At 40.7% G+C, this 288,358-nt stretch overlaps 2 protein-coding genes across 6 annotated transcripts; one reads left to right on the forward strand and one right to left on the reverse strand.

Moving 5' to 3' along the window:
• Nucleotides 1–9,440: 9,440 nt before the first annotated feature.
• gpr137c (G protein-coupled receptor 137c) lies at nt 9,441–48,945 on the reverse strand. Of its 2 annotated transcripts, none has more exons than XM_060828447.1 (7): nt 48,531–48,945; nt 28,396–28,445; nt 27,039–27,267; nt 26,058–26,207; nt 24,178–24,303; nt 21,777–21,901; nt 9,441–9,716 (listed from the first exon to the last, which is right to left on the reverse strand). In XM_060828447.1, the coding sequence occupies exons 1-7, from the start codon at nt 48,882–48,884 to the stop codon at nt 9,710–9,712; spliced, it is 1,041 nt and encodes a 346-aa protein (XP_060684430.1). In that variant the 5' UTR covers nt 48,885–48,945; the 3' UTR covers nt 9,441–9,709. The 2 variants fall into 2 exon arrangements, with proteins under 2 accessions (XP_060684430.1, XP_060684429.1); XM_060828446.1 differs by lacking the exon at nt 9,441–9,716 and adding an exon at nt 11,043–12,727.
• A 287-nt stretch (nt 48,946–49,232) lies between these two features.
• On the forward strand, nt 49,233–172,019 carry txndc16 (thioredoxin domain containing 16). 4 transcript variants are annotated; one of them, XM_060828448.1, is made up of 22 exons: nt 49,233–49,276; nt 51,993–52,237; nt 56,510–56,592; nt 57,942–58,015; nt 63,496–63,570; nt 66,221–66,342; nt 67,832–67,922; nt 71,794–71,844; nt 72,110–72,266; nt 73,409–73,575; nt 74,075–74,135; nt 89,713–89,842; nt 91,076–91,222; nt 108,749–108,808; nt 118,119–118,287; nt 125,643–125,779; nt 137,740–137,766; nt 140,287–140,371; nt 157,898–158,036; nt 160,870–161,036; nt 166,152–166,342; nt 171,041–172,019. In XM_060828448.1, exons 2-22 carry the CDS (start codon nt 52,081–52,083, stop codon nt 171,319–171,321), a joined length of 2,571 nt encoding a protein of 856 aa, XP_060684431.1. In that variant the 5' UTR covers nt 49,233–49,276; nt 51,993–52,080; the 3' UTR covers nt 171,322–172,019. The 4 variants fall into 4 exon arrangements, with proteins under 4 accessions (XP_060684431.1, XP_060684435.1, XP_060684432.1 ...); XM_060828452.1 differs by having other exon boundaries at nt 160,957–161,036; XM_060828449.1 differs by lacking the exon at nt 137,740–137,766.
• Nucleotides 172,020–288,358: the final 116,339 nt, after the last annotated feature.

Consider the following 288,358-nt stretch of genomic DNA (forward strand, 5'->3'; position numbering starts at 1 on the left):
CAAGTTGGATTGTAGAGTCTGTTTCTGTGCTGTACATCTCTATGACTCTAAATCAAATGAAATGAACCACAGAAAAGATGAATGGCCAAGGGCTACAAGAAACTATCCATTGCAGCAAAAGGGCAATTTTTAGGTTTGTGGGAAGTATCAGGTCTTCAGGCTGGAAAGAAGCCTTAAGCTGTTTTAGCACCCTCCAATGGGTCAAAATAGAAAAAAAAATCAGCGAGTTAATCTTGGTGAGCCGCCAAGAGAATCTTTTTAGTGAATGTGTCAGAAGTCACTGAAAGCAAAACCTTCTAATTCATTAGTACTTCAGTAAAGAACGTTAGAGTGAAGACAAAAATGATACTTCACTGGGATTGACTAAGTGCACTGCAGGGAAGAAAAAGGTTCAATTTTTTTTTGCTGTTTGATAAAACCTTTTGCAAGTTGTCTTAAAAATGTAAAAATGCTAAATATGTATGTTTTTTGTTGAAACTGCATTGACATGTTTGTGTGAATACGTTTGATGACTTGCTACAGTAATAAACAAATTTTAAAAAGAAAATGTTTGGCAAGCCTAGTTTTATTTTGGAATCTGACTTGTCCAGTATTAGCATCAAGGTGAAAGTGAAGACTGCAGAGGCTGGAGATTAGAAAATGTAGTGTGGAAAAGCACAGCAGGTCAGCAGCATCAGAGGAGCAGAAGAGTTGATGGTTTGGACATTTGCCCAAAATGTTGATTCTCTTGCTCCTTGGATGATGCCTGACATGCTATGTTTTTCCAGCACCACACTCTCGACAGTATTACCATCAGCTGGGAGCATAATACTAGACACGTCAGATTCTGGAGTGCACAAATGAAAAGAAAAATAGGCTCTTAGTTTCAGGGCAAACTTTCTACAAGAGAGTTGACTTGCTCGTCCTCCTACTTCTGACCTTGATTGAGTAGAGACCCTGAGCTTCAAAGTGTACAAAAGCAGGGAGACAAAGGTGGCTGACACATTCTCTCTTCCTTCATAAGTTTTCAAAAGTAATGTCAGATAACTGAATTTCCAAATCTTCTCCCTTTCCCATAAAAAAAAAAGCCTTTTCCTGTCCAACGGGCCGCAATCGAGTCATGACAGATCAGGTGACAATGCAGGATGTTCCTCCCAGACCATCTTTGTGCCTGTTACTTCTACTGGCTGTTTCCATACTTTTGTGAGACCAATATCGTTGAACCAGTCAGGTCAAGCACCAAAATAAATTCCTCTGATCTCCTATATCAATTGCAATTACACCATTTAAGTCACTCTTAAATCCAACTCTCTATAATGGGAGCAGTTTGCATCATTTATTTTCTCTCCCCCAACCCCCCTCGTTGTTAATCTCTTTGGAAGACAAATTGTTTTCCGGCAGTATCAGACACTGAAGCAAGTAAATCACTATCAAAATCTTTATTCATTTCCTCATGGTTCAGAAGCATAAAGCAGCACTTCCCTTTAAAATAAAATATTCAATCCCCAGTAGTATGATTTTGTATAATGAGTTATTCAAATTTCAGCGCAGATCTGTAGGCCTGTTGACCCAAAAACTGGCTGCTCATGTCAATAACATTTCCCAGTGGCTGATCACAACAAGCAAGATATTTACCATATCCAACCACAGCTGCTGAAATCTCAACATAATATTTAATGTTAGATATGAATTTGCAATCATTTTCTGAATGTACGAAGAATTACATAGTCTGGAATTGGTTATCAATCTGGCAGGCTTAAAGTATGGTGCATATACTGGGAAGCTACATTTTAAAATACACAAAGCTGCTCTATGCCTGTTTCAACTTTATATAGCCATTCATTGGCTTGTTTCTTAAGGGAATTCAATCTGCCTGGTTTAAAAATTTGAAAAGCCTGGCTATTATCTATAAGTGATAAGGGGTGCACTCTCCATGGCAACACATCTCCCACTTAACTTGCTAAACAATCAGCACTCACCTCTTAGGCAGCATAAATGTTAGTGTTCCACTTGAATTTGTATTCTTATGAAATATCCTGATGAGTGCAAGATGAAAAACTTTGACAAAATATCTCTGTTCAGCAATACTCTAATCTGACATTCTTTACAAATACAGAAATAAATTCTTGACTGCCCCAAGTCACCGCTCCCTTCCAAGGGAATATGCTCTACCATTACAACAGTAAAAAATGAGGTCTGCAGATGCTGGAGATCACAGCTGCAAATGTGTTGCTGGTCAAAGCACAGCAGGTCAGGCAGCATCTCAGGAATAGAGAATTCGACGTTTCGAGCATAAGCCCTTCACCATTACAACAGGTTCAGTTTGAAAAACCATTTTGTTTCCTGATGCACACTTTTCTGATGATTCATTCATTTTACTGGAATAGGTCTCCCATTTAACATCCCACAATCAGCTTTAGTTTGGTCAGTTTTTTTATACATGGAAGCAATTTAGTTTATTTATCACCTTTAAGTTCTAGCCTTTCTTCTTTATTATTTAAGCAGAATTATGTTTGCTGTCCTAAACTTTCCATCTCCAGATTTCATATGCCTGAATTCCTCATTGAGCCCCCTTTGACTATCACCTTACATGTATTAACTGAACGATTGTTTGTTCATTCACATGATAGGGCTGTCACTGGTTAGGCCAGCACTTATTGCCCATCCCTAATTATTCAGATGGCAATTAAGAGTCAGCCACATTGCTCTGGGTCTGGGGTCACACGTAGACCATGTCCAAAAAGCAGCAAATCAGATGGGTTTTTCCAACAATTAACACTGGTTTCAACAACAAAAAAAAACAAAATCTGGAATTAACAAATTCAAATTCCACCACCTGCTATGACATGATGTGAGTCCAGGTGCCAAGAACATTACCTGGGTTTCTGGATTAATAGTTTAACAATAACTCCACAATATCATCTTTGCTCCTTTGGAGGCAGGCATCTGCCAGAATTGACAATTCTTGGATTTTCATCCAAGTCAGTCTTCAGGGATACTGGAATACTATTTCTAAATTCTTCTATGATCATCATTTCCCTTATCTTAGTTTTTCTATAACTCAGTGATTGGAACCACTGATCCTATATTTTGATTTAACTTGCAAAATCTATGTCTGACTGATGAGGTTACTTTGTTCTAAATTTCTTTTCCCTTTTGTGTCATCACTCTTATTTTTCTCCCAATTAAAGATTTTTGCTGCTTTTTCTATGAACTACATTTTCGATTTCTTGCTGAATCTTAGGGATAGTTCTAATGGTCACAGCTCAATCTCATTCTAAATTCTGACTAAGCACCAAGTTTCTGAACTTTACAAGACCATCCGTTTACTTATACTTCCAATTAGATTTTGGAAGTTTGGTTTCTGAACCTGAGAAGTGAATGTAGTGGTAAGCCAGTGATGGCTGCTCCAATCGATTAACTCAATGTAGCCATAAAGTCAGTGCTTTTAACAGGAGAACACAAATTTATTACATAAAAGAAATAAACTAAGACAATTTGGAAAGATCCGATCATTAGCAGCAAATAAACTTACCCTTTCTACTTGCAACATCTTTTACACTCCAGTGAAGAATCAGGGAGAAGGTGAGCACTACAGCTGCAGGCGATCAGAGTCAAAGAGTGTGGTGCTGGAAAAAGCACAGCTGGTCAGGCAGCATCCAAGGGGCAGGGAAAAAAAACATTTAATGTTTCAGGCATAAGCCCTTCATCAGGAATCCTGCTAAAGGGGCTTACACCAGAAAAGTCTATTGTCCTGCTCCTCAGGTGCTGCCTGACCGACTGTGCTTTTCCAGTACCACACTCTTCAACTCCAGTGAAGCATCGTTCTTATCTTCGTTTTTAAACTTTCTTACTGACAAGGTCACAAGCATTTCCTTTCACTTACGTTTTGCACATTCACTGGGCACGGTTCTCGGTCTCTCTCCCATACCAGCTAACGCACTGAACTGTTCCAAGTGATTTTCGGAAAATCAGAACTCCTCAACACTGAAAAACACACCTTTATTTATCTTTTTAGAATCCAAGTTCCCAGAAACATTAATTTTTCCTCGAAGTGCACCACCTTATCGGATACCCAGAGTCTTTTGACCCTGTTGAGAATTTTAAGGGTTCAGTGTGATACCCCAGGGCAGCTATCACTGGCTTTCCTACCACCCACACACACACACCTTAGCTTCCAAAACATAACTGCTCTTTAAATATCTTTCCCTTCCTCTTCATCATTTTGTTGATGATCTTTGAAAGAAGGTACATGGCCTGGAGTGAATGCACTGCTGACTGACATACCACTAGTATTTTATGCCGTATGCCATCATTCAAAGTCTTTGGACAACCCTGAAAGTACAGTCCAAGCATTTAATTTACTCTCAGTTTTATGGAAAATTTTTAGGGGTCACTCATGCTAAAATTTTAGATCAAGGGCTTATTAACAATAGATTTACTGTGACTGTACTGGCAGTGTGATAATGTCACTAGATAAGTGACCCAAAAGACGAGGCTGCTGATATCAGGACACAGATACATTCAAACCTCAATGCAGTTGAGGGAGCTTAAAATATAAATAATCAAGTCTAGAACAGAATTCCAATCTCAAGGAGATTGCTGTAAAAACCCATTTGATCACTTGTCCTTTAGAAAAGGAAACTGCTATGTTTACCTGGTCTGGGCCACATATGGTTGATGACCAAGTGCCCTTTGAAATGGCCTAGCAAGCCACTCAATTCGAGGGCTGTTAGAGAAGGACAAATGTTGGTTTTCTGGAAACACCTACATCCCATTAAATAATTACAATGGCTTAAATTCCAGAATTCTGTAAATAACTGGCCTTCATGCAACATATTTCTACATGTCTAACATTACTTACAAACTTTAAAACTGAGAATACAACAGGTGTATAAATTATTAACAAATATTTGTTAATGAGCAGGAGTGTTGGGGGAACTGCATCTGATGATGGTGCTGGGCTTTAGCTGTAGTTAGAGTTTGACAACATAAGGCAATTTTTTTGGTATCACATTTCAGATTAGGGTTGCAACTGCAGGATGGGAGATATTTTCGAAGGGTTGCTTCTGCGATATCTCTAATTGCATTGATTTTAGTACCACTTCAGTACTTTGTAATTCAGTACCTTTTCTCATGGGTGAAGTTTTAGCCATTGTATAAAAAGTTTAGAATGAGGCAGCCACCCAGTGAGAAAGCAAAGAAATAATGTCAGCTCCCTTGTAAATTATCCAGTATACAGATCAGAGGGACCTAGAGATGGATGAGGGAGACTTAAGATGGCAGAAACTGACTTCTGAATCTTGTGATTTCTAGGGTGTAGGTTTGATATCCAGACATTTCATTACCTGGCTAGGTAACTTCATCAGTGGTGACCTCCAAGTGAAGCGAAGCTGTTGTCTTCTGCTTTCTATTTATATCTTTCTCCTGGGGTTTGTGGTGATGTCATTTCCTGAGGGGTTGATAGATCTAGATGCCATCTATGTGTTTGTTTATGGCATTGTGGTTGGAGCGCCAGGCCTCTAGGAATTCTCTGGCATGCCTTTGCTTAGCCTGTCCCGGGATAGATGTGTTGTCCCAGTCGAAAAGGTGTCTTTTTTCATCCGTGTGTAGGGCTACGAGGGAGAGAGGGTCGTGTCTTTTTGTGGCTAGCTGGTGTTCGTGTATCCCGGTGGCTAACTTTCTTCCTGTCTGTCCTATGTAGTGTTTGTGGCAGTCCTTGCATGGAATTTTGTAGACGACATTGGTTTTGTCCATGGGATGTACTGTGTCTTTTAAGTTTGTTAGTTTTTGTTTGAGTGTGTTGGTGGGTTTGTGTGCTACAAGGACTGCCACAAACACTACGTAGGACAAACAGGAAGAAAACGTTAGCCACCAAGATACACGAACACCAGCTAGCCACAAAAAGACACGACCCTATCTCCCTCGTACACACGGATGAAAAAAGCCACCATTTCGACTGGGGCAATACATCTATCCTGGGACAGGCTAAGTAAAGGCATGCCAAAGAATTCCTAGAGGCCTGGCACTCCAACCACAATGCCATAAACACACAGATGGCATCTAGATGTATCAACCCCTCAGGAAATGACATCACCACAAACCCCAGGAACCCCATCCAGGAGGAAGATATAAATAGAAAGCAGGAGACAACAGCTTCACTTCACTTGGAGGTCACAACTGATGAAATTACCTAGGCAGGTAATGAAACGTCTGGATATCAAACCTATAGCTCAGCGAGCAAACCTACACCCTAAATTTCAACCTGAGCTACAAACCTTCACAAACTTTGTGATTTCTATTGTGGATAATTTGTTGGGGGTGAATCTAAAAAGGTAGAATTTATAAACATGTAAGGGACAAAAGTTGATTACGAATAGTATAGTTTCCTTAGAGAAAAATTGCCTCTCTCAAACTTGTGTTTTTTGAGGAGGTCATTGATGAGAGCAGAGGAGTAAATGTTGTTTTCTTGGACTTGAGTAAAGTTTTTGACAAGGAAGACTAATTAGCAGTTAGGTCACATGGGATTCAGGACCAGCTTGCCAATTGGATTCAAAATTGGCTTAATGGCAAGGGATGCATTATAGAATCACTACAGTGTGGAAACAGGCCATTCGGCCCAACAAAGCCACACCAACTCTCCCAACAGCATCCCACTCAGCCTCAACCCCCCTCCCCCATCTTATCCCTGTAACTCTACATTTCCTTTGATGAAACTACACATCCCTGGACACTAGGGGCATTTAACATGGCCAATCCACCTAACCTGCACACCTTTGAACTATGGAAGGAAGCCAGAGCACCTGGAGAAAACCCACAAAGATATAGGGAGAAGATGCAAACTCTGTTGGAAAAGGTTGGAATTAAACCCAGCTTCCTGGTGCTAAGAGGCAGCAGTGCTAACCACCAAGTCACCCTGCCACCCAAACCCCAATGGCTCCCTAGGGGTTCAAACCCAGAACCTACTGTGTAAAAAGATGTGATAATCACTACACTATGAAACCAACACTAATAGGATAAAGTCACTGGGCCACTGTCTCATGAGAGAGAGAGAGACAACTGGTGGGGACTTGACTGGAGGTTTGGCATACCTCATATGGTGACAGGACACAATTGAGATTCCTTATTGGTAACCTCAACCTATGCAGGGATTGAACCCATGCTATTGGCAGTACTCTGCAGCACAAAGCAGTTGCCCAGCCAACTAAACTAGCCAACCTCCATAGCAGCTGGTAGAAGGTTGGATGCCTGTCATCACAGGGATCCATTCTGGGGTTTCTTGTTTGTTATTTACATAATGAATTTGGATGAGAATATCGTAGACATGGTTAGTAATTTTGCAGATGACACCAAAATTGGTGGCATGATTTTCTAAGATTACAAAGGGATCTTGATCAAATGGGTCAATGGGCTGAAAAATAGCAGATGGAGTTTAATTTGAATAAATGTGAAGTATTGCATTTGGTACAACAAATAAGGGCAGGACTTGTAAAATTAATGGTAGGGCATTGGGTAGTGTTGTAGGACACAGGGACCTAGGGGTTCAAGTAGGTAATTCTTTGAAGTTTGAATCACAGAGACAGGTGTTTAACCTACTTGCCTTTGTTGCTCAGTCCTTTGAGTATAGGAGGAGTTAGGATGTCATATTGAGGCTACACAGAACAGCCACTTCTGGAGTACTGCATTTAATTCTTGTCACCCTGTTGTTATAGGGAGAAAATTATTAAGCTAGATAGGGTTCAGGAAGAGCTTTACCAGGATATTGCCAGGTATGGAAGACTTGCATTATAAGAAAGGCTAGGTAGGATGGGACTTCTTTCACTGGAGCACAGGAGGTGGAGACCTGTCCTTATAGAAGTTTGTAAAATCTGAGGGTATAGATAGGCTTAATGGTAGGTGTCTTTTCCCTAGGACATTTCAAGACTGGGGGCATTTTTTTTTAAATGGAGAGTGGAGACTGAGATTTAAAAAGAAGATATAAGGAGCAATTTTTATTTTAGAAAAGAGGGTGGTTTATATGTAAAATGAACTTCTTGAGGAAATGGGGGAATGTGTGCACAGTTACAATGTTTAAAAGACACTTCGATATGCACATGAAATATCTGGAAGGATATTGGCCAGGACCAGGCAAATGGGACGAGCGTAGTTGGGATTATATTTGGCATGGATTGAAGGGTCTGTTTCTGTGCTGTATGATTCTAAGTAATACTTTCAAACTGAAATTGCACACATTACAATACTGATGTGTGAAGAACCCCTTGAACCAACAGTAATAGAATACAAACGTGTTGTGATGATCACCAAATTAACTTCCACTAACACTTTTAATAAGTTGAAATGACAACAATACCAATATCACTACAATAATGCAGCTTTTCTTTTTCATTCCTCTTTTGTTTTTAAAGATTTGTACCTAAGTACTTTGTACCCAAGATGATGCCATGAGGTGCTATATTGTAAACTTTTCACTGTACTCCTGTACTTGATTACATAATAACAACAGATATTCTATTCATATAGAATATGACAAGTACAATACTCTGACAGCCAGTCTATAATCAAATGACTTTATATGCTCCCTATAACTCAGGCCAAAATTTCTGTGCATTGCACAAAGTATGATCAAGCTCCCAGTCAATATGACTTTCAGTAAATCTATGCTTCCTTTCCTCAATTTGCTTTGGCCTCGAGCATTATAGGAAAATTAACACAACTGGAAATCTCAGTCTGAACTGATTTGCATTTGGACCTCTTCCATTAAAACTAGCTGGCACCTCAACTAAATAGCGATATCACATAGGGCAGCAGATTGTGTTTGGGGCACTTATCCCTAAACCCAATGCCAGCATTTCTAAATTAAAAAATTAATAAAAGGAACATTTTCATAGAATGATAAAAATGATAGCACAAGATATAGTCATTCATATCAACTTAGCCTCCAAGATTCCTTCCCAACATGGTCACAAATGTTAAGTGACAAAATAGCCCTCTTAAATAATTTTACAGTCACCTTCAGCCTTGTGACTTGCCTATGTATTTCATTGCACAAAACTTAAAAAATGTTTTAACCATCGAAATTTAAAACTTTTCAATTAAATATTTTCCCTTTACGAATGCCATAAAATGTTTATTTAAATATGGTAGCACTTGTTACAACTTATTACATAGTAAATCCATTACATTCATTGGCCACAATAAAATAAAGCCTTCAAAGCAGCTTTACAGTTAACAGTACAAATGCAGTGGAAAAATTTACACATAAATCATAGTATTAACAATACAGGTACACTTAAATTCTCACAAAGACACTTAAGTTTGAAGATTTACAAATGTTCAATATTGTAAAGTTATTTGAAAGTTAATGAAAACATTAAGGAAAATAATTTATAAATAACTTCAATAAAAGGGAATAAAGGAATCAAATGTTTAGATGTTTTTCAATATTTCTGTCTTGGCACCAACAATTTAAACACAAAGAAGTAGATTAAATTTGGAGAGTTTTACTTTGCTGCATAGACAGAAATAGATTATCTCCTTCAAAACAGAGGTTCAGACCATATGGAAATCAAAGCTTCACAGCAGAACTAAGCTGACCACTTACAAACCACATATCAAGACAAAGGCAGGAGTAATATTTGTTTGCTTGTTCAGATCCTGGTCCACAGAAGACTTCACACAGCAATGTGATAAGCATTTGATCCTCAGACTGATTGCCAGTTAGACAATTCACTCATGGACTGGATGGAAAATACAATTAGAATGAGCTTATCGTTCATTAAGCAAGCTAAGTTTGCTGTGAAAAATACAGATAAGTACGATCTATTCAGAAAGGAAATAGAATTTAAAATTGGAGAAGATGGCAGCATAATGGCAATGTCACTGGATTTTCAATTGAAAGGCTAACATTAGTGTATTGGGATCACTGGTTCAAATCCACATATAGCAGCTGACATTAATTGAATTTAAAATTTGAAGTTCTGGAATTGAAAACAAGTTTCAGTTACCAAAGTAACACTGATTATTGTAAAACCCATTTAGTTTGAGATTACTCTTAGGGAACAAAAGCTGCCACCCTTACCTGGTTTGACAAATGTGACTCCAGATCCACAGAAATGTTTGTCTCTTAACTGCTCTCTGAACTGACCCAGCAAGATACTCAGTTCAAGAGCAAATAGGGACAGAAGACAAATGCAGCGACATCCATATCCCAATTCAGAACAAAAAAGGAAAGTACCTGAATTTGGTTAAGGCAGACATTTTTGAAATGATTTATGGAATAAATAAATTCCTATTTAATGGCTCAAATTTTTTAGCTTTCACATTTCAACATGAATATGTAGAGTAATTATTTCCAAAGATACTGTACTTTGAGTTTTAAAAACTGTCAAGATATGTAATCCATTTGGATTAAATTGTGCACAAGTTCAGATGCGTTGCCTGCAGACAACATAGAAACCTGACTGCAGGTCAAGTTGGCTGTAGATCAATAACACTATGCATTAACAATCAATACAACTAATAGTTAATAGTATAATTATAAACATACAGGAATCATTTTAATATTTTAAGTAGTCTTGCATGACTCTTCAGATAGAATGTTTTCAAGAAAGAAATTAATCTTTACTCTGCATTCATACAATGTAATGACTAGTGCATACATATTCTCCAAGAGAAACACACGTGTATCTTGAAAAATACCTCAGGCCACAAACAGTTCTAATTGACCAATTTTAATGCAAAATAAAAGTTTAATTGGTGACTGGCTAAGTGAATTTTTTTACAACAGTCAAAACATGTAGAAAGACATTTTGCAGATTGAAAAAACATACTGAAGATTATTAACTTCCAGTCTGCCTTACACCATGCACTTGCCCACCTTATGAATTAAAATAAAATTCTTAAGTCTCAATCTTTTTCTGAGGTACCAAGCTTCAGAACAAGAGGACTATTTGATAGTAATCATATAAGTAACTGCACTTCAGCATTAGGTACAAATCCAAACTTTTAAATTCATTATTAAAGTGTACCAAATATACAGAAGTGAGAACACTTTTTGGGCCATTTTTACCTGATAATTTCTACTGTTACAACTGGACAGCCAAATCCTAACAAACACTCTTATACAATGCTGTCAAAGTCAATTTCCATTTTGAGACTTATGCATACACAAAATTATTTAATCTCAGGAATTCATATTACTTTCAAGCTGGAAAGTTTTACCTAACATTGCAGCAAGTCAGAAATATAAAGTATAAAAGGGTATGCAAATTTAGCACACCTCAAATCCATTAGAGACTGGTCCTGTTGCTATTCCATTAAGGTCCTGAGTCATACATATAGTATTGTACAACTTCCATTTCAGTAGTTAGGTATAAAAATACAACACATTAAATACTTAGTCTGAAAAAATGTAATAGCTTATAATTCACATTCGTCTGCTTAAATAGCTGTACTGCTTTCATAAACACACTCAAAAGTGCAAAAGAATAACGTGCGAACTTGTCTAGTATCTTACCATACATGTTTAATCTGTGCCCTACAACTGTCGTGTACTGTACCGAAGTATGCGGCTGCTTCACGGAATGTTCAGGTGTGTACAAGAACATGCTGGTGTACACATATGTTTAACTTTACATTACATACAATAAAATCCAATAATTATTTCCATCTTGTTTGGAGAAACCAGCCCTCAAGAACTTGGAAACCTCAGCTAACCAAAAATATCACGTGGTTAATGAGGTCCACTAAAATAAACATGCAACTCTACCAAAATAGGTTAAGTTAATGCTAATAGTTATAGGCTACTGTAGTAACTGGCAATATTAATACATGTACAGATATTAAATTCTATTAAACACAATTTTAGCCCATTTATGAGATTTGAATGGCAAATAGAAAAACATTGCATTAGATATTACATTCAAATGCTTTGTTGATCACTCAGCAAATTTCCATGTTAGGCCTCAGATCTGGAATATTAGTGGCTTGGAAACAACGCAACCAAATGTGCTAATATTGTTTGCCCATGACCATGACAACATCATGTGCAGATATTTTTAGTTGAAATTCATGCACCACATATTATAGTATTTAAAGCAACCATTCTATTTTTCCTGTTAGATTAAAATGACCATTTTTAAAAAACTCTGCTCTCCACAGAGCTATCGCATAATAAAACAGGCTGTGAATAATCTAGTCATGAAGAAAATACATCCTTCTGCTCAGCCCAGGCCAATGCTAAAACCTTCGAGAAATTTAAAATATTGATAAATCCAGATACATTCTGGAATTTTGATCAGATTGCAAGTGCAGATAAAAGTGCAATATGCAGTCCAACTTGCTACAGTTGAAACAAACGGCAATACTATTGGACATCTTTATCCTTCTTTTCTAGTCACTGGTGCGGTTCTGAAGGTTACTTTATTGACATCTCTTTCTTTCATAGTGCCACAAGTGTACTTGTTCTTTCAATCATTCTTTCATAACATGCGAAGGGCCATAAAAACTATGTAAACGTTTCCAAAGAACTGAAACCGTACAGTCCCATTAGTTCTGTGGTGTTGAATAGTAGTTTTGTGGTGTTGAGTAATAGTTATGATGGTGGTTGTTTTGAATATTACCATAAGCGAAGAGAAGTGGTGCTGTAGCTGTTGGAGGTCCATTCAGCAAGTGAGAGACTACATTGTAATTGCTATTCCTATGGATGGCTCCATACCAACCAGTGCCTTGTGGTGTTGTGGATAAGATGCTTTAAAAACAGTAGGAAGAAAGCAAAAAAGGGATTTTCAGTTTAAATAAAAGGAAAACTTAATTTTAGATGTTAACATTTTCATCTTTAACTTTATTCCTTCCCCAAATTATACAAACAGGTAGATAGCCAACCTGCTCCCAAGCATCTGACAATGCTGTTACAATATAATGATATTTTCTCTTTGTATCCCGATTGGGGAACCTTCAACAACTTTTCAGTGCAAGCAGGATCAATAGCTCATGTCGGGGAATCTCAAGTTGGAGACAGACATCTCTGCTGCCTCGGGTATGTTGCTCAAGAGGTAACAGAGCACCATAATTTAGAAATTGATGGGACAAGGATCTTACCTTAATCAAGGGCTATCGCACATTTACTGAGAGCTTTGTTGTCAGAATTCAAGTGCTGGGTAAAATGAAGGATGCATGGCCTCCACCACAGACGGGATTTAGATACAGCGCAAGGAAATTTAAGTTGAAACAAGCAGTAATCTTGTTACGGGTTGTGAAATACAGTCCAGTTGTAATAAAAGGCGAAAAAGCAAGCATATGCCACAAATCCATTTCATGCCTCAGTTCATGCTGAGTTTCTAAGTTAACAGTTGTGGGTACTGTATGATCGATATCCCTTGAAATTTCTATTGCCTGCTGTGATATGCCAACTACCTTACCTGAGCATCACGAAGCTCAATACTAACCACAGCCATGTCTACTAATAGAGGACAGTTCCTGGATAGTTCAGGCCTCTTGTGGGAACATCTGTTCATGACCATCAGTAAGAATGACCATTATATAGCCCTTGTGGAGATAAAGATCCATCTTCATATTGAGGACATCTGTCATTCTGTTCTGAATAGCATTGACTTCAAACTGATCTATCAACTAAAGAGTGGGCACCCATGAGCACTGTGGGCCATCAGGAGCAGCAACAGGATTGAACTCCAGCACAACGTGCAACCGCATAGACCAGCATACTCCTCACTCAATCATTAGCATCAAGCCAGAGGATCAACCTTCGTTCAGTGAAGGCATTCCTAAAAACGACGTCTCAAACCCTGGTGAAGCTACAGCACAGGACTACCTGCATGCCAAACCACATACGCAGAAAGGGATAGACAGGACTAAGAGATTTCCAACCAATGGATCATATCTCAGCTCTGCAGTCCTGCGACAGTTTTCAATGATGGTGGACAATTAAACAACTCACTCCAGGGAAGCCTCCACAAATATCCCTATTTGCGATAGAACATAGAACAATACAGCGCAGAACAGGCCCTTCGGCCCTAGATGTTGCACTGATCTGTGAACTATTCTTAGCTCGCCCCCCCACACTATCCCAAAATCAATATGCTTATCTAAGGATTATTTGAATCTCCCTAATACGGCTGAGTTGACTACATTGGTAGGCAGGGCATTCCACACCCTTACCACACATTGCATAAACAACCTGTCTCTGACATTTGTCTTAAATCGATCACTCCTCAATTTGTAGTTATGCCCCCTCGTACATGCGGACGTCATCATCCTAGGAAAAAGACTTTCACTGTCTACCCTATCTAATCCTCTGATCACCTTGCGTGTCTCTATCAAATCCCCTCTTAGCCTTCTTCTTACCAACGAGAACAGGTTCAAGTCTCTCAGCCTTTCCTCATAAGACCTTCCCTTCAAACCAGGCAACATCCCGGTAAATCTCCTTTGCACTTTTCCAATGCTTCCACATCCTTCCCAAAATATGGGGACCAGAACTGTACACAATATTCCAAGTGTGGCCGCACCAGCATTTTGTATAGTTGCAGTATGATATTGCGGATCCGGAACTCAATCCCTCTACGAACGAAACCTAACACACCGAATGTCTTAATAGCACTATCCACCTGGGTGGCAACTTTCAGGGATGCACGCACATGGACTCCAAGATCCCTCTGCACATCCACACGACCAAGAATCTATCCATTGATCCAGTACTCTGCCGTACTGTTATTCTTCCCAAAGTGCATCACCTCACATTTAGCTGCATTGAACTCCTTTTGCCACCTCTCAGCCCAATTCTGCAGTTTATCCAAGTCCTCCTACTTGTAACATTCTTCCACACCGTTCTGGACTCCAGGCTGAATATTTTCCATCAACCATCACTCGGTGCCTTCTTTCAGAAAGTCAGTTTCTAATCTAAACTGCTAAATCATCCTCAATTCCATGCCTCTGCATTTTCTCCAACAGCCTACCATGCGGAACCTCATCAAAGGCTTTACTGAAGTCCATGTGTATCACATCAACTGCCCTACCCTCATCTACATGCTTGTTCTCCTTCTCAAAATCTCTGAGGTTTGTGAGACATGACCTGCCCTTGATGAAACCATGTTGACTATCTGAAATCAAATTGTTGCTTGCTAGATGATTATAAATCTTCTCTCTTATAATCCTTTCCAAAACCTTTCCTACAACAGAAGTAAGGCTGATTGGTCTATAATTACCTGGGTTACCTCTACTGCCCTTCTTGAACAAGGGCACAACATATGCAATCCTCCAGTCCTCTGATACCAAACTTGTAGACAATGACAACTCAAATATCAAATCCAAATGCTCTGCTATCTCCTCCCTCGCTTCCCAGATAATCCTCAGATAAATCCCATCAGGTACAGGAGACATGTCTAATTTCACTCCTCCTAGAATTGATAACACCTGTTCATAACTAACCTCTCCTCAACGATATTCTCCTTTTCCTGAGTGAAAACCGATGACAAATATTTGTTTAGCACCTCCCTGATCTCCACAGGGTCCAGACTCAACTTCCCACTTCGGTCTCTGATTGGCCCTATTCCTACCCTAATCATCCTTTTATTCCTCACATGTTTCTAGAAAGCTTTAGGGTTCTCCTTTATTCTATTTGCTAAAGACTGCTAGTGTCCTCTATTTGCTCTTCTTAACTCTCTCTTTAAATCCTTCCTAGCTGATCTGTAACTCGATTGCCTCATCTGAACCATCTTGCCTCATCAACACATAAGCCTCCTTCTTCTTCGTAATAAGAGGTTCAATTTCTGTCGTAAGCCACAGTTCCCTTACCTTATCGCTTTCTCCCTGCCTGACAGGGACATACCTATCAAGGACACACAATACCTATCAAGCTCCACATTTCCATTGTCTGCATCCCCTGCATTTTGCTATCCCATTCTATGCCTAATTCTTGCCTAATCGCATTACAATTGTCCTTGCTCATCGATAACTCTTGACCTGTGGCATATACCTATCCCTTTGCATCGCTAAACTAAACGTAACTGAATTATGGTCACTCTTTCCAAAGTGCTCGCCTACAACCAAGTCAAACACCTGGCCTGGTTCATTACCAAGCAGCACATCCAGTGTGGCCTCCCCTCCAGTCAGCCCTTCAACATACTGTGTCAGGAAACCCTCCTGTACACATTGGACAAAAACTGATCCATCTGACGTACTAGAGTTATAGCATTTCCAGTCAATTGGAAGAGCCTGGCACAATCAGTGTAAAAGATAAAGCTGAAGCATTTGCAACAATCTTCAGCCAGAAGTGCCCAGCGGACGTGTCATCTTAGCCTCCAAAAAAGGTCTCCAACATCAGATGCCTGCCTTCAGCTAATTTGATTCACACCACATATTATTAAGGAATGGCTGTATTCAGTGGACATCCCAAAGTTCTCTGGGATCTGACTGTATTCCAGCAATAGCACTGAAGATATGTGACACAGAATTTGCCACTCCGTGTGGCCAAGCTGTTCCAGTATGGCCACAACACTGATATCTATCTGACAATGTAGAAAATTACCTGGGTACAATCCTGTGCGTAAAAGACAGGATAATCCAACTCGGCAATTACCACCCATCATTCTACTCTCGATTATCAGTAAAGTGATGGAAAGGGTCATCAGTGTCATCAATGAACACTTGCTTTACAATAACCTGCTCCCACTTACACTCTATTGGGTTCTATCAAGGTCACTCAGCTTGCGAGCTCATTCTGGTATGATCTCAAATGTGAACACCCAATATTAGGACAGTATGACTCCCATGTCATCAGTTTTGCACATGAGTGTGGCACCAAGGAGCCATAGAAAAACTGGTTCATGAGAATCTGGGAGAACTTTCCACTTGCTCAATTCGGACCTAGTCTAAAAGGAAGATGGTTATGGATTGTGGAATTCAGTCATTTCAGCTCCAGGATATCTCTGCAGAAGTTCCTCAATATACTGTCCAGGCCTTTCAGCAGCTTTAATAATTTTCCCTGAACCATAACATCAGGAGTGGGAATACTTGCTGATGACTAAAAACAATGTTGAGCATAACTAGCAATGTCTCACACACTAAGGTAGCTCACAACCAAATCCAGTATTAACTGAACAATATCCAGGATTGGGCAGATACTTTTGGAATGCTGCATTCAATTCTCGTCTCCCTGATGCAGGAAGGATGCTGTGAAACTTGAAAGGGTTCAGAAAAGATTTACAAGGATGTTACCAAGGTTGAAGGGTTTGAGCTAGAGGGAGGGGCTGAATGGGCTCGGGTTATTTTCCCTGGAGTGTCAGAGTCCGAAGGGTGACTTTATAAAAGTATTATAAAATCTGATTTTATAAAGAGGCATAGGTAGGGTGAGAAGGCAAAGGATAGGAGAGTCAAAAGCTAGAGGACATAGATTGAAGGTGAGAGGAGAAAAATTTAAAAGGAACCCAGAAGGCAACGTTTTCATGCAGACGGTGGTGTGCGTATGGAATGAGCTGCCTGAGGAAGTGGTGGAGAGTGGTATAATTACAAAATTTAAAAGGCATCTGGATGGGTATTTGAATAGGAAGGGTTTAGACAGACATGAATCAAATGCTGGCAAATGGGATAAAATTTATTTAGGCAATCCGGTCGGCATGGATGAGTTAGACCGAAGGGTTTGTTTCCAAGCTGTACAGTTCGATGACCCTATAATTCTAGGTGGCAAGTAACATTCATGCAAAACAAATACTCGACAATGACAATCTTCAGAGGAAAGAATGTAACTATCGTCTTTTGAAATTCAATGACAATACCATCACTGAATCCCCCACTGTCAACATCCTACAAATTATTATTGACCAGAAATTGAATTGGTCCAGCTGTACAAATTGGGAGCAATTCTGCAGCAAATAATTATCTTCTGGGCTCTGCAGAACTTGTCTACCATCTACAAGACAATTCAGGAACATGACGGAATACTCCTCAACTATCTAAATGAGTATAGCTCAAACAATACTGAAAAGCTTACCACCACCATACCAACATGCACTATATCCACTCCCTCTACCAGTGATACTTAGGAGGAGCATGCACCATCTACAAGATGCATTGCAGAAATTCACCAAGGCTCCTAAGATTCATTTTCTAAATTCAATCACTACCATCCAGAAGGACAATGGCAGCAGACACACAAGAACACCACACCATTTGAAAGTACCTATCAAAGCCAATCACTATCCTGACTTGGAAATATATCATTGTTCCTTCAGTTTGACTAAGTCACAATTCTGGAAATCTCTCCCTAACAGCACTATGTTTATGCCCACCAAATGGACAGCAGCAGTTCGAGATGGCAGTCCCTCACCACCTTCTCAAGGACTATCGGAGATGGGCAATAAATGCTGGTTTAGTCAGCAGAACCCATATCCCCCTGCGTGAATAAATAATTAATTTCACTGCAAGTGTCTATTATTTCAGTCTTAAATGTAGTTCATTTCCTGTCAGAGATAAACAGAGAGCATAAATACCAAAGATAACCAGTATTTTGATGCATTGCTCAATTGAAAATTAATAATGGGACAGAAATGAACAAGGTTCTGCTAACTCACTTCCCACCTTAATTTCTGTCAATATAACAGAAAGATCCAAAAATTTGAATTAAAGATCATTCCCCTGACCAAGCACAACAAAACCCCTTTGATTTATCTCCCCCCACCACCCCCGGAATATTTTTGTTAATTTATCATGACACAGATAACAAAAATGCAATGGTACATGGAGAACACATGTCCAAATGAGACTTGAGCATCAGAGTAAGAGAGTTTGGGAAAATGGAGATTACGGGAATATCCAACAATCCTATTTGTCAGTTGAATTTACTTACCTTCTCCCTGTGCAATTGGATTAAATACAGGGCCAATATTTTCTTTATATCAATTTCAGCCTACATTACGCTCCAGAAAGTCCATGTTTAGCCAATGAATTTGCTGTATACCTATTCACTTGTTAACTATTGCAGGAGTTATCCTTTTGTTTGAGCTAGATTTGGTGTGATTGACAATATCCTACTGGGAGATCTTGCAAGTAGAACTTTACCACCTTAGATTTTGCATCAAAGGACTGAAAAATGGATTGTTTTTACAGCAAGTCCTGTTTAAAGTTGGCTCGTTCAGCCCTGATTTTGCTTTAGGGCTGTGGATACATCAGACTTGGTATGTGAACTTCGAGCTAGGACATTTGCTTTAGTGTCATTTTGTATATGATCTGATCAGACCAGTTTGGACAGTCTTCTCCCATTCGTTGAGATTCACCTTCAGATTGCTATTTCCCTTTCTGACCTTCCCGCTTGCAGCTTCCATCATTCACTTTCTCCCTCTCAACACCCACTCTTAAGCCCTTGCTCTTAGCAAAGGCTTGGAGGCAAAGCAGTGAGTGAGAGGGAGTCAGTGAGACAGAAGCAAGTTATTGTGTTTTAAAAATATAAATTTAAAAAGATAGGCTCTCTTTCTTACTATAAATATTATGTACAAATTCAAGACTGTGCAGTATTTCAGCTAACAGGATATAACATTGAAACTTCTTTCTGATGGGCAAATTTTATCAGAACTTATTGGATACAACGGGAAAATCTGATTTGTTTGAAGTTATTACTTAAAAGGTATACTTTTCAGGAATGCAACTGCAGCTTTAAAGAACAACTTCTTGTAGCTCCTTGTTGGAAGTTTCAGCCAACACATTAAATCTCAGCTGCTTTATTTTTCCAGTTAGATTTAAAGGAATTTTATGGAGCACTGTCAGTATTACCTCATTACATGATCAACTTGGTGACAATTGACCAAGACCATCAGGACTTGAGTTTTTTGATGAAGTAACTTTAGTAAGGTGCTCGACAAGGTTCCCCATGGGAGACTGATTAGCAAGGTTTGATCTCATGGAATACAGGGAGAACTAGCCATTTAGATACAGAACTGGCTCAAAAGGTAGAAGACAGAGGGTGGTGGTGGAGAGTTGCTTTTCAGATTGGAAGCCTGTGACCAATGGAGTGCCACAAGGACCGGTGTTGAGCCCTCTACTTTTTGTCATTTACATCAATGATTTGGATGCGAGCATAAGTAGTACAGTTAGTAAGTTTGCAGATGACACCAAAATTGCAGGTGTAGTGACAGCGAAGAGGGCTACCACAGATTACAACAGGATCTGGACCAGATGGGCCAATAGGCTGAGAAGTGGCAGATGGAGTTTAATTCAGATAAATGCGAGGGGCTGCATTTTGGGAAAGCAAATCTTAGCAGGACTTATACACTTAATGGTAAGGTCCTAGGGAGTGTTGCTGAACAAAGAGACCTTGGAGTGCAGGTTCATTGCTCCTTGAAAGTGGAGTCGCAGGTAGATAGAATAGTGAAGGCGGCATTTGGTATGTTTTCCTTTATTGGTCAGAGTATTGAGTACAGGAGTTGAGAGGTCATGTTGCGGCTGTACAGGACATTGGTTAGGCCACTGTTGGAATATTGCGTGCAATTCTGGTCTCCTTCTTATCGGAATGATGTTGCGAAACTTGAAAAGGGTTCAGAAAAGATTTACAAGGATGTTGCCAGGGTTGGAGGATCTGAGCTACAGGGAAAGGCTGGGGCTGTTTTCCCCGGAGCGTCGGAGGCTGAGGGGTAACCTTATAGAGGTTTACAAAATCATGAGGGGCATGGATAGTATAAATAGGCAAAGTCTTTTCCCTGGGGTCGGAGAGTCCAGAACTAGAGGGCATAGGTTTAGGGTGAGAGAGGAAAGATATGAAAGAGACCTCAAGGGCAACTTTTTCACACAGAGGGTGGTACGTGCATTGAATGAGCTGCCAGAGGATGTGGTGGAGGCTGGTACAATTGCAACATTTTAAAAAGGCATTTGAATGGGTATATGAATAGGAAGGGTTTGGAGGGATATGGGCCAGGTGCTGGCAGGTGGGACTAGATTGGGTTGGGATATCTGGTCGGCATGGACCGGTTGGACCAAAGGGTCTGTTTCCATGCTTTATGACAGCATCACAGAACTCTCAAATGTCATATCTTATATAATTTAAATTAGCTTTGAAAATATTCTCAGTATTTACTTCATACTTTTTGACTGAAATGTTTAATATTAATTAGTCAGAAATGAAATGAGGTTTACCATATGAAACAATGTGGCAAGCCATGGTGCTTATGAAATTGTTGTTGTTGCTGAGAATCAGCTCAACACAGATAGCCCAGGAATGGTCTTGACATACACAGCCAAAAAACTTATTTAGATTCAGTAAGAGTAATTTTGTTGACTGATACATGTAGGAAGCTATTGTATACTGCTCCTAACTGTAATTTTTGAATAAGAATTGTTAAAGCAACATTGTACACCCTGAAGTTAAAAAAAGGCATCTCCTCAAACTAGTTTATTACCTTGATCTTAAGAATGACACTTGTGATTGATGGGCTGGGAAAGATAGGAGAGGGAAAATATTTTGCATGGCACTAGTTCTATCAGTCTCCAATCACACTAGTCCAGTGGGCGACAAAATTCTTCCCAGACATTCTCTGAACTGGAGTCAAGGAAACTTTACAGGAATGTGACGACAGTTGGATGAGGCCACCTGGCTCAAAAGGTGGTACTACTAGGGAATTTCCTTGTTTCTTCATCCACAAAAAAATTATTTGAGAGAGAAAATTGCTGGCTATGAAATACTTTGCCAAATGATTACAAATGCTAAAACATCAAGAATATTCTTTGACAAGGCTACTACTTTCATTAGTGTCATATAGTAAACAATATGGACATCATCGCCAGAAAATAATATTACCCACCTTCCTCTCTCCCCTCTAGAGCCACTGCTTCTACTTAAATCATCATCACTATCATAGCGTCTTGGATTATCGAAAAAGTATGCCCTGGAACTGAAACTGTGACTGTTGATCATTCCACCAGATCCCTGCAAAAGATTTTCATATAAAGTTACAGCAGTTTAATTGAATTCAGGTCAATTAAATCATAGAATCCCTACAGCGTGGAAGCAGGCCATTTGACCCATCAAGCCCACACCAACCATCCAAAGAGCATTCCACCCAAACCCACCCCCTCCACCCTATATTTCCAAATGCTATTCCACCCAGCCTGCACATCCCTGGACACTACTAGAATTTAGCACAGCCAATCTACCTAATGTGCACATCGTTGGATTGTGGGAGGAAACTGGATGAAACCTGGAGAAACGCCTGCAGACACATGGAGGACATGCAAACTTCACACAGACTGTTGCTGGAGGGTGGAATTGAACCCAGGTCCTTGGCACGGAGACAGCAGTGGTAACCACTAAGCACCGTGCTACCTGAAGTTTACATGAACAGCCAGAACAAAAATGCTGACAGCTAGCACCATATAAAAATTACTTTTGAAGAATAAAATGTGAGCATTTCAAACTTACTTTACTATCTTCTCCATGGCAATTAGGGAATGACAAAAATCTGGGTTTCCCATTGACACCCAAAGCGGAAACAAATAAAGAAAGTCACTTTAAAAATCCATCAGCACATCCACTAAAATAAGCGGATTTGCTTTTCCATCATCTGAATGGACTATTGTGGTATCAGAATAAAAGTGAGTAATGTTGGTTTGGTTTATGACCAAACAATGACATTATTTTAAACAAAATTTACAAGTAACATGTCCAGTATGTTCGTAAATAGTTACCAGAAACAATACCTGGGACTTCAGAGGCAAAACAGTTGACATGCTTATAATAAGAGCTAGATAATGTATTTTAAAATTCCTCAAACATAATCAAAGTACAGGCAACTTTGCCAAGAGTATCAATAATATGAGTAACAAACTTTTGGAGATTGCAAAATTTTGCCTTCAAAAGCTGTATTCACCAGCTTCCTGAAATACTGGAAATGTTTCTTTGCAACCTAAATTGTTGTTCAGTTGGGATAACTGCTACTAATCATGGGAGAAACACATAATTCACAAAGAGATATCAGAGTAAGAAATGATTTAACCAGTTAGATGCTGAAAGAAACTCTTGCAAGCTGCGACCATTATATAAATCTAAGTAGGCTTTAGATTTGGAGGAGAATGATTTCAAAATTTCAGGAAGGTAAACTTCAAAAAAGGGCCATAAAACATCAATTACATTAAACTCAGTGAAAACATTAAATATTTCCCAGGAAAGGAAAACAAAGTAATTTTTGATGCAAATCAAAATCAGTGCATTGTCCTAAAAGGCACTTGGGTAATTAGAAACTATGATCAATAAATGAGCTATGCAGTATTATTAAACTTCAAAAAAGTTACAAAAGTTTAAAAATGGAAATCCTGCAGATAAAGATCAAGAAAAAAAGACAGAGAATTAGGTCAAAAGAAAGCATTAAATAAAACTAAGAAGGGATATCAAAGTTAGTAGCAAAAATATATTTTGGAAGTGATAAGGAGAATATTTGAAAATGAAAGGTAAATGAATGGAGGATGTAAAACAGTCAAAAATATAACAATGAATTTGAGAAATGTGACAATGAATAAAGTAATTGGAAAAAGAGCAAATCTCTAGCACTTAATGGTTTTCTATCTCATTATAAGTTAAATGAAGTGATTCAAATCCACTAATTATAATTTTACAAAACACTTTGAAAAAAATGTGATGTTGAATTGGAAAATTCAAAATATCACAGAATTATGTCAAGGAGTAAGAAACAAGTAACTCAGGATATCAACTGTAACAAATGTACTGATAGATCAAAGGAGTGACTGAGCAGTAACACAAGTAGCAGCCGATTAAAATAACTCAACATGTATAAATGAAGGATTACTGTACTAAGTGTTCAGGACCTTTCTAGACGGAGCTTCGTATTTTCCTGTTTGGGAAGGACATCTATGAATATGGAACAAAGCAGTTAAACAGTCTTGAGGAACATGATGGCAGAACAGGCTTTAGAAGCTAAATGGTATATACAACTATTTTGATATTCCGGTTCATAGTACTTCCTTCCATTGAACAGATAAAAACATTAAAGTTTTTTAGCATTACATTGACAAAAATCACAACATGCAGCATATAGTAGATCGATGAGAAACTTCTGTTACTATATATAAACATGATCTGGAGGAGCCAGTGTTGGACTGGGGTGGACTAAGTGCTTCCAAATAAACCTGTTGGACTATAACCTGATGTTGTGAGATTTTTAACCACATACAGTATAAACAGTTACTTACTAGATTTTGATTTGGTCTCTGCACCCTGAAAAAAAATACCACCAAACTTGTAGGCAACAGCTCCCAAAGGAAAAGAATGATTCCAAATGCCACATAAGCTTGGTCACTGACTTTTTCAACGTCTGCCTGTAAAGCAAATGTTAATGCAGCTTAATACAATAGCAAGCCTATTGAAATGAACATATCCCTGAGCAAATTAACTGGGAAAAAAAATCTTAATTTAAAATCCTATACATCCCCATACCCTGCTTCCTGAAGGACTATTGCATTTTCCCATTTCCTTTGCGTCCACCACATCTGTTCTGATAATTTGCACAGGGGTGAGAGCCTGAACAATTTCAGATTTTTCCCTTTAATGAGGTAACCACAGATGACAGGGTCCTCAACTGTGCCTGACCCATCTCCAGTACAGTTGGCCTCCACCACTTCCCTTCCCTCTCGCAAAAACATGGTCCTCACTTTCCACCCTATCAGTATCCAAAGAATCATAAGCCACCATTCCCACTACCTCCAGATACATATTCCTCTTCAACCCCAGTCAGCATGCCATAGAGACTGTACCCTCTGGGCACCCCGGTTAACTCATCTTCTACTCCTAACACCTCCCCAAACCCACATGGAACGTTCTTATGCAATTGCAGAAGGTTTAACACTTGCCAGTTTACCTCCTCCCTATCCAAGGTCCCAGACACATTCTGCAGTTGAAGCAAATCAGTGAGCTGCACTTCATTCAAACTAATTAACTATATTCGTACTCTCAGTGTGATCTCCTTTACACTGGCAAGGCAAACCCCAGACTGGGTGACTGCGTTGCAGAACACAAGGTTCTGTCCATAAAAATGCTGAGGTTCTAGTTGTGTGCTACTTCAATACGATGCAATATTTCCGTGCCAGCACTTGACTCAGGCTTGCTGTAGTGTGCCAGTGAGGCTTAACCCAAGCTGGAGGAACACCACCATATTCCATCTAGGTACCTTAGAACCTTCAGGACTCACTGAATTGAACAATTTCAGAGCATGAACACTACAACCTCAACTCATCAGCCACACGTCAACTTCCTCAACCCCTCTCAATGCTGGTTATCTACCCCTAGGTCTGGTTTACCATGGCCTGTTCCCAGCATAGACCACCTATTTTCAACATTTTACATCTGTTATTGGCACCCTTGGTTTTTCAACTATCGCTGTCTTTGTCTCCTTCTGGGCATCATCGCCATGCATGCCTCCCACCCAACCCCCATCATTAGGACAAAACTACCCTTTCCCAGCTATTTTCAGTTTGGAGGAATTACTGGGGACTTGAAACATTACTTTTGTTTTCTTCTTTGGAGCTGCTGCCAGGCGTTGAGTTTCCCCAACAATTTCTGTATTTGTTTCAGATTTCCAACATCTGCTAGTCATTATTTTTAATTTCTTAAGATATCAGCTGACATTACATAAATAATAACTCATAGTAAATTATATCATAGCACATTTCATTAAAATTAAACCAAAAAAATTGAATCCACATACAGAATCTGACCAGATATATTAAAGTAGTTTGGAAATAGCCTGCAGTATGAGATACATAATCCAGATTCAGCATACCTTGCATTGTAACATTCTTTTGTGCATTACCCAAATATTAGATTAGCTGTGACTAATGGTTTGAATTGAACACTAAACGGATGACAAGTGCGTTGTCATAGCATACTTGTAATGAACTCTAAGGATTTTCAATTTTAATTATTCATTGGTGATGTACATTTTGCATTTTCAGTTGCACAGAAGCTTTTTACATACAATGTGTCCCATAATTATCCAGCTATACCCATCAGCAAATGAAAATTCTGGTAGTTCTGATTAAAAAAGAAATACCTTTGTAAATGTATATACAACTACCTGATCAGACACATTGTACCAGCCATAGTTGAATGAACTGGGTCTATCTTCTGGAGCCATGAAAACCACAACCAGGTTATAGGAAGCCCTTGATATATAAAGCAGGATCACTGCAGCACCCACAAGAGTAGCCTGACAAACAGAAGTTCCCTGAAAGGAAAATATACACACATTATATAATTATGCTGAATAAGATTGAAACACAACTAAACTCATACTATTACAGTTAAGGCAAAGTAAGATTGACACTTGATACGCAAAACATTTTGGTATAGTATTAAGCACCAAATTAAGGACAGTCACTACAATAAAATGGAAGTTGCTGGGCAAACTCAGCAGGTTTGGTGGCATCTGTGCAGTGAAAGCAGAGTTAGCATTTCTGGTCCAGAGACCCTTCATCATAACTGGATCTGAAATTGTTAACTCTGCATTCGCTACAGAATGCAGAGTTTTTCCAGGATTTTCTGTTTTGTTACAGATTTCCCGCACCCATAGTTTTTTTTTTGTTCTTAGACATTACAATATTTTTTGCTCTAATGAGGATAAAGACTGACATGTTCATTTGTGATCTCAAAATCAGTGCCTTGCTTTACTCATGAGGCAGCTGTTTCACCTGCTCATTGCCTGGGTTCACAATCAGGTGACTTTGGACAATATTTTCACTTCCAACTCAGCCATTAAAGCCTTACTTGTTAAAACCCACAGCCTGAATAATAGCAAACTGGATTCAATGGTTTGCCACTTTATTGATCGTGAGACTGATCATCACTAAAAAAAAAGCATTAAACTTCAAAATAATGCTGAAAGATGCAAGAAAACAACCTTTTGGCATTTTTTCAAAGTAACAGCAATCTTTCAAAAAAAATACAAGTTTCAATTTCACTTAAGGGTAGACAAATTAGAGGCTAAGTACTTTACTCAAAAATTAATAAATCCAGATCTTTCATTTATATTTTGGTAAATTCAAGCAATCATTTTTACCTTGGACTCAAGATACACATTCGCAGATGACATTTTTGCAATTTTGAAGATGCATACAGCCAATGAAATGGCACAAAGTACAAAGAGGCTGTCATTGATGAGTACTCGAGCAAAAACAGTCCATTTCAACTGGCTTTCTGGCACATTTCCTTGGACAAGCACTGCACATGTGAAGTTCACCACCAGAAACAGAATGCTAGCAAATAAGAATCCTAGTCGTAACGGTATCCTGAAAATATTACAAAGGTAAGTAGTTAGAAAGTGCTTATTATACTTACATCTGTAGCTTAAGTGAGATTCAATAAACAATTTGCATTAATCACAATGTTGCTTTATGGGGACAGATTTTCCAGGAGATGGTAATCTCTGTGAGATTGCCGTTCTGGGCCTTTTACTAATGAAAGAAGGGAACTCCACATTTCTGAAAGGAAAAGTGCTCAGGGCTCCCTCAGAAACGTGTAGGTTTAAATTCTGGCTGCTCTTTAGTAACAGAGCAGTTAGAGTATGGCAAACCAAACCCACTTTTCACAGCATTCTGCTCCCACAATCTGAAAATTAAAATATCCAAGCAGTAAATTTCTCAGCTGATGTCAAAGGGAGAATGCATAAGGGAGGTGCAGTGTTAGGGGCCAGATGGGTATATAATGTATGCATGTTGTGAATGAGGTCAGTATGGGGTCTGTTTCATAGTTACTCAGCTATTAAACTTTTTAATTGGCTAACTTTTCCCAGTGGGAGGAAGTGAGGACTGCAGATGGTGGAGATCAGAGTCAAGAACGTGGTGCTGGAAAAGCACGGCAGGTCAGGCAGCATCCAAGGAGCAGGAGAATCAATGGTTCGGGCATAAGCCCTTCAGCTTTTCCCAATGTAATTATTTTATTTTATTTCATTGGAATCATTCCAAGACTCCAACTTTTAAAATCGAGACAAAATTCAATTTCCAGGGCAATTCCTTCAGTGTTTGCTACGATGGGAATTGCACAGGGTCGCTATGTGCAACTCCCATCCACGGTCATATAATGACTGTCTATAGCCAGTGCAAAATCTGCCCCATAAAATTTTATTTCAGAAACTCTACTCAGTAAATGAGATTACAAGGGAATGTAATCAAAAGAATTTTGTGTTAATTATCATACATTTGTATCTCAATTGAAAATATTGGAGCAAGTTGCTTCAATATGCAGAGTACAGAATCCCCATACATACTATTTTGTGCATATTTAGCTACAGTTGCAACTAAATTAAAGCTTTAAGTAATTAAGTTTTTCCAAAGTGTGATGAAAATATCTTTCAAAACAAGTTTGTTTCTTTTGGTTACTCCAGCAACAAAAACAGAAGGTGTGTGCTTGGTACTCACTTGTATTTATTAAGTTCTGGAGAATATTTGGCTTTGGCCTTAAAAATAACCTGCAAAGACATACATGATATTGAAAGAAAAGCCAGCAAACACAAATAGTTAGAAATACATAGATATCTACCTCAAAAAAGAATGAGGGTGTACTAGCTAACGCAAATTTCCATTTAGATAAAGAGTTAAGAGAAAGAACCAACAGTTTGGTGGAAGAATCAATATGGAGAGATAATATTAACTGTTACTTAGAGAGGTACAGATTCATCAGGAATAGTCATGGTGGTTTTATTAAGGAAGGCCATATTTACTGATTTGAACTGAGGAATTTAGGAGGATTGTGGGGGCAATGCAGTAGATATCACTCAAATGGATTTTAGTAAGACATTTTAAATGACCCCACAAGGTAGACAATTAAGAAAAACCGGAAGTTCAAGTTACATAGAATCCCTAAAGTGTGGGAGCAGGTCATTTTGCCGATAAAGTCCACACTGACTCTCTGAAGGACATCCCACCCAGACTCACCGTCCCCCCTCCGCCCACCCTGTCCCTGTACCCCTGTACTTTCCCTGGCCATTCCACCTAGGCTGTACATCGTTGGACTGTGGGAGAAAACCTACACCGACATGGGAGAATGTCATTCATGGAGCTTGCATTGTCACCTGAGGCTAGATTCAAACCTGGATCTTTGGTGCTGTGAGGCAGCAGTGCTAACCACAGAGCCACTATTCCACCCCCAAGTTGGTCAAAAACTGGCTCGGTGACAGGTAACGGATGGTGGATCTTTAAGTGGAAACCATTTTCAGTTGTATTGCATAGGGTCCAGTTTTATGCACCTCAACATGTTAGACTTAAACTGGGAGGCACAATTGGGAAATTTGCAAATGACATAATCAGTGGGTATGTGGTAAAAGAATGACGGCTGGAAGGTACCAATGGTTTGGTTGAGTGGGTAGGAAAGTGGAAAATGGAATTTAATCCGAGGAAGGGTGGGGTTATGCAATAGGGGAGGGTATTTGGGAAAGAGAACACACAATAAAGAGAAGGGAATTAAAGGATGGAGAAATTAAAAGACCATGCTGCATATGTCTATGTGTCTCTGCATATGGCAAGTAGATAAAAGGTAGTAAAGGAGGCAAATGGGATGCTTTTGTTCAGGCCTTGAATATTAGAGCAGGAATGTATTGCTGGAACTGTACAAAGTTGTTGGTTAGGTCACAGCTGGAGTGGTATATAGAGTTCTGGCCACCACATTACAGAAAGTACATAACTGCTCAAGAGATTATAGAAGAGATTTAATAGAATATCGCCAGTGCCTGAAAATTGAAGCTCTGAAGAAAGATTGAGCAGGCTAGCATTGTTTTCCTTAGAACCAAGGAGGCTGAGGGATGAATTACTCTTAAGATGTGCAAAATAACGAAGGGCTTGGATAGAGTTGACAGGGAAGACCTTGCCCCTGATAAATGACCCATCATCCTAGGGGAACAGATATTAGCTTATTGGTAGAAGTGGACAAAAAGGAAAAAACTTTTTCTCTTTACCCAGAGAGTGTCTGAAATTCACTTCCCAGCTTGGTAGTTGAAATGGGAAATTTCAACTCATTTAAGAGGAACTTGATGTGTGTCCCAAGCATTTTAACCTGTCAGGTTACAGATCAGATGCTGGAAACTGTGGGGAGAATGGGTGGCTGTTTATTCAGCTGATGTAGGCACACTGGGATGAATAGCCTCTCCCTGTTCTGTAATTTTCCCAAGGTGCTATGGAAGCATTAACAATGCCAGCTAGTTGGGAGGTAGAGTAGGAAGGAAAGCAGAGGCAGAAAACCAGAAAATGATTTACTGATGAGTGGAGCTTGGATGGGTCAGAGTTCAGGAATGGAAAGAAATGGGAACAAGAGTGCAGCTCAGGCCTGATCTCGCTGAAGAAATTCCCGAACTCCTTACACCTCAATTAGAGATTACGTCGGAGAGGACAACTGGTCACCGCTGTTCTTAATTGCTCTCTAGATAATTCTGCAATTAGGGAAGGCTTTGGCTGGAGACAGTGGCATACAACTTAATATTAGAAATGCATAGATTACTTGACCAAATAACTGATGTCAGGTATAGATCACCTGGATTCTTACCACTAGGTTTGAATCCTCCACAGACACCAACGTAAACATTGCATTTCACACTCCTGTGCAGAAATAAAGGAGTGCTGCACTGTCAAAAGTTCTACCTTTCAGACAAATTGTTAAACAGAGGTCTCATCTGCCTTCTCACATAGATGAGAGAGATGCCATGCCCCATTTGATGGTAAGCAGGAGAATTGGCCCTGATGTCTTAATATTTATCCCTCAATGTCACAAAAGAAATAACCTGATCATTACCACAGTATCATTAGTGAGAGCTTACTGTACTGTCACAATTTGACAGCCATGATTCCAACAAGACAGTGACTACACTTCAACAGTATTTTGCTGGTTGTAAATTGCTGAGATATCGGATGGTTCTAAACAGCATATAAAGGCAGGTCTTCTTGAAGTCTTGAAAAAATCAAAAATGTGTTTTTATTAAAAGTATTGATAGTGATATTTCCAAATTATTTCTTTCATAAAAACTTCATTTAGGGATGAGGACAGCACTGGCCTGGCCAGTATTAACTGCCCATTCCTAACTGCCCTCAAGAAGGTGGTAGTGAGCTGTCTTTATCACTGCAAAACATTTGGTGCAAGTAACATCCACAATGCTCTTAGGGATTGGGTTCCAGGATCTGACAGCAAACAAACACCAATATTTTTCAAGGCAAGATGGTGAAAGCATTGGGAGGGGAGCTTGCAGATAGTATCTGCCATCCTGGACTTTCTAGATAGTGGTGGTCATTGGTTTAGATGATGCTAAGGACCCTTGGAAGCATTTCTGCAGGTTATCTTGCCCATGGCACACAGTACTGCTACTGCTTGTTGATGAAAGGAGCAAATGTTTGTGGATATGGGGCAATCAAGTGGGCCACGGATGGTGACAAGCTTTGAATGTGCTGGAACTGCATCTAGGGAGATTTGCATCGGACTTTTGATTTGTACATGGTGGACAGGCGTTGGAAAGTCAGGAAGTGAGTTATGCACTGCAGTTACATGCTGCTTAATTCTTAATCTCTACATAGCTTTTGTAGCCAGAGTATTTATATGGTTGGTTCAGTTCACGTTCTGGTCAATGGTAACGCCCCCTAGGATACTGAGAGTGTGATTTTATGCTTGCCATTAAAAGTCAAGGGGTGAAGGTTAGACTTTCTTTGATCAGAGTTGGTTATTGTCTGGCACTGGAGTGGTACAAATGTCACTTGGCACTTATCAGTTCAAGCAGGATGTTGTCCAGATTTTGCTAAATTTGGTCGTGGATTGCTTCAATATCTGAGAAATTGTCAGTGGGGCTGAACATCATGCACATCAGTGAACTTGTGACCTTATGATAGAGGGAAGGTTTTGATAAGGTAGCTCAAGATAGCTGGGCCAAGAACACCATCTTGAAGTCTGCAGAGTTGTCTTGGAGCTGAGATGATTGACCTCCAACAATCATACCCATCTTCCTTTGTGCCACTTATGACTCCAATCAATGGACAATTTTCCTCCCGATTGCTGTGGACTCCAGTTTTGTTGGGTCTTAACCAATGTCAATGCAGTCACTGTCACCTCATCAGTTCAGCTCTTTTGTCCATGTTTGAACCACAGTTGCAGTGAAGGAGCTGAGTGGCTGTGACAGCACCTAAGCTGGGAGTCAGTACATGACCCAGGCTATGCTTTTGTGAATATTTCAACATCTTTATTATTCAATTGTCTAAATACACGTGAATGCTAGCAGAATTAGAAAAAAAAGATTAAAATTAGAAACTGTGGTAGCATTCCATATGTGTGGGTACTATGATGTAGTATGCATAACCAACATGTGATTAAATCCAGAGATTGGAAATAATTAACATTCCAAAAAGGTGTATTTTTAGAAATAACAGTGAACAAAAAAGAGAGTTTAATAAAGTGGATTCATTGCATACCCCTCTAACACAAAGACACAACTGTTTAGACAGCTTCCAAGCTTTGATCCAAGTACCCTACAGATTTTCAAGTCAATATAAAAAATTTCTCTGCAAAGAGAAATGGAAGAGACAGGAAGTATTTTAAGGGAGGTCTTCAAATTGACCAAATTGTGAATGAAAGAAACTGAAGTGGTTGAGAGTCAGAGTTACTAATGGTATTGCACAATTACTTCATGAACCTGGGCAGCAAGTAAGTTTATCTTCTCTTCATGCTATTAGTAACAAGATCAGAGAGACGGGACATGGAAATCTTATAGGTGTGACGTTGAGTGAATGATGAAATTCCACATGATGTGAGATTCAGATATACAGAAGACTTAAATATACAACATTAAGGAAGATCAAATTCAGAAGTTTGTTTTTGTAAAGAAGAAGTGGACTAACACTGAATATATGGAATAGGTAAACCCCTAAAGTGTTGGCCGAAACAAACATAACTCTAACTGGATTAACAAATCAAAAATTCAAGGACACAAGAAAGTTGACATTATTATACTCTTTGAGGAGCAAAAGAAACATATGATCACTAAGCTGAAAGTGCCTCAAAAATATTCAAAGATCTGTGCCCATTGCCTTTTGACAGAGATTCAAATATTCATGACTGTCAAAAATAAAATTGTCCTCATCTTTTTCTTAAGTGGGCAATCACTTTTTTCAAAAGCAGTGACAACTAATTTTAGATTCTGATTAGATGAATCATTCATTCTATAGCTACCTGTCAAGACCCTTCAGGGACTTGTATGTTTTAATCAGGCTGCCTCTTACTCTTTGAATTTTCAGCAGATACGAGTAACAGTTGCAATGGCTAAGCTTGTAAGACAGCCTGTTCATTTGAGGCATGGAGAGATTATCTTTAAGGCAACATGGCTGCTACACATGAAAATATGACCCATGGGATCAGCTAACTAGGAGCTTGGGTCAGTCACAATGTGGAAAACAATTTGCAGTGGGAGCTGTATTTTTGCCTGATACTAATCAGGACATTGCAGAAAGATTGGGAGTCCGCAGGGGAAGAAAGAGGATGCAGCGGTTGGAAGAAAACAAAATAAAATAGTTTTATTCTGTTGTGCAATTACTTCATTTTCACACCTAGGCAGCTGCTTCCCATCACTTGTGAAGATGTCAGTTTTCTACGTATTTGCACCACCTAGAGGTGTTCACAGGATACTTTTGCCTTGCAAGTAAAGTTCAGACAAGCCTTTCTAGACTGTAAACAATACATTTACATAATTCCTTAAAAAAAAGACTAATACGCAAAAGTCCTGATGTGGTCTCAACAGTGTCTTGTATAAATGAAGCATGACCTCCATACTTTTGTATTTGATTCCCCTCATGAGCTTCCTCAATTATTTGGTGTACCTCCGTACTAACCTCTCCCAATTTATGCATGATAACATCCAGATGGCTCTGCACGTCAGAGCTCTGCAATCTCTCATCAGTTAGTGATAGGCAAGATTTTCCAAGGCATCGCAATCAGTCAGACTGCCATTTCATTCCTACTTTTATGTAAAGAGTGCTGCATTTCTGGTAGTAGATTCTGATCACAGATCCTGCAGAAATGGAGAGTGTACCTTCAACGTAACTATGCACATTTTGTACAGTATGGTTAGGGCAAGGCAAACCACAGTCACTTTTTCACCACAATAGTAGCTATAGTCTCCGATTTCAACGGCCAGTAGCACTGACAGCTACTTTGACAGATCTTGTAAAAAGCTAAGGATCAAAAGCAAATGCTTAAAAGTGAGGATGGAGTCTTTAATAATTGGAACTTGGTAAGATATAGGATACATGCAGTAGTTCTTGGATGAGTTGAAGTTTAATGTAAGAGAGAATGACAGCCTTGGCAGGACAATGTTGCCATATTGGAGGATAACAGAACCATGGGCAATATTTAAGCAACTGTTGGGCTGAAGCAGATAAAGCTGTTTTTGGAGAAATGGAATTGCAAAATTGACTCACGGCCAGTTTGGATGTCATTGCCTGTGGTAATGTTTGGGAAAGGGGATAGAGTCAACACTAAGATTGCAGGGTTTAAGATTAGGGGTCAGAGACAATGGCTGCGTTCTTTACAACATTTAGAGGAAAATCAGTTTTAAAGACAGAAAAGGAGATGTGTGCCAGGATGGAATTCCACATAATGCCTAGGCAATTGGAGATATAAATTATAAATGGTGGACAAAGGTGGGAGGCCTGGGGGAAGCAGTGCAGATTATTGGGCTGGATAAGGTTAAAGAAATAGAGAAAGACTGAATGAAAGGCATACAGGTTGACAAGATAGAGGCAATGATATCATGAAGAGGAACTGTTTGACTAGTGTACACAAGACTCAACTTCATGTGTGGATAATGTGCAGAAGAATGGGGGTCAGAAGTAGTTTGCATCTAAAGTGGATGCAGGGTAGCTGATAAAGGGGCTACTTAGGGCTGATATGGCTTTCAATTGAGGTTGATTGTTTGATTTTAAAAAAATACAATGTTATAGGAGTAGATCAGAAGATTGCCATTAGGTAATGATATTCATTAAATGAGTCGGTGTAGGCTTGGCAGCTGAATGGCCCATGAACTCGAACACTGATTGTGTGATGAGACACACGGAGGTCAGTTCCACTGAATTTGATTATAAAGTACAGGTGCAGAGGTAGGATAACATGGTCAATAGAATGAAAGGTTACAGAGGTCAAGAGAAATAATGTAGCATGATTATAATGAATGAGCATGTGATTAGTGACATCAATTAGGGTTATTTACATGCTTCCAGGGGAAGAAATTCCACAGTCGAGATTCAAAGTAAGTTGTGGCAATATATTCCTGAACTTTGAAAACATTGTCTGAAGGCAGCACAGCAGTTTGAAAGGACAGAAGGCGTTCAGAGTGAGCTGTTTTGGTAACAGAGCTGATGTCTGACTTTTTGCAAAAGGATAGAAGAAACTAGTAGAGTGGAGGGAACTATTTACACAGTCAAAGCATGAGCCAGGAAAGGATGCTGGATGGTCAACAGGCTAGCTGGTCTGGGGGCCAGGTGCACAGGAGGTAAATTCAATAGTGAAAATTAAATCCTGCTTTTGACCCGAGGAAGACAAATTGAAACATTTTGTTCATAGTGACAGACCATATGGAGCACCAAGAATTTAAAGTATTTCTTTATACTAAAAGCAAGAATACAGGAACAAAAACATAGTACAGATGCAAAGGCAAGTTTGGTTCTCTCAATGGGGTTAGAATCCTAAGTGAGGAAGTGATTCATTGCAGTCTGTGAATACTGCTTTCACTTTGGGCAACACATCAAAAGCAGCAATATATTGGTCTTGGAAGTCAGCAGGATAGATTGACCGGAATGATACCAAGAAGTTAAACAGAGTAGGCTATTTTATATCCCACTGACTTTTTTTAGTAGCAGTACTGGGGGGGGGGGGGGGGCGGAACTTAAATTACAGTATTTCAGATAATAAGGCGATTGATTTACAATGTATATCGGAATTATTTTCTCTAGTATGGGACTTTACATAATCTTAAAATTAGGGACAAAAATTAAATGCATGAGAAATGGTTTACTAGGACAATGGATAGAAGAATTCTGCAACTCCCTCCCCAGAAGGTTGCGAACACTAACGCAACTGAATTTTCAGTACTGAAAAATGAGGTCTTTGGATAAGAGAAATAATGTGCGAAACAAAAGCAGATACAGTAGGGGATGAGATATAACTCAGCCATGATCTAACTGAATGATACAGCAGGCTGTTCACAAGGGTAAGATCAACTCAGAAAAAGGAGAGGAAAAAGATAAAGAAAGATGGAACCAGGGCTAGGTTTGATGAGCACCAGGAATTTGAAGTAATTGCTCAGGTCTTTTTTGGTTATAATTCCAGAAGCTCTTGGTGCGGCTTGTAGGACAAAGAGGGTCAACAAAGTGGATTTTGTGATAGGTCTAGTGGTGCTGTCAAAATCCAGGATGATCTTAGAATCATTAAAGAGTTTTGGCAGAAGAACAAAACTCACTAGTGCTTAATGTAGACCGGGCAGATAAGGTGGTGAAAGAATGATGGACGGCTATTTGACCCAAGTTAAAAATCACAACACTAGGTTATAGTCCAGGTTTATTTGGAAGCACTAGCTTTTGGAGCAATAAACCTATTCGACTATAACCTAGTGTTATATGATTTTTAACTTTGTCCATCCCAGTCCAATACCGGCACTTTCTCATCATATTTGACCCAATATACATTAGCTTTTTGAATGAATGATCAGTTTATGGTGCCCTGCCTTTTCCAATAGACCTATACATTTGTCCCCTTGAGAGTTTACCCAATTCCTTCTGGAAATTCATTGAATCTACTACCACCTTGAGACATTAGGTTGTGACAACCTGTTGCATAAAAAGAAATCTCAGCTTGCTCCTTGTTTTTTTTACAAAATTATTTTAATTGCCATTCTCTGGCTTGTGAGCATTCTGCCATTTGAAAGTTGACCCAAACTTACCAGCAGAATTCTTAATAACTTTGAAGACATCAGTTCAAACTTCCATTAACCTTTTATGCTCAAGAAACCATAACTTCTCGAACCTCTTGTGTGACTGAAGTTCTACTGGACTAGCGTCTCTGCAACACTAGCTGTCTGTGCTTTTGCACTGCTCTAAAATTGCATTATTTAGTTTGTGTTAACTTCCTTCATTCCTCCTATCAAAGAAATTCCTTCACATTTCCATTTATTGATTTATATTGATCAGTGTCTGCCCACTTCATCAGTCCATCCTTCTGAGGTTTATTCATGTTCTCATTTGTTTACAATTCCAAGTCTTACATCAACGGCAAAACTTGATGGTACACCTTTGAGTCCTCTATCGCCACCAGCACTCTCTTGACCTTTAAAAGAGTTGGGGTGGGGGGATTGGCACAACAGGGTGCCTAAGTGTGCGTGCTCATGTATGCCTGTCTAGGCGCATCTTGGGAACAACCAGGATTGAAGAGTAGAGGCTTTACTGATAAATGATAAAATAATGGAAAGGAATAGCTGAAATCATTGGGAGCTGCAGATGCATCATGGAGGAGAAAACCTAACTTGTACCAGACATTTGAGTTTGACAGTATATCTTAGTTGCTTAAGGAATAATGGAAAAACCAAAGTAAAGTTGAACATTTAGACCACTTGATGATAACGAGCTATGTATTATTGGATCAATGTTATCACAGAGTAGAAAAGTAAGTGGTATGATAGGAAGTGCATGCATGTTCTCAGCATAAGGAACCATCAAATCTGTAATTGTGGGATTCATTTTAAAAAGTAACCTTGGCTTTCTCTTCCATGGAACTATACAGATGGAGATAGAGTTGGTATGAGATGCAAACACTGAACAAAGATACAAGGAGGTAAGCAGAGATAAAAGGATAACAAAGCTTAACAGGTATCACCAGAGGAAGTAAAGCCAAGGACATGGGTATGGATAGGAGTGTTATTTGCAGAAAGATACTTGGGGGCAGACAGAATCAGTGAAATCAAAGAAGGGGGTAAAGACAATGATTGGATACGGCAGTATTGTAGTTACTTGCTGAACTAGTATTCTAAAGGAGCTCATTTTATCAACAATTTCAAAACTGAACTCAGATTTAAAGTTTCTGGAAAAAGTCAAACTAGTTTCATTAAATGATCACAGGTGTGTCAAAGAATCTAAATGATTCACATGCATTCCTTTGTTAAGGATGTTCTATTTGTGATTGTAGGCCAAAACTAAGAGTAGACAGTTAATTAACCTTTGGTCTAGCAAACCATCCAATTATAACAAATTTGTACCAGCGGCTCAAGGGGAATACATGTTGTCTCTCAGGGCCACAGGGGGCAGACAACAAATACTCGTCTTTCCAATAACATTAATTTACAAAAGGAAACAAAAACAATAAAATTGGTAAATGAGACATACTGGTGTCTGATTCTGTGTCCAATTCAAAATTAAGGTCTAAATATGACCTGTACAGTAACTTCAAATATTATTGGATTTAAAAAAAATTGTTTCCCTCTTCATGTAGCAAAATGATCAGGATGAACACTTGTTTAATGCAGATACTGAAAGAAGATAGAGTGAAATGGAAGGAAGCTAGGTAAATGTTATAAAGCAGATCAAAAGGTTGGATGCCTGAAGTGCAGTAAGGCACAGAGAGAAGTAGGCAATAGATGGAGGTGTGATTCTTCAACATTGAAATTCAATTCCTATATCTGTGCTTCTGCCACTCTTCTGCATCAAACTCCATGAACCACCATGCCTATGGAGTGCTTTAAATATAATACATCACACTAAGATGTTCTTAATGCTCCAGCATAATCTATTGTGCTTTTCAAGTCATATGTTTTGCAATATAACTGAACACTCAAAAATCACAGGAAGTGATTTTTAAATATGAAAAAATTGAGGAAGCGTTATATCTGCACTTGGAGATGAGTTAGTAATTTACAAAGCAAAGCAAATCTAATGAAATATCCTTCATTACTCTCAAATTGGCCTCAAATTCGTTAAAAGATTTTACAGCCATTGTCATCATAGGAAGGAGCTGAGCAGCAGGCATAAAAAAGGAGAGACAAATTCAATACAGCCTGACCTTCACATTTGAAAATCACAGCCGTGTTTCAAACTCCATTAATATCTCAGAACAACTAATGCATGAAATACATTTGGTTCACGTAGGTATTATAGAAAATGTCAGTATTTTTATCTATTATTTAATCACACATAGAACTTAAATCTTTTTCATGGTAACTGAACTCTACCTTGGCTAGCGGGTGAAAACATAACTCACTGGACTTCCCGATAAATACCCAATGATGCCAATTAAAGTTTAAATGTTTCTGGCAAGGACAGAGTCAGGTTCAATTATATGACCCTTCAAAAATAAATCAGTCTCAACAATTATCTTTCAAGAAACGATGAACCTACACTTCAAGGTCTTCTTGTTCAGCAACAAACCCTGGGACCTTACCATTACAAGTACAAGTGCTGCTCTGATTTGCTTTTCCTAAATGGAGCACCTCACATTTATCTAAATTAAACTCTATCCACTACACCTTGACCCATTGGTCCATCTAGGAGAAAGTGAGGACTGCAGATGCTGGAGATCAGAGCTGAAAATGTGTTGCTGGAAAAGCGCAGCAGGTCAGGCAGCATTCAAGGAGCAGGAGAGTTGATGTTTCAGGCATGAGCCCTTCTTCACCATGCCCAAAACGTCAACTCTCCTGCTCCATGGATGCTGCCTGACCTGCTATGCTTTTCCAGCAACACATTTTCACCATTGGTCCATCTAATCAAGATTCTCCTGTAATTTTCTGTCCACTACACCTCCAATTTTGGTATCATTTGCAAACTTACTAACTATACCTATGTTCACATCTAAATCATTTATGTAAATGACAAAAAACAGTAGACCCAGCATCAATCCTTGTGGCACACAAGTCTCCAGTCTAAAATGCAACCCTCCACTACCACCCTCTATCTTCCAGCTTTGAACCAGTTCTGTATCCAAATGCCTAGTTCTCCCTATATTCTGTGATCTAATGTTGCTAGCCAGTCTACCATGAGGAACCTATAGGAAAGATGTTGTGAAACTTGAAAGGGTTCAGAAAAGATTTACAAGGATGTTGCCAGAGTTGGAGGATCTAAGCGACTGGGAGAGGCTGAATAGACTGGGCTGTTTTTCTTGGAGTATTAGAGGCTGAGGGGTGACCATATAGAGCTTTATAAAGTCATGAGGGGCGTAGTTAGAGTAAATAGACAAGGTATTTTCCCTGGGGTCGGGGAGTCCAGAACTAAAGAGCAGTGGTTTAAGGGCAGAGGGGAAAAAGTTAAAAGAGAACTTGGACAACTTTTTCATCCAGAGGGTGGTGCATGTATGGAATGAACTACCACATGAAGTGTTGGAGACTGGAACAATGACAACATTTAAAAGGCATCTGGATGGGTATTTGAATAGGAAGGATTTAGGCCTAGTACTGGCAAATGGGACTAGATTTATTTCAGAAAACTGGTTGGCATGGGTAAGTTGAACTGAAGGGGCTGTTTCCATGCTGTATATCTCTATGGCTTATCAATCAGTTTACATACAATGACCAGCAATTTAATCAGAGGACACAGACCACAGACACGAATGGAATGTTATTTAACTTCTGAAAGTAGTGAAAGAGGGGATTAGGCAGGAGATAAATGGTCTAGTAGGAATTATAAAAACTTGCTCCCCACTTTCTCTCTACGTTTAATTGGATATTCTTGTTGGTTCAGGAGGAATCTCAAAGCCATCATTCACAAAGCAGTTTGACCTTTAATTTGCAATAATCTAGGTTTCATTTAAAACTGCATTTGAGATGGCAAACTTGAATGCATAATTGTCTTAAAACACATTCATTTAGATTTGTCAGTCAAATTAAGAAGCGATAGTTGGAGAAAACATCAGAATTTAACCACACAGAGAGCTGGAAAAAAATACACTCAAACTTTTTGCTGAGTCAAAAGCAAAAGGACTCAGATTAGGATAATTTTCTCAGGAATCAGGCATCAAGAAAAAGATCTTCCACACCAAGGAAGACCCCCACCTGATGTACTTCCTTTGCTTCTTTTTAATTATAAATGGGTCTTAGATTATTTTTTAATGGTAGTATTTATTTATTTATTACAGCTCACTCATCAATAAACTAGCACAGCTCCAAATCATTTTTGTTCTCCCCTCATTTTTCAGTGCTCCCAAGTTTCAGTTCCCACACTGTCCGAGGTCACCATGAAGGTCCAGTCTTCTGAACTTTGCCCCTCACCTGAGGTGTGGTGACCTCTGGGTTAAACTCACCAACAGTCATTGCTCTTTAATGACAGCGCAGCCAATGGTTCTCTGGGATTTTACTGTGACCCATTACTCCCAAATATGATAATGTAAATGATTTAATTGGTCTTAACAAATTAAGGCTGGAACTGTGATTTATCACATTAAAATCTTTATAAGGTATCACATTACATGCATGAGATGGTCAACAATCACTGTCTCTAAATCATACCTTGTGACTCATCATTTGGTTAACATTAATCCTTCAGAGGAGACATTGAAGCAAAAAAAGAGACAAAAATTGTACTAAATGGCCATTTACTTCGGTTTCTGGATCAGAGGAGTATGTAAAGAAATAACTGTCATCGCATTGTATATAACTGAATGAGAAATTTAAGAAATTTTAAAAAATAATATCATGGAAAAAAATTCAAGTTTCTCCCTGCTTAGTCCTCTCTTCAATTCACTGAACATACGATTTAGTTCCAGAAAGACAATATTTTGATATGTTTTATTAACAAAATGCTGTTGGAGTTTTGTGTCCAAGTACAACATCTATTCCATGCCAGAAAGTAACTTCCTTTTAATGTAACCAGCCAGTTGCTTATTTCTAATATTTATTCTTGGCTTAATTATCCTTAGGCAATTATCTTAGTGCTTAATTACATACAACACCATTCTACACTAAATTTCCCAATGAAATTAGACTATGACTAAAACAGTTCAAATCATGCAGCTGGCTAGGATAAACTGTGTATTCTGAACCCATGTCATTAATGAAGATCAATAGCTTATTGTACTTTCAACTGCGCTAAATGTCAATTACTTTAGTCACCAACTAATGTTTGAAAACAGAATTCCAATTTGATTTTCAGTGCATTACTGACATCTGCAGCTTTTCACGTGAGGGGTATGGTAATAATAGTTAGGAAACTTAACTAATAATTCAGACATTGGCTCACATTCCACTACATTAGGAAATTTAAATCCCATTCATTATGTCAGCCAGGAATAAAATGTTGGTGATAACTAAGTTACCATAAAGTTTAGAAAAAAAACACTCTGAGCAAAGAAAATCTGTTTCCCTTTACCCTGGTCTGGTCTAGCCTTCTACATGATTCAGAACCAGAACTCAGATAGTCCTCTAACATGGCCTCATTCATGTTTGCTGTGCGTGAAGGTTATCCTTGACTCATTTTCTGCTCATGCTTCATCCCAAGCTATTTCCTCAGCTTTTCTTCACCCCCCAGTTGTAGTTTGCCATTGCGTTCCACTCAATGGCAAGCTAAGGAGGAAGTCCTAGGACGTGCATGGTCGGCATTATTCTAAACACCAGCAATCTAGAAAATTGAACTAAATAGCTACTGATTTCGGACTGTCTTGCTTATTCCACCCTCCAGTACAAAAAAAAGGAGGAATGTTTGAATTACCTACAGCATCAAGGAAGTTTGTATGCATTTACTGTAATATCATTTATACCATTCAAGCTGAAATTAAGGGTTTTTTTTGCAGTATAATCAAAGAATATCAATTTAAAACATTATCCTCGTGTCTTTCCACAGATACAGGCTGACTTGAAGTCAAAAGTACAAACTGTCAGAATAGCAGTTCCCAAACTTATTCCCACTGAAATTTGTTATCACACCTCAAATCTTTCTTTAAGACTCATTCATGGGGTATGGGTTTGGCTGGCTGGACCAGCAATTTTTACGACCCATCCCTAGGAGAGCTCTCTCGAACTACTGCAGTCCACGTGCTATAGATTGATCCACAATGACATTAGGGAGGGAATTCCAGGAATTTGATCCATTGAAAGTGAAGGAACAGGGATATATTACCAAGTAAGAATAATGAGTCATTTGGAGGGGCACTTGCTGTCCTTGTCCTTCTTTCGGGCAGTGATAGTGAGTGTGGAACATTCTGTCTTAGTAATCTTGATGAATTTCTGCAGTGCATCTTGTAGGTAGTACATACTATCGCTTTTTGAGTACTGGTGGTGGATGAAGTGTAAGTTGGTGGATGTGGTGTCAATCAAATGACCTGGTTTGTCTTGCATAGTGTGGAGCTGCACTCATCCAAGAAAGTCAAGAGTATTCCATCACAGTCCTGACCTGCACCCTGGAGTTTGGGGAGTCAAGAGGCAAGTTATTCGCTGCAGTGTTTCTAGCTTCTAACCTGTTCTTGTAGCCATGTATTTATATGGCTGGCCCAGTTGAGTTTTTGATCAGTGATAACCCCAGGATATTGTTAATGGGGGATTCGGTGATGTAGGTATGATTCAATGTCAAGGGACAGTGGCTAGATTCTTTGCTGAATATGGTCATCGTATGGCATCAATATTACTTGGCACCTTTCAACCCAAGCCTAGGCATTGTCCAAATGTGGCTGCATCTGGACATGAACTGTTTTTGGATTTAGTGACAAATTGCGTGTTGACCAGCATCAGCAGCAAACATTTCCACGTCTGACCTTATGATAGTGGGAACATCACTGATGCAGCTGAAGATGTTTGGGCCTAGGATTGCTGAGGGGAATGAGTAGCTGAGAGATTGAAGGTAGGGATGTTGGTAGAGAGAGCTGAGAGAACTGGGGGGAGAGGCTAAGTATTTACCACTGAGTTTTAAAGACCTACATTTTCATCGGGAATTTGAGTCAGATCACAAAGAACATTCAGCGAGACCATACTCAAAAACTGCAAGGGGTCTCTCAGTTGCTAACATTCAGTGGTTCACAGTTCTTGAGCACAAAGTCTTGTCTTAAGACCCACTGGGACCCATGACCCTAGCCTCAAGTTTGTGTGGAATATCTCAGGCCTACTTTATTTATAATCAGTAAAGTATGTAAGCACTGCAGTTCAATCACACTCTAAGTGGAATGGTATAATTCAAACTTCAAAACTATTGTACATCAAAATCTAATTTTTCTTATCCTGTAGTATTTGTATAAAATCCAAAGACAGATTATTAAAGATCATTTAAACAAAAAGTTAGAGCTACACAGACAAGAGTTCATTTTGAAAACAACTTTATAACTATATGCATTAGTGTTATAATGTGCTTCTATACGAGAGAGATCAGGAACTGATATTAAAGTTCTGGGGGCAAGCCAATGTATTCATGATCTAAAACTTGATCAAAACATTTGTTTTTAAAACAGAAATAAATGGGGTATTAAGAGGAATTTAAACATTTAGAAAATAGCTTTAGATCAACTGGACAAAGAGTAGCAGTGCTAATTATATGTAACGTTTGATCTTGCTTATGATAACAATGAATATCCTTAATATTTCATTTATCATATAGGTCAACTTGATGGTATTTCAATTACAGGTGGAAAAAGATTTAAAAGATATTTTAGGAGCTTTAAAGTTAGGGTAAATGATGGGTCATGAGACTTGATCAAGTCTCCACGATAAGCCTAGTTATTTTCTTAGTTGAGGCCAAGGAAGTTTGAAGTGATTTATTGGGAATGAGGTGCAAATTATTTAAAACTTGGAGTCAATGGCAGCTGAGGTTACCATGAATAGACCACGAGTCTCTAAATGTCCAAGAAAGGTGTTGTAGATATCAGATTGTATCAGATATCAGTAACAAATTATTCATTAATTCTAAGATAAAAGGCAGTTGTGATTAAGGATAGTAAGTTACTATTTCTACTTAGCCAGAAAGCTAAAGTGTTTTCTATTGGATTAGTAAAGAGAGATGAGGAAACCATTTGGAGGTCAGGTTACAGGCTTCTACGCAAATGAATAATATCTGCTGTTTCTGTGATATTCAATGTGATTAGCAGAGAGAAAAGGTTGCTTGCTTTGCAAACTACCTTATCCATGCACACAGAGGCATATCCTGTAACCTTCTACAGATGTTAGACAGTTTCTTCTGGAATGGCCAGAAGAAAATGATCTGAACAGGCTTTCCTCATGTAGCACATTTAAGAAACTCAGAAAACCAAGAAAGCGCTTGGAAGGATTGCTCAAAGTTATTGCTTGGCAAAACAAAGATAACAATCAGTTGGAAGTTAGGAGCAACTGAGAGTAGTAATTCTAGGGAGAGTGCAATGTGTAATATGTATACAAGCTCTTGTGGTAAAGTAGTAGTGTCCCTACCTCTGAACCAGGAGATCTGAATTTAAGTCCCACCTGCTCCAGAGGTGGGTGATATCATCTCTAAACAGGCAGATTAGAAAATATCTCCAAGGGAATGTCACCTCCTCTAACTGAAAGTACAAAAAATGCTTAGTCAAGAGGGGGAGGCAGCAGCAATGTCATTGGACTCTCATTCAAAGGCTCAGACTAATGCTTTGGAGATATAGGTTCAAATCCCATCTAGGTAGCTGGTAGAATTTACATTAAATTAATAAATCTGGAACATAAAGCTAGTCCAGTCATGGTGCCATGAAACTGTAATAGACTGTTATAAAAAGCTAGGTAAAAACAGTGACTGCAGATGCTGGAAACCAGATTCTGGATCAATGGTGCTGGAAGAGCACAGCAGTTCAGGCAGCATCCAAAGTGCAGCGAAATCGATGTTTCGGGCAAAAGCCCTTCATCAGGAATAAAGGCAGTGAGCCTGAAGCGTGGAGAGATAAGCTAGAGGAGGGTGGGGGTGGGGAGAAAGTAGCATAGAGTACAATGGGTGAGTGGGGGAAGGGATGAAGGTGATAGGTCAGGGAGGAGAGGGTGGAGTGGATAGGTGGGAAAGGAGATAGGCAGGCAGGACAAGTCCGGACAAGTCATGGGGACAGTGCTGAGCTGGAAGCTTGGAACTAGGGTGAGGTGGGGGAAGGGGAAATGAGGAAACTGTTGAAGTCCACATTGATGCCCTGGGGTTGAAGTGTACCGAGGCAGAAGATGAGGCGTTCTTCCTCCAGGAGTCTGGTGGTGAGGGAGCGGCGGTGAAGGAGGCCCAGGACCTCCATGTCCTTGGCAGAGTGAGAGGGGGAGTTGAAATGTTGGGCCACGGGGTGGTGTGAGTGTCCTGGAGATGTTCCCTAAAGCGCTCTGCTAGGAGGCGCCCAGTCTCCCCAATGTAGAGGAGACCTCTTCTGGAGCAACTGATACAATAAATGATATTAGTGGATGTGAAGGTAAAATTTTAATGGATGTGGAAGGCAAAACTTTGATGGATGTGGAAGGCTCCTTTAGGGCCTTGGATAGACGTGAGGGAGGAGGTGTGGGCACAGGTTTTACAGTTCCTGCGGTGGCAGGGGAAAGTGCCAGGATGGGAGGCATGGACCTGACCAGGTAGTTACGGAGGGACAGTCTTTGCGGAAGGCGGAAAGAGGTGGGGAGGGAAATATATCTCTGGTGACGGGGTCTTTTTGGAGGTGGCAGAAATGTCGGTGGATGATTTGGTTTATGCAAAGGTTTGTAGGGTGGAAGGTGAGCACCAGGCACGTTCTGTCCTTGTTATGGTTGGAGGGGTGGGGGTCTGAGGGTAGAGGTGCGGGATGTGGACGAGATGCATTGGAGGGCATCGTTAACCATGTGGGAAGGGAAACTGTGGTCTCTAAAGGAGGACGCCATCTGGTGTGTTCTACGGGATGGCATTTTTGCACGAGGTAGGGTGGGAAGAGGTGAAATCCAGGTAGCTGTGGGAGTCGGTGGGTTTGTAAAAAAAAATGTCAGTGTCAAGTCGGTCATTATTAATGGAGATGGAGCCGTCCAGGAAAGGGAGGGAGGTGTCAGAGATGGTCCAGGTAAATTTAAGGTCAGGATGGAATGTGTTGGTGAAGTTTTCACTAATGTCCTTTAGCGCAGGAAATCTGCCATCATTATCCGGGGTGACAGCCACAACAGTATGTTTAACTCTTTGCCAAAATGGTCTAGTAAACTACTGAAACAGCAACTAAGGATGGGTAACCAATACTGACCTTGGCAACAATGTCCACATCCAAAGAAAGAACAAAATATATTTCTGTTTTTAAGGCATTTATTAACAAACATGCAAAATGTGAAACAGATTGCTGTGTTACTCTTTCAGGTAGTAACTGGAAGATTAGATTACTTTTTAAACATTATCAGCCTGTCAGAGGTTGCAGAGCTTAGTAACAATTAGGTAGCGCCTTGGTGTTCTTCACGAGTTATAGGAAATATTTTTAACTTGAAATGGACTTAAAAAACCTACCTTTGCAGTTCTGCATAACGTACAGACATTTAAATCTGTATATGAATCATTAAAGTTTTGTGAATTTTTCAGAGATTGTAGGAGCAGTTTTCAACTGACTACAGTGCAAGTTTGAAGTTAGAACTGAGATCGTGAAAGGCCGTAGCCAGGTAAGAATATCCTAACCCAAAGGTGGATCACCTCATTAGGTCAATTTTTCTGTTAAAGATTTCCAATATCAAACTGTTTACCGCTCAGAACAAACAAATGCAATCCTTTTACAAATTGTATGTTTATATTATAGATAACAAACTTTAAAATTTAAGAAAATGAATTTCGACAAATATTACCTATCCTACAGAAACATTGCTAATTCTGATTGAGCAAATAATTAAAATACGGCTTTTGAAATACACCCATCATCGCACAATAAATTGGCAGACCTCAACAAATTGGGAACTACAGAAAGACTGGTTCTGATAACGCGTCTTTGTAAAGTGGCTTCTTTCAGTAAATCAATGAGGAAAAAAAGCTTAAATAACTAGAAATTGTAAGTGTTTTAAACACGAAATGCTACAAATTTGTCGGTTTCACAAGGTCAGAACAAAAAAAAAGTCAGATTACTGACTGAAATACATTGAGTAAGAGATTTTTCTATTGCAATGGCAGAATCTGTTTTAACTGGCAACAGAATTTCAGCTTAGGGATATTCAAAAACATTTTCCTGACAATAAACAGCAGAGTTCAGTACTGAAAGGCAGTGGGCAGTCAAAGCAGTGAACATCATAATAGATATTTATTCTTAATCAGAATGATACGCTTCCCCATGTTACTTGTTTCTTTTGAAACCAATGGTTTACTTAGAAGAATGTTACCCGGTCAAGATAAACCTTCTAAATATATATCGCTTCTCTCCCTCGAATCTAAATAGTCACTAAAATCGTGACAAACAATATTAGCTGGGAAATTGACACACCGAGAAACTGCATGTTGCAAACCGACTATCATCTTAGAATTAGTCGGGTTGTGATGGGATACACAGTATCGAAAGGACAAAGACAGTTTCCTAAACATCGGCACGATGAATCTGCAGTCTCTCGCAAACGCAATTGTGTCACTATCCATTAAGAATAAGCATGAAAATGAATGTTTTTACTCTTTTGTCTCCTCCTCTAAACACTTACCTGTGCAAAATAAAGGTTTAGTAGACACAGCGTGAAGAACTGCAAACACACAGGGAAACAATACAGCAGCCAATAAGGCAAAGGCTCCAACTGGTTGGCCTGAACACAATTTTTGAAGTAAAAAGAAAAGAGCGTAGTCCTCAGGCCCGCCCAGAACAGACAGAGAAACAAAAACACCGTCTGGTAACTGAAGCGCTTGTGCCTATAGTGCAAGACTAGCCAGAGCTGCAGGTAAACGAATAGGAAAAGCAGAGAGTATAGAGCGGTGTAAACCACAGTCAAACCCAGCTCCACTGAGGGGGGCACTGCAGCCTGGATCGGCTTGTCTGGAGTCACCGAACTCTGCGGAGACATATTTTCAGGTTATCCAGAGCCAGGCTATCTCTGTTACTGCAGTAACCCTACTCCCTTAGCCTCCCTCCATCCATCCAGCTCACTGCCTCTGCTCCTTCAACAACGCGAAACAACAAGCCTGCAGTCCAGTCCAGCCCAACCCCTCCGCACAGCCATTGGCGGACCCCCATCAGCTCTCCCCGTCACTCATACGGGCGACAAACGTGATTGGACGGAGGGCGGGGCTTGAGGGAAACGCATGCGTATTTGGGACACATCTTTGTTACCGGAAGTGGCTTTGTGTTTAATGACATTATTATTCGCCAATAGAGTACTAGAACGTGAATGCACCAATCAGCGAGAGCTTGAGGCGGGGATTCGGCGATGGAACTCTCCGAGCTGCACGTTCCGAGGTGAGGGGTCTTACAATGGGCTCTGGGGGTGAGGGGATCATACAATATATGCGCTTTATTTTCCTTTATTGCTTTCATTCCCCTGAATTAATTGTCAATAATCTGCATAGTGTTGAGAAGTAAACAAAAATTACAGGCAATAGTTATAATTGAGTCTGCATTTTAAGAAAGCCCATTAAGAAAGTCGCATCTTTGTTATTTCCAGGCAAAACATGAATCACCGAACCATGTACTCCGGACTGAAAAACCACTTCAGGAGTTGAATGTCTTAATCAAAATAGGTCAGAAATGATGTTGCATTGTTAAGGGATTAGACGGAATTGGTAGGAGGAGGGTAATTTCTGTGTTTGGAAGGTGTTGATTACAACAACGCAGCTGTAAAATGAAATTAAACTGGAGAATTCTTTTGACACTGAATAATGAGGCTGTGGAATGCACCACGATGGGATCTGAGACCATCATGTTGCAACATGACAGAGTGTTTAGCTAGGTATTTGAAAGAAAGCAAGACATGGGAACAGAGCAGGTATAAAAGATTCGAATGCTTCCTGTGTGGAGATTTAAAAACAACATGGACTGGTTGGCTAAATAGCCTGTTTTCATATTGTAATTTCCAGATGCATGTTAAAGCAGATAAAATACTGGAAATAAACTAGTCAGTTAACACTGAAAAAGAACTATGACAAGTTCAGTCAGAACAGAAACAAACTGATTAACATAATCTGAAATGTTAAATATCAAAACCTTGCTCCCATCCTAGTCATCATTTTAAATATAGCTCTCAGCTTTGATCAATCAAACAGTTTAGACGACCATCACTACAGTTGGGCTGCACAAAACACAATGAGGACTTCAATTCTGCTTGTCTGACCTTTCCCCTCTTCCAACAATATGGGACAAGCTTAGCAGTTGGTCACTTTGATTGAGACCATCTGTTAACCACCCGTTTTGCTTCCCCTTACCCCAACAATCCAAGCCCTGCCAGGCATTTACTTGCCTTAGTTCTTTCCAAGCTAGGTTTCATTTATAAACTGATCTCCCTTCTTCTGTCCCACTAAACCTCTGATTACCCAGTCTCCTTTCTAGCTTGCTGATATTGTGAAAGATTCCCACTCCCCAGGTATTTCAAAATTGCCTGCATCATCTTCCTTCTCGAAATACCCATCTTTGACCTCTCTCTCATTGCAAGCTCCCTCCTGAGCTCTAACTTTTCTTCCTTCTGCAAAGTCTTTGAATTTATTTTTGTCTTCCATAAAATGCTGATCTTGTAATTCTGAATCTCTCTAATCAGGCTTACATCATTGCAGCATCATCTAAATGGCTTAACGAAAGTCTCAAATGACATGCTTTGTGATTATGTGGAGCATTATCCTTATACGTTTTGGACTATATGAAGCTTTTTACCTGGTTATATCATTCTATACCGGTCTTTGTTATTTAGCAATGAAATTACCCTCACTTGGTCACATTCTCACCATCCAAATTTGTCTTGCTACATCTACGTCATTATCTCAGGAGTTGTCAAGAATCTCTTCCTCATCTATAGGCTCCTCTTGAAAATATGATTTGCAGAGCTGGACTGCATTTCCACTCGGATATTCATGACACAAGGTTTAGGCAAAAGTGAGGGCTGCAGATGCTGGAAACCAGACTTTAGGTCAGAGTGGTGCTGAAAAGCACAGCAGGTCAAGCAGCAGCTGAGGAGCAGGAAAATCGACGTTTCAGGCAAAAGCCCTTCACCAGGAATAGACAAGTTTTGCCTTTCCAGCAATTCTGTGGACCCTTCTGCTGCCTCTGTGTTGTTAGGTTACATGTCTAAAATCCAGTCTTAGCTGAGCTACACATTTAAAATATTGGAAAGACTGAAAATATTGGCACTGTCTTCAGTCGCTATCTCAAACTCCTTGACATCAGTCATATCTCCCAGTCTGGCCACACACTGTTAAGTTGAACCATATTGTTCAAAACCTCAACATTTAATTTGACACTATTTCATAACTGCTTCATCATGAAGACTACTTCCATCCTGTCTTTCAATTCTGCTGCCATCTCAGTTTCTGATAAACAGTCTTCTGTGTGTCTATCAGCTTCAGATGTCACTATTACAATGCTTTATTGGAAGACGTCCCCATGCTCCATGAATTTCAGCTCTTCTGGAAATATGCTACCTATATTTTATTACATGATATTAACACTTATCCATCGCCACTCCAAAACATTCAATTTATTATTAACATCTCTTTGTGGACTTGTTCTTCCTAGTTATGCAACATGTTTCTGTCCTGCAAAACCTGTACTCTAACTCTATTCCTCTGAATCTGCCTTTGTCTATCAGTTAAAATGGTCAGTTAATCATTTGATTGAATGACTTAATGAGTTGACTCTTGATCTAAGTCACACTTCACCTGATGAAGGAGCTGTACTCCAAAAGCTTGTGATTTCAAATAAACCGTTGGACTATAACCTGGTGTTGTTTGACTTCTGATTTTGTCCATCCCAGTTCAAAACTAGCACCTCTACATCATGGCTACCTTAGAATAAGAAGACTAGTTTTCATTGATATTTTGTGTGTCTAATGCATTGGAGCAATTTTAACATATAGTGTGTTCATTTAGATTTAAATGTGTGAGACTGGTAACATTATGAAGCAGAATGGGGAAATTAATGTGATTTTTGGAATATATCTTAGTTATTATTGATAATTTTTGTTTTCCAGATTGCAATATTAACAATGCTGTTGAGGAATTCATTCAACACATTTAAGCAATTCTTTGGATCTCAACTGCCTTTGTCTATCAGTTAAAATGGTCCAATGGCATTCCTACCATTGTTTGATCTTACTATATGTTGGGTATTGTAATGTAATTATTTGTACAAAGAAATTGCATACCTTAAATCAGCAACACTTCATCAACATTCTACAGTCAGGAAAAACATCTTTAATATATTTCAAAAAAACAGGTATGTATGAGCTGACTTGGGAAATGCTTGTTTTGGGTAAATTGAATAAAACTGTTCATCTTGAGTTTGTGTTTACTCCAATTTAGATCTCTGATAATTGTGACAGAGATTATATTATTTATGATTCTGAATTACGTGTTACTAAATTCACAGTTTCTCAGAGGCCATAAGGGCTGTGAAATGGCACACTGTCATTGGTACTTTTCCAAGATTGGATTTAAGAATCATTATTTCAACATTATAATGTAAGATTTACTCTGTATGCAGATTATGTTTATTTAAAGCGTAAATACAATAAATAGAAAAATATGCTCATCCTGAATCAACTAGGAGAAAGTGAGGACTGCAGATGCTGGAGATCAGGGCTGAAAAATGTGTTGCGGGAAAAGTGCAACAGGTCAAGCAGCATCCAAGGAGCAGGAGAATCGACATTTTGGGCATACGCCCTTCTTCAGGACTGAGGAGGGTGTGCCAAGCAGGCTAAGATAAAAGGTAGGGAGGAGGGAGGCGTGGGAATGCAATAAATGGAAGGAGGTTAAGATGAGGTGATAGGCCGGAGAGGGGGTGGGGCGGAGAGGTCGGGAAAAAGATTGCAGGTCAAGAAGGCAGTGCTGAGTCTGAGGGTTTGGACTGAGATAAAGTGGGGGAGGGGAAATGAGGAAGCTGGAGAAATCTGCATTCGTCCCTTGTGGTTGGAGGGTTCCTAGGCGGAAGATGAGGCGCTCTTCCTCCAGGTGTCGTGTCGCCATGGTCTGGCGATGGAGGAGGCCAAGGACTTGGGCGCACTGATCTTTACACTGCTGAGGCTAAACGCCAGCTCGCAGACACCTCATCCTACTGCCCCCTTGACCATGACCCCACCTCTCACCACCAAACCATCATCTCCCAGACCTCATCACCTCAGGGGATCTCCCATCCACCGCCTCCAACCTCATAGTCCCACAACCCCGCTCCGCCTATTTCTACCTCCTGCCCAAAATCCACAAACCTGACTGCCCCAGCCGACCCATTGTCTCAGCCTGCTCCTGCCCCACTGAACTCATCTCTGCATACCTCGACAAAGTCCTGTCCCCCTTAGTCCAAGAACTCCCCACCTACGTTCGGGACACCACCCATGCCCTCCACCTCCTCCATGATTTTCACTTCCCCGGCCCCCAACGCCTTATCTTCACCATGGACATCCAATCCCTATACACCTCAAAGCCCTCCGCTTCTTCCTTTCCCGCCGACCCAACCAGTACCCTTCCACTGACACCCTCCTTCAACTGACTGAACTGGTCTTCACTCTGAACAACTTCTTTTTCCAATCCTCCCACTTCCTCCAAACCAAAGGAGTAGCCATGGGCACCCGCATGGGCCCCAGCTATGCCTGCCTCTTCGTCGGATATGTGGAACAGTCCATCTTCCGCAGCTACACTGGCACCACTCCCCCACCTCTGCTACATCGATGACTGTATTGGCGTTACCTCGTGCTCCCATGAGGAGGTTGAACAGTTCATCCACTTTACTAACACCTTCCACTCCAACCTCAAATTTACTTGGACCATCTCAGACTCCTCCCTCCCCTTCCTAGACGTCTCCATTTCTATCTCGGGCGACCGAATCAACACGGACGTTTACTATAAACCGACCGACTCCCACAGCTACCTAGGTTACACCTCCTCCCACCCTGCCCCCTGTAAAAACGCCATCCCATATTCCCAATTCCTTCGCCTCCGCCGCATCTACTCCCAGGAGGACCAATTCCAATACTGAACAACCCAGATGGCCTCCTTCTTCAAAGACTGCAATTTCCCCTCAGACGTGGTTGACGATGCTCTCCACCGCATCTCCTCCACTTCCTGCTCCTCTGCCCTTGAACCCTGCCCCTCCAATCGCCGCCAGGACAGAACCCTACTGGTCCTCACCTACCACCCCACCAACCTCCAGATACATCGGATCATCCTTCGTCATTTCCGCCACCTCCAGACAGACCCCACCACCAAGGATATATTTCCCTTCCCTCCCCTATCAGCGTTCCAGAAAGACCACTCCCTCTGCGACTTCCTCATCAGGTCCACACCCCCCACCAACCCAACCTCTACACCTGGCACCTTCCCCTGCGACCGCAAGAAATGCAAAACTTGCGCCCACACCTCCCCCCTCACTTCCCTCCAAGGCCCCAAGGAATCCTTCTATATCCATCACAAATTCACCTGCACCTCCACGCACATCATTTACTGTATCTGCTGCACCTGATGTGGCCTCCTCTACATTGGGGAGACAGGCCACCTACTTGCGGAACGTTTCAGAGAACACCTCTGGGACACCCGCACCAACCAACCCAACCACCCCGTGGCTGAACACTTTAACTCCCCCTCCCACTCCGCCAAGGACATGCAGGTCCTTGGCTTCCTCCATCGCCAGACCATGGCATCACGATGCCTGGAGGAAGAGCACCTCATCTTCCACCTAGGAACCCTCCAACCACAAGGGATGAATGCAGATTTCTCCAGCTTCCTCATTCCCCTCCCCCCACCTTATCTCAGTCTCAACCCTCGGATTCAGCACCACCTTCTTGACCTGCAATCTTCTTCCCAACCTCTCTGCCCCCCACCCCCTCTCCAGCCTATCACCCTCACTTTAACCTCCTTCCACCTATCGTATTCCCAACGCCCCTCCCCCAAGTCCCTCCTTCCTACCTTTTATCTTAGCTTGCTTGGCACACCCTCCTCGTTCCTGAAGAAGGGCGTATGACCAAAATGTCAATTTTCCTGCTCTTTGGATGCTGCCTGACCTGCTGCGCTTTTCCAGCAACACATTTTTCAGCTCTAATCCTGAATCAAACTCACTCTTGAAAACATAACTCTATCATATTTACTTAATTTTACTTCTAAATTAAATTTCAAGTCCTAGAAGAAACATATAAACCTCTTTCTGCTCCTTGTCGGGAAATTAATAACCACCTGAAAAGAATCAGTTTAGCTTTTGAGTTAAGTTTTCTTCTAGAATTATTCACCTGAATTTTATTGTTCATTTCAGTTTAAATTTGAAAATTAAATCAACATGGAAATAGTTTGATTGATGTCAGTTGTCCTGATGAATGATACTCATTATCTGACAGATTATGTGGATGATAATTTTTATAATTTCCCCTTTTATGTCTCTAATTTAGTCTTGGCTTAGTTGTTGTACAGTTGTCTCTGTATCATAGGATTGCAGGATGACACATAAATAATGTTGATTGCTGCAATACTGAATGACTGCTACAATATCAGAGATACTGCCTTTTGAATGTGACATTAAACTGAGGTTCGGTGTGCCAATTAGGAACAGCATGCAAGTCCCCATGTCACTATTTGCCAAAGAATAGGGCACGTCCTATTCCTATATACTCATAGCTGGCCACACACCCTTCACTTTCAATATAAATCCCATACTTTGTTTCCAGTATCTTAACTTACACCAAGTCTAGTTCACACATTCCAGACCTAGATTTCCTTTCTGGTAAGCAAGATCACTTTCTAAAATTATCATTTTTGTTTTCAAATCCCTCTATGACATTATCCCTCCCTACTTCTGCAACCTGACCCAGTCTTAAATCCTTCAAGTTATCTGTGCTTCTTTTACACTGACTAGTCTTTTAAGGATCCCTGCTTAATTTTGCCATCACTCGTGTCTGTGCTTTCATCAGCTTAAGCCTTTAGCTCTAGATTTCCCTCCCTAAATCTCTTTACATCTTTATTTCACTATCTTCCTTCGATTAACCTTTGACCAAGCTTTTGGTCATCTGCCCTATTATTGTCATTATGTGGCTTGGCCTCATATTTCATTTTAAAATGCCTCTATGAAGCACCTGGGACATTTTGTTAAAGGACCTATACAAATGCAAGTTATTGTCTAGCTATCTGTCCCTCAACCAGAATTATTTAACAAAAATTATCTGGTCCTTTACCTCACTGCTGTTTGTAGGGTTTATGTTGCCATCTTTGCTCACAAAATAGTCCTGAATATTGCTCAAAAGTGCTTTATTGTGGGGTTATCTGAGAATATGAATGGCTCCATGTCAATGAAAGTTACTTTCTGGTTCACTCTCCCTCTTCTTTATTAAAAACTTAATTGTTTCAAAATTACATCAGGCAAATTGAACTTAAATAAAGCCAAGTAAGTAAATTATTTTAAGAAAAGGTAGAATGTAAGCTTTTCTTTATCTTTGTCTGATCACCTGCTGTACAGGAATTACAAGAGTAAGTATTCAAACCACTAGAAGCCTTTATTGTTTCCTTGTTTCAGCAAATCCAGCAATCAGACATTTTCTTGAACAACTCAAAAAATCATCAGAATCACTTGAAGAGTATGGCATCACAGTGGCTCAGGTGAATTAAAATTACTTCTTTGTAATATATTTTACTTTCAAAGTGTGATTTTTCTTTGAGTGTTAGGTGATAATAATACAAAACTGAGGGTTGTGGGGAGAGAATCTCAGTTCTCATTTCCTTTATGAAAACCTAATTAAATATTAACGGAAATATTAATGTAAAACAATGCAAATGAAAATACAACAATCCGGAGATTACAGTATTTGTCACAGTGCAACCCTAATGCAATTCTACATAGTTTATCTTAGCTGTACAGCCTTGGGTTTTGAATCCCAAACATCTTGACCCACAGATACACTAATTAGAGGTTACCTGCTCAAAATGAAAACTGATGGAAGTGCTAGCTGAGTTGCTTTTATGCTGTGCTATTGCTGGAGAGTACCTGCCTCAAAAAATAAGTAGACTCAGTGAAGGTGCAAAACATCAGAAGATTTAAGAAATCAACTTGCCTAATAAGTATCAAATAAATGATTGCATGGTTTCAAGAAGGCTTTTACCATCCTCTCAAGCACTACCAGCATAATCTTAGTTTGAGCTGATGTAGCATCAATGTCACTCCCTGAAGAATTATATCAGTAAACTGGTTTCTGTGTGGTCTTGCACTACAGAATAGAGGAAGAGAAAATAGACAGAAAAGCTTTTGTTTAAGAAACGAGTTGGAAGAAGAGCTAAGCAGTAGACATGATCAACATGGACTTCAGTAAAGCATTCAACAAGGTTTCCCATGGGAGACTGGTTAGCAAGGTTAGATCTCATGGAATCATGGGAGAACTAGCCATTTGGACAAAGAACTGGCTCAAAGGTAGAAGACAGAGGGTGGTGGTGGAGGATTGTTTTTCAGACTGGAGGCCTGTGACCAGTGGAGTGCCACAAGCATTGGTGCTAGGTCCACTACTTTTCGTCATTTATATAAATGATTTGAATGTGAGCATAAGAGGTATAGTTGGTAAGTTTGCAGATGACACAAAAATTGCAGGTGTAGTGGATAGCAAAGAAGGTTACCTTTGAGTACAACGTGAACTTGAACAGATGGGCCAATGGGCTGAGGAGTGGTCGTGTATGGAATGAGCTGCCAGAGGAAGTGGTGGAGGCTGGTACAATTGTAACATTTAAAAGGCATCTGGATGGGTATATGAATAGGAAGGGTTTGGAGGGATATGGGCCAGGTGCTGGCAGGTGTGACTAGATTGGGTTGGGATATCTGATCGGCATGGACGGGTTGGACTGAAGGGTCTGTTTCTGTGCTGTACATCTCTGTGACTCGATAAGAGGCAGTTTTTGGTTAGTAGCCATTTTGCCGTATTATCAGTTTTGTATTATCCCACTAAAACATTGCTGTTTTTTAGGTTGACTGTGCCATAGAAGCAGTACCAAAATACTGTGAAGATGAAGATATCCTGAAGAAAGCATACCTTTTCCAGTAAATTAACATTTTTATAACTATTTTCTAAATGAAACACCAGAATGTTTTATTTCAATTATTTGCTTCGAGTCCAGCTAATTATTTTGTTCCCTTGCAGTTTATATTAACAAACAATATATTTGCCAGTGCAGTTTTCCATAAAATTCATGAGGAATCAACAATCAAAAAGGTTGAAAGCGCCTGAAAAAATCACATTAATTTTAGCTTTTCTTGAGGTTTAACAGAGCAATGTGTGATCTTAAGGAAGAACTGTTTAAAATATAGACTAGGCACATTCTAACAAGAGCAAAATGCAGAGGGAGCAAAATCCTGGGTTCTTTAAAATGATCTGGTAGATTGACAATATAATGAAAGAGAAAAGGGTCAATGATGTGTAAATTATTCAAGTGAGATCCAGGTCATATACAATAAATTGACATGGGAAGTGAAGAAGAAAATAAGCTTGGCAATGGGAGAATAAGAATAAAACTGAAGTTAATATAGAAAGGGAACCCAAAGATCCTCTTGACAAAAGCAAATTACTGCGGATGCTGGAATCTGAAACCAAAAGAGAAAATGCTTGAAAATCTCAGCAGGTCTGGCAGCATCTGTAAGGAGAGAAAAGAGCTGACATTTCTGTTAGACTCAGTTAGACTCAAAACGTCAGCTCTATTCTCATCTTACAGATGCTGCCAGACCTGCTGAGATTTTCCAGCATTTTCTGTTTTGGCCAAAGATCCTCCTACTGGCTTTCAATTAGTATGCAGGAATAAGAGGCTTGGCGGGAGACCTATTAGGAAAGTGAAAATGATATATGCATAGGGTACAGGCAAAACTAGAACACTTAATAAAAACTATATTTGTGTTTTATCAGAAGTTGACGTGGTCAAATTATCAATAGAAATGGAGATAATAAAGGTAGTGGATGGTGTGAAAGTTGTTAGGAAGGATTTCTTGGCTGTAAATAGTTAGTGAATAAATTGCCTGACTTGAATCCTGTGCAATCCATGCTAATAAATGAAGTGGGGTGGGGATAGTGGATTCATTGTCATAATCTAGTAATTTTACCTAGAAGTGGGGGTATGACAAAGAATTACAGAGAAATGGGACATCCTTGTACAAGGATGATGTAACAAATGTAATGATTGTAATAAGGTCATCCAGGTTGACCTCATAGAATATCAGTTCTCTGACTGGGGCTGTTAATCTGGCCCAGTCAGGGAGCCCTAGCTGATAACAAAAACAAGAATGTTAGGCTTTCTGTTCGCTCAGAGCTGGCTCTCAGGAAGTTGAATCAGTGTTAAAGACTTTGCACGTGTAAGTAAAGAGTGACTTGGTGGTGGGATACTGGCCTTTTGGAATTATTTCAGTGGTAATGAGGGAAAAACATGTACCTAAAGACATTCACTCTCGACTGTCTTCTTTGAGTTGTGGGTAAACATTTCTAGCATCATGCCATTATTTGGGAAGTTTGCTTCATTTGATTCTGCTGTCAAAGTGGAAGCCCAGGATGTGCAATTAATGTGGTTTTTTTTTGTGGCCAAATAACATTGGGGCAGATGAAACACAATGAGTAACTTTCCTGATGGCTTGTGGAGCCTTACCTTTTCGATTATTAGGAGCTGAACTTTCTCTGAAGCACCAGATACTAAAACCTTTCAAGAGTTGACAGATTTAGTTAAAGATATTACGATCCCTGGCCTCCTCTACTTTTGAGACCCTATTGGTTTTACTTGAGAACCAATTTGAGGACCAGGGGAATGTGTATCGGGATTTTTGACTGGGTTAAGATGACTGGCAAAAGCATATGACTGGTTTAAACCTTAATTAGATATTGTGAGATTGTTTGGTGTGTGGGATTAATGATGTAACTGTGCAAAAGCACCTACTAGCTGAGACCTAACTGGATTTCAAACAGGCATGAAAACTGGTTTTATCATTGGAAAATACAGCAAGTGGAGCATGTGAGTTACAGGGTATTCTGATGGAATTGGACACCCTCACCAGGGTGACTGAGCTTGCGGAACACCACTTGAGTGAAGGCAATTGCATAGCCTCACTCAGGACATAACCTGAACAGAGGGACTCTAGATCAGCCCCACACCGAAACCCCAAAACAAAGCCAAACCACAGCCAAACGGTTACACTTTCTTCAGGATCCTGGCTGGCAAGCCATTATAGTTGCTGATGGTGTGCAGACTCAAGACAGCAAAAGAGTCCCACTCAAACTAAATTGAGCAAAAGGACTCTGAGGCCAGTATACTGGAAAATGTACATCCTGGAAAGTCCTGCACCTCCACACACATCATCTATTGCATCCGCTGCACCCGATGTGGCCTCCTCTATATTGGGGAGACAGGCCGCCTACTTGCAGAACGCTTCAGGGAACACCACTGGGAAGCCCGAACCAACCAACCCAACCACCCCGTGGCTCAACACTTTAACTCTCCCTCCCACTCCACCGAAGACATGCAAGTCCTTGGACTTCTCCATCGCCAGAACATAACAACACGACGGTTGGAGGAAGAGCGCCTCATCTTCCGCCTGGGAACCCTCCAGCCACAAGGGATGAACTCAGATTTCTCCAGTTTCCTCATTTCCCCTCCCCCCACCTTGTCTCAGTCGATTCCCTTGAACTCAGCACCGCCCTCCTAACCTGCAATCCTCTTCCTGACCTCTCCGCCCCCACCCCACTCCGGCCTATCACCCTCACCTTGACCTCCTTCCACCTATCACATCTCCATCGCCCCTCCCCCAAGTCCCTCCTCCCTACCTTTTATCTTAGTCTGCCTGGCACCCTCTCCTCATTCCTGATGAAGGGCTCTGGCCCGAAACGTCGAATTTCCTGTTCCTTGGATGCTGCCTAACCTGCTGTGCTTTAACCAGCAACACATTTTCAATCCTGGAAAGTCCATCTAGATCTTGTTTGGAACAATTAAATTACTTAGCATCATCCAATCAGAGCCAATCATATTAAATGTCTGGTTAAATGGTTACTTGGTTCTAATGGAGGATGATACCGGCGTGGCAACTTCAGTTATCACAGAACCAACCTTTAACAAAATTCATCCTGGAATCCCAACCTTAAGTTTGCAAAAGGCCTCGGCTCAACTGAGAACCTATGCCTTTATAGATTAAGGGTAACACTTATAGATTAAGGGTATAACGTTAGTTCCGGTCTCTTATGACAAGCAGTTGGTTCAGTTACCACTGATTGTAGTAAAAGGCTCGGACCCAAGCCTGATGGGATGAAATGGTGGGGAAGGACTTGCTTAATCTTTTTCAATTAGAAAGTAACTGCCTGAGTGAAGTCCTATTTAAATACCTGGAAGATTTTCTGGAAGGTCTAGGGACTAGCAAAGGAACTGAGGCCACCTTGCATGTTGACCAGGAAGCAATTCAACAATTTTACAAGGCTCACCCAGTGCCACTTGCCTTAATGGGCAAAAGTACAGGCAGAAATCAGAAGGCTGGAAAGTGAAGGAATCATCAAAGCAGTCCAGTTTGCTGAATGGGCAGTACCAGTTGAATTGATTGTGAAGGCTGATGGCTCAGTTTGTCTTTGGGGATTTTACACAAATTTTTGCAGCTGGATAAATACCAATCCCCCACACAGAGGATTTATATGCAAAGCTGGCAAGAGAGCTGTCCTTCACAAAGCTGAACATGAGCCATGCGAACTTGTAATTGTTTTTGGATTGCCAGATGCATACTACAATTCATACCCATGTGTTAGTACCAATATATGAGACGACCATTTGGGGTATCGTCAGCCTGTGTAATGTTTCAGTGAATGATGGAGGGAATTTGAGTACTTCCTAAAGCCAAATGGTAATCGTAATAATAATGACAGCTCCATACCATCCATCATCCAATGATCTGGCAGAAAGAGCAATCCAAATTTTTAACGCAGGTTTGAAGAAACACCTTACAGTTCCACTAGATATCAGTTCCTATTTGATTATAGGATCACCCCCTCATGGAACTATAATGGTATCTCCAGCAGAGTTGCTAATGGGCAGAAGATGCTACACCAGGTTAGATGTGATCTTCCCAGTCGCTGGGGATAGTGAAACAGCATCGGGATCGCCAATGCTAAGCAAGATAGACAGCCTATTTCAGGGACGAAGTTTGGCATAGGAACCCTACATGGGTAAGAGGCTTGACTGATGTGACTTCAGGTCCAGTGACATATAAAGTTTGGGTGGATGTGACGGTCTTGCACAAGCACGTGGACCATATGAAAGTTGCAAACTCTCAAACGGTGTGGTAGCAAAATGTGCCCTGTTCCTCGACTGCCTTTCCATCTGGGTTCTCCCTCTCTGTCAAGCTTAGAAGAAATCTCGCAATCTGAGGTGGACTTCGTGGATGTCACTGCCTTGCGGAATGAAGAGGAGACTGAATTTCTTCTGTCACACTTTAGCCACAAGAGGTGAGCTACTGTGTGTTACATGCTACCCATATCACAGCTGCCTCTGGAAAAACCTGACCCGGTCCTACATCACCCCAGAAGGAGCTACAAAAAAAGAACCAGCCTACATCCTTGGACTCAGAGGGGGATGGATGTAGTGATTGTAATGAGGTCACCTCATGGGATATGAGTTTCCTGATTGGAGCTGTTAATCTGGTCCATTCAGGGAGTTCTGGCTGACAAATACAAACAGGTGTGTCAGAGGTTCTGTTCAGTCTGAGAGCTGGCTCTTAGTATTTGAGTGTCATGGACTCTCCATGTGTAAATAAAGGGTGACTTGATAATGGAATACCAGCCTTTGTTGAGTTATTTTAATAACATTCCTATCAGCTACTGGCTAGACTGTTTAATATCAGTGGTGGTTAAGTTTCATAAACAAGAATTAGTCAAAAATGTCCAGGGCCTTGGAAAGTTACAAGTTAAATAAGACATGCCAGCAAAGATTTTCAAAAAGCAAATTGTGTTTGACCAATTTAGTTGAATGTTTTGAAAAAGTGACAGAAAGAGCTAATGAAGGGAAGGCAGTGGATTTTTTCAATAAGGGTTTTAGGAAGCTGACCAATTTCCATGTCATAGATTGGTTAACAAAATTGAGGTTCATGAAATAGGAGGAACAACATCAGTTTGGCTGGAAAATTGCCTGAAAAACAGAAAGTAATGTGTTGTGTTAAGTGATTTCTTATCAGTCAGAAAGATGATAGATAGTGCTGTTTAACTAAGGACCAGTGCTGGAAGATATTTCAAAATTTGCTGATGAAGGTGTGGTGAACTGGATGATACTGATGAACTGCACCAGTACATAGGTAGGCCAACAGAATGGACAGACAAGAGGCATATAGGATTAAATAGTTGTGAAGTAATGCATTTTGGTGGAAGAGATGGGATGAGGCAATATTAACCTAATGATACAGTTCAAAAATCATGTATAGGGGTCGTAATTCCAAATCTTAAAACACCATGAAACTAACTATTTAATGAAAACTTCTAACTGATACTTAAATATATTTATTTGTTTTCTCTTTAATAGGGGTAATCTATTGCTTAGGAGTTTTGCAACTGATACATTGTTTGACGTGGATGCAATTGTAGCAAATATATTATTGTAAGTATGTCCTTAAATGGTTTGTTACATTTTAAATTCAGTTAATTCAATTAGTGAAAATTATAGGATTGAATACTCACATAAAAGTAAATAAAGTTTCTAGATTTTCAGAAGAAGTTGGTATGAGTTGTTCTGAACCCCTTAAGTTAGGGCTCCATGCATGCAAGATATTTTTCTTTATTAATTGGAAAGATGAAAACCTAGTAGAATAAGCTACTATTTACTACTTTGGTTCAGAGAATTGGGTAGAATTGATGTTGTATTGAATGACATTAATTCACTATGTTTCCTTTCGGTACAGTCTTATAAATGCCATGTAGCAAAAGAGAAGTCAAGTGTCAACCCAGCATTTTAATTAGTACAGATAACACTAACCTTTTAATTGATCCTTTCCTCTGTATGTATTTGGAATATCATCATCAGAAGCACATATTTTTTTCACCCATACATGTCTTGGAATAGTAATCAACAGTGGGAATTCACCTTTCTTAATCCAGACTAAAGAAGTTCTGAGACACTTTACTTCAGGACTTTGCTCCAGGCCAACATGCTTTCTCAACTTTCACCAAGACAGGCTAAATATTCATTCAGCTTTGCTGCCTTTGGCACCAAACTGTACGCACATCAGCTGCTCCCTTCATTTACACAATACTGTTAGTGTTTAATTTACAGAAGTAATTCATCAGCTGTGAAACACTGAGTGTGTGTGAGTGGGAGAAATTGAATTAATAGTGTTAAAAATCCAAAGAAACGTAATCATAATCAATATAATCAATTTTTGATGCTCATAAATGCGAATAAGATCAACATACCTTTGTGTGGGTGGTGTGTGTCACTTTCTGCTGAGAGGATTCCCATTTACTCATCAAAGCATGTAACTGTTCACCAGAAAATTGATTACATCTTCTTGTAAGAAAGTGACATCCACCTGTAAGTCAAATGACTAAGATGTTGAAAAGCTGAACTATTGCATTATATTAAGGCAAATTGTGAAATATCTTTTTCTTTTTAGCTTGCTTCTAATATTCATCCTTGATTTTTAAGAAATCCTTAAAGGCTCCTTAGCTCAGAAATTCTTCCAAACTTAATTGCAATGTGCAGTTTTGTTGAGGTTGTGTTTTCTGCTGGTCACTGATGTATTATCTATGCCTCTTGACAGATATTTTGTTTGTTCTTTAAAGTATCATCCTCTGTTCTCCGCCATGCCATTGTTTGGCTTTATTGCATACATATTTAATTTACATTCTAGTTCACATACATGTGTGTGAGAGATATAGGGAATCTGATGGCACAGTAGTAGTGTTCCTACCTCTGGGCCAAAAGGTCAGGGTTCAAGCCTCACCTACTGTAGAGGTGTGTAATAACAATTCTGAACAGGCTGATTAAAAATATTTATATATGTCTGATGCATGAAAAGATTAGATTAGACTTACTCTTGATTAGATTAGACTTACAGTGTGGAAACAGGCCCTTCGGCCCAACAAGTCCACACCGACCCGCCGAAGCGAAACCCACCCATACCCCTACATTACCCCTTACCTAACACTACGGGCAATTTAGCATGGCCAATTCACCTGACCCGCACATCTTTGGACTGTGGGAGGAAACCGGAGCACCCGGAGGAAACCCACGCAGACACAGGGAGAACGTGCAAACTCCACACAGTCAGTCGCCTGAGTCGGGAATTGAACCCGGGTCTCTGGCGCTGTGAGGCAGCAGTGCTAACCACTGTGCCACCGTGCCGCCCACTAAGATGCTGAGACCATTTTAATTTGAGTGTTAGTGGTCATGTGTTTATTGTTTGGATGGTGACTGAATTATCAGTTGTGATGAGATTGGGAATATCTAATGTAATTGCTTAGCTTAACTTTACACAGACATCATTAGTAAGCATTAGGCAAGATGTTTCCTACCAACTAGAATTACCCATCTCCCCTATAGAAAGACACTGTCTGGGTTGCAATTCTCCCATCTACCTCAGGTATCATGTCCTTACCTCAGGTATCATGTCTTTAAATGTAACTTTTTTGTGGGAATATTGTAGTTGATTGTCTTGTTGTCCTGAGCAAGTATACAAGCTTTCTAGCAAGAATCCTGTGCAATAATCAAGACTGGAAACATTTGCTCAGTGCTAAGTTTCAGTTTACTGAGGTCAGTTATCATATCCTTGAAACAACCTTGGTGGATGCATCTTCACACAGACATGACATTGAATCTTGGGGGGGCTTTGAAACTTTATTTTAAACTGAGATGCTAATAGACCATGCTATTTGAAAATAATTTATTTTCCACATTTCTGGTATCCAAAACAGTTTGGGTTACAAATATCATGCAGAATAACCAGCTTGAAATCAGTGTGAATGTTTCTTTTAATAAAATCACTTTCTTGCAAATTAACACTGCAATTATAGTACTTTTTATATTGTACAGCTCTTTGTACAATATAAAATCATTGAGAGTTTGCAGTAGTTACTAAATTTTGAGTTTTTATGCTGCCTTCCTGTAGGATTAATTGTATATTGGTATTTGCTGTTGAGTTCACAATTATTCCTCTGATGTATTTGCAGTGAAATCCTTTTTCAATGAGCTAGTTCCTTAGTTTTGTTGTGAATTGCTCAGCCAACTCTGAATATTTATTGCTTTGTTATAGTATTTTGCTGTTCAATGAAATAAAGTATGTATACTCATTGATGGATCTTCATGACATTGAAAATGATATGAAAGGACGTGGTGACATCATCTTTACATTTGTACGAGCAATCGGTGTTCCAGGTATTGTTAAAACGTGTTAACATTAAGTTTATTGTATTTGTTTTGTACTCTGCCAGAAAGCACAGAGATTCTGAGAAGAATGATTAATTCTAAGGAATTGATTAGTAAATTTTAATTATTTTAGTGTCCCTTTTTTATAATATTATTCTATACAATATCCTGTTTTAGCTAGAGTTGGTGAAACCTTTTTGTCACTTCTGATTTGATATTATCCACACTGCTTCTGCACAAAGATAACCTTAGGTAGATTCATTGATGACATCCTTCATAACAGTCAAGATTAGACTGGTGCTGGAAAAGCAATGCAGGTCAGGCAGCATCCGAGGAGCAGGAAAATTGGCATTTTGGTCAAAAGCCCTTCATCAGGAGCCCTTCTGCCTCCTTCATATCAATGCTTTCCTCAACATCTCCATGATGTTCCATATGGTGCATAGCCCCTCTGTGGGCAAGCTCTTTGGAAATACCATACATCAGTGGAGTCAGATTAACACAAAAGATGGATTCCTTATCTACACAGTTGTCCCACTGTAGTACTTTAATCCATCCTTGTTCTCTTTCTCCTGTTACATTTCCAGATGATGAATGCACCGGGCATATCACATAGTAGAGTGAAACCTGGCTGGACATATCATTTTATTTTCGCAGTTGATTACTGTGACGGCTAGTCATGGAACATATTTACATAAACTTGTAAATACTCTTTAACAAAAAAAGCGCACTAAAGAGACAAAAATGCAGAAAAATCTTATCATCAGCAAAAAGAATGTTTCAACTTATTTCCCAGATAGTTAATACTAAAGTACCCTCTGATTTTAACTCTTTAAATTCTTATCAAACTGACTTTCCAGTTTTGATGATCTTTATGATCCTTTCCAGAGCTGATTACCTAAATCAGTGCTGTTCTGACAGCTTGAAAACTTATAAACAAACTCACAACTTTGGAGACTTAGTAAAGTCTCACAACCTTGAGATTCCACGAACTGAAATAAAGGCACTTCCTAAGAGGATGAAACTGGTGAACATTGAAATGCCTACCTCTAATCATTACTTATTGTTTCACTTGAAAGTGTGCTCATGAAATAATAACGCTTACTTGTATCCATTACTAGTCAAGCTATTTTTACTCCCTGCCATTTGTTTCTGTTTGAAATTTTGCTAATTAGGAAATTTTTGAAGAAGATGTGAAATTTACATGTTTTACAAAAAGGTGATTACTTTTGTCATCTGAATAATTTTTTTTTGTGCCTTAATGCATTGCTTAAAAATTATGGTTAAATCTTCGCAAAAACCTGACCTTGGAATTGATATTTTTACTCTACCAGTCTGTTTTTTAGCTAATATAGTATGCACTAGACCAGATATATCAGTAGTATTGAGCTAGGAAAATAATAGTATGCTTCTTAGTCTCTAAAAACCTATTTGTTGTTTTCAATATGATGATTATTGCGTGCATTTGTATGCTTAATGTATTATTTATGATTCATTTCAGAACATAGAGCCATTATGGAAACTGCTTTTGTTTATGGTACTAAGTATCAGTTTGTATTGACCACAGAGCAGAGTGTTTTGGAAGGCTTGGAGTAAGTATGGACCTAAAATTGGAAAAGCAGTGTTAATAAACTTATAATGCAGCAAATTGGCAGAATGGTTAGCACTGCTGCCTCACAGCGCCAGAGACCCGGTTCAATTCCCGCCTCAGGCAACTGTCTGTGTGGAGTTTGCACATTCTCCCCGTGTCTGCGTGGGCTTCCTCCGGGTGCTCTGGTTTCCTCCCACAGTCCAAAAATGTGCAAGTTAGGTGAATTGGCCATGCTAAATTGCCCATAGTGTTAGGTGAAGGGGTAAATGTAGGGGACTGGGTCTGGGTGGGTTGCTTTTCGGAAGGTCAGTGTGGACTTGTTGGGCCGAACGGCCTGTTTCCACACTGTAAGTAATCTAATCTAATCTAAAATTACCTTGGCCCCTTTTGTAGTCAGTGTCAAATGGACAACATTCATTACCATTATACTAACCACAAATTTTCTCTGGGCTTTCACACTGAAACTTGCAGTGATTAGAAATCCATTTCAATCTAGCACAAGCCCTTTGTGGTCTGTGTGGACAAAGGAAACATTTCTCTAACTAATCAGATCAAAGAAAGTTTAGTTAAATATGCAGAGTATAAAATGCCAGAAGGTGTCTTTAATTGGAAACTTGAATTCAGTATAATCTTGTTTATAGAACGCTAATAAAGAGAAGGAAAGAAATTTAGGATTAAAAGAATAAGACAAAGTAAAACATTTGAATTGTGAATAATTACTGAAACCTCCAAAAATACCTAAAATCTGTCAGAGTGATAATTCCCACATGTAAATTTGGGTGCCAAAAAGTGATTAAAACTTATTATTCCATTTAAAATGTACTTACAATGGTGAAGATAAACTCTAACCTTGAATGGCAAGTTCTGCGAGTAGTTATTATACAAGTACTGCAGTGCTCTTCCTTGTATTTGAGATGCCCGTATGGGGGGGACTAGGGCAGTTTGGATTTTGACAGTTTAATTTCTGCATTTAATTTACTGGGGATTGGCCATTAAGGCATTTTTCAAACTTCACCCATGAATTTTCATGCAATAAAAATCTGTAGTAAATAAGGTAAACACATTACAAATCCATTATGTGAAGTGTTACCTCTGTTCAGAGTCTTCTGCTCCAAAAGCAAAACAATATTTCTTTCAAATGGAAAAAGAAATTTTATATTGTGAACTTTGGAGGATGAGTTGTAAACAGGATGCCCCAATTTACAGTATTGAGACATTGTACTTTAAAAACACAAATGTAGTCTTATGTTTCAGATTTCATAACATGGGGTAAAGTGGTAGAAAAGTGATAATGTTTCTGGATTCGTAATCTCGTAATCCAGAGGACCAGGCTATTGATGGGACAAGGGTTAAAATCCAATCATGACAGATGATTAAATTTGAATTCAATTGATTGTTCCGGAATTATAACCTTCTGTTTATGATGAAGTCAGAAATGGGGGCATTTGTTGATAGCTGCACAATATTCAACACCATTCACAACTCCTCTGATACTGAAGCATTCCATGTTCGTATGTAGCAATACCTGGGCTGATCAGCGGCAAGCAAATTTTTCCCTGCACAATGAGTAATCAACAATTGGAGAAAGTGAGGTCTGCAGCTGCTAGAGATCAGAGTCAAAAAGTGTGGTGCTGGAAAAGCACAGCCGGTCAATCAGCATCCGAGGAGGAGAGTCAACGTATCGAATATAAGCTTATGCTCGAAATGTCAAATCTCCTGCTCCTCAGATGCTACATGACCGGCTGTGCTTTTCCAGTGCCACACCTTTTGACTGAGGAGTAGAAGATGACCCTCTCCAACAAGAGATAATCTAACTGTTTCCCCTTGCTGTCCAATGGCAACTCTGAATCCTCCACTTTCAAGTAATTGACCCCAAACTGAACTGAGCCAGGCATATAAATAGTAGGCACTAGATCAGGTCAGAGCCTAGGAATTTTGCAGTGAGTAATTCACCTCCTTACTCCCCAGTGCTTGTCTCCCATTTACAAGGAGTAACTTAGGAGGGGGATGGAATATTCTCCTTTTGATGGGTAAAACTCCAAAAGCTCTCAAGAAGCTTGACACTATTCTGGTTAAAACAGCCTGCTTGATTGCCATTGCATCCACTACATTTGACAGTCAACACCTTCAACACTGATGCACAGTGCAACAGTATGCACCATTTACAAGATGTGCTGAAACAACACACCAAGTCTTCTTTGGCAATCTCTAGCACCTAGAAAGGTAGGAGCAGCAGATGCATTGGCACAGCATTACCAGCAGGTTTCCCTCTAAGCCACATACCATTCAGATATAGATCTGTATTGCTGTTCCTTCACTGCCATGGGGTCAAAATTGCCAACAGCTCTGTAGGTATACCTACATTCCAAGGTCTGCAGTGGTTCAAGAATTGAACTTGCCACCATCTTTGCAAGGCAATTAGAGATAAATAATAAATGTGGACTGAGCCAGCAATGTCCATGTTACATGGACAACATAAAAAAAACGCTTGTACTCCAACTTACTTTGTATGAAGTTGGAGATGGTCAGATAGAATTTGGTCTCTGGAAGTGAAAAATGAATTGCTTTTGTAAAGAGTTGGTATGACATTGTAACAAATATATCCAATACCTATGATGAATATTTGAAGGTTTAGTTTTTTAACCTTCTGTTCATCTTGAGATACAGAACGCTTTAGGGAACTGTGCAGTTTTGCGTCAAGTTAGTAATAGTTGTCCAGCTTAGACAGCAGTTACTCCAGGTCCCAAACTAACCGTGAACAATGTTAGAGATGGTCTAACTTTTGAAAAGTGCTATGGTAAATTTTGGGCTGTGGATCCTGATATAATGCTGGGATCTGCCTATCAGATCCTGCCTTGAATGGATTCAGTCTTGGGGAGGTTGTGTATAACAATGCTGTTTCTGCATAACTGGATTGATCAGGGATGTGAGGTTGTAGAGCCCCTCCCCCACACAAATGTCTGGCATTCCTTGGCTCAGCAGTTTGTTTGCTTAGAGATTATAGTGACTAATAATGCCAAACTAATTAGTCAAATGTTAATTAGTCAGATTTTCAAGATGGCAGCGGAGTGGCTCATCAGCTCCCACTTGCTTCCTTTTTTTCCTTTATACTTTTGCTCCTTTTTATCTTTTGCTTTTGCATTTGTATTTCTTTTCTTCAAAGCCTTTTGTGCCGTGTTAATTGGCAGCATCAGTGCAGCACTGTTTGGAGGTGACGTTGGCCAACACGGCTTCTCTCGGTGATTGGAGGTGGTGGCAGCGGCAGCAGTCTGTCTTCCTGGTATTCCGGGTCGGCTGCAAAGTTCCTCCAGCGATCAGAGGCATTGGCAGCAGTAGACCTTCCAAGATGGCGGCGTTGGCCAGGCGACGTGGGAGGAGGGTGGCTGGAGCAGGACCCTTGGTGAGGCAGCGGCAGCCTGGCTGGCAGTGGGATCAGGGATCCCTGGTTGTGGTTACTGCAGGTCTGAAGTGGAGACTTGGGATTGTTGGCAAGGTGGTGTTGGTGGTGAAGTCGGTGTCTTGCGGGCTGTGTGGATTCAGTGTGGGACTTGGCATCAACGAGTAGGCTCAGTGGTGAAAACGTGTCAAAAGCGTGATGACATATACGTTGGTGGGTCTGACACAGATGGTGGTGAGTCAGCAGAGGAGGGATAGAGATGCAGGTGTAGCTGGTGAGCTGGCTCTGCAGTGGAGGCAATGGAATGATAATAGACTCTTTTTTAATTATATCTTTTTATTCTTAAACTATTCAAATGGCCCTGGATTATGGTGATGTTTTTCTCTGTTATTCTCTGTAAAATGCAAGTGACAATAAACTATTCAATTCAATTCAGTTTAATAATAGAATAACAGCCTCAGCTTTTAATATGCAGGTCGATACATAGGAATGGACCATGGGTGGTTCCGGTTTCTTCCAGTCCAGGGTTGGTATTTTTGCCTTTTGCTTCAAACAAGAGCTTTTAGAAATTAACAGGAGAAGCTATGATTTTATATACCTGGTTGCTGCCTATTCACATGCCATTTTCCACTTTACATTGACCGATGTAAGAAATTCCATAGAAGGCTATTTTTATGTTGATGTTGTCCCTTACATGATCTGTGCATTGCAAGAACACTGTATTTATTCTAAAACACCGTTGTGCCTCATTAATTGCAATGTTTTGACTTTCTTTTAATCTTATTACGTAGCCTGAAAGATCCAGATACGTCTTCAGCCAGACTTTGGTTCTGCCATTGCAAGATGGCTACCGATAAGAATCAGCCATGCAAGAGGACCTATTTTAAACAGCCACTAACTACTGTGAATATACATTCCTACCTTAAGATATTGGAGGCCCCGCTAGTGGTGAGAAAAGTATTTATTAAATTGGATTCATTGATATAAATATTTCATGTATTTTTAAACCAATACTATGGTGTTTCTGTCTAACTAATTTTATAAAGGTTGATTGCCTGAATGGAAAACACTGAGAAACTGGACCCTGCCAAGGCTGTGCACGTTTTGTCATAACCTAAGCCAGAAACACATAGACTTCCTAAAGAAAAAATAGAGTATGATTTCTTCCATTTTTGTTAAGTTCTGGGCAAGAACGTCCAGGGCGATATTCTCAAAATGTCACCAACAAAGGCCCTAACTGATCAATTTGGCACAATTGGTACAATGGCCTCAACATGCCTGCTCCATGACTACCTGCCATTCCAGCAAGACAGAAAGTTGGATAGTTTCCCAACTGGGCAAGTGACCTATGACTGCCGAAAGCAGGGGCAGCTGAAAGCATGTGTTAGATGTCCACTAACACATCACCCACCCATTGTTGAGAGAACATTCTCAATTATGCCCCAATATATTTGCTAAGAGCTGACAGGCAGAGATTAGGTAAGCTTTATTTCCTGTCACATGCCTTGTCATTGGCATCCTGTGTCATCGGAAATTGTTGGTCAAATCAGAGACTGGCAGCATCTGGGCCCTAAAGACTGCTGGTTGAGATTTGCTCATCAAGGGTTTGCAAGAAAGTACTTTGTTTTTAATCTTCTTGTCATAGAGTGATAGTCAGTGGGTGTAGAGTCAGAGGCAAGGGCAGTTGCTTTCAGAGGTAACACCTTTGCCCACATACATGTTGTAGTCACAGGGCCTCTCCAAATCCAGCAGGTCAGTTGCCCAGCTGGGAAACTATCCACCTTTCTGTCTTACTGGGATGGCAGGTAGTTAGGGAGCAGCATGTTGAGGCCCTTATGCCAATTGTGTCAAATTGACCAGTTAAGGCCAGTTGGTGACGTTTTGAGAAGATCGCCCTGGATGTTCTTGCCCAGAACTTAATTGCTGAGGTGGCAAGGAGGGGATGAATATCTCAGTGGGGTCAACTCATCCAATTATTTGCCCTAGCTGCCACCTTCAGAAAGGACAGAATTCTACCCAAAGTATTTATGCATAATAAGTATATTCCAAGTCATGTCTTATTTAGAATTCAATTTCTTCCAAATTTTCAGGCAGAGATTAATCTTCCACCAGAGGAAGTATCTACAATTCATGTACAGTTAAAGCTGCCAGTTGTGTTTCTTTTTACACAAAGAGAAACCTATGAACATGACAGAATAACTGCCGAATCTGTCGCATGGCAGCTACTGGGAAGCGCAGGAGTTGTATTAGTGTCAAGGTAATATTCAGAATAACTTCAGTTTTATAAGAAAAATAATTTTGTAAAAGAATGATAAAAAACTAAAGTCTTTCTCAAACAGTGATTTTTTTTTTCTCTATTCTGAAGCTTAAGTTGGATTTAAGTGAGTGCCCTTCGTTAAAATTGAGATGTTTTACTTATTGTTGCACAATCTTCTCATCTCCAAACTGTTATGTTTTCTCAATCCAAGGATAGACATCCCCACAGCTTTGAGATGCTATTGAACATGATAGTTTTGTTCTTTCTGTTGTGGAAGACCTGCCTGAAGATGTTTAAAATTTTAAAATTTACTGTAGGATCTAATAATACAAATGAAGGCATGATACTTTAAAATTACAACTAAATCAGCAGAATGACAATTATTATAAATGTTTATTCAGCCAGTCATTCATTATCTCTGCTATAAATTTGAGTGATAGAGCTTTTATTATGAATGTTTAAAATTATTTTTATAAGTGATTACATTCAACTTCAACAGGATCCAGCTGCATCCTAATGTGCCAGCAGATGTCACTGTAGGCTACAGACCTGCTGGAGGGGTACGTCATTTATTTTGATGATTTGAAACTTCATTTTCTGCATCCTGTACTGCACAGAATTCTGCTCATCTAACCTCCAGTTCCTTTCTTGCTGATTTCCTCTGGCAAATTCTTCCCATGCAACATTACCTGTGTCTCCATAGCAATGATTTCCTTCCCTCTGGCCTTACCACTTTAAGCTTCTGCAACCTCCCTGTGCCTGTGATTCTGGCATTGTGCACTTTCTGACCCTCCATGAACAATCATTGAACAGTGTCGCTTTCAGCCAACTACCTCTTATTCTTTGGTACTCATTCTTGAGCTCTATTCAGCTTGTTTCTTCCTTTGTCAACCTTAAAAACCATTTTTAAATTGAGAGTTTGCTCAGTTTTAGCTGATGTTTTACTGTTTGACTTGCAATCTTATTTGAGGGGCTTTTGGAAGCTTACTTATGTTAGAAATATAATGGAAGTTATTAAATTTACTTTGAGTGCTTGAATACATTTCACCTTTTTATATGGACTTCCAGATTAGTTACAGTTCAGAAAGTGTTAGTTACATTTGAAGCTCATAAAATTGAAGACAAGTCGTTGACCTGCTTAGAAAATTGACTGAATGGAATCAGACACAGAGTAAAACTAATGGTTAAATTATCTAGTTAGCAGGATGTGACTGGTGACGTCCCACAGAAATATTTTAAAAATCATTGTATATATTAATGATAGCAAGCCACATATCCAAATCTGCTGATAACACAGACTGTAGAGTCATTTTAAGCAATGAGTATGGAAGCATAAAATTTGCTGAGGCCTCTTCTGAAGGAGTGTTAGGCTGGACTTGAAACATTAACTCGGTTTCTCTTTCCACAGGTGCTGCCAGACCTGCTGAGTATCTCCAGCAATCTCTGTGCTTATTTAAAAAGAGATGTTGGTGGATTAAGTGAATAAATTTGTGGCAAATGAACTTCTGTGCATGCACATGTGAAATTCAACCACTTTGGACCTTTAAAGATTAGAACAAAAGATTTTACAAATGGTGAAGATGGAGATACAATAGGCAGCCTGCTTTGGTTTGCATTGTGTGTTCACATGGGCTTTAAGCAATGAAGTAAGTTACTCCTGCCATGTTTACTTGTGCTTAGTCCCCAGCCATCTTTTTCAACAATAGCAAGCATTAGTTGGGTTGTTCATAAGTTCTGGGAATGTGAGGTATTTCTGTCTCCATTTAGAGATAGCGTACACCTCTTAAAGAGAAACTCTGACTGTTACTGCAGTCAGCTACAATCACAGAAGTCTAAAATGGTAGATCATACCAAGTGCAGGATCTCACTTTGAAAGTGCTGGTGGAGGAGGTGAACAAGAGGAGAAATGAAAGGAAGAGATCTAGTTGATCTTCTTAGCATCAGTGATGAGAGATGACAGAGTACTGTAAAAGTTGAATTTTTTAGGCTGATTTTTAAGGTTACATTTATGTGGTGGACTATTATATGAAGACTACTTTTGAGGGGTGGAAACTCATGCTAGAGTCCAAAATTCTGTATCATTAGCAGAAGCCTAATTGATCTTTAAAAATGAATAAAGACAAAAAAAACAACAAATTATGGTAATTACCTGATAAAGACAATAGAAACAAAAATGAATCAATAAGGTTTAATTTATACTTACAAAAAGTGAAGTAGAAATATAATACGGCTTTAAATTACAATTACATGGTACATCTCAAACATGTCAAATAAAAAAATAACCAAAATCCTGCAAACTTCTGTTCGACATCTTCAGCACTGAATAAAGCTTCATAATCATTACAATGAATGATATTATTGTTTGGATCTTCTTCATCATCATTGTCTGTAGATAGACCCTCCTTTTGTGTATGTTTTCTTCTCCATCACACGTCCAGTTATTCCACTTTATTCTCGTCATGTCCTTAAAGGGCTTATTGATAACATCTATTGGTTGCATATACTTGTAAATCTGCCAGGAGTTACAGCTACGTCAGTGTTATGTGATTAGATGTTACCAGCAACAATGTGATCTAAACTGGTCCCAGACAAGCAAACTCTCCTTGCATAGTTCACCAGGTCATAAATTCCAAATTTCCTTTACCATTTTCTACATCCGTTTTCATCCATCCAGCCTTGTGGATGCATATGGACAACAATTCCTTTTGGAAATTTCTTCTTTGGCAAAGTTTTTCTCTTAAAAACAGCCATTGGTTTTATCATGGTGTCATCAGCCATAACAAGAAAGAACTGAACGAAATCTGTTTTTCTGATGGTCAGTGGTGTTCACCAATACTGTTTTTTTTTCTCCTGTCCGGTTCACAGTTCAATTTTCCAGCATGTGGAGGCGTTTTGTCCATGTTTCCAGTGCATGATAACTTGTAGCCTTCCTTCTGTTGATTTCTGATTGCAAACCGGTGAAACTGTAATATCTTCTAGTTCAGCAGGGAGCTTTTGTGCAATCTTAGTTCTCTGCTGAGGTACTAATTCATGCCTTCTCATGAACCCTGTGCACCATCCAGCACTTGCCTTAAAATTCAAAATTCCATCTTTCTTTGATTCATTTCATGCATGGATTCGGATGGCTTCATGCCTAATTTGTTTTCCTTTTTGAGGATTTTCAAGTACCCACTCAGCATTGTTTTTCTCTAATTGTGGCTACTTGCTAGGTTTTCCGCTGTTAGCACATTTTCGTTTTAGTTTTCTCTGAAGTTAGTTTGATATCTTTCTCCAGTCTCTCACAATTTCATTAACTTTCAGTTTCAATGCTGCTGTATAGTTTTTGTTTCTTCTAGAGGGCATTTTTTACACAAAATGATGAAATTTAAAAACCTCAACTAGGTATATGACTATTCCACAAGTGCAACACAGGAACTGAGCTCAGCTGAGCTGCTCACGAAGGGAGGTTGTCACCTGATGCATCTTAAACTTTCATGCCAAATTGTACATTGAAACACATAATAGCATAAACAAAATGTATTTTCTCATCATAGCATTTATTTATAGGACAATACCTTGACTCACAAATGTTGATGTTATTTGTGAAGAACTGGGGTTGACTTTAAATGACAGATATGGGAAATTCCAGATATTTTGGCCAAAATGAGATCGATTTTAAAGAGAGTATATACAGTAGATCAATGCAAATGCATCACCACCAGGATCAAGCAGAAAAATGTTAAATTAACTGACAAGAGGTACTAAAGTAAGACTCCTGCCTCTATCTTTTCTCTTCTTCTTTCTACACAACTCATTCAAAATTTGCCTCTTCCCTAATCACTGTACTCCACCTTCTGCAACTGCAACAGTTTGCATCTGCTACTCTCTTCACTTTAATTTAGCTTTAGCTCCTCCAACCCATGCCACCTTTCACACACATCATTATACTACTTGACCTGACATGGACGCCTCAACACATCTTATTAGATCAACGCTCTCACACTCTCACTTGAAGGACAAGTGGCCATTCATTATAAGAATACAGACAAAGAGTTTGTCCATCTGTGAGCTGTCCTCACTGGAAGACTAAGCCTTGGACTTCATGGGTGGAGGGTACATCGGTGTGATGAATGCTGAGCGTGGAGAACACATTTGGATCACACTTTCTTTTCCTTCTCAATGAACTGTTATCCTCACAAACTGAGTGACGAGTGCTGCTGCTTTAAGGAATCACTTATCTGTCTCTTTTAATCCTTGCCTCTAACTCTTGTTGCTCTGTTCCATTTCATGCTCAGAAGCTGAGCAGTGTCTGGGGAGAGAAGATGAAGAAGAGGCAAGTGCAGTTGAAGACAATGCATCAAATGCATGAACCTTGGAAGTATCTATTTAGGTTTTTTTTCCCACTTTTTCTGAAACTAGGTAAAACTTGCTGGCACTACTGTAGGGAGTAAAATGGACATTGAGAGTCCAATTTGCAGATGTAACAGAAGGTTGTGCACTGAGCACCTTCTAAGGTGCATTAGTTCACCTGTTAGCAGGCTTGTGTGCAACATCAAAGCATGGATAGTTTCAAGTCTAATTTACATGCGACCTTGATGCATGTCATCAAAATTTAGTTGTCAACCGTGGGGCAGGTGATCAGGTTTATAAGCAATGCAGAGGCTCTCACAGCACTAGAACCTCTGGAGACAGTTCTAATATCTTCAGTGGAAGCTTAAAGGCTCTCACCTTGACATCAGTGTGCAGCACCTCCTTAGGCTTTTACAATCTGTGATCCTGGGTAGATGGTTGTTGAGCAGCACGCCACTGCTGCAACCTTCTATTGTGCGCAATGCAGGCATCCAGCCACTTAAGTATTTGTAGTTCCCTGGGGGATGCTTAGTGTGCAGCCGCAGGATGACTGCATGCTCACTTCCCACCTTCTTTGCAACTGTATTTGTACCAGACTGCCCTTGCAAGTGCTGACATTGTTAGAGTCTGAACCGGGCCATTAATGGCCTGAGATGTTTCAGGCGAGCCACCAACTTCACATGAAAGCCCCTCTTTTCTCACACTAGGGGAGTTCCTGGATCCACAGAATCGATTGTTAAAATTGGCTGCCCACACTTCCAGTTTTTGGTGCAGAGGACTATAGTGGGAATTGGGGCGGGTGACCCAGGAAAATCTTAAGAAGGTGCCAGTTCTTGAGGCTGTAGCACTGTGGTCAAAACTTAAAAACACAGATTAAAACACAAAATATCCCACCTGGTCATTCTTCATTATCCCAGCACACTCAGCATGCCCCATCCATGCCTCCCCACCAATGCCCATAGCCCTGTGTCTCCTATGCCAACCTATGCCCATTTACCCACCCCATGGTCCTTTATACCGCAGATGCCATTCTGTGCATATTTACCCAACCCCTGAGCTAATTATTCATCAATAGCTCTTTATAGCCCATAAGTGAACTCATAGAGTCATAGAGATGTACAGCATTGAAACAGACCCTTCAGTCCAACCCGTCCATGCTGACCAGATATCCCAACCCAATCTAGTCCCCCTTGCCAGGACCCGGCCCATATCCCTCCAAACCCTTCCTATTCATATACCCATCCAAATACCTCTTAAATGTTGCAATTGTATCAGCCTCCACCACATCCTCCGGCAGTTCATTCCATACACGTACCACTCTCTGGGTGAAAAAGTTGCCCCTTAAGTCTGTTTTATATCTTTCCCCTCTCACCCTAACCTATGCCCTCTAGTTCTGGACTCCCCGACCCCAGGGAAAAGACTTTGTCTATTTATTCTATCCACACCCCTCATAATTTTGTACACCTCTATAAGGTCACCCCTCAGCCTCCGACGCTGCACGAAAAACAGCCCCAGCCTGTTCAGCCTCTCCCTGTAGCTCAGATCCTCCAACCCCGGCAACATCCTTGTAAATCTTTTCTGAACTCTTTAAAGTTTCACAACATCTTTCTGATAGAAAACATTTTACACACCAACCTTTATCATTCCTTCTCCATATAAACTTATCTCATACCCATCACAAGTTCTTCAGAATGCTGATCGTGTCTATTATTGCCATCGCTATTGGAACACACTCACAGACAGAAAAATAAGTTAATCCATTGAAATTATTTCAATTAATTTCTTACATAATAAACATTTCATTTCAGCACTTAATCCTGAAGTGCTCAATTCCTTATTGAATGGAAATGATTATTTACACAAGTGGTGGTTGGAGCTGTCCATCAAATTGTTCAATTGGTAGCGCTCCCATTGTGAAAATAATATTTTGGAAACTCAGTCATGAAGCACAAATCCTATGATGGTTTATGTGCACAATGAAATACTTAGCATTGTTCTCTTTTAATTCCGTACATTCCTAGACAGCTTTGCCAGTCCCAATGAGTTCATACACTTTTTGAACAAAAACATAGCTTTCCCAAGAGTTGCCTTACCTCCACCAAAGCTTCACCAAAGGGTGTACCTTCCAAAAGGGGAAGGATAAAACATTCTACCAATCCTCACCCTTCACAGCTCCCCTCATCTTCACAGACTCCCCATGCCCCACCCAGTTTAGATGAAGTGAAGTGTCGTTCTGAAAATAAACCTTTCCATTAATTTCCTGTCTTAGAGCTTTAGTAAATGGTAGCACAGTTGACCTATCTTTCTATGTGCAACCCTCCACTTCCTTATCCCTCTCTTGATGTTCCTTCTCAGTTTCTTCCTTGTCCCGCAGCCCCAATCATATCGTATGCAGCAACAAAGCTTGAGACTTCCTTGGGGTTGTATTAGAGGACAGTACACCCCATTGGTCTGCTCTGTCAGAGTACTGGTTCTTATATGATTGTCAGCATAACAAAGCTACCTATCTGCCTAGGTCTTTGACTGAGGTCATGAGCCAGATGGCGAGAGGTTAACCCATGTCCCTGAGCAGACAACTATTTACCAATTATTCTAATGGAAGTGATGGGATGTTGAGAAATGCTATAAGATGAAAACATCATGACTATCAAAAGAAATTACAGGCCTGCACAATGATTTGCATATGCTCAGAGATGAGTGACACAATTGAGAAATAGATTATTTTCTGTTTCAGAATTTTGCTAATTGATAGAAATTACACAGGAGGAGATCTAATAATTCTGACAGTTCTTTCCTCTTGTTTGGAAACCTCCAAAGGGAATTTGATAAAGTCTTGAAGGCTGCCTCCTGCTTTTTAACTGTTTCTGTCATAATTTTCTTCATGCGATTAGGAACAAACAAATTTGGCCTTCTTGAAGTTCAAATTCACAAAAAAGGTTTGGAGTTAGGCACTGCACCCTTGTTTCCAAATGCATATTTGCCTCAGGCAGCTGTTGCAGAAACAGATATTCCCTCTAATCTTTCTCGTATTGCATGAGCCTATTCATTTATGTTTGGTTCCCCTTAAATCTTTTTCATGGGGCATTCGTGTTGTAACTTAAAGGGGCTGACAAACTCTGTCCATGTGTGAACGTCTGGGTTGCTGCACAGCCACACAGTTCAGACATCTTCAAGATACTACCAGAAAAAGACGGGGTAGATAATGATAAACTATTTCCGCTGGCTGGAGATTCTGGAACAAAGGGCATAATCTAAAAATTAGGGCCAGATCATTCGCGAGAGATGGTAGGAAGCATTTCTACAGACTAAGTGTTGTTGGGATTTGAAACTCTCTTCCATAAATGACAGTTAGATCAGTTGTTAGTTTTAAATAGAGGTAGATAAAAGTTTTGTTAACCAAAGGGATATAGGCCAAAGGCAGATATATGGAGTTAGGCCACGATCTCGTTGAATGGTGGAACAGCTTCGAGGGGCTGAAAGGCCTCCACCTGTTCCTGTGTTCCTTGAAGAAACATTACTGAACACACAACCAATTATGGTGAAATGTTTAAAATGATAAAATGAAGTGATGTGTTAGATGCGGGGAAATTATCAGGTTGACATAGGGAGATGTTTCACGAATTTAAAACCTGAAATGCTCTTCCCCTGTGCTGAGGATGTTGGGTCAATTGCAATGCTCAGGAATGAGACTGATACACTTTTAATGAATAATGGTATTAATGGATGTAAATTGAAGATCAATAAATAGGGTTGAAGTACCTAATGACCTGATTTGAATCAAGCACATGGCTGATCTGGACCTTTAACAGGATGTATAGCTGGATGCAAAAGCTGTGTCAGCATTTTAATCCTCTCCGAATTAGAATTCAATTGAGCATCGTTATTGAAGACCCACTTATCCAAAATAGCCCTGGAAACTGGGTCTCTGAAAGCCTACCCAGCTTCTGGTTTCCAGTGCTTTTATTCTTAAAAATTGCGTGTGTGTAGATGTCATATAAGACCCAAACTGAAGCTGTTGAGAAAGTCAGTTGATTTGTCAACATTCACGGTTTAGGCTTTCCTGATGTACCAGAGGCTTTTATTTCCCCCTTGTGGATATTTTGTGGTATGTGTGCATAACATCAGGAAAGGTGAGTTGATTGAATAGAGCTTTGTAATTTTGTGAATTGCATCCAGGATATAAGTATTTTGTGTCTTTTTTGGCTTTTAACTCCATTTGTGGTGCTTGCATAATTTTTGTGTAATATAATATGAGATTTCTTTTACTGTTACCTCCTACTCTTTTGTTCAGCATATTTTGTTTGCACTTGGTTTCAGGGATTGACAGATTCGACATTCTAAAATTGCTGCATACTGTAACAGTTTGCTCAACACTAATGGAAGATTGTGTTAATTTGTCAGTAATTAGAGTTTCAACATATATTCAGATAGTAAGTCATATATTAATCTAATATTCTGTTTAATTATAGTCAGTGAAAGATGGTGTTGCTAAAAGCACATAGGCCTTTGCCTGTGGCTACATTCTGTCAAAGATGACATGGATGATTTAGCCAGAGGCTAATAGACCCTGTATCTAATGCAGGGGAAGACTCACTTTTTATGACTTACTATAAACTGCAAAGACCTTTTGAAGTGAAGGTCATTTTGGGTATCCAGATACAGCTAGGTCCTAAATTGTTTTGATTTTCTAGCCAAAGGTATGTAGCAATCTATGTATTAGTTTAGAATTAAGTTCTGTCATTCATATTGTTTGATTATTTTCACTTTTATGTATTTTGTTATATTTTGTAATGGTTCTTTGTTGCCTCAGTTTTAACATAATTCACTATAATGATAAGACTTAATTCTTGCTAATGTGACTCCTATTTCTCTGAAGCACAAAATATTTTCAAAGTGACTTCTTAGTTTCCTTAGTAAGTACTGTTTTTAACTAAAATATATTGATAGAGTTTAGAATTCCCCAGAACATTTAATTGTACTATTTGGAACATTTGGAATGATATTAATCATTGGTATATGATATACTACTTACCCTGTAAACAGGCACACAATTCCTTATTATCCTCATTATCTTAGGAGAGTTCTATAATCTTAGTAAGTTGACAGAAACAAGCTATAATGAAAAGGATGGCCCTGGGAGTGAATGTCAGTGTAGGGAACCATTGTAGAGATAATAGAAAGGGAGTGCCAGTAAATGATCATCAGTCTTAAGAAATTAATCATAAATTGAGGAGATACTATCTAACCAATCTGAAATTGATCACATGCTTAAGAAGGAGATCAGGGGCATGAGACAGCTTTGGCAAATAAGGGTAAAGAGAATCCAAAGAGAGTAAGGACAAAGGGGTAACGAGAGAGAAAAGAGGGTCCCCTAAAGACCAGCAAGGCCACCTTTGTGTGGAACTGCAGGAGATGGCGGAGATATTAAATGAGTATTTTGCATCAGTATTTACTGTGGAGAAGGATGTGGAAGATAGAGAAAGTGGAGAAGTAAATAGCAACATCTTGAAAAACATCCAGAGGAGGAGGTGCTGGACATTGAAATGCATTAAGGTGGACAAATCCCTAGGACCTGATCAGGTGTAACCTAGAACTCTGTGGGAAGCTGGAAAGGTGATTGCTGGCCCCCTTGCTGAGATATTTGTTTCATTGGTAACCACAGGTGAGGTGCCAGAAGACTGGAAGTTGGCTGACGTGGCACCACTATTTACGAAAGGTAGTAAGGAAAAGCCAAGGAACTATAGACCAGTGAGCCTGACATCGGTGCTGGGCAAGTTGTTGGAGGGACAGGATTTACATGTATTTGGAAAGGCAGGACTGATTAGGGAGTGTCAACATGGCTTTGTATATGGGAAATTATGTCTCACGAACTTAATTGAGTGTTTTGAAGAAGTAGCGAAGAGGATTGATGAGGGCTGAGCAGTGGACGTGATCTTTAAGGACTTAAGTAAGGCATTTGACAAGGTTCCTCATGGTAGACTGGTTAGATCACATGGAAAACAGGGAGAACTAACCATTTGATTGCAGAACCGGCTTGAAGGTAGAAGATGGTGGTGGTGAAGGATTGTTTTTCAGACTGGAGGCCTGTGACCAGTGGTATGTCACAAGGATCGTTGCTGGGCCCACTACTTTTCATCATTCATATGAATGATTTGGATGTGAACATAGGATATGTGCAGATGACACCAAAATTGGAAGTGTAGTGGACAGCGAAGAAGGTTATCTCAGAGCAGATCAGATGGGCCCATGGACCAAGGAGTGACAGATGAAGTTTAATTTAGATAAATGTGAGGTGCTGCATTTTGGAAAGGTAAATCAGGGCAGGAATTATATACTTAATAGTAAGGCTCTGGGGAGTGTTGCTGAGCAAAGAGATCTTGGATTGCAGGTGCATAGTTCTGTTAAAGTACCTATTCAATACAGCCTAGCGAATCCCTGACGGACTTGACCTGTAAGCCTCTCTTGGTTCAATCTGGCAATAATCGTACTCTGTGGCAATATGGAATATAAAACTCTTACAGACAGTTTAATTTAAATTATTACCTTTATATACCAATGGCATCAATGTTACACTATAACATAGACACCCACAAGCTGGGCTTGAGCTAAGGTCCTAAAACTATAAGCAGAATAGCGGCGCCAGCTCTTACCCCTAAAAGATCTCTCCGGTTACTTCCCTTAATGATGCAAATAAGCTGTCTTTATACAGAAATCGATATTAAAATTACAAAAACGCCATGTGTCCTTAAGCAGATAAGCAGCAATAAAATGGCTGAAGTTTGCAGAGGAAGAGAAACTCCTTGACAGGTCTGAGTACGCTTGACTAATTAAGCTACTTGCACATCAAAGTGGGAAACCCTGATCAAGCCAGGCTAAATGGCCAATTGCTTTGGCTAGATAACCTTCCCTTTTAACAGTACATCACAACGAGGGACTAGTTGTAACTATGTGGAAAAGGTCATGAGGTAACCTCGCTCAGCTAACATGTCCAGTATCACTGTCCTACAAAATGGCGTTTTCTTTTAAAATCATCTTAGGTTCCCAGAATGCAAATTAAGTTCATAACCTTCCCAGATCTCGAGCTCCAGGGAACAGCGCACAAACATTCAGTCCATGATAAGTCAGTGCACACTCAAATCAGACCATAACTAATTAAACCTTCCACTAGCTTCCGTCCTGTCCCTCTCTCTTTCTCTATCTCTCTGTGTCCCTTGAACCCTTCAATCAGTGAATGTAATTTACAGAAGAATGTTTTCTCTCGCTCACTCACACCTGAACATTTTCCATCTTCCTTATTATGTCAGTTTCTGCCTTTGTGTTTTCCTAGCCTGTATGGGTAATGAGACATTCACCATTTCCGAATAGTCAAGAAGAGGGAGTTAGTTTCCATGTATATCACACTGAGCAGATTTGCATTTACGAAACTATCAGGATTGTTCTATTACATGCATATTCCACTCAGCTTATTAAATTATAAGTTCTTTTCCAATTGAATATGAGTTTTGTTAAGCGTCTTTGATATTTTAGGTTATCCAACATCCTGCTGTGGAATATGAAGTAGGCTGGGTCTATTTTCCCTGGAGCATTGGAGGCTGAGGGGTGACCTTAATAGAAATTTATAAAATCATGAGGGGCATGGATAGAGTAAATATTCAAGATTTTTTCCCTGGGCTGGGGGAGTATAAAACTAAAGGACATATGTTTAAGAGGGGAAAGATATAAAAAGGACCTAAGGGACAACTTTTTCATGGAGAGGGTGATGCATGTATGGAATGAACTGCCAGAGGGAGTGATGGAGCCTAGTACAATTATAAGATTTAAAAGGCACCTGAAGGGGTTTATGAATAAGAAGGATTTAGAGGAATGTGGGCCAAATCCTGGCAAATGGAACAATATTTATTTAGGATATCTGGTCAGCATGGGTGAGTTGGATCGAAGGGTCTGTTTCCATGCTGTACATCTCTATGACTGTATGTCGCATGGTTCGTGCACTGCCAGGCCATTTAGAGTGCAGGACACTTCTGATCATGTACTTATGGAGAGATTAGCAAGTGTAAATAAGCAGTAATTCTTCAGAAAAGATTTACTAGGCTGTTGACAGGGTAGAAGGGTTTGAGCTACAGGGAGAGCCCAAATAGGCTGGGGCTATTTTCCCGAGAATGTTAGAGGCTGGGGGGGTGACCTTATAGAAGGCCAGTGCTCAGTAAGAAAACAAAAGGAGAATTTCCGTCAACAGAATAGAAGACCTGAGCTCAGCTAGGGGGAGTATGTGGTGGACAGGGTGGTGTGAGGGTAGTAGCAGGGGAATATGTAGACTTACAAAGCAAATGAATCGGAGTGGACAGAAAAGAAGGGAAAGCATTAAAGAAAAGCTACCAAAAGTAATGAAGGGTGGAAAAAAAGGTCAAAATTAATGGCTGTTTGCTTAAGTGCAAGACAAGATAAATGAATTATTGAAGCTAGGTATTAGGAAGGCTGATGAGGTGTAGTACAGCTTTGCTTTGATTGTCTCAGACCTCTGTAAGGCTAAACCTGGAGTACTATGAGCAGTTTTGGTGTCCTTATCTCAGGAAATATGTTATTGCCAGAGAGAGAGTACAACAAAATTTCTTCAGACTTGTTCCTGGCATGATGGGTCAGTCCAGTGAAGAAACATTGGGCAAACTGGGCCTGTATTCTCTAGAGTTTCATGGAATGATAAGTGAGTTTATTGAAACCTGCAAAAAATCTTTAAGATGTTTTCCCTGGATTTTATGGGAGTCTAAAACCCAGGAGCCAAGATTAAAAATAATGTGGATGCCAAGTTAATCAGAGATGAGTTGAAGTTATTTTACCCATTGTCAATGTTTAGAATTTTCGACTGCAGTCTTTGAGTATGTTAATAGTTGAGAATGCTCAAAAGATTTCTGATCATCAGTGACATACACGGTTGTAAGGGTGGGGTGAGTAAAAGGCATTGAAGTATTTGATCAGCCATGATCATATTGAATAGGCATGATGGTCTGAATGGCCTACTTATAAGGAGATCAAAGCCAGGAATGAAATATTTAGGGGAACATGACTTTTCAAAACGCAAGCAGGAAGGGAGGCGTGGTGAGTTAACTTTATTAGTATGGTTACAAGAAATCACCCAGGAGCAAATGAGTTGGAATCCATAAGGTGGATATAAGAAATAAGACGTGGAGGAAGGCACTGGTGGGAGAAGTCTGCAGACACTAGCTGTTCTGTAGGACAGAGAATAAGTCAAAAAATGACGAGGACATGTGAAAAAAAGCAGTACATTGATAATGGGTAACTTTAATCTCCATGTAGATTTGAAAAATTAAATTAGCAAAGGTAGCCAGGAGTAAGAATTCATAGAGTGTATTTGGAGCAATTTTCAAGAGCAATCTGTTGTAGATCCAACAAGGAATCAGTCTATTTTGGATCTGGTGTTGTGTAATGAGGTAGGTTTGATAAATGATCGCAGAATTAAAAAATCCCCTGCGGAACAGGTACCAGAGCATGGTAGAACTTACGATTCGGTTTGAGAGTGAGGAACTTTGGTTGGAATCAACTATGCTAAACCTAAATAAGGGTAATTATTTCAAAGAAGTAATCACAGTAACAAAAAGAGCAATACTTATAAAGCAATGATTCAGCCCATCCTCTTCAGGACACCAGCTCACAATTTCTGGTGAACTGATAATAAGAAGGAACAGAAAGGGGCCATTGACCCATCAATTCTACTTTACCATTCAATGACATCATGGCTGATCTGATACCCTCAAGATTACTTCCCTGTCTTTTCTGTGTAACCCCTGATTCCCTTACTGATTAAAAATCTGTCTCAGCCTTGTATATACTTAATAATTCAGCCTTGACAGCCCTGTACTGTAAGAAAAAGTACTTCCTCATCTGTCTTAAATAGACAACACCTTATTTTGAAACTATGCCGTTTGATCCTAGGCTTTCCCACACTGGAAAACCAGTCTCTTCCTTTACCCTGTTAATTCCCAAAGAACCTGGTATGTTGCAAAACGGTCACCTCTCATTCTTCTACATTCCAGTGAGTACAGGCCCAACCCACTCAATCTCCATTTATAAGAAAATCTCTCCATAGGCAGAATCAACCTAGTGAATCTTCTCTGAACTGTCTCCAGTATCAAATAAGAGGATCAGAAGCATTTCATGCTATTCCAGGTGTAGTCTAAGTTGCATAGTTTTAGCAAGACCTCCTATATTTATCGGCTAATTTGAAACAAAGGCAAATTTTCCATTTGCCTTCTCTGTTATCCACTGAACCTGAATGCTAGCTTTTTGTGAGCCAGAAATGAGGACTGAAACTCCTCTGTACTGTAGCATTATGCAACTTTCCCTCAATTAAACATAATCCAGCTTTTCTATTCTTTCTGCTGAAGTGCATAACATCCCATTTTTCTACATTATTTTTCATCTGCCAAGGTATTTCATTCACTTAACCTGTTGATATCCCTCACCCCTATGACTTCATGTCATCCTCGTTACTTGACTTCCCAACTACCTTTGTCTCATCCCCAAACTTGGTGATAGTACATTTACATTACTCGTCAAAGTCATTAATATACATCATATCCATAACATACTACCCCTGGTTGAAGATTTGTAGCTCAGGTGTCCGTTGTTGTGGTTCTGTTCGCGGAGCTGGAAGTTTTTGCTGCAAACGTTTCGTTCCCTGGCTAGGGAACATCATCAGTGCTATTGGAGCCTCCTGTGAAGCGCTGCTTTGATGTTTCTTGGACCCCATATACAAACCACTACAGCTGAAACTGACACCCGGAAGCGGCAAGAACACCCATCAACAGACACATCGACCTGGACCCCACATACAAACTACTACAGCTGAAACTGAAACCCGGAAGCGGCAAGAACAAACCACTATAAATACCGGAAGAAACGTCAAAGCAGCGCTTCACAGGAGGCTCCAATAGCACTGATGATGTTCCCTAGCCAGGGAACGAAACGTTTGCAGCAAAAACTTCCAGCTCGGCGAACAGAACCACAACAACATACTACCCCATTACCATGGACACCTCTTATTAAGTCGCCTAGTGTGCAATGCCTTTTTGGAATCTAAATATTTTACAAGTATTCGTTCCCTTTTATCTTAAGTGCTAGTTACCTCCTTGAAGAACTGTAATAAATTTGTCAGCCCTTCATGACACCATTCTGATTCTACTTGAGTATATTATGTACTTCTAAATGCTCTGTTATTACATCCTGTATGATAGACTCTTAACATTTTTCCAGTGACAGGTGTTAAGCTAACTGGCATATTATTGCATTTTCTTTTTTCTCCTTCCCTTTTTGAGTAAGGCTGCCTTCTTGAACAGTTGCAGTCCATGTGCTATAGGTGCACCCAAAGTAGTGTTAGGGAGATGTTTCATGATTTTAACCCAGCGTAAGTCATGGAGTAATTATGCAGTTCCAGGTTAGATTGATGTGTGGCTTGGAGGGGAGCTGGTGGTGGTGTTCCCTTGTGTCCACTATCTGTTTTTTTACAATGTGTTAGAGATTACATGTCGGTCCGATCTTATGGTGGAAGAAAAGCCATTGATTGAAGCAGCTGAAGATAGTTGAGCATAAGTTACTGCCCAGAGGAAAATCCTGTGTTAATATCATGAAACAAAATTGTGCATAAATGTGAATAGTGTCTTTTATTTTCCTATAACATTGAAACATTCACCAAAAGTTGATTTCTAAAAAGCTGAAAACTAGATCATTTCTGTGTTTAACTATTTGTTAATCCATAGAAATTGGTTTTGTTTGAATTCTGTCATGTTTCTTTAGGACTTACCCATCAATTATTTGGTGATATCATCTGTTGAAGAAATTGTCGATCTTGTCAAAGGTGAAGTGAAAAATGTGTCCAGCGGCGTTAAAGATGAAGAAGAGGAAAATGAAGATTTGGATTTCATAGGTATGGTGAAGTACAGTTAGATACAAAAGAGCAAAATCTATTGACAACTTCACACATGGAGAATAATGAATAACCTTTCATTTTCCATCTTGTGTTTGATATCATAAGAGAAGAATGTAAGTTCATAACGTAAATGCATTGTATTACTAGGTAGCATCTACTAAAAGTCATTCAGCATATTCAAACCTCTGAACTTCCTGTTAATTAAATAACTGTAGGCAGAGTAAGAATTCTTCTTCATGAAAGCATATTTTAAAATCACAATAATGCCATTTCATAAGATACACTCTATTCAAAAATGTTAATGCTTTTAGCATGTCTTCTCTCACACTTGGTATTCTCTTTTTTGAGCATAATAGTAAAGTGGTAAAAAGATTCCTGGGGTGACTATTTATGATGTGCATCCTCAATGCTCCTTCTGTGGCTACCTCAGCAATGTCTGACCCAGAGGTCTGGATCCTACCACTGCACCACAAGGCCCCCTTCAGAAATGTCATGCTAATAGAGATTGAGGGTACTATTGACAATAAAATGGATCTGAATAGTTTATTTGTAACAGAGATGCATATGCTACATATTCATCACTTATTAAGTAGGTTCCCATTAGTACGTTTTTCTATTATTTATGCTTAAAGAAAGATAAAATAAGAATATAAAGTACTACATCTCAGCAAGTCAACCAGAACAAATCCATTTGTTTGCAGAACTGGAATGATTCTTTATTATAATATTTATTTCAACATAATGTATTATATTTTAATGGAATATTTTTATATTATATTCTATTTTGTGCAGATTGTTTCCTTTGTATTTTCATGTGGAATTTTGCTGATTGATTGTGTACCTCTGGGATCAAATAACCAGAATGTGGCATTATTCTCAGCATCCTCCTGATGAACAATGTACAATCATAGTTTGCTGAGATTAAATAATCATTTCTTTTGGAAAAGGGTAAAGCAAATAACTTTTGAATAAGGTTAACACGCACTGACACACATGTCAAATGAGCATCCCAGACAAAATGGCAGTGGTTGCTGTCTTAGCGTTGCTACTACTTTGAGGTATCCAGAAAAGTCACTTTCGATGATCCGTGGTGTCTTCGCAACTAGTAGCAAAATGTTGTTTTACTGACAGTGTATGTATTAAGATGCTTACAGAATTATGAAGGATGAATGCACGATTAGGAAAAATATTTATCTCCATTGGATCTGAAAATTTTTTTCTTTGGTTCAGGTATTCAAGATGATGAAGTGGCAGAAGCCATCAGCGCATACATGTGGAAAGAGCATGATCTAGGCTTAATTCAAGCACTAACAGACATTAGCTTTCCTACAATCTTAGAAACAATTCCCCACGTGGTGGTGCTGTTCTACACTGCTTGTAAGTACTGGGGCATTTTATAGATACACGCTGCTAAATAGAATTAACTTATTAAAAGATGAAGTGAAAGAATTCCTGGGCTAAGCATTAAATTACAAAGTTTGAACAAAAATGAATTTCAGCTGTCAAGAGCAATGAAAAATGATTGGGTACAATATGCAGAGCTGAACACAAAACAAATTAAATGTTTGTGTTTTTTATTAATAAGCAAGTTATGTTAGATATGTTGTGAAGGGTGATATGATTGGCTAATTTAACTAGATGGAGCAAATAAGTAGTGACCGTTTATCTTTTTGCTGTTTCTCTACAATCATTTATACAGCAAATATCCCTGATTTCTTTTGAGCAGGTTGGTTGTAGATTATTTTTTTCCCAGGTATCAGTTGTACATGTATGTACAGCATTTTTTTTTCAATTTTCAATTTTCTCCTGATGTTCGTGATTTGTACTAAGGTGAAGTTCCACAAGTTATATTGGCAGTCCTCCTGTAGCTTCCCTTAGTCAGTGTTCTTAATTAGATAAAGCCTTATGACAGCTGTAATCAAATTGTTCATGTCACATCATGGTAATGGATTGATGTCGATCACATCATTTGTGAATTACTAATAACATTAATGTTAGAGAATGAAATTACACATTTCTGGCACATTTGCTGTAGTTATGATTAATGAATTTGAAATGAAACAGTAAGCAACATTTTTGTGGATAAATTTACCCCATGTATGGGGTGTATGCAGAATTTAATGAGACAGTATATATTTTTATGACAATGTTTCCCACACATTTTGAATGCTATTACAAAAGTCTGTTCCTGTTAACGTTCTGTGTATTTCTGGTAATATACGCAAAGTCCTGTGCCAGATAACAACAATGAGATTAATGTGCAGAGTCGAAACCTTGAATTTGTTCCTCTAATTTATGTCTGCTATCATAATTTATTTATTAATTCTAGCTAGATTAACTGCATTCATATCTGCATTCCATAACTCTGCCTATTTTCGGTCTTAGTCAAAATTTTCCATGCAATTGTTGCCTATAGGTTCTTGTGGCAGGTGATCTCGTGTCAAGATAGAACCTACTGAGCTGGCTTATGCCATTCTCACACATCTGTCAGCCTCGACTGACCATGCTTTCTGCTGTCCTCCATTTTGCCCTCTACAAGAGACCTCTAGAGTGTTTCAGTTCCGATTAAGTGGCTAAAAGATTGATGTTCTCTTTTCTACTTGTCTACTTAGAAATCTTTTTGCTCTTAATTTCAAGTACATCTTTATTTACCTTATAATATGTATAATTGTACAGACGGGCTACCTAAACATTTATTTCAAATTTCTGCAGGAATGCTAGTGTTGAGAATGAACGTGCAGTAAAAATATTTTGTTATGCTTATATACAGTTAACTTAATCTGTAAATGTAAACAATGTGTGAAGCAATGCAGAAACACACCTCTTCTGCCATCTGTTTACAATTTTTTAAGCAATGTTTGTGGTCTTTCAGTTTTGAAATTTCAACTGAAGTGTTTTTTTTATAATGTGAAACTTAAAATAAGTTATTTTTGTGCAGGATTAATTATTTAAAAAACCTTCATATTCAATCTCTAACAATTCCATTGTTGGCTAGTATCCCAGCCAAATGGCCAGCCTAATCATTCCATGTCAGATTGTGGATTGACCGCAGAAGACATAGTATCAGAGCCTCTCCACATCCAATGATCACACATATTTTTTCCAGGATTGGTTGTTGTGAGGAGTGGTGGATGGAGTTTAATTTAGATAAATGTGAGGTGCTGCATTTTGAAAAGGCAAATCAGCGCAGGACTTATACACTTAATGGTAAGGTCCTGGAGAGTGTCGCTGAACAAAGAGTCGTGAAGTGCAGGTTCATAGATCCTTGAAAGTGGAGTCACAGGTAGATAGGATAATGAAGAAGGGTTGCTTTTATTGATCAGAGCATTGAGTATAGGAGTTGGAAGATCATGTTGCGGCTGTACAGGTCATTGGTTAGGCCACTATTGTCGGAGTGCATTTAATTCTGGTCTCCCTGATCTGGGAAGGATGTTGTGAAACTTAAAAGGGTTCAGAAAAGATTTACAAGGGGATTTCTGGGGTCAGAGGGTTTGAGCTATGGGGAGATGCTGAATAGATTAGGGTTATTTTCCCTGGAGTTTTGGAGGCTGAGAGGTGACCTTGTAGAGCTTTATAAAATCATGAAGGGCATGGATAGGATAAATGGACAAGGTATTTTCCCTAGGATAAGGAATCCAAAACTAGAGGGCAATGTTTTAGATTAGACTTACAGTGTGGAAACAGGCCCTTCGGCCCAACAAGTCCACACCGACCCGCCGAAGCGCAACCCACCCATACCCCTACATATACCCCTTACCTAACACTATGGGCAATTTAGCATGGCCAATTCACCTGACCCGCACATCTTTGGACTGTGGGAGGAAACCAGAGCACCCGGAGGAAACCCACGCAGACACGGGGAGAACGTGCAAACTCCACACAGTCAGTCGCCTGAGGCGGGAATTGAACCCAGGTCCCTGGCGCTGTGAGGCAGCAGTGCTAACCACTGTGCCACCGTGCTGTTCTCAGTGACAGGTGAAAGATTTAAAAGGGCCCTAAGGGGGCAACTTTTTTTACGCAGAGGGTGGTGCTTGTATGGAATGAGCTGCCAGAGGAAGTGGTGGAGGCCAGTACAATTACATTTAAAAGGTATCTGGAGGGGTATATGAGTAGGGAGTATTTAGAGGATATAGGCCAAGTGCTGCCAAATGAGACTAGGATATCTGTTCAACATGGACAAGTTGGACCAACTCATGCTGTACATCTCTATGACTCTACAATGCTAATTGAGGTTTGCTGCATTGTTTCCTGCCTTCTGTTAATCTAGGAACACTGCAACTAATTCTGTTGCAGTGTCACTGACAGGGTGAATGCAGTTAGTATGTTCTCGATGATTGGGAGTCTAGAACCAGAGGTCACAGTCTGAGGATATGGCGGTCATTTCGGACTGAGATGTGGAGAAATTTCCCCCAGACTATAGTGAACCTATGGAATTCTCGACCACAGGAAGTGGTTGAGACCAAAACATTGGGATGTATTCAAGAAGGAGTTTGTAGCGAGGTCAGCCAAATGGACCTCAAAGAATATGAATTCCTTGATTAGGACTGTTAATCTGCTGCAATCAGGGAGCCCTGGCTGACAGATACATACACGACAGACGTTCTCTTCATTCTGAGAGCTGACTCTGAGGAAACAGGATCAGTGTCAAGGGCTTTCCACATGTAACTAAAGGGTGACCTGGTGACAAGGTACTGCTGTCTGTGAAGTTGTTTCAGAGTTTGATTTTGTTCTTAGGGGTAAAGGGATCAAAGAATATGGGAAAAGGTAGGAACAAGTTACTGTGTTGGATGATCAGCCATGTTGATACTGAATGGCAGAATAGGATTGAAGTTCTGGATGTAGATTTGCTTGCTGAACTGGAAGGTCCATTTCCAGATGTTTCATCACCTTACTAGGTAACATCTTCAGTGGGCCTCCAGGTGAAGCACTGTTGATAATTCCTGCTTTCTATTTATATGTTTGGGTTTATTTGGATTGGTGATGTCATGGCATTCCAACCAGAACTCTAACAACAAACTCATCGAGTTAGACCCATCTACCACCCCTGGAGAAAAAGAACAGGAAGTGACATCACCACAGTAAATGATGCCACCACAGGAAATGACATCACCAACCCAAAGAAACCCATACATAAATAGAAAGCAGGAATTATCAACAGTGCTTTGCCCAGAGGCCCATTGAAAATGTTACCTAGGAGAGTGACGAAATGTCTGGAAATGTACCTTCCAACTCCGTGAGCAAACCTACAAGTACAAATATTACAAGTACAAAACAATACAATTCAAAACAATACAAAAACAAACACAAGTGAAAAAAACCCAACCCACTCTCATGTACAAATGTATAAACACATATAGAAAAGTATACAATAAAAAACCCCAAACTGGATATTTAACTAAATAAATAATAACCAACAACAAAATAATAAAGAGTAGTAACTCAGCCCAGCCAAAAACAAAACGCTCATACGTTCACAGTTCCTCCTCCCTGTATTTTGGACTCATAAAACCCAAGCATTATGACTGTATAAAGTGTGGCAGATAAATCTGTGTCCAGGTATACCAAAAAGGGCTGCCACGTCTTATAAAAATTCTCAGTTTTGTGGTGTACCATATTTGTGAGAAAATCCAAGGGAATATGCTCCATAACAATCTTCCGCCAACCCGACAGGCCTGGGGGGTTTTCGGATATCCAACCTAGCAAGATATTCTTTCTTGCACAGAACATGAGAATATTGAAAAGTATTTTCTTATGTTCGTCTGCAGGGAATACAGTGGGCAGGCCCAAAATGAGAGAGATAGGGTCCTTCTCCACCCTTACACGCAAAATCCTCTCCATTGCGCCTGCCACAGCACCAATATGTTTGAAGCCTGTCACAAGACCAAAGACAATGGGTAAGAGTACCCGAGGGCTCTTACTTTGCACTTGGGACATGCTGAAGGTATCCCTGGTTTAAATTTTGACAAATGGTCCAGAGCCAAGTGGACCCTGTGAAGAACCTTCAACTGTAAAGCATAGGTGCTATTGCAAATGGATATCTTCCTTGCATTCTCCCAAATATCCTCCCATGCCTCTGAGGAAACTTCAACGCCCAGCTCTCTCTCCCACACCTTGCAGAGTCGCTCAAACTCATCTGAGGGGGCACCCCCCAATTAGTGATATAAAGTACTGACAGAAAGTGTACTTTTATCACGTAGCACCCCTCTGTCTCTATGTCAGATTTGTAGGGATCTATCAAAAAATGAAAGAAGTCTCTATTAGATAACTGTATTGACTGTATTAAGTCTCCCTCAAATAATCGCCAATGCAAAACATACCCCTAGCTGCCCAGTGTTTAAATCCTGAATCTCTCATCCCTGCTTGAAAACCTAGCATACCCACTAAAGGTGTAAACAAAGATGTTTTGCCAATGTTGCCTTCCCTTTGCCGAATTGCCCTCCATGCTTTAACAGTATTGATCACTATTGGGTTATGGCAATATTCCCTAACTGTCCTCATTTTGTCCAAAAACAGCAAACTGGTAAGGGGGCACCTGGGAGGCTTCGATATCTAGCCATATTGAAAGAGGATCTCCACAAACCCAAGCACTCTCACATAGGACCAAAGCGTTCTTAATTGGTCATTTTTAATGTCCGGAAGGTCCACTCCCCCAAATCTGTGAGGCAGTTGCAGTTTAGCTAATTTAATGAGGAGCCACTTACAGTGCCAAATAAAGGGACTGAACCAGCCATTCAGCCTCCTGAATGTTTGCTTACTGAAAATCGGGGGAGCATCCGTATAGGGTATAGCAAACGGGGGAGTATGTTCATCTTAATAAGTGCTATCCGACCCAACCACGAGACCGGAAGTGCCTCCCATCTATGAAGGTCTCCTAAAGTTTAATTTTATCAAATAATTAGATAAAATTGTATTTGAATAGCTGATCCAGAACTGGAGAAATGCATATACCCAAATACACAAAACCCCGCTGTGACCACCTAAATAGGAATCTATAGTCGCCCTCAAGACCTAGCTCTTTCGTAAGACCACCCAATGGCATAGCCTCTGATTTTGCAAAATTAATCTTGTATCCCGAAAAGTGTCAAACGCGTAAACGCATTGTATCAGGCGAAGTACTGAAACTGCTGGATTTGTCACAAAAATTAGGACATTGTCTGCATACAACGAAATCTGATATATTGGGATCCCTATGAATGGTCTTTGCCAATGGTTCAGTCACCAGCGTAAAAAGCAGTGGTGAGAGGGGACAGCCCTGCCAGCTGCTTCTAAAAATAATAAACTGCTTGTTCGTACCCCGTTGGTGATGACCTCTGCGAGAGCGCCACAATAGAGAATCTTTATCCATCTAATAAAGACTTCACCCAAACCAAATCACTCCAGAGTATAAAAAAGGTACTACCATTCAACTCAGTCAATTGCCTTCTCTGCATCTAGAGAAATCACCAATTCCTATATTGATTGTTGTTGACATGCTTGAATTACATTTAGCAGCCTCCTAACATTATTCGAGTGAAATGGGCCTGTATGAAGCACAGTCTTCCGGGTCCTTCCCTTTTTTAAGGCTAAAATAAATATTGGCCAGTTTCCGAGATGGTGGGAGACAATCAGGACTCTATAAGTCATGAAACATATTGAGCATTGGGCCTGACAGTATACTTATAAATTCCTTATAAAATTCACTGGGAAGTCCGTCCTTTCCACTCTGAAGTTGCCTCACAGCTTCCTGCACTTCTTGCTCTGATAAGGGGGCTTTAAGTTGGACTCTTGTTCAGGAGTCATACCCGAGAGCTTCAGATCCTTAAAAAAAGGCTCCATTTTGTCCAGCTCCCCCTCACAATCCTTGTATTGGTAGTAAAATCTCTAGAACGCTACATTAATCTTTTTAGAATCACATGTTAGGTTCCCAGACCCTTCCCTAATCACTGTAATGGCTTGAGGGGCACTTCTTTTCCTGGCAAGATACGCTACGTATTTGCCTGGCTTGTCACCATGCTCGTATAACCTTTGCTTTGCAAAAGCCAGCTCCTTCTTTGCTGTCTGTGTGAGCATGGAATTTAGTGCAGACTGCAGTGCCGTAAATCTCTGTAGTTTGACCAATGAGGGTCTGTCAAAGTAAGGGAAAAAGTGATGCTGGAGATCAGAGCTGAAAAATGTGTTGCTGGAAAAGTGCATCTCATGAGCAGGAGAATCGACGTTTTGGGCATAAGCCCTTCTTCCCGATTCTCCTGCTCCTTGGATGCTGCCTGACCTGCTGCGCTTTTCCAGCAACACATTTTTCAGCTCTGTCAAAGTAAGCCTTCTTGGCTGCCTTCAACCGTGCTTCAAGGAGACATTGCTGCTCACCCTTCTGTCGCTTCCTACTGGCGGAATAGGAAATAATTAACCCCGGCATAGACTTTGGCAGTTTCCCAAAGGACGGATGAACTACCAACCGAGCCTAAGTTGATGTCTAGGAAGGCCCGAAATTCCCTAGAGAAATACTCCACAAACTTCTTATCCTTGAGGATAAAGGGATCCATTCGCCAGTGCCTCAAACCCATTGTAATGTCCTTAATCGTAACCATAAGGTACACTGGAGCATGAGCAGAGATAGTAATATTACCAATCGTACAAGATGCCACTAAATCCAAAGTTGCTGCAGGGGTCAGAAAAAGACCAATCCTGGTGTGACATTTGTGCGGATTGGAGAAAACATAAAATCCCTGCCTGTAAAGTGGAGACGCATCCAGACATCCACCAACCCTAACTCCCTACACAGACCCATTAACTGTTCAGTTTGTACAGAGGGTATCGAGGGACCTTTGGGCAACTTGTTTACTCTGAGATCCATGAGACAGTTAGAATCTCCCCCTATAATGATGTGCCAGAACTCGAGACTTATCAGTTTAGAAAATGCATCTACCAAAGATTTAAGGGGATGAGCTGGAGGGCAATAAACATTTAAAACACCATTTTATTCCCCATTACTCAAGGCTTTAAGAATTACAAACTTCCCGTGTGTGACTTTAACACACACTCACAATTTAAATGGAAGATTCTACCTGACCAATATAGCCACTCCATTACTTCTGGCATTAAATGATGAAAAATAACCTCGGTCAAAGCCATTCTGCTGTAATTTCAGATGCTCCTTGTCATCCAAGCATGTCTCCTGTTACAAAGCAATATCCACCCTGATGAAGGACATTTGCCCAAAACGTTGATTCTTCTGCTCCTCGGATGCTGCCTGACCTGCTGTGCCTTTACAGCACCACACTCTCTACTCTAATCCCCAGCATTTGCAGTTCTCACTTTCGCCCTGTTTCTTAAATCCTGAAGTCATGGGGAGCAAACCCCCCAAAAATTTGAACATCGCATAACAGGATGGCTTATCCTGTTTGGTCATAATCTGGTGCAATACTGTGAACAGTGATGCTCACAGAAAGAGCACGTTTCTGATTTTACGCCTAGAGCCATTTGTATGATGCTGGTCTCCTCTGTGCACAGGCGTAATCTCAATAAAGTTTCATAGGAAGTCCCAATCATGAAAAGGATACACGTTTCGAGAATAGTAACCCTGGAGCCCTGAACATTTTGGGTTCACTGTTGTGGGGTAAAGGAAGAATTTGAACTAGCTTATAAATTTTGCGGTTATGTTGTGACTCAAAGCAGTTTACGGCCACTGAAGTGCTTTAGAAGTGTACTCGTTGTGATGTGCAACTGTGAGAACCAATTTAAATAGACAAGGTCATACCATTGGCTTCCTCCCTCTACAAGGATTTCAGTGAGTCCCTCTCTCACTGCACCCCCCAGGTCATCTCCTCTGCACAGAAGCTCTTCAGCCACGTTCTCAAACAGACTCGTTACCACAGCCACATCTCCTTCCTCAGCACCTGCCTAAGGAACCGACTGATCCCACACGGACTCCGAACTACATTCCAACCAACAAAATTTGGACCCAACCAGGACAACCTGTACCTACAACAAATCCGATGAATTCAGATTTCTCCAGCTTCCTCATTTCCCCTCCCCCCACCTTGTCTCAGTCGGTTCCCTCAACTCAGCACCGCCCTCCTAACCTGCAATCCTCTTCCTGACCTCTCCGCCCCCACCCCACTCCGGCCTATCACCCTCACCTTGACCTCCTTCCACCTATCCCACCTCCATCGCCCCTCCCCCTAGTCCCTCCTCCCTACCTTTTATCTCAGCCTGCTTGGCTCTCTCTCTTATTCCTGATGAAGGGCTTATGCTCGAAACGTCGAATTCTCTATTCCTGAGATGCTGCCTAACCTGCTGTGCTTTGACCAGCAACACATTTGCAGCTGTGAAGTAATGAAGTCTTTTAGTGACGTAGGTTAGAGAATATGTATTAGCCAGAACACTGGAGAAAGCATTCGTTTTGTAACACATTCAGAAAGTCAAATAGAAACACAACAGAATCTCTCCATCTCTTCAAAATGGGGATTTTTGTGTCCACCTGAGAAGGCTGATGGTGTTAGGACATAGAACATTGTAGCACAGTACCGGCCTTTCAGCCCTCGAGGTTGTGTTAACCTTTTATCCGACTCCAAGATCAAACTAACCTACATAGCCTTCATTTTACTATCATCCATATGCCTATACAAGGGTCGCTTAAATGTTCCTAATGTATATGACTCTACTACCACCGCTGGCAGTGCATTCTACACACCTACTACTCTCTGTGTAAAGAACCTACCTCTGACATCTCCCTAAGTCACTTAAAAATTATGCCCCCTTGTGGTAGCCATTTCTGTCCTCGGAAAAAGCCTCTGACTATTCACTGTAGTCAGAGGCTTTTTCCGAGGACAGAAATGGCTACCACGAGGGGGCATAATTTTTAAGTGACTTAGGGAGATGTCAGAGGTAGGTTCTTTACACAGAGAGTAGTAGGTGTGTAGAATGCACTGCCAGCGGTGGTAGTAGAGTCATATACACCTCTATCAAGTCACCTTTCATCTTTTGCTTCAGTGAGAAAGCCCTAGCTCCCTCAACCTCTCTTCACAAGACATGCCCTCCAATCCAGGAAACATCCTGATAAATCTCTGTACCTTCTCTAAAGCAGCCACATCCCTCCTATAATGAGGCGACCAGAACTGAACACACTATTCCAAGTATGGTCTAACCAGGCCTCTGTAGAGCTGCAGCATAACCTCGCGGTTCCTAAACTCAATCCCCCTGCTAATGAAAGCCAACACACCATATGCCTTTTTAACAGCCTTATCTCTGACTGGCAGGTGGGGAATTGATGCTGCCTTTGGTATCTCTCTGCCATGTGGGAGAATAGTGTTCTAGTGTTCTGCTTTAACATCTCATGAAAGACGCTTCCTCAGTACTGCAGTGTTCTCAGTGTCTGGAATGGAGCTTTAAAGTTTTGACTGTTGAATTCAGATTGCTGGTCCTGAATGAATGCTTATTAAGGGAATAAAATGGGCCACCAAGTATGGGCCAAACTAGGTCTAGATAGCAGATTTCCTGTCCTGGAGGACATCCATGAAGCAGATGGAATTTTATGATAGTCCAATTGTTTCAGGATCAGTAATTCTTAGACTAGTTTGTAATTCCAGATTTATTGATTAATTATATTTCATTTCCACCGGCTGACTTGGTGGCATTTTAAACCTTTCTCTGAGGTGGGTGTCTGGTTTATGAATCAAATAACGTAACCAAAATGCCATCATCCTGAGTTCCATCTGCTTCAGTCAGCCAGAGACCATAAGACCATAAGACATAGGAGTGAAAGTAAGGCCATTCGGCCCAGCGAGTCCACTTCGCCATTCAATCATGGCTGATGGGCATTTCAACTCCACTTACCCGCATTCTCCCCGTAGCCCTTAATTCCTCATGACATCAAGAATCTATCAATCTCTCCCTTGAAGACATTTAGCGTCCCAGCCTCCACTGCACTCTGCGGCAATGAATTCCACAGGCCCACCACTCTCTGGCTGAAGAAATGTTTCCGCATTTCTGTTCTGAATTGACCCCCTCTAATTCTAAGGCTGTGTCCACGGGTCCTAGTCTCCTTGCTTAACGAAAACAATTTCCTAGCATCCACCCTTTCCAAGCCATGTATTATCTTGTAAGTTTCTATTAAGTCTCCCCTCAATCTTCTAAACTCCAATGAATACAATCCCAGGATCCTCAGCCGTTCCTCATATGTTAGACCAACCATTCCAGGGATCATCCGTGTGAATCTCCGCTGGACACGTTCCAATGCCAGTATGTCCTTCCTGAGGTGTGGGGACCAAAACTGGACACAGTACTCCAAATGGGGTCTAACCAGAGCTTTATAAAGTCTCAGTAGCACAACCGTGCTTTTATATTCCAACCCTCTTGAGATAAATGACAACATTCGCTTTCTTAATCACGGACTCAACCTGCATGTTTACCTTTAGAGAATCCTCGACTAGCACTCCCAGATCCCTTTGTACTCTGGCTTTACAAATTTTCTCACCGTTTACAAAGTAGTCTATGCTTTTATTCTTTGCTTTTAGTCTATGCAGAGATGACTGGTGAGCTTTGATTTGGAGAGCAGAGCCAGATGCATGATGTAGCCTGTATCGCTCAATTTCCAGATTTTGTATTTCATTAGAAAATATTGATTCATATCCATATTATGAACAATAAATTCATGGTCAAAAGTTGCCTTCTTAACTGTTGCAGCCTGTATGGTGTAGGTATTACAAAGTGCAGTAAGATAGGGAGTTCCAGGATACTGACCCAGCAACAGTGATAGAGTAGCAAAGTATTTGCAAATCAGAATGGGAGTGACATTGATAGGAATGCTCATATGGGGGTTTTCTAATGCACCTGGTGTTGCTCTTCTAGGTAGTAGAGGTCAGAGGTTTGAAAAGTGCTGTGGATAGACCTTGGTGATTTGCACCACTGCATTTTGTTGATGTGTTGACACAGTGCAGCATTGGTGGAGGGATTGAATGTTTATTGCATTTTCGTATTTGGGAATTTTTGACTGCTTCACGTAAGTTTCATTACAAGTGTTAATGTGGTTTCTGCTTCACATAAATACGAAAGATTACAGTCAAAGTCCGGAGTCAAGTGATAGCCAAGTGAAAAGAAGTGAGTTCCCTGAAGCTGTCTTGTCTTAGTGCTTCATTTTGAAATGATATGGAATAAGAGTCCAGATTATAGTCCATTGATCTTCCTAGGCACATTTTAATAATGTCTTGATTTAAACATTGAAAGTCAGGATTCTTGTCCTCCTGAATGTTATGTTCGCAGAATGCTCTGTGCAAGTCATTAAGCTTGTGCAGACATCTTTGGCAGCATGCTTAGGTTTGCAGGCAGGCAGACCTCATGTAATGTAAACAAGGTTTTGCGTAATTGGAATTTGAGTGTAAATAGCGACAAAATACAAAATAAATAATGACTTGACAACCAATGTTGAAGCCAAACAAAGTGAATCAGCAGTTATTTTGATAGACACTGGCTTGTTTCTAAATATGTGTGTATAATTGTAATTGAAGGCATGTAAGTTTTCAATGTCACCACATTTGCTTCTTTCTGATGTGCAATTTTGTTTTATCAACATGTTTGATTATGATGCACCTCCATGGCAGGTGGCACTTGAACCTGAGCTTTCTGGCTCAAAGATAGGGACAATACAATTGTGCCATAAGCAATCACATGCAGTTATATTGTCATTTGTGTTTCCCATGCTTCCTGGAATTTCCTGGCATCTTCCTGGAATGGACTGTGGATCTTCTATCCACTACTGCTAACGTAAAGTAATAGAGTCTTGGAGATGTACATCATGGAAACAGACCCTTCGGTCCAACTTGTCCATGCCGACTAGATATCCCAACCCAATCTAGTCCCACCTGCCAGCACCTGACCCATTTCCCTCCAAATCCTTCCTATTCATATACCCATCCAGATGCCTTTTAAATGTTGCAATTGTACCAGCCTCCACCACATCATCTGGCAGCTCATTCCATACACATACCACCCTCTGTGTGAAGAAGTTGTCCCTTAGGCCTCTTTTATATCATTCCCCTTTCACCCTAAACCTCTGTCCTCTAGTTCTGGACTCCTCCACCCCAGGGAAAAGACCTTGTCTATTTACCTTATCCATGCCCCTCATGATTTTGTAAACCTCTATAAGGTCATCCCTCAGCCTCCGACTCCAGGGAAAACAGCCCCAGCATATTCAACCTCTCCCTGTCGCTCAAATCCTCCAACCCTGGCAACATCTTTATAAATCTTTTCTCAACCCTTTCAAGTTTCACAACATTCTTCTGATAGGAAAGAAACCAAAAATGCATGCAATATTCCAAAAGTGGCTTTATCAATGTCCCGTACAGCCACAACATGATCTCCCAACTCCTGTACTCAATACTATGACCAATAAAGGAAAGCATACCAAACGCCTTCTTCACTATCCTATCTACCTGTGACCCCACTTTCAAGGAGCTATGAACCTGCACTCCAAGGTCTCTTTGTTCAGCAACACTCCTTAGGACCTTACCGTTAAGTGTATAAGTCCTGCTAAGATTTGCTTTCCCAAAATACAGATTTATCTGAATTAAACTCCATCTGCCACTTCTCAGCTCATTGGCCCGATCCTGTTGTAATCTGAGGTAACCTTCTTCACTGTCCACTACACCTGCAATTTTGGTGTCATCTGCAAACTTACTAACTGTAACTCATGCTCACATCTAGTGGATCCAGTACCGACTCTTGTGGCACTCTGCTAGTGACAGGCCTCCAGTCTGAAAAACAGCCCTCCACTACCACCCTCTGTCTTCTACCTTTGAGCCAGTTCTGTATCCAAATAGCTAGTTCTCCCTGTATTCCATGAGATCTAACCTTGCTAATCAGTCTCCCATGGGGAACCTGAAGTCCACATAACTCACATCCACTGCTCTGCCCTCAGCAATCCTCTATGTTACTTCTTCAAAATATTCAATCAAGTTTGTGAGACACGATTTCCCACCCACAAAGCCATGTTGACTATAACTAATTAGTCCTTGCCCTTCCAAATACATGTACATCCTGTCTCTCAGGATTCCCTCCACCACCAACGTCAGGCTCACTGGTGTATAGTTCCTTGGCTTGTCCTTACCACCCTTCTTAAACAGTGGCACCACATAGCCGACTTCCGGTCTTCCAGCACCTCACCTGTTACTATTGATGATACAAATATCTCAGCAAAGGGCCCAGCAATCACTTCTTTAGCTTCCCACAGAGTTCTAGAGTACACCTGATCAGGTCCTGGGATGTATCCACCTTTATGTGTTTCAAGACATCCAGCACTTCCTCCTCAGTAATATGGACATTTTTCAAGATGTCACCATCTATTTCCCTACATTCTGTATCCACAGTAAACACTGATGCAAAATATTTGTTTAGTATCTCCTCCATCTCTTGCAACTCCACACAAAGGCCACCTTGCTGATCTTTGAGGGGCCCTATTGTCTCCCTAGTTACTCTTTTGTCTTTAATGTATTTGTAAAAACCCTTTGGATTCTCCTTAATTCTATTTGCCAAAGCTATCTTATGTCCCCTTATTGCCCTCCTGATTTCTCTTAAGTAGACCGCTACTGCCTTTATACTCTTCTAAGGATTCACTCGATCTATCCTGTCTATACCTGACATAGGCTTCTTTCTTTTTATTTTGGAGTGTCAGTGTTGGATTAGGGTGGACAAAGTTAAAAATCACACTATGTTATAGTCCAACAGGTGTGTTTGGAATTACTAGTTTTCAGAACGCTGCTCCATCGCCAGGTAGCCATCCCACTAGCTACCTGACGAAGGAGCAGCACTCCGAAAGCTTGCACTTCCAAATAAATCTGTTGGACTACAACCTGGTGTTGTGTGATTTTTAACTTGATCCCAGAAGATGTTCATACATTTCTTCAGACAATTGTACCAGACAATCTTGCTTCTGATTCAGGAATACCTTTCAGTGAATTTACTACTTTCAATCCTTATTGTCACCTTTTTCGCCTCATGGTCTGCTGAGTCAAGTTTCAGCTTTTCACAAATGTTCAATCCCAATACTTTAGGGTTATCTGTTTCAGTTACAGAGAAATATATGTCAACTGTGTATTCTTTGTGTGCCCTTCTGATTTGAGTTTTTCTTTTTCTTGCATCTACTTCCCCTATATGGCCTGAGCATGACTTTGCTCAATCTCACAGCATCTTTCCTTGAGTAATCATCTTCATTTAAATTTTCAGGCAAGGTCCTCTGCTTTAGTCTGCTTGGGATAATATTACTCTATGTTCTAGTATTGATCATAAGCTCCAGATTTATGGCTGGGAGCTTAGTTCTCATTCTCTTACTGATCTGAATGTTTGTGAACTGCTTTTCTATGAGAGCTGTTGCATCTGGACATTTCATTTGGTTGCAATGTTCCTTTCCTGTTGTATCTTCAAACAATCATGATGTAAGATATATATGTTTTGTTTTTTCCCCATTCATCTCATGTTCAGTCGTTCATAACATTTTTACTATCTTCATTCCTTGTTCTGCGTATTTCTTCTGAAGGTTTCCACAAGGTCAGCAGTGCAGTCCATATACTGGTCATTTTCATCTGTGATCTCATCACAGCTCTTGGTGACCTTTCTTTCTGGTTGCCTTCTTTTCTTACTAATTCACAGCTTCAATCTTTGAGTGTTTTTCTTGACTTAACTGTTGGCAAACCATTTGGGTAGCCAGCATCTTCATCTCTCTGCTAATGGCTTCATTGTTTCTGGTGATGTCTACAGCCTGACATATTGAGAACTTGTCCTTCTCCAAACAAATATTTTCGTACCTCAGAATTTCAGAACTAGCAGAATTTCATTTGCATCCTTAACCTTACATCATCCAGCTGTATTTTCCAATCTGGTAAGAAATTGTCAACAGGTTCACCAAGTGCCTGTTCTGAAATTCACTTTGTTGGATCTGATGGTTTGACTTTAGTTTGAGGTGTGCACTGACAAATTTTGTTTGTATTTTTTACTGCCATAGTCCCTTATCTCCCAGTTATTAATGGAGAAATTACCTCTCCATTGGTACGTTTTAGTTGGATGTTAATTCCATTTGGATTGTCATTTTGTTTGCAAATGATGATGCCTCTCTTTTCTCGTTGTCTGGCATTAATTGGTTTGGCTGTTCTTCATTTAATTCAATGTAAAATCTATTTAAATCTTTGAGGTTTTACACAGGCCAGCCAGTTATGCCTTCTGGTTTCCAGAAGTTAAAAACAATCATACTTCTAGATTCAAAGGCTGGAGTTTATTTGCATCATTGGTAAGATCAGCATTTATTCCCTGTCCCTAATTGTCCTTGAACACTGGTCATGAGGCCATTTCAGAGGTCAGGTTAGAATCAACCAGTGATAGAGTCACATGGGGGCAGATCAGGTCAGGATGGCACATTTCCTTCCCTGTGGAACTTTAATGAGCCAGATGGGTTTTTATGACAACTGATAATAGTTTCATGGCTCTATTACTGAGACTTGCTTTATCTACTATAAATGAACGAGTTAGCTGTGTGTGAGAGTTAACTGCAGCTTCCTGACGTGGAGTGTGATACATCAAAATAATCATCATGATGTTCTGAATTGATTAGGCTAATTGAAATTCAGATACCATTATCCTCCAAATAAAGGGACGGTAAAAACTGTTTTGGTGCAGGAAAACAGGGCTGTACAATGGGAGTGTGATACATCAAGCTGGTCATCATGAGTTCTTATATTGATTAGACCAATGGCAATTTAGCTACCATATCCCCACTCAGAGAAACTTCTTTTGCGCCAACTTCTTAGCACTGCATTAGCTATAAAGAATAGTTTAGGGAAGCAAAAATCAAACTATTTCATAATTGTTGCAGTGGAGAAAGCTGGGTGAGGAGTTATTATCAAACCAGTGACATTACTATTTTGCTACCACTTCCCATAAGGCTGGTGGACTGATAAATTATTGCTCGACAACTCAGGACAGTGCAACAGTGGAGGTGGCAAGCTGGATCTCATTTCACTTGACTATTATTTCCTGTTTCTTTATGAATAATAATTCAAAAGTAACTCAGAACCATTTTAAATGGCTTTGATTTTGTAGGGGAATGGAACCTTGATCCTAGGGTTTTAGGCTTGGTTTCATGGTGATTTGCAGTGAATTATGTAATTACTGGTTACAGATGCACTAACCAGGCATATTTATTATTACAAGTTAAATATGAATAATGTTAGCTATGAGAATTATCATTAATGTCAGTGAACAGCTATTGGCATCCAGTGGAATCTTCACCATATTATGTGCTTTTCCATTTGCTTTTATGCTGGTCCTTGACTTCCCTCATCAGCCATCACTGCCTCGTCCTCCTTTGTGTGTTTCTTCTCCTAAATTACACCAGAAACGCCTGCCATTGCTGCTCCATCGTATTCCCGATTAAGCTTCCCTTCCAATGAACTCTGGCCAGCTCCTTCCTCAAGCCTTTGTCATTACCTTTACTCAATTGTTAGATCTGGTTACATGTTACACGTTGCCTCATTATACTGATGGGCTTTACCACAGGTTGCTCCAAAAAAAATCTCATAGATATTCCATGAATTCCTTTTCTTGAGATTCATTACCAACCTGATTTTCCTAATATTCCTGCATGATTAGTGTTTCTTTGCACACTTTTTCTATCTCCTGATCTATTTTCTTCCCACATCCTGACTACTGTAAGGAGGCCAATACACAAATCCTACCAAGGTCTTTATTCCTTTGTGGTTCCTCAGGTACCTCAGCAGCATGCTTGGTTGATTCAATAGAAGATGATTTGATTGGAAAGTTTATAAGAAGAATAAGGAGTCTATGTGAGACAACTTGTAGTACCTAGTCCTACATTTAAATATGTATGGTAGTCTGGTGTAAAACATTTTGCAGTGTTAATATTTTTAATTATTGATCTTTTAGGGGATGCTGTTTCCATGGCATTTTTGCAGTCCTATGCAGAAGTATCAACCAGACTTGCAGGTAATTTGTGACATAATTACCTTTCCTTGATATTTAATTTCGGCAGTTGTCTGTTGTGCATGTCTTGTATGGAGTCCTCAATCTGTGTTACGTGTGCTAATTTTAAGGTTCCAATCATTCACTTTCTGTTAATTTCAAAACATTTACATTGTAGCTAACTGCCCCTTGCCGTTCTTCTTGCTGCTCAGTATAGTTCTGTTGTGCTGATGAGACATAGAACAGTATTGAATCATAGAATGATAACTATGGTCAGTGCTATGGAGAGACAGATAGTGTAGAGGAGATGGAGTGGCTGAAGAAGGACTGGGACAGGGTAAAGTGTGCATAGCAGTGTGGCAAATGGAATGCAATGTGGGAATGTGTGAGATTATGCACATTGGAAGAAGAATAGAGGCTGAATGGGGAAAGGATTTGGAAATTTGATGCACAGAAGAACAGGATTGCTAGTTCAGGATTCTTTTAACATTAACATGCAGGTTCAGTTAGCAGTGAGGAAGGCAAATGTAATGTTAGCGTTCATTTAGAGAGGGCTCAAATACTAGAGCAGGGATGCACTGCTGAAGCTGTATAAGACTCTGGTCAGACTACTTCTGAATTATTGTGAGCAGTTTTGGACCCTCTATCTCAGGATGGATGTTCTGGCTTTGGAAGGAGTCCACAGGAGATTTACACGAATGATTCAGGGATAAAGGGCTTGTCACGCGAGGAGTGGTTGAGGACTCTTGGTTGTACTGAAGATTTAGAAGGATGGGCGGGGAGCTCATTGAAACTCATTGAGAGGCCTGGATAGAATGGACGTGGAAAAAGTAGGTGAGACTCGGATATGAGGCCACAGCCTCTGAGTGGAACAACTACCCTTTCAAACTGGGATAAGGAGGAATTTCTTCAGCTAGAGGGTGCTGAGGCTGTCATTGAGTGTAATTAAAACAGAAATACATAGGCTCTTATTTGGTAAGGGATCAAGAGTAATGGGGAGAAGGCAGGAGAATGGGGTTGAGAAACATATCTGCCAAGATCGATTGGCAGAGCAGATCTTCAGGATCCCTGCAATTTGGTTAATTCTACTCCCTCACATATTGTTCTTTAACCCTGCATTTTTGGTCCCTTTGTTTGAACTGATTCATTGTAGAGTAGGCAAATTGGTCACCCTATGGAAAGACAGAGTCGAAAAGTGTGGTGTTGGAAAAGCACAGCAGGTCATGGAATTGGAGAATCAAGTTTTTGGCAATAAGCCTTTTATCAGGAATGTGGGGGGGAAGGAGGCTGAGAGATAAATAGGAAGGTGGGGGGTGGGGCTGGGGAGAAGGTAGCTTAGACGGTGATAGGTAGATGCAGGTGGGAGTTATTTGTGATAGATTGGTGGGAAGAGTGAAGCGGATAAGTGGGAAGGACATTGGACAGGTAGGACAGATCAAGAGGGGGTGCCTAGTTGGAGGGTTGGATCTGGGATGAGATGGGGGGAGGGGAGATTTGGAAACTAGTGAAGTCGATGTTGATGCTGTGTGGTTGAAGGGTCCAAAGGCAGAAGATTAGGCTTTCTTCCTCCAGTCGTCAGGTGGTTTGGATTTGGCAGTGGAATGTCTGAGACTACCATAATCTCTTCCCTTCCTGGACCTCTCCGTCTCAATCTCTGGTGAACGACTCAACGTGGACATGTATTTCAAATCCATCGACTCCCACAGCTACCTGGACTATACCTCCTCATTCCTGAAGAAGGGCTTATGCCTGAAACGTCGATTCTCCTGTTCCTTTGATGCTGCCTGACCTGCTGCGCTTTTCTAGCAACATGTTTTTAAGCTCTGATCTCCAGCATCTGCAGTCCTCACTTTCTCCTACTTACACCTCCTCCTACTCCGCTCCTATCAAAATGCTATCACTTACTCCCTATTCCTCCACCTCTGCCGCATCTGATCCCAGGAGGAGCAATTCCACTCCAGAACATCCCAGATGGCCTCCTATTTCAAGGACTGCAATTTCCCCTCCCATATGGTCAACAATGCCGTCTAGCGCATCTCCTCCACTTCCCGCAGCTCCGCCCTTGAACCCCCCCACCCCTCCAACTGCGACAAGGGTAGTAGCCCCCGGTCATGACCTTCCACCCCAGTAATCTCTGGATATAGCACATTATCCTCCATCAATTCTGCCACCTACAATCAGACCCCAACACCAGAGATATATTTCCCTTCCCACAGAGACCGTTCCCTCCATGTCTCCCTCGTTAGGTCCATACCCCCACCAATCCACCCTCCACACCTGGCACCTTCCCTTGCCACCGCAAGAGATGTAAATTGTGTGCCCACACCTCCCCCCCCCCCTTACCTCCATCCAAGGCCCCCAAGAGATTTTCCTGCACATCCAAGCACTTCATCTACTGTGTCCGTTGCTCTTGCTATGGTCTCCTCTACATTGGGAAGACAGGATGCCAACTCATGGAAATGTTTCAGAGAACATCTCTGGGACAAAAGCACCAAACAACCCACCACCCTGTGGCTGACCACTTCAACTCCCCCTCCTACTCTGCCAAGGACATGCAAGTCCTGGGTCCCCTCCACCACCAAATGCAAGCCATGGGTGGAGGGGGCCCAGGATTGGAGGAAGAACACCACATCTTCCATCATGGGACCCTTCAATCACACAGCATCAACATCGACTTCACCTGTTTCCTCATCTCCCCTCCCCCCACCTCATCCCAGATTCAACTCTCCAACCCGGCACTGCCCTCTTGACCTGCCTTACCTGTCCATCTTCCCATCTATCTGTTCCATCCTCCCCACCAACCTATCACGTTCACCCTCCCCTGCATCTACCTATTGCCTTCCCAGCTACCTTTCCTCCAGCCCCACTCCCATCCTCCTTTTTATGTCTCAGCCCGCTGTTCCCCCGACCTTCCTGATGAAGGGCTTATTCATGAAACATCGATTCTCCTGCTGTTTGGATGCTGCCTGACCTGCTGTGCCTTTCCAGCACCACACTTTTCCACTCTGATCTCCAGCATCTGTGGTCCTCACTTTCTCCTATGGAAGGACAGTCAAAAATAATTATATGAAGAGTAACCATATAGGTAGTGGAATGGCTAAGACTACCATCATCCCTTGTTCGATATAAATAGTTTTGACATGAAACCATTGTGTTTTCACCTTTCTAATTTTGACTTTTCCCCTCCCCTGACTAAATAGTGACATGACAGTTTTACAGCAGTTGAGGCAGGAAGGCCAAAATATTTGTAAACATTGTAAGTGATTGCTTACTTGCACAAAAATATTTAAGAGGGCACATAAGATATTTGCTACTATACAGAATTATTCGTAGTGACCTCAGTGTAGTGTTGTGACAGCATTCATATTATAAAATATAGTTTAATTAGCAAAGTGCTGAAATTGCAAAGCTAGATTATAACAAGATTATAAAGGTGTTTGCTTTAAAAAAAAGTAAGTAACGTGAGTTAGCTTAAATAAGAAGGGCTGGAATATTATTTTAATATGTGCCAGGGTCATCTCTTCACTCTGAGGCTGTGCTCTTGGGTGCTAGTTTCTCCTACTAGTGGAACCATCTTCTCCACATCCATTCTGACCAGGCATCACAATATTTACAATGAACATCAACTAGCCACAAAAAGACATGACCCTCTCTCACTCGTATCCTCACATATGGGTGAGGAAGGACACCACTTCGACTGGGTCAACACATCCATCCTAGGACAAGTCAAACAAAGACATACACGAGAATTCCTAGAAGCATGGCGTTCCAACCAGAACTCTATCAACACACACATTGAGTTAGACCCCATCTACCACCCCCTGAGAAAAGGAACAGGAAGTGACTTCACAGGAAATAACATTACCACAGGAAATGACATCACCAACCCAAAGAAACCCAAACATATAAATAGAAAGCAGAAATTTTCAGCATTGCTTCGCGTGAGGTCCACTGAAGATGTTACCTAGCAAGGAAACGAAACGTCTGGAAATGAACCTTTCCGCTCAGTGAGCAAACCTACATCCAAAACCTCAACCTGAGCTACAAATCTTCTCATCACAATATTCTGTAGGTTTCAATGAGATCTGCACTCATCCTTATAAACCCCAGTGAGTACAGACCCAAACATTTCAATCACTCCTCATATAACAAACCCTTCATCCCCAGGACATTCTTATAAATCTCCTCCAGATCACACTATCTGGGATATGGGGCCCAAAACTGCTCATAATATTCCAAATGAGGCCTGACCAGAGTTTTACAGTCTTACTGCCTCAGCAATACATCTCTGCTTTTGTATTCTAGCCTTCTTGAAATGAATGCTAACATTGCATTTGCCTTCCTGACTGTTAAGTGAACCTGCATGTTAAGAGAATCCTGAATTGGACTCCCATATCCCTTTGCACTTACAGTTTCTGAAGTCTTTCTCTGTTTAGAAAATAGTTCACATCTCTGTTCTTCTTAAAAAGTGCGTAACCTCAAACTCTCCCAGACTGAATTCTATCTGCCACTCTTTGCCCACTCTCCTGTACAAGTCATTCTGGAGCATCCAAACATCAGGGGAATCGATGTTTCAGGAATAAGCCCTCAGTTCCTTCATTCAGATAGTTAATGTATAATGTGAATACCCATGGTCCCAACATTAACCCTTGCAGAGATCCATGAGTCACTGGCTATCATCCTGAAAAAGGCCCCTTTATCCCTGATGTCTGCCAGTCAGCCAATGTTCTATTCATGCCAGTACCTTGCTCCTAACACTATGGCTTCTTATCTTACTTCAAACTGTGTGGCACTTCTGGACATCTAAATAGATTACATCTACGGGCTTTCCCTAGTCTAACTTTCTTATTACCACCCCAAGAAATTCTAACAGATTTGTCATCCGTGACCTTACTCTTGATGAAGCTATGCTGACTCATTTTTATCTTACTGTGCATTTCCAAGCACAGGTACAAAATTCTTTATCTGAAACTCTTAGGGCCAGCTGGTTTTCGGGATTCGGAATTTTTCGGATTTCTGAATAATTGACAGTGAAATTAACAAGAATTACTGAACAGCAGACTGTGAGTACCAAGAGCCCTGAGACAGAATTGATGCCGACCAGTGCTGGGCCATGTCACTACATCATATCTGAGTGACATGGTTCAAATGGATGTGGAGCTGGGTTAACTGTTTGCATGTCAAACAACGTTACGATGGAGAGAAAACTTCACGAAAAAGACTTCAGATTTTGGAGTTTTTCGGATTCTGGGATTTTGGATAAAGTATTGTGTACCTGTATTCTGCAATCTCATCCTTAATAATGGACTGTAAAACCTTGCCAATGACAGAGATCGAGCTAACTGGCCTACAGTTTCCTGTCTTCTGCCTTTCTCCCTCCTTAAACAGAAGTGTTACATTTTCCAGTCCTCTGGGATCCTCCCCGTCCCCAGTGATTCCTTTATGATCAACATTAATGCCTCTACAATCTCCTCAGCTATCTCCTTCAGAACTCTAGGGTATAGTCCATCTGGGCTGGGTGATTTATCCATCTTCAGAGCCTAAGTAAGCCTGTCTCCTTACTGACAGCAACTAAACTCACGTTTGCCTCCAATTCTTTCAAAGTTCTGGTATGCTGCTAGTATCTTCACCATTTCCTTGCTCCCCATTGTGACTTCTCCAGCCTCATTTTCTAGTGATCCAATGTCCACTCTTGTCCCTCATTTACCTTTTAGACATCTTAAAAAAAAACTCTTGCAATCTTCTTTTATCTTCGTAGTTAGCTTACCCTCATATTTCATCTTCTCCTCCCTTATTGCTTTTTTAAAAATTAATAATTTGGGTACAGCATTTTCAAGCATTTATGTACCATTAAAGGTTGTACATTTAATACTCCTGAGCAGAGAACCTGGGAATTGAACCATTGAAGATCTCTGGCAATTGCTGCAAGGCTGCTGTGTAAACATGGTGTTACTATGTGTAGTTGAGACATTTAATTATACTACAATCATTTCGTTGTATGAAGTTCTGTCTGGCTGCATCTAGTATATACTGGCCTCACGGAATGGGAATATCCAGTTCCTGATTGATAACTGGTTTAAGAGCCCTGTGAAAGTTTGCCTATGGAAGGTTTTGAGGATAAATGGTACGGATACTTAAAATAGTAAAAACTATATGTTTGACATTTTTTTAAAGAAAATAGTTTATTTGTGGATCAGAAGAAGCAGGTGTACTCCTCCATCTATCAAAAAGAAACTCTGGGCATTTCCTAGGCTTCCAAAGCTTTTCCATAATAGCATTTGCCTCTAGTCACCCATTCTTGAATTCTTTCTTACCATATGATGGGAACATTCCCTCAAGTCTAGACCTGGACTTTCTGCACAACAGCCTGTTTGTTATTTCTGCCAGATTTGAAGCAGGGGTAAGTGGTGGTGGAGCATTGGGGATGGGGTGGGGAGGGCTTCCTACAGATTATTAATATTATTATTCCTATTCCTATCCAGGAGTTAAAAATCCATCCTTGTTTTACATGGTAGTGCCATGAGAAATCTTTTGCATTTGGTGCAGGGTGTGAAATAATTTTAGCTGATACATGCTGTGATTTATAGAAAAATTAGGGGACTGAATTCTTAGAATGTTATCATCTCATCATTTCAGTTCATGTTTCTAAGGAATATAACTGATGTAGAAAATATTTGAAAGTGACTGATATTTTACCACCCACTAATGATTCAGTTTGATCATATTACACTTGTGATTGAACAATGTTAACAAAAGGCGTGTGCCTAAGTTAGCCAGGAGAACACAGATGCTAAGTACTGGATGATTTTTTTTTAATCCAGTAGAATGGAAAATAATTTGTACTTCTATTCTTCAATCTTTAAATATGGACTAATTTGCTAAATGTACTATTTTTAACGGTTGGATGTAAAAAAGCCTGTAATTGAACAATCTGTGTTCATACTAGCTAATCTTTGTGTTTGTTCAAACTTTGAGTTTTCACTTGAAGATGCACTTTTGATTCTCTTTTACATTGCCTCACCATTTGAAAAGCTTGCTGGGTCATCAATACATATCAATAGTATTATTAAGTTAAGATTTATGTGCAACAATTAGATTATAGAATCCTTTTTGCCTTAGCACTCTTCATACCACTGCCTGATGTTTCTAGTCATAGTGAATTGCTTGAATAATTTTGATTCTCCACTATATTTGAGGCATATATTTCTTTCAATTTACATGTACATGCCCACTGCATCCTGATCATCAAATACAGTCATAACATTTGTTAAATATTCCTAGCAGCATTGCTTAGGACTCATCTAAATCATAATTATCCTACTGATCTCCTCCATGTACTTTCTCCTCAAAGTTGCAAAGACTATCTCTGCCAAAAGATGCAATCATGGTCTTTTTGAAACATTTCTACCATGTAGGTTATTGGTTCAGGATTATACTGCAGAGATCCGCCTGAACTGACAAGGCAGTGAAACCAGTTTTTAAGCCTTCTCACCAATTACCTTCTGAATGATCATTCTGGTACAATTTAGTGGTTTTTGCATAATGCTACCTGGCTGCTGATGTAGACTGTTCTCCATGGAGATAGGAGTATCCACAGTTTGTGATTCCACCCCATTGCTGACATGAATATTTTTCAGGGCATTTAAATTCTGAAAAATGAATGAATCGTGACAGCTTCCAGTAAGTTTCACATTGTCTGTGGTTAGTCATCCTACACAGTAATCAGCATATTTGAGAGGCAAATGTTATTTTCTATTGAGAAAGTTTAAGTGGGAGATGAAGTTGACTGTAGAAGTTCTCAAAACAACTTGGGTGCTACTCATTGAATGCTGAATTTTGAGAAAGCTTCCGTGGTCTCATAATCATTGTACCTCCAACCTGTTGCTCAATTTTTTTGTGATCCATCCTTTTCACATCTCATATTAACATATGAAATAGGAGCAAGAGTAGGCGGCTTGTCCCCTGAGCCTCCTTCACCATTTCATAAGATCATGGCTGATTTGACTATGGCCTCAAGTCTGCAGAAGTTCATCAAAGATCCTTAGACAGCACCGTCCAAACACATGATCACTTCCATCTCAAAGGACAAGGGCAGCACATTCATGGAAACACCACCATCTGCAAGTTCCCCTCTAAGCTTTTGGTGTTTCTGATTTGGAAATATATCATTGTTTTTTCACTTGCTCGATCAAAATCCTGGAATTCTCTCCCTAATGACATTGTGGGTCAACCTACAGCATGTGGACTGCAGCAGTTCAAAAAGGCAACTCACCACCATCTTCTCAAGGGCAACTAGGGGTGGGAAATTAATGCTGGCTCTCGCCAGCAATGCCCATGCAACACGAGTAAATAAAAAATTGAGAGAATTTTTCCTTTGAGAAATCATATCAAGCTCACTAATCATTTTAAAACTGTCAAGGTGTATTCATAAAAATGAAAACAGCTACAGATACCTAAACTGTTTTAAAATCTGTGCATTTATTTTTCCCGCTACGATAAACTTCCTTTCTAGATCTACTTAAAATGAAACTTGTGGAAAATGCTAAATAATAACAACAAACAAAAATTGGTAACAATCCCAAATCAAGATGGTATTTTGTAACTAATAATTTCTATACGAATTCATAAATTTGCAATGTGCATATGTGTACCTGTCTGAAAAAGTTGGTTTCTGTTCTCATATTAATGTCATACTTAAGGCAACTTTTTTTCTATCTTTCTGTATGTAGAGCAGAAACTAGTTACCAAAATCAGAGGAGTTCATCCTCTCAATGTGATGAGGCAGCAATGCCTCAGGTTTGCATATATCAGTCCTTCAGCCTGTTACTGTAGGAAAAAAGTCTTCCAACAAACTGTGTTTTCTATCATTTTAGTATTTCAATATGAACCTAAAATATATTTTCTCCAAAAAATGTACATATAGACACTATGCAACCTTTTGTCTCAATGCACACTTTCACTGTTGTATTTTGTCATTCCAATATTTATGATGTCACATCACTTTGGCTGTTTTAATGCCTCTAAATACACATTTTAAACAGATGTTAGCTTTAATTGATACTGCAGTGTTGATATTTCACAAGCTCGACAGTCTTGTACAGTTCAAAATTGTAATTATAAAATTGTATAAACCTCTAATTTTGGATAAATGTTACAAAATCAAGATTTCTCAGAATATATGTAATGCTGCTAAGTTCCTAACCTACATTTGTTTTCAGGGTAGAACCTTCAGAGACCATTTATCTTGGACTAGCCATGTAAATACTGCCTTACTGATATATTTTTTGTTTTAAATTGAATGCAATAAAATTCTTCTGAAAACGTTGCTGCATAGATATGAAGGACCTTGTACTGACTCGAGTTAACTGTGGAGACTGGCCAGTTGTTTGTTTGAATGAAGGCGTTACACACTTTCCGACTGTCAAGATATATACTCAAGGTGATAGACCCTTACTCTACACTGGAATGCTAGGAGTACACAGTCTATTAAAGTTCATTATGCTGTAAGTAAATTAAACTAAACCTTCTTATTTTCTTTTGCTTGGAATGTGGATGATTCTATTAACAGTATTTATTGTCCTGATATTATTTAAAATTCAGCCATAGAGTGCCTGTGTAGACACAGGTGTAAAGTAGTTTCCATCCTGAAGAGCATTAGTGAACTAATTTAATTCTTTTTTTACATAATTGGTTTTTGGGTATAAGGTTAATTTGCATACCATAACCCAAGACCAGTTATATTAAATTACTTATGCAGTGCTAAAGAACTAGCAGTTAATTTTGAACTGATTTCTTCTGTTTTTCACATATTATACTTTATTTCCTGTTTGTAAGTAAGGCTGTCCAGGAGGAAAGGTCCATTGGGATAATTTTCTTGTCCTTGACTGTGAGGAACACATCTCTATACTTATTCTACTCCGTTGCATTTTGATGCTTTACCACGAGTCAAAACTTTGCGCCTGTAGTTTCTTAAGAAACTTGATTATCTGTGGACATTTTGCGTGAAGTTTTCTAATTGTATCCTTGATTAATATTTTCATGATGTGTTCCTGTGAGGATGACTCTCAAATGGTTTAAAAATGTTTCAAAATACCAGTTATTAATTAGCAGAAAAATCCAACAATTTATTGTGAAGATAAAAGCTTCAAATGTTCCACTTCTCTGCAAACTGCTGAATAATTTCCACCATTCTGTTGTTAGATCTGAAAATATTTGCAATCTTGCCATAAACCTCTCTAATACAAATGAAGTGTATCAATCGTATGTCATAAAATTGTTAGATGCATGCTATAAACCTGACTTAATCTCACTGCTACAGTGAGCACTGATGACATGGTTTATGGTCCTGCCATCAAGGTTAGCATTAGATACTTAAAGAAGAAATAAGGTGGAGGCTGGTTCAATTACAACATTTAAAAAGCATCTGGATGGGTATATGAATAGGAAATGTTTAGAGGGATATGGGCCAAGTGCTGGCAAATGGGACTAGATTAGGTTGGGATATCTAGTCGGCATGAATGAGTTGGACCAAAGGGTATGTTTCCATGCTGTACATCTCAATGACTCCAAGTGAACCTGTGAAATCTTATTCCAACAGATAATGAATTGTTCTCAGAGAATGTTGGGAACTTCTTTTATTTTGTCTTATGTATATTTTTGTGATTGCTCGTCTTACAATTATTTCATTTGGCTCTATTTATCTGATTTAGTTTTACAGCAGTCACTTGGTTTTCTTCTTTTTGTAGCCTTTTTGCTTCATTGATTGAGGAGATTGAAGGCACGCACAGTAATGAGGTCCCAGATTTAACTTTGACATTTATGCACTATTATCAATTGACCTGTTCGTCAGCTAACTGTTGGAAAATTGCTTTGGATGTGGCTTGGTACAGTGCTGTCCTCCCACTTCTGTTCTGTCCTGATCATTGCAGGATATTCCTTACCTGAATGGGCAAGTTCTTCTTTGCTGAGCAAGCTCTGTGCTTTGTCCCCATTGCATTGCAGCATTATTCAGGATACAGCCGAGAATAACAATCTGGGGACTGTGGGTTTTGTTGCAAAATACCTCTCAGACTTGCCCAAGTTGCAATCTGCTGCTTAAGCTGTGATGTATAGTTCCTCTCGTAATCCCATGTCTCTGGTTGTGTCTCCACTGAGTTGGTGAACATTGGGTTTGTCTTGAGTCAGATATAAAAAAAACTCTTTTCCCCAATTAGCTAACCTTTGACTTTATGGGCCGGGTCAAAATGTGAGAGACTGATTGACACTCTATATGGTGACACCTTCCATGAACCTGACATTGATCTGTCTGATTCGCTGGCCACGGTAAGTATACCTACTTGAAGAAATGCATTCTTGCTGACAGTTAGGATGGTAGAGCGACAGGCTTGGAATTATTGTTGCAGTGTCACAACTGAAAGTTTACTCTTTTGCTTGTAAACATTTTAGAACAAATAACACTCAATAATCAAGGCGCATGGCAATCTCTTGGAATTTTGAATTTTTAAACTGGAAGGCAGACTCTAAAGCAAAGCAAGATAATTTAATAAAATTAAAATAGCATGGCAAAAATTAGTTCTTCCCTCATTCCAGGCAATGCAATATATAACAAAATAAACATCTTCAAAATCTTTGTACTATGGCATTATTTGTTGACACCTACAACTGCCCATGTGCACTGTTCTGAAAATGTGCATGTACACAATTCCAGGCCCAGTACATCCCTTTTTGCGTGTGATATTATATACAATGGCTGCACTACGCGCATATCGAGAAAAAGTATGTAACTTTGAAACTGGCTTTGCAATAGGCTGTGAGGATATGGGAGGGGGAATACATGGAGGGGGTGACTAGTGAGGCTGGACCCGGGAGGAAGGGAGATGGGGGATACACTGGAGAAGTTGATGATACTGTATGATGTGGGAGAAGGGATGTGGCATCGAGGAAGCCGCGCCCCTCTGCCTTTTCTCTGGATGCTGGAAATCTGACATAAAAACTGAAACTGCTGGAGAAATGTTAACTGTCATTAAAGACTGTTGTTTTGGAGCACAAACCCCTCAATTTGTGCACGTTAGGCTTGGAATTAACAACTGAAATTATTGGAGTCTGTTCTTCTGTATTTTAAGCCATGTTTTGTATCTTGCGTGGTTTGTGAATAAGAAATGTGTTTTTGATCTAAGTTTTGTTGGAAAGAATTTCCCATTTACATCTGTTTGTAAAGTTAATCATTTTCAATCAGTCTGTCCACAAACATTTGGAGAGGAACTGTGCGTGGGAGTACAAATCTGAACTTGAAGAATGTTTAAATAAACAAACGAGCAAAGGAAAAGGCCAACCAAATGATAGAAATGTGATACAGTTTAATTGACATCAGGCCCATGATTTTTAATTCTGCCCTTCTGCAAACCAGAGGGGACAAACAAAATGGAATGAGACTCTTCTCTATCTCTATCTCCGCAATGATCTTTCACATTGCAGTTTTGAATTGCAGGTCACACTTCCCAAAATGCTGAGGCCCTACATTAGGCATGTAGACTAAACTTCTGTGAAGTAAACAATTTGCCATTTTAACTGGAACTGTGGAACAGTGATCTCTGGGAAGCAAGAGACAAAAAAACTGCAGATGCTGTAATCCAAATAGACAAGCAGGAGGCTGGAAGAGAACAGCAATCAGGCAGCACTCAGGCCAAGACCAGAAGTTATTGTAAGACCCCAATCAGAAAACAAATAATGTATCTTCTCTCGTCACCAGAAGGAAGCTTTGGCAACTGAAGGAGTTAATGTTTCAAGTCCAATATAACCCTTTTTTGGAGCTCTTGATTAATCTGTTTTTGTCCACATAGATGCTACCAGACTTGCTGAGCATCTTCAACATTTTCTGTTTTTCGTTTCGGATCTCAAGCACTCCCAGTAATTTGCTTTATTTTGCGGACTCCACTGTCCTCGGCATCTACCACCCACTTCCTTCTCCCTTTCCTACCCAACATCTGCACTCTTGCTGCACTTCGCCAGTATAGTCGGTTTCACCTGGTACTTCTTGCCCTGGGTCCCCAAGCCAGCGTTCTAGCCCTATGATGTTAAAGGCCAGCTAGCTACTTCCCACCAGCTTTCCAGGTTTGTCAATGAGGCCTCACTATATAAAGCATGCAAATCTACCAAAAGCAGCTCCTGAACAAGGACTCCATTATCTTTTCCACACTCCCACTTAGCAGTTAAAATCAAGATCCTTTGCTTGTCTTTTATGTACAAGCATTTTAATGATTTGCCATTCAAGTTTACAGCTTGCACTGCTGCAACCAACTTTTCGATATACTTCTTGTTACCATAGTAACCTATAATAGATAAGGGAAAGAGAATTTCTATGTTAAGAGACCAGTGCATGGTCACTGGAAATCTGGGGTCCAGAGCACATTTCAGTATCTAGCTGCTGCGATGAAGATATGTTTAATTTGCCTTGTCCACCTGAGGCTTTTTTTCAAGTTTTTGTTTTCCTTGTTGAGAAAGTCTAAATGCTAAATTGCAGTTGCACTTAAGCATCTGAGATTAATTAGAAGGCAGTTACAGTTACTTAAAAGTTTCAACAAAATCAACAAAAATGTCTGATTTTCTTGCTGCTGGTTTGTTGTTGATTACATCTGTAACAAGATCTGTTACTGTTTGGAATATAAAACGGGGTGTGATTCACACATTCTGAAACTATTGTAAAAAATACTACAAGATGCAAGTGATTTTTTTTCACTGAAAGTGAAAGTATCTAGAATGTGTCTACAGCATGCAATACTTTTGATGTGTAGTTGCTGGGAAACATGTCAGCCAACTTGCACTATTTCCCACAAACAGCAGTGTGAGAGTGAGCAGATAATCTGTTTTTATGAGATTGATTGATTGAGGGTGCTTTAATGATATGAGACACTGGCTCCTCCCCTGTTCATTTTCAAAAGCAGAGTTTGGGAATCTTTTTGCCTACCCGAGAGGGCAGATGGAGTCTTGGTTTAATGTCTCATCCAAAATCTGGCATGTCCAACATTACAACATGCCTTTGGTTTCTATCCTAATTGCCAGCCTTGGTTTCTGTGTTCAAATCTGTGATGTGGCACTTGAACTCACAATATTCTGACTCAAGGGGAAAGTAATACCAACTCACATGAGGTAAATAGATCTCATGTAACGTTGCTTGCCATTAGTCACAAGATGGACTTTTTTTTGCCATGCAGTGGTATGTAGCACAAAATGTAGGATTTTCAAACACAAAAGCCAAATAATGTAAATAGTGGAAATCTGAAATAGAAACCGAAAATGCTGGAAATACTCAGCAAATCAGGCAGATGTGGAAGAAACAGGTTTATACTTTAGGCAAATGTCCTCAGGATTCTTACATAATTCTCCAAACCACTCATTTAAGATGATTAATTAAAGATGCATTTTTATCATGATTTGGAGATGCTGGTGTTGGACTGAGGTGTACATTTTTTATTGTGTTATTCTGTAATTTTCAAGTTTACATGGGTATTCACAATTCCACCCATGTTCTGTGAAAACCGAAACAAAACAAAAACTCAGCTGATCTAACCGCGTCTGTGGAGAGAAATCAGATGTAACATTTCGGGCCCCGTGACCCTTCGTCAGAACCCTTCTGTGAAAACAGCACATTTGACTTCATTCGTTAATCTTTGCTGCTGTCCATGTGGTAGGTTATAGGATTACTTATGGTGAGGCAATCCTGAGGTTGATTGAATACACAGTTGAGGTAATTTGGCCTCTTTTAACACTGTATGTGGTGTTAGGAACAATAATTTTAAATTTAATTCATATTTTGTATCTTTCTGTTAAGAAGGCAGCAACTTAGTTACAGGTTAATTTTTAGAGTTGCTTTGTCAGGTTGATGCTGAAGGTCTGGAGGTCTCTGTATATATGCATTTTTCATGAGATTTTTCAACTTTGAAGTGAAGAAATGAAGATTGGTGGTTTAATGCATGAAAGAAAGTTGAATTATCTGTATTGTTTGTTGCCCAGCAACATGGGTTATGAATAAACAGAGAAGATCATAGTCAATAGTGGGATTTGATTTCAATAATATTAGGAATTAAAAGTCTAAAGATGACCATGGAACAGTATTAATTATCATCGAAAAAATCTAGTTCACTGATGTTCTTCAGGGAAGGAAATCCGCTGGATATTCCCCAGCTCTCAGATCCCAGTCTTCAAGCAATTCAATTCACTCGATCTGTTGATGTCACGAGAAGGCTGGAAGCCCTGGACATTGCAAAGTTTATGGGCTCCAACAATACCTCAGCAAAAATGTTAAGGATATTCTCTCTAGAACTTGCCATGTCCCTAACCAAACTGTCCAAGTACAGCTACGACACTAGCATCTACCTGACAATATGGAAAATTGCTGATTTGTCTTTTACACAAACAGCAGATAAATCCAACTCAGTCAATTACTGCTCCATTAGTCTGCTCTCAGTCAGCAGCAACGTGAGGGAAATTGTAATCAATAGTACTTTCAAACAGAATGGAAAAGTTAAATTTTAGAAGATAATAACTAAGCTTGAAGTATCATCAGCTGCTGGATACAATAGTCATGTGTGGTGGTGATATATTGAGGCAATAACCTTAGAAACAAGCAACAAACACAATGTAACTGAAACATATTCCTTTAAGGATGTAGTAAAGCTACTTGAGTAACTGTGAATTTTAACTATCACTCAAGACATGTCAAATTGAAATTTTCGCCTGGAAAGTGTTATGCTTAAACTGTGAAATTACTGGCAATTAATAAATTAAATTGTTTTGCTGGCAAGATTCACAGCCTTCAAAAAAAGAACATCTGGAACATTATGTACAGCATCTGGAAATTGCATTCTTCAGTTCTTGGGGTGGGATCATTAGTTCAGATTCAAACTGTTTTGTGTAATGGAGTTTCTTATGGTTAACTTTAGCTGACATTCAAAAAATGAGGTTCTATTCCTGAAATTCTTATTCTGTCAACAATGATGCCTGCTAAGTACTCAAACTAATATTATACATTTAATGAAACCCTCATTCACGTGTTTGTTGACTCTGACCTTGACAATTCCAGTATGCATTCAGCCATTTTGCTCCTTTTTAACCTTCCATTTCCTTCTTCTGTCTGTATCCTAATTTGAACACTATCGTGTTTATTCGTTAGCCTTATACACCACCTTCAGTTTTTAACCTTGTTTTCAAATCCCTCTGTGATCTCACCTCTCCCCATCTGTGATACCTCCTCAAACCCTACAACAATCTGAGATATCTGCACTCATCAAATTGTGACCTTTCGAGCATTCTGTGTTTTACTCATTTCACCATTGGTGGCTGTACTTTTAAACATGAAGGCCCTAACCTCTGAAACCGCCCCATTAGCTCTTCTTCTTCCCTCAGATATATTCTTGAAACTTGAGCAAACTGTTTGTCAACTTATTAAATAATTCAATATATCCATGCATAAAAACATATCTTTAAATGCATGGTTACTGCTAAACTGGATTCTGGGGAATGCTTGACACAGTAGCGCCCATTATGGCCATTAGAGGGTGTCTGTACATTATGTGCTTAGAGAACACCATTTACAAACTGCTGAATTACACAAAATTATTAGCAGGATTATATTTGTAATGAAGGACTATTGGAAAAATAAATACTAGAGAAGAATTACCAACTTTGTTGAATCAGGAACTTAAATACAATATGGTTAATTGTGATTGTTGAATTTGAGCATCATTGGTCATGTTGCTAGCCATTAAACTGCGCCGGATACCTTTTGTTAGACATTTTTAGAGTTCTTAATAATGTGCAACAGTATGGCTTGATTTGTTGATATTCATTTTTTCCTTGCTAGGAGCAGAATACCTACTCCCGTTCTGTTGACGTCAACAGAAGATGTTGAAGCCTATCTAAAAGGAGATTTACACAGTGATCTCAAACCACAATGGAACATTCCTGTTGTAGGATTATTCAGCTCAGAAATGAAAGAAGGTACAATAAGAATGCCAAACTGAAGCACTTGTATTATTACTGTCAGATTATTCTTAAAGGTTTGCTTCTCTGTGTTCTCAATTCCGAAAAGGAAATTGATGGAAATTAGATTTGACAATTTGAAAGGCAACAAGCTTCAGCTTCAGGCTATGTCAATGACAACCACTTTGCCACTCATCATCCTCTCCCAGTGCTATTATTGCCATTGTTGTTTCAACTACCCATCTATTTGACATCCACTGGAAATATTGTTTTTCAGATTCTGAATCCATCCCTTTCACCATAAAACAATAAGATGTGAAAGCAGAACAAGGTCATTGCTAACATGTTTCTCAATCCCATTCTCCGGTCTTCTCCCTGTAAACCTTGAGCCGCTTACTAATCAAAAACCTATCTCTGTCTAAAAGATACCCAATATCTTTGTCTCTGTAGCCTTCTGTGGAAATGAGTTCTCTGGCTAAAGGAATTCCTCCTTATCTCAGTTCTAATGAGTCATCTCTTCAGTCTGTGGCTGTGCGTTCGGGTCCTGATCTCTCCTACCAGTGGAAACATCATCTTCACATCCACTCTATCCAGGCCTCTCAGTATTCTGTAAGATTTAAACTCAATGGAGTGTTCTTCTATACTCTGTTGAGTACAGGTCCTGAGTCCTCAACTGCTCCTCATTTAAAAAGCCCTTCATCTCCAGAATCATTCTTCTCTCAAGGTACCTCCTATCAGGCCATAGGGCTGCTGTCTCATTAGAGAGAGACAACAAGTGGTGATTTAACCTGAGGGCCACCACACCTCGGGCAATGGGAGAGGTTGAGAAGGAGAGTGCCTCATGGTAACCTCGGTCAGTGTGTAATTGATACCATACTGTTGGCATTACTCTGCTTCACAAACCAGCCATCCAGCCAAATGAGCTAACCGACTCCTGTATTTAGATTGAAACAGAATATCTTTAGTGTTGAAAGAACATAAATACTGGATGAATGTGATAAATTTAAGATTGATTAGAAAGCCTAACATCATCTGACATAACACCTGGCAAATGTTTCTTTTTCCTAATTTCTTTATGCTTGACTCCATTTCACACCAGTTGCACATTTAGATTGAATCCAATGATGTATGACATTTGTGCCTTGTTTGACACTAAACCTCCAAGCTCATGTTCAATCCATCACCCAGTTTACTGTTTCCAACTCTGCAACACTGCGTTCCTCTCCAGCATTTCTTCCATTGTTGTTGAACCCCTCAACAGTCCCTCACGCTCCCCATCTTCAACATTTCCAATGCTATACTCGCCACAAACTCCACCTTGGCCAAAGCTCTGCTGCCTGTATCTTTTCCTGTACTGAATCTAGTTTTCATATCACCCCTAAACCTGCAAGCCTTTATTTGGCTCACAACACTGAATTTAAAATGCTTACCATTTATTTTCAAATCCGTTCATGGTCTTGCTCCTCCATAGTTGATGGCGTTGATTACATTCCTTGCTGTTGTCTTCAGATACCTGTATGTTTCTGTTCTTTGTTTGGTGGCAGAGCCTTCAACCACTTCTCAGTTACTCTCAATCTCCTTTAGTAGCATCCTCTGATTCTTCCTCTTCTACCAGTTGGAGTGTGATGTCTGAAAAGGCTACTCCTTCAGGTACCTCTTCGAACATCTAGCAATTCTTAGGAATGCAAGGAAGTATTTCATGATGATGTTGGTACTTATTAATGAGATTTGTGCACAATCTATGTAATGCTGATACTGGCACCAATCTTACAATTTTTGTCTCACTATTTTATTTTAAAATTTGTTCCTGAGATTTGGACAATGCTCATTAGGCTGCAGTAATTGTCCACTCCTAATTACCACTGCATCTTCAGGGAACATTGACAGGCATTTACTTTGGATAAGAGTCTTATGTAAGCCAGATCAGGTTGGGATGGTACATTTTCCATGCTTGACAGATTTGGCAAGGTTTTGGCCTGGCCTTCTAAGTGTCACATGTATTGAATTGCTTTCTTTGAACTAATACAGAATGGGCTTTGTTAAACCAAGTATCAAGAAAAAGTTGTAAAGGAGCCTTTAGGAATAGTGACCACACTGTGATAATATTCTAAATTAAGTTTGAGAATGATGCAGTTTAATCAGACATTCGGGTTTACAATCTGGTCTCAGGAAGTAATGAAACTGTGGGCGACAAATTAGCGATAGCGAGTTAGGAAACTGTGTTAAAATATACGATGGTAGGCCTTGGCAAGATGGCGGCGACTCATTAGAATTAGATGGCTCAGCAAGGCATATTGGTGTATTTTTTGCCGTCCTTGGCTAACATCTATGAAAGAATTGTTCACAATTTGGAATGAGATGGATGCCAAAGGGAGCAAACACCAGCAGGAAGGACACTCCCCCGCAGCACCAGGTACACCAGAGGCTGCAGCAGCGGTCTCTTTCAAACCCTCAAGGGACTTCACGGACCTGCAGGAATTGTCGGTGGCGATGACAAGCCGTACCGTGAACTTAGAGGCTGTGTTCGAGGGGATTCGTGCCCAGATCCAACCCATTGCGTCCATGCTACAAAAGCATGAACAGGAGCTCCAGGGCCTTGGGGCGTGGATAGACCAAGTGGCGGGTTGAGCCAAGGCCTCTGAAGCTGCGAACGAGTCCTTGTCCAGGCGAATCCAGGCCCTGGAGCAGCAAGTGTGGGCCTAGCAAGATCAGGACAATGACCTCGATTGAAAGGGTCTATCAGGTGTCAGCGCGCAGATCTGGGCCAGTACAGTGCTCCCACCCGGTCCTAGCGCACTTTCTCACAAACAGGGACAAATAAAGAGTGATAGAAGCCTCCAGATCATTGGAGAAAAATCCACAACCACCGCTGTGCAAGGTGTCAAAAATTATGTTCTTCCAAGATTTCTCAGCAGTTATAGTCCAAAAGAGGAAGTTCTTCAGTGAAGTTAAGAAGAAGCTGAAGAACCTGAGCTTCCAGGACTGCAAGAAGTTCCCGGCAGTGCTCCATTTCAGCCACGAGGATTCGGTTTATATGTTTGACTCGGTGGATAAAGCCAAGAACTTTGTGGACACATTAAAATAGACTAACTGATCTGAAGAATATGGTTAATGTTTGTCCTCTTTTCCTTCTTTCCCTGTGTTTTCTCTTTTCCCTTTCTTTTGTTTTTCCTCTCTCCCTAATAATCTTTTTTTAAGAGAGGAGAAAAAAATCTTGGAATATGTTGTTCCTATTATATATTTTACGACTGGATTTTATCATGGGAAATTTAATGGGTGCTCTTTGTTATTTTCCACTTTTTTTGTTCTTTTTCTCTTTTAGTCATAATTGGGGCTGACATGGAGCCATGGATGGGGGAGTGTTTATCTGACTTTGTCTTCTTTTGTTGAGTTAAGGATCATCTCCTTGTTTACTTTTTTTTGCTTAAGGCTGGGGGCGCAGTCTGGCTTGAAGGTGCTGTAAAGGGAGGGATTGGGTAGGGTGAGTGACCCCTAGGGGTGAGGGGAGAGTCTTCCATTTAAGGTTTTAGAGTTGGTTTTCTTTGTAGTTTTTTGGTAGCAATAGTCATTTGCAGTTATGTTCGAGTGGTTTTTGTGTCCACAATTTTACAACTCTGAGTCTTCATTTACTTGTGCTCGGCATATTGCAAGCTGCATTCTCCGTCCCAGGAGTTTCAAGGCTCTCTGGTAGGGGATATGGCTAAGTGTCTTGTTAAATGGTGCACCTGGAACATTAAGGGAAGTCATTTGCCTATTAAAAGGAAAAATGTGCTTTCTAGCCTTAAAAGGTAAAGGGTTGATACTGCTCTGTTGCAGGAAACCCATCGTGATGATGGGGAACATGTGAAGTTACAACAGGGGGTTTATGATTGGGTATTACTGTAGTTAGAGACAGTACTGGGGTTCTGAAATACAGTGCCAAAAGGATTAATGAGGCTTTTTGGAGATTTTACTCTGAATTGTATCGATCTGAAGGTTGCGATGACAGGGAAGTAGGGGAATGGCTATAGTTATCCAGAAAAACCTTCCATTCACACTATTAGAACAGGTGAAAGATGAGCAAGGACAGTTTGTGATACTTAAGGCCCTGATACATGGGGAGAAATATGTAATCTTAAATGTCTACTATCCTTCGGCACATCTCCTCAAATTTTTGATCAGTGCCTTCTCTAAGCTGCGTGCCTTTGGAACATGGCACATTATTATCGTGGGGCGGGAGGATTTCAATTGCCTTTTGGATCTGACAGTGGACAGGATGCCTAGTGAGTCCCCAACTATTCTCTTTGCGGGCCATGCAGGTGACTGACTTATGTGAGGAATTGGGCTTTGTGGACATTTGGAGATGTCTTCGCCCTATTGGCAGAGACTTCACCTTTTTTTCAAACCCGCATAAATATCTACGAGGATGGATCTTTTTCTGGTGCCCTCAGCCCTTCTGGATTCAAGTCTGGGTTGTAAAATTGGGAACCATAGCTATTTCTGATCACATGGTGGCATATTTGTGGGTTAAGGCCAAGAATGTGGGCCTAGGCTCACGGTACTGGCACTTGGATCCTTTTCTCCTCAAGGATTCCAAATTTGTGGAAATCTTTTCAAGGGAGTTTCAGGAGTTTTTGAATATCAACCCATGCATGGCTAAGTAGTCTGTCTATGCTATGGGGAAACTACTAAGGCCTTTGCTAGGGGACTAGCTATTTCCAATTCGGCTAGCCGGAAACAACAGAAGGAGGAATAGCAGCGTCTAATTGAGATATTTGCAAGACCTTAGTTGACCAAACTAAGTGGATCATGGCCCTCTGGTCTGCCCTGAATTCAGCACCACAGAGCACAAAGAAAGAACTTGCTTTTGCTAGCCAAGATTTTTGGTAGTGTGGATGTGCAGAGGGATCTTGGAGTCCACGTACATAGATCTCTGAAAGTTGCCATCTAGTTGCCACCCAGGTGGATAGTGCTGTTAAGAAGGCACACGGTGTGTTAGGTTTCATTCGTAGAGAGATTGAGTTCCGGAGCCGCAACATCATGCTGCATCTATACAAAATGCTGGTGCGGTCACACTTGGAATATTGTGTTCAGTTCTGGTCCCCATGTTTTGAGAAGAATGTGGAAGCATTGGAAAGGGTGCAGAGGAGATTTACCAGGATGTTGCCTGGTCTGGAGGGAAGATCTTATGAGGAAAGGCTGAGAGACTTGAACCTGTTCGCATTGGCAAGAAGAAGGCTAAGAGGGGATTTTATAGAGACATACAAGGTATGAAATGGATTTGTGGTGTATGCTTGCTTTTTCGCCTTTATTTCACAACCCGTAACAAGATTACTGCTTGTTTCATCCTAAATTTCCTCACGCTGTATCTAAATCCCATTTGTGGTGGAGGCCATGCATCCTTCATTTTACCCGAAGGGCCTGTTCTGCGCTGTATTGTTCTATGTTCTATGAGTATAGGGACAGGCCGAGGAAGTATTTAGCATATCCGACTAGGAAAAAGCTAGCTCCCCAATCCCTTACTGCAATCAGAGACAGCGCTGGGATCCTTACATACGATGTCAAAAGGATTAATGAGGCTTTTCAAAGTTTTTACTATGAATTGTATTGGTCTGAGGACAGGTAGGTCAAGATGGAAACCATTTTTAAGAGCCTGGACCTTCCGGGGGTAACCCTGGAACAGGCCTGTCTCCTTAATGCCCCCTTGACAGTTCAGGAAATACAGGAGGCAGTTAGGCATCGTCAAAGTGGGAAAGCGCCTGGCCCTGATGGTCTCCCGGGTGAGTTTTATAAGGAGTTTATAGGGATTCTGTCAGGGCCGATGTTGGAGATATACAATCACTCCTATATGCCTGATTGCCTACCAGAAGCTAATATTTCCTTCATTCTTAAGAAGGGGAAAGTTCCTGAGGATTGTGCCTCATACAGGCCCATCTCTCTAAGATTTTGACGTTGAGGTTGGAGAAGGTGTTGCCTCATATTATTAAAGAGGACCAGACAGGCTTTATAAGGGGCCGTAGGTCCTCTAATAATATTAGATGTTGCTGAATATGGTCTAAGCATGTCAGCAATGATTGATCCAGGGGTTGGTGATTTCCTTAGATGCAGCGAAAGCATTTGACGGAGTGGAATGGCCATATCTCTTTTATGTCTTAGGGCAGTTTGTGATGAATGGGGTCTTTGCTAGGAGGGTGGAGGTTTTATATTGCCACCCTCTGGCCGCAGTCATCACCAGCGTGGTGAAGTCTGGGAACTTTGGGATTGGTAGGCATGGTTGTCAGGGCTGCCCCCTCTCACTGTTGTTATTTAGAGTCACTGGCAGAGGCCATTCATCAGAATATCCACATAACTGCTCCGGAAGTGGGATCAAGGGTACACAAGATTACACTGTATGCAGATGACGTCCTTCTGCTTTTATCGGACCCGATGACCTCCGTATCCCATCTGATACAATGTATCAATTCACTTGGGGCTATTTCAGGATATAAAGTCAACTTTGCAAAGTTGGAGGCTATGCCTTTAGGGGGACCTTAAGGAAGTGCTAGAGGCTGAAGATGGCCTCAAGTTCCCTTTTAAGTGATAACAGACGGGTTTCCATACCTAGGTATCTTTATTAGCCCCATGTTTGATCAGTTATTACGGACTAACTTTGATCACCTGCTCAACAATATTAGGCGGGATCTCCAGAGATGGGAGGCTCTTCCAATTTTGTGGTGGGGCCGAGTAGCCTTATTAAGATTAATGTCCTCCCTTGTTTACTTTATCCCATGCGTATGCTCCCTATAATGTTTCCCAGGTCAACGTTGCAGAGACTCATGGGTTGGTTTAGTTTTTTTGTTTGGCGTCTTGGGCGACCCCTTATCAAACTTAGTAAATTGCAGTTACCTCAAGGATGAGGAGGAGTTGATTTAACAGACATTAGGAGGTATCAGTTGAGTTCCCTGCTGTCTTTTGAGTGTGATTGGACAGGTAACGATCCATAAAGTCATAGAGTCAGAGAGATGGACAGCATGGAAACCGACCCTTCAGTCCAACCCGTCCATGCCGACTAGATATCCCAACCCAATCTAGTCCCTCCTGCCAGCACCTGGCCTATATCCCCCCAAACCCTTCCTATTCATATACCCATCCAAATGCCTTTTAAATGTTGCAACTGTACCTGCCTCCACCACTTCCTCTGGCAGCTCATTCCATGCACCTTCTGTGTGAAAAACTTGCCCCCTTAGGTCTCTTTTATATCTTTCCCATCTCTGCCTAAACCTATGCCCTCTAGTTCTGGACTCCACCACCCCAGGGAAAAGACTTTGCCTTTTCCCCTATCCATGCCCTTCATGATTTTTTTAATCTCTATAAAGGTCACCCCTCAACCTCCGACGCTCCAGGGAAAACAGCCCCAGCCTGTTCAGCCTCTCCCTATAGCTCAAATCCTCCAACCCTGGCAACACCCTTGTAAATTTTTTGTGAACCCTTTCAAGTTTCACAACATCTTTCCAATAGGAAGGAGACCAGAATTGCACGCAGTATTTCAACAGTGGCCTAACCAATGTCCTGTACAGCCACAACCTGACCTCCCAACTCCTGTACTCAATACTCTGACCAATAAAGGAAAGCATACCAAACGCTGCCTTCACTATCCTATCTACCTGCGATTCCACGTTCAAGGAGCTATGAACCTGCACTCCAAGGTCTCTTTGTTCAGCAACACTCCCTAGGACCATACCATTAAGTGTATAAGTCCTGCTAAGAGTTGCTTTCCCAAAATGCAGCACCTCGCATTTATTCTAATTAAACTCCATCTGCCACTTCTCAGCCCATTGACCCATCTGGTCAAGATCCTCTTGTAATCTGAGGTAACCTTCTTCGCTGTCCACTACACCTCCAATTTTGGTGTCATCTGTAAACTTACTAAAAGTACAACTTATGCTCACATCCAAATCATTTATGTAAATGAGAAAAAGTAGTGGACCCAGCAGCGATCCTTGTGGCACTCCACTGGTCACAGGTCTCTAGTCTGAAAAACAACCCTCCACCACCACCCTCTATCTTCTATCTCTGAGCCAGTTCTGTATCCATGCTCAATATGGCTGTATATCAAGGCCTCCCAGGCAATGTGCCTTCTTATTAACCTGTTTTCTTGGATAAGATGAGGACAGTTATGGACACTGCCAGAACCCTGTTATTAATACAGTCAAGGCATGGATGGCGATGTGTCAAAGTGAGGGTTGCCTATCCAATACTTCGCCACTCACCCCATCGTTGGTATTGCTCGGGATCCGACGAGGGATGATTGACTCAGGGTTCTAACAATGGGCAGCGATTTGGGAGACTTGTTGAAGGGGAGGTTATGATGTCCTTCGAGCAATTGAGACGTAAATATGGGCTAGGCAGAAGTGAATACTACAGATGCTGGAGATCAGAGTCAAGATTACAGTGGTGCTGGAGAAGCACAGCAGGTCAGGCAGCAACCGAGGAGCAGGAAAATCGACGTTTCGGGTTTTTTTCAGGTTAGGGGTTTCTACTACACTTCTCACTAAGCCCTATAAGCCCGATAAAGAGAGGTTGTTGCTATGTGCCACAAGCACCCTCTCATTAGTGCCCTCTATTGCCTACTGGGTGGTAGGGCCTGGGAAGTCTGGGAGCAACAGCTCGGAGTGGCGATCTCCTCTGAAACATGGGAGGACAGATGGGAGAATGCGCGAAAGATCTCAATCTGTAATAGGACATGTGATGAGCAGTTATGAGTTCTACACAGGGTTCATTTGTCACTGGACAGTCTAGTGAAGTTTAAAAAAGGGGCATCTCTAATTTGGCCCAAGTGTAAAATAAGTGAGGGGTGGCACTGTGGCTCAGTGATTAGCACTGCTACCTCATAGCACCAGGGTCCCAGGTTCAATTCCAGCCTCAGGCACCTGTCTGTGTGGAGTTTGCACATTCTCCCCGTGTCTGCGTGGGTTTCCTCCGGATGCTCCGGTTTCCTCCCACAGTCCAAAGATGTGCAAGTCAAGTGAATTGGCCATTCTAAATTGCCTGTAGTGTTAAGTGCATTAGTCAGAGGGAAATGGGTCTGGGTGGATTACTCTTCGGAGGTTAGTGTGGAATTGTTGGGCCGAAGGGCCTGTTTCCAAACTGTAGGGAATCTAATCTACTCTTACCCATTGCTTCTGGACAGCCACAGGCACATGCTTATTGGGCACCAAGGCGGCAGAGATAGGGAGGGTATTGAGGATCAAAGTTAAAGTAGACTCGACATCTGTCCTTCTGGGTCTCCCAAATTTATCATCTTTAGGAAGGCCTGGGAAGAAACTATTTAATATTCTTACTTACTGTGCACAGAAGAATATTCTGATGAATTGGGTGTCTGAGAACTCACCAGGCTTGCTGGGATGGTGAAAATTAATTATGGAGCACATTCTCTTGGAATTTTTCATGAATATGGTGCACCACAAAACAGACCTTTTTTTATAAGACATGGCTGCCCTTCTCGAGTTATTTGAATACAGATTTGTCTGCTACCATAACTAGGGCATTAGTTTAACCAGGGTGGTTAGGTTTGCTGACCCCTGGGCCCTGGAAGAGGATTCCTGAGTATATGGCTCTATATATATATATATATATATATATAATGCTCCCGTATTTTTGTTTGGAAGCTTTGTGCCAAGCATTGTTATTCTGTGTTCTTTTGTTTTTTGTTCAGTCACTTATTTATTGGTGTTGTTTTGCAGTGTCTGTTTTTGGTTTGTTTATAGGGTAGATTAGTAGTTGCATTGTAATTTGCATTTTTGTTTATTATACTGGTATTTGTGTTTTTTTAACAACTTTATATTTTTGTAAAGTCAAAAAAAATGTTTTTTTTGGCTAATAAATACATTTACAAAAGAATGTACGATGGTAGACAGGCAATTTAAAGAACATTTAAGGAAAAAAGAACAAAAAATACAGTAAGGGAAATGTTCCAAGTGTGGCTAACATTTGTTTTAGGGAATCTGTTACAGAGGAATACTTCTGTAATACATGCTATGCACTGCAAATGCTAGAGATCTGAAATAAAAACAGAAAGTCCCAGAGGAACTCAACAGACCTAGATGCATCTGCGAGGGAGCAACTGAGTTAATGATTTGAGTCCAATGTGATTCTTATGGAGCTGAGAAAGGTCAGAAAAGTAATTGTTTTTATGCTGTTGATTGAAGGAGGAGGAGCACCAAATGGAACAGTTTATATGAGTGCCCGCCTGATCCCTTACCAATCATTCCACTTGTTCTTCCACGGGCATATGCCCTTCCTGCTCCTTGGATGCTGCCTGGCCTTCTGTGTTTTTCCAGCATCACATTTTTCAACACTTGTTCTTCCTCGCCAGGGGAAAATAACGGAAAACTACAGAGAAAACCTGAAACTACAGACTTATTAGCCCAATATCAGTTGTAGATAACATGTTAGAATCTAATAGGATGTGACAACAGACACTTAGAAAAAAATGTTATGATTGTATCTAGTCTACTTTAAATTTATGAAAGACAAATCATATTTGACACGCCTGTTGGAGTTTTTTGTGTATACTACTTATCAGAATAGACAAAGGGGAACCAGTAGATGTGGCATGTTTAAGTCTTTTGATAAGGTCCCACACCAAGAGATTAAAGCACTTCAGATTTGTGGAATATACTGGCATGGATTGAGAACTGGCTAACAGACAGAAAACGTAGAGTATAAATAGATGAATCATTTTCGGGTTGATAGGCTATGACCAATCGAATACGAGAAAGATCACTACTTTGAATCTTTGAAATTTTTTGCCCCCATGCGCCTGTGGGAATTTCGGTGTTTAGTTATGTTCAAGGCTGATACCAATAAATTTCTACATTTTAGAAACATTAACAGATAAGGAGGGAAGGGGAATAATGTAGGAAAATGATTAGATATTTCCAATCTGTATCAATGATTTGGAAAAGCAATTCCAAGTTGTTTGGAATTAATGAGCAAAAAAGAAAATTGCCAGGAAGAATACATTGTGGAGAAATATGAGATTATCCACTTTGGTAGGATAAACAGAAGTAGAGAGTATTTCTTAAATAGTTAGAGGCTGGCAAGTGTTGAACTTCCAGACTTTTTTTCCCAAGGTTGGGTCAATTACAAGAAGGCAAAGGTTCAAGGTGAGAATGGGAAAGTTTATGGGAGAAATGCAGGGAAAATCTTTTACACATAAGGTGATGGGTGCCTGGAACGCACTGCCAGTGGGGATGGTGGAAGCAGGCATATTAGCATAGCTTAAGGTGCACCTTGATAGACACATGAAGGGAAGGTGAACTGAGGGATAGATACCATGTATGGGTAATAAGTAGCTGGTCTAAATAAGCGTTAGGAATTGATGTAGGCTTGGTGGGCCAAAGAGCCTGTTCCTATGTTATTTTGTTCATTGTTCCAAAAGAACTTTAATGTTCTTGTTTGTGAGCCACTGAAAGTTAACCTGCAGGTACAAAAAGCAGTTGGGAAGACAATTAGCATATTGGCCTTTATTGGCCTGTTTTCGTCTCTTTACCTCAGGAAAGGATATACTTGTTGCAGAGGGATAAAAGTTCACCAAGCTAATTCCTGGAATGGCAGATCATCCAGTGAAGAAATCTTAAAGAGGCTGGACCTTTATTCTGTGGAGGTTAGCAGAATAACGGTAATCTTTGCATGGAGTGACAGGGCAATTAGCATCAGCCCAGAGGTGCCCAGAACCAAGAGACACACTCTGAGTAGGAGGCAGGCCACTTAGGACTGAGGTGTTCATGGTGAATCTTTGAAATTTTTTGCCCCCATGCGCCTGTAGGAATTTCAGTGTTTAGTTATGTTCAAGACTGATACCAATAAATTTCTACATTTAAGAAAAATTTACAGATAAGGAAAGGAGGGGAATAATGCAGGAAAATGATTTTGAAGTACAAAATTAGCAATGACCTCATTAAATATAAGAGTGGGCAGTGAGCTAACTGGCCTATTACTACCTTCCTTTCTTATAGAGTCAAACAGCACGGAAACACAAAAAGGTAATTAACCTCTGGATTCCTAGCTGAGCCACGAGCTAATTGGCACAGGGTCAATAAGATTAAGCAGGTAAATGCGTGATTCAAAGGTTGGTGTGGGAGGAATGGGTTTGAATTCATGGGACATTGGCACCAGTACTGGGGAAGAAGTGACCTGTTCTGATGGGACGGTCTTCATTTGAACTGCTCTGGGACCAAAGTCCGAGTGCATTGCAAAACTAAGGCTATAGACAGGGATTTAAGCTAACTAGGAGGTTGGGGGAGGGAGGCTGGAAAGAGCTCAGTTATCAGGGAAATTAGAAAACCTGAATGAAAGGCACAGGTAAGAGTGCAAAACCCAGGAGAGGTTATTAAAATCTCCAGGACAGACACACATAGGACGGAATACATGGAAAGGTTTAACAATCAAACTTCAAGCACACTGGACAAATGAATGACAATGAGAAGAGGGATGGTAAATATATTACAGAAAGTAAGTAAGGCAAAAGTAAATGAGTAAAGCACAAGATGGGAAATTACAAACCAATTAACCTAATCTCAGTCTTGGGTAAGGTCCATTATGAAGGATGAGGTTTCTGAATACTTGGAAGTGTATGCTAAAATAGGGCAAAGTCAGCATGGTTTTGTCAAGGGAAGGTCATGCCTGCCGAATCTGCTAGAATTTTTTGAGGAAGTAATGCGCAGGTTAGATGAAGGAGACCCAATGGAGGTTATCTACCTTCAAGAAGACCTTCGACAAGGTACCACACAGTAAGCTACTGAGTAAGATAAGGGGCCCATGGTGTCAGAAGATAGAAGCTTGTCTGGCAGAAAGCAGAGAATGGGGATAAAAGGGTCCTTCTCAGAAATGGCAGCCGATGACAAGTGGTGTCCCACAAGGCACATGTTGGGACCACAACTTTTCACTTTATGCATTAACAATATAGATGAAGGAACTTAGGGCATTCTCACTAAGTTTGCAGACAATACAAAGATAGGTAGAAAGACTGGTAGCATTGAGGAGGTGAGGCTGCAGAAGGATTTGGATAGGTTAGGAGAGTGAGCAAAGAAGTGGCAGATGGAATATAACATGGGAAAGTGTGTGGTCATGCACTTTAGTGGGAAGAATAGATGCATGGACTATTTTCTAAATGGGGATAAAATTCAGAAATCTGAAGTGCAAAGAGACTTGGGAGTTCTAGTCCTAGATTCTTTCAACTTTAAGGTAAGCTTTAAGGTTGAGTCAGTAGTTAGGAAGGCAAATGCAACAGTGGCATTTATTTTGAGAGGTCTTGAGCATAAAAGCAGGGATGTATTTCTGAGGCTCTAGCGCACGTTTGGAGTGTTGTGCGCAGTTTTGGGCCCCATATCTCAGGAAGGATGTACTGGCCTTGGAGCAGGTTCAAAGGAGGTTCATGAGAATGGTCCCAGGAATGAAATGCTTAACCTATGAGGAATGTTTGAGGACTCTCAGTTTATACTTGAGAGTTTGGAAGGATGAGGGGGAATCTAATTGAAACATACAGAATACTGAATGGCCTGGACAGAGTAGATGTAGGGAAGATGTTTCCATTGGTAGGAGAGACTAGGACCGAAGGGCATTGTCTTAGAGTAAAGGGAAGACCTTTTAGAATGGAGATAAGGAGAAAGTTCTTCAACCGGAGAGTGGTGAATCTATAGAATTCAGTGCTACAGAACGCTGTGGAGGCCAGTCATTGAGTATGTTTAAGACTGAGATAGATATGTTCTTGAGTACCAAGGGGATCAAGGGTTGCAGGGAGAAAGCAGGAGAATGGAGATGAGAAACATATCAGCTGTGATTGAATGGCAGAGCAGACTGGATGGTCTGAATGACCTGATTTCTGCTCCAATGTCTTACGGTCTAAACAGGCCCTTAATTCACACGCGCCTGCACCAACCAAATTTCCCAAATCAAACTAATCCCAGTGCCTAAATTTTAGCCCATATCCCTCAAAACCTTTCCTATTCCTGTATTGTCCAAATGCCTTTTAAATGTTGTAACTTTGTGTTCCTCAACTACCATATTTCCATTCCATTCCATGTGTGCTTTCCTCAAAGGCTTGTTGTCTGATGTTTTTCCTTCATCTTGAACTGTTTTCTTGGCAGTTTTTTGTCAACAGTGGTTTGCCATTGCTTTCCACACTTGGTGAAGGAAGCGGAGGAAGGTCCAAGTCTCTCTGAGCTTGAATTGAACCCATGCTGTTGGTATTACTCTGAACCACATGCAAATCATTTAGCCAACTGAGCTATATTGGAATTGTTATTTCCATTCTGAAATTTCCAGTAAGAAATAAACATCCCTTTCATGGAGTTCCCAAAATATGTTGTAATTGTTACCACACAGAATCTGTGTGGAATATAGCACACAAGTTACACTCTGCAATCTCTAAAAATCAAGTTGCATCATTAATATATTTCTCAAAATTGAAACTTTCATCTTTTCGTGTTTGCCTTTGAAATCAACTTTTTGCCTTCATCAACTTTAAGAGATTGAGTGCCCTAAAAGCCTGTCTTATGTTTCAGAAAATGATGCCTTTATTGAAGCTGCATATTCCCTCAGGGGCACAATGGTATTGAGAATGTACATCCAGAAAGATGCTATCTATCTGTAAGTGATTACATATTCCTTCTTTTCCAAGAATTCTGTGCTTGAGGTTTGTGAAGGCATTAAAAGAAATTCTGTAAAACAGTTACTTTAAGTCACACGTAACATCAAAATTTGTTTTCGCAATTCCTGCAGAAGATTTATGTTTCTAAAAGTTCACAGGTCATTGAGACTTGTGCTCCCCATTTGTTTGCCAATAAATTCTGTTTTGTATTGCTGCAAGTTATTGTGACTGCAGCATACCTTTGTATAACACTTAATTGGGAAGATGTCTCAAGTCACTTCATAAGTGGAGCTAAGTACAGGAAATTAATGATTTTATCTACTACCGCAGCGCAGTAGATTTAATTGTGTAAGATGAACATCGAAGTGCTGAGCAGTGACTAAGAAGCAAGGCTGCATGCCTTTGAAATTTGCACAGCCAGTTTGCTATCACAACTACAGGTCATTGCTCCATCAAATTCACTGTTTTCACTGCTTTGCATGGATCAGGGATTGTTTGGAAATTGACTGAGCATCCTGTCAAATTAATAGAGAAGCAGAAAGTACACAAAGTTTAACAGACCAAAGATCAAACCAAATGCAGAAAGACACTAACTGACTATAGAAGATCTTGTGGAGCTAGATTCAAGCCCTCAAGTTTACCTTTTAAACCATGACATTCTCCTTTTTAATCATAATTTCATAGGTTCTGTCCTAATTTTAAGTCTATTAAAGTGTTCAAGATGGTGAATGTGAGTTTGTAAATGTTTCTGTCCTTCCATCCTTCTGTCCAGAAAGTGTTGTTAGCGTATTGGCCGTGCGTTTCAATACACCTCTTGAATTTTGACAAAATGGAAGTTCTATAGGGAGGCACACATGGGCGGAAGAGTCTGCATCAATGAGCCTGATTGTCTCCTCATTTGATATCCGCATATATGCTTCCAACAGTATTTGCTGATCAAGGCAGGCAGGAACTTGAGATGAGTTTTCTTTCCGTAACCCATGATGCCGGTCAGATTTAGCATCTGTATCTTTAACCCAGCAAAACCTATTTAAGTCAACAAATTTTGCAAGTTTGATAAGGTTAGTCTGATCTACTGTTACATTTCAGTTTATACCTGAATTAATTGGTGTAATATGAACAAGTTGAAAAGTCATCATAATTGGATATTACTGACAGTATATTATGTTTGGTGAATGGTTCCAATTTTAGTAGTTGTTTGTTCATTTCAAATTTCAACTAATCTTGACAACTATTCAAAAAGCAAATCAATTCCCTTTGACATGGCACACAGAAAGTCATAGCCAATTTAGATAAAGCAGGGATTAGTGGCTGTGGATCAGTCTGTCACTTTTTTAAGTATTGTATGCTTATTTTAAAATTCCCTAAGTATATTCTACTGTTTGAATTTTTGTCCTGTAACATTTGTTTTTTGTAGGAACAGAGAAACCTATGTAGCCCCTCAGAGACAACTCAAAGTTTAAAGCGATTATGGCTACTCTTTGTCAAGCTTCATACACCTGTCTGTCTTTTCAACAACAGCTTACTTATAGATGTGCCTTTAGCATAATAAAACATCCAGCCATTTCATTGGAGCAATATAAAGTAAATTAGTCATTTTATTTCACCTCATCACATCACGTGCCAGGCAATATTAGGTCAAATAGGGTCATAGAGTCATAGAGGTGTACAGCATGAAAACAGACCCTTCAGTCCAACCCTTCCATGCCGACCAGATATCCCAACCCAATCTAGTCCCATATGCCCAAAAGCTTAGTCTGAAGGAGTGTCTGAAAGAAGAAAGTGAAATATTCCATATCCCTCAAAAACCTTGATTTTAAAAATCTAGTAATCTTAGATTTATGATTTAGAATTGATTTAACATCAGTTGCTATTCGTGGAAGAAGGTCACAAATATTTGCCGCTCACTGTGTGTAAGAGTGTTCCTTAGTTCAACTTCGAATGGTTTGGCTCCAATTTTCCAAACTTTCCATCCTAGACTCACCAACCAGGAAAAGTAGTTACTCTCGACTTGTCTTTTCAGTTTCCTTTGCTATTTTAAAACCTGAGATCAAACCACACCTTAACCTCTCAAATTCCAGAAAGTACAGTCCATTACATGCTCATAGCATTTTAATGCATTATCTGCATGGACCTCAAGTCTTTTTGGGCGGCACGGTGGCACAGTGGTTAGCACTGCTGCCTCACAGGGCCAGGGACCTGGGTTCAATTCCCGCCTCAGGCGACTGACTGTGTGGAGTTTGCACGTTCTCCCCGTGTCTGCGTGGGTTTCCTCCGGGTGCTCCGGTTTCCTCCCACAGTCCAAAGATGTGCGGATCTGGTGAATTGGCCATGCTAAATTGCCCGAAGTGTTAGGTAAGGGGTATATGTAGGGGTATGGGTGGGTTGGGCTTCAGCGGGTCGGTGTGGACTTGTTGGGCCGAAGGGCCTGTTTCCACACTGTAAGTAATCTAATCTACATCTCTCCATGTAATTGAATCTTTGGAATCTAGGTGTCTTTCTGATGAATCTTAGAAACTATACTACTCTCTATCCAAGGCTAATAAATTGCTTCTGAGTCATGGCATCTAGGACTGCTCAAAGTGGTCCAACTAGGCATAACATCTACTCACATGTATTCTACTCCTCCCAAGTTACTTTCTATATAAAAGCCAAGTGCTGCAGATGCTGGAAATCTGCAACAAACACAGTGAATACTGGAGAAACTCAGCAGTATGTGTGGAGAGAGGAGCCGATTTACATTCTGAATCCATATGAATCTACTTTTGTACCTGCTCATAGCATTTTAATGCATTATTTACATGGACCTCAAGTCTTTTTTTGGACATCCATATTTCTCACTTCACATGACTTAGAAAGTCCTCTCATCTACCATTTCAAGGTGAAAATTGATGGTTAAATAATTGCCTGTGATGAAATCCATTGGCCAGACTTTTGCATAATCATTCAATCCATTAATGTTATTTTATAATTGTACACTTCCATCTGCACTGCTTACAGTTTCCTGCTGCTAAACCAATTTCCTTAGCAGGAAAATATATTGAGGACAAGCAGCCATAGTAAAGTAATTGTGTTTGAGGGCTGTTATTTAGAGATGCTTTCAAGCAGTACATGAGAGGGTCTTAACTGTTTTAGGACAAAGATTTTTCAGGATGTATTTAGTTGGGTTTCATTATTTGCACATGGACAAAGTTCCTGATACCTATAGTTGGGCTACATTTGCTGCTGGATTGCAATAAATGCTGAAATTTTTATTTAACCAACATAGTAACTACTCTAGATGATACAAACGCTGGCCTTCTAACTGGTAATGAATTATTGTCCTCTTGTCATTCATTGGAAACATTCTGTTTCTGTAGGCCAACCTCTATAAATACTGTCAGGAAACAATTCTTCGTGAAATCTTTAAAAAAAAAATCGTGAGGTGGGAGAGAATGAACATCCCTGGATATTCTTCCACTTGTGGCATGGAATCAGGGAAAGTATTAGGATTTACTCTATTTATCAGGGTTTTTATGGTTCTTGCAGGCGTGACCTAGCCACAGGTCACACACTGAGACATACCTGTATTCAGTGAAGCAGTTGTCCATTTGGGATCTTGAGCCTGCTGTGCTGTTCAGTTAGATGCTGGCTGTTATGATTTCTTCACATTCCCGTCTAGTCCTGACATAAAGTCGTAAAGGAGTTGTCCTGGGAATCTTTAACATTGACTCTGAATACCATGCAGCCTCATCACAGCAGGTCAAATATAGACAGGAAACCAGCTGATTACAGTGTACTGTCTTCCTTCCATTGGCTGATGACTCACTTATCTTCATGTTAACGCCACTAAGTACTAAGGGTAGCAAGGACATGGACTCTGGTGGGGGACGTGAATGTCCATTATGAAGAGTGGCTCAGTAGCAAAGAGCTAGTCAAGTCATAGAGTCATAGAGATATACAGCATGGAAACCAATTCTTCGGTCCAACCAGTTCATGCCGACCAGATATCCCAATCCAATCCAGTCCCACCTGCCAGCACCCGGCCCATATCCCTCCAAACCCTTCCTATTCACATAACCATCCAACAATGCCTTTTAAATGTTGCATTTGTCCCAAGCTTCCACCACTTCCTCTGGCAGCTCATTCCATACGTGTACCACCTTCTGTGTGAAAAAGTTGCCCCTCAGGTATCTTTTATATCTTTCCCCTCCCACCCTAAACCTATGCCCTCTAGTTCTGGACATCCCCACCACAGGGAAAAGACTTTGTCTGTCTATTTATCTTATCCATGCCCCGCATAAATTTTTTAAAACTCTATAAAGTCACCCCTCAGCCTCTGACACTCTAGGGAAAACAGCCCAAGCCTGTTCAGCCTCTCCCTATAGCTCAAATCCTCCAATCCTGGCAACATCCTTATAAATCTTTTCTGAACCCTTTCAAGTTTCACAACATCTTTCCGATAGGAAGGAGACCAGAATTGCACGCAGTATTCCAACAGTGGTCTAACCAATGACCTCTACAGCTGCAACATGACCTCCCAACTCCTGTACTCAACACTCTGACCAATAAAGGAAAGCATACCAAACGCTTTCTTCACTTTCAAGGAGCTATGAACCTGCAATCCAAGGTCACTTTGTTCAGCAACACTCCCTAGGACCTTGCATTAAGTATATAAGTCTTGCTAAGATTTGCTTTCCCAAAATGCTGCACCTCGCATTTATCTGAATTAAACTCCATCTTCCACTTCTCAGCCCATTGGCACATCTGATCAAGATCACGCTGTAATCTGAGGTAACCTTCTTCGCTGTCCACCACTCCTCCAATTTTAGTGTCATCTGCAAACTTACTAACTGTATCTCTTATGCTCACATCCAAATTATTTATATAATTGACAAAAAGTAGAGGACCCAGCCCTGATCCTTGTGGCACTCCACTGGTCACAAGCCTCCAGTCTGAAAAACAACCCTCCACCACCACCCTCTGTCTTCTACCTTTGAACCAGTTCTGTATCCAAATGACTAGTTTTCCCTGTATTCTGTGCGATCTAACCTTGCTAACCAGTCTCCCATGGGAACCTTGTCGAATGCCTTACGGAAGTCCATATAGATCACATCTACTGCTCTGCCCTCATCAATCCTCTTTATTACCTCTTCAAAAAACTCAATCAAGTTTGTGAGATATGATTTCCCACGCACAAAGCCATGTTGACTATCCATAATCAGTCCTTACCTTTCCAAATACTTGCACATCCTGTCCCTCAGGATTCCCTCCAACCACTTGCCCACCACTGACGTCAGGCTCACTGGTCTATAGTTCCCTGGCTTGTCCTTACCACCCTTCTTAAACAGTGGCACCACATTAGCCAACTTCCAGTCTCCCGGCACCTCACCTGCGACTATCGATAATTCAAATATCTCAGCAAGAGGCCCAGCAATCACTTCACTATCTTCTCACAGAGTTCTAGGGTGCACCTGATCAGGTCGTGGGGATTTATCCACCTTTATGTATTTCAAGACTTCCAGCACTTCCTCCTTGTAATATGGACACTTTTCAAGGTGTCACCATCTATTTCCCTACATTCTATATCTTCTATATCCTTTTCCACCGTAAGTACTGATGCAAAGTACTCGTTTAGTATCTCCCCCATTTTCTGCGGCACCACACAAAGGCCGCCTTGCTGATCTTTGAGGGGCCCTATTCTCTCCCTAGTAACCCTTTTGTCCTTAATGTATTTGTAAAATCACTTTGGATTCTCCTTAATTCTGTTTGCTAAAACTATCTCATGTCCCCTTTATGCCCTCCTGATTTTCCCTCCTACATCCTTTATACTCTTCTAAGGATTCACTCGCTCTATCCTGTCTATACCTGGCATGTGCTTCCTTCTTCTTCTTAACCAAACCCTCAATTTCTTTAGTCATCCAGCATTTCCTATACCGACCAGCCTTCCCTTTCACCCTAACAAAAATATACTTTCTCTGGATTCTTGTTATCTCATTTCTGAAGGCTTCCCTTTTTCTCTTTACCTGCGAACATCTGCCCCCAGTCAGCTTTTGAAAGTTCTTGTCTAATACCTTCAAAATTGGCCTTTTTCCAATTTAGAACTTCAACTTTTAGATCTGGTCTTTTCCCTCCTTTTCCATCACTATTTTATATCTAATAGAATTATGGTCGCTGGCCCCAAAGTGCTCCCCCACTGACACCTCAGTCACTTGCCCTGCCTTATTTCCCAAGAGTAGGTCAAGTTTTGCACCTTCTCCAGTAGGTATATCCACATATTGAATCAGAAAATTTTATTGTACACACTTAACAAATTCCTCTCCACCTAAACCTTTAACACTATGGGAGTCCCAGTCTATGTTTGGAAAGTTAAAGTCCTCTACCATAGCCACCCTATTATTCTTACAGATAGCTGAGATCTCCTTATAAGTTTGTTTCTCAATTTTCCTCTGACTATTAGGGGCGCTATGATACAGTCCCAATAAGGTGATCATCCCTTTCTTATTCTCAGTTCCACCCAAATAAATTCACTTGATGTATTTCTGGGAATATCCTCCCTCAGTACAGCTGTAATGCTATCCCTTATCAAAAACGCCACTCCCCCTCCTCTCTTGCCTCCCTTTCTATCCTTCCTGTAGCATTTGTATCCTGGAACATTAAGTTGCCAGTCCTGCCCATCCCTGAGCCATGTTTCTGTAATTGCTATGATATCCCAGTCCCATGTTCCTAACCATGTCCTGAGTTCATCTGCCTTCCCTGTTAGGCCCCTTACATTGAAATAAATGCAGTTTAATTTATTAGTGTCTATCAAGGTGCACACAACAAGTGGATCAGATTTAAGCTGTGCATTCGTGCCATATCAAGTCGTGAATGGTGGTGAACAATTAAACTCACTGGGCTCCATAAATATCCCCTCAATGATGGGGGAGCGCAGCACATCAGTGCAAAACATAAGGCTGCAGCCATCTTTGCCAGAGGTGCCGAATAGATGATCGATCTCGGCCTCTTCCCATGATCCCCAGCATTGCAGATTCCAGTCTTCAGCCAATTTGATTTACTCCATATGATGTCAAGAAATGTTTGGAGACACTGGATACTGCAAAGGCTGTGGACCCTGACAAAATTCCAGCATTAGTAGTGATACGTGTGATCCAGAATTTGCTGCTCCCCTAGCCAAGCTGTTTCAGTAGAATTAGAACATTGGCATCTACCCAACGATGTGGAAAACTGCCCAGGTGTATCCTGGACACAAAGCAGGACAAATGATGTGGTTAACACTGCTGCATCACAGTGCCAAGGACCCAGGTTTGTTTCCAACCTTGGGTGACTGTGTGGAGTTTGCACGTTCTCCCCGTGTGTTTAGGTTGCTGCTGGGTGCTATAGTTTCCTCCCATGGTCCAAAGATGTGCAGGCTAGGTGGGTTGGCTATGCTAAATGTGGGGTTACAGGATAACTGAGAGGCTGGGTATGGATGGAATGCTGTTCAATAGTTGGTGCTGACTAGATGGGCTGAATGGTCTCTTCCTGCAATATAGGGATTCTATGAAATCCAACCAAGCCAATTATTGCCCCATCACCTACTCTTGATCATCAGTAAAGTGTTGGAAGGTGTTGTCAATAGTGCTATCAAGCAACACCTGCTCAACAATAGTCTGCTCAGTGACGCTCAGTTTGGGTTCTGCCAGGGCCACTCAACTCACGATCTTATTACAGCCTTGGTCAAACACAGACAAAAGAGCTGAATTCCAGAGGTGGGCTGAGAGTGACAGCCCTTGACATCAAAGCTGCACTCAACTAAACGTAGCATCAAGAAGCCCTAGCAAACGAAAGTCAGTGAGAATCAGAGACAAACTGCTCACTGCTTGGACTCATACCTGGCACACAGGAAGATGATTCTGATTGTTGGAGGTCAGTCATATCAGCTCCAGGACATCTCTACAAGAGTTCTTCAGGGTAGTGTCCTTGGCCCAACTGTCTCCAGCTGTTTCATTAATAACCTTCCCTCCATCATAAGGTCAGAAGTAAGGAGGTCCACCAATGATACCCTTCACGATTCCTCAGATACTGAAACAGTCCATGTGCAAGTGCAACAAGATCTGGGCAATATCCATGTAACGACTTGAGACAGGTAGATTTCACAGAAAATGAATTCCCTGATTGGGGCTCTTAATCTTAATGAAGAAGTTGGATCAGTGTCAAGGACCATCCAGATGTAAATAAAGGGTGACTTGATGACAGGAAACTGGCCTCTGAGGAGTTATTTTAATCCAGGCTTAGGCAGATAAGTGGCAAGTAACATTCATGGCACACAAGTGCCAAGCAATGACCATCTTTAACAAGAGAGAATGTAACCACTGCCCCTTGACATTGAATGGTTTTACCACCAATGAATCCCCCATGATCAAAATCCTGGGGGTCACCATTGATCGAAAACTCAACTGAAGTTACCATATCAATATAGTGGCTACAAGAGCAGACCAGAGGCTAGGAATACAGCGGCAAGAAAGTCACCTCCTGATTATCCAAAGACTATCCACTATCTACAAGGTACAAGTCAGGAGTATAAGTCATTTGCCTGAATTGGTACAGCTCCAACCACACCCGAGAAGCTTGACACCATCCAGGATATAGCAGTCTGCTTGATTGGTACCACATCCACAAGCGTCCACTTCCACCACCACTGACACCCAGTAGCAACAGTGTATGCAGGCATTTCTGTATAGCGTGTGTTTCATCTACGTGAATTGGCTATTACGCGATGAATGAATGACGTGAACTTTCTACTGAATGGGTATAGCAATTTTCTGTAGCGGTCATCTACAGTGTGATTTCCTATAATGTTGCACAGGAATGCAACCATTACATTGTACCAGAATTACTTGTACTAGCTACAGGTAGCACTACAGAAATTCACTAAAGATCCTTACAAATACATGGCTACTTCCAACTAGAAGATACCACCTGCAAGTCCCCTTCTAAATCACTCATTGTCCTGGTTTGGAAGTATATCACTGTTCTTTCACTGTCGCTGGGTCAAAATCTTGGAATATCCAAGAGGACAACTCTCCACCACCTTCTCAAAGGCAATTGGGCATGGGTAATAAATGCTAGCCAGCCAGTGACACCTATGTCGTAAAAGTTAATTAAAAAACCTTTGCTTCATAATGTATTTAAATCTTTCTCAGCCCTTTATCTCAGGCCAAGTTTTTGAATTCTCTAACCTTTTGTACTTTCCCTTTTGGCACAACAGCTGGTAGTGACCGTCAGTTATCATTGTCTCACAGTTTTGAGCCTTGCTACTACTTCACCTCTGTCTTCACATTTTAAATACTTTCACATGCTAATGTGATAAGTCCATTTTTCAGTCATGTTTTCAACTATCTTCTGGTTCATTTTCTTAATCATCTAAAATTAGATCTATATCTAATAAATGCACATAAAGATCTCGTGTATGCGTGACTTTTCTGTTCAGCATTCTGTTTTCATGACTTGTTTGGTGAAATGTCAATGTCAGCTTTTATCACTGAACTTGTCTACATACATTTTGACATTTCAAAATCTAGTGTTAAATGGTTCAATATAACAATATTTTTGTAGGCTTTGTTATGCTGTGGGTTGAATTTCTGAAACCTTTTCCCAAGCCTATTGTTTTTCCAGGAAAATGATCTTATCAGTGCTTACTAGCTTAATTTTTGTTGAAGTAATGTCTGTAATGACCTGATGTAATACATATCTTCCAGTTTGTCTTTTTAGTGAGAAACCCTTGGGAGGACGATAACTGGGTCTTTCATGATGTAAAACACTCCAAAAGTCCCTTGGCAGTGAAATATTGTCCTTTAACTATAATAAACAGTTATTTGACAGGTCAGTACTTGAACATTGCTGAAGAGAGAGCTGCTCGTCTTGACTCGCTAAGATTAACACGAGAATGCAATCTTATAAATGATTAACTTGGAACCACCTGATGAAGGAGCAGTGCTCTGAAAGCTAGTGCTTCCAAATAAACCTGTTGGACTATAACCTGGTGTTGTGTAATTTTTAACTTTATAAATGATTGCAATACCTTGCACAACAGGAAAAAGGAGGCGCTGATTAGTTGACAAATCAAACCTATTTGGCTGTGGCATTCCTGGGGGATAGCAAAGGAACTATGTGCATTCCTCAAGTTCTAGTTAATTCACAAAAACACAAGGTTCGCAAATTTTTTTTTTTTTGCAAAGAACAAATCCTTGAATATGTGTCACTCTACCAATTGTACATGACCCTCATTCTGAGCTTGATTGTCTTAATTTTTTTTTTAATTGTAGCAAGTAAAACATCCAGAATATTTAACAAGCATTCCTTAATCACAGAATCTCATCTATCAGTTGGCCATTTGTTTTAGGTTTCCGCGTGTGGACTGCCTGTTTTGCACAACTGAAAGAACATTTTTTTATTTGAATAGCCAGTAGTTGTGATATATGACACTGCAATGGGACTGACATTCTCTGCGGTTGGCAGAATGCCTTTTGCATCTACATATTAATAGAAAATTTCATTCAATTGTAGCAGCATAAAACACCTGTTCAAACTTTTGAAAACCTTGGCTTTTGCACGGTCATTTGAAGTAGACTAGTTATAGTTTGGTGTGTAATGCACAAATTTACAAATGGGCTAAGTGCTGCTATATGCAAACCTGAAAAGTGCCCAGTCTGTTGCTGAGAAGCTGTGGACCATAGACTGGATTGAAGAACCCTTGAAAGGTAACTTTAATGGTCTTACACATTCACATCGAGACTTGACTGACAGCCCATACTTGCATTTAGTTTGAGATGGGTGACGGAAGAGAAAATATTGCTTAATTGATAAACTTACAAACGTTTTCGTGCTTGTAATCTATTTTGTCTCCGGTTCAATGTTTATTTGCACAAGATTAAACGAGTGTTGAATATTTATAGTCTCAGTTATTGATACGTTAAGAGCCTGTTGATTGACATTTTTAAAGAGTTGTAGTAACAACAAGTTTTTCAAAGACTATTTCTAAGCATTTCCACATGTGCTATTATACTATAGGGCCCATGCTTCAATATGGAGTTTAGGTTGGATGAATGGGCATAGAGGTGTGAAGTTGCCATTGAGGGTACAAGTGGACTTTGGGAGTTTGGTGAGACTTGGAGAGGATGGTGTATAGATTGGGTGAGGACACGGTTGGAATGGAGTCAGTGAGGCCATTGGGAATGGTGAGGCATGAGCTGGTATGGAGGGGGCGTAGGAGTGCGTGCGTGAGGGGTATGATGAGTAGGAGCAAGAGAGCCTGATATTTAATGAAACAAATGGGGCCAAGTCCCAGAGAACTGGGGTGGGTTTTTAAACTAGATTTTGGCAGCTCCAGTGGTTGCTTTTAATATGTATCCTGCAAGGGCAGGACTCTATTCTGCCTTAGTCCCCTACCCATATAATGAAAGCATGCTCTTTGACATTTTTTCCTGAGGTGAGTGTGCTGAGCCAAGAAATATTCTGAATTGAATTACCTAGCTATAAAATGAAAATCCCACCCAATATTTGTATAAACATTTTCTAATTAACCACATCTATTTCAAGCTATAACACGTCTCTGGAGAAGGTGGAACTTGTACCTGGGCCTTCTAGCTCAGAGGTAGAGATGCTACCACGAGAGCCCTCCAGTTTTTGTATGTACTGGGTTTAAATGGTGGCTTCAATGCTCATATAAAGATGACTGTAGTCAAGAGCCTCAACGGTGTTGGCAAACCAAGAGTCAATGTAGATTAGTGTGGACTGTGTGAATATATGAACAGTAGTTACTGTGCGTCATAGGTGTTTTTAGTCAACCTATTTAGAGATGGTATGAGACCCCTCTGGAATGAGTGGGATGTGAACTCAAGCCTTCTGTTTCAGAGACAGGGACACTATCACTGTGCCACAAGTGCCCATTGAGCTTGTACATACTGGGTTTAAATGCTGGTATCAGTGTTTGTATGAAGATTACACCAATCATAAGTAGTGAACATTGATTTAGAAACAGTTAGAAAAGTATTTATTCATATTGTTATGGACCAAACCCCCTCAAAATATTTTAGAAAATAGTCTAGACGCTAACTTTTTCTTATTTTAAAGGCAAATGTAAGATTTAGTTTTCCAGAAGCAATTTGATTGCTTAAACTACCAATCTTGAAACAAAACACACTTTATTCATACACTATAGATAAAAGACAACAAAAAAAATTGAAATAAATTTACTGTATTGGAAAACTTAAAAGAATAATAGATTATTTAATTACTAAACAGTAATTGGTCTGATATAATAACTTTCCATGAACTGCTACTGAAAGCTAAAATTAAAAATTCTGGTTAAGTGTGAGATTGAGCCCACACTCTCAGGCTGCTTCTACTGTTCCAAATTTAAAAAAGACCCAAACTTGATTGAGTTTTTTGAAGAAGTAACCAAGAGGATTGATGAGGGCAGAGTGGTAGATATGATCTATATGGACTTCAGTAAGGCTTTCAACAAGGTTCCCCATGGGAGACTGGTTAGCAAGGTTAGATCTCATTGAATACAGGGAGAACTAGCCATTTGGATACAGAACTGGCTCAAGGGTAGAAGGCAGTGGGTAGTGGTGGGGGATTGTTTTTCAGATTGGAGGCCTGTGACCAGTGGAGTGCCACAAGGATTGGTACTGGGTCCACTACTTTTCATCATTTATATAAATGATTTGAATGTGAGCTTAAGAGGTATAGTTAGTAAGTTTGCAGATGACACCAAAATTGCAGGTGTAGTGGGCATCGATGAAGGTTACCTTAGAATACAATAGGATCTTTATCAGATGGGCCAATGGGCTGAGAAATGACAAATGGAGTTTAATTTAGATAAATGTGAGGTGCTGCATTTTGGGAAAGCAAATCTGAGCAGGACTTATACACTTAATTGTAAGGTCCTAGTGAGTGTTGCTGAACAAAGAGACCTTGGAGTGCAGGTTCATAGCTCTTTGAAAGTAGAGTCACAGGTAGATAGGATAGTGAAGAAGGCGTTTGGTATGCTTTCCTTTATTGGTCATAGTATTGAGTACAGGAGTTGGGAGGTCTTGTTGCAGTTGTACAGGACATTGGTTAGCCCACTGTTGGAATATTGAGTGCAATTCTGGTCTCCTTCCTTTTGGAAGGATATTGTGAAACTTGAAAGAGTTCAGAAAAAAATTACAAGGATATTGCCAGGGTTAGAGGATTTGAGCGAGAGGGAGAGGTTGAATAGGCTAGTGCTGTTTTCCCTGGAGTGTCGGAGGCTGAGGGATGACCTTATAGAGGTTTATAAAATCATGAATGGCTTGGATAGGATAAATAGACAAAGTTTTTTCTCTAGGGTGGGCGAGTCCAGAAGTAGAGGGCATAGGTTTAGGATGAGAGGGGAAAGATATAATAGAGACCTAAGGGGCAAGTTTTCACACAGAGGGTGATACATGTATTGAATGAGCTGCCAGAGGATGTGGTGGAGGCTTGGGACAATTGCAACATTTAAAAGGCATCTGGATGGGTATATGAATAGGAAGGGTTTGGAGGGATATGGGCCAGGTGCTGGCAGGTGGTACTAGATTGGGTTGGGATATCTGGTCAGCATGGACGAGTTGGACTGAAGGGTCTGTTTCCATGCTGTACATCTCTATGACTCTACTGTTTATTGGCTCTGAGTAGACTGATCGGTGCTCCCCTCTCAACCTTTCTTCACAAAAAAAACAGGAGAAATGCACCTTTCAAAGTTATTGTATCACCATAATATAACGATATCATTGAATGTTCAGAATATATATTGGATTTAGCAAGGTATTTGGGAAAGCTCTATGAGACTGTTGAAGATTAGGATCATGGAACGAATGTTATATTATATACTGCATTGGGAATTGCCTAAGCAATGGAACGATCAATAAGAGGAAAAGCTGATGTCACAAACCCATCATTAATGAACTTTCTCAGAGGTCTATTCTGAGCTTCTGTTGCTCAGGCTTCTTGTAAGGATAAATATGGAAATATGTTGATGGCTCTAAACTGTGTAGGAATATGCCCGTAAATGGATAATGTAAGTTAGGAGAGAATACTTGGCATGCAATGGATGGGCATCCATTACCAATTAATGAAAAGGGTAAGAACCTGAATGTTATTAAGGAATTAACCACAATATACAGTCCATGCCATATATGTTTATCACCGAGTATACACATGTCTGAAATGTATTTGATGAATTGAAATAACATTGCTGAAAAGAAAGCTTTGATGCCAAACTTTCTTATCTTGCCCTCATCAGGACAAACAGAAGAATATTAAATTCTAAATCATTACAACAATTTTCATTGAATAAAAGAAAATTGGTAAGCGTCATAATCTAAGTATTTAAATCTGTAGAAGACATGCTTAAACATACATGAAATTCAGTTTCTAAAAATTTGAATTATGATTACAAAGCTCGATAAAATTATTGTAAATTTAAAAGATTCCAGTAAAACTAAAAGATGTTTTCCCCAGCTAGTAGATCCATGACTTCAGCAAATTGCACCTGTTATGTACCGCTGAGGGAATTTGTTTAAAAGTATAAATATCTGTCAGACAATAAGATGGATATTAAAAGAATAAGATTAAGGATGAATTTTTACATTCCCTTTGGAACACATTAATTATTTCCACTGACTTGTGAGAATGCAACTGCTCACCTTTAGTTGACTATCTCTGAGGGAGAAATTTCCCTGAGATTTTCTCCTAAGGACTTCATTTATTGGTCATTTATTTTTTCCAAGAGATTAAGTGAGTTGGATAGAACCAATTTGTCTATGTTTCATACTTGGCAACAAAGTAGGTTAAAGAGCTATGAGAGATTATTCCAGTCCATCTGCATGACTTCGAAGTTTGAGGAACTGGCATTATGAAAGACATGTTACAAAGAGCACTTTTAGGATTATTGTTAGGTCTTAAACCAAAGCAGCAATAGTTGGAAAGGCTCAGCAGGTCTGGCAACATCTGTGAGAGAAATCAGAGTTAGCATTTTGGGTCGAGTGAGCCTGCTGAGCTTTTCCGACAATTTCTGTTTTAGTTTCTGATTTACAGCAACCACAGTTTCTTTTGGTTTTTATTTGATCATAAGCTTTTTATTTGGATCAGAGTCTGTGTTTGAGGAAATAAGTTGGATTGTGCTTTTATTACAGGACACATTAATGCAACGTTTGTGAGCAAGTTTGAGTTTTATGGTTAATCCAAATTACTATGAAAGCTGCATATCACTGTCTCTGATTACCACATAGTTTAGGTTAGCTATGCAGTCAGTTTCATCTCTTGCCCACTTTCATGAAAGTAGGGGATAATTTGAGGGAAAGTTTGCACATAGACAGGAGTAGCCTTGAAAGAAAATGATGTTACATGGCATGTGGCTTAATAGCATTAGAAAGGGATAAGAGAACATTTGAACACTGGCCAATGGTGACCCTTAGCATGTTGGAGATGGAGATCATTCAATAATGCTGTTGAATGTATAGGGGAGGTATCTCGCAAATATAAATGAATGTTATTATGACTAATGATCCCAAGCTGAATTTTGGGCTAGATCTTGCTACATGTGGACATGGACTTCTCATTATTTGAGGACATATAAAATGAACAGTGTGCAAACTGTTCATTTGTGGGCTGCACGGTGGTACAGTGGTTAGCACTGCTGCCTCACAGCGCCTGAGACCCGGGTTCAATTCCCGACTCAGGCGACTGACTGTGTGGAGTTTGCACTTTCTCCCCGTGTCTGCGTGGGTTTCCTCCGGGTGCTCCGGTTTCCTCCCACAGTCCAAAAATGTGCGGGTCAGGTGAATTGGCCATGCTAAATTGCCCGTAGTATTAGGTAAGGGGTAAATGTATGGGTGGGTTGCGCTTCGGTGGGTCGGTGTGGACTTGTTGGGCCGAAGGGCCTGTTTCCACACTGTAAGTCTAATCTAATCTAATCTAATCAAACAACAGTAAAGAAGACCACATTTCATCTTTAGAATGAAGAGAAGGCCTTTGATGCAGCAAGTGAAGTTGTCAGGCCTAACGTACTTCTCTGAGAAACTCCTGCAATGATTCTAAGGACTAATGTGATAGCTGTCTAACTACTAAAGTCATCTTCCTTTGTCAAGAAATGTCTCCAACCTGCAGTATTGTCCAATCCTGCTCAAGAGTGTGATTGACTTTAGTTTTACCCGGACTGTTGATGCCAAATTTGATAAATTACTGTGTTCATCTCAAAGCCAGTTGCTTCGCAGCACATTCTTTAAAAAAATCAATTCCTGTTCATATTTGGAAAGAGTTTTAGAATTGAGTGACCTTGGTGAAACCCAAACTGAGCACTGTTGAGCAGAGTTTTGCTGGGTAAGTACTGCTTGATCGTGCTGCCAGTGACACCTTCTGCAATGTTGTTAATGATTGAGAGTAGATTGATTGAGGATTTGACTGGATTAGGTTTGACCAGCCTTTTGGGGATAGGACAAATCTGGGCAATTATCCCCGACAGTTGGCTTGTTGCCAAAATTCTAGCTGTAGTTGAACATCCTGATTGGGGACATGCTCTGACTAGCTCTGATGAACACATCATCTGTCCTATAGCTGCAAGTCCTTATAGCTCAGAACCCTGCTGTTTCTTAACTTCACATGTTCTAGTTTGAATTGATGGAGACTGGTTTCTGAGTTGGCAGCACGTCAGGAGCAATGGAGCATCTGCTTGGCACTGGTGAGGCCACATTCAGGGTATTATTTACAATATTACTGTCCTAATTCAAAAAAGGATTATAAATACATTGGAATACTGGATAGATGGATTGTCTTATAAGAAAGGGTTGGACAGGCTGTGCTTGTATCTATTTGAGTTCAGAAGACTTGATTGAAACATAGAAGATCCTAAGAATTCTCGGCAGAGTAGATGTGAAAAGGATGTTTGCTCTTGTGGAAGATGTTTGGCTTCATAGGGAGATTGAAACTCTGCTGATTCTTTCAGCAATTTCTGACTAGCGGCATCAGAGTGAAGAAAACTCTTTTCCCATTTTTTAAACATCTGTGCAGGCGTGTTTAAATGACTGTTGTCATAGAATCATAGAATCCCTAAAGTGTAGAAGCAGGCCATTCAGCCCAGTGAGTCTGCACCGACCTTCCAAAGACCCACCCTATCCCTGTAACCCTGTATTTCCCATGGCTAATCCACCTAGCCTGCAATCCCTGGATGCTACAGGACAAGTTAGCATTGTCAATCATTGGACTGTAGGGGGAAATGGAAGCACCCGTGGAAAACCCAGTTCTGTTCTCGGAAACTCTGTTCACAGAACTATCACCCTCAAAAAGTCAAAAACTACAAAGTTTTGCTTTTGTTTTGTACAAAAGTTTCAGTTGCTATTAAATGAAAAGTTGAACATGAATAATTTCTGAACAATTCCATTTATTTATATTTTGATGCTAAAACAAACTGATGAGAAGTAATTTCTTTCCATCAGATATGTGCATTTAAGAAATGATGTTTTGTTTTAATCTGTCACTTCTATTGTTGCATTGTCATTCAGCTCTCAAAAGTTTGGTGTGGCTCTACCAGCTCTGGTGTTTGTTAGGGATGAAAAATCTGACATAGAAGCCATTCATCTTGAAAAGCCTAGCAAAGAGGACATTGTATCTGCAGTCAAGAGTGCCATGTTGGAAACATTTGTAAGTGTTTTTAATGCTAGATGTTTGTATTTAAACATTTTAGCATAACTTTTGAAGTTCTCATTATTAATGATTTAAATATTTTTGCAATACATATTGTGATGTGAGTGAAGAATTAATTCTTGACATAATTAGAATATTAAATAAAAATGTCATTTATGTCAATATATTCTCACTTTTAAGTCAAAATGTTGTAGAGTAAGGAAAACTAATGTTTTTTTGTTGATGTTGAGTTTCCAAATCAAAGTTGATGTATTACAGGAGTCTCCATCATGTGATATTTTATAAAATGGCATTCAATCTCACGACGTTTATCATATGCATAATCACATAATATTGCTCAGTTTTTGCTAGTGTTATTAAGATGACCTTAATTGAGAACCTTAGGACAACAAAGTCCTGAATAAAATAATCAGGGTGTGTAACTCAAATCATTGCAAGTGGAGTGTCTGTACCATTTGCTTCTGACACAGCTCATAGAGATGCCTTTGCTCAGAAGTGCAATCTCCAGAGATTCCTTGCATACACCAGCAGGCTCTGAACTGGTGTTGTTATGACATCAGTCAACTCTGCCTGATGATTAGAAGCCTCATTTGTGGGAATGGATCACACGGGTCTGCCTGAAGTACCAGCTTGTTTCTCAGCAAATGTGTGTGAGTTACTTCAAGGACCAGGCACCCAACTTGCAATGTATTTGGAATTGTTGTGGTGTATAATTCGAGGTGCTGTGGTAAGTTCCTGAGAAGGAATGCTGTTGCATTCTGAGTGGAAGAGCAGCTGACCTGTCCATTCGAAGACTGACCTAGTATGGGGCCTGCAGTTGCATTCTTTCAAGGTAAGCAACAAGACATGTAGATGGAGCAGTAGCTGCAGGAAGGGCAATGATTCCCCCTATTAGCTTGAAGGCACACTCCGACGCGTCCCTTGACCGTGACAGAAGACTGCTTGGCAGCCAGCCATTGCACTCAGCATCCAAGTATGCACCACCTTATACGTAACTCCGCTGAAGTCCTTATCCTAGTGCCCTGTAACAGAACTCCTCTGTGAAATTGCCTTCCAATGAGCTGTCACACTCTCTCCTGGGTCTAACTGCAGCCTACTCGTGCCCAATGATTCATCGTGTGCTGATCCCAATTTTATACCAGCCTCTAAGGAACATGAATTCCCAGTATCTGAGCTGGTGGCTATGAACATAGGACCTTGTGAACATGGCACCTAAGGAACAGAACTAGGCCATTCAGCCTGTCAAACTTGCTCTGTTGTTCAATACAAATGGCTAATCAAACACTTCAATTCCTTTCCTTCCCATGACCACATATGCCATTGGTAAACTGAAAATCATCAATTTCTACATTAAACATACTTAATGGGCGGCACGGTGGCACAGTGGTTAGCACTGCTGCCTCACAGCGCCGGAGACCCAGGTTCAATTCCCGACTCAGGCGACAGACTGTGTGGAGTTTGCACGTTCTCCCCGTGTCTGTGTGGGTTTCCTCCGGGTGCTCCGGTTTCCTCCCACAGTCCAAAGATGTGTAGGTCAGGTGAATTGGCCATGCTAAATTGCCCGTAGTGTTAAGTAAGTGGTAAATGTGGGGTATGGGTGGGTTGCGCTTCGGCGGGTCAGTGTGGACTTGTTGGGCCGAAGGGCCTGTTTCCACACTGTAAGTAATCTTAAAGACTGATCTTCCATAAACTGCTGTGATGAAGAATTCCAATGTTAAAAAGAAGTCCTCCTCTCAGACCTAAGTGCCCCCTTTTGTTTAAACTGTTCTAGACTTCTCCCCAATCAGGGAAACATCTTATCCGCACACATCTGTCTCTCCTGTTAAGAATTCTGACAATTTCAATAGATCATCACACATTAATGAAAGAATACAGGCCTAGTTTGCTCAATCTTTCTCCGTAGGATAGTCCCATCATCCCAGGAACAAAGCTGATCATCCTTCATGGCATTCCTCGATGACAGTAATATCTTTCCTGAAACTAAGACTGCACACAGTACTCCAGGTGTGGTCTAACCACATCTATATGCAGTTGAAACAAGACTCCTCTACTCCTGTAGTCAAAGCCTCTTGCAGTAAAGGCTAACATTACATTAGCTTTCCTCATAGCTCACTGCACCATGCATGTTAGCTTTCTCTGACTTATCGACAAGGACACCGAGATCCCTTTGCACGACTACACTCTCCAATCTCTTAGCATTTACTCTGCACATCCTACCAAAGTGGATAACTTCATATTTTCCCCCATTATATTAATAGGCCATGTTTTCAGCCATTCATTAAGACTTTTCAAATACTCCTGAAGCCATTTTACATCTTTTTCACATACGTCTTCCTCACAGCACACATTCCTGCCTAACTTTGTTATCATTTGCAAATTTGGAAGCATTCCATTTGGTCCACTCCTTCAAATCATTAATATAGAAATTGAGAAACACTGGGGCCCAAGCACTTATTCTTGCAATACCCGATTAGTTAATCTGGCAATGTGTCTGTGTTCTGTCTGTGAGCTAATTATTAATCTATACCAGTACATTACCTCCTATCTCCTGTGCTTTACCATTTCTACACAGTTACCAATGTAGGATTTTATCAGAATGGTGTCAGTAAAAGTGACAAATCCCTTCATGAGTGTTTCTCTGTTGCTTCTTGGATTGTAGTTGAGTAGGGGCAGACATACTTTCCAGACAAACATCACTTTATTGCAAATTGTAAAGGTGATCTGATCATAACCAATAAAGATTGCCTATAATTGTAGATTTGAATTGTTTGTAATTATCTCTACCATTTCTTAGTAACATGTTCTCTTTTATTTCTATTTTTATCATTAGCCTGAAGTCACAGTGGAAAATTTTCCTTCTTATTTCCATCCTATTAAACCATTACTCATTCTTTTCATTGATAATGATGACACCAAGACTTCGAAAGCTAGAAATGAGCTTGAACAACTTACCAAGTTAAGAGATGCGCAGACATATACCACATGCTGGATTGATTTGTGAGTCACAATTTCCTTTGCAGTATTTCATAAGATTTTGATCTATTGCTAAGATTTTATATGATGGTGTGAGAAAAATATCACCATGGAAGCCGAAAATTTGAAATGAAGCCTCAAGTTGGCAGGACAAATTAAACATGTCTTCATTGTTGCCACACTGAAATGGTGGCACAGTGACTCAGTGGTTAGCACTGCTGCCACACAGTGCCAGGGACCTGGGTTCGATTTCCGGCCTTGGGTGACTGTGTGGAGTTTGCACGTTCTCCCTGTGACTGCATAGATTTGCACCTGGTGCTCTGGTTTCCCGCCACAGTGCAAAGATGTGCAGGTTTGGATTGGCTATGGTAAATTGCCCATAGTGCCTAGGGATGTGCAGACTAGATGGATTAGCCATGAGAAATGTGGGGTTATAGGAGTATATTGGGTGTTGGGATGAGTGGAATGTTGTTTGGAGAGTCGGTGCAACTCAATGGGCCAAATGGCTTCTTTTTGCACAGTAGGGATTCTATGATTGATTGATTGTCTATGACTGAGAGGAGATGAGTGTGTGGTGCTGGAAATACACAGCAAATCAGCCAGCATCTGAGGAGCAAGAGAATCAACGTTTCGCCCTTCATCAGCAAACCAAGGTTGAGAGGAATGAGAGGATGCTAGCTGTTTTTTGCTGCTAGTATTCAGGAAGAACATGAGTGGTTTTCACCACGAACAGGATGTTACTGTCTAGTAAAGTAATGTTCTACATATACACAAATGCATAATGTGGTTATACGAATGTCATTGTACGTGTGATATAGTGCATGCCACATATATATTAATACAAACGACTCTGGATCCATTCCAACTCAACAAAATGGATGACAGCCATACTCTCGTACATTTCTCAAGACAATGCCTTGACTAATCACAGTCAATCTGCTTGGTTTAAAAATCAAACAAAGTGTATGAGTTAGCTGGCAGTCATCATTAACCGTGGTCAGTCATCATTCTCCATGGCAACAACTTTAACAGTGACCACTTGCCATCCACTAAACCGTCTCCTCCCTTGCAATATAAATGTTGCTTTCCCTTCAATTTGATTTTTCTTGTGAAATATCCTGATGAGTGCAAGACAAAAGCTTAGATGTAATGTATCTCTAAAGAATTTATCACACTTGAGGAGTTGGCACAAGAATGCCTCAATACAAAACAATATTCTTCAACACACTGAAAATGTACTTTAATTTTTGACAGAAAATTGTGAAGCATTGATTTAGCCTGGACTGGTAACTAGCAGAAAGGTAAAAACAAGGACTGCTGATGCTGGAAACCAGAGTCTAGATTAGAGTGGTGCTGGAAAAGCACAGCAGGTCAGGCAGCATCCAAAGAGCAGGAAAATCGACATTTCGGGCAAAAGTCTTTCATCAAGAATGAGTAACTAGTAGAAGTCAGAATTAGAATAAGGGGGGTGTTTCAGGATCAAGAGTGTAGTGCCGGAAAAGCACTACAGGTCAACCAGCATTCAAGGAGCAGGAAAATTGACAGTGGAGACCCCCCGAGGCTCCCAGTCTCCTATCTGATGTAGGGCTTTTTCCTGAAACATCAATTTTCCTGCTCCTTGGCTGTTGCCTGACCTGCTGTGCTTTATCAGCACCATCATCTTGACTCTAATCTCCAGCATTTGCCGTCCTCACTTTCACCTAGTGGGTTTTTCAGGATGGCGACATGTAACTAGTGGTGTGTCATATGGATTGGTATTGGAGCCACAATTATTTACATTGCATAGTAATGATTCGGATGAGCAACGTGAATATAGCCAAGTTTGTGAATAACACAATATGGGTGGGAAGGCAAATGATGAGGACAACGCAAAGATTTTGCAGAGGGATATAGACAGGTTAAGTGAATAGGCAAAAACTTGGCAGATGGAATATAAAGTGGAAAAAATCTGAGGGATTATGCACTTTGTCAGGAAGAATAGATATATTATTAAAGTAGAGAAACACTGCAGAAAGCCACAGGACAGGAGGATTTGGTATTGGTTTTTGGTTTTGGAGTCCTCATCCATGAAAGACATAAAGCCAGCATTCAAGCTTAGTGGGTAATGAGAAGGCAAATAGAATGTTGGACTTGAGGAAATGGAGTATATAAGTGGGAAAGGTTTGCTAAGGCTATAAAAGGCATTATTAAGACCATACTGTGAACAGTTTTGGGCCCCTTATGTATACTTTAATAATTGCTTTTTCCACCTGTCTTGCCACCTTCAATGATCTGTGCACGGATATACCCAGGTCCCTCTGCTCCTATATGCCTCCCCCACCCCCACTTTAGAATTGTACGTAAAATTGTATTGTCCTTCTATATTCAACCAAAGTGAGTTCTCTGCTTTGAGAAGCAATCCACTCAGGCCACCAACTTGTCAAGTCCTTTTGGAGTTGCACACTACCTGCTCCAGTTGACCATTTTTCCCAGTTTGAGTCATCTGCAAACTTTGAAATTCTCACCTATATACCAAGTTCCAGATCAATAATATATATATTAGCAAAATCAAGTGTCTCAATACCAACCCCTGGGGAACTCCACTACAAACCTTCCTCCAGCCGAGAAAATGTCTGCTGACCATTGCTATCTATTTCTTGTTACTCAGTCAATTTCTATTTAAGTTGCCATTGTTCCATTTATACCATGACTAACAACTTTCTTCTTGTGTCTGTTGTGTGATACTGTATCAGACACCTTCTGGAAATCCATAAATACCACATCAACAGTGATACCCTCATTGACACTTTCTGTCAACTCTTCAGAGAACTCCAGCAAGTTAGTTAAACACAGTTTCCCTTTAGAAATCCATGCCCACTCTTTCCCAACAGTCCATCTTTTTCATATGACTACTAACTCCATTCCAAATAATTGTTTGTGGAAGTTTCCCCAGAAATTAAACTGATTGGCCTGCAATTACTGAGATTTTACTTACAACCTTTTTTTGAACAAGGCTGTAATGTTTGCAATCCTCCAGTCTTCTGGCACGTCCCTCAAGTCCAGGAAGTACTGGAAGATCACAGCCTGTTTACCCACAATTTCTATCCTCACTTCCTTCAGAATCCTAGAAAGCATCTCTTTGTAACCATCTACGACCTGACAAAGGACATGGCCCCAAATCAAATGTCTGGCCCTAAGCGAAAGCCTTGGGCCATAGCATTGGCAAAAGGCACAGCCCCCTACTGAAGAACGGGCCTCTAATTCCTGACAGAATTCACAGACTATGGCCCCTGGCAAAAGGTACAAATCAGGGCCTCTGCCAAAATGCATGGCCCTCGATCCCTGGTAAAAGACATGGCAACTGGCTCCAGTCCCCAGAAAAAACACATGACTCCTGAGCAAAGGCTTGACCCATGATTCCCAATTGAGGGCACAGCACCTTGCCCTTGGTCCCTGGCCAAAAGGCACAGACCTCAATACTTAACAAAAGAGACCTCTGACACAACTGATGGACTACTGCCACTTACTTTTCTAACTGATCGCTGCTCCTCAAGTCACAAAGTGTTCCTGTGCTGTGATAACTGATGATAGTCAGAGAGGCATAGAGATGTACATCATGGAAACCGACCCTTCGGTCCAACTTGTCCATGCCAACCAGATATCTTAAATTAATCTAGTTCCATTTGCCAGCATTTAGCCCATATCCTTCTAAACCCTTCCTATTCATGTAACCATCCGGATGCCTTTTAAATGCTGTAATTGTATCAGCCTCCACCACTTCCTCTGGCAGATCATTTCATATACACATCCTCCTCTGCATGAAAATGTTGCCCCTTAGGTTTCTTTTAAATCTTTCCTCTATCACCCTAGAATTATGCCGTCTAGTTCTGATCTCTCCTACCCCAGGGAAAAGACCTTGTTTATTTACCCTATCCATGCCCCTCATGATTTTATAAACCTCTATAAGGTCACCCTTCAGCCTCCGACACTTCAGGGAAAACAGCCCAGGCCTATTCAGCCTCTCCCTATAGATCAAATTCTCCAACCCTGGCAACATTCTTGTAAATCTTTTCTGAACCCTTTCCTGTTTCACAGGAGGGAGACCAGAATTGTCCACAATATTCCAAATGTGACCTAACCAATGATGAACCATTTTTTAATGGCAAGCGTGGGAGAGACATGCATTTGGCTGGTGGAGCAACTCCTCACCGGTTCTGTCTGTTCTGTTTATGGTGATGGTTATTCTCTGGTTAGTTCCCTTTGTGATTGAATTTTTCCACATTGTTTTGATAACTTTCGGGGATGAATTTGCCCACTGCCCCTGTGTAGTTCAGATGCTGATTCAGAGTGAGGGCACTAAGAGTACTGCTCAGTGGTTACACTGATTTCAAGCATGCAATTTATGTAATGAACCATACAACCATATATTGCATTTCAAAGAGGTTGCAATTTACTTTTCTCTCCATTCACCATGTTTTGTGGCATGAGAGAAAATATAAGTTCTTACACAATTCCAGTGTTTGGACAGCTGGATTTGGGGTACTGTACCTACAGTATAAACTGACTGCTTCCATACCCCATGACAAGATCATCTGTTAGTAATGTTAAAACGCATCTACCAAATATGACTCCTGGCTGGGAAGCCTTGTCACATACTGTCAAGTACAATCTGACCAGTTAACATTTTAATAATTAGATAAGAACAAGAGTGTGCTTAAACAATTTTTTCCTAATCCAACTAAAAATCCCAAAACTTTTAGTATACCTCTGTTGCTTAGATATAGGTCTAGCAATTAACTAAACTTATTCTGAAATCACCAGCAATGAATCTAATTTTCTCTAATTTGTATTGTATGTTGATTGACGGTTAAATTGGTTAATTTTGAAGTAACCTTTCATGGATTTTATTTGTTAATTTGTAATTTGGAATTGTTCAGAACTTTTATTTGGCAGTAATTCTTATCACAACAGATGTCCTTTCTCTTCCCAAAGCATCATTTTGAAAACCTTTTCAGCTGTTTGGTCAATGATGGGCAGTGATTTTACTTAAATGTGCAACACATGTAATTCAGTTTTACTAGCATAACTAATTATTTAGCAGTCATGTGGTTTTGCTAATTTGTTGCTAATAACTTATACCCATGTTTTTAAACCACTAAGACGAAAGACACATGTCGGAAAAGAGATTCTTCAAGTATATTTGAACTACCTCCCACAGCTGCCAGCACTGGTCTTAGTGCAACTCAGCTGTCACGGCCATGTGTTTGTGTTTCCGGAAGGAGAGCTGATATCAACGGTCGGTGTGCTACATTGGTTAGAGAAGGTACAAACAGGACAGGAGATTCCAAAATGTAAGTAATATCAATGTTTCCCAATAGTACATTTAAACAGCTGAGTCTGCAGTGGAAGGATAATGGTTATCAGATGGATGAAATTCCTATGCCTTCCAGTTCAGTCCAGCTGTATGTCTGGTGGCAATGTATGGAAAGAGCCTGTAAAGAGACCAGGACATCGATATCCCCTGGGATAGTACAGATTCTTGCAAGTCCCTAAGAAACACAGACTTCCTAAACTGAAATAACGTCACTTGCCTGAGTGGGTTAATAGGTGGAGGGCAGTTCCAAAGCCAGACACATCATGTTCCTCTGCATTATTGACAAAAATTCAGATCTATCATCCGCCTTGTAATTGAGGCGCCCATTATTGACCAGACCTAGCCGAACTTACAAAAGTATTAAATATTTTTGAATTCCTTCTTGCCCTTTTAAAAAGGAGGTGGGGGGATGGGAGAATGAGTGTGGAACAGGGTCACAGGAATACACCTTTAGAGATGACATTGTAAATGAGTAATGAAATCAGTTCATGATTTTCTTATGCTAATGTTGCTGACATTGTATTAACAGTGCTGGAATTGATTGAAATAGAAGTGAATGAAAAGATGGAAGTTTGGGAAATCAAATCGGACAATATAACTTAAGAAACAGCAGTAATAATGAAGCCTAGAAATTTCAACTGTATTAAAACATTATGAGTTATTCTTCATTGTAGCATTTAGAGTTTGTTTTTACCATGTAACATCCAAAGTTATCAAACTTCAATTTACACTAGAATTTTAGAAATATTCTGTTGATTCCTCCACCAAATACCAAAACTGTCTATGCTAGAATTCTTGGTATCTGCTAGCTGGTTCCTAGGATGTATTCCTGATAGTGCCTCCCATCCTCATATACTTGGGCAGGGTGAAGATCAGAGGTTCCTGGTAGGCACATCTAACACTTGCACCACGACACTGCTCTGCATATTTTCAGGACCAAGCTTTTGTTTTTAGTTTGCGATCAGGACTTACTGACATCACTGTGATATTGACCATCTTGAGTTGCCATGTGAACGTGAGTGATGGTATTCCATGATAGTGGTACTTCAGGACTTCCTGGATGTTGACCATGTGATACTGAACAAATAGCATATTTGTGAATCAGGATTGAGGATAGCAAGAAGCTATCTTAGTTACAATGTGGGGTTATTGATTGGGTTACTTCTTTTTCTGAAAAATCTGTCTATTGACAACCTGTATTTTTACCATGTGTTTTGGATTTGTTGCTGATTTTCACTCCAGAGGCATTTAGAGGCATTTATTTAGAGGCATTTAGAGGCATTTATTTAGAGGCATTGTCCATCACGTGTCCATCACGTGTCAAACTTATTTTAATGTTCTTCCTTTGACATATGTTGCACCAGTGATTTTTAACTTTATTTCAAAGTCTTGATACTTTTGTAACAGTGAAAAGTTCAAATACATCAGTATTGACATTCACCATATGTCTTGTGATAGTCAATGGTAACACTGACTATGGTAATACTGACTATGGTAATACTGACTATGGTAATACTGAAAGCTGGGCAAAACCTAAAGAGGAAGGAAGCCAGGTTTACATCACAGCCCAAATTATAAAAGCTGAACGGAAGCCTGAGAAAAATGAACTCATTTTACATCACCTCCCAAAGTGCTTTTTAAACAGTAAATATAAATGTCAAGAATTCTCAGAACAGCGTGGCTGTACAGCCAACGTAAGAATGACTAGATCATCTGCTTTTGCGTTGTTGATTGAGTGAGCAATTTTTCCCAGGACTTAGGAGAGTCAACTGCTCTTTCTGATATAATGTCATGTGGTCTGTCGCATTTATTAAGATGATCTAATTGGTTTAGTCTCTCAGCTGAGGAACAGCATCTCTGGTGATGCTATATTCCCTCAGCGCTAGACTGAAATGTCATCTTAGATTATGTGCTCAAGTGTCATGGGTTTCAAACTCACAAACTCTGACTCCAAAGTGAGAGTGCAATCAACTGAACAAAGCTGCCAAGTTTGCATTAAAAATAAAATAGAACTCGAAGAAATGTTACTTCCAGCAAAAGGAAAGCAGAAGAATTTTGAATCAGGATGGAATCTTGCCTGCTGCTGAACAATGTAGGAAGGAAGGTTGGGAAAATTTTGTGAAACCTATATAAAGGAAATTTCTTAACTAGAGAGCAAAATGATCTTGTTTTCCAACAACATGTTGAATGGCGAGATGGGATTCTCATTAGAAAGTGGCGAGAGGTCTATTTTCATGCATTAGTATCCTCATTATTACATCCTGTCACCTCATTTATATGCAGTTTCCCACTAGCTAGATAGAACTAGATGGAGATTATTTCTGACATAAAGGTTGGGCTGGTAGAGTGGTGACTCTAGCTCAATGTTTGCTCCTACAACCCTCCATCTTGGATACCAGGCACCAACATAACACGTGCACCCCTCCAGATCTCTGTTAGCAATGTGCGGTGCCAATTTTCCTCTGTCTGACATGTCTTGGGCAGTTGACAGGAACTGTGCAGGGCAGCTGTGAACTGCCAGCACCTGACCAGGTGCAGATCTGGACTTTAAAGATGATGCCAGAATCCCAGGATGTCCCAGCAGTGGCCAGCTCTTCTACCTGTGGGGAATAGGTGAGTGTAACTTGCGGGGTGACATGGGTTGTGGCGCAGAGTTTGCAAGATGGCGTGAGAAAACTCACCAAGACTCATGGAGTAAAACTCTGCATGAAAGTCACCAAAGTTAACACTTAGCCTAAATTTCTGGTGAAATTTAGCCCTCAGTATTGCAAGTCACCAGTTAGTAGTTTTACCCCAGACTCTTGAATGGCGCAGGAAGAATATTTAGTTATATTGGTTCCAAGTAGGTAGAAGAACTTCAGATGGCACTAAGTTACAGGCCTAAAACTATTAATCCTCATGAATCATGAAAAACACATTGTGACTAATAGATTAGTTACACTGCACAGTTTGTGACATTGCAAAATAGTTTTGACTTGGCTTCAGTGTAACCCTCTAATGAAATTCACCATGCACTTCTTGAAAATTCTGGTACTGTATTAATCACATTTGTTACTAACTCACTTGCACATTCCATATTTCCATATGGTACTTCATTTATAAGCTCAACAGACAGACTCAATTGCTTCTGGCAAATAAATCTCCAGTTGAGGGAGGATGGACAATTGGAAATGATCCAAAAAGGAATTGGAATAATTGACAGTTGAAATAACCAGTGCATGGTTGAAGATTTTAACCACAAGTTGGGTAAGGAATTGATAAATGCAGTCAATGTTACCAAAATGGAAATAAGCAGATCATGAAGGAGAGGATATGGGGAGGGACAAGATATCTCACAACCTCTGCTTCTTCAGATTCGCTTGTGATAGGTTCTATCTGTGGTCTTACCAGTGTTGCCCACATCGGAGAGCAAATAAATTAAGCGGGAACTCATATTGAAGAGTCCAAATAATGAAAATAATGTTATGGAACAACTAACTTCATTTTACCAGAAACCTTATAATTTTGGAATAAAGCTGTTTGAATGATTAGAAGTACTTCTAAGATCTATTTCTATAACTGAGCTTGTCCGATGAAACGTAATTCCTGACATAATGTGAATATAAGTGGAGGATTTAATTTCATTACCTGAGACCCAATGGAATAAACCATTGTCATATCCTGTGGGCAAAATCAGGAACGATAAGATAATGGAAGAACATTTGGAATTTTGATGATGATGTATGTAGAATCAGAGACTGAATCTGAAATGACATGGGTTTGAGGGAAGAGGTGGTGACATGTTAGTGATGTCACTAAGTTGGTATTTTAGAACCTTAAACTATTGCTTTGAGGACTTCAGTGTAAAGTTCTCCACAGCAGATGGTGACATTTGAATATAGCACCTTCTAGAATTAAAAGCTAATCTAAATTGCTTTGTAACCATTATCAGTTATTGTAAAAGCCCATCTGGTTCACTGATGTCCTTTCGAGAAAGAAATCTTTGCTTAATGTAACTCCAAGTCCACATCAGTATGGTTGACTCTTAACTGTCCTCGGAAATGGCTTGTATCAAATTGATAGAAAATCTACATGAAGGAATTAATCTAGCAGCAAACTCAGTTTTCCGCAAAAACCATCCTTACTGCCACCTGGGAGCTTGTGCCAAAATTGGAAGAGCTGTCCCAAAGACTGGTCAAACAGATCTAACAAATCAAAAATGGGCATCTGTAAGGCACCAAGAGCAGATTGTGCATTCAATCACAATCTAACCTCAGAGCCTAGCATAACCCCCATTCTAACATTATCATCATGCTGGGAGATCCAGTCTCGTTCAATGAAGAGTGCAGGATTGTTTGTCAGGAGCAGCACCAGGCATATCTAAAAATAAGGTGTCAAACTGCTGAAGCTACATAAAAGACTTGCATGCCAAATAGCAGAAGCAGCACACAACCAATGGATCAAATCTAAGCTCTAGCCTTGCCACATCTAATGGTGAATGGTCATGCACTATGAATGGAAACGGAACCACTTTCTTATCCAAGCCCAAATCGCATGCAAAAGCTCCAAGGACCAGCCATTTGCTTTTCCCATCAAAGTATTGTATTGAAGCTTTAAATATGTAATTATTGACAGTTCAACTTACATGTTTTCAAATGTCAAATGTTTACAAGTTTTGACAATCATACTTTCACAGATAATCTGCAAAGAAAAGAGTGGACACCCCCACGAGCTACTTATGATTTTCTGGCCATCATGGATATTGTACGTCCTGGATTTGCAAAGCAGAGGATACCCAATTCTGCAAACCAAGAAAAACCCTGTGAACAGGAGGAAAGTGAGACTGAACATTTGCATGAGAGTGGTGAGGAAGAAGTTCAAAGTGAATTCGTTGCAACATCTCAAAATGTGCAAGGAACTCCTACACAACCAGATAAGCAAAAGAAAATGCAGCATGAACTTCATAATGAACTATGATCAGAAATCGCAGTTCAGTAAGTGGATAGCTCTGAGACTGTTGACCAGCTATACTGATTCTAGCAGCTAAGGCACAGTGGTATTTGCTTCTGGATGTTGTTATAGACTTTATCAGCAGAAGGTGCAAATTACTATCAGAAGCTGATTGTGCAACAGTAACTGCACACTTCAGTTAATCCTGTACTGCTTAACATTTCCTGCATGAGCCAGACAAAATAAAGCAGTCAGTTTTCATAATAATGTATATTTCTGGATTTCAACTAATTCCATAATTCTTTAGTAGTTTATTTTGTTACTCATCCGAAATTAGAAAGAATTTAGTACAGTATGCTTCAGTAAATTAAAGCAGCAAAAATGCCAGTCTTTTGTATGTCTTGAATATTATTGTACAAGTTGATTTAACATATTTTACAGCAAGCCTCTCAGTCCAAAGTGAAGACTCGATTACTTATAACTATGGCTCCAGACCATGTGAATTCCTGCATGTACTCAAGATCCCCTATTCGACTCCTTTCAAATTTCAGTAAGTGTTTCAGAGTCTGACTCTTGTATTTTAGGCAGGTAAAATTGATCTTTAATATTGAGCTGATGTGTGGTATACATTGGCAGGATAGGATTTGTTCTTTCTTCACCCAAATTATAGCAATATAAGCCAGTTTTAACTGTTCACAGAATATTGTGCTTTTTGAAATTTTATTAAACCATTAACATTTGTTAATAATTTGAGCTTGTGTGTGTACTTTAGTAAGAACAATACAAGCATTTTGTAGATAGTCCTTTGCTAAATACTGATAGTAAAAGTTATTGCAGAAATATGCATTTTTATTTTATTAACTAATGATTATACACAAGAGGAAGAAGTTTATTTCAATTCAAAATCAGCACTTTCTAAACTATTCAATGAAAGCACAATAGATTGAATGATGAGATAAATATATATGGTTTGTTCCTGGATTCAGGAGACTTTTAAAAATTTCAATCGTCTCATGACTGAATGGTTTGATCTGAAACTATTTACAATACCTTGTTAAAAGATTCTATTGCAAGCAAGTAAAAACACTGATCTTAGAAGTGTCTGGCCCATTGTACAGATAGTTGTGGTTATAGTGTGCCTACCAGGTTTGATATCCATGCAAAATTATGAATTAGGGGTGGGTGCAGTCCACTTAGACCTCAAGTCTGCCTTGCCATTCAGTAAGATCATAACTGATCCAATTTGGCACAGTTGCATTGCAGTGAATCTAGTATTCTGCTTGAAAGCATCAGCAAAGAAAGGATAGACCCCAGGCTTCCTTTAAACTGTCATTTATTCTAATGTTGTTTGTAATTTAATGCACTGGCTAAATTTTAACTGTAGCCTATAATGTTCTATACTCTTCACTTCAAAATTAATGCATGAAAATGTGCACTACTCTTCTGCACAGATGTGCTATGATTTATAAAAGTTGTCCTAAGTCCAATGCTAGTTAGCAGCAAAGGTTGAGAACCCATGTCTATCTGGTTAAATTATCAACTTCATTATTCTATATGCTGGCTTAAATTGTGCGTTTCATTAAATTAGATTGCAAGTTTGCCTGTTTATAAGGTTAAGAGGCTCACATCAAGTTGCTAAGTCAAATTGTACTGCAGTTACTATGACTATTTACAACTGAGTGTAACATGTTTTCAATGTGAGAGCATGTTCAGGTGTTGTGGTCTTTTGTACAACCATCTGTATCAGAGGAATAGTGATTACAGAATGCAGGTTTAACTTCTTGTCCAAATTCTCAATCTGAAATGGCTGGGATGACTCAAGGGCAACACAAATCTGAGGGAATATTGCCATTTAACAATCCTGAAGAAGGATTGCCATTTAACAATCTTTCCTGAAGAAGGGCTCATGCCTGAAACGTCGATTTTCTTGCTCCTTGGATGCTGCCTGACCTGCTGCGCTTTTCCAGCAACACATTTTCAGATTTAACAATCCCCCCCCATCTGCTGTAATAAAAAGGAGGCAGCAGTTTCCCTTGCACATGTGACCCAAGTGAAGAGGACGAAAGAGAAGGTCATGTTCTTACAATACACAAATTCATATTTCATTACAATTTGGCTTTTGTGGGACATTCTTTATCCCCAATGTGCTTATCTTGCTGCTCAGAAGACTGCTCTTCCTTTTCTAACTAAGTCCATCACATCTCCCTGTTGCTACTTCAGTTGTGCATGGCACAGTATTTTAGGATTATGTGGCACAGTCTCAGGATTGAATTCAAACATTCCCTCAAACCTATCCAAACATCAGTACATCATCTTCAGGAGCCCTATTGTCTGCTCCATGTTGGTCAATGTGGAAGAATGGGCTGTATTGTATCCACACTGAGCCTCAGTCACTGGGCTGTATAACAGAGCAACAAGCCATGGCTGCATGAATAACTAATTTTCTACTAACCATCCATAGCAGGCATCTACCCCTTGGAGCGGAGCAGGAATATGGGGTGTTCCCAAGGAGGTAGGCATCTTGGTAGCTTTCAAGCTCCCAGATACAGACTTTTAAGCTATGGTACTGATGATCACAGATGGCTAGTACATTGATAGAATTGAATCTTTTCAGTTGAAGAAGTCAGCGTTGTTGTGACATGACGCTCTCAATGTAATGTATCTACCATCTATAGCACTCTTTACCCAGGGAAGGCAGGTATTTACAAAGCAAGGTGCTGATCTTCCCTCTCTCTTGTGTTTGGAATAAATGTCATGAACCATGGCAGCTCCGTACTGAAAGTGTGTGTTTGGGTGCACAACAGGCTTTTAAAGATGGCACGAATGCAAGGGTTGGTGTTTCAGCAGATATCCAATTTGCTGTGAGTTGTGCAAATACAAGTTATGAGGTGCAGTGGAAGTCAGAAGTATGAGACACCATGGTAATGAATATCTGAGTTGAATTTGGTAAGATAGGGCAAGAAAGCTCACTAGGCCTCTTGGTGAGAAACCCTGCACAAAAAACAATGCAATTCAGACTCTTAAAAAAATGTGAGATTCAGCTCTATGTTCCCAGCGGCCTGTACAGTGTGATGAACCACACCAATTACAACAGCTTTGAAATGTACTGCCCATTTACAGTAAATTGCAGGGTATCTCAATATGACAGGTTGGAATTAGTTTCTCAGTCTAAAATAGTTCAATTAACAATAAATAAGATCTTAGTTATGCACATTCAGGATCCAAACAGTGCGACACTACGGCTTTCTTACAGTAGCTCAGCACCCATGGACCAGTCGAACTGGGAACATCCCTCGTCACAATGGACGTTTCTGCACTCTACACCAGCATCCCCCACAATGATGGCATCACGGCAACAGCCTCAATACTCAACGCCAACAACTGCCAATCTCCAAACACCATCCTACAACTCATCCGCTTTATCCTCAATCACAACGTCTTCACCTTTGACAACCGGTTCTTCATCCAGACACACGGAACAGCATGGGGACCAAATTTGCACCCGATATGCCAATATTTTTATGCACAGGTTCGAACAAGATTTCTTCTCTATGCAGGATCTCCAACCAACATTGTACACCAGGTACATTGATGACATTTTCTTCCTCTGGACCCATGGCGAGGAGTCACTGATAAAACTACACAGTGACATCAACAAGTTTCATCCCACCATCAAACTCACCATGGATTACTCTCGACTCTCTGTCTCATTCTTGGACACATGCGTCTCCATCAAGGACGGACACCTCAGCACCACACTCTACCGCAAACCCACAGACAACCTCACAATGCTACTCTTCTCCAGCTTCCACCCAAAACATATTAAAACAGCCATTCCCTATGGACAAGCCCTATGCATACACCGGATCTGCTCAGATGAGGAACGTGACGGACGCCTGGAAGTACTCAAGGATGCCCTCACAAGAATGGGGTACGATGCTCAACTCATCGACCGCCAGTTCCGACGTGCCACAGCAAGGAACTGTAATGACCTCCTTAGAGACAGACACGTGCTGCAACTGACAGGGTACCCTTCGTTGTTCAGTACTTCCCAGTGGCTGAAACATTACGCCATGTTCTTTGTGACCTGCAACACATTATCAGTGAGGATCAGCACCTCATCAAGACCTTCCCTACATCTCCACTATTTGCCTTTAAGCAACTGCCAAACCTCAAACAGATCATTGTTCATAGCAAACTGCCCGGCTCTCAGGACAACTCCATACAACCCTGTCAACAGTGGACGCTGCAAGACGTGTCAGATTATGGACATAGATACCACTGCCCTCATAGATACCATAGACACACCTCCCACCTTGTACATGGCAGGTACTCATGTGACTCAGCCAACGTTGTCTATCTTATATGTTGCAGGCAAGGATGCCTGGAGGCATGGTACATTGGGGAAACCGAGCAAAGGCTACGACAACGGATGGATGAGCACCGCACAACAATCAACAGACAGGAGGGTTCCCTCCCAGTTGGTCCAGCACATTCAGCCTCGGACCTTCAGGTGACTATCCTCCAGGTGGACTTCAGGACAAGCAGCAGCGAAAAGTGGCTGAGCAGAGGCTGATAGCTAAGTTCGGTACCCATAGGGAAGGCCTCAACCGGGACCTTGGGTTCATGTCACATTACAGGTGATCACCATTGCACTACACACACACACACACACACACACACACACACTCCTACACACACACACACACACACACACTCCTACACACACACACTCTCACATACACACTGACACAGGTACACACAGACATGCGCACAGCCACCCACATAGAGACACACACACTCCCAGACTCACACATGCACCCCCTCACAGACTTAAGACATTCTGCACTCACCACACACACACACATTCTCACACTCACAACCCCCACCCCAGACAGACACACACACACCACCTGGATAAGATGATGTGAACAGTCTGGTTCAGGCACAGGCAGCTGAATGGGAGAGGAATGGGGTTGGAGGTTAGGATAAGGAATTTGCAACAGGGACTCAGGACAAAGTATTTTACTGGATAATGTTTCATCGATGACTAGAGCTTGGACAAGCTGTGACAATTTACACATGAAGGTGGGTTCGAGAGGTATTAAGGTAAAGCTCTTCATCATTATGGCATCTGTGGACCCTGATTTTAGGCTTTTTGATAATGCTGTAGGGTAGAATGTGAATGAGGAATAGGTGAGAACTAGTGGTAGACCTTTGAGGGAAAGCAGACGCAACTTCAGGGGAACTGAAAGACCCACATGCACACATATTTTGTGTGGTGAATTTGTACTTGCAGAGTTACTTTGTACTTTATTCAAAAACTGCAAACATTCATGTAGAACTCTGAGCTCAAAAACTGCATGAATTTATGTAAAACTCTGTTATCTCACTTTTTAGATTAGAATCAATCTAAACATCAGGTCATAGACAGAGAACACAGGGGGCTAACACCTTCAACATATTGTCTAGCTATCACCATTGTTAACAGCTAACCCGAGAATGCAACTTTTTTAAAAAAAGTTTTGTGATCTACACATGAAAGAAGTGAAACTATCACTGTATTCTAAAAGATGAAAGGCTTAACAGACTTTAAAGGCTTAATCTAAAAAGTGAGATAATTTTTCAGTGTATAATTTCAGTTACGTCACACAGCAAATTTTTTGCTATAAATTCTGTGTTACGATCGAGCCCTCCACAATCACCTGATGAAGGAGCGTCGCTCTGAAAGCTAGTGTGCTTCCAGTTAAACCTGTTGGACTATTACCTGGTGTTGTGTGATTTTTAACAGTGAAATTAATGACTGTTTCATTTTTGACTAATGTAGTTTGAGAGATGAATGCTAACTAGCACACTAAAAATATCCCTCCTCCTCCCTGGAAAAATATAGTCCCATAATTTTTTACATTTACCGAAATCGCAACAGCATTTTGTAATGCCTTTAAGGTACCAAAGTGTCCAACATACTTAAAAGGGGTATTATTAAATAGAAATTGACACTGGGTTGTATAAGAAGGTCGGTGAAGAGACAATGAGAATATGGGAGGGTATTCAGTGGTCACCATTGGTTGAATTAAATTGGGGTAAACATGAGGCCAGAAAAGGAACACAATTATATTGTGGTTGGAGGAGATTACAGAGCCAGGGATGGGCAACTCCATGAACGGATTTGAAAACAAGGTTAATAATTTTTAAATCGATGGCTTGCAGTCAAGCAATGCAATGTAAATCATTGACCATAAGAGTGGATGGGTCTTAATGCAATTTAGGATACATGAGGGAATTTTTTTAATGACTGTTTTATACATTCATTAAGGCATGGCTGAGAGTTTCAGCAGCTGATAAACTGAATCAGGAATGGAGTCAGGTGATGTTCCTGAGAGGCAGTCTCAGTGATGGTAGGGATATCTCTTTGAAAGCACCACCTGGATAAGATGATGTGAACAGTCTGGTTCAGGCACAGGCAGCTGAATGGGAGAGGAATGGGGTTGGAGGTTAGGATAAGGAATTTGCAACAGGGACTCAGGACAAAGTATTTTACTGGATAATGTTTCATCGATGACTAGAGCTTGGACAAGCTGTGACAATTTACACATGAAGGAAGATTCGAGAGGTATTAAGGTAAAGCTCTTCATCATTATGGCATCTGTGGACCCTGATTTTAGGCTTTTTAATAATGCTGTAGGGTAGAATGTGAATGAGGAATAGATGAGAACTAGTGATAGACCTATGAGGGAAAGCAGACGCAACTTCAGGGGAACTGAAAGGCAGACTATTGTTGGGGTTCCTTGGCGCTCAACTAGGAAAAGCAGGTAAGCACTTTAGTTTAACAGCTTAGTTCCACTTTGAACCTGGCCAATGAATGGAAACAAATTCAGGTCGGTTGCATATTTTAACACTCCATTGACTTCAATGAAGAATGGAATTGAATGGTTTGTAAAACAGGCATCCAACTTGGTGGGTTAGGTCAAAATATCTGAAGGACAGTCGAACATTCCCTCAGTACTATTTTGCAATGTCAGGCAATATTAATGCTTAAGTCCCCAACTTAAAGTAACTCCCAAGTATCTCTACTCATGAACTCTCAGGCTTATATCCTAGGACCCTAAAAGAAGTAGCTAAAAGAAGTAATTTTCCAAAAATCCTTGGATTCTGGAGAAGTACTGGAGGATTGGAAAACTACCAATGAGACATCCCTATCCAAAAAGGGAGAGAGGCACAAACTTGTACAAGGATGATTGGACTAACATCTATTGTTGGAAAATTGTTGGAACCAATTATTAAGGAAGTAAAAGCAGCACATTTGGAAAATCATAATTGAATCAAGCAGAATCAACCTGCCTTCATGAAAGGGAAATCGTGTCTAATTAATTTATTAGGGTTTGTGAAGAAGTCTCACCCAGAATACATAGAGGGGAATCAGTAGGAATGTTGTATTTAGACTTACAGAAGGCATTCGATAATGTACCTCACAAAAGATTAAGTTGGAGAAAACAGCCCATGGTGTTGGAGGTAGCATATTGGCACAGATAGGGAGGAAACAGCAAGTGGGGATAATAATCTCTTTTTCAGGTTGGCAATCTGTATCCAGTGGGATTCGATAAAGATCAGTGCTGGGACTGCAACTGGTTATAATATATTAATGACTTGAAAGAAACAAGTGAATGTACTGGAATCAAATTTGCAGGCAGCACAAAAATAGGTGACAAGGCAAGTTGCAAGAGTGATACTAATGGTTCACAGAGAGATATTGATAGGCTAAATAAGTGGGCAAGAATTTGGGAAAAAATGAAGTTTGGAAAGGAGAACAAAAGAACAGTATTGTTTAAACGGGAAAAAAACAGAAAGTTGCAACACAATGAGACTTGGGGCACTTGTGCACAAAACACAGAAAGGTAGCACACATATTCAGGTATACGCGCAGGTAATCAGAAAGACTAATGGAATGTTGGCCCTTATTTTGAGAAGTTGGAGGATGGCAGTAGGGAAGTCTTACTGCAACTGAACAGAAGGGTTGGTGAGAATGGAGTACTGTGATCAGTTTTGGTCTCCTTACTTAAGGCAAGATAGCATTTCATTCGAAGACGTTCAGAGAAGATACACAAGGATGATCCCTGGTTTGGAAGAATGAGCAAAGTCTAAACAAGTTGGCACTTTACTCACTGGAGTTTAGAAGAAGGTGTGGCGATCTCATTGAGACACATAGGATTTTTAAAGGGATTGACACGGTAAATGCTGACAGGATGGTTTCCCCTCATGGGAAAGTCTGAGACCAGAGGGTATCGTCTCAGAATAAAGGAGTACCAGTTTAAGACTAAGATGAGGAGATATTTATTAGAGGGTCTTGAGTCTTTGGAACGCCTTGCTACAGAGAACTGTGGGGCAGAGTCCTTGTGTATATTTAAGGCTGATGAGTAGGGGAATCAAGGGTACCGAGAAAACATATGAAAGCATATGTGATGCATGTTGGATCAGCCATGATCCTATTCAACGACAGAACAGGCTGGAGGGAGTTGAATGCCTACTCTAGTTCCTATCTGTTCTAGTCTTATCTAGTATATGTAAGTCATAGTCCCAACATTATTTCTCTTCATGCGGGTCAATGAATTTTTAAGACCTTTTCTTTAGACTTGGAAATACATTTTCTGATTTTTTTGCTTGAAGGTAGAAGAGAGAGGATGGTGCTGGAGGGGGTGTTTTGCAGACTGGAGGCTAGTGACCAGTGACGTGCTGCAAGGATCAGTCCTGGGTTCTCTGTTTTTTGACATTTCAATAAATTTGTTTCATGTGAATATAGAAGGAATGGTTATAAGTTTGCAGATGACACCAAAATTTGTGGTGTAGTGGACAGCGAAGCAGGCTATCTCAGAGTACAACAGGACACTGATCTGTTGGGCTCATGGGCCAAGGTGTGGCAGATGGGGTTTAATTTAGTTAAGTGTGAGGTTTGGCAGTTTGCAAACTAGGGCATGATTTATACATTTAATGGTAGGATCCTGGGAAGTGTTGCTGAACAAAGAGACCTTTCGTCATTAAAAGTGGAGTCACAAGTAGACAGGGTAGTGAAGAAGGCATTTGATATGCTCCCTATTGTTGGTCAGTGCTTTGAGTACAGGAGTTGGGAGGTCATGTTGCAGCTGTACAGGACATTGGTTAGGCCACCTTTGAAATACTGCATTCGATTCTGGTCTCCCTGCTATATGAAAGATGTTGATAAACTTGAAAGGGTTTAGAAAAGATTTACAAGGGTATTGCCAGGGTTGGAGGGTTTGAGCTATAAGGGGAGTCTGAATTGACTTTTTTTCCCATGAGCATTGGAGACTGAGGGGGATCTTATAGAGATTTATAGAATCCATGAGGGGCATAGATAGGGTTAATAGCCAATGTCTTTTTCCCAGGGTCGCAAAGCCCAAAATTGGAGGACATAGGTTTAAAGTGAGAGGGGCAAGACTTGAAAGGGACCTAAAGGTCAACTATTTCATGCAGAGCATGATGCCTGTATGAAATGGAGGCTGGTACAATTACAACATTTAAAAGGCATCTGAATGGGTATATGAATAGGAGGGGGCTTAGAGGGAAATGGGCCAAATATTGGCAAATGGGACTAGATTAATTTAGGATGATGTACAACTCTAAAAGGGATTTGAACAAAATGTTGACTTTAACATGCAGAGTGAGGGTTCCTCAATTCAAATGGAATAAAGAGACAAAGAGTTAAAATCCAATCTCATAAAAATGTAATACACAACATTAACATAATTGCTTGTGTAACCAGAACATGTGTGGGATTGGAGAAGCTAAATCATTGGATTTATTCTCTTTGAGAATTTGCAATAACTTTACGAACCTCCCACTCATCTCTTCTCTGGTGAGATAAGTATTGAGTGCTGCCCCTTGCTCATTTCCAGGTTTCCAAGAAAAACATATGTACTCATTCACTCATATAGCTTGATGCTGCCAACTTTAAGTTTCATAGCTTTCTGTGACTGTTTAAAAAACACCTTAAAGGTGCTATAAAAATACACATTGCTGCTCATTGTCATCTCAGAAATAGTTCGTTATTCAGCAGTACTTGACGTTTGTTCACTAACTCTAAGCATTTTAAAAACACAGCGGTCCTATAAATGGAAGGAAAGAGAATGGTGGATTACTTCAGCAGAAAATTGAAGTCTTTGTATTTGGTCTCCCACTCCAAACTCCATTTCTGGGCTGCTGACTCTGCATTCTGAGATTTAACCAATCCTCTTGCGACATTCATGTTTTTTTCCCAAGATGAACCATTGACCTAATTTTTGATGCTTTCACGATGCTGCACACTTTCACTTCAGTCACATTGCCCAACATCGTGCTAGTCTTAGCTCAGCTGATGCTGACACCTGTGGCATTCGAGACTGTAGGTCTCTTCGCTAACACTCACAAGCGCTTTATATTTACACATTCATAAATCCATACTATAGCAGGGTCTATTCATTCATTCATAAAACTGCGATTCAGTAGTATATTTTACTATTACAAGATAGACCAAATTAAAACCTACGACTACGAAACCCACAGGGCAGGAAAGGATAAATCAATCAGGGAAACTTCATGAGATTGGAGTCAAAGTTTCCAGTGGCAACAATACAGATAACAATGGAACTAGAGTGCAAGTGGGCGTGACTGTCTAACAATAGTAAAAGCCCTTGAGTGCCCAGCAGGAGTCAGGTGCATTGTTTACATTTGATCTAAACCACTTAAACTGAACAGTTCTCAAGTACCTGTCTGAATAGGTCATATTCAAGTACTTTACAGATAAAATGAATAAACCATCAAAACCACGGAAAGGAGAATAATTTAAATGAATTGATAACTGTACCCTGTAAATGCTCGACATATCAATGAACTGATAACTGCATCTTGTAAATGTTAAAACTATTAATGTATTGATACTTGTATCCTGAAAATGTTGATCATATTAATGAGCTGTCTTATGGTATAAGAAAGCCATTTCCACTCAATGATTTAGTTTCAGCTCAGAAACATGTAACAGCAAGTTCTCCGAACAAAGACAGCTGAAGGCCATTTTACTGTCTCTGTCTCTCACTCTGGTCCATGGTCTAAAAAGACCTACTTACGCTTTTGTTATCTCGAATTTCAACCAGCTCAATGCATTGCCAGTTGGTTTCCTCCACTGTACGCTGTATACCGAAGTTGTTCAAAACTCATCTATCAGCCCTGTGCTCACTGAAATACATTGGCTTCCAGGACAGCAATCTTGAGTTTATAATTCTCAGCAGAAGCTGTTTCTTCCTCTCTGCTACCAACATTGGAGTTTTCTTTTCAGTTCTTAATCCTTTTTTTAGTGTGGGTCCCTAATTCTACTCTCACAGTATTAACAAATTTTATACCTTTGGTAATGTCATCCACCCCTATAAGGCCATCCGTCAGTTGGATCCCATCTACAAAGAAAAGCTTTTTTTTATCTTTCCTTATAACTCAGATCCTCAATAAGAAAGATTAGCTGATATGGCATAGCCTTGAATAACCTCCTAGATTCCCAATATTAATTAATGTAGAGTCTGATCAGTGCACTATAAAGTCTGATTGTTACCTCCTCCAAATTGAAAACATCTTTGAGGATAATAAGATGAGTATTTCACTTTGATGGCTTTTTGGCAGAATCATTGTTTCTTTCTCAGCAGATTTTGCCTGACCTGCCGAATATTTCCACCATTTTCTGTTCAAGAATCCCCAATACAGTGAGTTCCTGATTTATGAATGCCTAACGTATGAATACTCATACTTATGAATAGGATCCCACACAGGAATATATTAATGTTAATTTTAAAGGTCCAACATATGAATATTTCCTTGTACTTTCAAATGGTTGTTTTAGATTGTCCTGAATTATGTCCTAACTTGTGTACAAATAAATGGTTTGCAACATGGGGACTGCCTTGATATTATTTTGCCATTAAGGTAACATTCCCTGTATTTTGAGTATCATAATATCCTACTGTGGCAAGAGCTTTATGTGGAGAATAGATTTGGGATGTTTGAGGGAAAGGATATTGTGTACATCATGCTGAACATCATGATTATGTTTAGTGTGGATTGTCAAGTTGGAAGAGTAGAGGAGACTTCAGATCCCAGTACAAATGTATGAGAAGCAGTCATAAAGTTAGATGTGAGCTAATTTAAAAAAACACTAAAAACCTGACCAGCAACACTGAATGAAAACTTACAGTGCTCTGAAATGCTGGCAACTGAAGATCTACTTATGAAAACATATCGTCATAAACTTTGCAAATTAAGCATCGGATGCTGTTTACCATTGTCTATGGACACTTGAAGGAGAAATCCAAATGTTGAAGGCACAAAGTTACAAAATACCATAAATTGCTAGTTCCCTGTGCTTGACTGTACTGCAATCTTCCCTTCATTGAACCAACTTGGTGACAGGATTAGTGTGAGAATTGAATCATTTCTGACCCTCATGGAAACCAACTACAATCAGATGTCACCATTTGTCAGAAAGTCTTTAAACATGATGTTTGTCAATTTCATTCCTACCTTTCCCAGAACTCTGTGTTTAGACTCCTTCAACTTTGTATCTGTCCCACCACATTATGAAAACAGCTCTTACACAAGTAAAAAAAAAATCTGATTCTCATTATGACAAAGATAAACTTGCCCTTGTCATTCTTCTTACTCTGTTGGCAACCTTTGACACAGGTAAATCATCTTCTGGTGTTGTCAAATTGAGGGATTGATCTTACTTGGTTTCATTCTTATCTATTCAATTGTAGCCACAGAATCATTTCCATCTCCCATACGATTACTCTATGTTCCAAAAGGATTTGTCCTTGGACCCCTCCAACTTCTTGTTATGAAATAGAAGGTGTGTACTGTACCTTTAAGAGAGAGTGAATGCTGTTCTGAACTGAGAGCTAACAAGCACTTGTGAGACTAACAAGCAGTCTCAGAGTGTACTGGAAAATTGGAAATATGTAACACTTGGCTAGGAAATAGATACCAAAGTTGGTTGCTGTTTTGACAACAGTTCAAATTTAACCAATCAGTTTAAATTATACCCCAGGATAAAACCCAGTCAAGTTTGAATTTATTGTTTTTGCCAACATCAAACCAATGAGTTGATCCGATGTGGGGATATTTAAAAAACGGCATTTTGAAAGTCAGGCAGAGTAATTGCCATTGAGAGAGTAACTGCCCTTCAAAAAAGATTGCCATTCAAAAACACTGTCTATCAAAAGTACCTTTTCATATGAAACATCTTCGCAGTAAAAGAAAGACAATGACCCAGGGAGATCTTCAGCTGGAAGATGACAGACACCAGAGATGAAAGCCGCTGTATGGTTTTGAAATTAAGTTGATGTAATTGTAATAAGTGTTTTATTGGAACAGTATATTGTTATAAAGTTGGAAGCAGATAATAAGTAGTTAAGAGAAAGCGGAGCTTAGAGTTGTGAATACTTATTGTTTAATGTTCACTTTTAGAGTTAAGGAAGAAATTGATATTATTTTCTTTAAATAGTAGAATTTGGGCATTTTCTGTCACTCATTTTAACAGATTATGAGCTGAGGTGAGCTTTTCTGGGTGTTTGCTTTAATTAGCAGAAGAGTTCACCACCATGTTGTAATATTCTTATCCAAATACTACCCCCTCCCCCGTGACATCATCTGAAAGCAATGCATCAACTTTAACATATACCCTGAAGCTCCCAGTGTTAGTGTATTACCACCTCTCTTGACTCCTCGCTTGTTGCTAAATTATCAGTCTGCTTATCCAACATTCCTTATTGGAGGAGCAAACATTTCTTGCAATTAAACATTAGGAAGATTGAAGCTTTTGTTTTCAGTCTCTGCTCCAAACTCTGTACCCTGGCTCCTAACTCCATCTCTCTCTCTGGCAATAATCTGAGACTTAACCAAATCCCTTGCAACCTTCATGTTGTATTTAACCCCAAGAAAAGCTTTCAGCTTTATTTTGATGTATTTGGTAATGCCATATATTTACACTTCAATCACAGCAGCCAACTTCATATTGGTCTCTGCTCATTTGCTGCTGAATCCTCCATCCATATTTTTGTTACCTCGAGACTTGACTACTCCAATACACTCCCGGTTGGTTTTCCACACTGTACACTGTAAATCTGAGGTTGATCAAAACTGTCTATGTCTAAATCACAGCAAGTCTAGTTCCTCCATCATGCCTGTGCTCTCTGAAATGCATTGGATCCCAGTTCAGCAATTGCTTGATTTTATAATTCTCATCTGTGTGTTCAAATTATGATGTGATCTTGCTCCCCCTCTTCTAATTCTAGCCTCTTAATTATCCCCAACTTTAAATGCCCAACTATTGGTGTCTTCACTTTTAGTTGCCCAGATCCAAAGCTCTGGGACTTTAGAAAATTCATTAATGGGAAATGGATGTTGCAGACTAGGCCAGCATTTATTGCTCATCCCTAATTACTCAGAGGGCAATTAAAAGTCAACCACATTGCTGCAGGTCTGTAGTCACATATAGGCCAGACCAGGTAAGAATGGAAATTAGTGAACCAAGTGGGTTTTCCTGACAATCAATTCATGATCATCATTAGACTGTTAATTCCAGATCTTTATTGCATTCGAATTTCACCAGGATTCAAACCTGAGTACCCAGAGTATTGTCTGAGTCGTGGGATTAATAGTCTAGCGCTAATACCATTAGGCCATCACCTTTAGTTCCCTCCTTACACTTCTCTGCTTCTCCATTCACTTTCCTCCTTTTGGTCATTTAAACTAATATCTCCTTTCATTGTTCAGTGTCATAATTTGTTTTATGATGTTCCTGTGAAGCTCCCTAGGAGACTTATGATACTAAAGGCACTCAATAATTCTGAGATGGTGTTGTGACATTGATCAAATGAGACATGAATCTGAAAATGATTCAGGATTACATGTGCACAGTGCAACTTTCTGCACCAGATGTTGAGTGGCTTTACTTAAAGAGACTGCTGGATAATATTGCAAAGATAACATCAGGAATGTCTTGAGTTAAAAACCAATGTATGTGTAAAAAGATTTGCATTTCTTTCACGGGGAGCAGTTTGTCTCTTAAACTGTGTTATAACTCATTCCTTTGCATATCCAATTTTATGCTTTTCATTAATGGTTTGCCTCAGGAAGCATTTAAAACATAAATTCCTTACTGCAACATTTATTTTCAGAACACATGTAATCGTTTCCTTTGGTGTTTACATAAATTAATCTTGTGACGGTCCTTAATGCTCAAATGCACTCAGTACCAGTATGAGAGATTTCATTTCATTCCCTGGTAATATTCTTCAAAAGAAAATGGTAACCTACGTAAAGCTAAGTCTGACAAAATGTACTATTCTCAGTGTTTCAGGCCAGTTAAATAATAAGCTGCAATTTACTAAATTGCTTTACAGTTTAGTCTATTTCACACTATTTGGATTCGTATCCCTTTACAACAGGGTCCCAGACCAGCAGCCGGCTACAATGGTCAATGCTTACTCTCAGAGGAATTGATTTGACAGGCACAGAAACACGTCACAATTTTCCTGGGGAAATACAATATTTAAAATTAATAAGAAGGAGTAGTGGTTAGCTGGGGATAAGGAGGAAGAGAGAATAGAATAGAATCCTGACAGTGTAGAAACTGGCCATTCGACCAAACAAGTCCACCCTAACCCTCTGAAATGTAAGCTACCCAGACCCATCGCCTTACCCTATTACTCTACATTTACGCCTGACTAATGCACCTAACCTATACATCCCTGAACACTCTGGGCAATTTAGCATGGCCAATTTATCTAACCTAGGCAGCTTTGGACAGTGGGAGGAAACCAGAACACCTGGAGGAAACCCATGCAGACACGAGGGGAATGTGCAAACTCCGCACAGTCCATTTTGCTCGAGGCTACAATCAAACCCAGGTCCCTGGCACTATGAGACCGCAGTGTTAACCACTGTGCCATTCAGAAGGGAGCACCGAAAGAGTCAATATAATTCTTGAATCATACAGCCCAGAATGAGGCCACTCAGCCATCTTGCCTCCAATGTGCAGTCCTGAGGAAGGGTCACCAGACCTGCAGCGTTAACTCTGATTTCTCTTCATAGTTGCTGCCAGACCTGCTGAGTTTTTCCAGCAACTTCCGTATTTGTTTATGCTTTTAAAGTCTACTCTCTGAAAGACATATGTAACTGGGCCTACTAACAGTTTTCCCCTCCTAAATCATTTTCTTTAGAAGTAGGGATCAAGTTCCTCTTTGAATGTTAAAATTGTGTTTGTTTCATTCCTCTTTCAGGCAGCCATATCACAACAACTTGCTTCTTCTCTGCCCACAAATATCATTGTTTTTATTTTACTTTGGTGCTGATTGCCTAAAAATGCCTGCCCTGAGATACCTGCGGTCTGATAAACATATTTAACTGGAGGAGCCTATGGCTTTGAGTTGGATCTGTCCCTGTAGCACTGCACAAATATGCTGGGTAAGTAAGTGTAGTCAAGGCTGAGTTAGATATAGTATTAAATCATAAGGGGATCAAAGATTATGGGAATAAAGCAGGAAAGCGGAATTTAGGATTACCAGATCATCCATGATCTCATTCAGTGGTAAAGCAGACTTGACAGATCAAATGGTCTACTTCTGCTCCTAAATCTTGTGGTTTTATGATTGCAAGATAGACTAATTTGTAGAGTCAGATCACATGGATTCAGTGTGAGCTTGCCAATCATGTACAAAATTGGCTTAACGGCAGGAGACATAATGGTGGTAGAGGGTTTTTCAGACTGAGGCCTGTTACCAGCGGTATTCCACAGGAATCAGTAATGGGTCCACTTTTGTTTGCCATTTATATCAATGATTTAGATGAGAATATAGAAGGCTTGGTTCGTAAGTTTGCAGATGACACCAAAATTGATGATACAGTGGACAGTGAAGAAAGTTTTCTAAGATTACAAAGAGATCTTGATCAATTGGGTCAATGGGCTAAGGAGTGGCAGATGGAGTTTAATTTGGATAAATGCAAGGTATTGGTAATGCAAACAAGGGCAGGACTTATACAATTAAAAGGAGTGGCTCGGGTAGTGTTATAGAACAGAGAAACCTAGGGATTCAGGTACATAATTCTTTGAAGTTTCTGTCAGGTATAGAAAGGGTGGTTAAGAAGGTGTTTAGAACGCGTACCTTAATTGCTCAGACCTTTGAGTATAGGAATTGGAATGTCATGTTGAGGTTGTTCAGGGCTTTGACGAGGCCTCTTCAGAAGTACTATGTCCAATTCTGGTTGCCCTGTTAAAGGAAGGATATTATTACACTGGTGGAAAGGATTCAGAAGAAAATTACAAAGTTGTTGCTGGAAGTGGAGGGTTTGAGTTATAAGGAAAGACTGGATTAAGTTGGGACATTTTACACTTGAATATAGGATGGGTGACCTTACAGAGGTTTATAAAATCACAGTGTGTTTCTGATAAGGTGAAAGGCAGGTGTCATTTCCCTATGGTGGGGGATTTCAAGACTAAGGAGCACACTTTTAAGGTTAGAGGAGAAGGGTTTAACAAGGCATGAAGGGCAATTTTTTTACAATTCGTGTGTGGAATGAACTTCCAGAGGAATTGGTGGATATGGGTTCAGTTACACTGTTTATAAGATATCTGGATAACTACATGAATAAGAAACGTTTGGAGATATATGGACCGAGCACAGGCAGTTGGGACGAGTTTAGTTCGTGATTATGGTCAGCATGGATGGTTGGATCAAATGGTCTGTTTCCCTGCTGTATGACTTTGACTCTATGATTATGACTTTCTAGTGCATCTGTCCTCTATTATAATCTTGTTCATGTCCAACTTACATGGTCTGTAGTCTGGGAAGTTATGCTTTCCTTCATAATTGCATAATATTCATTTGTTGCTTTTGGCTTTGAGAAAGCATGTCGTTAGTTGAATCTCACTAGGGATTTCATCAAGAATGTAAGAAGTTTACTATTTCCCTATGGAACAATGGTGCAGTGCCAGCTCATGGAAGTGATTTTCAGCTCACTTTGTTTCTCTGAGTCACACTCATAAATGTATTTGTCTAATTTCAGAAGTACAAAGATTTTTATGTTTTTGTACATGTTAACGTTGTTTTTGTTTGTTGTATTTAGGGTGTTTTTAACCCACCTCACCCATGTAGTTATCTCTGAAGACTTACCACCTGCCTCTTCTTGGAAGGCAGCAGGGATGCTCTCTTGAGGGGGATTGAAGTGTTTGATCTTTTCAAATCCGGGTTTGAGAATGTCATTAGCATCCAGATGGCTTTATAATCCATGTCTGAATAGGACACCTCATAAACTACTCTGCTCAGTAAATCATATTGGGGGAAACATTGAGGTCTAAAGAGCTACATTAAAAACATTCCTTTGTCAGGCTGAAGGGTAGAAAGTCTCCTCTGTCTCCACAGAAAAAAAAATCTTGCTCTTACTGAAGCACTTGTGAGTAACCTCTGGGCGAGTTCTTTACAAAACCTTTCCCACTGTGACCCCATTTTAGTACATCATATGATGTTGGGAGAAATGGAAAGTTTCAGAGCGTGGAACAAATAATTAGCTTCAGAGGAAGAAGGTGCGAATGATGGGAATTGTTTAAACTGCAGGATTTTCTGCCAAAAACCCCCCCAATCATTTCAATACATTATGATCATAGAATCATTACAGTGTGGAAACTGTTAGTTTGGCCCTATAAGTCCACACCAACTCTCTGTAAGATAACCCATCCCCTATTACTGTACGTTTACCCTTAACTAATGCACCTAACCTACACATCCTTGAACACTATAGGCAATTTAGTACAGCCAATTCACCTAACCTGCACATCTTTAAAGACATGGAGAGAATATGCAAACTCCACACAAACAGTCACATGAGGCTGGAATAGAACCCAGGTCTCTGACACTATGAGGCAGCAGTGCGAACCACTAAGCTACCATCCTGCTGGCTTATTTTCTAGGCCACAAAGATCCAACAGTAAGGCCATTACCGCCAGTAGAAAAAAATGCAATGACTTACAGGGCCTCATAAGAAATCAATTGGAGTTTCATGACAATTATTGCTACCTCAGAACTGTGAGCTGAAAATCTTGTCTCTCAAACACCAGAGGGAGTGTGATCTGCAGCTCAGAAAACTGGAAGTATAGCATGCACAATTATATGTTAATCAAAATATGCAGTCATAGAGTAAGAGAGATGTACAGCACGGAAACAGGCCCTTCGGTCCAACTCGTCCATGCTGACCAGATATCCCAACCCTAATCGAGTCCCACCTGCCAGCACTTGGCCCATATCCCTCCAAACCCTTCCTATTGATATACCCATCCAGATGTCTTTTAAATGATGCAATTGTACTAGACTCCACCACTTCCTCTAGCAGCTCATTCCATACATGTATCACCCTCTGTGGAAAAGGTTGCCACTTAGGTCTCTTTTATATCTTTCCCCTCTCACCCTAAACCTATGCCCTCTAGTTCTGGACTCCCGCTCCCCAGGGGAAAAGACTTTGTCCATTTATTCTATCCATGCCCCTCATGATTTTGTAAAATTTTATAAGGACACGCTTCAGCCTCTGACTCTCCAGGGAAAACAGCCCTAGCCTATTCAACCTCTCCCTATCGCTCAAATCCTCAATAGTTGGGATGTCATGTTGAGGTTGTACAGGATGTTGGTAAGGTCTCTTCTGGAGTTCTGTGCTCAGGTCTGGTCACCCACTTATAGGAAGGATATTATTTAAATTGGAGAGATTTACCAGAGTAAAAGAGTTACCAGAATGTTGTCAGGAATGGAGGGTTTGACTATAGACTAGATAGGTTGGGACTTTTTTCACTGGAGCATAAGAAGCTGAGGAGTAGCTTTATGGAGGTTTATAAAATCCTGATGGGCATGCATAAGGTCTTTTCCCCATGGCGGGAGATTTCAAAACTAGGAGGCATATTTGTAAGATGAGAGGATAAAGTTTTAAAAAGAACATTGGGACAACGTTTTGACATAGAGAGTAGTCTGTATGTGGAATGAGCTGCCAGAGGAAGTAATGGATACAGGTGGAGTTACAATATTTAAAAGACATTCAGATAATTATTATTATTAGATTCCCTACAGTATGGAAACAGGCCATTTGGCCCAACGAGTCCACACCGACCCTCTAAACAGTAACCCACCCAGACCCATTCCCCTACATCTATCCCTGATTAATGCACCTAACACAATGGGCAATTTAGCATGACCAATTCACCTAACCTGCACATCTTTGGATTGTGGGAAGAAACCAGAGGACCCGGAGGAAACCCACACAGACAAGAGGAGAATGTGCAAACTTCACACAGACAGTTGCCTGAGGCAGGAACTGAACCCAGGGCCCTGGTGCTGTGAGGCAGCACTGAGCCACCGTGCCACCCCAAAGTACCTGAATAGGAAAAGTTTGGAGGGATGTGGGCTGAATGCAGGCAAGTGGGACTAGTTTAGTTTAGGAACAAGGTCAGTGTGTACTACTTGGACTAAAGGATCTGTTTCCATACAGTATGACTATGATTCTATGAAAAACATGTAATATGGTGAAGATTAATGGGAAGTGAAAAATGTGTTGCTGGAAAAGCGTAGCAGGTCAGGCAGCATCCAAGGAGCAGGAGAATCGACGTTTTGGGCACAAGCCCTTCTTCAGGGAAGCCAAGATTAATGGGAAGCCAATGGATTGGGATTTTTTAAAAACCCAGCAGACGACAACTACAAGAGCACTAAGAGGGGAGAAGATGAAAAATGGCAACAAATTAGCTACTAATATAAAAGAAGACTTCAAGTTTTTTTAGCTATTTAAAAGGTAAAAGTGGACATTGGACTGCTGGAAAATGAAGCTGGAGAAATAGTAATGGGGAAATAAAAAATAGTGGAGGAACCGAATAGATTGCATCAGTCTTCACAGTGGAAGATGCCAGAACTGCATGAGAGTCGGGGGGCAAAGGTGAGTGTAGCAGCTATCATTAAGGTGAAGGTGTTGGGGAAGCTGAAAGCTCTGAAGGTAGATAATTAAAGTGAACCAGATGGACTACACCCTGAGTTCTGAAGGTGATAGTTGAAGAGATTGTAGAAGCATTGGTGGTGATCTTTTAGGAATCACTGGAGTCAGGGAGGGTTCCAGAGAACTGGAAAATGGCTAATGTAACACCTTGTTTAAGAAGGAAGGGAGGCAGAAGACAGGAAACTATATGCTGGTTAGCCTGACCTCTGTTGTTGATAAGAGTTTAGAGTCCAATATTAAGAATAAGAATGTGGAGTACTTGGAAATGCATTGCAATATAGTGTGAAGTCAACATGGCTTCAACAAGGAGAGGTCATGCCTGACAAATCTCTTAGAATTCTTTGGGGTGGTAACAAGCAGGTTAGACAAAGGAGAGCCAGCGGACATGATAAATTTGGATTTCCTGAAGGTGTTTGATGAGATATTGCACAGGAGGCTGCTAAATAATGTAAGACCCCATAATATTATAGGCAAGGCAATGAAATTATAGTGGATTGGCTGATTGGCAGAAAGCAAATAGAGGGGATAAAGGGGCCTTTTACAGGATGGCAACCAATAACTAGTGGAGTTCCATAGGAGTCAGTGTTGGGACCACTACCATTCACGTTACACATTAACAATCTGGATAAAGAAACTGAAGGCATTGTTGCTAACTTGTAGACATCACAAAGATAGGCAGAGGGACAGCTAGTGTTGAGGAAGCAAGGATGCTGCAGAGGACTTGAACAGGCTAGGGTAGTGGGAAAAGAAGCAATAGATGGAATACAATATTGGAAAGTGTGAAGTTTTGCATTTTGGTTGGAAGAATAGAGGCATGGACTATTTTCTAAATGAGGAAAGGCTTTGGAAATCTGAAACACAAAGGGATGTAGGATTACTAGTTCAAGATTTTCTTAAGATTAACATGTAGTTTCAGTTGGCGGTTAGGAAAGCAAATGCAATATTAATATTCATTTCAAATGGGCTTGATTACAAGGGCAGAAATGTACTCCTGAGGCTCTATAATGTTCTAGGCAAGCTGTATTTGAATTACTCTGAACAATTTTAGGTCTTGTACCTAAGGAAGGCTGCGCTGGCCTAGGAGAGAGTCCAGAGAAGGTTTATAAGAATGATCACTCGGATAGCGGGCTTCTCGTATGAGGAGTGGTTGAGGATTCTAGGTCAGTGCTTGATGGAGTTTAGAAGGATGAGGGGAGGATCTCTTTGAAACTTACAAAATACTGAGAGGCCTGGATAGTGTGGACATGGAGAAGGTGTTTCCCCTAGTAGGAGAGACATGGACCCAATGGCACAGCCTCAGAGAGAAGGGACAAACCTTTAGACCTGAGGAGGAATTTCTTCAACCGGAGGGTGGTGAGTCTGTGGAACTCATATCCATAGATGGATGTAGAGGCCAAGGTGTTGAGTGTATTCAAGACAGAGGTAGATAGGTTCTTGATTGCTAAGGGAATCAAGGGTTTGGGGATGAAGGCAGGAGAATGAAGTTGGAAAACATATCAGCCGTGATTGAATGGCAAAACAGACTCAGTGGGTGAAATGGTTTAATTCTGCTTCAATATCTTCTGATTTTATGCTCTTATAAAGAGTATGTCCTCTGCTTCTAGACTGTCCTGTAAGGCAAACTATCCTTTTTGCATCTATCCTGTCAGGTCCCCTAAGAATCTTGCGTGTTTTCACAAGGCAACCTCTCGTTCTTCCAAATTGCAATGAGTATGGGCCCAACCTACTCAACATCTCCTCATAAGGCAGTCCCTCCAAACCCAGTATCAGCCTGGTGAACCTTCTTTGTATTGCTTCCCTAGCTAAGGGAACCAGAACTGTTCATTGTATTCCAACTGTGGTCTGACTTGTGCTTTATATAATTTGAACAAAACAGCTTTACAGTTTACTCTATTTCCTTTGAAATAAAAGCCAACATTCCATTTGCCTTCCCAGTTACTGCTGAACTTAGATGCTAGTTTGTTATAATTCAAATATTGAGGACTCCCAAATCCTTCTATTATGTAACTTTCTTAAAACTTTCTCCATTTAAATAATATTTAGCTCCCGAATTCTTCCTGGTGAAAGGCCTTAACCTCACAATTCACAACATTATAATCCCCCTACCATAATTTTGCCCGCTCACTAATCTGTCTATATCTCATAGCAAACTCATTGTGTCATCCTCATCACTTACCTTTCCAACTATTTTTGTGTCATCGGCAAATGTACTATTGTGCATTCACGTTCCTCATCCAAGTTATTAATATATATTGTAAATAATTGTTAGCCCAGCACTGGCCCCTCTGATTCTTAATGAGTTACAGATTGCCATACTGAAAATGCCACACTACGCGCACTCTCTGTCTTCAATTAGTTAGCCAATCGTCCTTCATATTAATGTAATACCTCCAACACCAACAGCTCTTATTAATTATCCTAATGTTTGGTATCTTGTCAAATGCTTTCTGAAAATCCAAATGTATTGCATCTACTGCTTCCCCTTACCTATCTTGTTTGTTACATCCTGAAAGAATTCTAGTAAATTTATCAGGCATGATGTCCCCTTCATGAAGCCATATCGACTCTGTCAGATCATACTGTGTAGTTTTAAATTCTGTGCTATTTTATATTTTATAATACACCCTAACATTTTCCCAATGTCAACTGTTAAGTTCACTGTCCAAACTGTCCCTTTTTTTTATCTTTTTTTGAAATGAAAGATGTTACTTTGGCAGTTTTTCAACTCTGTAGGACTTCTCCAAACTCTAAGGATTCCTGAAAGATTACTACCAGTGCAACCAATATCTCTGTAGCTGCCTCCTTTATTATCATAAGATGTACCCAATAAGGTTCAGAAGACTTATTAGTTTATATCCCGAATAGTTCCCTTAGCACATTTTGTCCTCCTGATACTTATCGTATTTGTTTTCTCTCCTCATTTTCCCCCTTCATTTTTTAATAATGTTGAAATACTATTTGTGTCTTTTATTGTTTAAGAGGCCTATATTCACACTGGCTCGTCTCTTCTTTTTTGATGTTTAAAGAAGCTGTTGCTGTTTACCCTCAAAGTTTATCTTCTCCACCTTTATTATTTTTGGTCAGCTTTTGTTGGTTTTTAAAACTTGCCCAATCCTATGGTTTACCATTAATCCTTGCTACCTTGTGCATTTTTTAAAAACTTGACATTTTCCTCAACTTTTCAGGTTATCCATAGCTGGTTCATCCCCTTCCTGTAATTCTTCATTCTCACCGGGAGATATGTTTTCTGTGAGCCACAAACTATTTTGGGGATCTGGATAACTACAAAGCTTGACAGTTCTACAAACATCTATGCCTCCTCCATAAATTTCTAACTCAATGCTGCATTGAAATTACTTTCTCATGTGATACGAGCAAACCAAAACCCTGCTCCTTTTGCTTCCCTGAAATAGTATGGGGCACATGTGCAAGCAAAAGTTTAAATGCTTTATACAAGGAGGATTTAAGTTTGAAACATATGCTAACTATAATTAGGATAAATTTTGATTGTTGATGAAAATTCAATAAAAAGCCATATTGAAATTTCAATAGAAAATGTGCTTTGATGACTGTGGGTTGAATTTTATTTGTGAAAACATATTGGAATATTTTTCCTTTGTGATCTTTGTAAGCATTAGGAATTTGTTTGCACTATGAATATAAAACTGAAACTGTTAATAATCAACCTAGAGTCACTTAACATTTTAATAGGTTAGTTACACACAATGTAATGTTGCTTCAGTATTACAGCCACTATTTTGACCAATATGAAGATGGTTTGAAGACAAATGATCTGCAGTTGGGATTCTGTAAATCAGACTGTATTAATGACCAACCTGCAACAATCTTACTGCATCAGTTCCATCTGAGTAAGATGTATACTACAAATAAAGTATACTGGATTAGAAAATTGCCTATTTTTATGCATGAGGGCTACAGTTTGCAACTGACAAGTTGGGAATGAGGAAAGCAGCATGAAAACTTGTGTACTCACTAATTTATTGATTGTAAGCTGGCTCCAGTGTTGTGTAGGTCTCCATATTGCTACTGGTGGCCTTTGATGCCTCAGGAACCAAATACCATTCTGAAGAAGTCTCAGACAGCCTTCCTTTTTTGGGGGGTGGGGGGAGGGGGGCAGCACCTGTTGAAAAAAAGTTGTAGCAATATTCTGTAGGTTGCAGGATAATCCAATGGATCAGAAAGGAGGCTGTCACATCACACCCATGAAATGACTAAGTGACTTGGCCCTGGTGGAACAGAGGAAGGAAGTCCTGTTTCAACTGGGATCATGGATGAACTTCAGAAGCATATGAGCAAGATGTCCGAAGTGTCATTTCTGGGACTCACGGGGAGGTTTAATGCTCACTTGTGTGGTGTAAATTGAATGAATATACCTGCATTAACACTTCTAAATTCCACCACCTCTGACATTGCTTCGTGCATCATAAACCCATCACTCAGCTAACAGTGGGCCAGAACTCACCCCAAATATCTTCATATTACAATCTTCTACTCGTACCTTCCCATCATGCCAGCTGTGCACTTACCTCTCTTTCTCAAAATTATAGTTATATAGCATCATTCAAACATACTGATAGATAGTCACTAATATTTGTTTGGAGGAGATGGTGCGAACTGGCATGATCAATGGAAAAACAAGCTACCAGCTTCTCCTCAGTGCTCTTGAGAGAGAGTCCAAAAAAGCCTTTGTAATCTATACCACAAAGCCACTGACATCTGACACTGCTGAGGCCATCCAGGGTGAGGGTAAGGTGCACTGAAATGGCCCAATGGAATCACCATGGATATCTTGTTTTCCTCCCTATCTCATTTCTCTTATTTCAATCCTCCCCCTAGGTTTCTTCCAGATGTTCACAAATTGCCATTTGCTCAGCTACTACAGCATCTGGAAGATGGGCAAGGACAACAGGATGATTCTGAGCAATATTCTTTTAGCCATTACTTTACCATTACTACTACTACTTCATTGCAGCCACCAGCTCAATTACTGGCGCTGCAATTATCCTCAAGGCCACATTAGCACTGTGTGGATCATATCTGCATTTAAATTAGATTTGATTTGATACCCTACTGTATGGAAACAGGCCCTTCAGCCCAACAAGTCCACACAGACCCTCCGAAGAGTAACCCATCCATTCACCTACCTTTATTTACTCCTCACTGATGCACATAACACTATGGGCAATTTAGCATGGCCAATTCACCTGACCTGCACATTTTTGGACTGTGGGAGGAAACTAGAGCACCAGGAGGAAACCCACGCAGACACAGGGAGAATGTGCAAACCCCACACAGACAGTTGCCGGAGGGGGCTACTGAGCCCAGTCTCTAACGCTGTGAGGCAGCAGTGCTGCCCACAATTTGGTAATTCACCAGGCATGAGTGGAATATGAGATAGTTTGACTAATGTACATGCCTGCCTTTAGGGTGCAATCACAGATAGGAGATGGTGATCATTGGCATGTTTTGCCACAGGGGACACAGATTGAAGGGACAGCATACAGGGCAATGCTGATGTGGATGGTGTTTTTAGCCTGTCTGCCTCCTGTCAGTATCAAGAATGGAGAAATTTGGCTCCAATCTGAAACAGGGCAGAAGATGAAGTCCATCCTTTTCATTAGGAAAGTAATGGTATCTCTGTGGCCACACTTCCATATTGACCCATAATAGAGTGACTGAGGGTCATTTGCACTGGCGCACAGGCCTTGTGATGTTTCAGACTGAGAATGTGAGATGATTGCTGCTGAAAATGTATTGCTGGAAAAGCACAGCAGGTCAGGCAGCATCCAAGGAGCAGGAGAATCGACATTTTGGGCATGAGCCCTTCTTCAGGAGGGGTAAATATAGGTAGGTGAATGGATAGGTTACTCTTCGGAGGGTCTGTGTGGACTTGTTGGGCCGAAGGGCCTGTTTCCACACAGTAGGGTATCGAATCAAATCTAATTTAAATGCAGATATGATCCATTCAGTGCTATTTTGGCCTTGAGGATAATTGCCCTTCCTGAAGAAGGGCTCATGCCTGAAATGTCGATTCTCCTGCTCCTTGGATGCTGCCTGACCTGCTGCGCTTTTCCAGCAACACATTTTCAGCTCTGATCTCCAGCATCTGCAGTCCTCACTTTCTCCATTGTGAGATGATTGGCTGTTACCATACAGATTCAGAGTATCATGGTCATGAGTACAGAACTCGGTGACTAAAGGGACTTGCAGTCCTTCACAGCTGTGACAGAAATCAATGTTCCCAGAGATTGCAGAGATTACTGAGGAACTGTCCTGGGTAGTGGCAGAGGCTCCATGGAACACAAACCTGCTGTTCTCTCTGAGGATAGCAGCATTCATGCTTTCACCTCTGCAACTCTGGCAACACTGTTAGTGTTACCTGTCTGGCAAGACAGCCCAGGCTGCCACCTATGATGAGGCGCAGCTAGGCCCTCAAGGACCTGAGCTGCACAAGGTCATTCAACAAGGACATCAGCTGCTCACTCCAGTGAAAGTTAGCAGCCTTCCACTAGTCAGCTGCAGCCACTGGCCTAGCTCAGCTAGGCAAAGACACAAAGAGGCAAAGCCTGCATATGCACCAAGAGTACACAGCCACTTTCAGGACAATGGTGACATGCAGAGCATGTGGAAGGGAATCCAGGCCATCACCAACCACAGAACAGCGTCGCATGCTTGTGCTAGTGAGGCTTCCCTCCTGAAATTCTATGCATGGTTTGAGGCATGAAATGATGTGGCAGTAAGGAAGTCTACCCCCCACCACCCTTCCAATGACCAGGTGCTTTGTCTTACCATAGCTGATGTGAAGAAAACCCTACACAGATTGAACCCATGCAAGGATGCTGGACCAGATAACATCCCTGGTAGAATGCTTAGAAGATATTCTGACATATTGGCAGATGTTCTCATGGACATCTTCAACATCTTCAAGCTACGCCATAGTTCCAACGTGCTTCAAAGCCACTACTATTGTCCCCGTGCTGAAGAAGTCTTCAGCATCCTGTCTCAATGACCACCGCCCCATTGCGCTAACACCCATCTTCATGATGTGCTTCAAGAGGCTCATGATGAGGCATATTAAGATCCCACTGCCCCCCTCACTGGACACCCTGCAGTTCATGTTTCATCCCAATCCCTCCATATGGCCCTTATCCACCTGGAGAAGGACACCTACATCAGATTACTGTTCAGAGACTTCAGTTCTGCATTTAACACTATTGTTCCTCAGCACCTGATTGGAAAGCTGAGTCTGCTGGGCTTAAATGCTTCACTTTATAACTGGATCCTGGACTTTCTGACAGGGAGACCTCAGTCAGTCTGGATTAGGAACAACATTTCCAACATCATCACACTGAGCAAGGGGGGCCCCAGGACTGTGTGCTCAGTCCACTGCTGTTCACTCTGCTGACACATGACTGTGCAGTGATGCACAGTCATCAACACCACTGATGATATGATTGTAGTGGGTCTCATCATCAGGAACGATGAGTCAGCATACAGAAAGGAGATGCAGCAGCTAATGGATGGGTGCAGAGATAACAACTTGCCTCTGAACATGGATAAAATGAAAGAGACAGTTGTTGACTTCAGGAGGGTATGGAGCAACCATTCTCCACCAGACATCGACGGCTCTCCCATGGAGATCGTGAAGAGCACCAAATTTCTTGGCATCCACCTGGCAGAGAACCTCACCTGGTCCCTCAACACCAGCTCCATAGCCAAGAAAACTCAGCAGCGTCTCTACATTCTGCGTAGACTGAGGTAAGCCCACCTCCCACCCCATTATCCTCACTACATTCTACAGAGGGTTCATTGAGAGTACCCTGAGCTGCTGCATCACTGCTTGGTTCGGGAATTGCACCATCTCGGATAGTATGACCCTACAATGGATAGTGAGCACAGCTGAGAGGATCATCGGGGTCCCTCTCCCCTCCATTACAGATATTTACACCACACACTGCATCTGAAAGTCTAAGAGCATTGGGGAAAACCCCATATACCCCTCACTCAAAATCTTCTCCATCTTGCCATCTGGCAGAAGATACCAGAGTGTTCGGTCTCTCATAGCCAAACTGTGCAACAGTTTCTTCCCACAAGCCATCTGGTTCCTGAACATTGTATGGTCGGACTCTTTTCCATCTTTGCACAACTTGAAATTGCGGTTAGAACAATATCTATTAATTATCATTCTTTTATTACACTGTGATTTGCATGTTTTGCATTTCTTATGCACTTTATGCCACCCTTTGTATGATCATGTAGTTTGTGCTGTCCATGTAGCACCTTGGCCCTAGAGGAATGCTGTCTCTTTTTTACTGCATCATTGTATTTGGTAGAAATGACAAATAAAATCTTCTCTCTCTCTCTCTCTCTCTCTCTCTCTCTCTCTCTCTCTCTCTCTCTCTCTCTCTCTCTCTCTCTCTCTCTCTCTCTCTCTCTCTCCCCTCCCCTCCCCTCCGCCCCCACTTCTCTCCCCCCACCTCTCTCTATCTCTGCATATGAGAACTGGACCACGCAAGAGTACCCACATGACAGGCATGGAGGGGATGCACAAGGAAGATTTCTTGTGGTTTCTTAAAAATATTGATGTATCAGTTGTACCCTAGAACTTTGTGGGAAGCTCGGGAAGTGATTGCTGGGCCCTTGGCTGCGATATTTGTGTCATCAATAGCCACAAGTGAGGTGCCAGAAGATTAGGACTGGAGGTTGGCTAACGTGGTGCCACTGTTTAAGAAAGGTGGTAAGGAAAAGTCAGGGAACTATAGACCAGTGAGCCTGACATCAGTGTGGGCAAGTTGTTGGAGAGAATCCTGAGGGACAGGATGTACATGTGTTTGGAAAGGCAAGGACTGATTAGGGATAGTCAACATGGCTTTGTGTATGGAAAATCATGTCTCACGAACTTGCGTTTTTTCAGGAAGTAGCAAAGAGGATTGATGAGGGCAGTGTATGATCTATATGGACTTCAGTTCGACAAGGTTCCTCATGATAGACTGGTTAACAAGTTTAGATCACATGAAATACAGGGAGAACAAGGCATTTGGATACAGAACTGGCTCAAATGTAGAAGACAGAGGGTGGTGGTAGAGAGTTGCTTTTCAGACCGGATGCCTGCGACCAGTGATGTGGCACAAGGATCGGTGCTGGGTCCACTGCTTTTTGTCATTTATGTAAATGATTTGGATGTGAACATATGAGGTACAGTTAGTAAGTTTGCAGATGATACCAACATTGGAGGTATAGTGGACAGCGAAGAAGGTTACCTCAGAGTACAATGAGATCTTGACCAGATGGGTCAATGAGCTAATGAATGGCAGATGGAGTTTAATATTTTGGGCAGCACGGTGGCACAGTGGTTAGCACTGCTGCCTCTCAGCGCCTGAGACCCGGGTTCAATTCCCGACTCAGGCGACTGACTGTGTGGAGTTTGCACGTTCTCCCCGTGTCTGCGTGGGTTTCCTCCGGGTGCTCCAGTTTCCTCCCACAGTCCAAAAGATGTGGGGTCAGGTGAATTGGCCATGCTAAATTGCCCGTAGTGTTAGGTAAGGGGTAAATGTAGGGGTATGTGTGGGTTGCGCTTCGGTGGGTCGGTGTGGACTTGTTGGGCCGAAGGGCCTGTTTCCACACTGTAAGTAATCTAATCTAATCTAATATAGATAAATATAAAAGGTAAATGAGGGCAGGACTTATACATTGAATGGAAAGGTCCTGGGGAGTGTTGCTGAACAAAGAAACTTTGAAGTGCAGGTTCATAGCTCCTTGAAAGTGGAGTGACAAGTGGATAGGATAATGAACTACCTAATGAACAAGGCATTTGGTATGCATTCTTTTTTGGTCAGAGCATTATGTATAGGTGTTGGGAGGTCATGTTGTGGCTGTATAAGATATTGGTTAGGCCACTATTGGAATACTGCGTGCAATTCTGTTAGAAGGATGTTTTGAAACTTGAAATGGTTCAGAAAAGATTTGCAAGGATGTTGCCAGGGTTGGAGGGTTTGAGCTATAGGGGGAGGCTGAATACATTGGGGCTATGTTTCCTGAAGTGAAAGAAGCTGAGGAGTGACCTTGTTGAGATTTATAAAATCATGAGGGCCATTGGTAGAATAAGTAGACAAGATTTTTTCCCCGGGGTGGGGGAGTCTAAAACTAGATGCATAGGTTTAAGGTGAGCAGGGAAAGATTTAAAAGGGTAGCCTTTTCACTCAGAGGGTGGTCCGTGTGTGGAATGAGCTGCCAGAGGAAGCGGTGGAGGCTGGTACAATTGCAATATTTAAAAGGCATGAGAATGGGTATATGAATAAAAAAGGTTTAGAGGGATATGGGCCAAATATTGGCAAATGGGACTAGATTAATTTAGGATATATGGTCGGCATGGACAAGTTGGACTGAAGGGTCTGTTTCTGTGATGAGTATCTCCACAACTCTAATTCTTCTGTTTGCAGAGAATAGGCACCCTGTGTATGAATATGTGTTGCCTGTTTCAAGTATAAATGAGGTACATTTCAAGTTGAACTGATTATTTTAAATTGCTTGTTAATGTAATTTTAGCATATTCAGGACTGTTCAGCAACCTCACTATAGTACAATATTCTTTAGTTGATAAGTGTTAGATACAAGGCAGTTGTTCTTGAAATGGTTCATCTCTAGGGACATTAATCTTTCCTTTAGCTGCTGTTTCAGTTTGTCCATTGAGAAGATGTGGTGATCTTCTGTAGCAAGTCATGTTGACAGTTGGAAAACGTTGCTCATAATTACTCATAAAGTGAGCTGGAGGAAGATAAAAATTGATCTTTAACAACAGAGTTCTGGAAGAACACAAAGATTTAAAAGTGTGACAATTGATCAAATGGCGTGGAATTTTCCAACATTGACCATGAAGTGGGAGTAAGCCTTCCTTTCTTCTTTGCTGTCATGTTTGAGTACTACATTGTGATGGACAGTTCCTGTTCTGTAGCATCTGTAGTGGTGAACAGGTGAGCTTTAAGTATGGCATCTACAGTGTGAATGCCAGAGAGTCTTGGTAGTGGTGAGCACTTTTACCTTTGGTTGCCATGCAATGCTCAGTGAAAGACGCCGAAAAACCCAGTTGCATACTTAATGAGGTGAAGGTTTTGTGAGTCACTCAACAAAGTCCTTGAACTAAAATCCCATTAATCTTGTGGTCAGCTGGCCTTTTATATATTAATATATTTATATATTAATGGTCTAAACAAAGCTTGATTGAATTTGAAATGCAGTAGAGTATTCATTTATGTTTCACTTTTGTTAGGTTCTACCAATGAATGAAAATAAAATTATTTTTCTGAAAACAGTGTGTTTGTATTCATTTTCTGCTTATCAGAAGCTTTGTGTTGATTCAGGCATTGCATTGATGTGTGATCAGCTGCTGGTGTATGACTGGCTTGTGTTTCTGTGCCTAATTACTCTCTTAGCTATCAATCTTCTCCACTACATAGCAAAATGACTTGTCCAGAGGACTTGGTTCATGAGCACCAACATGTGTGTTTATATTGGTAGGGCCTGAATATAGCTGGGGAACCATTTTCTCTGAAGCTGAATCTAGGGGCTGAATGTGATGCAGTTTCTGTGGGTCATGATGTAGAGCAATGACTAAGAACTTGTCAAAGGATTGTTGTCAAGAAGAGATTTACACTTTTGGCTCTCCTTCTTGAATTGTTGCGAACCATTGGTGTAGGCAAAAATGAGGAGCAGACCAGCACAACAGAAGGTTGGAAACATGATAAGTTTCTTCATCCATGAAATAGACATGTCACATTAGCCTGCTTCTTTTATGAGTGATATTTAGTTACATAATCTGCAACTAAAAAATAGCTGATGCCCCACGGTCAGAAATGTAAAGAATTAAAGTGGTATTTAGTGTTTGATATTTACTGGCTATAGTAGACTGGTTATGGTATCAAACTAACAACCTGAAGTCATAATTGCAAATATCATTATAGCTAATAGTGAACTTGAATTAAATAAATCAGTCATTTGTAGGTTAAAAGCAGAATTCTGTGATGTTACGTTATGACGCTGATGAATCAGCCAATCATATCATCACCAATTCTAAATACTTTGACCTTTTGCAAATCTTCTGTCATTTTCCCATAACCCAGCACACCGTTTCTATCCAAATAATCATCTAATGGCCTTTTGAATGCTTCAATTGAACCTACCTCCAACATATTTCCAACATATTCCATATACTATCTACTCGTTACATGAGAAAAGTTATTTTCTCACCTTGCATTGGTCCTTTAGAAAAAAATAACCTCCTGAGAAAATCCTAAATTGTCCTAAATACCCAACTGGTTTACAAATGTCCATCAGGGATGGAAACATGACTCCCTCACCTAGTCATGTCTATTGTATTGACAAATGTGCACTCATAATTACCTCTGAAGATATTTAGAGTATCATTTAGTTACTATTACTATTGAGTTCTGTGCAAAAATTGGAATTGTTCCAATGGAGGTATCACACCAGTATGTGACTAAGGAAAATATCTCTGAGTTATTGCTACAAATTGTTCCTGTTATTAGCTCGGAATGAGTTATTAAGTTGAGAGAGATTTCTCACATATGAGGCTTGGCATTTGTGAGGGACTTCAGATCAAACATTGTTGAAGAAATCTCTGTGCCACGTGATGACAAAAATAACATGAGAAAGTAGCTAGCCTACAGACATATGAATTAACAGTAGGAACAGACCATTTAACCCATCAAATATGCTCCATTTGATATGATAATGGCAAATCTAATTGTGGCCTTAACTTTATTTTCCCATCTACTCTCCATTTTGTATCTTGTGTCAATTAAGAATCTATTTAACTCAGCTTTAAAATATACAATTACCCTCCACCATGGAGAAGAGAATTTCACAGATTAACAACTCTTGCAGAGTGAAAAGATTCCACTTGATCTTGACTTTATTTTCTTTCATATTGCAGATAGTTTTTAGGTATAATTCTCTGTCATGCATCTCTAGTGTGGAGCCTGGCACACCATCAGATAAAGTGAGACAAAATGGGCATCCATGAATTACTGTAGGCCATCAACACTGGATTTGAGCATCACCCCAATTTGTAACATTATAGGCCTCATATTCCTCACTTCTTAAGCAAGAACAACAATTCTGTTCAATATTGAGTATATGAATGGTATTTTACAATTATACCTTAGAGCAAGGCACAAATGCACAGTTCAGACATATATCTTAAAATGAGGTAAAATCCAAGTGCAACAACACCAATATGCTCAATGCCAAAAGCAACTAGCAATAAACAGAGCTTAGTGGTCTCTAAACAGGCAAATGGGACGAGATTAGGTTAGGATATCTCATCAGCACGGACGAGTTGGACCAAAGGGTCTGTTTCCATTGTGTACATCTCTATGAGTCTGTGGTGGTTCAGAGTCCTGTAGCTCTACCAAAACGAGTTGAAATCAACCAGACAGCAGGCAGAAGTAGGAAACTTCATGAATATCTCACTCCTCGCATATTACATTAATGCAAGGCTGATGTGTTTTTAAATATCTTCAACTAAAACTGCCATTCAGATGATCCAGCTTTTCTGCTTCTCAATGTTCCTACCATTATAAGAGACAATGTTTTTTCAATATGGTTCATTTGAAATGTCAATTAAGACGTCATTGAGAATTCCACATTAATGGTAATGCAGGCAGCAAGATTATATTTTGCAAAGTGAATGATAAAGCATCATAACTCAAATAGCAATATTTGGATACAACTAACCATGTCATAGAGTCATAGAGTCATTCTGCATGGAAACAGACCCTTTGGTCCAACTAGTCCATTCTGACCATGTTCCCAAACCAACCTAGTCCCACTTGCTTGCATTTGGCCCATATCCCTCCAAACTTTTCCTATGTATCATCTCCTTGCTGTACAATTTCCATATAAATGATCATGGCTAATATTAATCTTAGCTGAAAATGTGTTGCTGGAAAAGCGCAGCAGTTCAGGCAGCATCCAAGGAGCAGGAGAATCGACATTTCGGGCATAAGCCCTTCTTCAGGAATGAGGAAAGTGTGTCCAGCAGGCTAAGATAAAAGGTAGGGAGGAGGGACTTGGGGGAGGGGCTTTGGAAATGCGATTGGTGGAAGGAGGTCAAGGTGAGGGCGATAGGCCGGAGTGGGGGTGGGGATGGAACAGTCAGGAAGAAGATTGCAGGTTAGGAAGGTGGTGCTGAGTTCGAGGGATTTGACTGAGTCACGGTGGGGGGAGGGGAAATGAGGAAACTGGAGAAATCTGAGTTCATCCCTTGTGGTTGGAGGGTTCCTAGGCGGAAGATGAAGTGCTCTTCTTCCAGCCGTTGTGTTGCTATGGTCTGGCGATGGAGGAGTCAAAGGACCTGCTTGTCTTGTTGGAGTGGGAGGTGGAGTTGAAATGTTGAGCCACGGGGTGGTTGGTTTGGTTGGTTCGGGTGTCCCAGAGGTGTTCTCTGAAACATTCCACAAGTAGGTACCTTGTCTCAGGCACCAAGGTCCCCCCACTTTGTCTCAGTCAAATCCCTCGAACTCAGCACCGCCTTCCTAACCTGCAATCTTCTTCCTGACCTCTCCGCCCCCACCCCCACTCCGGCCTATCACCCTCACCTTGACCTCCTTCCACCTATCACATTTCCAAAGCCCCTCCCCCAATTCCCTCCTCCCTACCTTTTATCTTAGCCTGCTGGACACACTTTCCTCATTCCTGAAGAAGGGCTCATGCCCGAAACGTCAATTCTCCTGCTCCTTGGATGCTGCCTGACCTGCTGCGCTTTTCCAGCAACACATTTTCAGCTCTGCTCTCCAGCATCTGCAGTCCTCACTTTCTCCTCTAATATTAATCTTACCGTTATTTTGGCATTAAAATCTGGCATTTTCTTTCTTCTTACTTTACTGTTAAAAGACTGAAATCAGAATCTGATTCCAGATTTGATTTCAAATTAATTTTCTAAAATCAAACTTTTCTTGCTTATTACGAATGCAATTTTTTTAGCCTGCTGAACTGATATTTAAAATTACAATATTTGGACTAAAATATAAAATATTGTCAACAAACATTACATATGTCTCTTTCCTTTCTCTAAATTTCCTATTATCGTGGTTGCTGATGATAAATAACTTTAGCTCTGATTGCAGCCAAAAGTAACAAGTTAAAATATTATTTTGTAACATCCTTTGTTGTTTGTTATTTTATGGTCATTTTAATGGAGTACCTGATTCCAAACAAAGATCATTCAGTAACAGATTATGTATCAACTTACCATGGTGGTGCAATGAAATTTTAGTATGGTTCTGTGGCAGAGTGGTAGTGTCCTATTCAGAAGCTCACAGTTCAAGAGCTGCTTGAGGACTTAGAATCATATAATTCCTACAGTGTTGAAGCAGGCCATTCAGCCAATCGAGTCCACACTGATCTCTGAAGAGTATCCCACCCAGACCCACAGCCCCCAATCCTTTTCCTGTAACTCTGTATTTCTATCTAGCTTGCACATCCCTGCACTCTATGGGCAATTTAACTTGATGGCTGAAGAATGTACATTCTTAACACAATCAAACAGGTGAGTATTAATGTGCAAATCCTTCCAAGACATGGAAGTTCTCAATGGTGAAAGTTGGAATGACCTCTGGTCAGCATGTGAGGGAAAGAAATTTGGAGCCTCTAACATCACTATTCAGAGCATCGAACTACGACATGCATGTCAAAGTGTTGCCTTGGCACCATGTGGAATGATCAGAACATCAGGTCAGACATGATTAGGAAAGCTGGAGAGATCAGGGGATTGGTGAATGGTGAAAGAAGTAAAGAGATCATGTTGCTAGATGGGTTCCCAGTGAGATTAGGCCAGGAAAGGAGATTCATAATATCTGACTGTCGCTGGGTCAACCCCCTGCCAATGTACTTTCCAACTGCAGGATGAGTGTTCCTTCAGCATATGGATTGTTATCAGTTCACTAAGGCAGCTCACCACCACTTCCTCAAAGGTAATGAGGAATGGACAACAAATGCCTGTGGAAGAATAAAGGAAGCTCTTTGTGGTCAATTTGTCACGTTTTCAATTATTTGAAATCTCACGTAGTACATCAGTTTCACACCACTTTGCCTCTTTTCCACCTGTATAGAAACGAAACTTGTCTATAACATCACTCTATTTCAGAGAATTAGAAATGAAATGCCCGGGAGACAAAACTGTTTGCTGTGATAGAATTTTCCATCTTCCATTGTTGACACAAATTCAAAGAAAGATAAGTAATTATGAGTAGAGCACAAGTCACTTTGATGTTCATAAAATGACTCACCTCCAGTCTCAGGCATTTTATCTCATTAACAAATGATTGTCTATTGCTATTTTTCAAGGAAAGAACCAATCCCACACTTTATAACAACTGTAACCAATGAGAAACCCTTTATATTCATGACAGATGAATTTACTTCTAGGTTTTCTAGCTATTCTCAATTTACTTCATTACAGCTGCCTTGTAACATTATTTGATTCCATGATAACTCTTGTTGAACTGTGACCCAGATCTTTTTTCTTGTTTTACATCTGCTGCTACAAATTAAGAAGTCTTAGAATCATCGAGCTGTATAGCACAGAAGGAGATCTTTTGAGTCTTTGAAAGAACTGTCCTTGTAGTCACATTTCCTTGCTTATTCCTTGCAGCCCTAGAACCTTCTTTCCTTCAGACACTTATCCAATTCCCATTTGAATGTCACAAGCAGATGACTGAAGTGTCAGTGGGGGAGCACTCTGGGGCCAGCAACCATAATTCCGTTAGTTTTAAAATAGTGGTGGAAAAGGATAGACCAGATCTAAAAGTTGAAGTTCTAAATTGAAGAAAGGCCAATTTTGACGATATTGGCAAGAACTTTCAAAAGCTAATTGGGGGCAGATATTCACGGGTAAAGGGACGGCTGGAAATTGGAAAGCCTTCAGGAATGAGATAACAAGAATCCAGAGACAGTATATTCCTGTCAGGGTGAAAGGAAAGGCTGGTAGGTATAGGGAATGCTGGATGACGAAAGAAATTGAGGGTTTAGTTAAGAAAAAGAAGAAGGAAGCATATGTCAGGTATAGACAGGATAGATCGAGTGAATCCTTAGAAGAGTATAAAAGCAATAGAAGTATACTTAAGAGAGAGATCAAAGGGGACATGAGATAGCTTTAGCAAATAGAGTTAAGGAGAATCCTAAGGGTTTTTACAAGTACATTAAGAACAAGAGGTTAACTAGGGAGAGAATAGGGCCCCTCAAAGATCAGCAAGGCTGCCTTTGTGTGGAGCTGCAGGAGATGGGGTGATACTAAACGAGTATTTTGCATCAGTATATACTGTGGAAAAGGACATGGAAAATATAGAATATAAAAAATAGATGGTGACATTTTGAAAAATGTCCAAATAACAGATAGCAAGTGTTGGATGTCTTGAAACGCATAAAAGTGGATAAATATCCAGGACCTGATCAGATGTACTCTAGAACCCTTTGGGAAGCTAGGGAAGTGATTTCTGGGCCTCTTGCTGAGATATTTGTATCATCAATAGTGACAGGTGAGGTGCCAGAAGACTGGAGATTGGCTAACGTGGTGCCACTGTTTAAGAAAGATGGTAAGGACAAGACAGGGAACTGTAGACCGGTGAGCCTGACCTCAGTGGTGGGCAAGTTGTTAGAGGGAATCCTTAAGGACAGGATGTACATGTATTTGGAAAGGCAAGGACTGATTAGGGATAGTTAACATGGCTTTGTGTGAGGGAAATCATGTCGCACAAACTTGATTGAGTTTTTTGAAGAAGTAACAAAGAGGATTGATGAGGGCAGAGCCGTAGATGTGATCTAAATGGACTTCAGTAAGGCGTTCGACAAGGTTCCCCATGGGAGACTGATTGGCAAGGTTAGATCTCATGGAATACAGGGAGAACTAGCCACTTGGATACTGAACTGGCTCAAAGGTGGAAGACAGAGAGTGGTAGTGGAAGGTTGTTTTCCAGATTGGAGGCCTGTGACCAATGGAGTGCCACAAGGATCGGTGCTGGGTCCTCTACTTTCCATCATTTATATAATGATTTGGATGTGTGCATAGGAGATATACTTAGTAAGTTTGCAGATGACACCAAAATTAGAGGTGTAGTGAACAGCAAAGAAGGTTACCTCAGATTACTCTGGGATGATGATCAGATGGGCCAAAGAGCTGAGAAGTGGCAGATGGAGTTTAATTTAGATAAATGTGAGGTGCTGCATTTTGAGAAAGCAAATCTTAGCAGGACTTATACACTTAATGGTAAGGTCCCAGGGAGTGTTGCTGAACAAAGAGACCTTGGAGTGCAGGTTCATAGCTCCTTGTAAGTGGAGTCACAGGCAGATAGGCTAGTGAAGAAGGCGTTTGGGATGCTTTCCTTTATTGGTCAGAGTATTGAGTACAGGAGTTTGGAGGTCATGTTGTGGCTGTACAAGATATTGGTTAGGCCACTGTTGGAATATTGCGTGCAATTCTGGTCTCCTTCCTACCGGAAAGATGTTGTGTAACTTGAAATGGTTCAGAAAAGATTTACGAGATGTTGCCAGGGTTGGAGGATTTGAGCTATAGGGAGAGGCTGAACAGGCTGGGGCTGTTTTCCCTGGAGCGTTGAAGGCTGAGGGGTGACCTTATAGAGGTTTATAAAATCATGAGGGGCATGGATTGGATAAATAGACTAGGTCTTTTCCCTGGGGTATAGGTAGTCCAAAACTAGACAGCATAGGTTTAGGGTGAGAGGGGAAAGATATAAAACAGACTAAAGGGCAACCTTTTCACACAGAGGGTGGTATGTGTATGGATTGAGCTGCCAGAGGAAGTAGTGGAAGCTGGTACAATTGCAACATTTCGCATCTGGATGGGTATATGAATAGGAAGGGTTTGGAGGGATGTGGGCTGGGTGCCGACAGGTGGGACTAGATTTGAGTTGGGATATTTAGTCGGCATGAACAAGTTAGACCGAAGGTTCTGTTTCCATGCTGTACATCTCTGACTCTATGACTCTAAATGCTAGAGATCACAGCATGTCTGGCAGCATCCATGGAGAGACAACAAGCTAATGTTTCGAATCTCGATAAGTCTTCAACAGGACACATCCTGGCATCTGCAGTAATTCACTCCTCTCATATGACTGTTACTGTTGTTTCTGTACCCCCTCAATCCTTCAGTCAATGCATCCTAGACCACAATACTTATTTTTCTCATGTTGCCTCTACTTCTTTTATTAATCACCTAACTCTCTGTCAAAAGCAAAATACTTTGGATGCTGGATATCTGAAATCAAAACTGAAAATGCTGGAAACATTCAGGTTTGGCAGCATCAGTTAAATGGATCACCCTTTTGTCACTAGAAACAGTTTCTCCTTATTCATTCCAGTAAGACTGTTCATTATTTTACACACATTTCTCTCCTCACTCTCACCGCCTCTGTTCTTAGAAGTATAACCCACATTTTCAATCTCTCCATATAACTGTAGCTTTTCATATCTTTCAGCAAATCTTTTCAGCTCTTAATCTTTGGATACATGGATCATACGGCATCAAGATCTGATCACATTTACTATAGCTGAGGTCGCATTACTGACCCATAGATTGGGTGGAAACATGATGTTCTGTTTCAATTTTTGGAGGGAGAAGATGTACCTTTCTTTAAATTTGTTAACTGGATATGAACATCCCTGACTGGGCCAACATTTGTTGATCTTTTCTATCTGTCCTTGCAAAGGTGGTGGTGAGCCGCCTCCTTGAACTACTGCAGTCCATTTTGTAATTTTGTAATTTTGCACTCACAATCCCTGGACAGATTTCCAGGACTTTGGCATTGAAGGAACAACAGATTTCCTAGTCAGGGTGGTGACTTGCTTGAAGTAGAGCTAGCAAGTGGTGGAGTTACCAATATCTTCTTGTCAATGTTTTTCTGGATGTACCAGCTTCCTAGGATCTGAGTAACTATGCTCAGGGGTGGCAATGGCATAATGACAATGTCATTGTACAAGTACTCTGGCACCCACAAGTTAATGTTCTGGGGTCATGGGTTCAAATCCTGCCATGATAGATGGTAGAATTTGAATTCAATAACATTTGGAATTAAGTAACAAGTCTAGAGTACTATGGACCAGGCTAGACCCCTCAGAAGGTAGCCCAGACCCTAAACTATTTAGCTGTTTTAGGCAGATGTAAGGTGGATACCCCAGGGGTGATGCAGATGATCAAACTACTTGGCTTCAAGTAAAACAATTTATTTACATACCACCGAATGACACACAAACAAAAGAAAATAGAATTTAGAATAACAACGATTTGAAAATTCCACTGACATGATAATCCCGTAATTTAACAAATTACAATTTCCTGCAACATCCCCATAAACACACCCTTTGGCAAAAGGTAAATTTAAACACAGGGTCTAACAGGCAGGAGAGGATTCAGAGAGAAAGAGAGGATCAGCCAGGAATCATTTGCTGAAGCCTGGAACCTCTTTCTACTGGAGCAGTTTCTCTCGGTCCTCAGCTAAAATTAAACCAAACTAGAAAAATCCCTGAACGGGGAGAACTAGCTACTCCCCTTTCATTGTACAAGTGTTTTTAAAAAAGGTCCAAACACAGTTTTCCTGATTCTTGCTTTAGGTGGTGCCTGTTAGCCATTAGCAAAGTAACTAACTCTCAGATAAATCAGAACCTTTGCCTTTTATAACCCCTGTTGAAAGAAATCAAGGACAACATAACCTTGTTAAAGGAGCAGCATCATCACAAGGGTTAACCCTTATTGATTGACATAAAAAAATTTGATTCACTGGTCTAAATGGACTTCCCAAAGGTATTTGAACAGGCTTGCCAGGAAAAGGTGATGGAATTTAAATTTGTTAATAATTCAGAATGAAACATTACTCTCACTAACTATGGCATTAAATTATTGTTGACTGGTGTAAATACCCACCTGGTTCACCAACATCCTTTAGGGAAGAAATTCTGCCGTTTTTACCTCTTCCAGCCTGGATTGAACACCAGAGCACAGCAATGTAGTTACTCTTAACTTACCTTTGAAATGGCCTGGAGAAGCAATTAGTTCATGGGCTTCTCGGGATGGGCAACAAATGCTAGTATTTCCAGTGATACCCAATCCCCATACAAGAATAAAAATTGCCTCACCCAATGTACATCTTGCCATCATGCAATAAATGATTTTGTTATCTTAGAGTAGTGCCCCTTCTGTACTTACTCTCCAGCACTGTATTCTCTGCCACTAATCATGAGATAGACCCAGGACAAAGTAAAATCAAAGGGCAATTAGTAGGAACAACCACCTTGAATAACCCCTAACCAGTACCCCGTGCTGGTAGAGATGGCAAAATGCCACATGTTTTGGAGAGGTCATCTGGGCAAATACTATGTATTTATACCCTTCTGAAGTCTATTAATACAATTCTCAGTGCTTACTAAATTTCCAAGTTCCACGTCATTAGAACATTAATAGAAGAATATGAACGTGCTTCATTTAAAAAATGTTAAAAATAAGTACACTATCATGTTTCCTGTGTCTTACTTGCTTTGTGTCAGCCTTAATTCATATCTTGGTTTTCCAGACACTTGGATGTCACTGCAGAGATGACTGAGTTGTTAAAAAGCCTTGGGAATAGAAAGGAGACATACTAACTCAGGGCAACATTATTGTTTCATAATAAGTTGAGAGTTTATGGAGAGCAGGAAGGAAGTCTTCCAAACTGTGGTAATACTTGGCCACTAATATTATCTGATGAAGTATGTTCTGTAACAGCCAGATATCATGAATCACCTTCACTGAAACATCTCTTACCCCATTATAAAAATGACTCACTTTCCCCTGATTAAAAGGTCAATAGGGGAACTGCCCAAATCTCAATGGCTGCCCCATAGAACTTAAAGTGTGGAGCAGTGTAAATTGCTATAAGGAGGGGGGAGTCCAGAACTAGGCGGCATAGATTAAGGGTGAGAGGAAAATGATACAAAAGAGACCTAAGGGACAATCCTTACATGTAGAGGATGGTACATGTATGGAATGAGCTGCCAGAGGAAGTGCTGGAGGCTAGTACAATTGCAACATTTAAAAGGCATCTGGATGGGTATATGAATAGGAAGGGTTTGGATGAATATGGGCCGCATGCCGACAGGTGGGGCTAGATAGGGTTGAGGTATCTGGTTGGCATGGACGAGTTGGAGCAAAGGGTCTGTTTCCGTGCTGTACATTTCTATGACTTTATGAGAGACTTCCACTTTTTCTTAGCAAGATGTCCCAATGTAGAGGGATGTTGGCCAGTTGGACACTTGGCAGTTATGTATTCCAAGAAATGCCAGCTGGGAGCGCAGGGTTAGAACTCCGACCACGGGTAGTTCTTGCAGTCGAGGAGCCCAGGTATATTTAAGGTCAGGGACCTCACAATGGTGGTTGGGGGACCTGGTTTAAGAGACTGCGGGAAGGAGAAAGGAGCATAGGCTTTAAGCGAGGAGCTACCAATTGGCCCAGGATGTCCACTAAAGTGGTTTCACCCATGTCTGATGTCAACACTGTGGAGGCCTTTTCCACTCTGGGTAAAATACCAGTGGTGAGGGTATGAGATGCTTAACAGGCCATTAATTGACCACTTGTTTAAGTACCTGATTAGGCCCAAAGACCTGCAATCTTCTGTCAAATTTCTGACAGCTTGGGTGCAGGTGTAAAGGCAGCAGGAAGATTACCTGCTGGATTTTACATGCCCTCTGACCTTCAAATCCAATGATAGAGGAGCATAAAGTCCAGGCCCTCATGACCACCTTGTTCAGCTTACTGAAGTGTATTCATCATTTAGAATGTTAGATTTCAGTGGCAACAACAATTAGAATAAAACAAAAGAAATGCTGTTACATTGCTAGATTGTGAATAGCACTTTGGGGCAAGAGCAGCTATTTAATCTGCTGCTAACATGATGAAAGATTGTGAAGGGATGTCAGTCAACAGTGCAGTATAATTTGAGGATCATAGAGGAGGTAGGAATTGTTAGCTTCAGTCCAAATAATAATCAGTATAATTTCTGGCATATAGTCATTTGGGTCCTTATGGAAATTAAATTAAACTCTAGCAATGTAATTCACTACTTCAAAATCTTGCAATAGTCAGGGAATTTAGTAAAGAGTCATGTTTTATAAAGTTTAATGTCAGTTTCTAAAACGTGTTAGCATATTCAACTATTGTTTACATTACTTTTTGAAATTGGTGTTTCAGTATTTGGTGGATAGGATTGGCCTTGACAGACAATGAACACTGTATTGTGTCAGGGCTTCAAACATTCGCTTGTGAACTATTAAGGATATAGAGCTCAATGCTGCATCCTGATTCATTAATTATCTGGGTGATGTAATACCCAGGGGTCAAGATTGGTGAAAGATTAGCCAATGCATCCAGCTGTGAAATTAATTTTCATTTTTCTTACGAGCCCTTTCAGAGTCACATGTTTTAAATTAAGGAACAAAGTCTGGTGCCATCAGACTTAACATTTAGTGCTATAGCCTTGCCTGTCCTTTCTCCTTTAACCTTTAATTAAATATTTATGAAGCTCCTTTTTAATAGAGGTCCATATGCTGAGTTTTCCTTTACTAATGCAAATGTTTCCCTCTTTTCACAATATGACTCATGCAGTTACAGGTCTTTTGTTTAACTTCCAAAGCTGAATTCTGACAGCCAGTGAAGTCTCACAGATACTGACAATATAGCTCAGAGAATACAGGCTAATGCTAGATGAAATGGGATGCATTTTCCAATCTTAACTCCGAATCAATAACGTTCTAGTATATACTGGCAGCAGATACAGCACCTCAGCATGGATGAAGACTTGGAAAATTAGTCCAAAATTGGTCACTGCTTAATGTATTCAATGTGGAGTGACTATCAAGAAAGCTGGACTATATATTCTGAACAGTAGAATGTATGGCAGTGGAAATTATGCTGCAATTGCACATTAAGCTGATGAGTTCACATCTGGAGTGCATTGCTCAGTTTTGGTTACAGAATGATTAGACTTGATGAATAACTTCATGAGACAAATCATAAATTTGCTGATGATACAATGATCATCAATTGTGAGCAATGTATATAAAAGTATAAAGTTACTGACTGATTGAGTAATTGGGAAAAACTGTGGCATTTGAACTTCAATGTAAGTCAGCTTTAGGTCATGCCCTTTAGATAGAATAGAATAGGATAGAACAGTGCATTTTACAACTCATAAAATCTTAGAAAATGTGGAGATCTAGAGAGGCTTGGCTGTCCAGAGATTGTATTAATTAAAATGTCATGGATAGGCACGGAATGTAATCAACAAGGTTAATGGAATGCTGGCATCCACAGCTAGAGCATCAAAATACAAGGGATAGAAATCAGACATCAACTGTACAAAACTATGGTTAAATCATATCTTCAGTACTGAGAGCAGTTTTGGGCATTACCTTGTAGAAAGAATACATTGCTCTAAGAGGAAGTGCTTTATAGATTTACTAGAATTACATATGTACTCCAAAGGACTGAATCACAAAGTGACATTTTAAGAAATTAAGGTTGTATTCTCTGAAATTTGGAAGGCGGTGTGGTGACTTGAATAAAATTTTCAAGGTAACAGATAAGATTGCTTAGAGGCAGCCATTTCACTAGCTGGCAAATATAAGAATAAGACAGCATGCTAAAAAATACAGCCAAGCCTTTCAGGAGTGAGAAACATATCTTCATGGAAAGGGTATTTAGAAGCTTGAAACTCATTTCCTCAAAAGGCAATTAATGCAAGTTAAATTCTTAATTACAAAATTGGGAACTCGTTTTTTTCACAAAGGAATTAGGATTGTGGGGAAAAGGTGGATGTATGGAGTTAAGTCAGACAGCAGCCATGACCTTACTGAATAGTGGAAAAGACTTGAGCGACTGAATGGCCCAGTCCGATTGCTAGGTTCCCCTCACCTAGTGCTCATACACAATGTTACTTCAGTAACTGCAGCATAGCTGGCTGCTAAAGGCCTGTTGTCTTCAGTGGAGGTAACAGCAAATGGCCTCACAGGGTGACCTTGAGCAGTTCTGGTCTTAGCAGGTCTGACTTTGGTCTATGCTGTATAAATACTACAACTAGGTCTGGAGTCTTTCGACAGATAAGGACTGGAAAACATATGAATGCAAACTAATGAATATTTATTAGCTATTTACACTGTTTACAAGGAGATGCATATGCAGAACTCCATTAGAACCTTGGCCCTCATGTCCCAGCTCCATGTGATCTGACGTGATCTCCCATCACTGATTATAAGGAGAAGGTGACAGTATAGAAGTATTGTTCGTGGACTAGACCATAACACCATGAGACAGGGAAGTGGTAGTAGGCCATTCAGCCCATTGGGTTTGTTCCACCATACAATGATAAGGGGGAACTGATAATTCTGATCTCCACTTTCCAGCTTTTTCTCCATAACCCTTAATTTCTTTACTGATTAAAAATCTAGCCTCAATATCTCTTTGCTATAAAAATTTCCACAGATTCACTATCCTCTGAGAGAACACATTCCTCCACATTTGGGCGATCCCTCATTCTGAAGTTCTGTCCACTGGTCCTAGATTTTCCCACAAGGGGTGATAACTATCCTGTCCACATCTATCCTGTCAAATTGTCTAAGAATCTTGAATGTTTCAATAAGGCCACCAATATGAACACCAACTAGCCACGAAACGACATGACCAGCTATCCTTAGTTGCCACACATGCAGATGACAAGCAACATGAATTTGACAGGGACAACACTACTATTATAGGATAACCCAAACAGAGAACAGCCAGGGAATTCCTAGAGGCATGGTACTCATCCACAGATTCAATCAATAAGCACATCGACCTGGACCCAATATACCGGCCACTGCAACGGACAGCTGGAACTGACAACCAGAAGCAGCAGATTCAAACCACTACAAATGCTGGGGGAAAGATCACAGAAGCGCTTCACAGGAGGCTCCCAAGCACTGAGGATGTCACCTAGACAGGGGACGAAACGTCTGCAACACAAATTCCCAGCTCGGCGAACAGAACCACAACATAAGGCCACCTCTCATTTTTCTAAACTGCCGTCAGTGCAGGCCTAAACTATTCAACTTCTTCTCATAATGCAGTCCATACCCAGGAGTAGCCTAGTGAATTTTCCCTCGACTGCCTTCAAGGCCAATATCTCTCTCCTTAGATAAGGAGTGCAAAGCTGGCATCTGTGATGCTGGGGATCTCAGGAGGAGGCCAATATGGTACACCTGTAGCTTTCAAAAATTAGACATAAATGGTATTTAAAAGTGGTAATAAATTATAGAAACTACCATTAAAATTTGTAAAACATACTTTTAATGAATTCCCTGACTCAATGTAAGGTACTGAAGTACTTGGTTACTTTGCTAGAGCTTAATTTCTAGTGCAGCACGTGTCAGGAATGTGATAGAATACTGTCCACCTGCCTGAATGTGTACAACTCCAATAACACTCCGAAAGCTTGACACTATCCAGGACAAAGCAGCTGCTCGATTGCCACCACATCCACAAGCATTCCCTTCCTCCACCACTGACACTCAGTAGCAGAATTGTGTACCATCTACAGGATGTACAGCAGTAATTCACACAGGTTCCTTCAACAGTGCCTCCCAAACATGACACCTCTACCATCTGGAGGGACAATGGCAGAAGATACATGGGAACACCACCTCCAAGCTACTCACCATCCTGATTTGGAACTAAATTGCTCTTCCCTCATTGTCACTGGGTCAAGTTCCTGGAACTGCCACCCCTAAAGCATTGAGGGTTTCTCTACTCCCCAAGAACTGCAGCAGTTTGAGAAGACAGCTCGCCACCAAAATCTCTAGTGGACTTAGGGATGGGCAATAAATACTCACCAATAGACACCCACTTCCAATGAATGAAAAACACCTTGTGTGCCAAGTACTGTATTAAAGAATTTGAACAATGTTACACTTCATGTCACATCAGATATTTGAGTTAGATAATGGACACCTGTGAATATTCACAGAGCTTCACAGAATGCCTCAACTTCCTTTTTTGGTCATTTTCCAGATATGGGACCACTGCCAGGAAAGCCTCACACCTTTTGCATCGATGCTATATGTTCCCTGAACAGATACACCAGCCATCCAAGAGATCTTCAAAAACAAGTCACTGTGTTTCAATAAATGGTGATAAGGGAGAAGCAAGTCAAAAATATCTAGCCTGTAAGTTAGATAGCTGCTCTTTAAATAGCACAATTAGGGGGAGGGTCTTCCTCACATGGTAGATAAAAGGTTCAGCTAAGAATGATTATGGGATAACATATACACACTGGACCTGTATGGTCCAAGATTCAGAAGTCTCCTGATCTTACTGGCCCACATGCCATTCCCTATGCTGGTGCACTTCCCTGAAGCACGTGTACCATTTTCTCATTTTTTTACATTTACCTTCCTTATCAGTATTAGTGATGCTACAGAATTTTATGTCCCAGATCACGAGTACAATCTCTTTAAATAGATTCATTGATTGGTTTTTAAAAAGTGCAATTAATTAATTAGTTAGTAATGAAAGTTATAATTCAACAGTAAAATCAAAGGCTAAAATATCTATTAATATATGTAATTGTTGTTTTGATAATCATGTAACCTTATTGTTTAAGTTTATGTGGGTGTGACCTTTAAATAATAGTACACAATCCTCATCAATTTACAGTAAATGCATACTCATACAAATTCCTTACATTTCAGTGAGATCATCCTTACTGAAGTACAGACAATTCACACATTGTTTCCCACAATGGCTTACACAGGAGAAATGTTCACTATGTTGCCATTGTTTTGTACATGAGACTATATGAAATATTCAACTTTTAAACTGTTTCCGTTAGTTTGAAGTAAGATAGATTGCTAGGAGTGAATGTATGGTCTAATTATGGCCATTCTGCCAGAGAAAGACTCACATAATCTTTAACTCACACTTTTGGAAAATTAGGTGGCCATTACACTTTGACAAAAGAGATGTAGGTACACTTTCTGGACAGGAGAAAGTGAGGTCTGCAGATGCTGGAGATCAGAGCTGAAAATGTGTTGCTGGAAAAGCGCAGCAGGACAGGCAGCATCCAAGGAACAGGAGATTCGACGTTTCGGGCATAAGCCCTTCTTCAGGAATGAGGAAAGTGTGTCCAGCAGGCTAAGATAAAAGGTAGGGAGGAGGAACTTGGGGCAGGGGCGATGGAGATGCGATAGGTGGAAGGAGGTCAAGGTGAGGGTGATAGGCCGGAGTGGGGTGGGGGCGGGGAGGTCAGGAAGAAGATTGCAGGTTAGGAAGGCGGTGCTGAGTTCGAGTCCACTTTCTGGACAGACATGTTTAAGCTCAGAAACATGCAAAAGGAGACATAGATGGCTATTGCTGTGCAAAACAGAGAACAAGGTAGCTTTGTGTTAGCCACTGACCAGGATGTGAAGCGAACTAGTTTTCTGTTCAAAGAAACAGGAAACTGTGGAGATTTAAAAGTCAAGCATTCACCAGGCTGGGTCATGGTGCAGGTTGTTCTGATATATCACATGTTTCTTCATTGAGAATTCTCTGTAACGCGATTGACAAATTGGGGACGCTGTTTCAAAAAGATGATTGACGAATTGGGAGTATTGTTTCTACAACACAAACTTTCAAAGCATGTATTGGCTGCAACATGATTACAGGACAAATATTTTAAGCGTTGTTCCTAAAGTGTGATTTTTCTTCAACGTGGGGTCACACAAGAACACAACCATTGTGATATAGAAGAACTGACTGCACTAGAAGTCATTACAGGAATAGTCAGAAGACTGAATGAAGAGATTTTTGAAGGACACTGGAAGACTTACCTGAGTATGGTAGGGAAAAGGGAGCATTCTAAAAAGCTGGGAAGAATGTGGTATTTATAGCACAAGTCTACATATCAATGTGGGGTAAGATATAAATAGGCTATAAAGTATTTATGGATGTGTTAAATAGTTAATATTAAACTTCTTTTCTGGTACATTAGTTCCTATTGTGTAATGTGTATATTGGTTTTAATTTGTCTTTTACAGTTATAGTTTTATGATTTGAAATTTTATGTGATTCTTTTTGTCTGCCACTGGGAAATTCTAATCTCTTTCTAGAAGAGATTGTCTCCATGGGAGTCATTGCAATATGGTTTCCTGCTGAAAGTTCTCTTCGACTGTCTTCCCTTCTTTCCTGCAATAACTTTCCCTTTTCATTTTGTTCTCCAAAGTATGTTGTTTTCCAAGGGAAAGCTTAGCTATTTATGGGATCTGATTTATGCAGAAGTTTTGAAATCAATAAAAATGTGTATGTGCCTGGTACATCAGTCCTTGTAGATGTTTGCAACTTGAAACATTTATAAAAAGCAGGAAACACCTATAAGATTGGAATAACAACCAGAAAAATTCAACAAGCAACTAAACTACGAATAGCTGATTATTCCTTTAAATTGTGCAGTTGGGCTGGCAGGAGCAGAGAATGGGGTAGGAATCCTTACGGCTAATGCGTGCTTATTCAATGATATAATAATAAGAAATAATGTTGGCTGCACTACCGAGCTTCACAATTTCATTGCCATCAATTTAGTACGGTGTGCTAGTTGATGTCACAATTTCCCTGTTCCATGAACCTTCAACAGATGTTCACTGCATGCATGTTCGAGCCTACAGCAATATGGCCACTGGTCTACATGTAATAATGAGTCCAATTTCTCATCCTGAGAATATTATGTCACTTTGGCTGAATTGGTAATCTGCCTCTAAGTCAGAGATTTCCATCCTCAAGTCAATACTTGCCCTGAAGCTTCTCAACTGAATTTGCACAAACAAATCAAGGTTGACACTCCAGTGCTGAGTGATTGCTGCTTTGTTTGAGAAATTACCATACACATGAAATAATAAACATGAGCCCCAATTGATCCTGCATGTGGATTTTAAAAATTCTATTGTTCTGTTTCATACGAGAGCAGGGAGTTACCCTGTGTTGTCATGACCAATATTTATCCTTGTTTCAAAATCATATGAAGAGATTATTTGGTCTTTATCATATTGTTACTTTTGCAGGGATGTTGAGTGAAAATTGTCACAGTTCTGAAGAAGGGTCACCTCAACCCGAAATATTAACCCTGCTTTCTTTCCTCACATGCTGCCAGACCTGCTGAGTTTCTCCAGCAATTTCTGTTTTTGTTTTGAAAATTGACAGTTACATTTCGACACTGCAATTGGGATTCCACTTCTAAAATATTTCACTGGCTGAAAAGCAGTTGCTTTCCATTATGTGGTTCTGAAAGTCTTTGGATAAATGTCAATAAATTGTGCAATTAATGACAGAAGGTGCGTTTAAACTAGGCCCTAAAGACAACAAAATAGGATTTTGGCACAGTTTTCTCTCTTGGAACAATCACTTTTGGATACTTTCATTTCACATGTAATTGCATTCTTTGTTCATATAAAAATCAGATTAATTTGCAATCTCATATATTTGTGTTATTTGTAAGAGACTGAGCTAATGACAACATTGAATAAGTATTACACCAGTAAATGAACACTTTACTTACTTCATAGTTTGTCTTCCTGTGTCTCATTCACTATCATATCTGTTTGAAATATCTGTCAGCTGAATTATTCATCACTGGTACAGTTAATGTAGATATTTAAACCAGTCATGTTAACATGTAGACATGATGGTGCTGTCTGAGTTCACATCACTGAATATAGATTCAGAGGACATTTCATTTGTGCTTCAAATAGATTAGATAAAAACTGGGCTTGTAGTAAAAGAGGATAAAATTGGCAATAATAATTCACTGAATTTAAGTTTGAATATATTGATAAATAACAATACAAAAATAAAATACTATTAGTGGTGGAAATCTGAAATTAAAAGAAAAACCCAATCTTTCAGTTGCATTTCTTTTAAGTTCTTCAGCTTGATCCCACTCTATTCTTTCCGTCCTTAAATCCCTAAGATGTTTCAATGGAGTTCAATGAAAGCTCAAGTAACAGCACCTCATCTTTGGCAGTCATGACATTGCAACTATGTATCTCAACTATTTTAGAATGTAAACTCTGTTTGCATTTGGTGTCAATTCACTCTGCCAATCTGTTTCTGTCATTTCCTTTCATGTTTCTTTCAGATAGCATCTATTCCGCATCATGCCATTCATACATTTTATGGATAATTTATTTATTTTTTTACCTCATTACTACTCCCTTTGATGTTCACTTGATCTGAAGCTTTTTTAATTTAATGTGTTGTGTCCTTTGTACTATTACCAATTTTGTTTTCTTTGTACTGCTAGTGTGATTTTGCCTCACCGACAAAACAGACAACAAGGTCATAGTCATAGAGTCAGAGCGATGTTTAGCACAGAAACAGACCCTTCAGTCCATGCTGACTAGATATCCTAACCCAATCAGTATCCTATCCCAACCCGAGCAGTTCTAGCAAATATACCAGCTTCTCAGCCATACATTCACCTGCTCTATTTTCCTATTCCTACCGTCAATATCTCATAGCACCGGGAGTAATCCAGATATTACTACTCTCGAGGACCTCCTCTTTAAATTCCTGCCTAACTCTCTGTATTCTCCCTTCAGAATCTCAACCTTTTCCCTTCCTGTGTTGTTGGTTCCAATGTGTATAATGACCTCCTGCTGGGCCCTCTCCCCTGTGAGAACATTCTGCACCTTCTCTGAGACATCCTTGATCCTCCACTAGGGAAGCAACACACCATTCTGATTTTTTGCTGCTGGCCACAGAAATGTCTGTCTGTGCCTCTGACTAGAGAGTCCATTAACACAATCAATCTCTTGGAACCCGATGTAGCCCTCATTGCTTTAGAGCCAGTTTCAATACCAGAAACTTGGTATTCAACACCCCCTCCATTTTCCAAAACAGCATACTTGTTTGAAATGGGGATAACCACAGAACACCTCTATATTACCTGCCTATCTCTCTTACTTTTCCTAGAGTTAACCCATCTATGTGACTGTATCTGTGACTTTTCTACCTTCCAATAACTGCCATCCATCACACTTCTCATTGTCTCTAACTGTTGCTCCAATCGTTTCATTTGATCTGATAGGATTTGCAATCAATGGCATTTATTGCAGTTATAGCCCTCAGTAACCTGTAAACTCTTCCTAAACTCCCACATCTGATAAAAAAGAGCATATCACTCCACGAAGGGACATTTTTACTTCTTCCAATCTGCAGACCCAGAAAATAGCACCGTCTTATTCCTCTACAAAACACTGCTCCAGACTAATTTAATACTTATGGCTCATATTTTTAAGTTTAATCAAGAGACATATCTCAATAAAACATATAATCAAGAAATAACCCACTCCATTCACTACTGCAGACTAACAGCAAAGGCCCCAAGGCCACACTTAAAGCTATTTACTTATCTGTGCTGTCACCTTTTCCAAACAGGTTTCTCCAAAATCAGTTGTGAATTTGACTGTTTATTAATTTTCCCAGACGCATTCCAATGTCTAGCGATACATGGATTCAACAGCAAAGGCAGTAACTGCGCAGATTCACTACTCGATCAGTTAGCAGTGTGAGTTTCTTTGTCTCTCTCTCTCTCTCTCTCTCTGTCTCTCTGTCTGTCTCTCTGTCCTGCACTCACCTCACCATGTGCTGCCTTTGCCTGTTCCTCACCCTTTTAAAAGTGTTGTTGTTTGGACTTTGTTTTCTCCAAAGTTCCAAAACAATGCAACATCATATAAAACAGTAATTGCTGCTCCTGGAATTTGAGGAAATCACTCCAACACCCAAAATACCTCGAAAAAGGAGCAGCCTGTTACAGCCAGAAATTTTTCCCATCCTCCATCTTGGATTACCCAGAAACATATATGTTGCCAGGTTTTTTCGTCTCTAATCTCTATCACATCTCTCTCAGGTATGTTGACATACTGACTGTAAGATATAAAATAATATGTCCCTTTTACCTGCACATGACAATCTTTTCTCCATTGGGGTTGCAGCAATGCAATGTGAATTCTTAAATAAGAACCAAACAAACCTGCAGTGCAGTAAGTCAGAAATAAAAACAGAAGATTGCTGGAAAAGTTCAGCAGGTCTGGCAGCATCTGTGAAGAGAAATCAGAGTTAACATTTCATGTCCTCAGAACTGATGGTAGCTAGGAAAATGTTGGTTTATATGCCAAAGATAGGATGAGGGGAGGGGTTAAGGAATAAACAAAAGGTGGAGATAGAGCCCAAAGAGAAAGATGAACAGTTGGACAGGCAAAGGAGTGAATAACAATCTGGCTAGGAAGGTGAATAGCTGTTAATGGCTAACAATAGGTCCTGTGTAAATGGTGGACTAAGTGATAAAAAGGCCCAGTGTGGGATACGGGGCTAGGACATGGGGGAAAGTGAGGACTGCAGATGCTGGAGATCAGAGTCAAGATTAGAGTGGTGCTGGAAAGGCACAGCAGGTCAGGCAGCATCTGAGGAACAGGAAAATCGATGATTCGGGCAAGAGCCCTTCATCAGGAATGACCCTCATTCCTGATGAAGGGGTCCTGCCCAAAACATCGATTTTCCTGTTCCTCGGATGCTGCCTGACCTGCTGTGCTTTTCCAGCACCACTCTAATCTTAACTAGGACAAGTCCCTAGGAATAGGAGTTCAGTCCCTAAAATTATTGAACTCAAAAGTCTGGTTGAAGATTTGTAGCTCGGGTGTCCGTTGTTGTGGTTCTGTTCGCCGAGCTGGAAGTTTTTGCTGCAAACGTTTCGTTCCCTGGCTAGGGAACATCATCAGTGCTATTGGAGCCTCCTGTGAAGCGCTGCTTTGATGTTTCTTCCGGTATTTATAGTGGTTTGTTCTTGCCGCTTCCGGGTGTCAGTTTCAGCTGTAGTAGTTTGTATGTGGGGTCCAGGTCGATGTGTCTGTTGATGGATGTTCTTGCCGTTTCCGGGTGTCAGTTTCAGCTGTAGTGGTTTGTATATGGGGTCCAGGTCCATGTGTCTGTTAATGGAGTTTGTGGATGAATGCCATGCCTCTAGGAATTCCCTGGCTGTTTTCTGTCTGGCTTGTCCTATGATGGTAGTGTTTTCCCAGTCAAATTCATGTTCCTGGTTGTCTGAGTGTATGGCTACTAGGGATAGCTGGTCGTGTCGTTTTGTGGCTAGCTGATGTTCATGGATGCGGATTCAAAAGAGCCACAACACACTGCAGTACACCAGAACTGCGAAAAGAGGAAGAGGAACACCTATACAAGGTATTCACCAAAAACGGATACCCACGCAACTTTATCACCAGATGCCTAAGAGATAGACCACGGAACGAGGACATGCCACAACCAAAAGGATTAGCCACACTACCATACGTCAGGAGCGTCTCAGAACTGACAGCCAGACTACTGCGACCCTTAGGACTCATAACAGCACACAAGCCAACTTCCACACTCAGACAACAACTCACTGGAACAAAGGACCCAATAGCCAGCACGAGCCAAACTAACGTAGTTTGCAAAATACCATGCAAGGACTGCACAAAACACTATATAGGACAAACAGGAAGACAGCTAACAATCCGCATCCATGAACATCAGCTAGCCACAAAACGACACGACCAGCTATCCCTAGTAGCCATACACTCAGACAACCAGGAACATGAATTTGACTGGGAAAACACTACCATCATAGGACAAGCCAGACAGAAAACAGCCAGGGAATTCCTAGAGGCATGGCATTCATCCACAAACTCCATTAACAGACACATGGACCTGGACCCCATATACAAACCACTACAGCTGAAACTGACACCCGGAAACGGCAAGAACATCCATCAACAGACACATCGACCTGGACCCCACATACAAACTACTACAGCTGAAACTGACACCCGGAAGCAGCAAGAACAAACCACTATAAATACCGGAAGAAACATCAAAGCAGCGCTTCACAGGAGGCTCCAATAGCACTGATGATGTTCCCTAGCCAGGGAACGAAACGTTTGCAGCAAAAACTTCCAGCTCGGCGAACAGAACCACAACAATTATTGAACTCAGTATAGAATCCAGAAGGCTTCAGGGTCCCCAAGCTGAAAATAAGATGCTATTCTTCCAGCTTGTTCTGAACTTCACTGGAACACTGCCGCAAGCCTGAAACAGAGATGTTGGCCAGGGAACAGGGTGGTGTATTAAAGTGACAGTATGAAGGGCTTATGCTGGAAACATTGACTCTCCTGCTCCTCAGATGCTGCCTGACTGACTGTGCTTTTCCAGCGCCACACTGTTCAACTCTGATCTCCAGCATTTTTCAGTCCTCACTTTCTCCTTGTTATCACATTGTCTGCCATTACACACTATCTATTGTGAGCCACTAACAGTCCCCATTAACATCTATTAACCAGATTCTGGATTAGTGGTGCTGGAAGAGGACAGCAGTTCAGGCAGCATCCAAGGAGCAGCGAAATCGACATTTCGGGCAAAAGCCTTTAACCATCCTAGCCAGATTGTTACCTGCACCTTTGTCTGTCCAAGTGTTCTTTTCTCTCTTTGGGCTCCATCCCTACTTATTATTTACTCCTTAACCCCCTCCCCCCACCCCCCACCCTATCTTCTGCATATAAACTGACATTTTCCCAGCTACAATCAGTTCTGAGGAAAGTTCATCGGACCTAAAAAGTTCAGACCATAAGGCATAGGAGCAGAAATTAGGCCATCAAGCTCATCCAGTCTGCTCTGCCATTCAATCACGGCTGATATGTTTCTCATCCCCATGATCCCGCTTTCTCCCCGTAACCCTTGATCTCCTTGGTACTCAAGAACCTACCTATCTCAGTCTTAAGTGTACTCAATGACCTGGCCTCCACAGCCTTCTGTGACAATGAATTCCATAGATTCACCCCTCTCTGGCTAAAGAAGTTTCTCCTTATCTTCATTCTAAAAGGTCTTCCCTTTACTCTCTGGCTATGCCCTCGGGTCCTAGTCTCTCACCAATAAAAACATCTTCCCAAAATCTACTCTGTCCAGGCCATTCAGTATTCCGTACGTTTCAATAAAATCCCCCCTCATCCTTCTAAATCACAAATGTTTCTCATATAATAAGCTTTTCATTCCTGGGACCATTTTTGTGAACCTTCTCCAAACATGCTCTTGGGCTCATACATCCTTCCTGAGATATGGGGCTCAAAACTGCGCACAATACTCCAAATGTAGTCTGACCAGAACCTTATAGACCCTCAGAAGTTAACTCTGATTTCTCTTCACAGATGCTGCCAGATCTGTTCTTCTTTATCAGCAACTTTTGTTTTTGTTGCCAAATGAGTTCTTGTTTTTGTTGCTCAATACCATATGATAATTAATTTGCTAGTACATGACACATATTCTGCCAGACTATTCGAGTATAGATAGTAGGGTGATAATGTGATATGGATCACTTTCCACTTAGTGCATGTCTTGAAATGGTTTATCAGTGAACTCTGGTGTATTGTCAGACACTATCTGATCTGGAACATCAAATAAGCTGAAATATCAATGACAGTCACATTGTCAGTGGGAAATTTAGTGAAGTAATCCATTACAAGGATGTATTCTTCCCTGTTCACTGTACTACTGTTGTTCAAGGGATGAATGGCACATTATGTGAATGTAAAGGCTCCCTCCACTGCTGGAATTGTTACATTATCCATGGTTCACACACAATTCATGAGTTGTTGAATATCCTGATTTACCCATGGCCAGTACACAGATTGCCAGCTAACTGTCATCCGCAATTAGTAATCGTGTCACTGGTGTAACATGCACATGATATATTAGTGTAATGCTTTTGGTATCAGGGCTTGAACAGCCGCACTGAATTCAAAATATTACATTTGTTTCTCTCTCCACTGATCCTGCCAGAACTGCTGTGTTTCTCTAGCACTTCCTGTTATTATTATTGTTTTAAAACTTGATTGTGCTTAAATTTGACTTGTTGTGGTATGATAAGTTTGCCACTTTAAGGCCAAATGAACAAATCTTCTCAGCTACTATTTTAATACTTTCAGGCCATCCCTGGATAATAAACCATAAGACATTGGAGCAGAAATCAGGCCATTTAGCCCATCAAGTCTGCTCTGCCATTCAATCATGGCTGATAAGTTTCTCATCCCCATTCTCCCATTTTCTCCCTGTAACTCTTGATCCCATTGACAATCAAGAAATTATCGATCTCTGTCAACTATATTCAGTGACCTGGCCTTCACAGCCTTCTGTGGCAATGCATTCCATAGATTCACCATTCTCTGGCTGAAGAAGTTTCTCCTTATCTCTGCTCTCAAGGGAGTTCCCTTATCTCTAAACCTGTGCTTTCAGGTCCTCATCTTTCCTGCTAATGGAAACATCTTCTGAATAATCTTGTTAAACTTTTGTAGTAGCTCCTCTTTTGCAGTTGCTGATTGCAACTGGCTCTGGCTAAAGCCTAAATGATCAACCATGAGAACATCTTTAATATCACAGTCAAGTGCATCAACATGTTGATCAAGAATTCCCAGAACTGTGAGAAGATGCTCCTTGTCCTCACTTGCCAACCTACCAGCCTCTGAAGGTTCAAATGATCATCCTTTCCTATTTTTTCTGCCTCTAACGATGTGCCACCAACAAATATATTTTACCTGCTCTCCCTTGTTAGCATTTTGAAGGAACTGTTACCTCCCCAACCACCTATCCACTTATCTATACTCTCAAGATTTTGTCCTCTTCCCACAACATCCTCCCATGCAATCAAGGGTGATGTAGCATATGCCATCTAAGTGTTTTCCCCACACCATCCAAACAAGCAGTCCTGTTGGGAAAAGCAGAAATTCACATTGGAATCTTTCAATTTAGTGTGCTGTAATTTCCTGCAAGCTTGAAGTATAGCATCTCATCTACCAATGTGACACTTTACAACTTTATGGTCTCAACGTTGAGTTCCACAATGTCAGACCAAAACTCTGCTTTCCTTTTTTTTTTGCCATGTGCCTATATGAATCTTGGTTTTAATACTTTGCGTTCAGACAAAACTCTACATTGTTCTGCCATTCACACTCAATCTGGACAAACACTTTGCCTGTTTATTACCACTATTACCATTCCTTTTGCCCTTCTGTGTTCTGACAACTTTACCATTTAATCTCTCCTACCATATACACAATCCAAAACCTTCCTTTATGTGTTCCTCTCCTTTACTCTTGTGTTCACCTCAACACGTTAATTTTGTTTCCCTTTTCACACCTGCTGAATATTTCCAACATTTTCTGTTTTCTTTTCTTTTTCAGGTTTCCTGCTTCCGCAGTGTTTTGTTTTTGGGTTAAGTCTGCAATGTTTTTTCTGTAAAATAGCCACACTTGTTATCACTTGCCTCTTATCCAAGCAGTAATACTGTGAGTGATGATGGATGATGAATTGCCAGAATGGAAATTATAGTAGAAACATTGCCAAAAAAACTTTAGTGAAATAACTAGGATAAACTTGTGGCTGCATTGTGACTTTGAAATTAATCAAAGACTATTTATTATTACCAAACCCCTCACATATGTATTAGAGCTTCTGACAATTCTTTTCTCCTCAAGCGGAATAAGTATTGGCATAAAACAGTTCAGCAAAATAATTGTGGAAGAACACCCAGCCATAACATATTGAGAGAAGCTGCTTGCTAATTTTTTCCTGTCCTTTTCATATGAAATCTTTGTGTCCTTTACCAAAACATAATTTTAAAAGTGCATTTGCTTAACTGGCCATTATTTGTGCAGGGGGCTGCAATGTGTCTATATTAATGATAATATTCTAATTATCCATCCTAATACTGTAACTATCTGAATGAATAATCAAGGCTCACTAACTCTGTGAGTTAGTTTATTTATTATGGTAACACACATTGCAAGTTATGAAGCAGACATTGCAGCAAACAATATCTGAATTTTATGAGCAGTTTATTAACCTAAAGCAGATAAAACAACGATAAAGAGAGACAGGCTGAATATGTGACAATCACATGATTCCCAATCCTGAATTTACAAGGAAGTAGATTTTCCACCTTACTGTAACCACCATCAAAACACTGCATGGAGAATATTACACTTGAAAACACGCATTACTTAAAAAAATTATTATTCTAAATCAAGCTCTTCTGTGTTAGTTCCATTCATGTAAGTACACAAATAATGACAAAAATTTTATAAAGTTGGGCCAAAAATGTACAAATCCCCAGCATCAAATGTAGATTATTCATGGTAGAAATGCTCTTGGTGGTTATCTTGAGTGCTTTTCTGCCTCACAGGTCTCGGGTTCGATTCCAGCCTTAGGTGACTGTGTGGAGTTTGCACGCGCTCTCTGTGTCTGTGTGGATTTTCTCCAGGTGCTGCAGTTTCCTCCCACTGTCCAAAGATGTGTGAGTTATGAGGATTGGGTGTGATAAATTTCGCATAATGTCCAGGGATAGACAGGCTAGGTGTATTAGCCATGGGAAATATATGGTTACTGGGAGAGAGTAGGGGGTGTGGGTCTGGATGAGATGCTCTTTAGAGGGGTGGTGTGGACTTGATGGGCTGAATGGCCTGCCTCCACACTGTAGGGACTCTAAGATGCGAGGCTGCATCATCCTTTGTCTTTAAACAATGTTGCCAGCTTGAATATTGTTGTCATCTCTGAATCAACACAGAGTAGATATTTTGTTCTTATCAATGTTTGGGTCTCTTACCTGGCTTATTTTAACTATCCAGCTGAATATGTATTTGCAAAAGGTTTGGCAGCTGAAAAATAAACCTGTGTATTAACTTTTCCATCATGCAACTCACAGGAAATAACACAAATGAGGGCAGTTTATCATCCACAGCATCTGGTAAAACTGTCACTTATAGTTGACTTAGGACAGAGGAAGCCTGCATTCTTTGATACTGTGTTATGCTGCACTCGAGATTGTAAACTAATTGTAAACTTTGTGACTGAAACTAAGTAGAGAGTATGCATTCCTTTCATTATGACCAACGTATCTTAACTCATTAAAATGGTTACTTTTGTTTTATTACGCAAAGAGTGAGCAATTAGGCACAGCCTAAAAAGAGATGTGGAGATGCAGGATTAGCCCAAACCAATTGTTTCTGATGCAGGCAGCACACAAATTATATGCTGTTTGCTAATTTCAACGATTATAACTAATACTGAACACTGTTGAGGAACTGCATGCCTGAGTGAGAATGCAAACTTTTAAGGAGTTCGCATGATTGCAAAGTCTGTCTGTAGTTCTTAAAGGGGACTGAACATTATAGTTGCAACAGGTGCTGGAAGTCACTCAAAATATGGTTTTGACACAACGAGCTCTGAAAAAAAAAGTACAATATTGAGGTTTGAAGATGTTGTGATACTACACTGAAGCTTTGGTGCAGAATGTGGAGCGAAGCGGAGATGAGATCAATTCACAAAAGGCCATGCAAAGCCTTTCAGCCAAACTTTATACAGACAGTGGAACCAGATAGTCCATGGCAGTCAATATTGCATGGAATCTGATGCAGTGCTGCAAAAAGTTGAATGACTTAACACAAGTGGTCAAGTCAGTGAATGTATCTTTAACTGGTACATCCCATCTAACCACACTTCTGGTTTCACACACCATTCAATGCACCATACCTTGCTGCTTATCTATCAACTACCTCTATAAACCATGAATCACACCCTCCTATCTCACCCCCACACACATAAGATCACTGTGTTTATAAAACCCACATTTTGCAGCTTTCACATATTATTTCCATGACGTGTGAAATACTGTGTGAAAGTCTTTCTTTTTTTCGAATGGGTTGCAGGTTTCAATTCATTAATATGTCAATCCCAAAACTTCTTTAAATCACATTCCTGAGATAACTTGAGGTTATCTGAGCTGAGATGTCACCTTTTTATTATAAAACCTGAATTTATTTCAGCAATGTGACTTGAAAGAAGTTCTGGAATTAACATATTAATCAATTGAAACCTACAACGCATTCTAAAAAGTGAAAGGCTTAACAGCAATCTAGGTTAGTTCAATACATTACATCAGTTGTATGACACTATGATCTTTTGCTATAAATTCTGTGTCCTATGATCCTGCTTCACCAGCTACCTAACAAAGGAGCAGTGCTCCAAAAGCTTGTACTCCCAAATAACTTGTTGGACTATAACATGGTGTTATGTGATTTTGAACATAGTTCTCTCAAGCAAGGTAGTCATGTCAGCCAAACAGATTGCACTGACCCACTTGCCTCTCTCTTGCAGAGCAGGGTGGCACATAACTGAAGCCAACAGCCTCGAACTGGTGTGGGACAGACAAGGCTGCATGACCTCATCCTATGGAGGAAACAATGCTTTGGATTTGGAGATGCCGGTGTTGGACTGGGGTGTACAAAGTTAAAAATCACACAACACCAGGTTATAGTCCAACAGGTTTAATTGGAAGCACTAGCTTTTGGAGCGCCGCTTCTTCATCAGGTGGTTGTGGAGGACACAATTGTAAGATACAGAATTTATAGCAAAAGTTTACAGTATGATGCAACTGAAATTATACATTGAAAAATACCCTGATTGTTTGTTGAGTCTTTCATCTGCTCGAATACCATGATAGTTTCACTTCTTTCGTGTGTAAATCACAAAACTTTATTTTAAAAGTTGCATTCTCAGGTTAGCTGTGACAATTGGTGCTAGCTACACAATATGTTGAAGGTGTTATCCCCCTGTGTTTCCTGTCTGTGCCATGCTGTTTAGACTGATTCTAATCTAAACAGTGAAATAACAGAGTCATGCAGTTTTTGACCAAAGTACAATGTAACTCTGCAAGTACAAATTCACCCCACAAACATATGTGTATGTGTGCACGTGGGTCTTTGTGTGCGTGTGTGTGTGTGTGTCTGTCTGGGTTGGGGGATTGTGAGTGTGAGAGAGAGTGTATATATGTGTGTATGTGAGTGTACAGTGTCTTACGTTTGTGAGGGGGTGCATGTATGAGTGTGGGAGTGTGTGTCTCTAAGGGTGTGTGTGTCTGTGTGCATGTCTGTGTAGATGTGTGTCTGTGTTTATATATGTATATAGGAGTGCCTGTGTGTGTGTGTGTGTAGGAGTATCTGTGTGTATAGTGCAATGGTGGTCACCTGTAGTGTGACATGAACCTAAGGTCCCGGTATTGTGTCATTTTTAACTTTGTACTTTCATTGAAATGGCCATAGCTAAGACCATTGTTAATGATTAGGGTGATATAATGGAAGACCTATTCCTCCTTCCCACACCCTACACGCCCCTCATTCTGCAATCTCTTCTGATTCAAAACTGGCATAAGTAAATAACTCCTGCATACTCCCTGGCTGTCCTCATCAAAATGTCCTCTTCTGCATTTCTCCATTCAGGCACCCAGGCATTGTTGGACCAACAAGATGACAACAATAAAGAAGAAACACCATAATTTAATTTCACACAGAGCCACCAACTCAGATAGTAATATTGTTAGATGATAACAAAGGCTGGATCCATATGTGGCGAGAGACCAGACATGATCAACCTGCATATGCCATGGATGACACAGAGATTTTTACAATTCATTTGTGGGACTTGGGCTTCCCTGACTGGGCAGGCATTTATTGCTCATCCCTAACTGCACTTGAGAAGGTTGCAGTAATCTGCCACTTTGTGCCACTGCAGTCCATTTGCTCAAAACTCCCAGATGTGGCACAAAAACACAAGATGGAAGATGGTGCAATGGTAGGATTGACTGCAAAGGAAGTTGTGGTGCAGAACACATGAAAAAAAGACTTGTGTGTACATAGAGAATAGAAGAATTTTTAAGAAGTCATTTTAATAAAAATCATTGGTACAGCTTTAAAACCAGCAGAAGTTAAAAAAAGCCACAGACCTGAAAAACAGCTACGGAGGAAACATTTATAAATAGAAACTCTTTCTGAGAAACAACCAGAAAAACTGAAATTCTCAATAGCAAAAGAGTTTCACAGACTGCAAGAGAGAAACAAGCTCTAAAGAACATAGTGAAAACAGAAAAAGCCCCATGCAGCTTCAGGATGAAGTCTAAGTCAAGTACCTCAGGAAAGACGTCAATTATTAGAAGCCCTTAGCAAATACAGTCTCCTAAGGGAAGGGCATAAAACATTTCACTTTCGCTCAAAAAATGTGCTGTGGAGCCCAGTTAAGATTTCGAATAGTGAGTAAAGAAATTTCTGACATATTTACATGATGGAAACGTTACCAGGAAGTTAAGATAATTTTTCAGACAGAGACTAAAATAAAATTAATTGGGAAAAAAAAAGTAATTAAGAATACAAATGGTTATTACAATTTGAGTATCAGTCTCCAACAGTGAAATCAATGAAATGTTTATTATTTCCATGGCTTGAATGATAAATTCAAAGTTTATTAAGAAGTTTTAATGATTTTAATCTTTATCATAGATCCCCTACAGTGTAGAAGCAGGCCATTCACCCTACTGAGTGAACTCCTACCCTCTGAAGACCATCCCACCCATACCCACTCCACTATCCTATCCCTGCATTTCCTGTGGTTAATCCACCTAGCTGGCACAGCTTTGTAGGAGGAGACCACAGAGAACTTGGAAGAAACCCACACAGACACAGGGAGAATGTGCAAACTCCACACAGTCACCCAGGGTGGAATTGAAGCCAGTTCCTTGGCAATGGGAGGCAACTGTGCTAACCACTGAGCTACTGTGCCACCCTTTAAAATACTAAAAGTTGGAGAAAGCAAGAGCATGAATCTAATCCCATGGAGTCAGATTAGGCATGAAACACTTTAGTGAATCCTTGAACAAATGGCATCAGTTCCTCCCTTTCTACTCTTACCAACCTTCTCATGATTTTGAAAAATTAAATCAGATCTCATCTTAAACCTTGTCCAAGCAACAAGAGCAGTTCAAATTTCTCCAATTTATCCTCATAATCAAAGGTTCCCATTCCTGAAACCATTCTCGTAAATTTCTTGTGCATCTTCTCCAAAGCATTCACACTTTTCCTATAGTGTATGGTACTCCAGACTGTATATAAACTCCAACTGTGGTCCCTTGCTCCTTGTATCCTATACTGCTATTAGATTGCCTACAGTGTGGAGACAGGCCTTTTGGTCCAACAAGTCCACACCGACCCTCCGAAGAGCAACCCACCCAGACCCACTCCCCTACACCCAACACTACAGGCAATTTAGCATGACCAATTCACCTAACTTGCACATCTTTGGACTATGGGAAGAAACTGAAGCATCCGGAAGAATGTGGAAACTCCACACAGGCAGTTGCCCAAGGCAGGAATTGAACCTGGGTCCCTGTTGCTGTGAGGCAGCAGTGCTAACCACTGAGCCATTGTGCTGCCTATTAATAAAGACTCAGGATATTGGTTGCTTTATTAACTGCTGTCTGCCTGTCCAATCACCCTCAGTGATCTGTAAATATGTACACCCAGGTTCCTCTGCTCCAGCACTCTCTAAGGTATTATACTGTCTGTCCATGTTCTTACTACCAAAACAGATCATTTCACACTTCCTCACATTGAATTGAATCTATCATCAATTTGTCTATGTTCTCTTGAAGTTCCACACTACCCACCCCACTGTTTACAATGCTTCCAAGTTTTCTAACATCTGCAAACTTTGAAATTGTCTTTTGCACATCAAGTTCTAATGTCTCATGTCCCAATATGTTGCATTTGTTATAGACTAGCCAGACCACTCAAAACAGTCTAAAGTTTTCAGCCCAGACTATAATTTTGCAATTTGTTTCGGCCAGTGTACAATGAAAATTACAGTAAGTTAGCTAGGTTGACTACTAGGTTTTAAAACAGACAAAGATTTATTCACAAAATAAAACAATGAACATAAAGAACAGAATAAAGAACTCCTACAGACATCAGTCTATCCAAACTAGACTTAATTATACTGTTCTGAATATACACAACGTCCAAATAAGCAAACTCCCTTAAAACACAATAGAAATGGAACAAATGCTTACAGGTTGAAGATAGAAGGGCAGAACGAGAGAAAGAGTTTCACAGCCTGTTTCCACATAGCTGAACTAACTAGGCCTGTACTGAACTGCTCAGCTAGAGAGCTGACCACTCCCCTTCATTATACAGGTCACTTCTAAAACATGACTACTTTGGCCTGAAGTCACATTTGTTTCCATATAAACACAAAGACCTCACAATACCCTTTAATCTCTGTATCAAACCAGTCTAATAGGAACTGGGAGCTGTTTACGACCCCTCTGAAAAAAGCCAAGGACACATTATCCTTGAGAAATGGAACAGCTTTTAGAAAAAAAAGGACCAGCTTTGTGACACCTCCCCCCTTAAAAAAAAGTGAACCATCATTATCAAAAGATGACTTCATTTTTAAAACTCTTCAAAAACAAACTGGTTAGTAATCTAAAACACACGTATACACTATACCAACTATGAACATGCAAACATACACAACTACATGTGAATTCAGGCCATGGCACACCCGCCACCGAACGCCTCTGTATCTCATTCAAGTCTCAACAACACATCGGCAATCATGTTTTCGCAACCTGCCACATGTATAGTTGGCAAATTGAATGGCTACAACAACAAGCTCCATCTAAGCAGTCTGGCATTTTTGTTCTTAAATTATTTCAACAAATGTCAATGGGTTATGATCAGTGTATACTTACATAAACATTGAAATTTGTATTGCCAACTCCAAGCATTAAAGTCCTTTTCTCCACCGTTGAATATTTCTGTTGATGAACATTCAACTTCCTGGAGAAATACTAGATGGGTCTTTCTATTCCCTTGTCATCGTCCTGCAGGAGCACTGCACCAATACCTACATCACTGGCATCGATAGCCACCTTGATAGGCTTTGTGTAATCCGGTGTAGCTAATACTGAGGCAGTGGTTAAGGCTTTAGGCTGTCAAATGTCTTTTGAAAGTCCGCTGTCCACTGAAACTTCTTGCCCTTCTTTAACAATTCGGTGAGTGGAGCAGCCATACTGCTAAAGTTATGCACTAACTTTTGGTAAAATCCCAGGAACCATAGTACTGCTTTTTTCATTGACAGTGTAGGAAATTCCCAATTGCTTTCATTTTCTCATCCCATGGGGCCATTTGTCCATGTCCAATAACATGGCCCAGGAAGGTGACTTGGGCTTTGGCAAATTCACGTTTAGCTAGGTTTACCACCAAGTCTGCCTTCCAAAGTTGATTGAACAAGTCCAATATATGTCTTAAATGTTCCCTCCATGAGTGACTAAAAGCCACCAGGGCATCAATATACATCACGCAGTTTGGGTCTCCGGCAATGACCTTATTAGTCAGTCTCTGAAATGTGGCTGGAGCATTTTTCATAACAAATGGCATGACTTTGAACTGATTTAGTCCATTTGGCGTAACGAAAGCTGAAATTGCCTTTGCTTTCTCTGACAGAGGTACTTGCCAATAGCCTCTGACTAAGTCCAACTGAGAAATGTAAGTTGCTTGTCCCACTTTTTTGACACAGTCCTCCAACCGTGGAATTGGATATGCATCAGGCTATTGTAATGGCATTGACTTTGTAATAGTCCAAACACAAACGTTGGGTATCATTTGGCTTTGGCACCATGACTATGGGTGAGCTCCAGTCATTGTAACTCACTTTAATTATGCCATCTTGGATCATGCACTCGATCTCCGTCTGAACCTGTGCTAACTTTGGAGGATTATGCCTATAAAGATGTTACTTAATCAGAACAGTATCTCTTATCGCTACATCATGCACAATTAGGTTAGTACTTCCCAGTTTATTTCTGCGTATCTCCCCATGTGATAGTAATAACTCTGTCAGGTCATTTCAGTTTTCTTGTGGACGATAACTCTTTAATTTATCCCAATTGTTTCACAACTTCTTCATTGTCCAATTTGATTTGAGGAATGTCCAATTCAGAATCCTCTAAACTTGGTTCTTCCTTCTGTGCTGTGATCATTAACACCTTCTCCTCTTGCTTTCCTTCCCTATCAAAATACTTTTTGAGCACATTTACATGACACACTCTCTGAGATTTCTTCCTGTCTGTAGTCTTTATCAAGTAGTTTATCTCACTCAATTTCCTCTAGATTTGAGAAGGTCCACTAAACCTTGCTTTTAAAGGCTCATATATTACTGGAAATAACACCAATACCTTATACCCAAGAGTAAAATCGCGAATTTGTGATATCTTATCCGCTTCCTGTTTCATTGTATGCTGTGGTACTTTTAAATACTGTTGAGCCAACTCTCCAACTCTATTTAATTGTTCTCTAAAATTTGACACATAGTCCCAATGGGTAATCTCTGAATTCTGACTTATTAATTTCTCCTTAATCAATTTTAATGGTCCTCCTACTTCATGCCCAAATATTACTTAAAATGGATTGAATTTGGTTGATGCATTTGTTGCATCTTTGATGGCAAAAAGTACAAACAGAACTCCCTTATCCAAATCATCTGGGTAATCCTGACCATAAGCCCACACCATGGTTTTTAATGTTTGATGCCATCTCTCTAGTGCTCGCTGTGATTCTGGATGATATGCAGTAGAGTTGAATTGTTTTATTCCCAAGTTATCCATAACCCCCTTGAATAATTTGGATGTGAAGTTTGATCCTTGATCTGACCAGACCTCTATTGATATCTCACAAAAAATGTAAGTAATTCTTCTGCAACCCTTTTAGCTGTGGTGTGAATTGGGATTATCTCCGGAAATCTAGTCAATGCATCCATTATTGTTAATAAGTACTTAATCCCTCTATTTGTTTGAGGTAGAGGACCTATGCAATCAATCAGGACTCTTGTGAAAGGTTCCTCAAATGCTGGAACAGGCATTAAAGGTGCAAGTTTTATTACTGCCTGTGGTTTTCCAATTAGTTGACACGTATGGTATATCTGGCAAAATTCAACTACATCCTTGTGTAGTCCAGGTCAATAAAAATGTATTTGTATTTTAGCCTGTGTTTTCCACACCCCTAATTGACCTCCAAGTAATAGCTCATGTGCTACCTCTTTTCCATATCCTACTGGCAAAACAAAGTGATGGATCTCTGCCCATTTCTCATCTGCTTGAATGTATGATGGTGTCCATTTCCTCATTAAGACATCATTTGTTAAGTAATAACACACAAGGATGCATTCAGTCTCCTTTTCTGTATATGCCTTTTGATGCAACTGCTTAAAGTTCTCATCTTTCTGCTGCAACCCAATACGCATAGCAGAGCTAAAGATACTTGCATATTTACCTTGATGCTCCTACTTTGTTCCACTTATCTGATCAAAAAAGTCTCAGATAAAGCTATGTCAGTTTCCTATCTGTGCCTTTTAAACTCTCCTGCTTCAGCTTGTGCCTCTGTGATCTGTAACCACACAATCTGGGAAAATTCCTGGATAAACATCCTTAATTTGTCAGTTACCTACGTCTCTGCTAGCTTTTCAACTAGAGTAGGCAGCACACTTACTGGTGAATCAGCTGTATCATTTGCAAGGACAAATTGTATTCTTGGAGCTGAGAGTTTGTCTAGTACTCTTACCATAAATTCTCCACTCTTCTCTGGACTCTCTAGCCTCACTTTACATAACTGAGTGCGTTTTGTCGCCCATGAATTCCTGTTACCAGTACTTTTCTGGCAATAGTCCCTAGGAGTATATATGTCCTCATCCTTTAGCATTACAGACTAAGACGATCCTGTGTCCCATAATATTGCAATCTCTTTACCTGCTACTCCTGACCTTTGTGACTAAACCTTACCTTATGAGGTATATTTTTTAAGAAAATCTAGCACCTCCTCCTTAATCAACCTGTGATCAGCTTGTGCACTCTGATGTAGCTTTCTAGACTCCACTGTGCTTTCTGTTACCATGCCAACAAAACTTCCAGACTTGTCCTGGTTTCCTACATATGGCTTTCTCTTAGTCCACCAACACTGTGATTTCATGTGGCCCACTTTGTTACAGTGAAAACACCGGAGCATTTTACCTTCTTTGTTCCCTTCAAGGGTTTCCTTTTTATGCTATGATAAGTTATCCTAATGATCTTCACTGAGATTTACCTTTCCCTTTCCATATGAGGATTTCTCTTTGCCCCAGTTTCTATCCTTCATGGACTAACATTCACTCTGGATGCCAAACTGTGTTTTATGCACCAGCTCATAATCATCAGCAACTTCAGCTGCTAACCTTGTCATTTTAAGTCTTTGCTCTTCCACATGAGTTTGCACTATTTCCTCATTATTATTACCTTCAACCTTTAGCTCGTGCCTTTTAAGTTGACTTTCTTATTTAAGTGCCAGTTTCTGATGTTCAAAAGCTCTCCCTTTTCCCCTCTCTTCTGCTTCTAACCGTAACTCAAACTGTTTTATTTCTGCTCCCTTTCCTTATCTCTCGCCTCTAACTCAAGCTGCTTCATTTGCAATCGAATTCTTGCTATCTCTATAGATTCTGATGGTTTCACCAACAAGTTTAAATGCTAAGCTACTGCTGTAATTATCTCTCCTTTCCTCACAACAGTCCCAATAAGCAAACACCCTTGAAAAAACAGCAAAAATGGAACAAATGCTTACAGGTTGAAGTTAGAAGGGCAGAAGGAGAGAGACAGAGTTTTGTAGCCTGGTTCCACACAGCTGAACTCCTAACTAGTTCTGAATTGAACTGCTCAGCTAGAGAGCTGACCACTCCTCTTTCATTATACAGGGCACTTCTAAACATGACCACTTTGGCCTGAAGTCTCATCTGTTTACATATAAACAAAAAGGCCTCTCAATACTCTTTAATCTCCTTACCAAACCAATCTAATTAGAACTGGGAGCTGTTTACAATTACTCTGATAAAAACCAAGGACACAGTATCCTTGAGAAAAGAAACAGCTTTTAGAAAAAAAGCTTTGTAACACATTCATCAGCAAAAGACTTTCATAATTTTATAGGGTTTTTACTGTAAATCTACAGTTTAGCACAAGTATCAGTTTCCATTCTTCCCTGCTGGATTCTTTCCCTACCCCAGAAACCAGCATCCCATTGGTAAAGAACTCAGCTTGTTTTTCCATAAACTACCACCACATCACCTGTCACTAGTTACATAATTGAATTAAGAAGTCGACTCATTTTTTGATCAAACCGTTCAGAGCAGGTGGGACTTCAACTCAGTTCTTGCAATACAGAGGTAGGGACACTACCACTGCATTTCAAGAACCACAAGGACTCAGCCCTTTTTTAAGTTAGTCTGTTCAGATGTGTTACTACAGCCCTCTGGAGCAGCTGCCTTGGTGATAGGGACACTACCACTGTGCCACAAGTGCCCCCTTCTGTCTCTCCTTTATAGATATTTTCTAATCAACCCTGCTCCGCTGTGTGCACCTCTGGAGCAGGTGGGACTTGGGTTACACTGCACCACAAGGGCCCTAAGAACACACTCCTTTTCAACATTTTTTAATAATATCCAGAAGTCTGATCACACACAACTGAACATTTTCTTTCCATACCACCAAATCACTGTGACTTTTTTTATTTTTAACTATTAACCTCCACCAGTAAAAGACCCTGTAGCCAATTGGATATTTATATGGCAAGCCCACTAGAGGCAATGCAAGCTGTCAAAATCAAAATGGAGTTGGAGGGGGAAAGAACATACTCTTAACTACAAGGTGCAATCATCGTCACCAGCTGTCAGCCAATTTTGGAGCAGTTCCATTTCAGGCTTAAATGGATCTGAATTTCTAATCTTGAAAGATTTCATTTCTTTTAGAAAAGAAAAGTATTTTATGCAAGGATGCGAAGATATAAAACACTATTACAGTTTCTCACTCTGACAAAATGAGATATCCTTTTAGAACTTTCAAGAATTTCTTTGTCGAGGTGCTGTTGCTATTGAAGCAATCTGATATTTGATGACTAGTGCCCGTTCATTTCAGTTTAGAGATTTCTTTGCTCTCTAGAATTTGTTTTAACCTGATTATATCTGTCTTAAGCCTTTTCTCACCTGTGCCTTTTGTAGAATGTACATTATCTCACAAAAACCGATGATCTGTGTAACTTTCTAATGGTTTGCTCCCTCGGCCTTTCTTACATAGAGAATTTCCTCCAAGATATCAGACAAATAGAAACTATGTAAACAATATGAATGATAGCCAGATTTTCTGCAGCTAATGTGCATTTTGCTGCTATCCTTTATTATTTTGTCTCAAAACCAACCAAAAACTTGCCCCATTTTTTTTTCTGCTGCATGTAAAATTACAAATCCTCCTTAGCTGTAAAATCAATCATGAAGATTTGCAATTGAGACATCACTAAAGTGATGAATATTATATTATTGGGTTCACCCAAAGCTGAGAACTTCAACATGCACTTGTCTATTTTGAATTTTTAATTACCCCCATCTTTGGATTTTTCATGGCCAGATTAGCTCATCAAACCTGCATCTGGTCTTGTCAGTGTGTACAACCAGTTCAGCTATCTCTTGAGACTCCTCAGCTGTTCCATCTCCTCCTTGGTAGCAGCCTCATCTTTTTGTGCAGATCTGGTATGACGCATCTTAATTGGATGGACATTTTCCAAATGAGACTCCATGTAGAATTACCTTTGACTCATCCTGATTAATTTCCAAACTACATTTTGGGATGATCCAGCAGCTTAAATGCCATTCAGTTGATAATCTTTTCTTCATTGCTTGATGCATCAACCCCACATATAATTGCTGACATGTCTCATAAACATTTCCCATTATAATGTTGATAGAGTGTTGCTGGTCAGCATGCAATTCTGAACACCCTAATTTTAATAGAACTGCCCTTACTGAAAAGTTCCACACCCAAAAGGCATCATTTAACCTATAAACTAACTTATTCAATTTCCAGAACTTCCCCTCTCTTTCTGGTGCTCCCTCAGGCAGTCAAAAGAATGCTTCACTCTTGAGGAGTTTACCCTGAAGGGACACTGCTTTGATATTTATAGAGATACACTTTGAAGAGTAAATGGTTACGATGGCTGAAAATAGTTTAAAAATTATCTTCCCAGCTGCAGAAGAGTCTATGCTAGTCTCTTTTCCCCTGAGCATACCTTGAAATTTCTGGCTACTGACCTAGCTTTGGATTTATGTAAACTTTGAGTACTTGGAAGAATGTGTTGGTGATGAAGCCCAGGGCCTTCCATGATTACTACATTTTTCAACCGATACATGAACTGAACATAAAGATCATGAGAAAGCAGTCCCTTGGGGACCATTTGCCTAAAGTCAGTTCACTGATAGTTTCTTGGCATAAGAGTAATTTGACTGGATGGTTGCCATAGTCTTAGAATGTGTTAGCAAAAAGAGAAACTGGCCAACTTCTCAAGATGCAGAGCAAGAAATGAGATCCATGCATAAGTTGCATCCAACTGGACCTTTCCTGTTTGGATCAATCTGTGTGTCAAGGCAAATTGACCTCTATCATCAACTTCTGAATACACTCCAAGTTATTTCCAGTTCTTTAACTGCTTAGTTTAAATTCTTTCATCATCCTTCTGTCTCTTTATAGGAATAGCCACAAACACATCCTGATCATAGGGACTTCTACTTCTAGGCTCTCTATTCCCGGTTCTATCCAGTTGCCTTGTCGGCTTTTGCATGTTGCATCTCTCAAGACTATTTATATCAGGCTGTCTGCTATAAGTCCTGTCTTCGATACTGTCACACCTTAATGGTATAGCACACTGCAAAATCAAGCCCCATTATTCCTGGAGTCTTTGCACAACTTAAAAATGTGATCAACGTATGCAAAATCCCCAATTTCCACATTGGCTAGACCCAGGCTAACAGTAAACATTGACCTGGTTTCTGTACATAATAAGAGCTCTATTTACTACAAGTAAATAGATTCTAACCACCAGTAAACAACTATGAATTATTGTCATGTAAGTCTACTAGTTAAACCTTTAAATGCTTCCTGAGACTCCCTAAATACACACAAACAGACATAGACAGACATAAAATACTGGTGTATGGGTGGAGGGAAAGAAAATTATTTGGGAAATAAATCAACAGCACAGTCCTCTGGATTCGATGGAGTGTTGGTTTGGTTTCCCATGTCCTCTAATCTTTTTGTTCAACTTCTCTCACTTCTTCACAATGGGTTCAGAGCAACCAGTTCATGAATGATAAAGTCTTTGACTTATTAGTTAGGAGCAACAGCTTACAGCAACTAGCTGGAGAAAATAAATTGATTTATTTCAGGCTTTTGGTATTTTACTGGAAAAGGAAACACACCATCTACTCTTTAGCAGTCTGAAGGATTCTGCAATATTATTCACACCCACAAGCTGCTTAGCTACCCAAAAGCCAAACAGATAAATGTTGTCAGACTGATGATCTTTGGCATCCACAACTGGTTATAACTCCACAAATCAGCAATCTGTTGCCAGCAAATATAATTTTGTACACAGACTCCTGTCACCAGTCTGTCTACAAGCATATTCGCCCACTGTTTGAAAAAACAGCAGAGTGAATACCACACATAATGAGTTTCAGTAACTTGCTGTTTAGTAAATGCAGCAATTCTTTGTCTGTCTTTTACTAAAAATGGAACACAGTCCTTTACCCAATTCAGTCCACAACAAAATAAGAATGAAATAAAAAGATGCCATCTTTATGGCACACAGCCTTTTCCTCCTAACTTATCCTCCAAATCAATACTTTGCCTGTGTTTTCTAGATTTTAACTCTTATACCTAATGTTAATCAATGGGCCTCTCTCCTTGTACTGCATCTTGAGCATTCAGCCAATTTCTCTGTTTTCCCTTGGGTTTGCCTACACACCCCATTACCATGGCCACCTTACAGTTAAATGACTCTGCAGGACAATAAACTATCTGTGAACTTTCTGAGGGCAAATCATCCCCAATGGATTGCTTTCTCATGATCGTTCTGTTTAGTATATATATCAGTACAAATTCCCTGAGCTCTTATGTCCTGTCCCTGTGGTTGTAAAGTGTAGAAATTATAGGATTAAAATGTATACATGGTTAATCATCAACACATTCTCCCACATGCTTCAAGTTCAAAAATTTATAACACATCCCCATTACTAGTGACAATTGCACCTCTTTAGTCTGATCCCATGTTGTATTATGAAAGGCTTCTGTAAATTCCAATAAATTTTCTTGACCCTTTCCTTTCCCTATATCCTTCTTTCTTATAATAAACAATGTTACCAATACTGAAATCACCACCAGATAGTCTGGTGTGACTTTGCAATTCTTTAAGTTTTTCTTTTGCCCCAGCTTTAATGAACATCTTTCTGCTGGTGCATGTCAAATTCAAATCACATCCTTATTATGTATCCACTAGTCAGACTTCCTTTAACAGTAGCTTTAATTAAATGAGGAAGGATGAGCAAATTGTTAATGCAATTTCCATATAATCCTCTTCTTATGAGCTAGTATGGAGAGGCCAACAATATTTTTTGGAGTTCTTGATAAGAAATTTCAGTTTCTTCAACAGGGTATAGCAATGTCCAGATCCCATAAATTGCAAGTTTATCCCCCCACCAAATACAAAAGTTCCATCCTTCCCCATTTCCAAACACTTATTTGCTTTTTCATCAAGTATTTATTCTGTAATAATGGTATGCCACTTTGGATGATACCAGTGCTTATGAAATGATGCAGTCAGGCAATTGCACATGGGAGAACAACTCTCTTTAAAGATGATAATGAGTTGTTATCCCCAAATCGAAATCAATTAATGCTTTCATGTTCTTTGACTCTATCTTATCGGCATTGTCCAGGGTTGACAAATAACAATTCAGTCAAATCAATGACAAACTGTTGAGATTCAGCCACAATCTTGTACTGCACAATTGGATGAATCAACAACTAAAACACTTATGGGCCAACTTAAGTCATCAGCCACCAACATTATATTTTCTGATGTTCATCATTATCATATTCACCCTCAAAACCATCTGTTTCAAGAGTTACTTAACCGCTTATCCTTGGGCATTTCCTGACAGTAATGTTTAGAGTTAAATTAGAAACATCTATTCATTATTTCCTGTGGATTTTTGGGATTCATTCCTTGTTGGCTATCATCACTATCCTACATTTTCTCTTGATTTGGTAAATTATTTAAAGTATGGATTTCTTCAAAATGTCTTTCAACAATTCCATCTTTATACCAATGCCTTTGGACTTTGAGACTGAGTAATCATGGAGTCTTCCATTCTCTGTTTCACTGCAGAACTCCCTACTTGTCCTGGAGGTCACTGGAAATGATTGTCTCCTTAAAGATTTTTTAGGGCAATAGCCAGTTGTTCAAAAATAGAATCATTACCAGGACATTGATCAGCCATCAAAACCAAATATCTATTTGTGTGCATGATCTTTGCGCAATCTAATGGTTTAAATTCCAGCTCAGGCTCCCTGATTTTTAAATTAAATTTCCTTAACCTTTCACATAGCCTCTCAAACTCCAAGAGGCATTCTTCCAAAGACTGATTGTCTATTTTGTTGCATTTATCAAATATGAACTATGTCTCATAGGTTTCCAACAAGTCACCTTTCTATAAAGTCTGTCCATAAATCATGTTTGAATTGCAAATCCCTCTTTGCTATCCAGGTCTGTTTATACTTTATCTCTAATTTTGTTTCCTTCTGATAAAGTTAAAGCCAAAGTCGAATCTTGCATTTTCTCACTTAAAGAAATGACCCAAATCCAATCTCCACCTCATTGTACTACTGCTCCAATTCTGAAAGCACCAATGGATAATCTTAATTCATAATGCTGCAGAGCGGATCCAACATTTCACTTTAAAAGCCACTGTGAGCATTGCTTTTGCTTTCCTTGTCTTCTGAACTGAAGACTTTGAGGTAAATCCTCTGTTACCACATTTCTTATGCTGATAAAAATATGTTAAATTAGGAGGCAAAGACCTTCAAAGATTTACAAGAGCTTCATTGTTAATCTATTGTTTAAAATAAACATCAGTTTCCATCTTTCCTTCTACAACTTTTCCCTGTCCAACAAACAATGCTTCAGTTGAGAGGAAAGCAGCTTTTTTTTGTTGACATCCACCACTACAACACCGAGTTAACAATTTAAAGCACACAACAGTTAACAATCATGGCCCACTTGGGGCAGTGCAACATCATCAAAAATAGAGGAAGGATAAGGAAAGAAGAAAGTGTTAATTGAAAATAGTGCTGGAAGGGAAGATAATGCACTCCAGCCTATGGTGCCCTGCTCTCTCTCAAAGCTTTAATATACTAGGCATTGTGTGGAGAAGTCATTTTGTTTTATTTTAATTAAACCACCATCAAATCATTTGTTTCACAGTTTCAGTTCTCAATTGCATAAGCACACTTTTTTTCTTATTCATGTTCATTTCTATAACCCTTCTCACTCAGGAGCTCTAGATTTGTCTGCCCTTCCTTTCCCTCTAAGGAAATATACTTTGACCATGCCAGAACCATCTTCTCTTTGAAGGTCACCCATCATTCAGCTGCAGTTTTTCTAGTCAACATTTTACTCCAGTTTGCCTGTCTTAGCTCCTTATGAAGTCAGTTGTCTACAATTAATTATTAACTATTTGTACTCTGCATTGTCTGTTGTGCTTTACTATCATCACATTAAATCTGATGATTCAGTGATCACAGTCTCTTAAACTGATCTACTTAGCCTGCTTCAACTTCAGGAACCAAGCCCAACCATGCATCTTTTTTAGTTAAACTGGGCAAACTCTGCTGTAGGAAATTTTACTAGGAGCATTAATCTAGGAGCATTTCTATTCTTAACAGAAATACTGTTCCAGATTTGAAAAATGTGATGCTGGAAAAACACAGCGGGCCAGGCAGCATCCGAGGAACAGGAGACTCGATGTTTCGGGCATAAGCCCTTCTTCAGGAATGGCTTGATTCCTGAAGAAGGGCTTATGCCCAAAATGTCGATTCTCCTGCTCCTCAGATGCTGCCTGGCCTGCTGTGTTTTTCCAGCATCACATTTTTCAAATCTGATCTCCAGCATCTGTAGTCCTCACTTTCTCCTAGAAATACTGTTCCAGCCTACATTTGGATAGTTAAAGTACACAATTACAACAATACAATGACATCTTTCTGTAATTGCCTTGAGGATTTGTTCCTCCGGTTGATTGTCTATAGACGAGACCAAGCAATTTTAACTGTATCATTTTCAAAATTTTAACTTCATTACTTTATTACACCCATTTACTTTCTATTCTCTGTATTAGGGTTATCTGCCTCTCCAAGTATTTTGTATACCCTGGTATCCCTCTCCAATATTCTCTCTTGATTTCGACATCATATCTAAGTTAGTTTGAAATCCTCCCAATAGCAATAGTCAAATGGTCCACAAGTATAGGTGTCATCTTCCCTAGAGCCAATCCCAATCTCCCAGAAATCTAAAACCTTCTCTTTTGCACTATCTTTCCAGACATAGATACTATTTGATTTGATTTGATTAATTATTGTCACGTGTATCTAGGTGAAAAGTTTTGTATGCGTGTAGTATAGCAGTTTACATCATACAAAAACACAAAGCTCAAAAGGTGACTGAACAGAGTGAGGCATACAAAGTTATTGTGTCAAGGAGATGTGAAAAAATCAAGATCAACATTAGATTTGAAATTTGAGAGGTCCATTCAAAAGTCTAATAACTGCAGGGAAGAAACTGTCCTTGAAAACCTGTTGGTACATGTGTTTAAGTTTTTGTATCTTCTGCCTGAAAGAAAAGGTTGGATGAGATTATCACTAGGGTAGGAGGAGTCTTTGATGATGTTGGCTACCTTTACACAAGAAGTACAGATGGAGTCGATGAATGGAAGGTTGGCTTGCATGATGATCTGGGTTGTGTTCACAACTGTCTGTAGTTTCTTACGGTCCTGGGCACAACAGTTGCTGCACCAAGCCGTGATGCATCCAGATAGAATGCTTTCTATGATGCATCTCTAACTGTTGGTAAGAGTACTTATGGACATGCCGAATGTCCTTAGCCTCCTGAGGAAGAGGAGGCATTATTCTTGACTGTTGCATCAACATGGGTGCTCCAGGACAGATTGTTGGTGATTGTCACTCTGAGGAACCTGACACTCTTGACCATCTCCACCTTAGCTCCATTATGTAGATAGGGGCATGTGGAAATTAGATAAAATGCTTTTCTCATTCACAGGTCAAAGAGCATCACTGACTGGACCAGCACTTACTGCCCATGCCTAATTACTCTGAAGGCAGTTAAGAGTCAACCACATTGCTGTGAGTCTGGAGTCACATACAGGCTAGACCAGGTAAGGATAGAGTTTTCTTCCCTAAAGGATATTAGTGAACCAGTAAACCAAACAATGACTTCATGGTCAATATTAGACTCTTCAACTTCAGATTTTTATAGAATTTAAAATCCACCATAGCAGGATTTGAATGCAGGTTACCTGGACATTACTGGTCCAGTGGATTAATAGCCCAACAACAATGGGCCATCACCAGGCCATCACCTCCCCAAGTCCTGCTCAGTAATTTTCTACCTAGCTCCCTACATTCTAATTGCAGGACCACATCTCCCTTCCTGTCCAAGTCTTTGGTACCAAGCCAGACCACAGCCCTCCCACAGAAGAATATCCTGAAGCTGCTCCATAACATTCTTCACCCTGGCACCAGGGAGGTGACAAACCATTCTGAAATCAAGTCTATAGCCACAGATGCATCTGCTGGGGGAGGGGTGGGGGGGGGGGGGATTAGGGGGGGTGGGGAGGGGTCTGGTGGGGGGTGTAGTTTGGTGGAGGTTTTGGGACGGTTGTTGTATAAGGGCTTCAGGATCCTGGAGTAACCTTGTGATGATTTCCCAGAATGGCACATCACTGCGTAGAAATACATAGTATGAATGGAGTTAGAACAGCCTAAAGGATTATTCTGTACAACATACCTGACTGAGGCTCTCTGAAGAAACACAGAAAGTAGTCCCCACCTGACGTGATTCATAGCTTGATATGACAATTATTTGGCAATCATTGTCGTATTTAAGATGAAATACTAATAAATAGTGTTACCTTGAAGGCAAAGTCTAAAGGCAATTCTGAATTTGCCTTCTCCCTGATCAATCTGTATCAAACACAAAACTCACAGTATGGCATAAAAACACATGACAAAAGAAAATAACTTTCATAGTGAACATGGTAGATTGCACACGTATAGAGGAAGGTGGTGGCCTTGTGGTGTAATCTCTAACCTGTTAATCCACAGACTCAGGTAATGTTCCAGCGACCTGGGCTCAAATCCCACCATGGCAGCTGGTAGAGTTTGAATTCAATCAAGATCTGGAATTAAGAGTCTAATGACGACCATGTGTCAGTTGCTGGGAAAGCCTATCTGGTTCACTATGTGCCCAGGTTGAAGTGGGTAGGGCTGAGTGCCTACTGTCCAGGCCAAAGTCAGGAAAAGAAAAATAAAAAGGTCAGAAGTCAGAATAACATCAAACTCAAAGTGTGAAATTCATGTTACACATCAGCCCTGGCTTCGTTATTTCTATTGGGAAAGGTCAGGAAATCCTGAACTTTATTATAGAAGGGACCTAAAACAACAGGTCTCCACCCATTTCCTCTTCATGTTGGTCAGAGAACGGAATGTTGCCCATATGATTATTTTCAAATTGTCTGTCATTGCTAAATGCAGTCAAAGATAGTGACACTTCAGGAAATTGTTGAACTGGCAAATTTTTTCTTGGGTTTTTCTCCTTACTTACTATAATGAAATAGATCAAATATCATCCAGCAAATCAGGCAATAGGCTAACAATTCTCCTCAATTCTTTTAAGTCAGACTGTTGTTTATTTAAACACATTGTGGTTTTGCTAAATTGGGTTACTTCACAGCTAGCTGTTAAACATATGTGGTACATTAGCATAGATTTGATTTTTGGTTGTTCTGAGTGTTGATGTCCGAAATACATTGGAATCTTTCCACAAGGAAACAAGACTTAGTGGTCCAGTATTTCTGAGCACAAGTAGTAATATAATTCATGAAAAGCCACTTCAGCAGTAGAGAAAAATCTTTGCCAAGCCTTACTTTTGGGTTATGACACTTCCCAGCCAAGGGATACTTACTGAAGTTGGACTGAAAACAGAAAGATCCATTTTGAATTTATTTTTACAATCTAAAACTTAATTTATGTGTACAAGTAAATGAAAATATTCTGTGTTTGGCGTGGGCAAAAGATTAAGATGAGTGTGCGACCTGATAGTTCAGAATATTTTTCCGGTCTCTCAGTTTGGTGCATTGATGTGCATTGATGTGCACCACACAGTTCATCCACTTTACCAACACCTTCCACCCCAACCTCAAATTTACCTGGACCATCTCAGACTCCTTCCTCCCCTTCCTAGACCTCTCCATTTCTATCTCGGGCAACCGTATCAACACGGACATTTACTATAAACCGACCGACTCCCACAGCCACCTAGACTACACCTCCTCCCTCCCTGTCCCCTGTAAAAACGCCATCCCATATTCCTAATTCCTTCATCTCCACCGCATCTGCTCCCAGGATGACCAGCTCCAATACCTTAAAACCCAGATAGCCTCCTTCTTCAAAGACCGCAATTTCCCCTGAGTCGTGATCGACGATGCTCTCCACTGCATCTCCTCTACTTCCCGCTCCTCCACCCTTAAGCCCCGCCCCCTCCAATCGCCACCAGGACAGAACCCCACTGGTCCTCACCTACCACCCCACCAACCTCCATATACATCACATCATCCGTCGTCATTTCTGCCACCTCCAAACGGATCCCACCACCAGGGTTATATTTCCCTCCCCTTCCCTATTAGCTTTCTGAAAAGACCACTCCCTCCGTGACTCCCTTGTCATGTCCTCACCCCCCACCAACCCAACCTCCACTCCCGGCACCTTCCCCTGCAACCACAAGAAATGCAAAACTTGCGCCCACACCTCCCCCCTTACTTCCCTCCAAGGCCCCAAGGGATCCTTCCATATCCGCCACAAATTCACCTGCACCTCCACACACATCATTTACTGCATCTGCTGCACCTGATGCGGCCTCCTCTATATTGAGGAGACAGGCCGCCTACTTGCAGAACATTTCAGAGAACACCTCTGGGACACCCGGACCAACCAACCCAACCACCCCATGGCTCAACAATTCAACTTCCCCTCCCACTCCACCAAGGACATGCAAGCCCTTGGACTCCTCCATCGCCAGACCATAGCAACACGACGGTTGGAGGAAGAGCACCTCATCTTCTGCCTAGGAATCCTCCAACCACAAGGGATGAACTCAGATTTCTCCAGTTTCCTCATTTCCCCTCCCCCCACCTTGTCTCAGTCCCAACCCTCGATCTCAGCCCCACCTTCCTAACCTGCAATCTTCTTCCTGACCTCTCCGCCCCCACCCCCACTCCGGCCTATCACCCTCACCTTGACCTCCTTCCACTTATTGCATTTCCAACACCCCTCCTCCAAGTCCCTCCTCCCTACCTTTTATCTTAGCCTGCTTGGCACACTCTCCTCATTCCTGAAGAAGGACTTATGCCCGAAACGTCGATTCTCCTGCTCCTTGGATGCTGCCTGACCTGTTGCGCTTTTCCAGCAACACATCTTGAGCATTGATGTGCAGTTGTTCAATTTGTGTCATAATTGTGGATGGAACCATATAGGGCTCTGAGTAAGAGTTGTGGCAAGTTGCCTGGCAGCATCAAACGAATCAGAATTAGAATTAGGTTTACTGTCACACATACTCAAGTGCAGAAGTACAGGGGTAGAGTGAAAAGTTTACAGTATCTCCCCAGACAGAGTCTTCTTAGGCACAAAGTACTTAGATACAAAATTCAGAATTAAAGAAAAAGAAAGATCTGGCACCTTTACAGTTATTCATCTTGTAAGTTAGAAACAAAGACATAAAGTTGAAGTGATAAACATTACAATCTTTCAATAAACGGCCTGAAATAGATCAAAGCAGGGATCTACCAAATATGGTCTGACTGGACTCGCAAGCTGCAGACAGCCCGCAACAGTCCCCAGTCCATGTGGGGGCCAGAGCCCCAGCTTGTACCCCCAGCTTTGGGAGGGCTGAGCCCAGGCTGATCCCCCTAGCTGATCCCCCTAGCTTTGGGGGGAGCTGCTGTTGGTGTCTGAGCCCAGGCTGTTTCACCTCCCAGCTGAAAATGTGTTGCTGGTTAAAGCACAGCAGGTTAGGCAGCATCCAAGGAACAGGAAATTCGACGTTTCGGGCCCCCAGCTTTGGGGGGAGCTGGTGTTGGGGTCTGAGCCCAGGCTGGCTCCCCCAGCTTTGGGGGGAGCTGGTGTTGGGGTCTGAGCCTAGGCTGTTTCACCCCCCAGCTTTGGGGGGAGCTGGTGTTGGGGTCTGAGCCCAGGCTGGTCCCCCTCCCCCCCCCCAGCTTTGGGGAGAGCTGGTGTTGGGGTCTGAGCCCAGGCTGTTTCACCCCCCCAGCTTTGGGGGGAGCTGTTGTTGGGGTCTGAGTCCAGGCTGTATCACCCCCCAGCTTTGGGGGGAGCTGGTGTTGGGGTCTGAGCCCAGGCTGGCCCCCCCAGCTTTGGGGGGAGCTGGTGTTGGGGTCTGAGCCCAGGCTGGCCCCCCCAGCTTTGGGGGGAGCTGGTGTTGGGGTCTGAGCCCAGGCTGTTTCACCCCCCAGCTTTGGAGGGAGCTGGTGTTGGGGCCTGAGCCCAGGCTGGCCCCCCCCAGCTTTGGGGGGAGCTGGTGTTGGGGTCTGAGCCCAGGCCGGTCCCCCTACCCCCCCAGCTTTGGGGGGAGCTGGTGTTGGGGTCTGAGCCCAGGCTGCCCTCCCCCCTGCTTTTGGGGGAGCTGGTGTTGGGGGGCTGAGCTCAGGTTGTCCCCAGCTACATGGGGCAAGTGTGTGAGTGAATGGGAGGCAAGATGGACATCCTGCCCACATCCCCCGATTTCAGCAATCGGGGGACTGCTTCCCTGTCTGACTGAAAACTGCAAGTCCACAATCAACGTAACTCTAGCTGTTTACATTTTGTTTGAAGTCGCCATTGCTCCTGCAGACAAAACAATTACCACACATTGAAGTTTTTAATTCACCCAGGATCCACAAAACAGTGCCTAGAAAAAATAAAATTAAGTTCATTATAGAGGGGGAGAGAGGGTTGATGCTTTCACTAATAAAGTGAAAAAAGGTGTAAGGTGCAATAAAGGAACTATTCTCTGGAATATACTTCACAATGTTTGGAGACATTTTGCTCTCTGTCTAGTCTGGAGCTGTGTGATGGATGTGATCTACCAAGTATGTTTTTTTTTAGATTACTTACAGTGTGGAAACAGGCCCTTCGGCCCAACAAGTCCACACCGACCCACCGAAGCGTAACCCACCCATACCCCTACATATACCCCTTACCTAACACTACAGGCAATTTAGCATAGCCAATTCACCTGACCCGCACATCTTTGGACTGTGGGAGGAAACCGGAGCACCCGGAGGAAACCCACGCAGACACGGGGAGAACGTGCAAACTCCACACAGTCAGTCGCCTGAGGTGGGAAGTGAACCCAGGTCCCTGGTGCTGTGAGGCAGCAGTGCTAACCACTGTGCCACCGTGCCGCCACTTTTATTAAAAGTGAAATTGTTTTGGCTTCGATGAAAATATAAATGGTCTCCATCCTATTGGAAGGATATTGTGAAATTTGAAAGGGTTCAGAAATGATTTACAAGGATGTTGCCAGGTTTGGAGGATTTGAGCTATAGGGAGAGGCTGAATAGGCTGGAGCTATTTTCCCTGGGGCATCGGAGACTGAGGGGTGACCTTCCAGAGGTTTATAAAATCATGAGGGGCGTGGATAAGGTAAACAGACAAGGTCTTTTCCTTGGGTTGCAGGAGTCCAGAACTAGAGGGCATAGGTCTAGGGTGAGGGGGAAAGATTTTAAAGGGACCCAAGGGGCATCTTTTTTCACGTGTGTGGTGGTGCATGTATGGAATGAGCTGCCAGAGGAAGTAGTGGAGACTGGTACAATTACAACATTTAAAATGCATTAGATGTGTATATGATAGGGAAGGGTTTCGAGAAATATTGGTCAAGTGCTGGCTAATGGGATCAGTTTAGGTTAGAATATCTGGTTGTCTTGGATAAGTTGGACCGAAGAGTCTGTTTCTGTGCTGTACATCTCTATGACACTATGGCTCTGTGACTGTACCCGCTCCGCTCCTGGTATTCTGGCCATCCCATCCCATCCAGCTCTGCTCAGGCCTCCAGCCTGTTGGCTGTCCCTCTCCGTTCGGCTCAGGCCTCCAGCCTGCTGGCCTTCCCATTTCACTCTGCTCTGCTCAGGCCTCTCAGCCTGCTGGCTGTCCCTCTCTGCTCAGGCCTCCAGCCTGCTGGCCTTCCCACTTCACTCTGCTCTGCTCAGGCCTCTCAGCCTGCTGGCTGTCCCTCTCTGCTTAGGCTTCCAGTCTGCTGGCCATCCCATCCCACTCTGCTCCAACCTCAGCCACTCCAATGCTATCACTGCCATTCCACAGTAAGTTTTCTACACAAAGAAAACTTAGAAAAAGAGAGAAGAAGAACATTAAATAGAAAGAAAGAGAAAAACCAGATGGGATGGATGAGCCCTCGGCTGAGAAGCCCAGACGCTGCTCCTCCACTTCTGCCATCTTGGAAATAAAAGCTCATGTTTGTGTTTGTATTTGCCTGATTGATCGCCTGTATGGGATGTTCCTTACTGAACAATGGTCAGATGTTTGGTCTACAGTGGACATTAAGGACAGAGTAGAGGTGACCTGGAGAAGGTATTCAAACAGAGATTAACTATGGACAGGAACACTGTGTGGCCAGATGGTTAAACACTGACTCAGGTGAGAAAATGGGGTTGTTTGTGCAAGTGATTGTCAGCTATGTGGCTGTCTGCTGTGACAGCATGGCTTTGTAGAGGAAGAAGCTCTGTCACTAGAAAGATTTGAAATTGTTAAGGAGAAAATGTTGCAAAGCTATTGACATTGAAAGTTCACAAGGCACTGGGAGTGGATGAGATGCATTGAAGAATATTGAAAAAAGTGAGAGTAGAAAGTCCAGTGAAAATATTGTTTCAATCTGCCCTTGGGAGAGATGCCAGAAAACAGGAGAATTGCAGAAATTAAACTTATTCAAAGATTAAATTTAGTCAAAAGCTATTGTAAGAATATGCTTAGCAGTTACAGACGAGGCAGTTTAAATTCAGTGGTGGGGTAGTTTATAAAAACATTCATTTAGAACAAAATAGAAATAGACTTACATGGAAAAGGGTGGGTTGATTCGGAAGATTCAGCATGGATTTTGAAAGGGGAAATCTTGTTCAACTAACCTGCCGAAGTATTTGCAGAGGTAACAGAAAGGGTTGATGAGTATGGTGGCATAAGTGTTCAATACGGTGCCACACAACAGGCTTGTGGGGAAAAAAAAATGCTTGGTCATTGAATAAGGCAGACATTGAATAAGTCTGTGAGCAATACAGACACAAAATTGGCTGAGCAATAGGAAACAGAAAGTGATAGTCAATAGATATTTTTTGGACTTGAGGAAAGTTTGTACGAGAGTTCCTGATACGTATTAATGACCTAGATCTTGATGTGGAGGGAACAATTTCAAAGTTTGTGGATGCTATGAATTTGGAAGCTTTATAAAATGTGAGGAGTGTAGTGCAGAAGTACACTAAGAAGAGCATAGATATATGGTGGTGTAGGTAAATAGGTGGCAGATAAAGTTCAATGCAGCGAAATGAGAGGTAATTTATTTTGGAAGGAAGAATATGGACAGACCATATAAAGTATGGGATGAAATACTTAAGTGAGTGCAGGAGCAGAAGACCTGGATGTATGCGCAGATCCCTGATCATGGCAGGACAAGTGAAGAGGCCTCATTCCTGATGAAGGGCTTTTGCCTGAAACATTGATTCTCCTGCTCCTCGGATGCTGCCTGACCTGCTGTGCTTTTCCAGCACCACACTAGCGACTCTAGTCTCCAGCATCTGCAGTCCTCACTTTCGCCTAAGTGAAGAGAGCAGTTAATAAAGCATATATGGGCTTTATTAGTGCAAAAGGAAGGAGGTTATGTGAAAGCTATACAAGACCCATGTTAGACCTCAGCTGCAATATTGCCTATAGTTTCGGGTGACATATTGTAAGAAGCGTATTTTAGAGTTTACCTATATTTACATGAAATAGCATAATTCAGGATGTTGTAATTTGGACATATCCTAATGAATTATATGCAAAAATTTCTAATATTAGTCCTAAGTTTGACTTCCCAAAAGTATTATTTCAGTCTTTGTAGACATCTTTATGATGTAAGTGAATAGATTGCTCTTTGCTGTTATGAGAACCCTAGCCTGCTGCATCTGAACAGCTGAATATTTATATGTAGTTCTGGTCAGTTTGGGTACATTTGCTACTGTTAAAGTTAACTGAAAAAATTATACAGCTGGAACATTAACGGCAGCACATTCTGTCAAATTGTTGCTACCGGTGGCATTGGGCAAGATTTAACAACTCCACAGCTTGAGGCAGTATCCTTTCATTCCCATTCAGGGTTATATTCATCTTCTATTTTTCATGACAAGTCTAAATTGTAGGCTTTTACATCCCAGAATAAAACAATTTAACTGTTTTCATCTGTTCCAGATGTTGCATCTCCTAACATTTTGTCCACACATTTTTATGTTTAATATTTATTCATTTTCTTTTTAAAAGTTGTTATAATACAATTGTCAATCCCGTTTCTCATTTCATATTTTAATTCCTCTCTGTGCATTCCTCCTCCTCATAATATTGAGGATAATAAAACTCACAGGACGTGGATAAGCTGATGACATTGGCAGATATGTGGCCAATTAAATTTGATGGGAAGTGTTGCATTTTGAAAATGAAGACAAACATAAACTGAATGGTTCTAATGAAAAGTCATCAAACTAAACTGTTAACCCTGTATCTCCCTTCACACTTACTGCCTGACCTGCTAAGTACTGACTTTTTTTTTACTTTAATTTCATTTAAATTGGCACTTCCTTTTGGTGAGCTTTCTCAAAAAGACTCAACTTAGGGATCATGTTAGCTTTCCATTTGGGCAGAGATAGCAAAAAATCCATATTGTCACCTAGTATCTGATCACACTTTATAACCCCCAAAGTAAAAGAAAGTATTTCCCAAAGCAGGCAAACTAAACCTAAATAACAGGACAGGATGGTTAGGTCCTGTTGGACAGATTGACATGGAAAACAGCTGTGTGGCAATTTCCTATTTCTGTTCCTGTTCTGAATGAGTTTCATTCAGTCCAGCCATAGCCATGAATTTCATTGTTTCCAAATGCCTCCAAGGATCATTGGAGGGACTCAGTGGTATCTCAGTGTACTGCCCACCATTACAGTTTATTGATGCCCTTTATGTGAAAGCAGGGCAGCATATATGATTCACACATGAGCCCCATCATTGATGGATTGCTCCAGGTGCAATCTGTCCAACCTGTCCAACTTCCTTCCCACCTATCGGCTCCACTCTCCCTCCGACCTATCACCATTACCCCTACCTCCATCTACCTATCACATTCTCTGCTACCTCTCCCCTAGTCACACCCCCCCCTCTCATTTAGCTCACCACCCCCTCGGCTCACAGCCTCATTCTGGACGAAGGGCTTTTGCCCGAAACATTGATTCTCCTGCTCCTCAGATGCTGCCTGACCTGCTGTGCTTTTCCCGCACCACACTCTCGACTTTAATCTCCATCATCTGCAGTCCTCACTTTCACCCAGGCCCTAGAAGTCATTTTTAGTACCCATGTAGCCACTGGGATACCCAATGGCCCACTAGTGAAGTTCTTCAACAGGAAGGATTTATAGTCTCTCAATCTTCAGTTTGTCTGTGATCAGAAGATCTATCTGCTAACGTCTGCCCACTTTCCCAATGGATGCTAAATTCTTCAGCTTCCAGTGGTCCAGAGTGTCACAGATCTTCACTCCATCCAATATCTGGGAGTCAAAGGTTAACTTTTGAATAAATGGTAACCGTCCATTTGTGGCACCCTGAAACAGAACCACGCAGGCACTAGACCAAGGCTATCTGTACAAGGACCACTGGTGGTGCCTGGAACAGTGTCACCTTGCAGTACCCTCATGTGAAGACTTTGGACATTGAGGTGATTTGCCCATGCTCTCCTTAACATGACCCTCCAGCCAGTTCTGGACCTTAAAGAGGGTGAAGCATTAGAATGTACATCTCATTGGAGAAGGCAGAAGATACCAAACATAGAAGGTGCCAGTGTCTAGTGAAAAGGCCTGAAGATGTCATCATTATCAGGAATCATCTAATTCAGGCACATTTCAGGTGAACACTTCAAACCCATGAGGAGTGACTTGGTCTTGAATTCACTTTGATCTCCATTGAAGAGATAACTTGGAGTGGATACACTCTTACTGTCAGATCCTCTATCACCATCAGATTCACATTTACCACTAGATCCTCCATCATCAGATTCACTTATCATCATATCCCCTTCTACAACAGATCCACTCACCATCAGATCCCTTCTTGAAGATGAACTTGCAAGTGGTGGTGTTCCAATGCATTTGCTCCCCTTGTCCTTCTTGCTAGAAGGTGTTGTCAAAAGAGCCTGGGTAAGTTGCAGCCATGCATCTTGTAGATGATACACATAGCCACCATAGTGAGTTGGTGGTGAAAAGACCTAATGTAGAGCCAATCTTTTCAGTTGCTCTGTCTTTGATTATATTAAGCTTGAAATTGTGTTGCTGGTTAAAGCGCAGCAGGTCAGGCAGCATCCAAGGAACAGGAAATTCGATGTTTCGGGCAAAAGCCCTTCATCAGGAATGAGGAAAGTGTGTCCAGCAGGCTAAGATAAAAGGTAGGGAGGAGGGATTTGGGGGAGGAGCGATGGAGATGTGATAGGTGGAAGGAGGTCAAGGTGAGGGTTATAGGCCGGAGTGGGGTGGGGGCGGAGAGGTCAGGAAGAAAATTGCAGATTAGGAGGGCGGTGCTGAGTTCAAGGGAATCGACTGAGACAAGGTGGGGGGAGGGGAAATGAGGAAACTGGAGAAATCTGAGTTCATCCCTTGTGGTTGGAGGGTTCCCAGGCGGAAGATGAGGCACTCTTCCTCCAACCGTCGTGTTGTTATGTTCTGGCGATGGAGTGGGAGGGAGAGTTAAAGTGTTGAGCCACGGGGTGGTTGGGTTGGTTGGTCCGGGCATCCCAGAGGTGTTCCCTGAAGCGTTCCGCAAGTAGACGGCCCGTCTCCACAATACAGAGGAGGCCACACTGGGTGCAGCGGATGCAATAGATGATGTGTGTGGAGGTGCAGGTGAATTTGTGGCGGATATGGAAGGATCCCTTGGGGCCTTGGAGAGAGGTAAGGGAGGAGGTGTGGGCGCAAGTTTTGCATTTCCTGCGGTTGCAAGGGAAGGTGCCGGGAGTGGAGGTTGGGTTGGTGGGGGGTGTGGACCTGACGAGGGAGTCACGAAGGGAGTGGTCTTTGCGGAATGCTGATGGGGGAGTGGAGGGAAATATATCCCTGGTGGTGGGGTCCGTTTGGAGGTGGCAGAAATGACGGCGGATGATACGCTGTATACGGAGGTTGGTGGGATGGTAGGTGAGAACTAATGGGGTTCTGTCCTGGTGGCGGTTGGGGGTGCGGGGCTCAAGGGCAGAGGAGCGGGAAGTGGAGGAGATGCGGTGGAGGGCATCATCGATCACGTCTGAGGGGAATCTGCGGTCTTTGAAGAAGGAGGCCATCTGGGCTGTATGGTATTGGAACTGGTCCTCCTGGGAGCAGATGCGGTGGAGACGAAGGAATTTGGGAATATGGGATGGTGTTTTTACAGGGGGCAGGGTGGAAGGAGGTGTAGTCCAGGTAGCTGTAGGAGTCAGTCCGTTTATAGTAGATGTCTGTGTTGATTTGGTCGCCCGAGATAGAAATGGAGAGGTCTAGGAAGGGGAGGGAGGAGTCTGAGACAGTCCAGGTGAATTTGAGGTCGGGATGGAAGGTGTTGGTAAAGTTGATGAACTGTTCAACCTCCTCGTGGGAGCACGAGGCAGCGCCGATACAGTCATCGATGTAGTGGAGGAAAAGGTGGGGAGTGGTGCCAGTGTAGTTGTGGAAGATGGACTGTTCCATATATCCTACGAAGAGACAGGCATAGCTGGGGCCCATGCGGGTGCCCATGGCAACTTCTTTAGTTTGGAGGAAGTGGGAGGATTGGAAAGAGAAGTTGTTCAGGGTGAGGACCAGTTCAGTCAGTCGAAGGAGGGTGTCAGTGGAAGGGTACTGGTTGGTGCGGCGGGAAAGGAAGAAGCGGAGGGCTTTGAGTCCTTCGTGATGGGGGATGGAGGTGTACAGGGACTGGATGTCCATCGTGAAGATAAGGCGTTGGGGACCGGGGAAGTGAAAATCATGGAGGAGGTGGAGGGCGTGGGTGGTGTCCCCAACGTAGGCGGGGAGTTCTTGGACTAAGGGGGACAGGACCGTGTCGAGGTACGCGGAGATGAGTTTGGTGGGGCAGGAGCAGGCTGAGACAATGGGTCGGCCGGGGCAGTCAGGTTTGTGGATTTTGGGCAGGAGGTAGAAACGGGCGGTGCGGGGTTGTGGGACTATGAGGTTGGAGGCGGTGGATGGGAGATCCCCTGAGGTGATGAGGTTATGGATGGTCTCGGAGGTGATGGTTTGAGCTTCTCAAGTGTTGTTGTAATTACACTCTTCCAGGGATGTAGAGTTTTCCATCACATTTCTGATGTGCCTTGTAGTAGGGCGATAGGCTTTGGGAAATCAGGGAGTTTGTTACTAACTGCAAGATTCTTGGCCTCTGACCTGCTCTTGTAGTTGTAATACTCATCTAACTAGTACAGTTCAGTTCATGATCAAATGTAACCCCCAGGATGTTGATAGTTGGGGAGTCAGTGATGGCAATAGGTGTTGGTTAGGTTCTCTTTGTGGAGATGGCATTTATGTGGAATAAACGTTGCTTGCCACTTGTCAGCTCAAGCCTGTATGTTGCACAAATCTTGCTTCATATTAACATAAACTACTTCAGTATCTGAGGAGTTGTGAACATTGCTGAACATTGTAAATTTATCAGCAAAAGTTCCAACTTTGATCTTATGGTGGAAGAAAGGTCATTGATGAAGTAGTTGAAGAGATTCAAGCCTAGGACACTATCCTAAGAAACTCTTATAGAGAGTTCTTACAGCACTGTTTGACACCGAACATCGACAACCATCAATCTTTATGCCAATAATGACTCCAACCAGTGAAGAGTTTTCCCCAAATCCCATTGATTCCAGCTTCTTTGGACTTCTTAGATGGTATTCTCAAACAAATGCTTCCTTGATGTCAAGGGCAGTCACTCTCACCTCACCTTCGGAATTCAGTATTTTTTCCTTGGTTGGACAAAGGCTGTAATGAAGTCAGGAGTTGAATGGCCGAGGCAGGACCCAAACAGAGAATCAGCAGCAGGTTATTGCTCAGCAAGTATGATAGAACTGACAACAATCCTGGCCCTCACTTTGCTGATGGTTGAGAGTAGACTGATAAGAATTTAATTGGTCCATTGCATTTATCTTGCTTTTTTTGTGGACAGGCCACCAGGATAATTTTCCACATTGGCAGGCAATGTTACTGTACTGGAACAGTTTGACTAAGGCCAGCTAATTCTGGAGCAAAGTCTTCAGTATGATCTGCTCCTAAACATTAGTGTCTGCTTCCTGCAACTCTCATTGCAGGACTTCATGCTTTCAAAGCGATGATCCATTATAGGCATTATTGCATGCATGAGTTGAATGGGGTTCCCATTCTCAGCTAGGAGAAAGTGAGGACTGCTGGAGATCAGAGCTGAAAAATATGTTGCTGGAAAAGTACAGCAGTTCAGGCAGCATCCAAGGAGCAGGAGAATCGACATTTCGGGCATAAGCCCGTCTTCAGGAATGCCCGAAATGTCGATTCTCCTGCTCCTTGGATTCTGCCTGAACTGCTGCACATTTCCAGCAACACATTTTGCAGTTCCCATTCTCAGCTAATGACTTACGCTGTCTAAAGGAAATCTGACAAGTATGAGCACGTTTATTGCTACTCTAGGTAGAACCTTGTTTCCAAAGAGTTCCCAAATCCTGTATTGGTGCCCAACTGACCTCTATCTATCTCCCATTCTCGAAGGGGTCTGCCCACAGATACCTTTGTTTCTGTTGCCAACTCCTGCCACTTGTACTGGGTCCACTCTACCGAAGTGTATGAGAAGATTCACCAGAGTAAGCATATTTGAGCTTGAGGAGGGTGTGTTTGTAAGTTGTTTGTGACACTTGAATTTCTTGCAAAAGGAGTACTCTTTTCATGTGAACAGTTGAACTCTGACAGCAATCTCTGAATGTCAAAAGAGAGTTAAGAAATCTGAATTTATTAACATTTGAAAAAATAACCTGCAAAGGCAAGAAGTGACATTACTGTGGGAGATTGGACTAGATAATCCAGTTAGAAATATATAATTATAGCTCTTGATATGTTTCTGTACGTTCATTCTCCCACTAAGGGAATATTTCAGTATTATGTTTAACTGGAGTCAATTCTAAAAGTACTCTACAGTTTTTGCTTGGCAGGGGTCACTTAAAGATAAATAGTCTTAATTACACATTTTACACATTACTTATTAATGAAATACTTATTGTAAGCAATCTTCAATCATAGATTAAGGATTAAATCATTGGACAGGGCATGCTGACATTTTTGTTTTATTCATTTTGTGGGATGTGGGTGTTGCTGGCTGACCATTCCTAGTTGCCCTCGAGAAGGTGGTGGTGAGCTGCCTTCTTGAACCATTGCAGTCCACCTGCTGTGGGTTGACCCAAAGTGCCATTAAGGAGGGTATCCCAGGATTTTGACACAGTGACAGTGAAGGAACAGCGATATATTTTCAAGTCAACTTAGGAGTGGCTAGGAGGGGAACTTGAAGGTGATGGTGTTCCCATACATCTGCTACTCTTGTCCTTCCGATGGAAATGGCCATGGGTTTGGAAGGTGCTTTCCGAGGATCTTTGGTGAATTTCTGCAGTGCATCTTTTACATAGTACACACTGTTGCTACTGAGCATCAGTGGTGGAGGGAGTGGATGCTGATGGATGTAATGCCAATCAAGTGGGCTGCTTTGTCCTGGATGATATCAAGCTTTTGTGTTGTTGCAGACATCCAGGCAAGTGGGGAGCATGCCATCAAACTCCTGTCTCGTGCCTTGTAGATGATGGACAGGCTTTGAGAAGTCAGGAGGTGAGTTATTCTTCGCAGTATTCCTAGCTTCTGACCTGCTCTTGTAGCCACTGTGTTTATGTGCTGAGTTCAATTGAGTTCTGGTCAATGATAACCTCCAGGATGTTGATAGTGGGGGATTCAGTGATGGTAACATCATTGAATGCCAAGTGGCAGTGGTTAGATTGTCTCATATTGGTGATGGTCATAGCCTGGCATTTGTGTGGCATGAATGTCACTTGCCACTTGTCAGGCCAAGCTTCGATATTGTCCAGGTTTTGTTGGATTTTAATGGACTGCTTCAGTATCTGAGTAGTTGCGAATGGTCTTGCACATTGTGCAGTCATCAGCAAACATCCCCACTCTGACCTTATTTGGAGGGAAGGTCATTGATGAAAAAGCTGAAGGTGTATAGCCCGAGAACACTACCCTGAGGAACACCGATAGAGCTGTCCTGGAGCTGAAATGACTGACGTCCAACAACCATGACCATCTTTCTATGTGTCAGATTGGAGTTCAACCACCTGAGAGTTTGTGCCCTGGTACCCATTGATGCCAGTTTTGCTAGGTTTCCTTGATGCTACACTTGGTCAAATGCAGCCTTGATGTCAAGGAATGTCACTTACACCTCACCTCTGGACTTTGGCTCTTTTGTCCATGTTTGAACCAAGGCTGTAATGAAGTCAGGAACTGAATAGCCCCAGCAGAGCCCAAACTGGATGTCACGGAGCAGGTTATAGCTGAGCAGGTGCTGCTTGATAACATTGTTGTCTATTACTTTACTGATGATCCAGAGTAGACTGATGGGGCGGTAATTGGCCGGGTTTGTCCGAGTTTTTTTCATACTTAGACAATTTTCCACATTGTAGGATAGAGACCAGTGTTGTTACTGCATTGGGACAGCTTGGCTAAGGGAGTCGCACCTTCTCGAGCACAAGTCTTCAGTACTGTTGCGGGAATGTTGTCAAGGTCCACAGCTTTTGCAGTATCCAATGTCTCCATCCACTTCTTGATATCATGTGGAGAGATTTGAATTGGCTGAAGACTGGTATCTGTGATGCTGGAGACTACTGGAGGAGGCTAAGATGGATTATCCACTGGGCACTTCTGGCTGAAGATTGCTGCAAAAGCTTCAGCCTTATCTTTTGCACTGATGTGAAATAATTTCCGATGCTGAGGATAAAGCAATGGAAAAACAAATTTTAAAAAAAATTACTTAAAAAAAATCCAGAAGACTGTGCATCATCCATTTGTCGCATATACATATTTATATATGAAGCATGAATATTATTTGAGTAGTCTGTAATATTCTTACCAAGCAGGGGATCTGAAGCCAGGGCTCCTGGATAATAAAGGAGAAAGAGAATATTATGAAACATAAAAGAGGTATATGATGTATGCTCGGTGAATCCATCAAATGAAAACAAGACTAAATACAATGAATTAAAAGATGAGGTAAAGAGGAAAATAAGGCTGGCAAGAAGAGAATATGAGAATGGAATGGCCATCAACATATATTTATGAATATGTAAATAATATGTAATAGTGAGAGATGGGATTGGTCTTATTAGTTACAAAGCGGGTGATTAATGCTTAGAATAGCAAGGCAAGGTAAGGATACTTAATGAAAGATTATATCAACATTTATAAATAAAAAGAATGCTGCCAAAATATCTGTCAGAATGGAGATGCTAAAATATCGAGTGCAAATTGAATGATACGATATTTAAGTGTTTAGGTTTAGAGAAGATGAATCCATGCACAAGCTCTTGCCATGGGCTGTTCTCTATGAGAAGCGTTCTCCTTCCTTTGAGGGACTGCTAGAGAGAGATAGAGATAGAGAGGGATGATATGTTTACTGGTCTGGATGACCTGCATCTCTAGTTGCTAAGGAGAGTGGGAATGTATGTAATGGTCGAGTTTGTTACTACCTTCCAATAATTATTAGATTCAGGGGATCAGTGCCACAGGTTTGGAAAGTTCCAATTTTTTCAGCTTTGTTCATGGAAGTTTGGAAGGTTGCCCGGAGTAACTGCAGGTTGGGCAATTTAACATCAATACTGGTCAAGTCAACAGGCACTTGGAGAGAACTGAAGAGAGCCTTGACTTGTAAAAGAAATAAGAACACAAATAGTTAACAGGTTTGGCAGTATCTATGGAGAGAAACAGTGTTACCATTTCAGATCAATTACTTCATTAGAAAACATAAAAAAGTGGCAAACAGTTGTACAACCCACTGGAGGTGTGCACTAGAAATAAAGCCCCCCCTACTCTTGGAGTCATCATAAATGTGAAAAATATATTTTAATCAAATTAACCAAAGTTCCCAATTTACCTGACTGACAATTTACTTTGCTTCCATGAAGTTGGTGCATTCTAAAGCACAGGGGCTGTTCTGCCACTAATAAAATTAGCCCCTGAAAAAATCGTGAGGTTTTTCATTATATAAATTGGTAGCTGCAACTGCCTCCCAGGCTCATTGCCTGCCCTTGACTCTATCTAAAATATTAATCAATGGGAAATTACAAACTGCAAAATGACTAGCCAGTTGGATAGAGAGCTGGCTCTGAGTTAGAAGACAGAGGGTGGTAGTGGAGGGTTGTTTTTCAGATTGGAGGCCTGTGACCAGTGGGGTGCCACAAAGATTGGTGCTGAGTTCACTACTTTTCGTCATTTATATAAATTACTTGGATGTGAACTCAGGAAGTACAGTTAGTAAGTTTGCAAATGACATCAAAGTTGGAGGTGTAGTGGACAGCGAAGAAGGTTACCTCAGATTATAAGAGGATCTTGATCAGATGGGCCAATGGACTGAGAAATAGCAGATGGAGTTTAATTTTGATAAATGCGAGTTGCTGCATTTTGTGAAAGCAAATCTTAGCTGGAGTTATACGCTTAATGGTAAGGTCCCAGGGAGTGTTGCTGAACAAAGAGACCTTGGAGTGCAGGTTCATAGCTCCTTGTAAGTAGAGTCGCAGGTAGATAGGATAGTGAAGAAGATGTTTGGTATGCTTTCCTTTATTGATTAGAGTACTGAGTACAGGAGTTAGGAGGTCATGTTGTGGCTGTACAAGCTCTTGGTTAGGCCACTTTTGGAATATTGTGTGCAATTCTGATCTCCTTCCTATCAGAAGGATTTTGTGAAACTTGAAAGGGTTCAGTAAAGATCTTACAAGGATGTTGCCAGAGTTGGAGCAATAGAGAGAGGCTGAATAAGTTCGGGCTATTTTTCCTGGAGCGTCGAAGGCTGAGGGGTGACCTCATAGAGGTTTATAAAATCATGATGGGCATGTATAGGATAAATAGACAGTTGTTTCCCTAGGGTGGGGGAGTCCAGAACTAGAGGGCATAGATTTAGGTTAGAAGGGAAAGATATAAAGGAGACCTAAGAGCATGCAGAGAGTGGTGTGTGTATGAAATGAGCTGCCAGAGGAAGTGGTGGAGGCTGGTACAATTACAACATTTAAAAGGCATCTGGATGGGTATATAAATAGGAAGGGTTTAGAAGGATATGGCCCAAATGCTGACAAATGGGACTAGATTAGGTAAAGATATCTGGTTGGCATGGATGAGTTGGACCGAAGGATCTGTTTCCATGCTGTACATCTCTATGACTCTATGACTCCATGATTCTATGACTACTTTATTAAACATGAAAGGGGAACACAACCCTATACAATTCACCTTCTCCAGTCCAGCAATTTATTACTTGGAACAAGCAGCTATGCTGTTGGTCCCAAGCATTGTGGACTGGAGAAGTTAAAGTTTGCTGAAAGTACAAGTACAAATAGGACCTTCTGCTATTCTTCAATGAAGTGATTTCTGAACCATGGTTCAGGTAACAAGAATAGATTAGTTTTTCATGTCTTACAAAGATGGTCTAATGATTGAAACAGAAAATCAATGTAGAAAAGGTTTTCATTATCATTTGAAGAGCTATGTGATCCACCCTTCAAGATAGTTCTATTTTCAAAGTTTGGGAGAAGATTTGTAGCTCGGGTGCTTGTTGTTGTGGTTCTGTTCGTCGAGCTGGGAGTTTTTGTTGCAAATGTTTCGTCCCCTTTCTAGGTGACATCCTCAGTGCTTGGGAGCCTCCTGTGAAGCACTTCTGTCATGTTTCTTTCGGCATTTATAGTGGCTTGTCTCTGCCGCTTCCGGTTGTCAGTTGCTGTCCGCTGCAGTGGCCGGTATATTGGGTCCAGGTCGATGTGTTTATTGATAGAATCAGTGGATGAGTGCCATGCCTCTAGGAATTTCCTGGCTGTTCTCTGTTTGGCTTGCACTATAATAGTAGTGTTGTCCCAGTCGAATTCATGTTGTTTGTCGTCTGTGTGTGGCTACTAAGGATAGCCGTGTCGTTTTATGGCTAGTTGGTGTTCGTAGATGCGGGTTGTTAGCTGTCTTCCTGTTTGTATTATGTAATGTTTTGTGCAGTTCTTGCATGGGATTTTGTATACTATGTTGGTTTTGCTCATGCTGGGTATCGGGTCCTTTGTCCTGGTGAGTTGTTGTCTGAGAGTGGCTGTTGGTTTGTGTGCTGTAACGAGTCCTAGTGGTCGCAGCAGTCTGGCTGTCAGTTCGGAAATACTCCTGATGTATGGTAGTGTGGCTAGTCCTTTGGGTTGTGGCATGTCCTCGTTCCGTTGTCTTTCCCTTAGGCATCTGTTGATGAAATTGCGTGGGTATCCGTTTTTGGTGAATACCTTGTATAGGTGTTCTTCTTCCTCTTTTTGCAGTTCTGGTGTGCTGCAATGTGTTGTGGCCCTTTTGAGTAGTGTCCTGATGCAGCTTCGTTTGTGTGTGTTGGGGTGGTTGCTTTCATAGTTCAGGACTTGATCTGTGTGTGTGGCTTTTCTGTATACCTTCATGCTGAATTCTCCATTCGGTGTTCTTTGTACCATCACGTCTAGGAATGGGAGCTGGTTGTCCTTTTCTTCCTCTCTCATGAATCGGATTCCGGAATACTCACACAAACCAACAGCCACTCTCAGACAACAACTCACTAGAATGAAGGACCCAATACGCAGCATGGGCAAAACCAACGTAGTATACAAAAATCCCATGCAAGGACTGCACAAAACACTACATAGGACAAACAGGAAGACAGCTAACAACCCGCATCCACGAACACCAACTAGTCATGAAACAACACAACCAGCTATCCTTAGTAGCCACACACAGACGACAAACAACATGAATTCGACTGGGACAACACTACTATTATAGCGCAAGCCAAACAGAGAACAGCCAGGGAATTCCCTAGAGGCATGGCACTCATCCACTGATTCTATCAACAAACACATCGACCTGGACCCAATATACCGGCCACTGCAGCGGACAGCAACTGACAACCGGAAGCGGCAGAGACAAGCCACTATAAATGCCGAAAGAAACATGACAGAAGCGCTTCACAGGAGGCTCCCAAGCAATGAGGATGTCACCTAGAAAGGGGACGAAACGTTTGCAACAAAAACTCCCAGCTCGGCGAACAGAACCACAACATAGTTCTATTTTTAATTAAAATTTACATTTAGCCTTTACCACTTTAATTTGTTTGTTTATGAAATGTTGTATGAATAAAAAAAATCATGTTGCACATAAGTTATGGCAACATTTAACGATAAATGTGACTGTGATTTTTTAAGAAGAATCCTAATTTGAAAAAGCACATTATTTGCAATTTTTGGAAGATAATACTTTGTACAACATGCCTCACCGCATGTGGAGAAATGTAATTAGAGAGGTATTAATCTGTAACTAGGAATATGAAATAACAACATGTATCAAAAATATCCACATTACTCAACAAAATCCTCCACTAATGAATTAATGAAACTTTTTATAAGTGAGAATGTCTGGAATTAATAAAGAAATATTGCCATTTCCTTGATTATGAAAACAAAACAAAAACAAGCTTTATTATGAAGTTTTTGATGTGTACTTTTACTGTTGGTCCTGGTACTTATTTCCCTTGCAAGGTATAACTATAATGCAGGCCATTAAAAGTGCTGAGTCACAGGAAAAGGAAGACCCATAGGATTTAAATACATTTTATTCTGTAAAGAAAATATGAAGTGTCTTTTTTTTGCAGTTTGTTTCACCAATTACAATTGTGCAAATGTTAGATCTCTTAAATTAGAAGGACATGGGAAAAAATACACTCATTTCATTTTGTGCAGGATGATTCATGGGGAATAGCTCATTAGCTATGCCTCGTGGTTTGTAAATCAGCCACCTCTGAAATGATTCAGATTTACTATTAGTTGTGTCATGTTGCTTGTTCAAGGCAGATCCAGTCTCATTCCTGATTGCATTAGAAACAAATTTCCTCTATTTAGGTTGATTATCATTATGTGTGCACTGTTTGGAGACAGGTCCTTGGCTTAGTTTGTGTTGATGCTTCATTCTGAGTTGCTTTCTTGGTAGTTTCAGTACTAGTTTCCAAAGGCCATCCACTGAAGCTGGAACAGGAATTGAAACTGTGCTGTTGCTGATGCTTTGTAAGCTAGTTGTATTGCATTTGAAGCAGCAATGAAGAACATTGGTGCACCCCAAGGCAGGATGGTAGATAGGTGGGTTGGTGGGGGAGGGTGGCGAAGGTGGACACCATGCCAACTAAGCCATTTCTGGCATCTATTCATCCCAGCATTGGCAGAATGTTGGCTGTGTAGTGTGAAGTTGCCTTCTTTTTATTTCTGTGTCATTTGGAGTCTCTCCCCAAGATCTTGCCCCTCCACCCTGTCCTCTCCACATTGTTTTGCCCCTGCCTGCTAGCTTGACACTGCTGAGATACTGGACTTAGTTCATAGACCAGAATCCAGCACAGCACGTTTCACTCTGCAATTTGCTGTAGTTCCAGCAGTGGCCAGTGTTCCTGCAGGCACTGCTATGACAAGAGAGCTCCCAGTCAATCAAAATGCTGTCTTGAGTCAATTAAAAGTCCGATAGTGTCCGATATGTCTCCAGGGTGACCAGGCCACACAGAGACAGGCTTCTCTGATTTTCTCTGATACCTGGAGCTGGGCCTGGGACTTTGCATCCGAACTTGAAATGCAGCCTATTGCATGATACATAATGATCCTAAAACTGACATATATAATTTGTAGTCAAATAAAATCATCGAATCAAAGGTTGGCAGTAGATTGGCAAACAAAAATGTAATAAGCAAACAATGGATTTTCTACACACCTGACGGAATGATGGTAGTATTCCTACCTCTGGGCCAGAAAGTCCAGGTTCATCAGGATGTGATGTTCATGGAGGTGTATCAGAAGACATCCAAACAGTTGGTTATTTTGTTTTAAAAGGGTTACCCTTGAAGAGAAGACAGTTCAGGTATAGTATGATGCATCTCATGAGAGGCACAGAAAGGTAGGGCAACTAAGCCCAGAGCTCCCTGGAGGACTAAAATGTAATCAGTAAGGTAAAGGGTTCATAGGTCTGGTGAGAACCAGCTAACAGTAGAGAAAGGAAAAATAAATTTGAGGAACAAAGCAGAGGCAGGCAGCTAAAATGAAAGGGAATCCAAAAGACCCCTTTAACGTCATTTGGGTTATTTAAGGATAGTAGAAGGAAGAGTGAGATACATAGAGTCTATAAGTGGTTTTATTAAAATAAATGACATCTCAGCTCAGACAATGCATTACAGGTGTGGGGTTAGAGTCTGTATGTATTCTGATCATGAGTCAGACTGGTTATATTTCCAAAGTAGGGACTTATAAAATGTCACATGGATTGACTGCCTACAGATTGTGTGCTTTTTGAATATATCTGCAAATACACAAAAGTCGGTGGAGTTGTGGATAGTGAGGAAGGAAGTGGTAGGTTACAGCGGGATATAGATAAGTTGCAGAGCTGGGCGGAAATGTGGCAAATGGAATTCAATGTAGCTAAGTGCGAAGTCGTTCACTTTGGTAGGAATAACAAGATGATGGATTACTGGGCTAATGGTAGGCTACTTGGTAGTGTGGATGAGCAGAGGGATCTTGGTGTCCATGTACACAGATCTCTGAAAGTTGCCACCCAGGTAAATAGTGCTGTGAGGAAGGCATATGGTGTACTGGGCTTTATTGGCAGAGGAATTGAGTTCCGGAGTCCTGAGGTCATGTTGCAGTTGTATAAGACTCTGGTGCGGCCTCATCTGGAGTATTGTGTGCAGTTTTGGTCGCCATACTATAGGAAGGATGTGGAAGCTTTAGAACGAGTGCAGAGGAGGTTTACCAGGATGTTGCCTGGAATGGTAGGAAAATCTTATGAGGAAAGGCTGAGGCACTTGGGGCTGTTCTCATTGGAGAAGAGAAGGTTTAGGGGAGATCTGATAGAAGTGTATAAGATGATTAGGGGTTTAGATAGGGTAGATACTAAGAACCTTTTACCGCTAATGGAGTCAGGTGTTACTAGGGGACATAGCTTTAAATTAAGGGGTGGTAGGTATAGGACAGATGTTAGGGGTAGATTCTTCACACAGCGGGTTGTGAGTTCATGGAATGCCCTGCCCGTATCAGTGGTGAACTCTCCTTCTTTATGGTCATTTAAGCGGGCATTGGATAGGCATTTGGAAGTTATTGGGCTAGTATAGGTTAGGTAGGATTCGGTCGGCGCAACATCGAGGGCCGAAGGGCCTGTACTGCGCTGTATCCTTCTATGTTCTATGTTCTACAATTCTACAAATGCAAATTCACCTCTCTAGACTGCAATACGCTTCATTTGGACAATTATGCAGTTGCTTCTTTACCTCTTCCCCCCTTTGGGTGGGAGTTGATGCTGCACTGCTGTTTGGGTTTTGATTTTGATGAAGCCCTTTGCTTTCTACATCTGCACCAATTGTGAAATGAGTGCACTGTCCAACTCTTACAAAGAGATGTCAATGACCTGTGAAATGGAATGGTCTGCAACTCCTTGTAAGATGCCACCAAAATCCACAGCTGGGCCTAGGAAGCAGGCAGAAGTGACAAATTTCAAGGCCACAGTGTCTGACAGCTACTGTCAGGGCATAGTGAGCAATACTATAAGTTATGAGTTCTTCTATGACTGTTGCACTGATGGCTGAGATCTTCTGAGGCACTGGTTCTTAGTCACTTGTGGTTAACTCTGTTTGTGGCTATCTACAAGTTCCTTAGGGACCCAGGAGATGTAGTGTATCTAGATTTCCATAAGTTATTTGACAAGGTGCCGCACAAAAGGGTGCTGCATAAGATAGAGGTGCAGAGTATTACGGGCAAGGTATTAGTGTGGATAGAGAGTTGGTTAATTAATAGCAAGCAAAGAGTGGGGATAAATGAGTGCTTTTCTGGTTGGTGATCGGTGACTAATAGTATGCCTCAGGGATCAGTGTTGGGACTACAATTGCTCACAATTTACATAGATGATTTGGAGATGGGCACCATGTGTAATGTGTCAAAGTTTGCAAATGACACTAGAGCGAAGTGTGCAGAGGCATGTGATACTTTGTAGGGGTACATAGATACTTTAAGTAAGTGGACAAAAGTCTGGCAGATGGAGTACAATGTTAATAAATGTGAAGTCATCCATTTTGGTAGGAATAACAGTAAAACAGGCTATTATTTGAACGGTAAAAAATTGAAGCATGCCGTTGGGCAGAGAGTCCTGGGTGTCCATGTACATGAATCAGAGAAGATTGGTTTGAAGGTGCAGTAGGTAATTAAGAAGGCAAATGGAATTTTGTCTTTCATTGCTAAAGGGATTGAGTTTAAAAGAAGAGAGGTTATGCTGCAGCTGTGTAGGGTACTTGTTAGTTCCACATTGAAATAATGTGTGCAGTTTTGGTCTCCTTACTTGAGAAAGAATGTAGTGGCACTGGAGACAGTGCAGAAGAGACTCATTAGGTTGATTTTGGAGTTGAGGGAGTTGCCTTATAAGGATAGACTGAGTAGACTGGGAATATCCATTGGAATATCGAAGAATGAGGGGGGATCTTATACAAACACATAAAATTATGAAGGGAATAGATAAGCTACGAACAGGGAGGTTATTTTCATCAGCGGGTGAAACTAGAACAAGAGGGCATAGACTCAACATTAAGGGGAGCAGATTTAGGACTGAAATGAAGAGGAACCTCTTCACCGAAAGGGTTGTGAATCTGTGGAATTCTCTGCCCAGTGAAGTAGTTGAGAATCCCTCATTGAATGTTTTTATAACTAAGATAGATAATTTTTTGAACAGTAAAGGAATTAAGGATTATGGTGAGAGGGTGAGTAAGTGGAGCTGAGGCCACAAAAAGATCAGGCCTGATCTTATTGAATAACAGAACAGACTGAAAGAGCCAGATGGACTACTCCTGCTCCTAGTTCTTATATTCTTGCAGGCTAATGCTGTATTTCACAAGCCATCTTCTACAGTCTGAGCTCTCAAAGTAAGCTCTGCTGTGGCTTTTTCCAGAGAAGCAGTGTATTAATGTTAAAGTGAGGTGGTGTATTAGGCCTTCTTCCACTAGAGGCAGCTGGTTTCTCCCTAACAGAAAGCAGTGAGTTCATGAGAGTATTGGGAGGTGTCTAGAAAGGATGCTCATCACAGTGGAATAGCTGGCAGTCTGGTTGTAAAACATAACATCAGATTTAACATGTATGGTGACAAAATCCATCTTTTCAGCCCCAGTTTGCTTATTTATCTGACATTATAGTTGCCAGTTTGTTACCAAAATAGTAACCATGGCGGCATGTACATTTCTGATGTGAGCTATAATGGACTTCATTTTTTTGACAGTTTCATTCCATGTCTGGAACCCTTTCACTTGTTATGTGTGCGTGAAAGCTTTATCTGTTGCAAAAGGAGAAAAATGTCACAGGGTTTCCCCTCCATTTCCTTTAGGGTTGTATAGATCTCTCACAAGAGCTGACAGACAGAAGTGGAATTTATGCATATACAATAACCTAATATGTTTATACTCTGAGTAAAGTTGGGAAAGCTGTAACAGAACCAGACAAACATCCTTTGACTTACATTAGTCCAAGTTGTTTAATTTCAAAATTCCTAGGGAAGTAAAAATGCAGGAAGAGGCATTAGTCTTTTTCCAAGCAGCTGACTCACTCAGTATTGCAACAGCTGCCAGCATTCATGTAACCACAGATGCAGAAAGTTAATGTTACCATGAGAAAAGAAGTCAAATGTCACAGGAAAAATCCACACAACTCTCTTTGTACAGAACCTTCTGAGATGCTCAATGGGTAATAAGCTCCTTCTTAAGAAATAACATTAATTTAGATATTTAGAGTTCACATGTTAACCAACTTGTGCAGAAAACCAGGGATCTAAGGAAACTGTGACTTTCCATACAAATGAACCGGAGAGTGCAGGAGGTCCATTCATTTTCCAACACAACAGGTGAAGGTGAGGTGAAGGTGAGGTGGAGAGAGGGAGTGGCAAAGATTGCAGAAGATTTATTTTATCACGTTCAAAATTGTTGAGAAATCTTAGAGTAATTTTGGTGTAATTTTAGCTTTGAAATGGTAGTTTTGAACTGGTTGCACATGGTATACACCGCCCTATTGTTCTTCCCATGGAGATGAGAGAATCTTAGAAATCTTCATAAGTTGTAGTTGAATGATGTCCCCATAACAGTAAGCCAGGTGGCATCAGGTGATGGAGAAGTCAGTGTTCAGTATTCTGAAGAAAGGTTACCTCTGAAATGTTGACTTCTCCACGTGGCTTGATGCTGCCTAGCTTGCTGTGGTCTTCCAGCTTCCTGCTTATCTACCTATGAAATGTCTTTGGCCAGCAGGCTTGAGGATAATCCCAAAGCATTTTATACATATATCAGGAGCAAGAGGATAACAAGGCAAAAAGTAGGTCCCCATAACAATAAAGGAGGGAGGTTATGTGTGGAGCAAGAGGAAATGGCTGAGATCCTCAGTGAGTACTTTGCACTGATATTCACCAAAGAGAAGGGATGTTGAGTTTAGAGAAAGATATGTGAATACTCTTGGGCAGGTCAACATTATGAAGAAGGAAGTGTTGGGTTATCTCGACACGGTTCTGTCCCCCTTAGTCCAAGAACTCCCCACCTACATTCGGGACACCACCCACGCCCTCCACCTCCTCCATGATTTTCGCTTCCCCGGACCCCAACGCCTTATCTTCACGATGGACATCCAGTCCCTGTACACCTCCATCCCCCATCACGAAGGACTCAAAGCCCTCTGCTTCTTCCTTTCCCGCCGTACCAACCAGTACCCTTCCACTGACACCCTCCTTCGACTGACTGAACTAGTCCTCACCCTGAACAACTTCTCTTTCCAATCCTCCCACTTCCTCCAAACTAAAAGAGTGCCATGGGCACCCGCATGGGCCCCAGCTATGCCTGTCTCTTCGTAGGATATATGGAACAGTCCATCTTCCGCAACTACACTGGCACCACCCTTCACCTTTTCCTCCGCTACATCGATGACTGTATCGGCGCTGCCTCGTGCTCCCACGAGGAGGTTGAACAGTTCATCCACTTTACCAACACCTTCCACCCCGACCTCAAATTCACCTGGACCATCTCAGACTCCTCCCTCCCCTTCCTAGACCTTTCCATTTCTATCTCGGGTGACCAAATCAACACAGACATCTACTATAAATCGACTGACTCCCACAGCTACCTAGACTACACCTCCTCCCACCCTGCCCCCTGTAAAAACGCCATCCCATATTCCCAATTCCTTCGTCTCCACCGCACCTGCTCCTAGGAGGACCAGTTCCAATACCGTACACCCCAGATGGCCTCCTTTTTCAAGGACCGCAGAGTCCCCCCAGACGTGATCGACGATGCCCTCCACCGCATCTCCTCCAATTCCCGCTCCTCCGCCCTTGAGTCCCACCCCTCCAACCGCCACCAGGACAGAACCCCACTGGTTCTCACCTACCACCCCACCAACCTCCGTATACAGCGTATCATCCGCCGTCATTTCCGCCACCTCCAAATGGACCCCACCACCAGGGGTATATTTCCCTCCCCTCCCCTATCAGCGTTCCGAAAAGACCACTCCCTCCGTGACTCCCTCGTCAGGTCCACACCCCCCACGAACCCAATCTCCACTCCTGGCACCTTCCCCTGCAACTGCAAGAAATGCAAAACTTGCGCCCACACCTCCTCCCTTACTTCTCTCCAAAGCTCCAAGGGATCCTTCCATATCCGCCACAAATTCACCTGCACCTCCACACACATCATCTATTGCATCCGCTGCACTCGATGTGGCCTCCTATATAGTGGGGAGACATGCCGCCTACTTGCGAAACGCTTCAGAGAACACCTCTGGAACACCCGGACCAACCAACCCAACCACCCCGTGGCTCAACACTTTAACTCCCCCTCCCACTCCACCAAGGACATGCAGGTCCTTGGACTCCTCCATCGCCAGAACATAACAACACGACGGTTGGAGGAAGAGCGCCTCATCTTCCGCTTGGGAACCCTCCAACCACAAGGGATGAACTCAGATTTCTCCAGTTTCCTCATTTCCCCTCCCCCCACCTTGTCTCAGTCGATTCCCTCGAACTCAGCACCGCCCTCCTAACCTGCAATCTTCTTCCTGACCTCTCCGCCCCCACCCCACTCCGGCCTATCACCCTCACCTTGACCTCCTTCCACCTATCACATCTCCATCACCCCTCCCCCAAGTCCCTCCTCCCTACCTTTTATCTTAGCCTGCTGGATACACTTTCCTCATTCCTGATGAAGGGCTTTTGCCCGAAACGTCGAATTTCCTGTTCCTTGGATGCTGCCTTACCTGCTGCACTTCTCCAGCAACACATTTTCAGCTATCTTGAAATATATCAAGTAGACAAGTCCTCAGGGCCAGATGGGATCTATGTGGGAGGCAAGGGAGGAAAAAGCTATGGCCTTATCTTTGCATCATCTTTGGCCTCAGGTGAGGTTCCAGAGGACTGGAGAATGACCAATGTTGTTCCTTTGATTGAGAAGGGAAACAGAGATAATCCAGGTAATGATAGGCTGGTGAACCTGAGTTCAGTTGGGGGTGGGGAGGGGAAGCTATTGGAGTTGATACTGAGAGACAGGATTTATTCACATTTGGAAATGTGTGGACTTGTTAACGGTAGGTAGCATGTACTTGTTCAGGGAAGGTCATGTCTCACCAACTTGATTGAGTGTTTGATGAGGTGACAAGAATGATTAATGATGAAAGGATAATGGATGTTATCTACATGGACTTTAGTAAGGCATTTGACAAAGGTATCTCTTGGCAGGCTGGTACAAAAGGTAGAATCTTATAGGATCTAAGTTGAGTTGGCTAGATAGATATAAAACTAGCTTGGTCATAAACAACAGAGAGTAGCAGTGGAAGGGTTTTTGGAGTGGAGATCAGTAACTAGTGGTGTTCCACAGGATGAGTGCTGGGTTCTGTATTGCTTGTATTATATATAAATTATCTGGAGGAACATGTAATTGAGTCTGATTGAGGATGACACCAAAATTGGCAGGATTGTAAATGGTGATAAGGACTGCAAAAGTATACAGTTGGATATAAATAGATTGCAGGTTTGGGCAAAGAAATAGCCGATGGAGTTTAATCTGGACAAATGCAAGATGATTATACAATAAATGGCATAACCCATAGGAACATTTAAATATATAGGGATCTGGGTATACAGGTCCACAGATCCCTGCAGTGGTAACACAAGTGGATAAGGAAGTCAAGAAGGCATATAGCATGTTTACCTTCATTGGCCGAGGCGTCAAATCTAAAAGTTGGCAAGTTATGTTACAGCTGCACAGAATTTTAATGAGGTCACATTTGGAATATTGTGTGCAGTTCTGGCTACCACACTACCAGAAGGGTATAGATGCTTTGGAGATTGTGCAGAGAAGTTTACCAGGATGTTGCCTGGTCTCGAAGATTTTAGTTATGAGAAGAGATTGGATAAACTCTATTTATTCTCACTGGAAACACAGAGGTTGAAGGGTGACCTGATGGAGGTCTATAAAATTATGAGAGGCATTGATAGGGTGGATAGTCAGAGGCTTTTTCCCAAGATGGAAAGTTAAACTACAAGAGAGCACAAGTTCAAGGTGAGAGGGGAAAAGTTTAGGGGAAAAGTGTGTAGAACATTTTTCACACAGAGGGTTGTGGGGAGTACCTGGAATGCACTGCCAATGGAGGTGGTGGAAGCAAGCATGTTAGCCATGTTTAAGGTATATCTTGAGACACACATGAATGGGAGGCAAACAGATGGATCAAAATCGTGCAAGGGCAATAAGTACTCGGTCTAAAGAAAGATTAGGAATTAATGCAGGCTTGGTGGACCAAAGGGGCTGTTCCTGTACTGTATTGTATTGTCTTGTTTTGTACTGATGCCCTGCAAGGCTGCATACTCAGCTCCTTACTATACTCTTTATAAACACATGACTACGTGGCCAAATTCTGCAAAATCCATTTACAAGTTTGCTGGTGACATAATCTCTGTAGGTTGGACCTCAAATAACAATGAGACAGAATAGAGGAATAAGATAGAGTGCTTAGCAACATGGTGTAAAAACAACAATCTCTCCATCAACATTTCCTGACTGCACATGCAGTATCTCCCAAAGTCTTAGAGGAGTAGTCTTCACTAAAGTCTGCAGAGGCACTATCTGTCAGGGTGACCCAGCTCAGGCAGTCTAAAGGCAGCCTCTAATTTCAGTCATCCAATCAGCATCCAATTGGAGTGTTCTCAGTTTGGGGAGTGGGTGGGAGGGGCCATGTCCTTGTGATCCAGGGAGTGAGTCACAGTCAGTCCTGTGGGTCAAAAGGGGCTAGCCCAAGGGATAGGGTTAACACAATTAAGAGATGTACAGCCACCAGTCACAGGTCTGGACACTTCTCATCTGGGGCTGGCTGACTGGCTGCCTTTTCCTGAATTCTGATATTATCATTGTATATCTTCTCTGCAGCCTCTCCAGTGCGTAATCTTTTTATAATAGGGTGATCAGAACACTAAGTGTGGTTTAACCAAGATTCAATATTGAAGTTGTTGGAAAATCTCAGCAGGGCTGACAACATCTGTGAAGAGAAATTAAAGTTAACGTTTCGGGTCCAGTGACCCTTTCTCAGAACTGAGGAACTTAACTCCAGTAACTTCTGCTTTTGTTTCTGTTTCAAAGCATCCGCAGTTTTTTTTTTATTTTTAAGATTCAATATTAGTTTAGCACAGTTCCTGAATCTGTTAATTTGTCTCATGAGAAGTAACATCAGCTGACCAGTTGACTTTTCGTATGGCTTTGCTAACCTATAGCACAATCATTAGTGATTGGTATGTTTGTACTCAGCAATTGCTTCACATTCTACCTCATCTTCCAGTAATAATGGCCTCCCTATTCTTACAACCGAAAGGGACAGTCTCATGTTTATGTTTGAACTTCAATTCAATTTTGGTGCCTCTCTCAATAAACATGTTTTATTCCAGCAGGAATTTTGAAGTGTTAAAATTTGGAGTTTAGCAATAATAAAAGAATAATTTCAAACATCATGTGACTATTTTAAGTACTACTTGAAGTAATTAGTTGTACTTACTGGGGAGATGATAGCTTAGCGATACTATCGCTGGACTGTTAATCAGAGACCCAAATAATATTTTGCAAACTTGGGATTGAATCCTGCCACAGCTGATGGTGGAATTTGAATTCCAATTAAAAAGTTATGAATTAAGTGTCTAATGATGACTGTGAAGCCATTGTTGATTGTTGGAAAAACCCATTTGGTTCACTAATCTCCTTTAGGGAAGGAAGCTGCCAACCTTAACTTATCTGGTTTACATGTGGCTCCAGACCTGCAGCAATGTGGTTGATTCTTAACTGCCCTCTGGGCAATTAGGGATGGGAAATAAATGCTGGCTAGCCAGCGATGTGCGCAATCCTATGCATGAATTTTTTTTTAAATTTGGGCTACTGAATAAGTTAGGGTTTTACTCATTTCGAAAGCTTCTCCAAAACGTCTAACATGTCCGCCATATCATTCCACAAACACTGACTCAGCTTCTGACTGACTGGAATTTCATTTTCTCGTGCCCATTGAGTCTTTGCTATGGTTAATAAGTACAAAGCAAGGAACATGGGCAACATTTGCTCCTCATGTTATGAACAAAATCCTGTTTCCTGCCTGTCCATGACAGAAATAGAGATGAAATATCTCCAACCTTCACAGAACTAGTTTTAATTCTCTATTGCTGAAAAGCATGGTATAAAGTCTTGGTATTCATTGCCGAAACAGTTGTCGAACTGGCAACTTATGATTCGTTTATATTTTTAAAAAATATATCCCTTAGTTGTGTCTGTCTGTCTATTAGTGTGTGAGTGAGGTTTGGTGATCAAAGAAGATTGGACTTAGATTGGAGATATTAATTAGTTTTGCTTGTAGATCATCTGTGCTGTGCTAAAGTTCCTTTATTAAAGTTGTTAATTTTTAAAGTTGGTGTCCAAGATTTGTTGTTTGTAAAGTCTGATTAGGAACAATTAAGTAAATATTTGTGGGACATTGAATATCTTAATTTCAATGTATTGTGAGTCCAGTGATTGTGAGGATGATTTGGTTTGGCTTTTAATCCCTATGCCATAAAATCTGGTCAAGCAGTGAACAATGTGAAGTGTACCTATACAGTGCCCAGGCATCAGGAGATCAGAAAATGCAGCCTACAAAATTAGCATGAGTTCCTAAACATGCTTACCCTGAAAACTGGAGGGTGACAAACCTGATTGTTATGGGATCAAGGCATTTATACCCACATCTTTGTAGTTTGTAAGGCTTGTGAGGTTTGATAGAGGAGGCAGCACATATTAAAAGAATGTGGTGAGTGGGGAGAAGCTTCATTGTGAACATAATGCTGAGAGGGGAGACAGCAAGTTTTAAAAAGGTGTGGTGAGTGGGAAGAAACTTCACTTGAATACAACTTCAAGAGGAGCTTATTAGTTCAAAAACGTAGAAAGGGAAGTACTCCTTCATCATAGCTTGCAATAAGAGGATTGCAAAAGATTCTTGCAAAACTCCAGCCATGCCCAGATGTTACAAACTCTCAAATAAAGCACCTTATTCACGAGAAAATCCATCAGTTTAGTTTCAGTTCATTGGAATATGGCACATGTATTTACATAGACATAACAATTTTAGCTTGAATACTGCAGCATCTGTCTAATGGCTCTTTACCTCAATGAGGTAACATGCAGCAAGGGCAATACAGTATATATTTGCTGCTACTTGACCTTGAATACATTAAAGAAAGATAATTTTTGAAATATTGCCATGTTCTCCCTAAGTTAAAGTGAATTTTCTATTGCGTACTGGTATATGTTTCATTTTGGTCAACAATATGAAAAATAAAATCAACAGAAATAATAGAATATGACATAGAAATTTAAAAAAAAGTTCTAAAATTAACACAGTACAGCAGATCAATCGAGATCTGTAGAATGAATCTCAATAATCTGGGCTTGTAATCTTCTTTAGAACTGAAAAAGTGAGAGAGTAACAGGCTTATTAACTAAATGAGAGAAAAGAAGGAAGGGGAGTAGCTAACCGGCAAACAAATACAGAGTGGAAGTATTGATGTAATTATTTTGCAATTTAAAAAAAATCATCCCAGTCATGTAATTGAAATAGATATCCAAGAAATAAAAGAAAAAAATGTATATACATAAGTGAATGGATCATGATTGGAAAGTGTAAGTGATGGAAAATACAGTAAATCAGGGAACCATATTCGAAATTAAAACAAGTTTCAAACTTAAATAGAACATGCTCTAAAAAGTGAAAGAATCAGCAAATCAAAAATACCACACTCATTGAGTCCCTACAGTATGGAAGCAGGCCATTCAACCCATCAAGTCTGCACCAACCCTCTGAAGAGTATTCCAACCAGACCCACACCTCTACTCCCGTAACCCTGCATTTCCCATGGCCAACCCACCATATCTGACAACCTTTGGATTGTGGGATGAAACACTCGCAGACAAAGGGAGAATGTGCAAACTTCACACAGTCACCCAAGAGCAGAATCGAACCCAGGTCCCTGACGCGGTGAGGTAGCAATGCTAATGAATAAGCCAGTGTGCTACTTCTTGGTCATCTAGCCACTTTGTTTCTTTTAAGGGTTTCTCTCAACCTAAATCTCTAATCCATTCTTCCCTCTCGCCAGCCACCAACACTCCAGTGCCACATCATCTGCTACAAATAGATGGAAACGTTGCCCCAGGTTTTCATTGAGATGTGAAGCTACACAAATCCTGTCCCCATTGACAGATCTAACCATTGTCAGTAAAGGAACGGGGACAGGAATGATTTACACAAGGGAAGCCTGAACTCTGTTTCTCCCTCCCCAAGTACGACCATACCTGCTAAGTATTTTGTATTTTAAGTTTAGTCACATATTACTCTTGAAATATATCAGAGGGTTCAGAAACTAGAATGAGATTTGACCTCCATAATATTTAAAAAAAATAGATTCCTGACAGCATTGAATCAGGCCATTTGGCCCATCTAGTCCGCTCTGACCCTCTGAAGAGCATTCCACCCAGACCCAACATTTCTGCATTTCCCATGGCTGATCCACCTAGCCTGCACATCGCTGGACACTACTGGCAATTTAGCAAGGCCAAGTCATTTTCACATCTTTGGACTGTGGGAGGAAACCTAGGCAGAAAATGTGCAAACTCCACACAGACAGTTGCCCAAAGCAATAATTGAACCTGGGTCCCTGTACTGGAAGTCTGCAGTGCTAAACACTGACTTCGCCATGCCATCCTTGATGTATGAATTGTTTTATGAATTAGAACTCAAATAATATACAAGTATGGCTTGAATCCTTGAAGAATTCTGACAGATTTTTCTCCCATATGAGGAGCCCGGTGGCCTTTTTAAAACTTACTGATTTGGCAGGAGTTACTGATGTAAACATGCATGATAAGCCAGTGCCACATTTTCCAACCCTATCTGCACTCACCACCCAATTTGCATCCTAGTTTTGCTGGATACCCAAGATGTCTAGATATATCATATCATAAAAGAAACAACTCCCCCCTGACCTTGACTCTTCCAGTGGGATCAGTGGAAAAGGTCCCTAGTAGTATATTCTGGTACTTAAGGCAGCAAATCCAGAGGCAGCTCACTACCACCTTCTCAAGGGCAACTAGGGATGGGCAAAAAATACAAACCCACCACTGATGCCCATGTCCCACAAGGGAATAGAAAATATCAAAGATTTATGGATTTTCAGGCATGTCTCTAATTCTATTTTGCAAAGCCTTCTCCAGTGATTCACCAACACAAACCATCAACTGAACCTCTTAATCACTCTCATGAATTATAGGTACATAGCTCTTTCAGAAGCTTCTAAACATTAAAAAATAATATCTTATATTGACTTTCATTTAAAAGCACAAACTACTCTTTCCCTTCACATGGTATTGCTTTAAAGTTAGCAAATTAACTTCTTTCAGCATCATCATATGACTCATTACCCACACTGTATTGCAAAATTGTATCATATTTCTTCTAAGCTAATATCATCCTCTGAAAGTAAGGAAAATATGACAATTCAGTGCTATTATGTAGACATACATTGGAGACGTTTTCTCTGTTTGATAAAATAAATAAATATTCCCTCTGAGTAGACTTGAGTAATATCTGTCACAGGGACCATTGGAAACCTTTGATTAAATACAACATTGCAAATCCTGACAATAATGCAAGTCACATATAAACGAATTTGACAGTAGAACTCAAGGATTGATAACTGTACAAGAAAAATAAGCCTTCATTTATGTTATCTGAATATTTACATGCACGTTTTGATCTGTTGTTCCATCTTTGCTGGCAAAAGTGGAGGTTATATATATGGGTATATTGGATCACCTGGGTATTATAGAAGTGGTAGCATCCACTGCTAGTCCCCTTCAGCAGGAGCAAACAAGGCTCAATAGAATAGCATACTCATTGGTGTGGTCATCTACCAGCTTAAGGGTGTGTGACAAGAGAGAAAATGGATGACCGATAGGAAATGAAGAAGGACCTGGCAGGTACCGCCAAAGTCCCCTGATTCCATCTCACTTTGCTGCCAATTTGCTATACTGAATTCTAATGGCGTCTTTCAGTTCTGCATCTCTTCGTCAATGACCTTTTCACTATTGTTAAGTTAGAAGTGAGGATGTTTGCTGACAACTGTATGATACTTAGTACCATTTGAGATTCCTCAGAGGCTGAAGCAATCCATATCCATATCTGGACAACATTTAAGTTACAACTTTCAGAGCCAAGTTACATTCACACCAAGATGAGCATATGAGAAGATCCATCCCCAACAAAAAGCAAGTCTAACTATATCGCCAACATTTAATATTATTACCATTACTGAATACTCCACTATCAATATCCTTGTGGTTCACATTGACCACAAACTTAACCAGACTAGATACATAAATATTGTTGCTATAGGAGTATTGTGAATTGGCAATTGTGTGGTGAAAAACTCAGTTTTCTGCCTTCCCAAAGTGTGTGCATCATCTGTAAGGCAATAATTAGGAATGTGATGGAATATTCACTAAGACTGCTTTGTCAGCATCTACCAAACTTGCAAACTCCTCCAGATAGAAGGAAGAGGGCTGCAAATGCTCAGCAATATCATCATTCACAACTTCCTCTCCAAGCCACATACCACTTTTGTTTGAAATTATATCGCAGTTCCTTCACTGTTCATCAGTAATCTTCCTTCCATCATTGGGTCAGAAATGAGAATGCTTGCTTGTAGTTGCAGCGTGTTTAGTGTCATTTGCAATTCCTCAGATATGAAGCAGTTCATATACAAATGCAGCACTGCTGGCCTAATGCTGGCCTAACTCCATCCTTAACATTTCTGTGGATATTCTTACTCCACATGGAATGCAGCAATTCAGGAAAGCAGTTTGTCATCACCTTCTCAACAGCAGTTAAGGATTTGCAATGACATTGATGTTTAATGGGCAAATAGAAAAATGCTTGGTTGGATTTCACATCACTGTGTACTTGGATGTTCTGGACTCCTCGTGAGTTGCAGGTGACATATCATGCTTTAATGTAACTGCATAAAATACTAACAGTAACTAATTTGCTTTTTGAGGGGGTTTTGTGAAATCAAAATTCCAGACCCCAGCACATAAGTGCTCCTTAGACTGATGTAAATATTCTGACTTGCTCTATCTATTCAGACCCAAAATAGTCTGTCCTGCTAACGTTTAAAAGATTGTAGCTACATTTATACTATTTTAGGCTGTATGTACTGTTGCCTGTTATGTGTGGCCTTCTCTTACAAAGGGATAGAAAAGAGATTTCTTTGGGACAGGGAACATGGGAGATACTTTTAGTCAATACAACAGACAATCTATGTGTGTGATGTGAGTCTGTGAAAAATACCTCGTGGTGTGTAACATATAATTGTTGCTTGCCACATGCAAGGAGCCAATGGCAAAGAAATGATCATGGTAACATGAAGCCTGGTGAAGCCTGGAAATCCAGACACTTTTGAAAGTTATATGAACTTTTGCCAGAGTACTGTACATTCTGAATATATTTTCAATAGCCCACCCATATAACTCACATACTATCTTTACATTTAGAGTAAATGGAACTACAACTGTTTCGGATAAATGATGTAATTTACTATTTTAAGATTAACGGCACATTTAATTGGCCTTTGTATTTTATAACAATAACCTAGAGTTGGTAGCCCTGGGTTTATATATAAAATCAATGATGTATTCATC

This window comes from Hemiscyllium ocellatum, chromosome 8, assembly GCF_020745735.1.
Source record: "Hemiscyllium ocellatum isolate sHemOce1 chromosome 8, sHemOce1.pat.X.cur, whole genome shotgun sequence".
NCBI lineage: Eukaryota > Metazoa > Chordata > Chondrichthyes > Orectolobiformes > Hemiscylliidae > Hemiscyllium > Hemiscyllium ocellatum.

Excerpts from the sequence above, each read along its gene's own strand:
- txndc16 (XM_060828448.1), top strand. The coding sequence starts at position 52,081 with ATGGTCCAATGGCATTCCTACCATTGTTTGATCTTACTATATGTTGGG. Across the intron at positions 63,571-66,220 it reads ATTGTAGCAAATATATTATT|TATTTTGCTGTTCAATGAAA; the intron begins GTAAGTATGTCC and ends GCTTTGTTATAG. Across the intron at positions 125,780-137,739 it reads CAGCTCAGAAATGAAAGAAG|AGTCAAACAGCACGGAAACA; the intron begins GTACAATAAGAA and ends CCTTTCTTATAG.
- gpr137c (XM_060828446.1), bottom strand. The coding sequence starts at position 48,884 with ATGTCTCCGCAGAGTTCGGTGACTCCAGACAAGCCGATCCAGGCTGCA. Across the intron at positions 28,446-48,530 it reads TAAACCTTTATTTTGCACAG|GTTATTTTTAAGGCCAAAGC; the intron begins GTAAGTGTTTAG and ends ATGTCTTTGCAG. Across the intron at positions 24,304-26,057 it reads GGTACAATGTGTCTGATCAG|GCAGACGTTGAAAAAGTCAG; the intron begins GTAGTTGTATAT and ends TTTGCTTTACAG.